Genomic DNA, 288358 nt, shown 5'->3' with positions numbered 1-288358 from the left:
CTGGAAACAGTTGGGAGTGTGCTACTATATTGCCCTCTCTGCTGAGCAGCACCATACTTGCTTGAGCTGCTGGATTCTGTTGATGAAGGAGTCTCTGAGGCTGATGGGGACTTTAACCCGCATCTGATAATATTGTATGAGAGTGGTCAAGAGTTCGTGGCTTCCAAGGCAACATTTGACCTGTCCCATGTTCAGATAATCCTCATCTTACAACATTTAGTGACTGTTCGAAGTTACAACGCTACCGGAAAAAGTGACTGATGACTATTTTTCACCGTTATGACAATTGCAGCAACCCCATGGTCATATGCTTAACATTCAGATGCTCGGCAACTGACTCATATTTGGTTGCAGTATCCTGGGGTCATGTGCAACCTTCTAACAAGTGCAGTCAATGGCGAAGCCAGATTCACTTAACTGTTGTTACTAACATAAAACTGCAGTGATTCACTTAACAACTGTGGCAAGAAATGTTGTAAAATGGGGCAAAACTCACGTAACTGTCTCACTTAGCAACAGAAATTTTGAGATCAGTTATGGTCATAAGTCTGTGTAATAAGATACATACCAGGGGTCCTATTACATTAGATCTGCTTTTTGTCTCAGGAAAGTTGCAGCGTGATCTAGTGTTGGAGAACGGCTGATGGGAGCCACAAAAGAGCATGACTCCTTTGCCATTTGACTTCAGGTACAATTCAAGATGCTGATCATCATGTTTACTGCCTGGTTTTCTGCAGACCCCACCCATCTCCAAACATTTCTCCCAGGACCTTCTGGCAATGTGGGTGCACCTCAGGTCCCTTCAATTAAACATTTCATGGGAACAAGGAAGTATGTTTCCATGAAAGAGAAGGGACAGAGAAGACAGCATTCCCTCAAAGGCAGGTATGCACCCACATTCTTAGAGTTCTAGAACATTTTTAAGTTCTAGACTTATCTTCTGTTCCTCGGCCAGTTCATATGTGTCAGTGGACCCTGTCATTTTTTAATTATTATGGCTATTTTTGTCAATTTATACTTTCATTAAATTATGCTTTGCTGTTTTTTAATTCTCTTAATTTACATATTGGATGTTGTAGACCAGGGCTTTTCAATCAGTGGTACAGGTACCACCTGTGGTACATTGGCACCTGGCAGATGGTACGCGACCATCCTAGAAAAGTGGTAGCAGGGGAGAGGAATGAGCTGAACCAGTGGCAGCACCGCACAAGCCTGAGCGAGAGATGGCTGGAGCTGCAGGAAGTACCAGGATCAGTGCACCAGGAAGCACCAGGATCAGTGCCACTTTCCAGATGATCGGCGCTTCTTCAGGACTGTCAGGACTCAGTGAAAGTGCCAGGATCAGCACCAGGCTCCAGCTGGAGCTCGGCGCTGATCCTGGCGCTTCTGCTGAGCCCTGAAGAAGCACCAATCAGCTGGAAAGCAGCACTGATCCTAGTGCTTTTTCTGAGTCCAGAAGACGTGCCGATCAGCTGGAATGTTGCAGCATCTCCAGGGTCTTGTGATTTAGATTCAGATTCTTGGCAACTGATTCATATTTATGATGGTCACAGTGTCCCAGGGTCATGTGAAGTGACCAAAACCTGCTGCAACCACCCAGCAGGCAAAGGGAATAAAAAACAAACACCCCCCCCCACCCCACCCCCACTGCCAATCCTTAACAGAAATGCTCACAACAATGAAAACCTCAGACAGGAGGAAGAGCACCGCCGGGTGGGCAGGCGTCTTGCTCGGCTGTGGCTTGGGGGGCACTTTTTTCAGTGCCATTGTAACTTCGAACAATCACTAAGCGAACTGTTGTAAGTCGAGGACTACCTGTACTTTATCACTTTTTTCCTTTTTTTTGTCATCAAATTTTTGACACCTTGCTAAGCGACTGGTGGTACTTGGATATTGCCATATCCTAAAAGTGGTACAATAGGTGAAAAGGTTGAAAGCCCTGTTGTAAACCATCCAACTATCTGTCTTTTGGAGCTGATGGCTATGATAAATCTCATTACAATAATATTCTTGTTGGTATCAATGTTTTGGTATTGAAGTAAATAAATATCAATGGCCTTGCTGATGTCTTCCAAAATTATCATTTCTGCTGTATATCAGTATGTGAATATTTTTCTCCTAAAGGCTTCAGAATCAGGGTGTATTTTTAATCTAGGGCCTAAACCATCATTCCACAGTCAATCAGTAAATAAAAATCAGCATCAATTGTGATGTATCCAAGGGACTGTATGATTAAGGCAGATCAGATGCATCAAATAGCCTTGACTGAATGCATGTATAAAAATAAAGTACATGAGAGTTTGAAGGTGGGGTTAGAGGGAGAGAATGGTGCTAGAAAAATTACAGCTGCTAAAGCAAATACAATCCAGAATACCAGGAAATTATGTATTTTGTTTAGCATATCAATGACCAAGCTCACTGTGATTGTTCAAATGAATTTACATAATCAAGGCAGCTGCAATGTTATCTTGAAAATTTGGCAACCCTTCACTGTGTTTTGATCTGACAGCAATCACCTGGAGATCATATGATGTTTATCTGTTAATTATATATTTGTCACATGTCCTCCTTTATATTCTATAATTGTGAGGTTTTTCTCTGTATAACAGATTCCCACAGGGCTAAAAAAATGTACATATATTCTCTCTTTGGTCTCCAGAGGGCACTAAGTAATTCTGAATTGCAGAGCAATAAGGTCTTTGCAGCCTGTGATGGTAACCGTCAGTCAAGGCTGAAGTTGCTTTTTAGTGGTTGCTGTGAGTCACAGATGATTAGGTAGGAGTGTTTTCTCTCCATTGATGAAAGTATAAAATCCAATGCAAGTCTGTGTGTCTATATGTCTGCTGTTCCTGCTCTATCCTTATTGATGAAAGCTACAAGATCTGTCTTGACTGAACTGGGGGTCCCAAGACAAAGTAGCAGAATACAAAGCCAATCACATTAAATCAACTAGGGGATTCTTTTGAAATGGACTATTCATTGCCACCTCTATCTCTTTTTAAAAATATACAGTAGATATCTCAAATTTTGCATTTTCTGTTTTCTCACATTCTACGGGCACGAAGTGAACTAACTTCTTTGGATTGGTGGATTCAGAACTCTGCATCGAATAAGGAATTATTCTATTTTTTTCTTTTTCTTTTTTTTACAACTGATCTCATTCAATAAAGATTACAGAAGGATTTCTGGTGGATTTTATCTTTTAAGGGTTTTTTTTTTCTCCTAATAAATGCATGTAAAATTGAATCTCTGCTCTTCATAATGAACACAACAGTACCCTGGATTCTGAGGTTTCAGCCTGCCTTGCTTAATGACACTGGAGAAGTCAATAGTTCGGGTTTTGGCAGCAAAGGGGATGGCGACTTCTGTGAGCAAGTCTTCATCAAAGCTGAGGTGTTTTTGATGCTGGGAATCATCAGCCTTCTTGAGAACGTCCTCGTCATCCTTGCAGTGATCAAGAATGGCAACCTGCATTCACCCATGTACTTTTTTCTCTGTAGCCTGGCTGTGGCAGACATACTAATGGGTATGTCCAATGCCTTGGAAACCCTCATGATTGCCATCCTGACCAGTGGCTATTTAACCATCGATGATCACTTCGTCCAGAACATGGACAACATTTTTGACTCCATGATCTGTATCTCTTTGATTGCCTCCATCTGCAACCTTTTGATCATAGCAATTGACAGGTACATTACCATTCTCTATGCACTCCGGTACCACAGTATCATGACTGTGAAGAAGGCTCTGACACTCATTGGGGTCATCTGGATCACCTGCATCTTTTGTGGTATCATGTTCATTGCCTATTACGAGAGCAAAACGGTCATTGTTTGCCTCATCACCATGTTCTTTACCATGCTCTTCTTCATGGCCCTGCTTTACATTCATATGTTCCTGTTTGCACGTTTACATGTCAAGCGTATTGCAGCCCTCCCGGTGGATGGGGTCCCTCGCCAACGCACCTGCATCAAAGGGGCTGTCACTATTACTATTCTGTTGGGTGTCTTCATCATCTGCTGGGCACCCTTTTTCCTCCACCTTATCCTCATCATTTCCTGCCCCACCAACCCACACTGCCTTTGCTATACTTCTCACTTCAACACCTACCTGGTTCTTATCATGTGCAACTCTGTCATTGATCCCCTTATATATGCTTTCCGGAGTCTGGAGATGAGAAAGACCTTCAAGGAAATGGCTTGTGGCTGTTGCAGCATAAGCGCAGGGCAGTGCATGCTCTGAACTCAATCCTATGCTCACCTTCATGCCTTCCAGATGACGACTGCTTGGAGTGAACACGGCTGCAGTCTGACCTGTCCAGAAGGTGTAATATTGGGGAAGGTGAAGACATGGTTTATGCCAAAGCAAAAATCCTAAATACCTTTCTCCAATTGCCAGTTGCTAGCAGTGATCCAGGAAAGGATGGAAAACTGGAAGGAAGTGGTTTCTTCTTTCTTCTTTCCTTCTTTTTCAATGTCTCCTACTATTGGTAATGGTAAGAAAAAGAACATCAGACTCAGAAATATTGGGAAGGAACAGAGACATGTTCCCATTGCATTAAAAGGAAGTCCATAATTTTTAGAATATTCAGTAGGACTATTTAGTGTTACACAAGATGTTCAACAGATGCACCACATAGGCTTGGAAAACTGTTCTTAGAGAACTCTGCATAATTATTTAAAAAAAAAAATAGGTGAGTGTGGGCCTGACACAGAAAACCTGCCGTTCTCTATACAAATAGATTAATTTATGATTGATTTTATAAAGCTGCTATTCCGAGTGTTAAGACTGGTTATTACCTATGAATAAGCTCTTCGACAGTTAGAAGGACCGCTGCTATTCATTTGGCTTTGAGCCTCACTGAAATCATTTCTATTTGGGATCGCACTTCAATCATTGTTTTTATTTCACCGGCAAACCGTTGCAGTATTGTTATTATTATTTTAAGTGCCGATCGCCAACAACCTTCTGCCTTACCTAAGCATTTTTTTTTTCGTTAGAAGCAAGAAACAGTTTCGGGACAAAGTTAGATCTCTTACGGAGCATTTCAGATTTTGTTCTGGTGGGGGGAGGGACGAGACGCGCACGTAGCCCCGTCCTTCCTTCTCTCCGGGTTCAGCATTCAACTGGAAGGGTTCGGGTTGTGGATCATGGGGCTGGGTGCTTCATACCTCCTGCCCGAAGCCTGCGGAGGAGAAAGCTCAGAGCTCTGTGTGTGTGTGTGTGTGTGTGTGTGTGTGTGTGTGTGTGTGTGTGTGTGTGTGTGTGTGTTTCGTGCTTCCTCAAGTCCGAGTTTCCCTTACTTTCTGGATTCTCTTCATTTGAAACGTTCTTTCATAACTTCCGGGTTTTTTTTTATTGTGTACATTGTGATTTAACAGCAAACGCATTCTAAAAAAAAAAAAAAAAACTTCGGTGGATGGAACTGGACTATTTGGGACTTTACAGTCCATTCAAGACAAGACATGGGAGTGGATTGCAATCACTTCCTTCTGAGGTGATTTTCTGTTGGGGAAGTCCTGGTGGTCTCTCATCGATTGCAAACCAGGCTGACCCATGGAAAGACAACCTTCTGGGGATCTTGAAATATACCTGCAGAAAAGAGCTTCTAAGAAAGCTTCTAAGAGTCATGGCTGATATCAAGTAGTGTCAACATTTCCTGATTACCCTATGGATTCAGTTTTGGTGACTGAAGAGAAATTGTTCCCATTCTAAAACTGTCTCTCAATATATCTTTAGCAGGACAAAATTATACCTGTCTTCTCTGTAATGTGTAATCAACCTCACCAAATGTATTGTGACTTTATTTCCAGATGTATTGCCTGAGGATGAGAATTGTTGTGCAGTCCATCTGAGATTACCAGGTTGGGAAAAGCTGATCTGTAGTAATAAATGTACCCGAGGTGGGGGGCGGGAGGTTCTGGCTCTGAGATATATAAGTAAAATGAGTTCACAGATCCTGTAAAGTGAGTTTTGTTTTGATATGGCCCACCATGTTATTGTCTTTGGGAACTATGTTTTATGACTTAGCTTGTATAAAGTAAGTTAACAGACTTGTCCAAGAAACCCCTGTTACGAAAACCAGGACCTAAGGATAGCCATCTCCGTACTTGTGGATTTCAACTCCTGTAAGCCCTCACCAGCCAAGCCAATGTGGAGAATTGAATCTAAACTTCTGAAGAGCATCCAGATGAATGGCTTTGTATGATTTGTGCACTTGATTATTATCATCAGTTCTCACCATCTAACAAGAGCATCTCTGGAAAAACTGGAAATAGCTTACATTTGTTTTATAGTTAGCATTAATTTTGAAAACTACTATAATACTTTTCAAACATTTCACCATTTCATTCAACATGCTAAGTCTAAATGTGGTTTTCTTTTTATTGTTACAACTTAGCATATTGAATCAATCCAACTGGTTGATTCAATAAGTGAATTATGGATAATATTGGTAGTCATACAGATCGTAACTTACAAAGGACTCTAAATTTAATCTGAATATACCTTTGAAGAGAATATTTATATTTCAGGTTTGGACTGTGGAGTTCTTAGTACTCTCTGAGCTTACTTGTTTTCTTACAGATGGTGCACTGCTAATGTTATCTAGTTTGGTAATGAAATGTCTGCAAGAAAACAGTCAGGCTCAGAGAGTAGAAGTGAATATGCAGTTTGCAGGGAAGATCACTGATAGTTGTCCAGTGGTCTTTTACAGAAATGTTACTTTAAATGAAATTCTAAAATACAGTCTCCATTCTATTTATGTTTTTGGTTTTCTCTGGAAAAAAAGCCTGTCAGCAATTACTGTGATGACCAGAATAATTATATGTGGTAAAATCTAGGAAAGCATTAGAAAGCATTAGTTCTACAACTAGTATAGCTGTTGTGTCTGCTTACTTTTACTATTCATTTAAGTGAATTTAATTTTCCATCTGTTTTAATTGTTGTTCATCACCCTGAAGGATATGTATGTTCTAGAACAGTGGTTCTCAACCTGTGGGTCGGGACCCCATTTGGGGTCGAACGACCATTTCACGGGGGTCGCCAAACAACGCAGTCTGCCATTTTTTCCCCCTTTTCCTTAGTTGTGCTACTCCCTTTTATTCTATTGGCTTTCAAAAGCCAATAGAAGAGACTCTCTTGAATAGGAATTGTCCAGGCTGTCTCTGCCCTGCTGAGCCCGCCAAAAGTCCCATTCTGCAAACGGTGCTGCACCAGTTGAGTAGTCCTCCACTTACGACCGGTTGAGTAGTCCTCGACTTACAACTGGATGGGGGTCGCGGCATTAAAAAGGTTGAGAACCACTGTTCTAGAAAGACTTATGAATTATTTTAGTTGAGAATAGAAATGTGTGGTGTTCGTGCTAATAAGTGTAGATTTGGTTGTTTCAAAGGTTTATAAGCTACAATGGCTGAGTTCTAGAGCACTTACATTGACACAAGGTATTTCAGGTTTAATCGTTGTATCCTTTCTTTTGGCTGGAAAAAGCACCCAAGAAAATTCCACATAGGAGAAGAGCGAAGTGTACTTGAGCACCATTTGTCACTTAAAAGTTTCTGTTGTTGTAATTTACTGTTGTTCACTTAGTGTGATGTTGTGCTTCAAGTTCTTAACTATTTGCCTTTGTCACAACTTTGAATTAATTGCACCTCATGTTCTCTGAAATAGTTCTGCTTAAAAAATTAGTAATGTCTTAAATAAAATGAGCCTGAAATTACTTGCCAAATGTTCTCTGTTTTATAAGATAGTAATAGCTGGATTATCCACTCAAAAGGCTTTCTTGTGTCCTAGGGAGGAAAATACTATAATCATTTAATCCTTCCAGAGTGAACCCAATTACAGCCACATTAGCCCTTAAAATATCTATTTTTGGTTTTGTAAAACCTGTTTGTAATCTTTCCTTAATTATTATTCCATTTGAAAACGGCATAATGGAAATGTTAGATGCTATGGAGATGAAAGTTTTGTTGCAAAATTCTAAAACATCTTCAAGGCCCAAATGACTTATATACATTAAATATAATCATTAAAAATCACTTTTTAATATCAGCTAATGGGATCAGAGGGGAGGAAAAGGAACATAGAAACATAGAAAACTGACAGCAGAAAAAGAGGACTGTTGGGCAGACTGCAGATAAAACAGGGGCTTAATGGTTTCTTTCTTTGTCACTGATGCAAAAAAACGTACTCATATGCACCCCCCGGAACTATTCTTCAGATTCTAGACAAGCTTCTAGGTCTGAAACCACCATGTCGATAAAATTCTTTCTGTTTTTACTGATACTGACAAAAGCCCAATCAGCACATAAGGCTTGTGGGCTTTAAATATTAGTGTTTCTCCTCAGCAAAATAGTGCCTGGGGAGGAACTGGACACTTGGAAAGAAAGAACTACTAGACATGATACAATATTTATCACTTATTTCTATGCATATAATAGTCCATGATTAACAATGGCAATTGGGACTGGAATTTCCATCACTAAGTGATGCCATCGTAAAGTGTGGGATCATGTGGCCATGCTGCTTAGTGGTGCCAGATCCAGCAGTTTGCTGTTGTTAAGAAGATCCCACAGTGTGTGTTGCGTGGTTGCCATTGCAATTTCTTTCCTGCTTTCTCACTGATTTTGCTCGTCAGAAGCTTGCAGCAGTGGTTGCAAATGGTGATCACATGACATTGCGACATCAAGATTGGAATTGCAAGCTGATTGCCAAGCACCCAAATCAAGATCATGTAACCAGAGGGATGCTGTGATGGCTCCAACTATAGGTAGTCCAAAATTTACAACACTTCACATAGTGACAGTCAAAGTTAAAACATCACTGAAAAAAGTGACTTATGACCATTTTCCCACACTTACGACTGTTGCGGCATCCCCATGGTCACATAAACAAAATTCAGATGCTTAACGACTGACTCATATTTATGACGGTTGCAATGTCCCAGGGTTATGGGATCACCTTTTGCAACCTACTGACAAGCAAAGTCATTGGAGAAGCCAGATATATTTAACAACTGTGCTACTAACATAACAATTGCACTGATTCACTTAACAACCATAACAAGAAAGGTCATAAAATGGGGGAATCAATTAACTGTCTCACTTAACAATAGAAATTTTGAGTTCAGTTGTCGTAAGTCAAGGACTAGGTGTAACAGGACTGGTCATAAGTGGCAACAGTCGCTGAATGAGTGCTCATTCAATAGGGATGCCTGGATTCTATTCAGCTGCTATTCCTAATGTTCCTTAGCAAACAGGCTTTTATAATCCCAGATTGTAGGAAAATGTTGCAGCTAATAGAATCCTATTTTTCCCTGAAAATCCCTCCATCCTTCACTCATCAGTACATTCGGGGGAGGGGGAGAGATAAGCCTTCATTTTATTCTTCTCCACTGAGGGTTATAAAATTCTGCAAAGAGTATAGAAAATTTAGAGAGTGCACATTGTTTTGCTCCATTTCTTATAAGAGTAGAAGTCCCCTAAAACAAAAGTGAGAATTCAAGATAGAAGCATATGCTTCAATAATAAAGATTTTTGGGATTCCATCAACAAGGGATCCATCTTAGACAAAATGTAATTGGCTGTTTATATAAGATAAAACAATGGCTAATGAAAGAGAAAAAAGAAAATGAGGGAGGGAAATCTTAGCCCTTTCCATTGCTAGCAATCCCAAAGAGTGTGCCACACTGTCCTTTGTCTGCAGAACCAGCTCATAGAGAAATTCAAATAAAATTTAATCTTTCTCAGGTCACTGGATATTGTGCTTACCATGTCCCTCTTACATTTGGGGATATTTCACTACCCATTCACATAAGAGAGCTAAAAATGCGCTTATGTCAGGTGCAAGAAGCAGAGTTTACGCTTCAACATTTAATTCTAGCAAAATTTAACTTTCCCAACATTTAAAATACAAATAAGCTGACATTATCATACAACCTCTAAGGGAGATGTATGAAATAAGAAGTATGAAATATAAACAAATAAACCCAGAGAACATCCAATACTACCATTCTTGTATCCTTCCTCAAGGCAATAATCTTCTACCACATTGGAATACTGCATCTATTTTTGGTTGCCACGATATAAAAAAGATGTTAAGACTCTAGAAAGAGTGCTGAGAAGAGCAACAAATTTTATTAGGGAACCAGAGACTAAACTTACAAAGAATGGTTGCAGGAATTGGATCTGTCTAGTTTAATGAAAAGAAAGACTAGAGGTGACATGATAATAGTATTCTAATATCTAAGGGGCTACAATAAAGATGATTAGGGGACTGGAGGCTAAAACATATAAGGAATGGTTGCTGGAATTGGGTATGTCTAGTTTAATGAAGAGAAGGACAAGGGGTGACAGGATAGCAGTGTTCCAATAACTCAGGGGTTGCCACAAAGAAGAGGGAGTCACCCTCTTCTCCAAAGCATTGAAGGCATGACAAGAAGCAATGGATGGAAACTAATGTAGGAGAAACACAACCTAGGACTAAGGAGAAATTTCCTGACAATTAGAACAATTAATCAGTGGAATGACTTGCCTCCAAACACTGGAAGTTTTAAAGAAGACATTGGACAGCCATTTGTCTGAAATGCTATACCGTTTCCTGCCTGAGCAGGGGTTGGACTAGAAGATCTCCAAGATCCCTTCCAACTCAGTTAATCTGTTATTTGACAGTATTCCTATTCTATTACAAGCAACACATAAAAATGTTCCAGATACACACCTAACCTAGTACCTAATGAATTAACCCAATCTTTCCAAAACTTGGCAGCTTTAAGTTGTGTGGACCTCAACTCCCACAATTCCCCATTGTTGACTGAGGACTTGTGGGAGGTGAAATCCACACAGCATAAACATGCCAAGGTTGAGAAACATCGACCTAATCTATTTCCTAGCTTTGCACAACATATTGAAACATTGACAAATCAATAAGGCTGGGTTAGTCCAAGATGCTAAATCCCAAAACACTGCTGTGCAATAAGGTCAACATGACTGGAATTCTCTCTAAGTAGCTGAAAACTGCAGGAGGAATTACCTACCTTCTTCTATAGCAAGTTAATTAAGGCTTTGAAGACTTTGATACATGTCTTCCCAGATGTTTTGTCATCTGAGCTATGTTGCTATTTATGGGATAATCTGCCTATTGATTTGCCCACTAACACATCAATATTTATGTCTACTGTCCCTTCCATTTCTTTCCTAGCTTTTCCCACATCTCTCACATCATGTTATGAGTAAGAAGAAATTGAATAGTCATTTGTCTGAAATGGTATATGTTAAGTCCTTCGTTCGATGGAGAATGAAGATCACACATGTTAGAAGTAATGGTTCTTTATTTCTCCTTCTGCTCACTACAACAACAACAGTGAGACTCACAGGTCTCTGCTTTAGTGTCCGGATCCCCAGGCAAAATGGCTACAGTTAATGGCGCGCTTTCGTGCCTCGCGCATGCGCGCAAGGCTGGTGCCTCTCAGTCTGGTCCCGGGCAGCTTGCAGCAACCCCAGGACCATAGCAATGTCCCGAGCCTGCTTGTGCAGGCTCAAGACACAGTATAGGTCTTTTGCTTGAGCAGGAGGTTGGACTAGAAGATCTCCAAGGTCCCTTCAAACTCTGTTATTCTTTAGGTTGTCAAAAGCAGGAAGAGACATAGAAGTAATTGCTGGTGAACAAAGATCATTCATTTTATGGTTGACAGTTTCCTAGACCCTTAAATGTTCTTGTAATGTCTTGGTATCTGTAGGAAATAGACTAGATAGATAACCCACATCATGTGAATTTAAAGTAGATTCAGAAAGATTGGGATGTTAAAACATTGCTCAACACTGTACCCCGGTTCATGAATTATAAAGGTATAAGAGAAACAGTCAATTAATGTTCACCTCATTCCTGTTGAATTTAAAGTATGGCATGAATATTAATGCTTGTTTAAATGAAACTTATATTTTGAACACTAGGACAGGCACCCCAATCCCAACTCAGAATTAGTTTATTTAATGCATTTTGTGTTTCCTCTTCATTAGCTAGAAGCTGCAAAGAATTCTTCTAACTATTTTATCCATTTTTTCTTTTCTCACCAACAAGCAACTTCTTGCTGTTGATGTGTTGTTTGTAGCATTGTAGAACACTTCAGTATGGGGTCTTGGCACACTTCAAAATCAGCTATGGATCTCTGTTGTCTCATGCTATCACCAGTATTCAGCTGCTGAGTATATGTGTTTCCTATTGTTATCTTTTCTGCAATGCACAAAAGCTGATCTTACAATTTGAAATGCTGAACTTTTCTGTAGAATTCAGGGATGGGCCATTTTCCTGCTGATTGAAATTCTGGCTTTATCTTAACTTTTGATTCTCATACCAACAAATTTGAACAGATCTCCCCAACAGCAAAAGCATAGGTAAAAGACAGGGGTGAGGACAAATGATCAAATCTACAGGAATGGATATAGGTCAGGGTAGAAGCAGTATTTATCAACCTTGGACACTTTCAATTGTGTGAACTTCAATTCCCAGAATACTCTAACCAGCTGTGGTTGGTAGGACAATTATTATTGTTTATTAAATTGGTTTGCCTCATATCTCGCCACAATTATAGTTCCCATACCTCACTTGGCCAGGGTGTAGCAGAGCAAATCAATGCATGCGTATGGATAATCATGGGTCTGATTTGGCATGTGATATTCTAGTTGGAACAATGTCAACATGATCTGGTGGGGAATTTAACATTATCTTCCCTGTCATGGTCAGATCACACCCCAGTGGCACCGAGAGTCTCTTATGCCTCCCCTTCCACAGGGAGGATGGACCCATTCAATCGGTCCACCCCCAAAGACTGATGATCCCGAATGGATTCCAGAAGGAATTGGAGATGTCCCGGAAATCTTGGTAATAGCCTGAAATCACAGGCGGCTGAGGCTCTGGGCAGGATTGCACCCATGCAGTCTCTCTTGACCCATTGCTGGTTCAGGGAAGAGCTGCAGACTCTGAAAAGGATTAAGAGATTCCTAGAGCATCACTGGAGAAAAATGAAGGATGACTCTGAATAGACATGACTTAGAGCCACTATTAAGGCCTACCTTATGGTGATTAGAGCAGCAAAAAAAGGTTATTACTCCACTCTTATTGCAGCTGCAGTGTGTTGCCTGCTGGCCCCACCCTGAATCTCTCAGTCCCTCTTGGACTGCAAGGGGGACTCGGATCATAATCTTCAGAACCATGCAGAGGAATTTGTTGACCACCAGTCGGATAAAGTCACTCAAATTCATTCCCAGTTGGATTCCAGGCATGGTACAGGTCTTTGTGAGATGCCTGGGAAAAGGTCTTACTCAATGATCTAGGAAAGGTTTGTTCCTGTTGGCCCTAAGAAAGTGGACAGGGATAGAGGTAGTAGCCTCATGACAAGATGGGTGGCAAATAAATTTAACAAATAAATAAATAATGCCGACGCCATGATAATTTATGACTTTTGTTGTTTGCTTTCTATTTTTCAAAGATTGTTCCATTTTTCAAAGATTGTCAGAAAGAAATGTCACCATTTCTGTATATTTCCGGGGGGGGGGCTCCTAAAAGGGGTCCTGGGGAATGCTTATTGCAAATGGTTTTTAGATTTACATGGAAACAAAATCTTCTTACAGTATAATGGTTCTATATTCATAATGACTAGTATTATGAAATATGACATGTTGAAAATAAGACTCAAACAAACAATGGAAAATTTATTAAGATAAGCTACCACAAAATCATAACATCACAGAATAATATAGCCTGACATTTCAGTATAAATGGGTTTTGTGAAAATGGGTTCATTGCTATATTATTTTATTAGGATCATAATTATTTGACTAGCAGATAGAACAGGTTTGTTGTATTGGTAGCATTTATCCTGCTAAGAAACAAACATTATTGTTTAGAATTCTTGGTTATCTAAAGAAAAATAGCAAAATTGATACAGAAAGATGTTTCAACATCATGTTTTAAAACTTTGAAATAACCTTTAGGCAATTGTTGTATTGTTTACCACCTAGTATTTGTAACTGATATTCCTTGTATAACCTCAAAAATAATAATCAGTAATCAGCAATGATAATCCTTGTATAACCACAATAACTAACAAGACCACCTCAAAGCAATTTTACTATTATGACTGTTCTTAATATAATGAATTTGTGGCTGTGATGTACCTATTGTCATAAAGCCAAAAAAGTTTTGGGGGAAGGAACATGTTACAGGGATTAAAAAACCGGAAGTAAGAGATGGAACAGAAAGACCAAAAGATGACCCTAAGAAAAGCAAGGTTACTGACATGCAGAAAACATGTTTGACCCAGCAATCTAATGGTCAACAAAAGTACAATTTGAAGGACACATGATGGATAAAAAGGTTAGCAAAAGATAAAAGGAAGGCTAGATAGATATTTGCTTGGAATTCCATAATCCATATTTGCAATTGTCATCAACAGAGCATCCCGAAGATCTACATGCATCAGTTGGCCAGAACAACTGAACATGAATTTATATACATGTATGCAAGTGTGAGAGCATAACACTAAAGCAATAGTAATTAAAACAGTTTATGACTGTAGGTTGAGAGGGACTCTATGGGCTGTGTATTTCCTTGAGCTTTTCATTACTGCAAGATCCCAAAGTTCAAATCTGTAACATCACTTCCATGTATCCTTTTATCTGTTTAGACCAGGGATGTCAAACTCGCAATGTCACGTGATGTGCTATGATGTATCACAACTTTTTCCCCATTGCCAGAGCTGGGGTGGACATAGTTTTGGCATGACGCATCTGGCCCGCAGGCTGGCAGTTTGACACCCCTGGTTTAGACTATAATTGTTATAAATGCTCTCAGTGCATTCAATCACATTCTAATTTGGAATCAGAATTCTAATTTTATAGCCACTTTGGGAGAAAGGTAATAATGCAAGTCAGGTATTATAAAATGTGCTGAATAACATAGGCTACAAGATCTAAATTGCAAACATCCAGATAACCACCAGATGACAGCAAAAACTAGTTTTTCTTTTATCACTTTATGAAATTTACTAATAATCTGGAGATTTGTTTCTTAGATTTTGTAGCTCTAACATAGGAAAATGACAGCTTTATATCCATGAGGTCTCTGTTTTATGTTTAAAAGGCTACAGTCTATTTCTATGGGGAAATCTCCCTTCTAAAATAATCTGTCCAAAATCAATTATTTTGCAAAGTTATTCATATATCACTATAGCCTTTGACCATCTTCTGGTGTGTTATACCACACCTAACCACGTTATCCCTTTTATTAACCAGGCCAAAGCTACCCACCATTGATGGTTACCTGTCAACAGCTTTCAGAGGGAAGAAGCATTGGATAAGAGAAGAATTAAAAGGTATGTATTTCATTCAAACAACAAAGCAGTTAAAAAGATAAGCAGGAAAAGTAACATCTTGTGAAAAATCAGAACAGAGCTGGAACTACTTTAAAATGCTTCCCTTACCCAACCACCCTCCAGTGATCTCTCTCGAGTGCAACCATTAGAACCATTTTGTAAATTTGCCATACAGCAGTTGTAGTAATTCAGTGAAAATGACTCCTTATTTGAACAGGATGGTGGCTTGGAAAATGCTTCTTGTTCCTGGCAGTAGACACTCAGCAATCACTCGTCCTCTCTTTTGATTGGCAGTTCCTCAATTTTAGCACTTTCTATCAAACTGAATGGCATGCCTTTAAATACTGTAAGGTATTCTACAGACAATAGCTGTTGCCTGATGGCAAGATCTCAGTAAAATACCACTTAGTTTAAACTCTATGCATATATTTCACGGGCTCAATATGCTAGAGGTGTTTTTAAGGACTGAGATTAGATAGATAATAGATAGATAGATAGATAGATAGATAGATAGATAGATAGATAGATAGATAGAGGATAGATAGATAGATAGATAGATAGATAGATAGATAGATAGATAGATAGATAGATAGATAGACAGATAGATAGATAAGAGAGAGAAAGAGAGAGAAAGAGATGCAGACAGCTACCTATATATTGAGGCTTTCACTGCTCTCTCTCATTGTTCATATGCTAATTGTGTTTTTAATGAAAGCCAAATAAAAACTTTCTGATGTAAAATGAGAAAACACTTGCCTTCCAGAACAAAGCAAGATTTCAAATACAGTATATTTGATCAACTATACAGTTGATCAGACTGTATAGTTTTGGACTATACAATTGTGACTGGCAGGTGTTTGGTCTACCCAACATGATAGACTAAAAAATATTTCATACTTTTGTTTCATGTATTTGGCCCTAAAATGTACGTTTTAATCATTTGGGGGAAGGCAATTTTATTCCAATATAGTTGTCTTTGTATTTACAGGCTTGCCAGAAATAACCACTAAAGTTTGTTTCCACTTTGGAGTAATTGCACCGAGCCTATATGTATTCTTTTCCCTCCATTCAACAACTACCATAGTTAAGTTGCTAAAACCCAGAAAACCATTAAATAGCAAAGAGATACAGAAAAGGTTTACTTTTCATTGACATCTAGTAGTTAAGGTAGATCTAATCCAGTTTCTAAGTATGGTTATCTGAAAGCAGCATGGTGCTGGCAATCCCCATGCCACCGATAATTTTATGCCTACAAAGCCAGAATTAAAAAAACAGCAATAGATAGCAAATGTGGACTGCTTAGTGAGAAGGGGCCACAAGACTGACTACAAGCAAAGTCATGACAGAGTAGCAACTTTGGGAAATCTGCAAGAAATACCACTTACCTGCAAGCAAGAACTGGCAGGACCACAAAATGGACAAAGTAAATAGAAAATGAAGAACCTAAAACTCTCTGGGACTTTAGAATTCAAACAGACAAGCATTTCAAACTGACATTATACTTCAAACTTAATAATTGTTGATATTAATGTCAAAAAAGTCTGGATACTGGACATGGCAGTATCTGGAGACAACAGAAAAGAAGAAAAAGAACTGGAGAAAATCACAAAATACAAAGACCTGCAAATAAAAGTAGAACAACTGAGGCAAAAGAAAGAAAAGATAGTATGAACAGTAATAGGGGGCTTGGATGCAACCATAAAATATCTGCAGTGCTACATGAATACCACTAGCATTAATAAAACTGCAAAAGGCAGCTTTACTTGGAACAGCTTACATCCTGTGACAGTACCTTGAACAACATCAAACAATAATGCAGATGACACCAAGCTGGCAGGAATATCCAACACTCCAGAAGACAGGCTTAGGATACAGGAGGATCTGGACAGACTTGAATAATAATAATAATAATAATAATAATAATAATAATAATAATAATAACAACAACAACAACAATAATAATAATAATTGTTATTATTGTTATTATTGTTATTACTGGGCGCTATCTAACAAAATGAAATTCAATAGTGAAAAAAGTAAGGTTCTACATTTAGGCAAGAAAAAACAAATGTATAGGTATAGTATAGGGGGTACCTTGCTCAATAGTAGCGACTGTGAGAGGGATCTCGGAGTCCTAGTGGACAATCATTTAAATATGAGCCAGCAGTGTGTTGCAGCTGCCAAAAAAGCCAACACAGTGCTAGGCTGCATTAACAGAGGGATAGAATCAAGATCACGCGAAGTATTAATACCACTCTACAATGCCTTGGTAAGGCCACACTTGGAATACTGCATCCAATTTTGGTCACCACGATGTAAAAAAGATGTTGAGACTCTAGAAAGAGTACAGAGAAGAGCAACAAAGATGATTAGGGGACTGGAGGCTAAAGCATATAAGGAAAGGCTGCTGGAATTGGGTATGTCTAGTTTAATGAAGAGAAGGACGAGGGGGGACATGATAGCAATGTTCCAATATCTCAGGGACTGCCACAGAGAAGAGGGAGTCAAGCTCTTTTCCAAAGCGCCTGAAGCCAGGACAAAAAGCAACGGATGGAAACTAATCAAGGAGAGAAGCAACCTAGAACTAAGGAGAAACTTCCTGACAGTTATAATTAACCAGTGGAACAACCTGCCTCCAGAAGCAGTGAATGCTCCAACACTGGAAGTTTTTAAGAAGAAACTGGACAGCCATTTGTCCGAAATGGTATAGGGTTACCTGCCTGAGCAGGGGGTTGGACTAGATGACCTCTAAGATCCCTCCCAACTTTATTATTATTATTATTATTATTATTATTATTATTATTATTATTATTATTATTATTATTATTATTATTATTATTATGGATCATCGCACAGTCAGCCAGATGTTCAGACTGGATTTGGCATTTTGTCTACCTTACCCAGGACCTGGGATAGGCAGATGTGGATGTTTGATGGTATTACAGATATTGTTGCAGAATGGAAGCAGTTCCTAGTAAGGCCGCCTTTTGCAATTGACTAATAGAGAATTTGTCAATGCCAATGGTGTTCAAGTGGTGCTCCAGTTGTTTTGGGATTGCACCCAAGGCGCCTATGACTATTGGTACTACCCTTGCTTGCTTTTGCCACAGTCTTTCTATTTCTATTTGTAGGTCTTTGTATTTTGTTATCTTCTCCAGCTCTTTCTCTTCTATTCTGCTGTCTCCAGGCACTGCCACATCCACTATCCAGACTTTTTTTTCTTTCTTATCGACAATTGTTAAGTCTGGGGTGTTATGTTGCAGGTGCTTGTTGCGATGGGTAAACACCTTTTCTTCCAGTAGTTCTGCAGCTGCTGGCCCTGGTTGCTCAGCCAACAGTCCTGAGTCCTGTAACCCATTTTTCACCAGATATCCAGGAACTCCAATATCTAGCGCGGACCTTGTTAACCCGGGTGACATCCGAGCCGGTATGGCATTCTGAAATTTACGTCTCAACATATTTTTTATGGGAGAGACACTCTTTGTCTGACTCCTCTAATGAGACCTGTCCAGTATGGTTGAACGTCTGGCATAGCTCTCATCTTCCTCAGAGTACACAAGCCCCACAACCACATCAAGGTAGTATCTCATTGGGGGCATATTATTATTATTATTATTATTATTATTATTACATCTTTCTATCCTGACTCCTCAGGAAGGACTCCATAGGTGGATAAAAATGCCAAATCCAATCTAAACATCTTCCTGACTATGTGACAAACCATAACAATTATTGCACTTGCATTAGTGATATACTGTTTGATTTAACAGACATTTGGAAATAGAGGATACCCTTCCTCCCAAAGTGTCCATTAGATGGAAGTTTCAGTTTCTGATTTAGTAGTGTGGGCAAAAAAAATGTGGAAGATGGTATTCTAGAAGAGGGTAGAATTTCAGCCTGTAGGTTTCATAGATGAATTGACAATTGTGCAACATCTTGCCACATGTATGACAAGAAGTGGAAGAGTAAAAACAAAATCACACTGCCCATAATTAGTTGGCTTTTATATGGTGTTTGTTTTCCAGATGATGACAAATAAGCATTACTGCAATTTCAGAACCAAAGAGAAATCTGTTTTATGCATAACTTATGGTATAATGTTGCTAATGGGTTCTGCAAACGAGGCAAGGCAGCTGCAAATTTACTCACTTCACATGTATTGCAGATCCTTTTTAAATATAATTGCAGTCCTTGTTAGAACTGCTCAATACCAGCTGCCATCTGATGGTTACTTGCCTGTATAAAATTTGTACTGGTTCACATGACAGTTGTCAAACCTTTCAGATGAGAGCCTCCAGCTGTCAACCCAACTTGCTCCTTTATTAAATGGGATTTTATTTTTATAAGAAGAGTTTTAGATAGCACGAGTTAAAGTTGCATGGGACTCAGCTAGATGACTTAACCCCCTACTTTAGGAAATCCAGAGCTAACATTGGATCTATATCCATCTTAAAGGCCTCCAGCAAGCAGAACCTGCCCCAGATGAAAGGACCACTCACATCATTGCTTTGTCATTGATGAATTCTATTCTCATCCAATTGTAGGCATTTTCCTGCAAAATACCGTCTAGTGCAAAATTATCACTTTGCAAAATCAAGATAGGGCAGTATCTGATTTTCCATGTAACCTTCTATCAGATTTGTTTTCATCTATGGAACTGTCTGTATGGCCCCAGTCTGTAAACATTTCAGAAATGTTTACAGAGTTGCTTATCTCAGGTTAAGCCTGCTAGATGATGTGAGGAATTAATGTAGGTGTATGTAGAATTTCTGTAGTAAAAATATACATGAAGATCATTTGAGTGATGCCTATGCTTGCTCTCCCTCTGGGGAACACTCCATGGCATGAAATGTAGAGGGGAAAGTGGATGGACTTTCTTCCCTCACAGCCAATGGACTTCTTTCTTCTTCATGTAGTGCTCTTGGGTTATTCCATGTTTGCTGGAATGTTAAAGTGGCCGTTGTTCTCCTAAAAACAGAATTTTACTTTCTTTTTTTCTACTGCCTTTGAAAAATGGTGTACACTAGATTAGAAATGTGTAGTCTAGACTGGGAATTTCAAAACAAACAACATCTTGGAAGAAAATAATGGAAAACCAAGTCCATGTTGTGGCTAAGAAAACTGCATGGACATTTCCATCTACCGTAAATGCCGGCGTATAAGACGACTTCCATGAGCGCTGAAATCGGCGCCAAAGACGGGGGTCATCTTATACGCCGAGTCGTCTTATACGCCGAAAATACTGGTAGTTTCCGGCGTATAAGACGACGTTCTAGGAATGCGGCCCGGCTATAAAGACGGGGGTCGTCTTATACGCCGGGTCGCCTAATACGCCGGCATATATGGTATTTACCAGGCAATGAGATTGACTCAGCAATCTTTCTCTTAGCTACAGAAAGGGTTTCAGAGGCAGAACAAGATGAAATGACTGAAACTAAAATTGCCCAGCTCTGGGGATCAATGGCTCTACTACAAAAAAGAAGCAGGTTAAAAAACTGTGTTGGCTAAGGCCAAACCAGATTTCACATAGTGAAATGGAAATGTAATTTAAGTTAAGTCAAATTAATACAAAAAGCATGGGAGGTAATCATAGTTCCATCACATTAAAAATTCAGTGGTAATTTTGAGAGAGGCTGGAAAGATTACATCCAATACTTCCGGAGGTACAAATTGTTAAATTGTTCATTTCTGGAACCATTCTTATAAAAGGTATTAGTGGCTCTGGAGAGGAGGGAAACCCAAGGTTTGTAGAAGTCAAAATACATTTAGGAGAATACCACCATCATCACTATCCCTCACATCTAAGACAGATTGTAAGCACTGAATAGTTTAATGCAGGTTGAATATGTTCATTCTGAAGAAATGCTGGAGACCAGTTCACTGTAATGGCTAAGGCAGAGTAGGCAACCTTGGCTCTTTTATGACTCGTAGACTTCAACTCCCAGAATTCCTGAGCCAGCTCAGGAATTCTGGGAGTTGAATTTCCACGAGTCATAAAAGAGCCAAGGTTGCCTACCCCTGGGCTAAGGCATCATGCTAGAAACCAAGAAATTGTGGGTTCTAGTCCCACCTTAGGCACAAAGCCAGCTGGATGATTTTGGACTGGTCACTCTCTCTCAGTCATAGGAAAAAAGCAATGGCAAACCACTTCTAAAAATCTTGTCAAGAAAACTGCAGGGATTTATTCAGGTAGTCTCTGAGATTCAGATACAATTGAATGGAATTTTAAAAAAGGAATGACAGTTGACAGCTGGGATGGGGCGTGGCAAGTTCCCTGAAGTATGTAAGCACTTCTGGATAGGATCCATTGTAATTTTTCTGGAAGATCTGACTTATGGAGAAGAATCTTGGTAAATTGCTGAAAACAAAGGAGACAGAAGAATATGAGGAAAGATATCTCAGCCTATAAAAATACAAACAATTATCTTAAATAAAAGTTTTATTTTGGTTGATCAACTCACTTTTGCTTCCACTTTGCTGTGGAATTAATTCTCATGATCAAAAAGGACGAGGAGGAGGAGGTGGTGGTGGTGGTGCAGCTGGTAGAAAGGAACCAATTGAGAAAGCCATATGGAGGAGAATAAACGAACATAGTAAAGATACTCTACAATGTTTTGCTCCTAGTTTCTTTATTTATCTTTTTTTAATTCTTTATTCTCTATCTTGTTTTTCTGTGTATCTCCTTGAATGCAATAGTAAGAAGCTTCATCCCCCATTTCCCCCCCCCAAACCCCCCCCCCACAAATCTGCCTGCATTCATAAGTGGATAATCAACTGCAATTTAGCACTTTAAAGTCATCTCAAAATGGATTTTGGTCAACAAGACTAATTGGAAATTTACCAGCAGATGTTATGCTGGATAGTCCTGGGTTAAGTGGGAAGAAAGGGGGGTTATTTATATGCCATTTTCTGTTTTTGTGCTTGGTTTCATAAGCAGTTTCATGCATTATCAACATACAGGGAGGAAATTGTTCCAAGCAGAGACCCAAGAAGCATTTTTTCTTTACATACAGCATAGTACCCTTTACCCAAGTAGACAAGGAAAATACCTGCATTATATGTGCTACAGTGCAAAATAATTCTGTTTGGTTGGTGTCAGTTATTCCTGATTCAGCCACCAATAAGATGACATTATTGTATAGGTTTTAAAGGTGGGATCTGCAGCAAACTGACTTGGCCAGACATTTCTGACTGGGCAGAAACAAGAGGAGAAAGATGATTCCATAAGTCTCTAAGTGGAAAACCATGCATCAACCTCTCAGACTGTATTAAGAATATATAAATACATCTGCTGTTGTGTCAAAGGCCACCTTAGCCCAGAATTTTGTTTCTGATAGTGGTGAACCAGATATCTCTGAGAATTTGCAAGCAGGAGATGGAAATTTACTGCTCTGCTGCCATTGTTTCCCAGCAAGAAGGGCTTTTCTGATTTTTCAGAGTGATAATTTCTATAAATCTATTCTAGACTTTTGTTGTTGTTGTTGTTAGTTACAAAGTCATGTCCAACCCATCGCGATCCCATAGACAATGTTCCTCCAGGTCTTCCTGTCTACTACCATCTTCTGGAGTCCATTTAAGTTCACCCCTACTGCTTCAGTGACTCCATCCAGCCACCTCATTCTCTGTCGTCCCCTTCTTCTATTGCCCTCAATCTTTCCCAGCATTAGGCCCTTCTCCAGTGAGTCCTTCCTTCTCACTAACAGAGCACAAAAATGAAACCAACTAGCAGTCAGTAGACATAATGTAAACTCCTTAATCTCATAACACATAGACTCAATCAAAGTTTCAACTGGGAAACTGTGAGCAGCCTAGTCCAAGCTAAGAACAAAAATACTAGGGAGCTTTGCACTTAGACAAATCAGCCATCAATGCAAAGGTAAACAACATTTACATACCATTCAAATGAGACAATCCAAAAGCTGAAAAGGAAGCAAAAAGACCAAACACATCTTCACTAGTAAATAAACAGGAATTAAAACCAGGATTAATACCAGATCAACAATCAAACAGTAAACAATACCCCAATTAAGGAACCATGAATTTAGATAAGCAATCTAAGAATAATAAAAAGCCTAATCCAGGAACTACCAAGGAGAAAACAACACTTCCCCCAATACAGACAGGGCAAATCCCTAGATATAAAATGAGAGCAAACCCCACTCCCTTCTGACACTGAAGATGTTCCATAGTTGGGTAATGAAATGCTGAAGAACCTAACCAAGGTCAGAGACCAACTTTTATTATGATGATAACATTCAGGTCTTGGGAACTCTACCAAATATGGTAAAAGGCAATCATGTTGAATGAGAAAATGCTAACACATGTTGTATTTTAACCTATTTGTACACTCTTTAAAAAAGCCTTAGAGGGACTCAAGAATTTGAATGCAGTCCTTAAGTGAGTTCTAATGTTTACAGTACATCTTGTTTTTGTGCTGAGTTGTGAAGCTGGGGATGAGCAAACCAACTCGGAAGGTTTTGAAATGAAAGGAAATATCAGGAGACCTGAGTCCCTCAATTTCCTCTAGCCTAGATATGTGTCACATTCTAATTCAGTGTCTATCGGGAGGGAGGAAATTGTTCCAAGCAGAGACCCAAGAGGCATTTTTTCTTTCCATTTTTGTAAAACTGACAAATGCTGATCAGTTTAATTGTATACGAGTCTGAGCACAGGCAACAGAGATTTATATTAAAAAAAATAGAGCTTTATTGTAAAGTCTGGTTTCCCTAATGGGCAAGTAAAACAAGAATATATGAATAAATAAATAGATGAGTTTGTTTTAGTAAAGCAGTCATAATCAGTCTGAATAGAAATACAGTTTGGAGTATTTTGGAACAGGCTAGAACAGGGGTCTTCAAACTTGGCCCTTTTATGACTTGTGGACTTCAACTCCCAGAATTCCTCAGTCAGCATGCCTGGCTGAGGAATTCGGGGAGTTGAAGTCCACAATTCATAAAAGGGCCAAGTTTGAAGACCCCTGGTTAGAGCATTGAATGTGGGTAAATAGCACAGAGATATCCACAAAATCCAATATTTTTGTTAAAAAGACAGAAACAACAGTATGCTGTCATGATGGAAGTCACTCCTTTTTTGTAACAGCTGTCAACATCACAACCCAAAGGTGCAAAATTTGCCAATATTGCACATCACTATCCCAGGCTGTGGGGAAGTTGTTGTGGATACACTTTCATAGTGCCTAGAGGTTGTCAGGGTTTGAATGGAAGGAAATAGACTGACACTGAGTCCTGGAAAGTTGGACTTGTTGTTCAAAAGGTCATTGTCTTCTATCAATGTCAGAGTTACTCTTTGATGGGCCTGCCCTGGGCTTCAAGGAGCAATATTGTGACTTGGGGGTCCTTTAGGATTGAAAGCTCCTGTGAGATTAGCAGTTAGAAGATGATGCCAGGAAGCCTGTGTTCAGTTTCAGCTGGTGTGCCAAATGTGGCCTTACCTGGGGCAGGAGAACTTGGCAACTTTAATTCATGTCCTTATCATCACCCAGGTAGATTGTGGCAGAATGAAGTCTTGATTCCCAGGAAGGGAAGGGCTGCTTTCCAGAGTGCAAAGATGTAGCAGAGCTTGGAAAAATTGGTCAGCAGGAAGGAGGTTAAAATGGCTCTGTATCTATAGTTATGCAGACAGTTGCTTTAGTCTGGCAAGATTCTGTCTATAGCAGTGGTTCTCAACCTGTGGGTTGGGACCCCATTTGGGGTCAAACGACCATTTCACGGGAGTCGCCAAACAACGCAGTCTGCCATTTTTTTCCCCTTTTCCTTAGCTGTGCTACTCCCTTTTATTCTATTGGCTTTTGAAAGCCAATAGAATAGACTCTCTTGAATAGAGTCTAATTCTATTAGCTTTCAAAAGCCAATAGGAATTGTCCAGGCTATCTCTGCCCTGCTGAGCCCACCAAAAGTCCCATTCTGCAAACGGTGCTGAAGTTGAGTAGTCCTCGACTTACGACCGGTTGAGTAGTCCTCGACTTATGACCGGTTGGGGGTCGCAGCATTAAAAAGGTTGAGAACCACTGGTCTATAGGTGAAGACCAATAAAGGAAACTACTCAGAAGTAACTCCACATATTTTTAATTCTTGAAACCTGATACAGATTACTATAATGTGCTTTACTTGGAGTTGCCCTTAAGGAACATTCAAAAACTATAGTTCAGTGATGGCGAACCTTTTAGAGACCCAGTGCCCAAAGTGCAACCCAAAACCCACTTATTTATCACCAGGTGCCGGGTGGGCATGGCCGCAGTGGTCATGGCAGACTAGGTGGGTGGGGCCAGGGTGGCAGGGGCCAGTCCCTCGCCATCTCTGGGACATGGCACGTGTGCCCACAGAGAGGGCTCTGAGTGCCGCCTCTGGCACGCGTGCCCTAGGTTCGCTACCACTGCTATAATTGTTCTGAAAAGCAGCAACCTTTGTACTTCCAGGTTCCTGGCATTGGAAGCATATTACTCCAATTTTGTGGACACAACATTGGTTGCTTACTGCTTTCCAACTCTAATTAAGATGTTGTTTTGATGTATAAAGTCTTTTATGGCTCAGCACCCGAATAACTACAGGACTGAGTGCTCAGATCAGTATTGGCCTGATTGATAGTTCAATCAGGGAGAAAGTGTTGCTAATCCTATATTTTTAAGGAGGTTTAGGGGAAGGGGATCAAAACAAGGTGGCCCTGCTTTTCTATTGGTGTTTTATAAACTTTTGATGCTTTTGAAGAGTAAGCTGTTCTGGAATACTTTAAAGTCATCATCTCTACCCTTATTATCTTTATTTCTATTGCATTTTGTACAGTTTTGTTTTTGCTGTATTCTTTTTGTTTTTATCTTTGTACCATGAGTGTTTTGATTTGAAGTTCTCCTACGTAAGCCATCAAGAGTGTAAGCCATCAAGAGCTGTTTTGACGGTGGCACTGTAGAAATGAAAGTCATAAATAAACCTTACAAACAGGAAGAAGTAATATAACAAAGCAAAGAATAATGCAAGAATAGAAGAACATTCAAATTAGCATCTTTCCATTGTGACAATGTTATATTATTTGTGTTATTATGATCATCCTCCATAAGTAACTGATTTAATTGCCAGGACAAAATGTGACAATAGTGAAGATGAATGCACACAACTTGTCAAGAATGTTGTCTTTGCACCCACACAAAAAGTTCTTCCTACAAAAGTTGACGGAACCTTTACAACTTCCTCAAATGAAATTCTGCAATGCAGGTAGTCTTCAACTCACAATGGCAACTGGGATCTGAATTTCCATGCCTAAGTGATGCAGTTATAAAGCAAAGGTGTGCATGAGGCACCAGCTGGGAAGGGACTGGTCATAACCACCATTCAGTGCCATTATAACTTCAAATGATGGCTGAATGAATGGTTCTAAGTTGAAAGTTATCTGTATCTTCCCCTTTGTTCCCTGGTCCCAAAACAGTTCTGCTTTCCTGGGGTGTCATTTTACACTACAGTACAAAGACAAAAAAACATACTATTTGTATAGGAAAGAAGCGAAACTTGCAGAAAACTTTATCCAAACAAGCCTTGTTTTGTTATTTGTTCCGTGAAGCATTCATGTTTACTTGTTGCAAGGCAAGCCTGCACTGCATTCTTTGTCTTCCAAGCTATTCCCATCTGTTTCTTAAGCCAACTTCAGAAATACCTCTCTGGATTGCAAAGAGTTGACAAAGACTTGATGGATTGTTCTTGTTCTTTCCATGCATACAGGGAAAACCAACCTTCCCAGCTAAATAGTGCTTGTCTTTTCATTTAGTATTGTTCCCTCCTCAAAACTGATTATTTATTCATTTGGTAAATTCATGTACTGGCTCAGTATACCAGCTCAGTGAAGATAGAAATTTCTTACAGATAACAGAAAATAGCTGTTCTACTTGTATTTGTGGTCCAACTTTCTTCAACCAAGTCACTTTGAGTTGAGCTGGGCAGCTACAGAAATCAAATAAATAAATAAACAAGAGCACTTCCCTCTTGGTCACTCAAGACAACCCTGCTCTTTCTGCCCATGTCTCCCACAGTCTAAATACACTCAAGACTCCTCTACCTATACCCTGAATGGAACACCTCCAGTCTTTATCTACCAGGACTACTCATCACTCTTCAGCAGGGGTGACTAACCTTGGCAACTTTAAGACTTGTGGACTTCAACTCCCAGAATTCCCCAGCCCCTGATCTAAAGCCTCTTTTACCAGTACTGTCACCAATACTGTGAATGCCCTGGCTTCAGTCACCACCAGAGATCCTGGCTCACCTCAGATGAAAGGCCACTCAGCCCACTTTAGTACATTGCTGGTCCATTTAGTGTTGGGATTTGAAACTTTCTCAGAATTGAAAATAGGACCTTCTAGCCTAAAACTGTAGACCACGTTTGCACAGAATGGTTGGGTGCAGTTATGGGATTCAGCCAGTTTGCACCACTTCGGCAGAACTGGTAACTAATTTTTTGTTGCTCAGGCCCAGAATGGACTTCTGAAAGCAACATCCACACAGAGAACTGGTTGTTCACCTATTTGAATCCCACCACTGATTGAATGGTTGCACAGCTGCTCCCCAAGGTACAAATCTATTTTCCAAATTTATGGCACATGACTGTCAATGTCCTAGACCAGTGGTGGCGAACCTTTTAGAGACAAAGTGCCCAAACAGCAACCCAAAACCCACTTATGTATCATCAGGTGCCAGGTGGGTGTGGCCCATTGGGTGGGCATGGCTGAGGTGGTAACAGCAGACTGGGTGGAACTAAAAAGTTCAATCAATCAATTCCAACTTTCCGAGATCTTTCTTTTCCCCGTAAGAAGTTGAAATTGATTGATTGATTGAACTTTTTTTTTTTGCACACGGCAGTGGAGGCCTAAAGCGAAAGGTTTTATAAAACCCAGCTGAAGGCCTAGGATTGGGATGATGGCACGCGTGCCCACAGAGAAGGCTCTGCGTGCCACCTGTGGCACACATGCCATAGGTTCGTCATCACGGTCCTAGACAAAGGGAAAGCAACAGTTTCTGAAGTCTTCTCACCCAGTACGAAGAAAACTTTGCTTGTAGGTTAAAAAGCATTTCATAGCAGCCTTATCATGGTCGTGACTGTTTGAACAACATATTACTCACACGCAGGTCCAAGTCATTTAAATATGACTTTAAACAGGACCATTAAGGATCTTGCCTTGTATAAAAATCAAAGAAGAGTCATGTCTTTGGAATACAAGGCTTCATTTTAACAAAGTAATAAAATCTACTCATTGCAGTTAAAATAAATGACCTTGATTACAAACAAGTCAAATGTTGCTCACAGATGTCCATGCACACATCTCTGCTTTGAGAATTAGTGAACCAGTGTTCATTGATTGCTCAAATTTACTATTGCCTCTAATCAAGTAATTATTATTCTGGTTTGGTGCAAAAATAAAACTATAAAGAGATGAAAGCTGAACAGAGTAGTGATGATGTAAAATCTATGCGCTATGAATCCATATAAATATGTAAACTTAAGGGATAAATTTAAGAAGCCAGATTCATATCCAAAGGGATTATATGCTATGTTTAGAGAATTGGGAAGCTAAGGGAATGATCAAAATAACAGAGTTGGAAGGGACCTTGGAGGTCTTCTAGTCCAACCCCCTGCTCAAGTAAGAGATCCTAGACCAATGGTTGTCCAAACTCTTCTAAAAACCTCCATTGATGGAGCACCCACAACTTTTGGAGCAAGTTGTTCCACTGATTAATTGTTCTAACTGTCATGAAATTTCCCCTTAGTCCTAGGTTGATTTTTTTCCCTGAGAACAACTCACTGTCACCCATGATCTTATCATGTTCCTCATTATTGTTTCTAATACTCCTCTCTCAGGACCCTTTCAGAATGGTATCTATGACAACAGGAGAATGAATGGTTGTCTTGTTGTCACTGGAAGGGAGGGGGGGAAGTGGTACAACTTTCAGCTTCTATAGACAGTGGATCCCCCTTACCCTAAGTTATCTTAAGCTTCCCTGGGTTGCTGTTTTTAAGCTGTCAACTCATTTATGATTTTTCAGACATTATCTGTAGTGTTGATTTGATTTTTGTATTGATTGATTTGTTATCACATTGTTGTTGACTCATAACATCCACATATATTTTTCTCCATGATGATCTGTCCCTAACATGGTCTTTCAGATCTTCCAATATGTAATGTATCTTTACATGTTATATTATATTTTATAGGAGTTGTCATCCACATTCTGACATGAAGGATCCTTGGTGCTCTATGAGATTGTTTTCTTGCAGACATTTCATTACCCTAACTAGGTAACATCATCACATGCTAGTCTTCAAGAAAACAAGCAAACTCAGAGAGCACCAAGGACCCCTCATTTCAACCCTGAGCTACTAATATTCTCTTTCATTGGTACATTCTGACCCTTTCTAAATTCAAAGCTGAGCTTGGCTGCTCAAAAACCTAGATCACATCATGTTATTGACTTACATTGTGAATAATTCTCCTTCATGCATAGACATCAAGACATTTTCTTGGTACATTAGTCTCTGGTGTATTAGTACAGCACACGAAGATGAGGTTGCTTAATTCAAAATAGACTGGTGCATTCAGAATAGAGCAGTTTTGTTTTTCTTGCTCACTTAACAGCCCATTAAATGGGCAGGAGAATGGATGGATAGTTAAGACTCCATCTAGACCAGCAAATTTTGTAGCATAGGAACAGATAACACGGTGCCTTCCAAACATGTTATACGGGTCATCCTTGATCTAGAATCAGTTGCTTAGTCCTCCCCAGTGCTACTTTGGCCCAGCTTTGAAGTTCCAATAGCTACAGGCATACCCAGCGATCACATGATTTATGGTCATTTGTAGCATCCTGTGATCATGCAATTGTGATTTTCAACTGTGATTTTGATACAATGGGTTTCCTTAACAATTGCTATGTTTATTTAATAACTGTAGTGTTCATTTAATGACTAGGAGGCAGAGGGATTGGTGAACTGGTGTAAAGAAAACAGCCTAGTTTTAAATACTGGAAAAACCAAAGAGATCATTGTCGATTTCAGGCACAGCAACACTTCTCTGTGCATTAATGATTCACCTGTGGAGACGGTTACCAGCATCAAATTCCTGGGTGTGCAGTTAACAAGTAGGTTGGCTTGGTTGCTCAACAGCAAGACACTGGTGAAATAGGCACAGCAATGTCTGTATTTTCTGCATCGCATGAGAAAAGCACATTGTCCTTCCCCTGTCCTTACCACTTTCTATAGAGAGACAATCAAAAACATCCTGTCATATGGCATCACAGTCTGGTTTAGAAGCATCAATGCTTCAGACAGGAAGGTGATGCAGAGAGTGGAGAGGATGGCCGAAAAGATCATTGTTAATTCCCTCCCTTCCATCCAGGACATAGCATATAAGCACTGCTTGAGTAGGGTCTGGGACACTACATACCCTCTTCATTATGTGTTTTCCTTGTTACCTTCTGGGAGGAGGCTCCGTGGTATCTGGAGCAGAACATCCAGATTCAGTCACAGTTTTGTTCCATACAGTTTTGTTCCATACCTTGTGAACTCTAAAGCTTCCTCCTTCCGTTATGTATTCAAGATGGATAGTGATTAATATTTATATGTTACTTATATGTAAGGGTGTAGTCTATAGATATGTTGTATATAATATGTTTAGACATTCGAAAACCAACCCTCAAGCTCAGAGAATGAACCTTCACCCTCATCCTACACCCAAGCTACAGATACTTGCCAATATTAGAACATCTTTTTTAAAAAAACATATTTTATTGGTTTTTTATTTCTTAGAACAAAGTGCTTGAGACACACCGTGGTGCTGGGGTAATCAAACATCCAAAAATAAAACCATATATGAATAACTCAAATCAATACATTAAATATCCCCTCTCTGTTTCCCTCAAATAACATAATATATTTAAAATAATCCATTTCTAGATTAAATTTCTATAAATTCTAAACCCGTTTTTAAGCCTTATAAATTTACAGATACCATAGTCAACTTTAACCTTAAATAAACGCATTATTACATCAGGTGATATATTCTAGTTCTGATCTCTTAAGTCCTTAATTTTATCACAAATCTTGTTTATTTCTTTTTCCACTACACACTATGTATCCTGATTAAAATAAAATATTAGTCTACCCTATACATATATAGTACATCAATCAATCAATCTCTTTAACCTAGCAAAATAATATCAAATCTTAAATCATTTCAGTCTGTTAGGTAAGATTCAAATTTCATCCAAATATTAGAACATCTTTGTTGCTCTGCTCTGCACTCTTTCCAAGGTTCCATTTAGGTGAGATGGGCAACGTAGAAATTTAACAAATAAATAAATTTGATTCAATATGACCACCCATCTAGCCATAGGGACTCTGGATGTTTAACAACATATAAAATTAAGATCAAACTAAATATCAAAGTCAACAATGGCAACTAAAGTAACTCCATCTACAATAAAATAACAACACTTCATAAATGCCATACAACTTCCTGATCCCCTGCCCAAGAACACAGCTGAGTCTTTGAAGGTTTCCCAAAAACCACTAGGGAGAGAGTCAACCTAATATTTTATTTATTTATTTATTTATTTATTTATTTATGAGACTTATATACCGCTTTTAAGTGCAAGCACTCTTTAAGCGGTGTACACCAGTAAGCAATGTATATATATATTTACATTGCCCCCAACAATCTGGGTCCTCATTTTACCTTACCTTTACCTACCCCGGAAGGATGGAAGGCTGAGTCAACCTTGAGCCGGTGAGATTTGAACCGCTGACCTGCTGAACACAGTCAGCTAAAGTGGCCTGCAGTACTGCACTCTAACTGCTGCGCCACCTTGGCTCATATCAAAGAGAGGGATTCCAAAAGGTACATGCAGGGACAGAAAAGGTTCAGCTTCTAAGCTCCCATTAAGTGACACTCTTTAATCCACAAGATACACAGCATGACTCTCCTCTCAGGCCCAATGGTAGAATCAAAACAGTTGGGGAGAGACACTGGGCAAATAATCTGACATTCAGCATGTTGAATTGTATCTGGAAGTCAACTGAGAGCCCTTGTAGTTTACAGAAAAAAGCTACAAAAAGGACACAACGTTGACATTAATTAGTGATTGGGTTAATTTAATAAATGCAGATATACTCCTTTTGGAAGGATGGGATTTATTGTTTGGATGGCATGCCTATTTAATTTATAATAAAAAGGTCGATAGGGTTTTTAAATCTCATATTTTAAGAATTTCTTTACTTCGGGTTTGGAAGAAATATTACAGAAGTGATTCAGGAATTCCATTATGGGCTATTCCATGGCATGCAATAGAAGGAATAAGGAGAGGAGTTAAGATGGATACTATTTCTTATACACAATTACTTAAGTGGGATGGTAAAAATTGGCAATTAAAAGCTATGGATGAATTAGTACAAGAAAATATTATCTATTCTTGGTTTCAGTATAGACAACTATTGGAAAGGTGGAAGATAGATTATAAGGTGGGCTTGTTTAGAGAGGACGAGAATTTGTTAAAACAAATCAGAGATCAAAGTCGAACTCATATTAAAAGAATTTATGGTGTGTTAGTGGAATTGGATTCAGAAGCAGAGTTAGTTAAAGACTGTATGGTTAAGTGGGCACAAAATTTTGATGAACCGATTTTATTAGACACTTGGGAGATTATTTGGGTGAGGAATGTTAAATTTACACAAGCCCAAAATTTACGGGAAAATTTTTATAAAATGTTTTATAGATGGCACCTTGATCCACAAAAAATGTCTCGTATGTATTCAAACCTGCAGCCTAGATGTTGGAGATGCGGTTGTTTGGATGCCACTTATTATCATATTTGGTGGTCATGTAAAAGTATAAAAGCTTTTTGGATTAAGATATGGTGGAATATTCAAAGAATTTTTAAAAGAAGGATAAAATTTACTCCACAATTGTTTTTGTTGGGTATTGTTTTGGATTGTGATGACAAAGAGATCATTTTAATGTTAAATTTAATTACTGCGGCTAGGTTGTTAATAGGGCAATATTGGAAGAAGGAATCTTTGCCTACTCTGCAAGAATGGTTTTTTAAAGTTTCTTATTTAGCGGAAATGGCAAAAATTTCGGCTTTCTTGAAAGATCAATCGCAAGAGAAGTATCTCTTGGTGTGGAAAAGATGGATAAATTTTATACAATATAAATATGATATAAGAAAATACCATCTAGCTTTTGAATAATTTATATTTAAAGTTTAAGATATTTATTTAGAAGTGTAATTATTATTATTCTTTAATTTTTTATTTTTTTTATTTTTTTTATTTTCCTTTCTGTTTTTTATATATAATGGAGTTAAAGTATGTTATAATCTGTTTATTGAGTGTAAGGATATTGGTTTAAGGTTTATTTGGGTTTAAATTTTTTTTTTCTTTTAAGTTCTAGTTAAGCCTGTATTCAGCTCTGGGAAGAATGGGGGAGGGTTTTGGGGAGGGTTGGGAGGGATTGGGGAAGGGGTTTTTATTGTAAAATTTTAAAAAACTTTTAATTAAAAAAAAGGACACAACGTATTTCCTTTCTTTCTTTCTTTCTTTCTTTCTTTCTTTCCTTTCTTCCCTTCCTTCCTTCCTTTCTTTCTTCCTTCCTTTCTTTTCTTCCTTCCTTCCTTCCTTCCTTTCTTTTTCCTTCCTTCTTTCCTTCCTTCCTTCCTTCCTTTTCTTCCTTCCTTCCTTCCTTGCTTCCTTCCTTCCTTCCTTCCTTTCCATTTGATCCCCCTTTTTTCCATTAAAAGTGCTTCTATTTGGATTGTTTATTGATTTATTGTAATTGCTAAGGCCACCCAACTCTGAAAGAGTCTGGATAGATTACAGTACAGTTATGTTTAATACATAAGCACAACTGAACATAAAGCCCTATAACTGCCTAGATTAAAACAAAACTCCTTGGCATGTGAGAAAGACTCAACAGGGCATCTGCCAACAACCTAGTCCCAGGTCTGGAAACAAAACCATATCTTAAGAGACTTCCACAACTTTTGCAGAGCAGGTGTTGTGCGAATCTCCAGGGAACTATGTTCCAGGCAGCAAAGGCTGTGACAGAGAAGGCAGACTTCCTCAGTCCCCCAAGATGACAAGATTTAATTAATGGGACTTGAAATGTAGCCACTCTAAAGTCTCCTCTTGTGATTTTCATCAGGTTTCTCTTCAAAACTGAGACAGCGCATTATTAATTTTTTACAGCATTCTTCCTCAGTTTGTTCCTCTCTGCCATTTCAAAGGAATTGATTATTGTGAATCACCATTTTAGTATCCATTCCAGCTGACTGTTAACTCTAACATTTGGATTGCTAGTGTTATTTCATTTCATTTTATGATTCTTGGGTATGCTTCCATCCTCATTTATTATGTATTTCTACTTCATCTTTCATTTTTTGGATGAGATTTTTGTTTTAAATTTTTAAGCTGCTCATCAAAACTTTTCAAGGACTTTCACTTTAGCAATACAGTATTTTGGGGCAAGGGGGCAGGGATGGCCTGTCCCTAGATGGTATCTATGGAATCCGAACATTTCTTTAAAAATAATATAGGTGTGTTTAGTTTTTTAACAGCCAGTATTCTCTCTGATTGCAAAAACTCACAAGAATTTGAGACTCTTGTTTTAATAGTAATGTAGGAAGTCAGCCCCCTCTCCTCCCGAGAAGAAAATATTAAAAGGACAGAAAAATATATTTAAGGATCTTAAATTCAGGTCAAAATAAATGACACAGGAAATACAAAGCCTCAAAGAGGAACAGGAAACAACATCAAGAGCCCCAGAGGGTATAAAAACCCACTCTCTACATGTGCTCCCTCTTTTCTTCCAGAGCCATCTTTCTGTCTGGCTCTTTTCTTCAATAAACTGCAACCTTTCTAAAGCAGTCGCCGTGTTGTTTATTCCTGGCTTGGACTGAACCAAGAAGAAGACTTTTCCTTCAACAGTAGTTTTATTAAAAATTACAGTTACAAACATGAAAACTAATACAAACTAAAACAGGAACCTAAACAATAAGTGCAGAAAAGGGAAAAAAAGAAAAAGAATAAAGAAAATAAATATATTCAAAATGATTTGCCCATCACAAGTATAAACAGTTTTAGTAACTTAGCACTTTCTCTTATTATACAACAAACAATCTCTTCTTCCAATATTCCATTATATTATATATTAAAGCATGGACCAAATAAAAATTCAGGTGCTATTTTTGTTTTTATTAAAGTGTGGCTTCTTTAAAAGAAAAAGGAAATTCACCCTCACAGGCTCTTCCAGCCATCTTCCCACCTTGGGATAATAATTTGATATATTCTGTTCTTCTAGAGTCCCCAAGGTGAAGGACATATACAGCTGTAAATAAGAAACTGTGTCTCTGAATACTGAAGGCTGCATTTACTCACTATGTGTGTATAGACTCAGCACTGAAATGGAAGGATGAGGAGAATTGAGATTAGGGGTTTTTTTTCTTCCTAGAACTCCTATCCTCAGGTTATTGCAAGTATAAACCATTACTCAGATATGTAAGTTACATAAAGATCCAAAATGCAGGTCTGAAGCTTGAACAAGAACATCAGACTTAAACATTATCATACCAAAATCTTTCTTCCCGATTTCTGAATGTTTTCTTTTTCATGATACTTGAATTTTTTTCAGATTCCCAGTTTTATCGTTTCTTGTTCCCAGTTGACAACAGTATAACAAGACTGAGTAACTTCTGATGAGTTAGGGGCTGCACTTAGCTCCCAAATATTTCCCCAGACTACTGCCTCTAAATGATATTGGAATCTAATCACAATCTCCCCAAAGTCCACATATGGCTTGGTACAATAAAAGCCTTTAGGGGAATCATCCTGAGTGGAATAGGAAGTGTTGATTGCCATTGATTGGTTGATTGATTGATTGATTACTATTAAGATATTTTCAACTGCAAGTGACCACATAGATTTTCTTCATGATGTTCTATCCCTAACCTGTTCTTTCAAGTCTCTGAATGGAGACTTGCAGAATCTATCCACGTTGCTGTTAGACATCCTCCTGTTTTCTTTCCTTTTACATTTCCCAGCATTGGAGTCCTTTCCAGAGAGTTGTATCTTCACACAATGTGTCCAGAATAGGATAATTTGAGCCAGGCCATTTGTGTCTTGAATGAGAACTGTGGGTTGATTTGTTCGACTCAGTTTGTTTTCTTGGTAGTCTATGATATTCTCCGAAGACTTCTTTAACACTCAAGTTCAAATGCATCAATGCTCTTCCCATTTTGCTTCTTCAAAGTCCAACTTCCACTTCCATAGAGCGCCACAGGGAATATCATGGCTTGCACAATTCTTATCTTGTAAGTTAGACACATCGCAGCATTTGAATATCTTTCCCAATGCTAGTCTACGGTATATTTCCTGACTGCTTGTTCCTTTACTACTGATGGTTGACCCTAAAAGGCAGAAGACATCCATCATTCTGATATCTTCTTTGTAAATTTTAAGGCTGATTGTTCTACCTGTTATAATTAGTTTAGTCTACATTTAATTTTAGACCCAATTTTCACTGTGATCTTTGATTTTAGTATTAAAATTGCCTTTCACTGACTGAACAACTTTTGGCATATATTTGTAACACAAATGCAATTTCTTTAAAAAAAAAACAAAAACCCTCTAATGTGTTAGTACAGTTTACAGAACTGAGTAGCAACCAGTACTGTACCGCTAATTTTTCCAGCAGTCAACTATTTGTCTAAATCAGAGGCTGTCCTGCCACCTATTGGCTGTGAGGGGAACCGCACCCTTTCTCTCAACCTCTGCAAGGCACCAAAGCTGTAAAGAGTACCATTTACTTCCTCCTAGGCCAGGGGTCTTCAAACTTGGCCCTTTTATGAGTGATGGACTTCCCAGAATTAGCACACTGGCTGAGGAATTCTGAGAGCTGAAGTCCATGAGTCATAAAAGGGCCGAGTCTGAAGACCCCTGTCCTTGGCCCACAATTCCAGAGATCAGCCAATTATTGTTACTTTATTGTTGTATTTTTTTTTCATATTCTGTGCTCTGAGAAAGAATTGGACAAATATATGTATGTGTGAATTAAGCCTGTCAACCCTCGCATCAATTATACAGAGGCAGCATGATTATTAATTTGCATTTCTGTTAACACAAATATGGAGTCAGGTAATTACTAGCAGGGATGAATACAATGACAACATTTCAATTTTGAAAGAACAATAATGAAAAACGATTAGATAGTCCCATTTTTGCATTTTTAACCCAGGTGCGCATGGTGTGTGTGACTCAGCAGAATTCCTCTAGCCTCATTAGCTTTCTGCCTCAGCTTGTAAAAAAAAAAAAAAAAAGATAATCAAGCAATGAGAACCCAGAGATGTAATATTTCTAAATTTCTGAAAGACAAGAAAGGGTTTAGTTACTTTAATTATCATCATCAATCTTTATTATGGTCATCAACCAGCACAAAGCAAATCAGGAAATGAAGGTAACTGTAGAGTTCTAGCGAGACTAGTAGAATGAAATTTTTTTTAAAAAAAGGGGGGGTATAGATAATTTAAATTAAAAAGAATATTAGGAATAGAAGATGCTAAGACTAATAAATCAGAATGACATAAGTTATTTTGTTAATATCTTGCATCAGTAGATTTCTGAAAACAAGAGGTGGGGACTTGGGGAAGGTAGGTGTTCTTCTCCCCAACTGAGAAAATATATAAAATAAACAGTTCCACCAAAGCGTTGTTGCCTCTTCTTCTGTTTTGTTTTGTTCCTTTGCCCAGTTTTCTCATTTCCAAACTAAAAAAAAATATTCCAACCTATATTTGCCTTGTTGGATGAGTGAGAACCAGAAGGATGTCTGGTCATCAATAACTGCAGTTTTGATAAAGGTAGTCCTTGACTTACAACCATTCATTTAGCCACCATTCAAAGTTACAATGGCACTGAAAAAAAAGTGTGTTAAAAGTAATCCTTGCCCTTACAACTGTCACAGCATTCACACGGCCATGTGATCAAAATTGGGGTGCTTGGTAACTAGAAATTCTGATATCAATTGTGGTTCTAAAGTGAGGACTACCCATTATGGTGTTCCCCATTCTGGATTCGTCTACATATGCTGAAATTGCAACTTCTTGTTTTATCCCACAGAGGGGATCAAAAAGCCCCATTCTTTCTTTTAGGTGTGTCATATCCACCACACACATAAAATGAGGTGAGGCTTCTGTCACACGTTCATATGTTCCCCTCTTGACTCTTTTGACTCCCTTCACATAGCCTTGCTACTGGGAACCCTAGGAATTGTGGTCTCATTTCGAGAGTTCTGGCAACTATTTTTTAATTGCACTGTGTGGTCAGCTCAGATGCACCTTGAAACAAGTTTTTGGTTCATCTTCTGGCAATTTCTTAGTTATTTACATTGCTAGCCTGAAGGCTTTGAAGGTCACCAGAAGCTCCCATCAATTTTTCATCCAGGCTTCTTTGCTGAAATGCTAGTTGAAAATATAATAAGATACACTGTCTGTTGGGTTTTATACTTTTCCTGCAGCCACCTGTCCTCTGCTTTGATTCCTTTAATATATTCATTTCTTCTCAACTGTCCTTCTTCAATCAGTTTCTTACTGATATATACACACACGTTTATAAGATTGCAGTCCTGGATTTGTTCCTTGGAGCAACTGTACTGAATTGACGTGTTTCTGAGAAAACATCAGAAACAAAACTGGTAATTTTTACCAGTGTATGACTAGCAGAATCACCAGAACATTCTTGCTAGAGTGTAGCTTAGGGTATTGGTTGGCACATCAGTGAAAAGGAAAATATGCATCATCTTAAAAAAAAAAAACAAGAATGAAAAATGACATGTTCTAATTTATTCATGGTGCTACAAATGTGAAAATAATTACTATCAACAGCAATGATTGTCCTTATTGTGAAGGAAACTGAGACCAGGTAAAAAAAAATATTTTTAAAAATATAGAAGAGGACTGAGACCTCTTTTCTATCCTGAACTTTTCAAAGCCTGGTGTGCTTCAGGCCATGGAGACCCTCGGCAGTTCCACAGCTGTGGCAGAGAAGAAACAGACATGAAGTAAAATGCCCTTGAAAAGAAACAATGCTTTTACAACTTCCAGGGAAGAAATGACAGCCTGAAGACAGCTTTGTGAAAAGGACCACAGTGGAACGGAAAGCCAGGAAAGTAGACTGGCTCTCCAATAATTCTTCTCCAGACATTTGAGATTACACAAGTGCTCCAGACAGCTGCTCCTCATGAGGAGACTGTAAGAAGAGAAAAGGCTTTTCCCCAAAACAAAATCAAGAAATGCTAAACTTTAGCTCAGCAAGAAACCTGAACTGCAAAGGTACTACTACTGTGGATGTTGTTGTTTTTTTTAGAAAGGCGTGCGTTTATGGAACAAAGGCAAGGAGTTCCTTTTTATGTATAATATAAAATACAAAAGAAAATAGTAAGAAGGGAGGGGAAAGGAAAGGGAAAAGTGCAGGAAAAGTGGAGGAAAGAAAGATCCAACTCCCAACTCCCTTTGGTGCAGTAGAATAAGATAAAGGCAAGGAGTACCTTTAGAAAGAGGACTTGGAAAAGATTTAAGAGCCGCTACCTCCAATCAGCTGTTACCATGCTTGAATCATATTCCCAGAAATAAAGTTCTCCTCTACTTCAAGTGACTGCCTGTGTCTTTCAAACCCAGTTTAGAAGGGCCCCAATTTCCTTTCCAACATATTTTTTAACTCTATGCCCCCACTTTCTAATATTGATTTTATAACACATGAAGCATTTCCAGTTGTCTTCTTTCATCCATTCCATTTTCTCTACTGTTCATTTTCAACATCTAATTTTTCCCCACCAGAGGATACACAATAGTAGAGTCCCTTAATCGCAAGAGAAGTACCTTTTGGTATGGAAAAGATGGATAAATTTTATACAATACAAGTATGATATAAAAAAATATTACTTAGCTTTTGAATAATTTATATTTAAAGTTTAAGATATTTTTTAAATTTTTTTTTCTTTTTCTAATTTCTTTTTTTTCTTTTCTTTTTTCTTCTTCTTCTTGTTTCTTTTCTTTTTCTCTTTCTGTTTTTTAAGTATTGGTGTTAAAGTATTTTATGATTTGTTTAATTATTGTAACCAAATTTGTATATGGTTCATTTGTGTTTAAAATTATTTCTTTTAAATTTTAATTAAGCCTGTATTCAGCTCTGGGAAGGTTGGGGGAGGGTTGGGGTGGGTTGGGAGGGTTGGGGGAAGGGAACTTTTTTTTTTGTAAAATTTTAAAAATTTTCAATAAAAAAAAAAATAGTAGAGTCCCTTCTCATTACACAAAACAGGACTGCATGCTGGGCAAGAGGCAGGGGTCGCAACAACCAAACATTCATAAATCAAAGCCAAGATGTGTTGTCAAAGGGCAAATGATCCTTGATATTATCCCTTGGCAGTGTAGACTTTTATTCTCCAAAGCTGACCTGAGTTAAAATATCTGGAGCATTGATATTGATTATATACGATTATCAATAATGTATCACTTCCCATTTGGATATATGTTGGCAGCTGCTTTGCCTTGGTTCTCACTGGGGAAAGCTCATTTGAATTTGCAGGATTCTGTTTCTGCAATCCTATAATAAAAGATGTTTTAGTATTTAATAATTTGGCATCCAAGACTAGTCTGCCTCGAAGGGTTAATAATAATACGTGACCATACATACAGCTCACATTCCAACAAAAGTTAAGAGAAAGCTCTGTGGAATCATTGTTGCCCATCAATACTAAAGGTGAACCTGGATAATGAAGCCAGCAAAGATGCCATGGCAACTGCTGTAGGAAGCTTTCCCTGCAACTGATTAGGCATGCCCCACAGATTATGGATTTAACTCTCCAATTTCCAAACATATGGGAATAACTGGGTTATTATGATTTCACCTCCGAGAAGCAGAGGAAGTTTGTCTTAATGAATCTTCACCAGTCAGCTACAACATTTAATGCTAAGTCTGAACTTTAAATTTCATGTTTCCTTCTGGGAATGGTTTCATTAAGCCCATTAAATGCTTTACAAGTCTAAGGTAATCTCTGGACACAAGACAGCCACATAAAAAGCTAAACAGAAATTAAATATGAATGGTTTTTTAGCTACCTCATTGAAGAGTAAGATATTGCTCTCTGTAGCTTAATGAGGTGCCGGGTTTCCCTCCCCCCCCTAGTATCTGGTAGAAGTAACCTGAGCATCTTGTTCTGCAAGTATTTCAGCTGTTGAAGAGGTGCAAGATCAAGCTTCTGTGAAGTGCTATTTAAAAAATTGTTATGACAGTGATGGCGAACCTTTTAGAGACCAAATGCCCAAACTGCAACCCAAAACCCACTTATTTATCGCCGGGTGCCAGGTGGGCGTGGCTCATTGGCTGGGCGTGGCTGTGGTGGTCATGGCAGATTGGGTGGGTGTGGACAAGGTGGATGTGATCACCTCGATGTTGCTCGTGGGGAGGGATGCCTGTGGGTGCTGAGCAGGGTTGGGGGAGATCCAGGGGGTCTCTGGCAGTGGGGCAGTGGGCAGGAGGCTCGTCCTGCTGGGTGAGGCAAGGCAAGGTGAGGCAGGGCCGGGTGCCATTGTCACAGGGCAAGATGAGGCTGGGGTGGCTGCTGCCAGACACCATCGGCCCCTGCACACAGAGGCCAGCGAACATATGGGTGTTGGGATGCATCCGGCCATGTGGGACCTCAGCGAGTTAGTGGGCGGCTGGTTGAAGAGGAACAGTTACCATCTTCGGGGCATGGCGCACGTGCCCACAGAGAGGGCTCTGAGTGCCGCCTCTGGCACGCGTGCCATAGGTTCGCCACCACTGCGTTATGACATAAAACTTTGGTTTTGTGGGTTTTTGTCAGAAAGTGAATTCATTAGGAACCTTAATATGCCTGCTCACAGAAAATAATTTGAAAACCAAGGTTTAAGGCACACACACGGAGAACAGCTCAATATTAGCATAAAATATTGGCAACTTTGAGGAGATTCCTAGAATTATTTGAAAGGTGCTCCTTTAAAGCTTTTTACAGATAGTTCTTGACTTACAACCCTAGCTGAGTCCACAATTTCAATCGTTAAGTCGTGATGATCATAAAGCAATCACATAATTGTGCCCAGTTTTTACAACCTTTTTTTTTTTTTGCACTAGTCATTGTGAAGGTAAAAGCAAAAGACCCCCTCTCCTAAAATTTCTGGGACAACAATTAAACAAATGCCTGTGGTCATTAAGCAAACACTGCTGTTGTTAAAACAAACTCATTGTTTCTCCTATGGGCAGGTTTTGCCAGAAAGCAGAAGTAAATGCTGGTTTCCAGCAAAACCATCATAAATTCTGGTCACATGACTGTGGGTTGCTGCAAACAGCAATAAATGCAGGACAGTTGCCAAGCATCCCAAATGCGGTCATGTGAACATAGGGAGTACCAGTTGTTGGGAATTCAAATAGCCTTTTTGGGGTCTATTATGCAACTGGTTGTTAAGTTGAAGACTACCTGTATTTTGTCTATGACAGGCAAGGTATTTATATCATTGGCCACTATTTTTCAAAAATAGTTGCATTAGTCTTAGGACAAATTTCATTGTCAAAAGTTGTATTTTTTCCCATACTGCACTTGACCCTGTTTTTTCTTCATCCTTCTTTGACAAGTTTATATGTCCTAATAACTCATAAATCATTTTAAAGACTACAGTAACTGGTTCCACACCACACATTGTTTTAAAATGAAACATAACCCTCTGGCTTATGTTAGCATAATGTGTGAGTCTACTGTAAATGTGTTATAGTTCTACCCCAATTTTAACATTTTAACCAATGGATTTCAAATGCCATAAGGGGATATTAAAAAACTGACTACCCAGATATATCTCAGCTGTAGATGTAATTTATTAATGTACATAAATAATGCATTTTATAAATGGCTCGGTTTGTCACTGGGATAAACATTTGCTGCATTTATCTGCAATATTAAGCCTCTGCAACGGTATACACAGCAATGAGATGTCTTTGTTTTATACAAGTTTATCAGCAATATTTAAAGTCAGAAGGATCTATGGACTCAGTATGTTTGTTATCACATAACACACTCACTAGTTTCAATGCAGTGAGTTTAGATATCCTACAGCCAGGCAAAACTCCATCAACTAGTAAATGAAAAAACAATGTCGCAACTGTATTTTTTTTCCTCTAGTACATAATGCTCTAAATTTGAAAATTGGGGCATGATTACTGTGAAATCATGTTTACTAATGAGGCACATTCATTTGGGGGATCTGCATTAATGAGAAGTCTTTTAACAAATAAAATGTAGAGGATCCAAACAAGGGAAACCATATTTGGAACTCTTCCACGTTCTTTATAAAGAATCTGGATTTTGAAAGCTAGAATTATACCCAAAGCACAAAGCCTTCATTCAGTGCTCTCAACTTCCCACTTAATGAATATAAAGCTTCCTTAAAGCCCCTCTTCAAGAAATCTCTGTTCTGGGATGCATTTATACCCTTAATGTACTAAATGCACATAGATGTCATATGTTTGTTCATACTGGATGGACAAATGACTGTCCTGATCTCTGTAAATCTGTTATAATCTGAAGCAGTAGGGAAGCCTTGTAGATTAACACAATTTTCTTAGTAAAGACGCCTTAGTAAAGATGTGTCTAAGAAAGAATAAGTAATCAGAGACCAAATGATAGTATGTGTGACTAAATGATCATACACACACACACACACACACACACACACACACACACATAACCTAAACAGAATTATAGGAAGAGGTTCATGATACCACCACATAGATACAGAAAGATTTCCATGGGTTTTAAGAAGCCAATGTTCTTCCGGCATCCTTGAAAAACAAAGACAATGCATAAGCACTGAATAAGCATACAGGTAGTTCTCAACTTACGACCACAATGGGAAATGGAACTGCTGTTGTTAAGCAAGGTAGTGGAGCTCCTTGAAGCTCTAACACTTAGGGTTAGCTTTATGATGAAAAGCAGAAACTTTATTGATGTCATCTCCCTCTCCTTGTTCCAAAACATGATACAGGTAATCAACTTATGAATATTTATTTAGCAACCATTCATAGTAATAATGGTGAAAAAAGTGACTTATGATCCATCCTCACCCTTACTACTGTCCTAATGCCTCTGCAGTCACATAATAAAGTTTCAGGCACTTGGCAACCAACAAGTATTTATGTTGTTTGCAGTGTCCGAGTGACACTTTCTTTCTCTTTATATGCGTACAAACGCATACACAGATGTATACACACAGATATACATTTATCTATGTGTATAATTTTGTGTATGTTTTGGTATTATCTAAATATATAGTAATAAAAAGCCAATATGGTATAGTGGTTAAGGCATCACACTAGAAACTGGAAGACCATGAGTTCTAATCCTGATTTAAGCACAAAGCCAACCAGCTAGCTGCCTTTGAGCCAGTCTCTCTCTCTCTCTCTCTCTCTCAGCCCTAAAAAGGAGACAAGGGCAAACCACTTCCAAAAAATCTTGCCAAGAAAACTAGCAGGCAGTGGCCAGAAGTCAATTACGACTCAAAGGCATAAATATTTATTATTTTACATTTTATATATCATATATATCTTATTGCATTATCTGCCTTTATTGCCTCTGGTAGGAGTGATACAGAAATTATATTATAAATTAAATGCATATGCTGCCTGACTCCCAGCAATTCTGTGATGTATACATGGGATGTTGTATTCGGATATCCTTGGATTGGATCATAATACAGGTAGTCCTCGACTTACGACCACAAAGGAGCCCAAAATTGTCATTCCTAGGTGAAACATTTGTTAAGTGAATTTGGCCCATTTTACAACTTTTCTTGGCACAGTTGTTAAGTGAGTCACTGCAGTTGTTAAGCTCCCCCATTGACTTTGCTTGTCAGAAGGTCGCAAAAAGGGATCTGCAATCATCATAAATATTGGTCAGTTGCCAAGCATTCAAATTTTGATCATGTGACCATGAAGATACTGCAATGGTCCTAAGGTTGAAAAATGATCATTTTTTTCAGTGTCATCGTAACTTTGAATGGTCACTAAATGAACTGTTGTAAGTCGAGGACTTGACCATTTTCAGCCTTTGAGTAGAATGGCAAAATAGAAAAGGCTGAAACTGAAAGAGTCATCTCCCAAACTAAAGTTGATTAGCTAAACAAGTTTATTATTAACGCAATTAATAATCTCTCCTTGTGTCACATTAAAAATCTGAAGGCAGGGAACTTGGAAAGATTAAGGTGTCATATTAGAGTCCAGGAGAGGCCTACACTCCACCACAGATTGCCCTACCCTAGAGCAGTGTTTCTCAACCTTGACAATTTTAAGCCATGTGGACTTCAACTCCCAGAATTCCACAGCCAGCAATGCTGGCTGTGGAATTCTGGGAGTTGAAGTCCACATGCCTTAAAATTGTCAAGGTTGAGAAACACTGCCCTAGAGAGTTAGGACTGCCCATAGGAATACAATTCAATCTACAATTAATTATTTATGTTTTTAATATTTAGGGCTAGGAGGGGGAAAGCTTTGTGATCATATTATCTGCACCTGGCCAGGAAACTTTCTTTGGCTGCTGGCCTTCAAATTTAGTTACCATTTTAATTTCCCGCATTGGCCCCAAACAATCCACGAACAGCCCTTTGGGGGGGTACACGTTTGTTCACTTATTATGGTTAGCCAGGATTTGCTTAATAGCCACCTGCCATTCGAGTTCGTAATAAATAACGAGGCTCGGCTGGGAGAGCAAAACGCAAAAGCCTCAACCATTAGCTGCGTTCACCAAGGCAAAATCGAGCAAAATGTCTATGGAGATTTTCAGTCATCCGAGTCACGGTTGTCCCAAAGGTGCTTTTTCAGGAGGCAACTGGATGTTCTTGTTTTTTTCTTTGAAAAAAAAAAAAAAGAAGAGCGTGAACGAAGCAAGAAAACTCGCCCCGGTCGGCGTCTCCTTGGTGGATTGTTTTGAACGCTTAGTCAGGCCGGGAAGCGCTGTCCCTTTAAGGAGGAGGAGGGCCGTGGGTGGCTCTTTCCCTTCTCTCTCGGGGCCGAGGTGCCGCCTTCCTGGCTTCAGACGCGCCGGGCTGGGGGGGCTGCGCCGGGTCAGCACCTCTGGTTGCCATGAGGTGGCTAGGCCAACCGTGCGCTCTGCCTCCGTTTTTGCCCAGGGGAGCTTTCCAGGCGATCGGCGGGCGCTTTGCTGCTGGCACTGGCGGCAGCTTCCCATCCCGGGCTGCGCCGGGGCTCCTGCCGGGCCAGGTACAACTCAGCTGGGCAATCGAGACTCAGCTACCCGGCCGAGGGCACCAGCGAAGCGGTCTCCGGCTTCTGGGCCGCCTCTTGCGGGAATCGGGGCTGGTGCTGCGCCCCACTCGCTTTGGGCTCCCCGCGGTGGCTGGTGGTGATCCCTTCCGCAACGGAACTGATCCGCGGTGCCGCCGGTGCAATGAGTTGGAAACGCCGGCGACGAAGCCCCGCCAACTGCGCCCTCAGATAGCCTGGCATGCAACGAAGAGCGACTCTCCTGCAGGCGGAGAGGAGAGCCGCGGCGGCGGACCCCGCAGCAACCTCGCACCTCCCAAAGTGGGTGAATGGCGGGCCGTGCGTGTGCGTGGGAATGCGCGCTTGCGGCTTGGATTGGTCTAAAGGGGTCCCAGTAGTGCGTTAGGGCTGGACTTCAGGGTGACCCACAATGCTGCCTTAGCCCGGTACGAGTGAAGCGGCCACTTTTTAGACTAGAGAGTGTTGCCTACGTGGCCTTATGTAGTTCGGGGATCATCCTTGGGGATTTGGGCTGGCTTAACGCGGAAGTGTCAACAATTGGTTGGCGCATTTTGTGACTTAAGATCACGGTAAAAGGAACTACAGATAGCCTTTGACTTACAACAGTTCATTTAGTGACCGTTCAAAGTTACAACCACACTGAAAAAAGTGACTTATGACTGTTTTTTCACACCACTGTTGCAGCATCCTCGTGGTCATGTGATCAAAATTCAGATGTTGACAACTAGTTCATATTTTATGACAGTGTCTTGCGGTCATGTGATCACCATTTGCAACCTGACAAGCAAAGTCAATGGAGGGAAAAGATCTGCTTAACAACCAAATTACTAATTTAACAGCAGCAGTGATTCGCTTAGCAATTATGTCAAGAAAGGTCATAAAATGGGGCAAAATTCATTTAAGAATTGTCTTGCTTAGCAACAGAAGTTTTGGGCTCAATTGTGGTCGTAAGTCAAGGACTATTTGTATTAGCAAAACAAGAGCACACATAACTTATGTACCTTCGATGGAAAATTGCCCAGAAGGTAAAAAAAAGACGATTTTTCTGAGCACATTCAGAAAGCATTGGAGAGCAGGTTTCTAAACAACTTTTTTTATGTTAGTAGATTTTGATACACGTAAAAGGTGCTTTAGCACTTAACTCCCTTCTCTTTAATAATGTTTAGTAGGTTTGAAGTTGATAAGTCTGCTGTATCTCCCTAGTCTGCTCAGCAATCCTTTGGGAGAGGTTTGTCTTGTTGTATGCATGCTAAAGATAAAAGGGTGAGGGGGGGAGCAGTTGGCAGAGGACATGTCACTTATCTGTTTTGAACCCAGTTTACATCAGTTTTCTATTATCTGATTCCTGCCAGAAAGAACTACAATTTCATCATTTTATTTATTTAGGTTTATAGGCCACAATTATCAGTGTTGGGCAAGGTTATCAAAACTGGGCTTCTGCTCTGTTGCACTATAAGACTTTTGTGTTTGTTTGCTTCTTTTTTGCAGTCATTTTACAATATGTTCCAGAAAGAACAACAAATGCCTTCTGTCTTACTTTACATACAACATGTTTAAGCAAGCGGATAAAATCCATAATTTGCACAACATGATAAACTAGCTTGGTGGTAACTTTGATTTGCATTTTTGGAGACATCCTGTACGTACAAATCAATCCACTGAATTTATGATTCATTGGATTGTATAAACACAGATGGTGGAATAATTAAAAATCCAGGTTAAGAAATATTGTGAGATGCAACCTCTGATTTTTTTTAAAGCACCAGCTTTTCTGTTGAAATGATATCCAAGATGGCTTACAATAGATATAATAAAGCAATCTGGCATCACAAAAATAAGAAAGCAACATCAAAACCTGGAGGAGAATGTTTTTATTCAGGGAGGCTTTTGGCTTTTTCAGCTAATGCTGAAATCTAAGTGGATTTGATGGCATAAAAATTCAATAAATCAGTAACAGAAGGCTGGATTAACTATTTTAGTGTATCTGAATGCCAGCCTTTCTGAGCACTATTTGTAATGAAAAAGTCAGATTCAATTTTATTAATTAAAATCCCTTTGTGCACAAGAAGGAGCAATAGGAGGGCTGGTATTTACCTCCTGGAGGGGATCCAGGGATTAGTTTAATAAAGTTGGTGAGAGAGCTATTTTACATGAGGGAGTTTTTCACCTGTTTAACTTCTCTGTTAAGAAACGTTGGCTGTTGTGTGAAGTGATAGAAAGGAACTCGCTTCACTGAGCCATTTCCTTTTTGCAGGATCGTGAGGCCATGATTACCCTCAGCTACATTTTCTTACACTTTCAACTGTAGAAACCACCTCTTGAACCTGAGACCTTGTGTATCCTAACAGAGAAACAGTACAGTACACTTGGTAGCTCAGGCCTAGGATCAAATAGACTCAGTTCAAAGTGACTCTTCCCTCAAGCTCACTGAGTCTAGTCACTGGCTAAGTTGGGGGAGGGATTGCTGTACAAGCTACCTTAAGTTCTGGCTCTGTAACAGTGGTGGCAAACCTTTTGGCTTGACGTATCAAAAATTCAAAAAGTGCCTAACTTGATTCTGCTAGCATGACACACACACAGACAACCTGAACAAAAGAGAAACAATTCTCTACATACACATCTAGGCCACGCTGAACAACAGCACTTGGCAACAGCTCTGAGGCTGGGCCTGAAGTAGAGGCCCAGGACTCAACTTCAGCTCTAGTACCACCGCTGCTCCTCAGAAAGGCTCCTCACATTTTTCCCCAAGATATGTGGGTCTTGGGCAGTGGTGTGTTTGCCCTGCAGTCCAGCACTCCTCCAGGTTCTGCCGCACACTGCTTACCTTCAGTTAATGTCTCTGTTGACAGGACTTGCGGTCTACTTGAGCAATAGCAATAGCACTTAGACTTATATACTGCTTCATACTTGAGCAATAGCAATAGCACTTAGACTTATATACTGCTTCATAGTGCTTTACAGCCCTCTCTAAGTGGTTTGCGGAGTCAGCCTAATTGCCCACAACAATCTGGGTCCTCATTTTACTGGCCTCGGAAGGATGGAAGCCGAGTCAACCTTGAGCTGGTGGGGATTGAATTCCTAGCAGTGAGCTGAATTAGCTGCAATACTGCATTCTAATCACTGAGCCACCATGGCTCCTTGAGGCTGCTCTGGGTTGCGCAAAGTCTTCAGAGAATGCTCTCCTATGGCCTCTGCAGCCTCCAAAAACCAGGTGAAAGCATGCCCCATTCTTGTGCAGTTTCCAAAAGATCCAGAGGCCACAGGAGAGCACATCCATTCTCACACGACCTCCACAGCCTCTGAAAATTGGGCATGAGTGAGACCCACTTTCGAGAATAATTGTTGGGCATTGATAAGCACTGATTTGTCATCCAAAATGTCATATAGGTTTTAGAGCCATCACTGCTCTAGAAAGCCTAGATATTCTCTGCCACTGAATTACAGCTTTTCCCCCAAAGCAGACTTAGCTTTGTGGCTAGCAACATTACAGGCTCTTTGCCTTGCTCTGACCTTTACTCTTCTGGGCTTGTGTTAGGGAAGTGACTGGTTTAGAAACAAGGACCTTCGAATACTTAAAGGGTGGCCTTGTCTGGAGAACCCTCAGAATCTAATCTGGAAGCAAACAGTAAAAAAAAAAAATGCTTCTGCAAAGTTGTTACAATATAGAATATCTACTTTTAAAAAACATTCACCTAGCTAGCAAGCATGTCTCTGGCTGGACAATTGTCTTTCCATTGCCTGATATAATGCAGAAAGTTGGAATCATCTAAGACCTTGAGAAGATTCAAGGAGACTAACTCTACCATTGTTATGTCCCCGTTTTCGCTGCTGTCCCTGTTTTGAGGGGAACTTCTGAAGAAAATGTATATTTGATACTTCAAGTGTTTGCTCATGTGTGTGTGTGTGTGGGTGGGTGTTTTCTGCTCAATTGATATGCCTAATTTCTTATATCAGGGCCTTAACAACTAGACCAAAATGATTTTCTTCTCAGTTTTGCTTTCTGTGATTGTTGTAAATTTTAAACATCTGAAGAAGGGTTTCTTAGGTATTTGGGCAGCAAAATTTCTGGTCTTCTCTCTGAAAAGCACAACATGTACATTATCTGTCAGAAATACATGCTCCTATATATCTCTATAAGGAACCATTAGGTTCCTTGGCCTACCTAATTAATAAAAAGGAAGCTGGCCTGTTGAAAAGCACTAGTCTGAACCCTCATTTATTTGCAGAAATGCCTACAAAGGTTTCAGTGGGCCCCTAGAACAGGGGTGTCAAACTGCCGGCCTGCAGGCCGGTTGCATCATGTGGAGGCCGCACCCACCCCAGCTCCAGCAATGCGAACAAAGTCGCGATACGTCGCATGATGTGCCAAGTTTGACACCTGTGCCTTAGAAGATAGGTTGCTTTTGGGTAAACGATATCCTATGCCTGCCTCTACCAACTATGGTGGTCTCAACTACAAAATTTCACTGGGTGACTTTGGGACAATCTCCTTCTCCATCCAACCTACCTCATAAGGTAGTGGGGGAGAAATGGAGAAAGCAACACTGCATACTGAATACTGCCTTGAGCTGAATGATGACCATTATAAACCTAGTAAATAACAAATAAATTTAGAACAATGCTAGCACCCTCCCTTTCCCCAAAGGCTTTCCACCAAAAGCCTATTAGGAAAGGGTGCCACCAGATAGGCTGAACTTTCTGACACATCTTACTTCAATTTACTTGGCTCAATAATCAATAATAAAACTACAAGTAGGTAACAAATCAAATGGAGGACTTAGGACCTTAAATGTTCAGAGACATCTTTTTGTGTACAAAGTTCTGACTTGTTCAGACCTATTTTTTATAATAGTGAAATGAATAGAAGGAAAGAGAAGATGGTGATGATCAGAAAGCCCTGAAGCTAGGTTTAGGACATGGAGAAAATCTACCTATTTAGCTGCTAAATGTTTATAAGAATTTAATGGAAAATAATCATTCAATGCATGTGAAAGTTTGGCAATAAAGAAATATGACAGGAAGAAAATGGATACTGTTGAATTGCAATTGCAAAGGCTACTGTGGGTACCATATACTGCCTGATGAACAAATCATTATTGGAGGACATCAAACCTAAATTTTCATTAGAAGCTTAAAATCACAACTTTCATATTATAGTTATGTCATGAAAAAAAAATCAGATACATTTGATCAGGCTGAAGAAAGGTTAAAGGAGAAAAAGAGGCAATGTTATGGATTCCTCTTTAGCAACCATTAGCCACCTAACTGAAGATTAAACATAGTTTAGGCCAATTATCTACAGGGTTACTATGAGTCAATATCAAATTGACAGTAATAAATTAAATTAGTTAATAACATCTTGATTTCAGTACAGGATTGAGGTTTATTGTAGGGATAATGATTGGAGAAAAATCATCTGCTGAGACATTGATAGTTAAGCTTTCCTTGCTCCTTCCGTCTCATGCTATTTTCAATTCTACTGAATGTAGAGCAGGCATGTCAAACTGCTGGCCTGCGAGCTGGATGCATCACGCCAAAACCGTGCCCACCCCATTGCTGGCAATGGGGAAAAAGTTCCGATACGTTGCGCAATGTCATGTGATGTCGCGAGTTTGACATGCCTGATGTAGAGCATTATAGGGTAACCTTTTTGAAAAAACTCTTGCTTTGTCAAGATCAAACCCAATGCTCTCCATTGCCTTAAATCTAGACAGCAAATCAGTAAGCCTCTGGAGGCTTAACTTCTTTAGTAGAGTCATAAAAGTGCAGTTTAGTTCTCCTCAGTTGTGCTGTTTTACAAATTAGATTACATAGGAGAGAATTTGGGAGACCAGAAATGCCTCTTAGCATGTAGTCAATTGACAGATGATTTAGATTTAGATAACCTTTATTGTCATTTTTCCTTGTGGGCACAATAGCACACATTAAAAATGAAATTTAGTTGCTTCCTCTCAAAGTGTACACATACATAACACACATTTAAAACATACTATATACAACATATGAATAGAACTACACCCTTACATGTAAGTAACATATAAATATTTAGAGTAACATATTTATAACTAATGTATACATATTTAGAGGACAATATTGTTCCACACCAAAATCTACAGCTTTTTTTTATAAATTTACAAGCCTTCCGTGGCAAGCCATTCTATGGGTATGCAGCCATAACTTCTAAACATTTTAGATATGATCCTGAACCCACAAACTTGGTTCTCTCTACTATGTGTGGATTAATATCTGGTTCTGGATGGCTTCCACCCTAAAGACTTTCAGAAGCTACTAAATACCTATTTTCCCAGGGTGATGTTTGAACCCCTGCTGAATGGGTTTTCCTTGATTATATGTTGTTGGGGGCGGTATTTATTTTTAATTTTAAGGTGCCCAGAGTCATTGGGTGTCTGGCAGCCTATGAACTGAATAAAGGAATAAAAAGTGATGTTCAGAGGCCTATGACACTGTGCCTGAACATGGGATAATAGCAAAATAACAACTATTTTGGTGTCATGGTTAAGGTGCTGGTCTAGAAACCATGAGACTGTGAGTTCTAGTCCTGCCTTAGGCATAAAAGCCAACTGGGTGACTGGGCCAGTCACTGTCTCTCAGTCCAATCCACCTCACAGGGTTGTTGCTGTGGGAAAATAAGAGAAGGAAGAAGTATTAGGCATGTTCACCGCCTTGGGTTACTAATAAAGTAATAATGGTGAGATAAAAATCTAATAAATAAAATAAAATGCACTAAAGTTACACTTACAATCTATTACGAAGTGGCAAATGAATCAGTGATCCTGTGCTGATCTTAATTAGAAACATACTAATGTAATTGTTTATGTTATTATTTCCTGCAGCACAACAGTGGATTTTCTTGTCAGGGAAATCTCAAGGAAAGTCTACACTCAATTACTTTCTGTACACCAAGGCTTTGTGACGGCCTTAGATTATCAGTATTTGCAGCCCCTTACATAGCACAGAAGGAGACCTGTCTTTACGCATCATTAAAAGAGAGTTATGCCTATCACTTCTTCTGCTTAGCAGACTTATTTTATGGTTTGTAAGTTGTGCCAATCAGGCAGGTCTAACAGCCTTTTCCAATTCGCTGCCCTCCATATGTGTGAGATTTTCATTCTCATGTTTCCAGCCAGCATGATGCCTGACTGCTATGGCTGGAAAATTTGTGAAGCTTTAGTTGTGATGAAAGATAAGAAAGGCTGAAGTATATATTACTGTGCAACCATTTTTTAAAAACAAATGATTATTATTTTAAAAGGTCCATGCCTTGAACATCAAATTTTATAGCATATGAATATCAGAGGATTTAAAAAATAATTAAAGATACAGTATTAAAATAAGTAATGCAAAACAATAGTTTTCAAACCTGCTGTGTAACACATTTAAAATATTTCTTAAAAACATCTTTCTTTACAATCCATAGTTAAAGTCTATGGAGGAACTATTGGATGGGGGACAGTAAACACCAGGTTCTGCTAGATTTCCTCTTTGCTCTTAATGCATCTCTGTTTTCTTAAAACACACACACACACATACACACACACACATAATTTTCTATTGAGATAATTTAATTGATTTTGCAATGTAGGCATGGCCTTTGGGAAATTTATTAAAATTTGTAGGCTCCCAGGGTACTTGACTCGTTGTTAATGTAAAAACAGCAGCTTGGGTGATTTGCAAATTTTCATTAAAAAACTAGGATAAATATTATCTTTGCTGTCTCTGACCCCAGTGAGCTGTTGTGAAATCCATGTATTTCTGCAGCCGGCCTAGTAAAAAGTGTTGTCAGCAAGCAATTGCCAATCATTTCCTTTCTGCAATCTGCCATGTTTTGTTGCGAGCATAGATACTGCAGTACACAGCAGGAGCAGGAAAGCCAAAGCTTTGTTCCCTGATAAGTTATTTTACATCACCATCCTCTAAGCGGTGACAAGCAGATAGGTGCATTACTGTGCACATTGCCTGCAGCAGTATAGAAGTTCCTTTCTTCTCCCAGGATTTGTAGAATCTTGGGGGGGGGGAAACATTGTTTTGATCTAGACCTAGACTCAGGTTCATAGCTGTCTACTTGCAATCAGCTTTTGAATAATCAGGAAAGATTGGAACCATGCATTCTAATATTCCACTTTTTTTGTGCATTACATATACAGAGGAAATACATTTAAAAAGGTACATACAGTATACATATGTAGAGGTAGTCCTCAACTTACAATAGTTCATTTATGGACCGTTCAAAGTTACAACAGCACTGAAAAAAGTGACTTATGACTGTTTTTCATACATAAAACCGTTGCAGTATCCCCATGGTCATGCAATCAAAATTCAGATGTTTGGCAACTGACTCACACTTATGAATGTTACAGTGTCCAGGGTCATGTGATCAACTTTCGCAATGTTCTGACAAGCAAAGTCAATGGGGAAACCAGATTCACTTAACTACTGGGTTTCTAATTTAACAACTGTAATTGCCAGTGATTCACTTAACAACTGTGGCAAGAAAAGTCGTTAAATGGGGCAAAACTCACTTAACAAATGTCTCATTTAGCAAAATAAAATTTGGGCTTAATGGTGGTTGTAAGTCAAGGACTACCTGTATAGGCCAACCTTTGTAAGATAAAGTTCTTACAGATGAGTTTCAAAACTATAAAAACGGAATAAAACAAATTAACGTCCAGTCAACACAACGAGTTAAACTGGTGATCAATGAGTTTGAGACATGAGGAACACTAACAACTCTTTAAAGATCTCAGATGGAGTAGGCAAAGGATTGCTTTGTATGATCTTAAATCTCTATTTGTATCTTTTCATAGCAATCTTTCTGAAGGTCATTGCCTGTCCCAATTGGTAGAATTTTCCCATCATTTTGAAGAGTTAGCTGTGAAATAGATTTTACACAAAAATGAAAGAAAAACTCAAAGAGAAAACAGCATCCTTAACAAAGAGAAAACATAATAAAGTATATCCCTACCTTGCAACCATGGCTACTCATGCTTTCAGCCACTAATTCCAAATACATGTAGATCTCATTTAGTGACCATAATGGGGAATGTCAACTTGGTCAATAACCAAAATACTTGCTAAGTGTGCTTATGATCTTATTTCAGTTTTATTTTACTTTATAGACCTGCAAATGTTATAAGACCAAGGACTGGTGGTCAGGTTGCTTTTTATAATCATTGTAGCTGGAAACAGTTGCTAAACAAGACAGTCACTATAAATGAGGACCACTTGTAATGCTGGTTGATATTTGGTGATAGGTGCTGATAAATAATGACCATTTATGTCAGCTCAGTTTTAACAGCTGGTATACGACAAACAGGAATGCTGTAGAGTCTAGACAGAGTGAAGGTGCAACTGTTACCTACCAGGGGTTCGTAATATGTTTGAATAAACTGCTCCATAAATTAAGGACCCAAATGAAGGAATAAGTATGTTCTAAAGTTCTAAACTAAAAGTGTTACTCTAAAACAGAAGTGTTACTCTAGAAATAAAATGACTTATTTGTATAGTAATAACAATCAATCTTCTCTCTCTTACTTACCTCCATTATTCAGACTCCAGGTACATCCTCAGAAAATCTCACAGATCCCAGCCAGGAAAATGGGAAGAAACCAAATAAATCACATCAGTTGAAGAAAATTTTTAAGGAATATGGAGCTGTTGGAGTAACATTTCATATTGGGATTTCTTTGATATCTCTGGGAATGTTTTATCTGGTTGTGTCAAGGTAAGCATTATTATTGTTGCTGTTATTGGTGTACTGGAAATTTGATCGCTATACTGTAAATCAGGTTGGCATGTTCTCCCTTTCTAATCTTCCCGCATTTACAAAAAGAAAATGAGAGGTCTTTTTTTTTTCCATTTAAAAACTGTTAAGCTGAATTTATCTTCAGGATATTAGGGTGCCACACAAACTAATTTTTTTCCATACCATCTCTTAAAGTTAGGCCATGCCAAAACATCTAGTGAACTTCCATGGTTGTGGATGGACTTGAACCTGTGTTTCCCAATTCCCTTAAATATTGAACTTAGGCCTGCTGGAATTTGGGCAGCTGCAAATTACTGCAGGTATTGAGACTCCTCAGTTTTCTCTTCCATCCCTGACTACTACCGGATTGGACAGCCTTTGTATTGCCTATAGCACAAGCCAGAACAACCCAATTTGGAGGACTTTTAACTCAAGCCAGTTTTGTCCACCCAGAATCAATCAATTTCTGCCTTGGGCAAAAACTATTGGGGTTAGGTAGCTAATAAATTCAAATGAGTAATGATAATAAGGACTGCAAACATAATACTTACCTCAGCAGCCCTTGCCTTGTTCTAGTAATTGATTCACAGGAGGCTCTAGAGTAAACATGTCAAACTCACGACGTCACGTGACATCACGCAATGTATCAGGAGAATTTTGCCATTGCCGGCAATGGGGTGGGCGCAGCTTCTGGATGACGCGTCCGGCCCGCAGGCTGGCAATTTGACACCCCTGTTCTAGAGCAGTTTTCAATCTCAGAAATTTTAAGGTGTGAACTACAACTCCCAGAATGCCCCAGTTGCTGAGATTGAGAACACACTTCTAGCTAGATTGAGCTAAGCTCTTTGAAGCTTGGTACAACCCTACTCCACAGCACCAGTTTTCATTCAAGTTATTTAACAAACCAGGGCACCACATTCCACAGTTCAATTAGAGGCAGAACAGGCTTATTTCCCCAAGTTTATAGGTGCATGAAAATAAAGGAGAGGCTCACTGACTCATCTGTAGTCTTCTGAACCATGGAACAGGCTTCTCTAGGCTTGAGGAATACACTGGATACTTGCATAGTGTTTCATCACTGGAGGATTTTGAAACTGGACAATCACTTGTCTGAAATGATATAGGATCTCCTACTTGAGCAGGGGTCTGGACTAAAAGACCTCCAAATCCCTTCCAATTCTCATTCTGAACAGGAACACAGCCAAGATTTTCTTTGCAGGTAGTCCTCAACTTACAACCATAATTGGGACTGAATTTTTTGTTGCTAAACAAAGTAGTTGTACAATGAGTCATGCCTGATTTTATGATCTTTTTTTGCCATGGTTATTAGGCAAATTACTGCAGTTGTTAAGTAAATCAAAGAGTCATTAAGTGAATCTGGCTTCCTCCATTGACTTTGTTCAAAGCCAGCCAGGAAGGTCATAAATGGTGATTACATGATCCTGGAATGCTGCAACCTTTATAAATACATGTCTGGATGCCAAGTACCCAAATTTTGATTACAGGACTGTGGGTTGCAGTCATACGTGCAAGTATCCCTTGTAAGTCCCTTTTTTCAAGTTTCATTGTAAACTTTGAACAATCACTAAACAAATGATTGTAATGAGGAGTACCTGTATAATTATTTTTTTAAAAAAACCAAAATCATTCACTTTCATACTACTAATGTGTCGTCTGTTTCTCCCACCTCTTCTCCCTTTTAGCGGAGTGGACATGACCACTATTCTCTTCAAGCTGGGATTTGATGAAGCCCTTGTGCGATCCAAGCTAGCTGCTGGAACAAGCACTTTTGTATTGGCCTACGCTATTCATAAACTGTTTGCTCCTGTCCGGATCAGCATCACTGTAGTCTCAGTGCCCTTTCTTGTTCGCTATTTTCGGAAGATAGGAATTTTCAAGCCTCCGGCTCCAAACCCCTGAAATTATTCTCTGGAATTAAAAAGGATGCTTTTGCTAGCTAATGCACTCTGGCTTTCCTGTTTGGAAACCCTCCTCCCCCCCCCCCCCAAATCTCTTTCTTCGAAAGGATGGGGATGTGCTTTGTCAGAAAACAGTAACTACTTTAAAACGACTACTGTCTATGTGGCTGATACATTGCTTACTGAAGCCCTGAAGAATTATTGATTGGATACGCTAATAAACATGTCAGATCACACCACTAGATCCTTTAACCCAGCACTGTCTGTATGGAGCAGGAAGGCTTTTTAAACAATGGGCCTTACGATTGTCCTTACGGTAGAGGATGTTGAAGAACAGGCATAAATTACAAGAAGGCAGGTTCAAGTTGAAGACTAGAAACCCTTCCGGAGAGCAATTTGACAATGAAGCCAATTTCAGATTTCTTTTTTCTGGATGCTTTCAGGCAGATTCTGACCTGAACTGAATACAGCTGTAAACTCTATAGACCAGAGGTCCCCAACCTTTCCAGCTTGGCGGCCCGGAAGGAAAGGGAGCAGCAGGGAAATGTGCACACGGGCACATGCACGATTGCAGCACTAGCATGCGCAAACAGGCCGTGCACACATGGCATATGTGCTAACGCCCACATGCATGCGCAAATGGGCCGCTAGCACCCGTGTGATGCTGGCAGCAGTGCTAGCGTCCCCAAATATGCACAAATGGGACTGCTAGTGCCCGCGTGGCTACTGTGAGTAGGGTGGGGCTCGTCAGCTATTCCTGGGGCCTGGTGGCCAATAGCCACAGACCAGTACCTGGCTGTAGACCATAGGTTGGGGACTCCTGCTGTAGACTAAATGGTCTTTTAAGTTCTGATCCTAAGCCTTCCACATTCTCTGCAAATTTATCTTTTAAATAAGCTGATTGAGTTTAGGATGCAAATTATGTGTTATACCACTAAATTTTGTTTCATGTGCAGTGATTTTGTAAATAAAGGTTAAAGGAATTTTAAACAAGTAGAAATGCAAATATGTACATGAATAAGTACAATACTTGGTTCTAAGGAATTATATTTCTTGTATTACAAGCTAACATTGTAACAACTACTTTTTGGTTGACGTGAGCTACTGGTAGTCCTTGACTTACGAACATAATTGAGCCCACGATTTTGGTTGTAAGTCATAGTTCTAAAGCATGTCATCACATGACTGGACCTGATTTTTCAACTTTTTTTACAGTAGTCATTAAGCAAATCTGCAGTTGTTAAATAACCTCATTGTTTGTTTTGGTTTTTTTTCTGGAAACTGGAAATTCTAGTTTAAAAAAAAAAAAACATTGGAAATCAGTTACATAGCTGCAAGATGCTGCAAACAGTAATAAATACAGGCCAGTTTCTCAAATATGAGGTTATGTCGCTGCAAGGGGGGAGCATATCAGAACTTTGAATCTGAGTCTTAAGTCCCTTTTTCATGGTTTGTAGTGACTTCAAACACTCAGTAAGTGGCCAGCCGTAAATCAGAGTACCTGTATCAGACACTTCCTGCCTATAATAGTGTACAGGCATGGGGGGATTTCCAAACACTGAAATGGTTGAGTAATTTAATGACAGTGAGTAATAGTATTAGCATACATAATAGGGCAATTTGAGAATATGGCAGTTAGAAACTAGAATTCACCATTTTTCTTGAGTTTGGTGTGCTTTGATGTGGAATGTTTTTTTGTTTAGTTTTTTTAATGATATTGTGCCTATTTATAGTGTTTATATATTTCCTATTGCAAAATGGCTATTCTTGATTTGTAACTATTATAGTCAGAAGAAGCTTCCAGAGGCTACAAAAACTACACATTCCCACATCTCCCCGCTTAATAACCCACAGTTGTGGGGTTACATCAACAGGCTGCGCTGCGATTGCCATCACAAAACAATGCTGTCACACAAAATTACACTTTCTCACTACATTAGTTAGATTTTCATCATAACCCCAGGATAACTCTGAGAATTGCCTGGAATCACTACATGCCAAAAGAAATGATTGAAAAATACAAGGACTTGTATTTTCAGGATCAAACATTATTCACTTTATCTGAACTTTACAGGCAGCTTGAAGTGAAATGTGTTACATGTTTGGATAAATGTAAATTCTAAAATTTAAGTACCACCAGATGCAAATAAAAGCGCTGCAGAACCATCATGTTTTTGTAATAAAGTTTTACTGGTGCTTAAACAAATACAACATTATTTAAAAATTGGTGATCAAAAATAGTCTATGCAGTTTTTCTTTTAAGAACCTTAAAATGTACAATTGCTCACTATCAAGGTTATCCTAGGAAGCAGAATCTCTCTGACCACTGAATAAGCAGGTATCCAAGAACAAGCTGTCTTAACGCACTGGATTATTGTTTATAAAGTCTTTAGTCTTCAAAGTATTTCCTAACTGAACACAGGACAATAACTGCACAATTAGCTCTTATTTACAGAAACAGACGTCATCCATGTCACATCGCTGCACAGGTTAACCTTAGGGTGTTATTGCACTGTTCCAACAATTTCATGTGGCTATCAAGGAGCAAGGAGGATCAACAATATAGGAACTATTTATCTGAGAAAGTCCTGAACAAGATGTGTCCCAGAAGCTTTGAATCACATGCACAGAGTTCAAGTATGTTCCAGATATTCACAAATTGATTTGAATGGAACTACAAGCATTGCAACATGCCTGTTCAAACTGCAGCTCAGACTTCATAGTGTTCATAGAACAGTTCATTGTGCAGGAAACTGATTTCTTTTTGAGACAAATTCTATGCTTCTTATATCAGATGTATTACAATTGCTGCCATCCCTGTTACTTTGGAAATGCAGTCAGCAATGCTTATTATGCTATGACTAAGTTTTATTAGCAACATTAGTTTCCTCAGTGTTAGGCTTGGGAGACTTAGTTGAGTTTGATGTAACCCATGGATGTTTAAGTACATCTTCCAGTGGTAATCTGTGCTTTGGGTCATGCTTCAAGAGCTTTGAAATCAGATCCCGTGCTCCCTCTGTTACAAAAGGAGGAAATCTGTACTCCACCTTTAAACCAAAGAAAATTAATTACACACAAAGCACTACATTCAATCCTTTCCACTGTAGAGTCCAGGTGGAAAACTAACATTTAGTCTGGCAGTAGCATATCAATGTAAGGCACCATCCAAATAATTGTTACTGAGAACTAGTGCAGGAATTGAACCTGAATTTGCCAGCTGACAAAAAGGTACTAATATGCTTGGTAAGTACAAAATTCTAATCCCTGAATAACATCAGAGAATTGTTCAAGTAGTTTTAGACTTCTCAAAATCTGAAAGGTTACTCATATAGAGTGAGTCATGGATTGCAAGAAAACTAAAATAACATAGGGTACATCAAGCCAGATAAATTCAACTTACCCTTGAAATGGCTCTATATGTTTCCTGATACGTTTCTGCTTCAAAAGGAGGCTTTCCTACTAAAAATTCATAACATAAGACACCAAGACTCCACAGGTCCACCGTTTCATCATGAGTCCTCCCTTCAATCATTTCAGGTGGCAGGTAATCAAGGGTGCCACATATTGTTGACCTCCTAGGATAGAAATTATAGAGCTGTCAGCAAACCATGTTATTTATCTAAAAACACGACAGATGCTACTAATACTCATAGTAAGCTACTCTACTTATTAGTACCATGTTTTAAGACATTTTGTTTATAAATGTTACCTAACCCTAAATCTTTCTGCCATCTCTTATCCCAAAGCACTTGACATTTTTGGATGTCACAAGAAACATTCCTATCTTAAAACTAAAATCCAAAGTTGTTTTGTAGAACAATAAGTCCTCCATTGCTCACACTTCTCTACATATCATTACCCTTAGTTCCTTTTTACTGGCTCTCATTTCCCATCTATCTTCTTGGATTCTAGGATATTATCAGTATTTTTTCATTTATTGCGTTCATAACTAACTTGCTATTGATTTATCATTCATAACTAGCTAGGATAGTTGGTATGATATTTTGGTTTGAATTCTGAGTTAAAGTGGTCCGCTTTCTTATGTATTTAAGTATTAAATAGTTTTCTTTAGATTGTTATATTTTACCTAATATAATTTCAAAAATGTACATTCTAAGATTCTCACACAGTAACAACTCTGAAATTCTAAAGCCACTGAATAGAGTTTCAATTGGGAAAGGAACAGAGTGGCATAGGAATGAAGGTTTTTTTAAAAAAAACTCTTTTATTATTTTTATAAATAACCCAAGGCAGTGAATGTTCATATTTATTCCTCCTATTTTTCCCACAACTACCTTGTGAGTTTGGGCTGAGAGTAAAAGTGACCCAAAGTCACCCTGCTGGATTTTCATGCTTAAGGTGGCACTCAAAGTTAACTTCGTAGTTTCTAGCATGATGCCACTACATCAAATTGACTCTTGCCAATTTACTTTGATATTCACCTGTAAAACATGGCTGCTAGCATTACAGTATGAACCCTACTACTTTAAGCATCTTTTCAAATTAAGAGTTATATCCTCAACTGAAACAATCAGAAATAATTAGTTAGCTATTTTTGCAAACTTTACTATTTCTATAAAAGTACATTGTATATTCAAATAATTCTAAGCCAATTCTACACTCAAACTTGAGTATTAAAGAGTCTCCTACCTAGAAGATGGGGCATGCACAGACCATCCAAAGTCAGCAATCTTGAGCTCTCCATTTGATCCCAGCAATAGATTCTCAGGTTTGATGTCCCTATGAATTACTCTTTTTGAATGACAATATAATAATGCATCTGCGAGTTCAGTCATATACTGTAGAAGAAACCAACATTTGTAAATAAGTCTTAACAATTTCAAATAATGCAATTTAAGCAGATATGGCCAATGAGCATTTATTCATCTTGTATTACTATAGGTACAATGATAAAAAAAATCTGTCAAAAAGAACAGGAAAACTACTACATTATTGGGCTAAATAATGTTTCTACTATGAAATGTAAAGTTTTCCTTATCCATTATGGTTAAATACTGAAGCATCACCATAATTTCATAATTTCAGGAAGACTCAGCCTGTGTTAGTTTAATTAGAAAAGTTTGCCTTAATGCAAAACAAACCTGCTCCAAAAATTACTGTGGTTTCTCATACTTACTAACCATTGGCCTTCATCATGTAAACTGTTTGTAACTTTGTCCCAAAGATTAAAAAGAAATTAATGTACTTATTTTGCACTTTTCTGGCAAGCAGGTGTTAGTACATTAAACAAAATTTGATTAGACCATAGAAGGTACATTGAAGACCTCAATGATAAGATGCATGTACTTCTGGAATGCACTTCTGGTGTCTTCTGAAAGTGTAATATTTGATCTCCCTTAAACTATTGAAAATGGGTCAATGGTCCTCAAGTTGGCATTATTCCATTCCCCCACTCATTGCTACTTTCACATGATGGATGGGAACCACCCATTAACTCAAGTTCTTTTTAGACCGGTTGCCTCATTCTTTTTTCTTTTGCTAATTTTTAAGAGACTTTCAAAAAGCTGCAAGTCTCCAAGCTGTATTTCCATTTTCAATGTTCCAAAGCCTAAAGAACATTTTAAAAACAAAATGTTTAGAAATCCTGTCAAAGGTCTTTTATTAAGAAAAAAATCCCTAACCATGCCATAAAGCAGAGATCCCCAATCATTTGGGCACCAGGGACCGGTTCCATGGAGAGAGGTTTTTCCACAGATCTGAGGATGCCTGGTTCTGTCTGCTGCCTGGGGCTTTGCTTGTTTATGTGGACCAGTTGCTGGCATGCCGTGGCCCGGTACTGGTCCACGGACCGGGGGTTGGGGACCTCTGCCATAAAGGACAAGAAAAACAGTACTCCCTTTGCACATATACAAATCAGATGACCAAAGGAAAAATTTGCAACAAAATCATAGTACTCCCATTGTTACATGAAAATAATGAGGTTTACATTGGAAATGCAGAGAGGGCGAATTAAATCAGCTCAGGAATGAGCCTGTAAAGTTGCCCACATATCATTTTAAATTAGAAAAAAAATACAAAATACAGTATGGCACAAAAATCTTGAATTAACAGCCATTGGCAGTCAATGTCTAAGCTAAAACACTTGGGTTACATGGATTCACCATAATTTAGATACAATGAATAGCCATTATACTTTGACCCTCCATTCTCTTCTATGAAAGCTGAACACCTTTAAATACGTTGTTTTCTCTGTTAATTTCAGAAGTTTTAAACAAAACAGGCACACGTTCCCTGAGGATGGGCTCCAGCACAAGTCTGAAAACTTGGAAGAATAATTCTCTGGTCCCAGTGACCAACTCAGTTTGGATCCTGCAACATTATCCTGAGACATGTATATTTGCCTTCATTTGCAAAATAGCTTCAGTGAAGATCTCCCACTTGGCCTCCTGTTTCAGCGGGAGAAGCTATGAACTTTTCTACCTACATGAAAATTTCAAAATGACTTATTTCTTTTTAACCTATCTCTAAACCAAAGCTATTCAGTATATTTAGATTCAAATCGCTAGAGTAGAGCACCATTTCCAAAGGGAGGAAAAATAGTCTTAGTATTTCATACAAAAAGCATGCATTGCCATTTGCAAAACGTACAGTAGCCGTTCGTTGCTCATCAAACTTTTTAAGCTTCTGAAGTTCTTTGTACACTTCTCCACGAGGTGCATGTTCCAGCATCAAGTATACTCTTGTTGCATCATGGAAGTAACCATAGAGCCTGAGAACATTGGGATGCCTACAAAACAGGCATATGGATTTTTAAAGACAGTTGCTATTAATAAGCTAAACATGTCTATAATTCCCTCATTATATACAAGCAATAAACAACATTGAGAGGCTGAAGCCAAGCAAACTGTTCAATATGTTACCAGTAAAAATTGGATCAAGTTTTTTCAGTTATTTGAAAAGGTTTTGACAAGAACAGAAACATCTGGAAAACTATTCTCATCACTTTCTCATTGGCCAAAAATGGTCACTTTTCAGCGTAATTGAGAGCAGGGGTCCACCACCTGGTACTGGGCCCACAACCCATTCAGAACTGGGCTGTGCAAGTAGCAGGTAAACATGTGCATGCAGCTCCATTTGTGCAAGCAGCAGGCACTTGCATGTGTGCACAAGTGCCCACTTGCATAAATGGAGCTGTGCGCACGCCTGCTACTTACACAGAACCATGTCCCCCCCGCCAGACTGAAAAGCCAGACAGGTTGGGGACCACTGATTTAGAGCCTTGGAGATACTTTAAGAAAGAGAGCAATTGGCCTCCTGAAGGCCTTTACTTTTCATTTCTACCCTCAAAACCTAATAAATGGATCAAAGACCTCTCTCCAAAGCCATCTCTGTGTGGGTAAGAGAAAACGGAGAATTAGAATCCCTTCCCAGAGGTCTCCACCTCTCACTTTTACCTTTAATTCTGAACAATAATTGTACTACTGAATGTTTATCTTTTACTATCCTATTTTGGCAATGTAAGCCTGGTTTACTGTATATGGCCTCCAGGCTACCCATCTATATTTTTATTCAACCTTACCAAAGATGAGATTGTATTTCTACTTCTCGCCGCAGCTGATGTTCTACACCTGCTTTTTCCAGCTGTGATTTAAACAAGACCTTCAGGGCCAAAATGAATTTACTCTGTTTTTCTCGAGCCAGGTACACATTTCCAAATTTTCCTTTTCCCAAAGGACGGCCAATTTCAAAGTCATCAAGGAACCATTGTTTTCTATTTTTAAAAAAAAGCATTAGAATATGAAATAAGAACATTTTGTTCTCTCCTTAAACTTAGCAATTTGTATAGGAAATCCTTATAAATAATAAACTTTTTGTGGGGATAGGTTAGAGGCACAGTGGGATAGGCAAAAGCACTTTGCTTCCTGAGGAATGTAGAAGAGAATGCTTTCCTTGAAGACAATTCTCAGTAAGACTGTATTTACATAAATGTTTATAGGTGTGCAAATGTTCTGACTTGAAAAATAACGAAAAGAAACCTACAACATAAAATCCCAAGGATAATAACCCCACTCACAAGAAAAAAATATACATATGCATTAACAAGAGTAGAGCTCATCTAACCAGCTGACTCAAATGCCTGGGGAAACAGCCAAGTCTTCAATCCTTTCCATAAGGCTAACAGCTTAGATTCATCTGATTCTCCCAATAAGAAGCGTACAAACCTTTGTATATAACCACCCACAGAAACAAAGTAAAAACTTACCTTTTAGTTTCACTTTTTGATTCCTCTTTGTTCTCACTTTTTGAACTTGAAGCTCCTTTGGCCTCAGTTGTTGCAGCTGATACATCTTCAGTTCCAGGCTTTTTTCCTGTGCATAGGGAAGGTAAATTTTCTAAAAGCAAGCTCTGAAGTAAAAAAATTGAGCAGTTTGTTTTAAATTGTTCCTCTTTGTGGCAGGTTTTGAGGAGCGTGTACTTTATAGATGATGCAAAAATTAAAGATGTATGATCTCTATGTTTAGCCACAGTAATCCATTCTAGAAACAACTTGTGATGGAGAAGATACTGAAAATTGCTGGGTGTTGCTATCTCATTCAAGTTCTCTTGTGCACCAACCCAGCACTAGACTCTGGTATGCCTTGTTAGGCATAGAAACTTGGTCATAAGTGTGCATTTTGGACAGAATTTTTTTTACTACCTTTTACTATTGTTTTTTCACCACTATATTTGCAAATGGTAACTGAAGTAGTTGTTAAATGAGGATTGGCTATACATACACAAACACACCTTTATATAAAGATGAATACCTTTAAATTAACACTCTTGCCTGGCAATTTTATCTGTATTCTACTTATCTTTAGAAATTATGTAGTACCATAATCAAAATAACTCAGGATGGACACATCATTACTTAGAATTAAGGATTTCTTGCTAGCCAGCCAGCCATATTTAAGATATTGTATCTGCTCTAGATATATGAAGTACTCTATATTTAGAACATAGCATCCCGTGCATTAAATCAAGTATGGGCAATCTTTGTGTGTGTCCAAGGGCTACCATTGGATGAAGAAGGGCAGGATTGTATTACATACGAATGTACCTGAGCTTTCTTACTTTTTTGGATAAGTTTTTCTCCTTTCAGTATTTATATGTTATGAATGACATTTTATGTAACATTATCTATCTCTAAATGAGAAAATGCCAATTTCAAACATGCTCATTGCCAAAATTTTGTGATACTCTGGAAGAAGTTTTCAGCACCAACTGGAGGAATATTGATTCCCCTAAATAATCCCAAAAATAATCTCTAACATCCCATTCGTCTCACATGCAAAGATCTTACATTGATTCGATTTGCATGATTCATGCAGTTTTAAGAATCTTTTAACTAATGATTTTGCAAATAAATATCCACATTTAGAAATGAATATTGCAATGAGTAGATACATTACTGAGAAAGCACTATTTACTATGTTCATATTTCTTACTCACAAATGTTTAATAAAGAGAAAGCAGCTAAGACTACTTAATCTCATGGTTAAACATTTATTTAAATGTTGTTTGTTAAGTAAATCATGTGGTCATCAAGCAAATTCAGCTTTCCCCATTGACTTTGCTTGTTGGAAGCCAGCTGGGAAGATTGCAAGTATTGATCAAATGACCCTTGGATGCTGCAACCATTGCAAATACATGCTGCTTACAAGTGCCCAAATTTTGATTACATGACTGCAGGGACACTGCAACAGTTTTAAGTATGAGGACCAGGTATTTTTCAGCACTGTTGTAACTTTGAAAGGTCCCTAAACACTTTCTAGTCCTGTACCTTAGACCAATCGTAAGTTGAGAACTACCTGTACCAAGACTTACTAACCAGTTACATTGTTGTGGAAGATTTTAGGTTGAAAGTATATGGCAATTCACTATATTTTCCAATACTATTTTAAAGCTTCTTTTTTTGCTCTTTATTATATATAGATAGTCCTTGATTTAGGACAATTTCTATTACAAAGTGATATAGTCGCAAAGCATAATCTCATTGCTTAGTAAAACAATTACTTGAAGACCCAGTTGCTGTCATTAAATGAATGCCACAGGCTTTAGGTGAGGCAACGTCCTGCTGGCTTCCTTGAAACAGTCACTAGGAAAGCCAGCAGGAAGTTACAAGTCCCAGGATGACTGGCAGGCAAGTGGCTGCTGTCAGGTGGTAAAGAGAATGGGGAAGTGAACAAGGATGCAAGGAGTGCTGGAGGCACCGTGTAGTTCAGGAACGATGTGAATGGACAATATGGCACAAGTGCAGAGTTGCTGAGGAACAGCATGGGTAAAGACTTATTCCGATGAGTTGTGCCTTCCATGCTGGTTTCCCCACTGGCTTTCTAAGGAAGCCAGCAGGAAAGGTTGCAAAAGAGATCCCATGATTGTAGAGTGGTTGGGAACCATTTGCAAGTTGAAATATGTCACCAAATGCATAATGATCACGTGACCATGAGGGCATTACAATGTCAATAATTTCAATGACCAATTGCAAGTCCCTTCATTCAGCTACTAACAGTTACTGAACTAGTGGTCTTAACTCAAGGACTGCCTGTATCATAATCATCAATAGATTTTTCTATGATGATTACAAATAGCTGAAACAGTAGTACTTACTATTATAAAGTTAGAAATAACTGAAACAGCAGTACTTACCAGATGCAGAAGGCTGCTGAGGAATTATACCAGGTTTATTTGAAACTAAATTCCTGGATGTTGGTTGAACTGCAGATGTTGGTCGCTGTTGACTTAGGTGGTTGGAATATTTTGGATGGCTAACAGCAGGTTTCTGTGCCTGGGATTGAATAGGCACTCTCTGGGGCACATTTGAAGCAGTCAAAATATGCTGTGACTGAATTCTAGTCCTTGCTGCCCGATTCTGGGACATAGGAATCCTCTTTGGACCATCTACCTGATTTTTTAAAAAAAATAAAAACACAACTTTGAATACTGTTTCAGGCACCTAAGGAAAAATAGAAGTTGCAAAATTTCTTAAGATTCAGTTTCTTTCAGCATAAGACCACTATAGGGCACCTATAGTATTTGGAAGTTCATGGTTTAAATCAGTGGCCTCCAACCTTTTGGGCACCAGAGACTGGTTCCATGGAGAATTTTTCTGCAGACTGGAGGGGGGCATGATTTTGTGTGCTACCTGTATCCCAGTGCTGGTCCACGCCTAGGGGTTGGAAGACCCCAGGTTTAAATAGCAAAAGTTTATTACAAGTAGTCTTACAGCTACAACTATGACCAGAATTTTGGTCATAAATCATTCGGGTCAGACCATGTGACCTGACCAGATTTTACAACCATTTTTATGAAGATCATAAGTCCAGCTTCTGTGGTAATTAAGCAAATGACATGATCAGTAAGTGAATAATATAGCTGTAAGTGCGAATCCAACTTAACCAATGGCTATCACGCAACCATAGGATACTGCAATGGATTATAAATACAAGCCCACTGACAATCCTCCAAACCTGACTGTGTGGGGCAGTGCAATGGTGAGATCTAAAAAGGCAAGAATTACACCACCCAATACACACAAGGGGTCACTTTACCTTGCTGTTATGTAGATGTCCATTTTGGTTTTCTTTATTCGTTTTGTCCATTACTATATTGAGGAACAAAAAATCCAGACATTCATCATGTATAGCATAAAAACTTTGTCACCCACTTTCCATTATGCTATTTGAGACTTCACTTCAATATCTTCAACCTATTCATATTAGTAATCCTTGGAAAAATTAAGTCCTCATACTGCATGAACTCTGACCTCAAGGAAGTAACATTAATTTATCTATATAATGCACAGTACAATATACATCACACAGGCAAAGAAATGGTGAAAAAAGTAAGGTTCTACATTTAGGCAAGAAAAACCAAATGTATAGGTATAATATAGGGGGTACCTTGCTCAATAGTAGTAACTGTGAGAGGGATCTCAGAGTCCTAGTGGACAATCACTTAAATATGAGCCAGCAGTGTGCTGCAGCTGCCAAAAAAGCCAACACAGTGCTGGGCTGAATTAACAGAGGGATAGAATCAAGCTCACATGAAATATTAATACCACTTTACTATGCCTTGGTACGGCCACACTTGGAATACTGCATCCAGTTTTCGTCACCACAATGTAAAAAAGATGCTGAGACTCTAGAAAGAGTACAGAGAAGAGCAACAAAGATGATTAGGGGACTTGAGACTAAAACATATAAGGAACGGCTGCTGGATTTGGGTATGTCTAGTCTAATGAGGAGAAGGACGAGGGGGGACATTATAGCAGTGTTCCAATATCTCAGGGTTGCCACAAAGAAGAGGGAGTCAAGCTATTCTCCAAAGCGCCTGAAGGCAGGACAAGAAGCAACGGATAGAAACTAATCAAGGAGAGAAGCAACATAGAACTAAGGAGAAAGTTCCTGACAGTTAGAACAATTAACCAACGGAACAACCTGCCTCCAGAAGCAGTGAATGCTCCAACACTGGAAGTTTTTAAGAAGAGACTGGACAGCCATTTGTCTGAAATGGTGTAGGGTTTCCTGCCTGAGCAGGGGGTTGGACTCGATGACCTCCAAGGTCCCATCCAACTTTATTATTATTATTATTATTAAATGCAGTTTTAGTTACGAAAGCATTTCAATAACATAAACTGAATTGCTAAAAAGGCTTTATAACTGTGCTCTCTCTGAAGTTACAAAGGCAGATGTTTATCCATGGTAATGTATATACCAGACTCAAGGTTAATTTTTAGGTTTTCACCTGGAACAAGAATAGATGAAACATAAAATTTCCAAAGATATGAAAAACACAAGCCCAAGCTCATGTTGATTTGTCTGGTTTCTTAATTTTCATTCAATATACTTTTCAGAATCCACGTTTGTTCTCACAGATATTTTAAACCATGGAATCACAATATGGTGCCAATTAACTAATTATCTCTCAGTTGGAACTCAGCATTTTTAAAAGGAATTTTGCTGCAAAATAAAACCCCATTTTGCCCCAAGCATGCCTCTAGACTAAAGTCTACAAAGACTTCAGAGGCATTCTTAGAAAATTAACATGGTGGATAACTGCAGTCCAGGTTCTGGTGGAAGTATGCCCATTTGCTCAGAAACAAAGGTGTCTAGGTAACTATTGTAGTACATAATGCAATAAGGAATATTACTAGTTTTCTTTCTGGTAAATGAGTCTGCCAAGAAAGTTTAAATAATGGTCAGAACCCCGGCCTTTAGGGTTAAAAACAGGCTAGACAGCAGGTAAGACCAAAGGGCAGGCAAAAAAAAAAAAAAGGAAAAAAAGAAAACCAAGTCTTGGGTAGCATTTTAAAGGAATTGAAAAGAGACTTATTCCAACGGAAGCAACTTTTTAACAAAATCACTGGCAAGTCATTTATAGGGCTATTTTAGAACATCATCTAGTCCTCGCCATACCTTTCACCTTTGTTTAATGGTTTAATAATGAAACGGCTACATTCCCACGATGTTCCAAAATACTAATCCCTATACCGGTTAGAATACAACTCCCATCCTCCCCGGCCATCACACCTATTCTATGATAACGCTCATGGAAACCACCAAACGGGTGGGCGCCAGTGCTTAGGAAAAAACTTCTCTCCACTAGCACTTACTCCCGACAGCCCCGCCATCCACCAGCCGTCCTTCTTGAAGGCCACCTCACCTCCAAACTCCGTCTGGCAGGCTCCACCGCCGTTTGAATTCAAACGCCCGCCCGCCTCCTTCAACGCCCTTTAAACTGCCTGCGCATTCTGATTGGCGAGTCTTTCCCCTTCACTCCAACACTCTCGACCGGTCATTGGCTAACTCCATCGACCACACCCGCACTTCCTAACCGTTTCAGCTGAGTGGGGGCTCAGGTTCCTATTCCAAGCAGGCTCGCCACCGCTTTAGCTACTTAGAAAGGCGGGGCGAAGAAGGAACGTAAATGTATCGGACATTTTTACGTTAGAGGCGTACACTGCGCTAATTAATGAAACAGGCGCATGAGTTTTGTCATCCCGCCGCCGGGGGCGTTCGGCCTCGCTTTTCGTCAACGCAAATTGCGCAGTTTCTCAAGCAACGGCAGCCGGCTTCTAACGGCGGCGCGTCTGTCAGGCCAGGACTGAAGGAGACTCTAGGCTGCTTACCTTCCCACTCTCGGACACGCTTTTAGACGAAAGCCTCTGCCGCAAAATCTGAATGAGTCAATTCCTTTACATGAGTGGACCCCCTTGAAAGCTGCTGCAGGTTACATTTCAGCCATTGACACAGGCATGATTATGACAGGTTGGATGTATATGATGGATCCACATCACTAATCTGGTGCAGACCTTTAATTATAGGCAGAAGAACAGTAGCTTCGCCTTATTTCTTACTACTTAATAAAATTGGTCTGCCTTTGAGCATAAGAAGAGCCAAACAAGCCATGGATGAATTAGATCAGTCATGATTGTTGCTGGATGTCTGTTTTGGAATTTGTCACCAGTTTTGCAATTGTCAGGGACCATTGTGCTTTTATGGACAATGTGTGATCTCCACAAAGTGCATCAAGAGCAAAGGCAGAAGAGTTTCAGTGTGGCATTTTATAACACACTGATTTTTTTAAAAGGATGCTTGTGATTTTCCTGCATTTTATAATCCTAATGTGTTTTACAAGTTAAGGAATAAGGGTCTGCATGAAGATTTTTTCCTCTTTATTTGAACAGTAACATACAATGGGATTGTATAATTTCTGAGTCAAGCAAGAGTCATTTTGCGATCGAGGAACTTTCCCTCCAAAAGCAAAAAGAGAGGGGGAGAAATTGAACTACGGTATGTTGAATTTTTCAAAATAAGTACCTCCAGTACAGTGAATACTGGCATTGTTTTGTCATATCAAGTTAGCAGTTCTTCACTGTTTTCTAAAACAAGCAATTTTTAGAAGTACCCATGAACTTAAAAAAAAATTTTTTCCAGTCCTCTAAAAAGGCAACATATTGAAAGTGTAGATTGATGTGCTCTTTATGAAGAATGTAAAGAACAGATTTCAAATGTGTGACTATTATATGATATATTATTCTCTCAGAAAGAATGTCAAGTCGTCGTATCACTCCACCATGTGACAGGCGGCAGCTTCCATGGGGCATGACTGGCATGGACTCACCCACTGGTGAACTGCGGCCAATGAGATTACCATTTCTTGAAGCCGATGTAAGTAGAATTGTTCTTTTGGATTAGTGTAATTTGGCATGCTGATGTGTAAATACCATAAATATTGAAGATACTGAAGATTGAATAAGAAAAAACCTGCTAGATTTATTTATAAAACAAATTTATATAGCCACCTAATTTACACATAGACAGCTCTAGGAAGCCTACACATTTTTTTAAAAAATCCATTATATAATAAATGCCCATTAAAAAAACCCATCCCACCCCCATGGCAGCAACAACACAATCAAATCAGCCACTTGATCCACTCCATCTCCATTTGTATTCCCCAGGTCTGCTGACAAACCATATTTTTTAGGGCTTTTCAGAAAACCAGTAGGGTGAGGGCTAGCTGTACCTCAGGGGGAATGATGCATAAAAAGGGTCACCACTGAGAAGGTCAATGGTCAAACCAAAGACTGACATAGTCCACATTATTGTTATTCTACAGATACTCCTGAAAACCTTTAAGCAACTATTATTTATAATATGATCTTTTTTTCTCAGCAAATTATACTGAAAGGTGTGTTGTTTAACAGAGGCTATGTAATGAAAATTAAGCCTAACCCATTCACATTCCTCAAATTTTCTAAGATTGCAAAACTGGAGTGACCAGCTTGAATTTATCTACATTTAAATAGGTAGAGAACTGGAGATTCACAGCTAGACTTAAGTTTTCGTTTTTCTCTCAAATTCAAATTAAACTGATTGGATTCTACTGCTGAGTAACAATTTCTAGGAATCTGGAACTTTCTTAAATTAGTATCTTATTTAAGAGGAGGGAATCTATTCCTCAGCCTTTAAGTTTCATTCCACATTATAAATATTACACAGAATCATAGCATTTCATAAAGTACAGTAAGCCCAAAGCTGGTGTCTATCAGATGTATTGGACAGACAATTCCCAGCACTTTGGCTGGAAATAAAACCTCCAATGTATACAATACATACCACTGACCTCAGGATCTTTACAATATTTATTTCATTCATATAGCTGCCCAAAACATAATTCTGGTTTTGGGGATACAAAACTCACTTAGCAAAATACAGAACAGTGCATGTCATACTTTATTATTGAACAAGTAGTCCTCAACTTACAACAGTTCATTTAGTGACCCTTTGAAGTTACAAGGGCACTGAAAAAAGTGACTTATGATCGTTTTTCACACAAACATTACAGTACCCCTATGGTCACATGATCAAAATTCAGACACATGGCAACTGACACATATTTGATGGTTGCCATGTCCTGGGGTCATGGGATCCCTTTTGTGACTTTCTGGCAAGCAAAGTCAATGGGGAAACTAGATTCACTTAACCATATTCTTAATTTAGCAACTTCAGTGATTCACATAACAATTGTAGCAAGAAAGATTGTGAAATGCAGCAAAATTCATTCAACAACTATCTCACTTAGCAACATAAATTTTGGACTCAGCTGTGGTCGTAAGTCGAGGGTTACCTGTATTGTGACAGATTTCAAGCTTGTATCCTGAATTAAATATCTTGAATTGAAAAGGAAATAGTTATTTGATATAACCCCTTGGTAGGGATCAGGTTGTCCATGAACAGTACCATGATTTTTTTTACATGAAATCCACCTCAAAACCTGACAATTTGGACTTGTGGTGCCCAGTTTTGAACTTGTGTTTGTAATGGCTGATTGGTTGTGCAGACATGTGCCCTGACTTGAATCCAGGTCAAAATCGTGGATCCAACTGTTCTTCTTCTTTTGGATACTGCTCCTCAACATTTTATTAAGGGGACAGAAATTTAAAGTTTCTCCAGGGGCAAGGGAGCGATGCGGAACGTCAAGTTTCTGCCAGTTCAAACGGTTCTCACGGGCCCAGTTGCCCAGCTTAAACAAAAGCCAGAGCAAAGGGGAGGGTATCGTTTTTGACAGGCTACTAGGAAGCCTCGTCCCTTTGCTCCCTTCTCTTCTTGGATTCCCGGGCTTCGTTTCAGCTACGGTAAGAAAATCAAGTTCAGCCAGGCTTTGATTTCATGAATCAGAACGTGCGTATTTTACGCAGAGCAATCTCTGGCTCTTTGTGAGATTGATTAGCTTTCCCTTCTTCCAGCCGCGGCTTCAATCGATGTGTGGAGGCTCGATGCAGCAGCCTGTTCGACGGAGCGGTCCTCGGGCCAGACTGCTGCTACCGCCGCCGCCGCCACCACCACAACCGCCGCCACCCCTGCCGCCCGCTCCGCTTCATCTGCCCGCCCAGTCGCCCCTTGACGCCGTCGGGCCCCCAGCAGCCCTTTTGAGCGGAGATCGATCGCGGACGAAGGACGGGCTGGTAAGTGTCGGATCTGGTGGTTCCCGCGTCAGCCGTTCGCTTCTCGCACATGGAAGGCGGGAGAAGGCGGTGCTTTTCCTGCGACGGATAAGCCTCTTGACCTATCCCTGTGGAGATAAAGCCGTCGCTCGGGATGGGGGGGGGGAAAGGTTGAGCGCGATGAAAGCGAGAAGGACTTGGGGACATGTAGTTGGTTGCTACAATCATGGGATTGTAGCAACCCCATGATTGGGGTCTTCAAACCTGGCCGTTTTATGACTTGTGGACTTCAACTCCCAGAATTCTTCAGTCCACAAGTCATAAGAGGGCCAGGTTTGAAGACCCCTGCCCTAAAATAACAAACATGAAAAAGATTTTGATTTAAAGATCTCCAATCCTGTGTAAAGGGAACTCCATCCACCCTTGCCATGTATTACTTATCTAGGCCAGGATTTAATTACTGTGCAGTTGTTTGAAGGAGACCTACAGTATACAGGTAGTCTTCAACTTGCAACAATTCGTTTAGTGATCATTCAAAGTTACAACTGAAAAAAAGTGATTGGTGACTGTTTTCCCACACTTACGACCGTTGTAACATCCTCGTGATCATGTGATGAAAATTCAGAGGCTTGGCAACTGACTCAGACCTAGGAGGGTTGCTGCGTGCTAAGGTCATGTGAACATCTTTTGGAATCTTTTAACAAGCAAAATGAATGGGGAAGCCAGGTTCATTTAACAGCCGTGTTACTAACTTATCAACTGTGGTGATTTGCTTAACAACTATGGCAAGAAAGGTCTTAAAATGGGGTAAAACTCACTTAACAAATCCCTCACTTAACAACAGAAATGTTGGGCTCATTTGTGATCATAAGCCAAGGACTACCTGTACAGTTCACGAAAACTCTGCAGCCTTTGTATTCAGGCATTAGCACAGCACACCAAATATCAGTTTATTATTAGACTTGAGTGCAAATAGCTTGCAGGTAAGGTTGTCTAAAGGCCTACTGCATTTCCTACAATAGGTGAGATTCCCTGCTTGAATCATCTGGGGAAATCTGTCTTAAGTACCTGATGTCTGAAAAAGGGGAGGGGGGAAGTTTCTCTGTGGTTGCAGTCTTGACTTTTCTATGGTTAGAAAAATCAGTCTTTCCTACTCCTTCCTAATATTCTGTCACTACGTACTACCCATATATTTTATACCGGTACTTGTTCATATAAAAATATTGTTTTCTGATATTATGGGTTTTTTTGTCACCTAGTTCATTTGTCACCAGTATTTTATCATTCTGTTTGGGGATTTTTTTTTTCTGAAAAACAGAAAATAGATATATATTTTTTAATTTTGTCATACATGTAAACAATATTATTTTTGTTTTAGATACCTGGAAGGCAACCTTTGTTCACAATGTATAGGCCAAAAGTAAGCCTTAAAGACCGGCAACAACTTTACAGGCTTATTATTAGTCAACTGTTATATGATGGATATATCAATATTGCTAATGGTCTGATAAATGAAGTAAAGCCACAATCTGTCTGTGCACCCTCTGAACAACTGTTGCATCTTATTAAACTAGGTAAGTTGAAACATCAGTAAACAAAAATAAGATGTTACAGTAATATCATTTTATGTGATGCTAAATTTGGTTATAGTTCTTTCCACGCTGAAAACCATTATTTTAATATGACCGCTCCCACCTACCATTAATTAAATATCATGGCTGTGCAGAGATTCGGAATCAAGGGCAAAATGTAATTCGGCTGTAGGTGACAACTATAAAAGTCCAGAAAAAGATGCAGCTGCTTAAGATACTTCCCAATGGTCCTACATATACCCTTTGAATTCACATGAATCTAAATCTCTGCACCTCTAGTTTGCTTATTTGATTGATTGATTGATTGATCAATTGAACCAACCATCTCATGTGATTCTGGACAACTTACAATAAAATAGATAAACCAAAGGCAGTGCAAAAAGTGAAAACCCATAGTAGCCAGGAATCATAAAACCCATTATTATTTTAAACAAGAGACTGTCACTCAGGCCACCAGACTCAGGCACTGAAGCAAGTCTTTGGTTCTGTCTTCTAAAACAATGTTGAGCAATATTCCAACCAATTGTCCAGTAATGATGTAATTCTAATTGACTTTTAGAACTTTTTCTGAAGTATTTCTAACCTTCTGACTTTAAATGGTTGCCAGTCTAGCTGTAATGTCAAACTATACATTGCTATAACTATAAAGGTCCCTCCTTTACCTGCCTTTTTCCTACTGTTTTGCAGATTCCCAGACTACCTTTTTTATTGGTTTAAAATTTTGATTTGCATGGAAATGAATGACGTGCTATGATTTGCACAATAAAGAGAAGAAAGTAATTCAATTGTGGGAAGGAAAGAGCACACAAAGCAAGTTGTGCTCATGTATTCTAAAGCAATACTTAGCTTTATGTTTGAATCAAATCAATGCTAGAAGAAATAATCATTTTTATTTGATAAGCATTCTCTATTCAGCTTATCTATAAATATTAAAATTCTATGCATTAACTTTACACTTACTATACCTTTTATAAGTTTCCTGTAATTTGTAATCTACAGTTATTTTGATGCAGTCTAAAATTGCATTTGCTTCTTGTACATTATTGAATCAACCTCGTTTTATATTTAAAAAATAAAGTTTGGTGCATTCTATCTTCCAGGAATGGAAAATGATGATAGTGCAGTTCAGTATGCAATTGGACGCTCTGATACAGTAGCTCCTGGAACTGGAATTGACTTGGAGTTTGATGCAGATGTACAGACTATGTCCCCAGAAGCATCTGAATATGAGACGTGTTATGTCACATCTCACAAAGGACCATGTCGTGTAGCTACATATAGCAGAGATGGACAGTTAATTGCTACAGGATCAGCTGATGCATCAATAAAAATACTTGATACCGAAAGAATGTTAGCAAAAAGTGCTATGCCCATTGAGGTAAATATTGAAGTAGTGTGAATCCATATTGTTGCTTCAGCTCTTTGTTGATCATCTGCTGTTCTCATAAAGAGATGCTGAATGCTGCATGGAGAGACTGTTCGGCAACCTTCAGAATTCAGGCTCTAGTTTAAAAATTTAAAAATACATATTTTCCTTAGATTTCAATGAAGGTCCATAACTTTATAGAAAAACTATAGCAGAAAGTACAAATAATTGCAGATATGGTTGTGGATGGTCTTTGGATATTCACTCTTGCTGGGGATATGGGAAGGATTAAGCTCCCCTCTGTTGTTCACTTTCTGAATTTAAATCCTTTTTATAATATCTAAACAGAGCTTTATTTCTTATTTTCCCCTACCTATTCCCCTGTTCCTTTCACCTTACTGCCATCCAGTTTTGTTCTTCACAGAAAATTCTTTGTACAAATTTTTGGGGAGAATTTTGATCTACAAAACTTGTTTTCAAAATAGTTAAAAATATGCTCTGAACTTATACAAATGGTAGCATCCAATGGTTCTTGGCTGATTTCATAATTGAGGCAGGATTGGCCTTAGTGGTATTTAGATCTGGAAATTCCAGGATTGTTGGCTTGATTGGAGAATTGAAAGATACTCTGGAAGAAGGCAATAGTAAAATGCTTCAATAACACTTTCAAAAAAAATGGATGTGTCAAGATTAATTTGATAAATATTATGGCTTATGCTCTGGGAATAACAGAAAAATTCCCCCAAAATAATTTCTTTAGAAAAGAAGTCCATGTTTATTATTGAAAAACATTCTAGACAAAGTACATTTCTGAATATGCAAAATAATCATATTTTATATTATTTACCATATCAGCCAAGTGGGCTGCCAAGATTTTGAAAAATGCTTACATGGCCACAATCTGCCATGTGGGAGTTTAAATGTATGTTTCAATTTCTTTTTCTCTAATGGGTTTGTATTAGCTTACTTTAAATAATAGGGTCTGTATGAAAGAGAATTAACAGTTGTGAAAAGGTGCTGATCCACTATGTTATTTGTTCTTTAAACTCTCTGCAAAGGAAATTAGTTGTGTATTTCCATGTATTTTATTTTATATATTTAAAAGACTATATTTAAATGCTGTACTTTTAATTTTTACAGGTTATGATGAATGAAACAGCTCAGCAAAACATGGAGAACCATCCAGTTATTAGGACTCTTTACGATCATGTAGATGAGGTCACCTGTTTAGCTTTTCATCCAAATGAACAAATCCTTGCATCTGGATCAAGAGACTACACTCTGAAATTATTTGACTATTCAAAACCATCTGCCAAGAGAGCTTTCAAATATATTCAGGTCAGGTTCTCTAATCACACATTTCTAAGAAATATCATCATAAGATTTGTCTTGCTGGTATTACCAAATATAATTTTTAGATAGAAGGACATAAATCATACTTGATGTAGCTTTTCAGACAGTTTTTTAGTTCTTAAATTATGGGTCAAGCATAAGTTTTTTTTTCTATGTAGTTTATTTTAAATACTTGGAACATTGAAAATGAATGAGTACAAAAGAATGAGATAGTTGGCAAAGACTATAATAATGTTTTTCTGTCAAACTTTTTTTTCTGTTGAAAGCTCATCATTATCATCCCAAGCTGCTTGGTGGCAAAACGTGTGTTTTCTATAATCATACCCTTTTGTTTAAAATCTTAAAAATGTTTTTAAAAAATAATAGTCATGCATTTTTAGGGAGAAAAATAAATTTCTCTCCCCCCTCCTTTTTTTTTTCAAATCTCTATCAAATGTATACTTGTACTTGTTCACACTCTGTCTTATATTCTGTCTGACCTGTTCAGATAGCAGTGTCCTTCTCTGGATATGAATTCATTTTATAATAGTGGTTGATATCTAGATATGTTACATTTATAGGATAGTACACTCTAATGTTCATTGTTTGATTTCCAATTAAACAGGAAGCAGAAATGCTGCGCTCTATATCTTTCCATCCTTCTGGAGATTTCATACTTGTTGGGACACAGCATCCTACCCTGAGGCTCTATGATGTTAATACTTTTCAGTGCTTTGTATCTTGCAATCCTCAAGATCAACATACAGATGCTATATGCTCAGTTAATTACAATGCAAGTGCTAACATGTATGTAACAGGCAGCAAAGATGGATGCATCAAATTGTGGGATGGAGTTTCAAATCGTTGTATCACCACTTTTGAGAAGGCACATGATGGTGCTGAAGTCTGTTCTGCCATTTTCTCTAAGAATTCCAAGTACATACTTTCAAGTGGAAAGGATTCTGTGGCTAAACTGTGGGAGATATCAACAGGGAGGACACTAGTCAAATATACAGGTAGGTGAAAAGTAATCTGAACAATATAATCTGACTTTCTTTGCTTTGGCTTTTGTAGTGAATCCTGTAGGTACTTGCATTAAGCTACGTGTATTCATGGACATACATGGATTATAGAAATGCACAATACAAAACTTGTTAGGTAATCACAATTTTTCACATGCCTGATAAGTATAAGTCACGGGTGTCAAATTTGATCACATCATGTGACATATTGTGACAGTTTTTGCCTTTGCGGAGCCGGGGTGGGTGTTGCCTGTGCGTGACGCATCTTATACTCCTGGTGTAAATTACTTTGTGAATCTGGATCACTTTGTTTTACCTCAGAAGAAAGTATGTACTTTCTTTGTTTATCCTAAGTAACTGAATGGTTTATAGTCTAAAAAGTATTTTATAACTTACTTCAACCTACTTTGTACTTCTGAATTGCTATTTCTGTAGATAGCAGATGTTTTTAAGAGAAATTCCTGGGCAAGTTCCTGCATTAACACATGTATTTCAAGTAATAGTTGGTATTAAAATGAAGTTGCTTCTTCATAGAGTCTGTCATCAAATGCAGCACAAAATGTAAACTTGGAATTTCTCTCAATGTTTTTTTCCTCCCTTCACCTTCAGTGTGAAATATTTTTAAGCAGTGTAAAACTCCTAAAAGAATAACTAAAAAACATTTAAACAGATCCATCTTCTGAAATTATCCTGTTTCGTGCTTAAGTTTATAATATATCAAGCCAGCAGGGTGCAGCCAACACTTAACATGCTGAATTGTTGTGTGTACTATACTTTAACAAATAAAACTGGAGAACTTTCATTTCTACATGTGCTGTAATTACAACTGATGTACAAAAACCAGCTTCCTAACACAAGATGCATAACAAAAACTACACTACCTCATTCTAAACCCACTCTCACTAGGGCTAAACTGGGTCTAAGGCCACCCCAGTACACATTGGTATGAATTGAGTGGAAACCACTGTCCCCCCAATCCAGAAAAAAATATTTGTAGGCATTAGTATTGTAAGTTTGGGAAATATATACTGCTCTCTCTCTCTCTTTCCCATCTCATATTGTATACATGGATTTCACAGGGTTTTTTTGTACAGATAACCATAGCAATCTATTTTTTCTTTTAAAAAAACAGATATAGATGAAAGATAGCATATAGTCTTTCCTTAACAATACCAATTTCCTTAATCAGTAAAAACAAAATCCAGATTCTGGCTATTTTTAAAAAACTAAGTCAATATGTTATCCTTCTTACACCCTTGTATTATCTTCTTTTGGGAGTTAAGCTATACCTTGAATGGCCGAGTTTCATTCTACTCTTGAAATAACAGCTGGCTTGAAATTATAGCAGTTCTTCATTGTTTGTGATAAATGATTATAATAGAGGAAATTCACATCCTTTTACACTCAGGAGAAAGTTTGAAAGATAAGTTGAGCTTGAATGCTGATAACTTCATTTGATATGTCAAGGTAGTTTTCATGGCAGCAATAGATAAGTTGCTTCTTGATTATTATGTCAGTCTCCCAGCCCAGGCCTATAACTTTAGTCAGTGGTGGGATTCAAATATGTGAACAACCGGTTCTCTGTATGGATGCCACTTCTGGAAGTCTGTTCTGGGCCTGGGCAACAAAAATTAGCTACCTGTTCTGCCGAAGTGGTGCAAACTGGCTGAATCCCACCACTGACTTTAGTATTTAGTAAAGTCTTCCAATCAGATACCATCCAGGCCTGATTCTGTTAAGCTTCTGGATTCAGAAAAGGTCATGTGAGAAATAAAGTCCTATTAAGTCCTGTGAATTTGGAGGAGCAAATACTCTACACTAAAGAATATGAACTAGTCTGGACTTCGGGAAACACTGAGGATTTTCTTTGCTATGAATATTCTTGCTGACCTTACTAATGAATATGTTGCCCATGATAGGAGATTTGACATTTTTATTGTTGGGCTTTAATACTTAAAAATATTGAATCCACCCAGCAAAGGATGGAATATGTGAATGAATACTATATAATTAATTGCATACAATATGCTGTTAAACCTACAGGAGCTGGCCTGAGTGGACGCCAGGTTCATAGGACACAGGCTGTTTTTAATCACACCGAAGACTATGTGCTCCTTCCAGATGAAAGGACCATTAGCCTTTGCTGCTGGGATTCACGAACAGCGGAACGAAGAAATCTTCTTTCCTTGGGGCATAACAGCATAGTTCGCTGCATTGTCCATTCGCCTACAAATCCTGGGTTTATGACTTGCAGTGATGACTATAGAGCTCGATTTTGGTACCGAAGATCGACCACAGATTAAAACAGCAGTTCTGAAACATTTGCTCAAATTTTATTCCATTTTCTTTTACAAATAATTCTGTTTTTATTATGATTTATTTAAGAAGTTTGAAAATGGATCACCTGTAAGAAAGAAACAAGCCCAATACCTTAAGGGTATTTTTAAAGTTATGGTCTTATATTTTATTTTATTTTTTTTAAAAAAAGAACCCGTAAACTTAATTTTTTTCTTAAGTGTACAAGTCCGCCCATTTTTACCACTTGAAAATCTTTTGGTTTTGTGTTTTTAACAAAACATTTAATATTCTTGATTTCCTTGGATATACAAGTAATTGCCTAGTTCTGACTTGTAATTTTGTACTGTACTTTAATGTTTTATTATTCTTTAGATGATTTACCTCTGCTAGCCTATAGTTCTCTTATTAAAACTGATTCTTACAGCAGTGTGTCTTTGTTTTCTTAGAATTAACTATTTGTTGTTTCTGCATCATAATCCCAAATAAGGAACACATGTTATGACTGCAAAATACATCTAAGAAGTTTTGGTTAATCACGTGCCTTCTCTGAGCTAAGAATGGTTTGAAGATGACATTTCATCACTAAGCTATACATAACAAACAAACTGCAAATTGGAATTTAATCTGTTCTAAGACTTGGAATGGATAATATGCTAGGAAAAACAGTACAGCTAATAAAAAATGTATTAAAACAAGTTCATCTTCATCCCCCTTCATTTACAGATAAGCTATTCAGACATACTCTTAAATATTCAGCCAATATAGTTTATTTTCCAGACTGAATTTTCACATAAGAACATTTAGAGTCAAGGCATATTCCTTGTGTCAACTGAGAAACAATGTTTGTATGGGATGATATTTTGCTCAAAGAGTACCCTAGGACATAGTTTAGTAAGCTGCAAATAGTTAAGATTTGAACAATAAACATTTTATAAACCACAATGGCTAAGTTCACACAAGGTGCTAAATTATGTAGTTGGCTTAGTGCAAAATAGCAAATTTGAAAATGAGCAGTGATATTGCACCAATACTCCTCTCAGCTTCCCAAAGCCTTGCTTTTAAGACAGTCTTGACAAAAGTAATTTTATTCCAGAGAAGCATTAAAACAGACTTATTTCTAACAGGAAGTAAGCCTGTTGAATGTTGTGTAAACAATTCAAAAAGAGGAAGGGACTGTCAGATCTACTGATTTTGGGGTTACATTTCTCACACTTGGGATTAGAACTGTCACACATTAACAATTGCTGTCTAGTTCTAATGGGAGTTGGAGATTGTCTATCTTCAGATGGTTGTGTTTGCATGAATTTGAACCACAAGCCAGCCATATTTTAGCTTAGTGGGCTGTCCTCGACTTAACAGTTCATTTAGTGACCACTCAAAGTTATAACAGCATTGAAAAACATGACTTATGACCATTTTTCATGGTTACCACCTTTGGAGCATCCCCATGATCATGTGATCAGATGCTTGGCAACTGGTTTGTGGTTATGACCGTTGCTGTGTCCCAAGGTCATGTGAAACCCAGATTCACTTAGCAAGCATGCTACTAACTTAACTGCAGTGATTGACTTAACAGCTGTGGCAAGAAAGGTCATAAAATGGAGCAAAACTCACTTAACAAATGTCTCAATTAACAACAGAAATGTTGGACTCAATTGTGGTTGAAAGTCAAGGACTACCTGTATTTCATCATTTCATGAAAACCAGGAAAAGTGTTGAGTAAACCAGGATTAGGCTAATGTACGAACACTGCAACAAGAAGAAGCAATACCCTCTAGATGCTTTTTCCCCCCATTGGAGAGAATTTTAAATTGGACATAGTTGAAGCAAGGGATTGAGCAATAGCAATAGTGTCCACCATTTAGGGGCATCTTATTCAAGGGCCACCGGGCCTGGAACGTTTGTCCCCAAAAATCCGACTAGGCCAGACATGTCAAACTCGTGACGTCACATGACATTGTGCAACGTATCGGGATGGTTTTGCCACTGTCAGCAATGAGGTGGGCACGGCTTCCAGATGACGCATCCGGCCCATGGGCCAGCAGTTTGACACCTCTGGACTAGGCACCTAAGAGTGAATAACGATCAGGAAATAATATTTAATAATTTAATACCAAAAAAGTGAGTGAAGCAGAAGAGACAAATGCATGGCTCAGCAGCCATTTCTAAACCCCCTTTGTTCCAGAAACAGTTCTAGATGACAGCTCTAAATGCCCCCGTCGTAAGGTGACCAACCGTCCTCCTTTAGGGAGGACAGTCCTCCTTTTGTGAGTTCTGTCCTCCCTCGAAAAGTGTCCTACATGTCCTCCTTTTCGATATTTGAAGACTAATCTGCAGGGCTTTTTTTTCTCATAGAATGCTCAGAACGGCGTTCCGGCACCTTTTTTTTTTGATGTTTTTTTTTTCAACTTTTGCATGAGCTGTGCTATTCCCCCTATTGGCTTTCCAAAGCCAATAGGAATTGCTGCTGAGCGTGCCAAAACACCTGGCCGACAAACTTTGCACATGTAAGTTGTCTGCAGCGAAGGCAAATTGGCAGGAATTTTGCATCCCTCCCTGCTACCCAACTACACCATCTCCTAGTTAGTCCCGAAGATACCTGGAGGAGACTGGAGCGGCAACGCCACAGTAACTTTCTCTTGATCCTCGGCCTTGCTAGGGCAATAATGGCTGTGGGCACCAGAGGCAGGGGTGGCGGGGCTGCTGTGGGCGGGGGTGTGAGGGGCAGCAGTGGCCAGCTGCCCCCTGTGCTGTGGGAGCCGCGGGGCCTGCTCTACACGGGGCTGTGCAGGGTGGGTAGTAGTGCTGGCGGGGCGGCTGCAGGCGGGGTGTGTCGATGGGCTGCCGCCCCCGGGGCCGGAGCTGGCGCAGCTGGTGCTTTGGGAGCCACGGGGGCCGCTCTACATGGGGAAGCAATGCTGGCAGGGCAGCTCCGGGCGGGGTTGCGGCATGTAAGCATAATTGCAATATAAAATGTTATTGTTACAAATGTTTTTTATTATGCATTTATTATATTATAGTGTATTCTGTATTGTTGCAATGAATAAAATGTTTCTTTTATTTACGATATTTTTTCTTCAATTTATTTGTGTCCTCCTTTTCATTGTAAAAAAGTTGGTCACCTTACCTGTCGGGTATAAATTAAAGATGAGGAGGGGACCATCTGCAGCTGATTTACTTTCATTTTACCTGCTTACTCTTATTTTCAGCATGTACCCAGCAGATGTGGAGACAGAGAAAAAAAAAAAGCCTAAGGAAAAATAAACCATAGTTTGAGATAAAGGGATGGGGAAAGTTAACAATGCGATTAATAATTAAACAAATGTGATACACAATCATACCCTCCATTTCCACGGTTCAAGCCCAAGTGTATGAGAGAGAGGGATCAGCTGCCCTGGGAGAACTATGAGCTTTTTAGAATATTTGGAGGGGAACTGGCCAGAAGGGGAAAGATTTGATGGAGCCTGTGGGAATTGGCTTGAAGCTCTTCTTGATTGATCACCCACTCTTGGCCTTGTCTCAGTAAGACTGGCTTGGTGGTATGACTTTGTAGTCTGGGGGTGGGTAATGCAAAAACAGTTGCTACATGCTGCACTCCTTCGCAGATTCGGATGAGATTAGTGAATTTACTACAATGTTTATTGAGAAAACTGCAGACAAGTGGACTGTTATAATATGGCTGAGTTCCTATGTCATAGAATTGAAACACAGTTCAGAAAAAAAAAACCCAAAGGAGATATTAGTAGATGGTTTCACAAACGAGATAAGTTATCATTCTGTTCTTGGAAAAGATTGCACTCATTCTAAAGGGTCAAATTAATACTCTAAGAATTTTATAGTACTGCTTTATACTACACTAGTAAGACCACACTTAGAATACTGTGTGCACTTCCAATCATCACAATGCAAAAAAGATGATGAGACTTTAGAGAACAGCAACAAAGATGATTAGGAGACTGGAGATTAAACCATATGAAGAACATTTGCAGGAACTAGGTAAGTCTAGTCCAGAGGTTCTCAACCTTGGCAACTTTAAGACTTGTGGACTTCAACTCCCAGAATTCCTCAGCCAGCAAAGCTGGCTGAGGGATTCTGGGAGTTGAAGTCCACAAGTCTTAAAGTTGCCAAGGTTGAGAACCCCTGGTCTAGTCTAACAAAGAGAAGGACTGGAGCGGGGGTGGGGGGGATAGGAATCTTCCAATGCTTGCCTCTGCAAATGGAACAGCTTGTCTCTGCAAGCTGTGGGTACTCTATTACTGGAGGTTTTCAAAAATAGATTGGACAAGCATTTATCTGGAATGGTATAGGACAGTGGTGGCGAACTTATGGCACGCGTGCCAGAGGCAGTGCTCGCAGCCCTCTCTGTGGGCATGCGCCCCGTCGCCATAGCCCCACTTCCCCCCATGGCCCCCTCCTCACCAGCAACACCTCTGGAGGAGAGTCGCCCCCAGGTGTGGCCCACGCGGAGCAGCGCAGCCAAGGACATGGCAGCCGGGCAGCAGGGATAAGACTTCACCCTCGCGCCCCGTCGTGTACAGATGATGCTGCAGGGCACAGGCAGAGGGCATGGCTACCATAGTGCTGCTAGGCCGCCTGGGCAATCTGCGGCGGGCCGTGGAGGCGGTTGGTGGCCCTGCGGGTGGGCGGGTGGGGTGGGGGGCAGGGCAGGGCAGGGCAGGGGGGGCAGGAGTGGGGGGGGCAGAGCAGGGGCAGAGGTGGGGGCAGGAAGGAGTGGTGAGGTTTTCGGTCACTTGGTCTCTAAAAGGTTCACCATCATTGGTATAGGGTCTCAAGCAGTGAGTTAGACTAGAAGACTTTCAAGTTCCCTTCCATCTCTGTTATTCTATGGTTTTATCTGTCATTAAAAGCACATGTGCCTTTTCTGATACAAAAAGCTTTTTACAAGCAGTCCTACTTAAAAATACCTTCAGCAGGGCCTGATAACTTACCATTTAGATTACTACAATGCATTCTGCATGGGGTTGCCCTTAATGACAATTCAACAGCTCCAGTTAGTATAAAATACAGAAGGAAAAGTACATTTTTATTTGCTAGATTTATACCTGTATTTCTGTCTAGGTAGAGTAGAGCAAGAAATCAACTCCACAGGAAGACTAAAACTACTTTTATTGTGATGGGCTATAATAACAGAATCTTTTAAGTCTGTGTCCTATTTATAGTTTCATAAATTAGCTTATTATAGTATTATACTTCTGGTTCAGTAAATTAGTGAGGTATCTATCTTTGTGGACTTAAAGTTAGCTTTACCGCCTTTTGCTTCATCTTATATATCTCCATTAAGGTCATTTTCCTTATGTTCTACATTTTCTCTAGAACAGTATTTAAGATGTGTCAGCTTCAGCTTCCAGAATTCCTCAGACAGCTCCCCATTCAATTTTTGGAAGCTGAGGTCCTCACATCTTAAAGAGGTTGAGAAACTCTGTTTGAGAAGCTTATTACATGGGACCTTCACTTTATCTCTATAACAAACCAGTTTGGACTGACTCAAATGAATTACCATGACTGAGTAGGGACTTAAATCTGCGCCTCCCTCATCCTTGCCCAACTCCTTAAACATTACACCACTCACAAGCTCTTTAACTGGAACTAGGTCTTTGATGAACTTTTTGTCTTTACAGTTTTACACCTTCGATCTTAATATCTAAAGCTGAGTTTTTTCAAACTTGGAAACTTTTAAAACCTGTGGACTTAATAGAATAACAGAATAACAGAGTTGGAAGGGACCTTGGAGATCTTCTAGTCCAACCCCCTGCTCAGGCAGGAAACCCTATACCATTTCAGACAAATGGCTGTCCAGTCTCTTCTTAAAAACTTCCAGTGTTGGAGCATTCACAACTTCTGGAGGCACTGACTAATTCTTCTAACAGTCAGGACATTTCTCCTTAGTTCTAGGTTGCTTCTCTCCTTGATTAGTTTCCATCCATTGCTCTTTGTCCTGCCTTCAAGTGCTTTGGAGAATAGCTTGACTCTCTCTTCTTTGTGGCAACCCCGAAGATATTGGAACACTGCTATCATGTCACCTTTCATCCTTATTTTCATTAAACTAAACATGCCCAATTCCAGCAACCGTTCTTTATGTGTTTTAGCCTCCAGTCCCCTGATCATCTTTGTTGCTCTTCTCTGCACTCTTTCTAGAGTCTCAACATCTTTTTTACATCATAGCGACCAAAACTAGATGTAGTATTCCAAGTGTGACCTTACCAAGGCATTATAAAGTGATATTAATACTTCACCTGATCTTGATTCTATCCCTCTGTTAATGCAGCATAGAACTATGTTGGCTTTTTTGGCAGTTGTAGCACACTGCTGGCTCATATTTAAGTGATTGTCCACTAGGACTCCAAAATCCCTCTATTTACTACTATTTTTCTAGTTACTACTATTGAGCCAGGTACCACCTATACTATACCTATGCATTTGGTTTTTCTTGCCTAAATGTAGAACCTTACTTTTTTCACCATCGAGTTTCATTTTGTTAGATAGCGCCCAGTGTTCAAGTCTGTCAAGTCTTACTTCATCTCTGAATTCCCCACCCGGCATGGAGAAGTTGAAGTCCACACATCTTCATGTTGACAAGTGTGAAAAAGTTGGTCTAAAGCAGTGGTTCTCAACCTGTGGGTCGGGACCCCATTTGGGGTCGAACAACCATTTCACGGGGATCACCAAACAAGGCTGTCCACCATTTTTGTCCCCTTTTCTTTGGCCACGCCCCTGGCACCCGATGATGTATAAGTGGTTGGGGGTCACCACAACATGGGGAACTGTATTATGGGGTCGTGGCATTAGAAAGGTTGAGAACCACTGGTCTAAAGAATGTGAAGGAATGTCTCTTTCAATACAGTACATTTTTACTTATTTCCTAAAGATTTGGGAGACAAATAGCTTCCACTACTGAGGTTTCCTGAATGGTTATCCCCACATCTGAAGCAAGGTATATCTGGCACTGACTTTATTGTCTTTCCAGAACAAAAGTTCTTTTCACCATTCTGGGTCTTTACATATGTTAATATTTTACATGCAAGTTTTTTGGGGGAAAGCTTTCTTTTATTTGTTATTGTTTATATGTTATGTTTTTAATTTTTTACTTTGTTTTAGGCACTCGGTGAAAGTTTTGTTCTGAAGTGTGCCATAGGCATTTTTGAAATAAAAACAAGTTTGGTAAGACAGATGCCTTTTTTCCTAGAAAATCAATTCTACTGAATTGCCCTAGGATTTACCTGTGCATAGACATTAACCATGATGAAGGTGTTACATTGTACACACATCCTAATCCCCTGCTTCCAACAGCCCTCTTTAAATCCAAAGCATGAAATCTTAAAGTCAATCTTTCAAGTCTTAATCCAGCTTTGGATAGTTTCAGAGCTAGATCCGAAACATCAAAGACATTTCATCCAGGTGGTTCTTAAAAGCATTATTCCCACTAGGAAAGCAAACATGCCGCCTCTTGCAATATGTTTACAGCTAGCAAGCCTTAGAGTTCTTCCTACTTGTTGTCTAAAATAGGAACTACAGGAAGATGAAGCAAAGCAAAAAGTTTTTTTTTTCCTGTGTGTGGTTACTTGAAATAAAGCTGCAATCAGTCATGAGAGTTCAACTCATTTTAAAACTGGACTCCCGCCTGTGTTCTGATCATTTTGCACTGATGGTTTTCAGCTTAGCTGAAAGAGATAGAAATTCCTTTGACTGGGACGCCTTTAGAGGGATATGATTTCAGATCCTTTTTCTCAAAACACTTCTGACCTCAGCCTTCTTGCGAAACTCAACTGTCCTGCTTTGATGATTGATGATGATTCAGGAAGTGGTGTCTCTTACAACTATGGATAGAAGTATTGGATTCGGCACACTTGCAAAGGTAAATTCAGGGGGATTTTCATAGCAGAAATCTTTGAAACGTGAGTCAAGAGATGTGTGTTCCAGTCTTGTACAGATATTCAAAAGATCATGGAAATCAGTGGGACTTAATTGCAGAGAAGTGTGTCTCTGTGACAGCAGCTTAAGGGAGCTTAAACATCCAGTAAGTTTTGTTGGACATAATTAGAGTGGTTTGTGAATAAACCCGCAGAGACTAAAATTCTTATATAGCATTCCTATGCTTATTTATAGGCTTGCACTGTTAACATTATAAGGCTGTTTTGGAGAAATCTAAAATATTATTGAAGAACCAATGGAGAAATAAGAATATAATAATGATAAAATTCGTACCTGAATGGTTAGGAAAAGGCTGATAAGAGAGTTTTGTTTTGTTTTGCTTGGTATGGATGTTTCTCAATGGCTGACATAAATGCTTCTAAGCTGATGATAAATTTTTATTGTGGAGGTTGTCTTACTGTACGTTGACTTAGATGTTTTAGGAGAACAGTTGGCTTCATCAAGTCTTAAACTGGAGATAAAGGTTTCCCTGTCCAGTCATGTCTGACTCTAGGGCACTCATCTCTGTTTCTTAGCTGAGAGAGCTGGCATTGTCCAAAGACATTATCCATGGTCATGTGGCCAGCATGGCTATATGCCAAAGGCACATAGAACGCTGTTATCTTCCCACCAAGCTGGGACCTATTAATCTATCACATTTGCATGCTTTCAAACTGCTAGGTGGGCAGGAGTTGGGACAAAGAAAGGGAACTTACTCCATTGTGTGGCACCCGAATCTCAAACTCTGGGCTGTTAATTTACCAGCTGATAAGCTCATCTTTTTTAACCCCTGAGTCATTGCTAGAGATAGCACTCTCAAAAATCACATTTTATGATTCCAGGGTCCACTTGAGCAAAGGATGCATGCATGATGATACAAAAATGCAAATAGGTAAAGCAAAACTTCATAACAGATTGTCATCCCGATGGTTAACTCCAATCTGATCAAGGTATTCTGTCCTCTTTGAGATGGCCTTTAAAATGCAAAAAAATTTTGAAAAGCAAAAACACTTTGAAATGAAGAGTGCAGTCTTATTGATGATTGGCAGGTTTGTTCCCTGCAATAAGCAGGACAATTTCTCCCAGTTACCTCCCAATATTTTTTAGTTTTTAAATTAAGGGTCTAAATAAGGGACCTTTCTGCAGAGTACCATTTGCAGTCAATAAGAATGTGTCCAGTATCTTCAGTGGCTGGTGCTCCACAGATGGACAATCTTTCTTCAACTGGGACCCCATGAAACCTCCCTTGTCTTACGATGGAGTCTAGTTGTTTGAATCAAGTTCTAGAAAAAGGCTCTTCTGAGATGTTGAGGCATGTAAGTTGTTAAAATATTTGTCAAACTGGAAGGCTGATTTGTGATAAGTAAACCTTATTAGATAAGATAACTTTATTGTCATTTTTTACCATGGGCACATTGGCACTCATTAAAAATGAAATTCTGTTGCTTGCTCTCAAAAGTGTAAACATACATAGCACACATATAAACATGCTATATACAGCATATGTATATACCTCATCATCACACTAGTCCTCTAGAGTAGATTTGTAAGACACAAAATCCAGAATCACATTTCTTGACCTTCTTGAAAGGATAGGAATTAAACATTGTGAACACTTCATTCTCAGCTCAGATCTTGTTCTTTCTTGGAAAAAGTGTGTGTGGGGGGGGGTTCTTTTGTAGTGAGAATCAGGTTCTTTGAAAATGTGAATGGGGGGAGGGAATGGTTCTACACAAGTGGCGGGTAAGCACATGCATGCGCGCAGTTCCATTTGTGCGAGCAGCGGGTATGCTCCTAGCCAATGCTCACACAAGTGTGGATGCAGGTGTGCACACGCATGCCCACCACTTCCATGGCCTGGTTCTGAATGGCTCATGGGCCACAGCCTGAGGGTTGGAGACTCCTGTTCTAAAGCACTACTCTAGAAGACACAAGTGTGACCTGTAACTATTCTGTAGTCAGCCATTCCCTGTTCTGGGAACATTTTGTTCCTGGAATTGGAAACTTTCACCTATAAACCAAATCCACTCCAAAGGGTCAAGGGATCCAGCATGAAAGGCTTCAACAACATTTTTTTTTTTTTACTATTCCTAAAGCCTTCTCTTTTCCATGTGCAAGAGACAAAACATTTCCACTTTGTCCACACTCTGCCTTTCTTTCAAAGAAAAGAGGACCAGTCCCACTGAAAATAGATCCTGCTAATTTGGTCCTCATGCATGTTTCTCACTGGAAAGGTACACAACAAGCAAAATACCAGAAACCATAAGAAGGGATGATTCTTCATTGTTTTGTACTAGAGGAGACAAATTCAAGATGGGGTAGTGCATCCATTGTGGATCTTCTTAACTTCTTGGTGGCCTTCCATTCCATCAACCATGGTATCTTTGTGGACTGAGTGAGTCCAGAAAGTGAACTGAAGAGTTTGGGAGAGGGTGACATAGTGTGGTGGTTTTCTTCCTTCCTCTGACCAGTTCCAGTCAGTTTTGGTGGGGGGAAGCTGTCCAACCATAGACCCCTTCTTTACCTTCTCCCAGCTTTTTTTTTTAACCATCTACATGAAGCTGCTGAGGTAAGGCATGCTGATGACACTCAATTATATCTCTCTAGTTCTTGTGATCAAGTGAGGCTGTTATAGTTCTGTCCAATGTCTGGAAGCTGTGGAGAAAGATGGGGAAGAATAGGCCATGGCTCAATTCTACCAAGACCAAATGGTTGTAGGTTTTGGGTCCCTTAAGTCAAGAAATCAAAGAGGTTATATGCCAACCAGAGTCACACTATTCTAATTAGGGAACCATACAAATGGTTTAAAATGTAAGATCAGTATCAAGAAAATATTAAATCAATTAATAAAAGAAAGTGGTGTGGTTTTGGAATTTCCCTGGAAACCAGGAGAAGGGAGCCCCAAATGCACAGCTTTGAAGGTTCATCCCATAGCTTCAAAGAAGTAGTGCAGGATTGGAAATTGTGGAGAGACCTGGCCATAAAACTACCAAGAGTCAAATATGATTGAATGGATGATATCATCATCATCATCCATAGTTTGGAACCTACATAGGAGAAAGTTTTCTCCCTTAGTCTCGCTTTTGAAACTGGTGATATCTTGAAAGAGTTTCTCCAGCTCTTTTAAAGATCTATGCAAGTCCTTCCAACCCACACTATGGGGCTGAGGGTTTTTTCTTTTTCTTTTTGAAGTGATTTACATTGCAGATGCCAGCCTAGGACAGATGGCCCATTTGAATAGGCAGGCCTCAGTGAAAGTATTTTTTTTTTTAAATGGCTCTGGCATGGCTTTGTTCCTTCTAATATATATTCTCTCTCCCCGCCCTCCCTCCCTGCCCTGTTTAAAGATGTTATTATTCAGCCTCTACTTGGAATTTAAAAGGGAAACTCCTGAGGTAGCGGTGCTGAAAAAATGAGAAGTAAAAACCCCCATCAGAAAACCAGAAAACCCGGCAACTTTGGCTGCAGTGTTAGAAGGCTGCTGTGAAGTACAGCTCAAAGACCATATCTCTTAGCCATATGCAGTCTTTCTGCTGAATATGGATTCTTAGAGTGGGAGCTGATGTCCTTTGCCTCCTGGGGAGACCTTCATCTGCATGAAAGAAAACTGCAAGCCAGTTGCAATCCAGGGGGAGAATTTCAGTGGGTGATGTGATTTGGACACGCCACACACATCCAGCAATCCTTCCTCCCTCCGCCCACCCCAAGGAAGGCTGTTCATTTCACTCCAAAAAGATGACTTCTCGGTACTGCAAAAGGAGGGCAGGATTAGACAGCTGAGGCTCACCAGCAGACTTTTAAATGGTGTGCCTGGCTCCATTGCCTTGCAGCAGAAATGAAAAGCCAGTTTTAGTATGGACTTTGAAATGATGGGAGATAGTGGTGCAAAGTGATACAAACAAGATGAGGGTCAGCGTGAGTATTGGGCATTCCTTGCAGCTCTAGCTGTGTTTTATTAAAATAAATTTATTTTATTTATTTATTAGAGACGATCAGTAGTGTGCATTTGTGTGTGCATGCATTTATTTTTATATAAAGAGCATTGGTTAAAAGAAAATTCTTTTAGGTTGCATTTTCTATTCTTTAGCGTTTTTGTTATGGCATTTTATACTTTTCACCTTTTGCTTTGCTTGACTGAATCTATAAGCCTTCTCGAAAATATTCATTGATAGTCATAGAAGTGTAATCAACTGCCTCAAAATGTATACCACTAGGACAATTCTTCCACGTGTAACATACCTGGGGGTCTGATCTGTTGGATGGGTTTACTTTTGAGTAAGTAGTATAAGAGAAAGGGGGCTCCCATTTGTAGGAAAGGCAGTTGTCTTAAATGCACGCTCTTATTAGTGGATGTGAATATTGTTGAAGTATAAATGTTTTCCATTGTTCTCTACCTTTCCTCTGGAGGTCAGTGTAAAGGCAATAAGCTTATATATCATGATGTGAGACAGGAGAAAGTTGCTATCTCATTTTGTTTGCCCTCTTGTAAAAATAAAATAGAATCTATGCAGCATGCACAAGTCCCAGCTGGCATTTTTAGTTGATGAAATATAACAATTACATAATGGGGATAAATAATACACACCGTGATTATGCCATCAATAAAGAAATACCTAATAGCGGTTGAAGTGAACTGAAAGTGAAGGGGGGAAAAAGGTTCTGTATAACATTACTGTAAAACTAGTTTGTTTCTTTATACCATATTATTAGATGAGATGATAGAGAAGCATTGCTTCATTATCTCATTTTCGCAATATAAAAGCATTTCCAAAATTGATAGGAACACCTCTCTTCAATCTACTCGCTAATCTCAGGAGTAATATTTTTTTTCCAATTACTCCATAGAGTAATTCTTACTGAATCCCATGCTTGGGAGAGACAAGAGTTCTTCATAAAGTCTTGCATCCCATAATTAAGGAGGACAATTGTCATGTTCACATTTCTCATTACTATTGTATCTTTTTTTTTCTTTTTAAGTTAAATTCACATGTAACCATTGGAAACCAAAAAAGAACCATTGGAGGGTATGACTAAATGCATACTCGGAGATCCCTCAAAGTTGTTGCAATTCCAATACAAGAAATCTGATTTCCAACCTTTTAAAAGCAATCTTTGATGAATCCAATAAATACAGAAAAAGATTTTTTGTTGAATTAACTTTATTCCTAAATCATAAGTTGTATATCTTACATTCCTCAAAATTTAGACCAATAGCTTTTTCAAAATTGGATATTCCAGTACCTCACTTCACATTTTGTATTACCAATATTAGCCTTCATCCTGTTTTGTTTTGCTTTAAAAAAAATTGGTGTAAAGTTGTATTGTTGGTTTTACTTCAAACATAACCTCTCTTAAATGTGGGTGTCTTTGAACGTGCCAAAGGATCCAAGACATATTGCTTGATCAGTACATACTTTCATTGTATATACTGTTCAGCAGATGATTCTTAATCAGAGCATATCCTCTCAAAAGCCTTAAACTGAACATTATAAATCAGTTAATTCAAGGTATGACTGGTTTTGCTGACCCAGAACTTCCAATAAACATTTTCCCCATCATCTCCAAATTGGGGTTAATTTACAACTACAATTTCTCATTTTAGCTTAGTTCAGAATTTATCTATAGGCCTATCAATGTCCAAATATATCTAGCAGCTTTCAAGACTGAAAAGGAAACCCCTATAAGTTGACCCAGGAGTTGTCAAGGCTTTAAAAGAGATCAGACACTGGTTCTGTAAATAAGTTCAAAAACAATGATACTCACAAAGATTCTCATTCCACAAAAATACGGATGCTAAAATTCCAGTCATAAACTTGAAAATCTGATAGACTAAAGCCATCACAAGCACAGCATGGAAAAAAATGACAAGGGATTTTGACTTGCCATAAACATTTTTCTCAACAATTTGCCTGCCTAAAATACCTAATAAGATTGGAATTCATCTTAAAATACACATCAGTTCTAGAGACTGTTACTCATTTTATTTACATTAATCTTGCCTCCACAGCACTCAAAGGTAATTTTAACCAGTGGTGGGATTCAAATATGTGAACAACCAGTTCTCTGTGTGGTTGCCGCTTCCAGAAGTCAATTCTGGGCCTGAGCAACAAAAAATTAGCTACTGGTTCTGCCGAACTGGTACGAACTGGCTGAATCCCACCACTGGTTTTAACCACAGATATATAATCTCTGTGGTGTGATTTATGCATGCAGACATATTTAATTCAGCAAACAGTGATTTATTCCTAGGCAAATATAGTCTCATGTGTTTTATATAATTCAAACAAATCAGCAGCCTTTCCCATAAGGAACAAAGAGTCTCTGGTCAGATATGGCCACTAATTGATTCTATGGCATGAATCTGAATTTCAGTATTGAAAGAAAGATTTCTTTTGTTTCAAAGCTTTACATTCAATTAACAGTAATACTTTTCTTTTCCATGACATTAGAGATTAGATTCCTCACTAAATCTAAAATAAATGGGCACAGAGTATTCTTTAGTCAATATTTTTTTTTTGTAGAAAGCCCAACCTGTCTTTCAAAGTAAGAGCTTGATGGCAAGATAAAGTTGAATTTCAGCAAAATATCTAATTGGCATTGCTCTTCTAATACTAACCCACATAGTTTCCTCAAGTTAGCCCATTTTAGTCCAATTCTTTTGGCAAAAGATGCATTCAGCCACTTTAACAGTAATCCAGTAAACATTGTACTAATTACAATAGCATGGAGACCTACCTCTAATCTCTTTTTTGCTGAATGAAGACTTATACTTTTAACAATAATTCAAATATTATTTGAATTTAAGAAAGTTAAATTCTGATTCTGAATTGGTCAACTAGGAAAAATCTTAGCTCTATTGGAAGATGCCTAATCTTATACCTTTAAGGCTTCAGGGCAACATTATTTACAGTCTTTTAACTTTAGTTATTTGAAAAAACAGTTTTATTGTTTTAATGGAGACATGTCAAACACAAGGCCCGGGGGCCAGATGCGGCCCGCGAAGTGGTTTCATGTGGCCTGCGAAGCCATCCTGGAAACAGTAAGGAATGGCCCCCATTGCCTTGGCCCTGGCCCAGGCCAGCTGGGAGCCAATGTACAATTTTGTGGTGGCCATCTATGCTGAAACGCATTCAGTCTTAGCTCCACAAGGCCATCTGGAAACAGCGAGGAACCAGCCCCTGCTGCATCGGCCCCGCCCCCTGGGTGCATGCTGGGGAGGTGTCACCCTTTGTGAGGAATGAAGAAATGGACCATGCCTTGGCGCTTGCCCCGGTCCCACCCGCTTCTGCCAGAGACCCTCAAATCTGTCCCATTCCTGCCCAGGCCCCCACAGGCACAATTGACACGAACGATGTAGAGCTGGCCATGCCCACCCAGTAGGCCACACCCACTTCATCACGCCCACCCAGTAGGCGGCACCTACTCGCCCTCCCCTGAGGGCAACTGCAATGCTGATGTGGCCCTCAATGAAATTGAGTTTGACACCCCTGTTTTAATGCTTGTAAAAGAGTATATGAGAAGTTATGCAGCTGAACATGTAAGAAACGCAGGTACAAAGTACTGCAGGCATCTTTAAGCATTAATCAGAATAACAGAATAACAAAGGTGGAAGGGACCTTGAAGGTCTTCTAGTCCAACCTCATGCTCAAGCAAAAGACCCTACTCCACCATTTCAGACAAGTAGTTGTTCAATCTCATCTTTAAAATCTCCAGTGCTAGAGCACCCACAATTTTCAGAGGCAAGTCGTTTCACTGATTAAGTGTTCTAATTGTTAGCAGATTTCTCCTTAGTTCTAGGTTGCTTCTCTCCTTGACTAGATTCCATCTCTTGCTTCTTATCCTGCCTTCAGGTACTTTAGGGAATAAGCTGACCCCCTTTTCTTTGGGGAAGCCCCTTAGATACTGGAACACTGCTATCATGTCACCCCTGCTCCTTCCAGGAAACTCAGGCCATCATAAGCATTTAAGACATTGTTTTTATTTGGTGCAATTAGATTTAGGGCCTTTCCTTGAGAATTCATCCATTCTTAATTAGCAGAAATTATTTTGTTATGAAATTTGCTGTCCCTACTGCCAATCTCCCTCCTAACTCTGTTTCTCTTGTTTCAAGTCAACACAGTCATTGGAGTAGGTAGTAATGGAGGATATAGCTTAACAAATTCTACCAGGGTTTGTCAAACTTTCTGCAATCATAAACATTAAAGAAACATTTGGAATATTAGACATTCAGATTAAACAAAAACCCCTCTCTACATTCTTAACATCATGCCAGTTCACACTTATGGTTGAATTTCTATATGCTTTCCCGTCCTCTCCTTTTTAGAAAGGTCCTTTTAAATTAAAAGAACACCTGTTTAAACTAACACCTTGTGTTGTGGGTTTGTTTACCACTTGAATTATTTCATATGCCATGTGCTGCAATAAGAACGCCTTCTGATTAAGAATGTTCTTTTGAAAAAACCTCTGAGCACCCAAAAGCTCAGGGAGGCAGATCTCTAGCCCAAAGAAATCTCTTTTTTCAAACATTCATCAATGCTTTGCTTCTTGGGTTATTTGTGCAGGATCCCCATTTCATCTAGCACAGCCCCTGAGACCTAGTCATCATTAATGGCTTTCTGAACTGTAGCCTTCCTGAATCCCTTCTATATTTCAGTGAAGAATTTTCTGCTTCTGATCCATTCTCCTGAAGAAGCTGGCAGCTAGGGCAAGCAAGCACACACACCCATGCACACACCCACATACACAGAGGCTGAAGTAGGAATCACCAGCTCTCACCAGCTGGTGGTTGGCACACATGGAGACTGAGGCAGTATGCAGAATCCAACCAGCTGATTGATGGTGAGGACAGGCATTGCAGCTGTCAAGCAGACTTTGTGTCCGATTATGAATGTGGGGAAAGTGCAGTGACCAGTACATCGAAAGAAGTTTGTTTTTCTTATGGACTGGATATGAGAAGAAGGAAAAATCACGTGGATGCTACAGATAAAAGTTATTGCTAATAAAGGATTTCTATGGAAAAGCATTTCAGTAATCACCTGCCTTTTCCATTCATCTCTCCTGGTGTTCTTTGCCTTTTCTTTGACTCATAAAACTGGAGTGACGCTGCTAGTCTGACTTTGAGAATATTTCAATCAAATTGCTACAATTCAGGATGTTATTTCTAGCTGATTTATCCGGAGAACATAGTTTGGCCCCAATGAGTACTCGAGATGTGTTTATATGCTCACAGGTGATAAGCTATAATAGTATGATTTCTACCAGTTTTAGAAGGATAGCAGCATGGTTAACAGAGCCTAAATCCTATGTCTAACACCCACACACCCACGACCTATCAGATGTCTGAAATATGTCTTGAAGTATGTAATATTTCCCACTAGAAACCTAGTCATATTTTTTTTGATGACTATTTATTAAATAAACAGAAACATAGTTTTCCCAAAGGTGCTTTTCAAAAGGCAACTGGACTTTCTCATTTTTTTTCCTTGAACATGTTACACTTCTCATCCAAGAAGCTTATTCAGTTCTGAACTGAAGAAGCATTTTGGATGAGAAGCAAAACATTTTCAAGGGGGAAAAAAAGCAAGAAAGTTCATGTTAATATCCAGCTTGAGGATCCAAATAAATAACCAGGTTCATTACATTTCCGAAAATCTTACTGTTTATTGAATACACAGCATGGTACTGGTGAAGCAAAATTCACTCTAAGGTTCCAGGACATCATATAATAGAATGAAACAACAGTCTCTTTGCCCAATCCCCCACCTTCTCACCTAGTCCCTGTAAGAAATTTCACTTTGTTAGGAACTGTCTGCTTCTTTTCCACACCTGCTGCAGTGTCCTTGGAAATGGTTCAGGCTCTCATGGTCTTCAGCAGAATCAAAAAGGTTTCATTTCTCTATCTAAACACTTCTAAATCTAACTCTAACAAGTCGAAATGAAGAGGCACATAGCTGCCAAAGTGTCATTCTTGACAGTCCATCATGACCTGGATGATTGAGAATATCCATAGATAGAAACATGGTTTGTAAACTGCAGGAATTGTCATAAACTACATGCTAAGAAGTCAAACCCAAAGAGACTCCATTTTAATATTAGCAAGTTATATGAAACTCAACACAGATACAATAAACGCATCTTGATCCAAATGACTGAAACAAGTGGGAGATGCTAGAAATCAGAGCATACTGAAAAATCTTGTAAAATCATGTAAGTGTATGATTGCTCTGAATTCAGAAACTGCCTCTGTAATGATCTGAAGTACTGAAGGACATTCCATATTCATTGGCCAGAAATATTATGGAATCATCAGGAATAGTTTTCTTTACACTTTGAGCTCCATTTTTGTTAGTTATGTTCCAAAATCTATTCTTCATGTTTCCTAATCCTATTTTCTCTTTACCAAAGACAGTATTTTAAATAGATATAAAATATCTATGATCTAAATTAATTTCTCATTGATGGCCATTTCTCTCCAATAACTAGCAGCTTCATCCACTAATTCCTGAAGTGATAGAAAATCAATTCTCATAACTGTTATTTTGGCTCAGCAATGGCTCAATGACCCCAAAGCACGCTATATGATACATTATTAGTAGGAATCTTGCTTTTATGTTCTTGTTGCATTAACTTTATTACTAGAATTACTAGAAGATGCCACCATGACTGATTTTTGTGACATGCTTTTGGTTGATTCTGAAGCTTCTCAGTCTGAAAAGGCATGTTCATTCATAGTGGCTTTCCTTGAGCACTGAACCTAGACTACTCAGAATGCTTTGGAAAACACAAATTTCAAACATTTGGCATTAGGTGTAACAATTCTAGTCAAAGGATTTATATGCATGAAATTTTGTCCCAATTCTGCCCTTTTTTCTGATTTTATATTACTTATAGTAGGTAAAATGAATGATAACAGGCAAAATAAGTTCATAATTTCCTGCTTGATTTTGGAATTTATTGTACTTATTAATAGACTATATTAATAAATAAATATTTTATAAGAACTCTGTTCATTATATTAAATATACTTGTAAGGTTAGGGTACTTTATCTGGGTTCAGTTATATTTTATATACTTTGAAATATTTAAAAAGCCATTTGATTGAACCTTTAAATAATTAAAAGTTGATGAAGTTAAAGTTCCAACATATAATTTTACAAAATCAATTTCCATTTTGGGGGGGGGGAAGGAAGGAAGGAAGGAAGGAAGGAAGGAAGGAAGGAAGGAAGGAAGGAAGGAAGGAAGGAAGGAAGGAAGGAAGATATAAACAGATACTGTATATAGCATGTGAATAAAGAAAGTCAAAAGTTTGGCTTAACTCTCAGTAAGTAGTAAACACGTCCATACAAATTTTTTTGACAGCAGTAGGGAGTGATCTTCCTCTGGAATTTTTCTTTGTCTTTCCGGTCTATTGTACAGCCCAGAAATTAGTCCCCATCCATGCATTAACAGACCTAACCCTGCTTAGCTGCTGAGACCGGAAAAGAAAAATGGGTTTTAAATAACTTTCGCCTAACAGACAACATTGCTGAAGCTGCATCTAATTGTTTCACAGCTGAGTCAGACTGTTGCAGAAGATCTGTACTCCATAGGATGAACTTATTTCTTATTCTTGCCTTCCTTCTTTCTGGTCACCCTGTTATGAGTCATTTTACCAAGCAAAATAGGAAATGGGGTTGGGGAGAGGAAGGAAGAGAAAGATCCTAACTTGCCACTCTTATTAATAGAACGACAGTGCGGAAGGTGCTTGTGCTGAAGGTAGGTTGTGAAACCAAGTCTTCCTTTCCAGGATGCAACAACATTGCCATTTCCTTTACAGGTGTGATTGCTGTACACCTCAAAACACTTCTCTGATAATGTGGAAAAAACACCTCTGTGCTCCTGTTAACGTTCTTCTAACCACAGCACAAAAGCATGGCCCAGTGTACATTTTTTCAAAGATGCTTTTTCACAAGGCAACTGGACTTTCTTGGTTTTTTTTTGAAGACGTTTCGCTTCTCATCCAAGAAGCTTCTTCAGCTTTGACTAGATAGTGGGGAATGGAAGGATTTATGCTCCTGCAGACAGCTCTTTCATTTGCATTCTACCTGGAGGCTTATCTGTATCTTCACGGTCACCTGAGTAGTGCAAATGAATGTGGAGCCTTCTTGGAACTGCTGAAAGGACTGTGTTGTAGACTGGAGATAGATGATGTCGGATTTCTCCCCCTCTGTTGAGAGATGGCTGTTCAATTTTGACATATCCATGACCTGGATGACTGAGAATCTCCATAGGCATTTATACATTTTCTATATATCATGACCTCTGGACATCAGTTTTGGACTTTTTCTCCTAGCCGTGTTGGTGGGCATTTCTGCTTGCCTTCATTCAAAAGGGGAAAAAAGAACCTGTGTGATTTGTAGCTCTCCAACCACCAAGTTCTAATCTATCCCAGAATGAGCAGGGATGTCCTCAGGTGGCCGCAACAGTGCAATCAATACATTAAAAATGGGCGGGGTTCCAGTTGCACTCTCACAACCACAAGCTTGACTTTGTAGTCTGTAGACACCTCTGGTAATAAGGCTTGTGAGTGGCTCTATCCTTACAGCTTTGTTGCAGGGTAATTTAAGGACAGCCATTCGTAGTTCCTTCTGGTTTTGCTTCTCTTTCCAACTAGCATTATCAGCCAGTGAGAAAAACCGTGGTCACCATCAGTCATCCCCAGTGTGATAAAGTAGGCTTGGATGGGTGTGAGTGGATGCTCAGGATGAATGTGTCAGTCACCTTTCAAACTTTTCAAGCAGTCAGTTGCACCTGTACCTTCTTGCCCTGGCTATTTCTGAACATGACTCTATCAATCCACCCCTTAGTTTAACTGATACTTCAGGGAAGGGAAGGGGAAGGGAAAAAATGCCTTGTATCACTTTATGAGGATTTTAGAAAAAGAACATTAATGCTTAATTATTTCTGATGAAAGAATCCAATAGACATCTGCCTTAATGCTCCAGTAGGTTATTACAACCTGCTACTTTTATCCTGGTGGAATATTTTATTAAAATATTTTCTTTTAGAGTCAGCTTGGCTCCTTTCCCAGGGTGATTAGAGGAGGAATCTTAATAATGATTTGTCAAGGGGACTACAAGAGCTGTAGTTAATATTTTTCAGCATAGACTATGGAGTTTCCTTCATTTGAGTCTTCACTTCATACAATTTAATTTCATTTAAAGTGATATTAGTTGGTGGGTCTCCCAATCACTTTCGCGGCAGCAAATTCTGCAGGCTAGCCTTGATTTTGTGAAGACTCTTGAGTGCTCATTGAATGAACATGATTTCTACGGGTTTGAAAGAACGGTGAAAAAGCCAACCAATAGTAAAATGCCAGAAAAAGTCATCCAAGCAATAACTTTCTAACTAAATCCTCAGGCAAGAAAACTCTCATGCTGGATTACACAGGAACAACAAATAAAATATTTAGTGACATATTCTGAGTTGTATGCATGCATGTTGGGTCATTTACCAAAAAGAAAATAAGCTGCAAAGACACTATATTTCTGTTGAATCTAAATGCTTCAGGTACCATTTAAATAGCTATAAGCACAAATGCAATTGGCTCGAGAGAGAATTGGGGAAGATAATATTATGCCAATGTCTGCAAGCAGTGTTACTCGACCTTGGCAACTTGAAGCTATGTGGACTTCAACTCCCAGAATTCTCCAGCCAGTCAATGGGAAGACAGCTCAGAATGCAACTCTTCTGCTTTCCACGCTTACAGTTGTTGAATTCCTGTAGGTAGTAAAAGCATCAACCATTCAGGATTCATCACAGGTAGAATGGAATTCAGCCACATTAAGCTAGTGGTTTTACAGCTTTGTAAGTCTAGTTTTTTACTCTGTTGGACTCAGCGATGGGTCTGTTTTTTGTAGATTTTAAAAACTGAACCCTCTGGCAACGGGGAGGAAGTTATGTTTTCATAAGATAATATGCTGGGGTTGGATAGGAAGTCTGAGGCATGGGGAAAAATTGATTGTGCCATGGCAGAAATAGATGGCTCATCCCAGACCTGTCAGGTAAAATGAACTGGTTGTCACAAGAGATGGAGGCAAGCAATTTCTGGCAAAATGAGAAGGTAGTAAAGATGGAAGCATTCAGTGTGTCCTATCTCCGGGCTGCAGTTGCCTTTGGCGTGGTTGAGGGGTCTGTATAATTGTCATAGTGTTTTCTTTTGTTTTGTTTTATGGGAAGGTAAAGGGGGGGAGCCAACTTGAATATCTTTTCAGGCAGCATAATGATTTGGCCTTATGGAGATCACTGATGCTATTAACTTCTATTTGAGAGCATATCCAGGGCAAGATCTTAAGCCTGTCCTAGGTAAAACCTTTCATAAAATGCCCATTGTTTTTTGCTGTCTGTTTCTCCAAATTGTTTTTATATACTCCAGTGAGTGTAACTGAATACGTTTTTTTCAAAACTCTACCAGAAATGCTGGAACACTGCTCTCTGTTAATTTTTTTTATTTTTCTTTTAGTTAATTTTTATTAAAGTTTTTTTTTACAGAATAAAAACATTTAGATGAAAAAAGAAAATACAGGAAAGTAAATGAAAAAATGGTGAGAAAAGAATGAGAAATGAAAAAGAAAAGAGAGATATAGAATGTCTACATGGAGATTTTCAGTCATCTAGGTCACGGTTGTCCTAAAGGTGCTTTTTTAAAAGACAACTGAATTTTCTTTGTTTTTTGCTTGAAGATGTTACACTTTCCTTCCAAGAAGTTTCTTCAGAAAAACAGATTCGTGGGGGAAAAAATAAAGAAAAGTCAAGTTGCCTTTTGGAAAAGCACTTTTGGGAGAGATATAGGAAAAAGAGAAAAAGAAATGAAAGACAAAATGTCAAGAAATGACTTCCAATCTTCTTTACAGCAGTTTTAAGTGCATTCAAACAATTCTTATCCTCTCTAAGGTATAACTTCCTTCTTTCTATAATCTATTTAATAATTGAACATATAAATCACAAGTACATTATTTTTCCATATTTTCAGCAAAATAGTCCCACTGCAACTTTTCCATGTAATGAGACTAAGGTTTCCATTTGTTCCTTTTCAAATTGGATTTTTAGAAGCAGGCTTCCATTACTGGTGTCAGTGAGATTAGGATGCTAAATTTGGAATCCAGAATTAAACAGCCACTGTTGATACACAGTTGCTTTATTCCTGACAGTGGTTCAGTGTAGACTTTACATTAGAACAGTACATGGTTAAAGAATGATTTGGAAGAATGGCTTTGGAGATGAGCAAACACGCAATATTTCTTTACTGCTGCTCAAAGAAAAAGAACCGCTCTTCTTTCACATTTCTACACCAACTAGAAAAAAAAAAAGATATGGCTGCTTTTAAGAGTTGCATCATTGACTTTTTAAAGCAGCTTGCTGCAGAAATTTGAGAAAAACAAAACAGCTTTTTGACAGAGAGACCCTAGGTTCATACAAAAAGCATTTTTTCCAAATTGTTTTTGAAGCATACATGGCCTTACTTTAGCTATTATGTCAGATATAAGATTAAAAAGAGGAATGGAATGGGGACAAGGCACCATTAATAAAAAATATTTTAAACTTCTGATACGGCAGTAGTAAAAATGGCAGCAATTTAAAGGAAGAGTTAAAAGCAATGGTGAAAAAGCAATAATGAGAAGTAAAGGCATAGCCAACTTGCCAAGTCTTTGGTAAAGCAGGATTGTTCACACGGGTATTGCATGTACATATACACAGAAAAAAACAGAGAAAGCTTTGATTGCATACTTGTGACCACCATCTTGACTTTATTCCAATCACACTCTTCAGGTACACCTAGGGTCAAAAAAGGTTTCAGTATTTATCTCATCTTGTAGGGTCCTTCAAATATAATTAAGTTTGTGTAAACAACTTATTATTTTTTTCCCATTACTTCTGGAGTGATTAGATAATGGAGTTTGTGGTGATGATTTCCTCAATTGCCATTACACCTAAGGAGGGAAGGAAGTCAAGAAGAATGGCTGATTCTGCTTAGTGGATCCTCCACCAGGCAAGGTAGCTTTGGAAGGCCTTCCTATTGATCCCACTGGAGATTAGATTCAGACAGTTAATCTTTATGTTCGGTGTAAGAATATGCATAGGACTGGGAGGAAATAAAATAATAGAGAAAGATTGCAAAATTAGGATTAAAAAGAAGTGTGTGAAACTGCTCTCAGTAGGAGGGAAATGAAAAATCTTGGAAAGTGAGTTGGGCTATCAGAACTAGATTTGAACAAAACACAGGTAGTTCTTGTCTATGGAGATTCTCCGTCATCCAGGTCATGGATGTCCCAAAAGTGCCTTTTCACGAGGCAACTGGACTTTCTGACTGGATGGTGGGGATTAAATCTTTCCATTCTCCACCATCCAATCAGAGCTGAAGAAGCTACTTGGATCAGAAGTGAAACCCCCTTCAAAGAAAAACAAGAAAATCCAGTTGCCTCTTTAAAAAAAGCACCTTTGGGATGGGTAGCTCATATTGTCACCTCACTCCATCTATACTTGACTCATAAAAGAAATCAACCTACGGTATTGACTAGGAATTTCTCTACTCTTTGTGTGTTTTGAATTGGGAAGTGACAATAGTAGAACATATACAGGTGGTCCTCGACTAATCAAGTTTGAGACTAGAATTTCCTTTGCTAGGCAAGGTAGTTAAGTGAGTCATGCCCAATTTTACGACCTTTTTTGCTACGGTTGTTAAAATGAATGACTACAGTTGTTAAATGAACTGTGGTCATTAAGCAAATCCACCTTCCCCCACTGACTTGTCAGCAGTGAGTTGGGAAGGTTGCAAATACTGATCACATGACCCTAGGACTCGGCAACCTTTGTAAAAAAAAAAAATATGCCAGTTTACACGTGTCCAAATTTTGATTATGGGACTGCTCATAAATATGCTGCAATGCTCATAAATATGAAGACCTGTTGTAAGTGACTTTTTTCAGTGTTGTTGTAACTTTGAACAGTCACTAAATGAATTATTGTAAGTCGAGGACTATCTGTAGGTAGCTCGGGGCTGGCATGCATAGTTGTAGAAGGTTCTCTAAGCTTGGTTTTCACTGGCAGACATTCCATTACCCATCCAAATAACCAGATAATGCCATATTATCCTACAACAGCTGACCCTTGTAAAAAATTAATTCTTGCATTAAAATGTTAACTTTTCATTTCCCCGGTGCAATATGCATGGACGGTTAGTTGGAAAGCAATTGCAATATTTGGTTAGATCAAGGCATTTTTGTGTGTGTGTGTGTGTGGGGGGGAATTGGAAAAAATAGAACGGTAGGCTGACATATCTGTTAGAACACCTCAGTTTGTTTAAAATAATTATTCCATGAGGCAAACAGGCCTGTTGTCCATTTCTAGCAGCTGTTAAGACAGGCAAAGGGAGAGGATGATCAAGCAGGGAGAAGAAGGAGCTCATTGTTTCTAAGCCATCTCAGCAGGCGAAATGGATGTTATCAACAACAGGACACTGATACAATCTGCATGTCTTCCCTTAATTCTCTAGAGCAGCTGTTCCTGTTCAGCAAATGTGATGGTAAAAATATAAGCCACATGCTTTTGATGCAAACTACAACTCAGCAGAACTTGCACAATGCTGTACTCTTATTTAAATATTGGTTTAGTAGAAAGCTCTCCTACATTTTTCTTAGAAAGTCCTGGAATTCAGCCCTAATATACCCACACTGTCCTATTTTGGATGGCAATACTGGCATAAATACGATGCCATAAGCAGCAGCTCCTATATCTATAGCAAGCTTTCACCCACCTCACTGCCCCAGGAAGCAGTAAAGGAAGCAGTTAAGAATGGTTGCAAACCACCAAGAATCTTAACCAGGCCTTCTTATTCTGCTGTGTTGGAAGAGCAAATGGGAGTAATTCCCAGTTTAGTTTATAAACAGCACACAGATCAGAGCAAGCAGACATGCCATCGGCAGAGCTAGCAAAAATATAATTTTATGTTTATACAGTATATTAAATACCAACAAAGATAAAAAAATGTTAACTGACAAAAAGGAGGTCAAAGGGCAGCAAAGGGGAGGGGGAACAGAGAAGAGATGAACTCTAGGTCCTTGATGCTCTCTGAGGTTGGTGATTTTCTTGCAGACGTTTCATTACCAAACTAGATAACACCATAAGTGCACAGTGCACAGTTCAACCCTGAGCTACAAATATTATCTTCTAAGACAAAGAATCTGCATTATTTACATTCTCTCAATTTCAAAAAACACAGAGCTTTCCACAGCCATGGAAACCATATTGTGGATTCTTAGCATGGACTGTCCCAGATGGAATGGCCTTTGGTTACTACAGCTTGAACTCTTTTATGCATACTGTATAACAGTAAGGTAGTCCTTGATTTGTTGTTATTTGTTGTTTTTAACCATTTAGTCGTGTCTGACTCTTGGTGACTTTATAGGCAGGTGCTCTCCATGCTAGTCTGTCAAACACACAGCTCCTTTCAATCGTTTTATGTTCAATTTTGCATCAGACTTGACGTTATCAAGCCAGTGTGTTCTTTTGTTTGCATCTTCTTCTTTGTCCATTCCTAGCATCATGGCCTTCTCCAATTAATTGCATGCATAACATGGCCAAAGGAAATCAGACGTATTTGGTCAAAGTAAATTGGATCTTAGCTTCCAGTGATATGTCTAGTTTTATACAACCACTCATTTAGTTAATGTTCGAAGTTATAACCAGTCCTCACCCAAAATGAAATTCAATGGTGAAAAAAGCAAGGTTCTACATTTAGGCAAGAAAAACCAAATGCACAAGTATAGCATAGGTGGCACCATGCTCAATAATAGTAACTGTGAGAGGGATCTTGGAGTCCCCAGTGGACAATCACTTAAATATGAGCCAGCAGTGTGCTGCAGCTGCCAAAAAAGCCAACACAGTGCTAGGCTGCATTAACAGAGGGATAGAATCAAGATCACGTGAAGTATTAATACCACTTTATAATGCCTTAGTAAGGCCACACTTGGGATACTGCATCCAATTTTGGTCACCATGATGTAAAAAAGATGTTGAGACTCTAGAAAGACTACAGAGAAGAGCAACAAAGATGATTAGAGGACTGGAAGCTAAAACTTATAAAGAACGGTTTCTGGAATTGGGTATGTCTAGTTTAATGAAGAGAAGGACATGATAGCAGTGTTCCAATATCTCAGGGGCTGCCACAAAGAAGAGAGAGTCAAGCTATACTCCAAAGAACCTGAAGGCATGAAAAGAAGCAATGGATAGAAACTAATCAAAGAGAGAAGCAACCTAGAATTAAAGAGAAATTTCCTGACAGTTAGAACAATTAATCAGTGGAACAACTTGTCTCCAGAAGTTGTGAATGCTCCAATACTGGAAGTTTTTAAGAAGAGATTGGACAACCATTTGTTTGAAATGGTATAGGAAGGGGAATAATAATAAGAGGAAGTTTTCAGGGCTTAAGGCATGTTTCTGCGATTCTTGTGAACATTCTCTTCAAATCTAACAGCATGTCTTGGAAAAAGTTACCACAATGACAAGGCACAGCAGCCTCAGGTCAGGATTAGTTGGATGAATTTACATCTGGCCTTGATAATCTACTTAAAAAGAAAAAAAAATAACTTCATCCTTTTCTTCAAATACTGAAAACCCAAAAAATCTTGAGCTGATTTAATGGATTCTGTTAACAATAATAGCACATTAGATGCAGATATTTTAATATATAATGCCCTTACTCTCCTATTGTTTCTGTTCTTTTTATTAAACTGTATTTTTCAGTTACAATATCCATCAAGTCTTTCTTATATCTATAAAGGCATATTTGCATTCTTTGTTGAAAATTAAAGTGCATCTTTTTTTATTTCCTTAGGCTGTACATTAGTGTATGGACAGCAAGGCCATGAATTTTATGAGTCAATTAGCTCCCTGATTTTTTATTAAGCAACTTATTAGGCCCCCATTTAGGAACACTCTCTTCCTCCTACAAGAAAGGTGTCAAACTGCCAGCCCGCGGGCCACATGGATCATGCGGAAGCCATGCCCGCACCAGCTCCGGAAAGGGGAAAAATGTCGTGATACATTGCGACACGTCACGTGACACAGTGAGTTTGATACCCCTGTCCTACAACAATCAAATTTTGATTCAAAGTTGTCATTTTAGGATCTTCATCTCCAACCCCCATGACATTCAATTTGAAGCCCTACTACTCAAAATCAAGATGCTTGTGCTGGACATTTTCTTTCCAGTCCTTCTACTACCAAGCTTTATAAAAAGTTGATAGTGGTGCAAGAATCTTTTCATAAATTCTGCTTTCCACCCACTCTTTTTTTCCATAAACTAGAAGGATGGGTGAATGATTGAGTTCCCCAATCTTGAATTTCCTTCCTCAATCTTCAAAGTTCATGATGATATGGATGTAATGGCTCCTGACAATATTGTGAATAGGAAGGAATAATACTTAGTAAAGTTGATGAGGAAATGAAATAAACTAGAACAGTCCTAGAAGTTTCTTTCACATTTTTAATCAGTACTTGTGGCAAAGAGCACATTTTATTAGCCAGTGATTCTGGTTAGTAGATGTTCAAATCTTACTTAAGAGCAGGCACTCATATTGTTAAGTAAAGACATCTGAAGCCTAAAGTAGGAAATGAAGTAAGGTAATCTTCATGGCAACTCAATAAGATAAGTAGTTCAGGTTGAGAAGTCAGTCCTAGGTTTAAAGTTATGCAGAGCTGATCAGATTGGTTCAAGGTATCATTGAGTAGTTATTGAGTAGAACTGCAGAATGCACTCTTTCCATTCCAAATGTGGCTCCCAGAGAGGTCAACAGTAATTCCTTCAGCCGTGATCTGCCACAGTAAAACCCAAATTAAAAAGCCTTGACTTTATTGCTTGTATCAATATCTTCCACTATGTTTTTGTAGATTTCATTGCCAGTTGAAAATAAAAATAGCTCATAAATTAAGCTGGCCCAAATTATTTTGCAGCTTGAAGCCAAGAGCAAGATGGCCATCTTCCTCTCTTTATTGTTGTTGGAAGCCAGTCGGTCTGATAATTAAATCTTATTTAATCCTAGCAAAACCTGAGAGCAGCTGGCTGGCTTAAGGGACCCATTCATCAGCACCTGCTGTCTCTGGCAGCCTCGTCATTTGGACAGCATGGAGTAAAGAGAATTTGTAGGTAGCAGAGCTGAAATTCTCCCCCAAATTTGTGGGGAGAAAAAGTTGGTTGGAAGTTTTTTTTGAATTTCTCCAGGGGAAGAACATTTCTTCAACTGTTTCTTAAGGGTAAAATTCTAGCTCTATAATAGCTTGTCAAGATTGCAAGATATCTCCAGTAGAAAACGAATTTGGATGGTTGGTCCTCTGTAATCCTTCCATTGCTGAAGTTCTCAGTCACCCAGTTAGGAAGCCTGGAGCTATCCTCCCTATCTGAAAAGCAAAGAAGGGATATGCATATGCATTCCTTCAAAAACCAGACATGAAATTGACTAAGTGCCATCAAGTCACTGTTGACTCCTAATGACCACACAGATTTTCTCCATGACAACCAGATACGAGATATAAGAATAAAGTCTCTTCCATGAAGAACCCAAGGAAATATTACATCTAACTCAATTGTTACACACCAAACTTCAGAAGTGGGGTGCTTTGCACCTGCTATGCATATCATTTTTTTCTGTTCCATATTTTCTGTTGTTCTAAAGCCTTTGTAGATGTCCACACTTTTCTTTTGAAAAAAAAAAATCCCATATGGCATAGGAGGAACAATCTCCTGATCTCTTCTGTTAGAATTTAATGAAAGTGGAAAAAGCCGGTGAAAACCAAGAGAGAACTTTTCAGTGAAAACGAGGGCTCTTTGATAACTGGGGTAACTAAGAGTAACTGGGATAACTAAGTAAGTACCACCAACACTGTACCAATCCCAAGAATTTTTTCAACATTCTCTTCTCCTTTAGCAGAATTTCAGAAGCAAAATTTCTTTCATTACACTGAAAACTAGTGACAAATACAGGTTCTTCTCTAAATCAAGGAATAAATACATTTCTAGTAAAAACGGGCAATGTGTAACTTGTTGAAGCAGCTGTGACCTTCCATACCTGATTAATTTCTTAGAATAAGTCTTCACACATACACATGAAAAATTCCTACATAATGATAAGACTTGATAGCCTTGTGGAAAAGATATGAAGGCTGACTTGTTCACACATTGGTATATTTTAATACTAAATTTAGTACTTAATAAAGGTTATGTGTTGAAGTTCACATTCCATGATAATAATTTCCCATTACTCATTTCTCACATTCTGTATATAGTTGATGAATTTTATCTCTAACAGAATTCTATTTCTAAAAACGTAAGATTTTTTTTTCTTTATGGAAGTCTGATCTATATCAATTTTGGGGGTTCTCACATTGGTTTCAGATATGTTAGATAGTAACATCTCAATTTCCTGTGGTTCTTCTATTGTCATGGTAACTTTTATTTTGAATTGGTGTGGTCTTCTCAAAAGGTCCCGGATAAAAGAAAGACAAGACATTTACAGGCAATGTAGAAACCAACCAAGAAATACTTCCTCATTTATGCAGGCAACTAGAGAATGCTGAGGCAAAGGAACTGCTTCTACAAACTAGTATTGTAGATGCAACAAAATCTGGGAAATCCCAAAGGCTTTGAAAACATGTGGTTTTAGAGCATCTCTTACGAAGTTAGATTTAAACATTTATCTATGGGATAATGTAAAACTAAGGATTTCTGCAGATATTGCCTATTCATTTTTATGTGTGATTGTATTCTCATCTTCATATACTTTGAACTTACTTCTTAAAAATAGGAGTAGAAAACACAATTGATGATAAGAAAAACCTTTGTGGATCAGGCCAAATCTAATAGATCACACACAACACATATGTTGTGCAGGCCCAGTGTGTGCTATAGATTTATTTAAACACTTTACAATATTGACATTACTGTACATGTGAAACAGAAAGCCCCAGGTGTTTTTTGTAACAGAAGATCATTTACTTGTGAGAGCATCTCCATCAGTCTTATATCTGCAATTGAGTGAGAATGATAATTAGCAGCTTTGAATTTATGTAACTTATGTAAGCTAGTTGATTAAATAAATGGGACACAGAGGACTCCCAGAACAATATAGAACTGAACTCTCTCTCATTTAAACCTTTATGGCAACTTAAATATAAATTCAGTAATTATGAGAAGCAACAGCTTCCCTTACTTTTAATTTGTTTGTCTTCAGAGTACCTTGGCCAAGGCTTTATATGACAACAAAGCTGAGTGTCCAGAAGAGCTGGCCTTTCGCAGAGGAGACATCCTTACTGTTCTTGAACAGAATATAGTTGGGAGTGAAGGTTGGTGGAAATGTTCACTTCATGGGAAGCAGGGCTTGGCACCAGCCAATCGCCTCCAGCTTCTTACTTTGTCAGAGGTTCCTTCCATTGAGCAAGATTTTCAAGGACTGCCAACCAACCATTGGACTACCTACCAGGTTCCTTCAGTACATGGAACTTCTGCACCATTATCTGTCTATGAAAAAATGGATGGTTGGATTACTCCACCTTCATCTTCATCTTCTACTTCCTTGTTGCCAACACAAGAAGGGTACCAAGGACCAGCTTTGGCTGCCAAGCTGCTCAGTGAAAAGACTGAGACTTCATCAAATCAGGTAAAGGTGCATGCTGCTTGTCAAATGGAAAATGGATAATGTAATAAAGATAGGAAGAAATGGATTAAATCTTCCTTTTCCATCATATCCCCAGCTGTTTCTTTTTTGTTTGTAGGCATGTACAAAGATACAGAGATTTATTTCTCTCTGCTTGAATTAAAAAATATTGAATTTTAACTCCCATTGCCCATGTAGTTACGATCCCACATATTCAGAGGACACCAATTTGAAGAAGGCTGTGTTAGATATATAAACAATCTACTTATACACAGAAATTGTATATCCACTGAAATTCACTGATAGATCCAGTGGTGGGATTCAACCAGTTCGCACCACTTCGGCAGAACCGGCAGAACTGTTCCCAAAGCCCAGAATGGAATTCCAGAAGCGGCATCCACTCAGAGAACCAGTTGTTCACATATTTGAATCCCACCACTGGATAGATCACTTCATAATTTCCAATGGATCATTGATTTTTAGTTTTGAGCAACTTTACACAGAAATGGTGTTTGTTTTTTTGTTTTTTTACAAAAGTTAGTGATAATTGAATCAATTGTAGAAGTTAATAAAATGTTGAGTGAATAAAATTAGATAGAATGGATAATAATACACATAATTATTAATATAAATTTAATATACATTGAAATATAAAAAATTAATTAGTTAAATAGAATACAATCTGTTTCTGTGTTACATCAGTGACATTTGGTGTGCCATTCAGTAAAAATTATAGTCAACAAGTTTGGGACACCCTTGAAGACACGGAATTCTTCAAATTTTATTTGGATGCTTGGATTACATCTTCCCAAATTCCTAGTCAGTAAGGGTGACACACTATCATATAGGAATCTTCCCAGACTGCAGCTTTCACCCGGGAAAGACTAGATAAATCTCAAATACAGGGGGGGAGGGGAATGGGGGGGGGTTGACTTGTTGTGTTTACGTAATGAGTCCTGATTAATTCTCTGCTTGAGCCCTCCTCCCAACTGGGGCAGGCTCAGACTAGAGGGAGAAGGTTTACAATAATAATTCTTGCAATAATTTACAATAACAAAGGAAGTACTTCACATATCAGATAGTAACTTTATGAAATTCAAATCAATTTAAGGGGGCCTAATATTTAATATCTACACTTAGAAATTGGAGTACCCTCTGCTCTGAATACTTGGGGAGAAAAAAAAAGCACAGGAATTATGTAGCCTAATTTCTTCCAGATGTTTTGGAATATAATTTCCATAAACTCCATATACCAGTGATGGCGAACCTTTTAGACACCCAGTGTCCAAACTGCAACCCAAAACCCATTTATTTATCATCAAGTGCCGGGTGGGCATAGCTGCAGTGGTCATGGCAGAATGGGTGGGCGGGGCCAGGGCAGCAGGGGCCAGTCCCTCGCCATCTCCGGGGCACAGCACGCATGCCCACAGAGAGGGCTCTGAGTGCCACCTCTGGCATGTATGCCATAGGTTTGCCACCACTGCCATATACTTTTTGCTGGTTTGGGGCAATATAATGATATGAGAATTGCAATGAAAGATTACTTAAAAACACCAGGAAAGCCACAATTAAGAGCAAAAGAATTTGCCCTAACAATTTTTATTTTTATTATTTTATTTTATTTTAATCTCGCCATCTCACCATCAGGCACCCTTGAGTGTCATCATCTTGGCTTTTAATAATTCTTTACTTGAATCATTATTGGAAGTAGAACAGCAGGCCAGGTGGCATTTTTGCTGTTGATCTGATAAGTCCATGTTCTTAAGCACTTGATAAGATTGATAAAGTATGGTAATTATAACTAGCTTTACCAGTTCTTTAAAAGAAGTTATAAAGAAAAACACCAAGCTTTCAAATGTTAACAATGTGAACGTAAAGTTTTCTCCGGCTACATCTGACTTATGACTGCAGCTGTTTCCACAGAGAACAAATGTCCTGAAGCAATTCTTCACCACAACACTTAGGCTTAAAGAACACATATGGTGAAATGCCCAGCTAGTGCAGGAATAGAAATAGAGCAATAGACTGGAATCACACAGAGTTAGCTGTAGTAGAATCAGCTGCTGCTGACAACCAGTCAGACTGCTAGCCATCTCTTTTAGAGTCTAATATGACATTTGGCATATCCCTCAATCCTTAGTGTTTCTTCTCTGAAATTTCCTAAGCAGCAAATAATTCACAACACAGTGCTTCCCCCCAAAAAAAACCCCCAAACCATTCACTTCTTTATAATTGAACTACTAAATACCTGTAAAATTGACTTATGTACATCTAATCTATTCTTTAGTCCCTTGTTTGATGTTTGATATCTTCTTCATATCTGAAGTACAAGTGCTGGTGTGTATTGTAATCTTTGCATGTATTTAAATCAGATTTCTTAGCCCAATCAAAATTTTAAGAGGCTGGAGTATCTGAGAATTATTCAAAATCTAGCTTTAAAGAGTCCCTAATATTTAATACCAAAATGGTATAATAGTTAGAATACTAGAATAAGTTCAAGGAGATCTTGGGTTGAGTCTCTGTTTGTTCATGAAAATAAATTATAGGCTAGTCTAGACAAAGGTTCTTTCCTTGATGTTGCAACTTTTATATCATTGATACACACTCCAACTTTTACTTTCTTGATATTTTTCTCTTATCACTATCCCTCCCATCTTCATTGTGATAGGTTTTTTAGCTGATTATTATGGTTTTCCTACATTACTGAATTATATAGACATTAATAAAAGATGTTATCCTCAAGCTTATCTTATCCACGATACATTTCAGATCTGCAATATTTCCCCACTTCTTCTTCTTCTTGTGCCATTGGCGATCATGTTGGCGATCCTGTTTTTATCAGCAGCTGCACGAAAAAGTGCTGCTGAGTTTTGTTCAAACCAGTCCCTTAGATTTTGAAGCCACAATGTTCTTCTTCTGCCTGGACCTCGTTTGCCTTCAATCTTTCCCTGGAGGATTAAATGGAGGATGCCGTATTTTTCTGGGTGTTGCATCACATGTCCGAAATATTCTAATTTTTGTTTTTTAATTGTTTTGATGATTTCCCTTGGCTTTCCCAGGCGGCTTATCATCTCATTTCTGATCTTATCAACCCAGCTTATACATAACAGCTGCCTGTAAATCCACATTTCAAATGCTTCTAGTCTCTTCAGGTGGCCTTCTGTCAGAGACCAACTCTCTACTCCATAGAGCAGGATAGAAAAATTATAGCATCTAACAAGCCTGATTTTCAGTCTTAGGCTTATGTCGTGACTGCAGAACACATTTTTCATTTTGAAGAATGCTGTTTGAGCTTTCTCTATCCTTGCCTTTACTTCAGTAGTCATGTCCCAGCTTTCATGTAAATTAGAACCGAAGTGCGTGATCCTTTCAACTTTTTCTAGTGGTACTCCTTCTGAATTTATTGGTGGTAAATTAACATGTTGTTTACTGACAACCATGATCTTGGTTTTTGAGGTGTTAAGCTTCAAGCTGTATTTTTCAGATATTTCTGTGACTCTGTTGATGAGCTGAAGGTCTTCATGCTTACTGGCAAACAGAACTGTATCTTCAGCATATCTTAAGTTGTTGATCCAAAACCATTTACTCTGATGCCAGCATCGATGTTCTCCAGTGCCTCATTGAAGATTGACTCAGAGTAGATATTGAACAACAGTGGAGACAGAATACATCCCTGTCTGACCCCTCTTCTTATTTCTGCATCAGCTGAGTATTTTTTGGCCTAGTCTCACATTTGCTATATGATGCCAATACAGATTCTTTATGATTTGGATGTCTTTGTCATCTAGCCCCCTTGTTTCAGGATTTCTAATAGTTTGCTGTGTCTTATTTTATCAAAAGCTTTTTCAAATCAATGAAACACATGTAAACACTGTGACTGACATTTCTGCAAGGCTGTACAAGAACTTGAATGCTGAATAGTGCATCTTGTATACCAAGATTGTTTCTGAAACCAAATTGTGTTACCTAGACGCTCTTCAGTTTTGTGTATATTCTTGTGTGAATTATTCTCAAGAATATTTTCAGGGCATGACTCATTAAGCTTATTGTTCTGTATTCAGTACACTTCTTTGCATTTATTTTTTGGGGGATTGTCACAAAGGTTGATTTTAGCCAATCATTTGGTATCTTTCCTGTTTTATATATCTGATTGAAGAGCTGCAGTAAAAAATTCTTCCCACTGTCTTCCAGCAATTTTAAAATTTCTACTGGGATATCATCAGGTCCTGTGGCTTTTCTTATTTTTGCTTTAATATTTCCCCACGTTCAATTTTAGTTTGGAATGGGGGAAAAGGAAGAGGATACTTAAAAACAAGAAATTTGTATTTGTCCTTCCTTTCCTCTTCTTTGTAATTAAAAAAAAGGTTGGTAGAGTGGCTAAAGATTCATTTTTAACGGGTACCTCTGATACTTGCCCCAGCTTCTGCCCATCTAGCAGTTTGAAAGCTTGCAAACGAAAATAGATAAATAGGTACCACTTCGGTGGGAAGGTAACAGTGTTCTATGTGCCTCGGCATATAATCCCACTGGCCATATGACCACGGAAATGTCTTTGGACAATGCTGGCTCCCTCGGAGAAGAAATAGAGATGAGCAGCACACCTTAGAGTTGGAAACCTTTACTTTTACTCAATTGCTAATTGTGTCTTTTTCATGACTCGTGTTTATGATGGTTGCAGCGCCCTGGGTTCATGTGATCCCGTTTTGTGACCTTCTGATAAACAAAGTCAATAAGGAAGCCACATTCACTTAACATCCATGTTACTAACTTAACAACTGCAGTGATTCGCTTAATGGCAAGAACCGTTGTAAAATGGGGCAAAAGTCACTTAATAACTGTCCCACTTAGGATCAGAAATTCTGGGCTCAATTTGTGGTTAAAAGTAGATAAAATTTATCAAGCAGTCATCCTTTTAAAATACTCTTAACACATCTTTTTATAGAGACTTTAATTGTTGATCATTTGAACTTTAACATTTAAAGTTTAAATTGATTTTATGTTTTTATTCTAAACAGCTAGCAAACTTTAGCAATCAATAACAAACCTAATTGTAAAAAAAAAAAAAAATCTCAGGTTTATCCAGTTTTCCTGACTGATCAGCAAAGTACTTAGACAAAATGAAGCAGCATAAATTCTTGGTACTTTTTCAACAGATTGAATTCTCTAATTTACACACTATTCAATAATCACAAAGGATGTTTCGCTTCTTTTGTGTGTCCTTAGTTTCATCCACCAGCTATTAATAGGTTAGTTGGGGGGGGGAGAAACAGCAGTTTCATGAGCAAACAACACATACTTTTCAAGGTTAATAACTATCTGTAGGAGAAGCACCTTTTCATTAAATGGTTAACAAATACTGATGAAGCATCACTTGAAAGAACAGCAGCTCATAAAATGTTCACAGGTAATATCAGTGTCATTTTGATCTCATCATTTCCCCCTTCTTCTCCCAAGCACCTCTTCACTCTTCCGAGAGCTACTTGGGCATCAGCCCCGGAAAAAAGAAATGATGTCTATGACATTCCAACATCCCAGCATTCTGGATCCCTGCTGATTCAGGTGAGCATGGTGGACATAGCAAGCTGATGGTTGAAAATAGTTGCCATCATTGCTTGATTGGCAAGGTTGTATTAAAGTCACATCAGAAAAGAAAATGGAGGAAATCTGAAAAATTGGGTAGATTTCAATTTATATTTATTCTATATCTGGATGGCCATCTTTTTTGGACTCAGCATATGAAAAATTCAGAAAATTCCTTACTTGATTCTGCTGCTCCCCCCCCCCCTCTCATACACACAATGGCAGCATTGCTAAGGCTGGGCCTGAAGGCCCCAGGCTTTCACTTCGGCCCTAGCACCACCTCTGCCACTCAAAAAGGCTGCCTTACACCATTCCCCAAGGTGTGTGAGCCTGTTCCTTGCTTACCTCTTTAGTCTGAACTATTTTTGCTCAATATTGCTGGAACTCTTAGATTAGAATCATGAAATCAAACCTTACTGGGCAATTGTTTGCTGGATTGTCTCTAGGTGGTTACTTCAACATTATTTCTACTGATATATGTCCTTTCTAAATTGTGTAAGCATATGTAGCACTGTTCCATAGCAAGTACAAGGAAATGACACTACAGGATTTAACAAACTGCTGCCTTTATGCAATTTACAAAATGAAGAATCCTGCCTCTCCGCCAATAGCTGTTACATATTTTGGAGAAGTAGCCTGATCAATCAATCAATCAGAATAGCTCAAGCAGGAAATCCTATATCGTTTCAGATAGGTGGCTGTCCAGTCTTTTCTTAAAAACCTCCAGTGATGAAGCACTTACAACTTCTGAAGGCAAAGCTGTTCTCCTGGTTCACTGTTAGGAAGTTTCTCCTTAATTCCAGCTTGCTTCTCTCCTTGATTAGTTTCCATCCAGTTTCTTGTCTTACCTTCTGATGCATTAGAAAATAAGTTGACCCCCTCTTCTTTGTGGCAGCCTCTTAAATACTGGAATACTGCTATCATCTCCCCCCTAGGCTTCTTTTCTCTAGACTGGCCATACTCAATTCCTGCAAACATTCTTCATCTTTTGATCATGGATTCATACCTGTGACATCTGTGGTGTTGTAACATATTCATGTCACATTTGCCCTAATTTTGGACAAGCTTCTTAAAGCTGTGCTTTGCTTGCAAAATCTGTTTGGGTCTAAATCTTCAAAGTTCATATTTTGTTTTGTTTTTAAGATACTCTGCCATCTGGTGCCCATATCCTTTCAGTGCATTGTGACAGAGCCTCTTTTATTTTATGTAGCCTTCTCCAGCCTGTATTCTGGAGATGGAGCTCATATATCTAGAAGGGACAAAATTAGAGAAGATGGTCATATACTAAGGAGCCATGCAAGCCTCAGGGCTCTTTCCTTAAGATGTGCTTAGACCTCTATTTAGCTTTTATCAGAATATTTATTTATCAGAAAATATTTATCAGAATATTTTTCTATGTTAGTACATTTATGTTTAGTTCCATAAGGGTGAACATTGAAGAACTTGAAATGTGCCAGTTCACAGCTGGACATACATATCTGAATTCAGAGTCTTTAGTGCACATTCTTTAAGTCAGGAATGGGCAAACGTTTAATCTCCTAAAAATTAAACATGTTATTTTGCTGAAATATACTGTCCTACGAGTTGAATTTTGCTTGATATTAGAACAAAGATGGTCTCCAAAGATGCTTTTTACACAACTCCAGAGTTGTTCACTAAACAACAAAACCCACCATCTACCTACTATGGAATGTGAAGTACAGTATAAAGAGAGTATTGAGTCTATTCACCTCCTGCCAATCTTGCAGGCTAATATTTCACAGTGTTGTTTATTTCTGATTCCAAATTTTAAGCAAACACTAGATTAAATCTTCCTTTAACCTTCTAAGCCTCAACTTAGCAGTCCCTAATAAGCCAGCTCCAGGCTTAAGTGGTACCTAGGGTAGTAGCCTCTGGTTAGACCCTCTATTGCAGCCTTTCCACTCTGAGTGTATTCAGTGACATTTCCATAGTGACCCAAAGCAATATAGTTATGTGAAATGGAAATAAAATAATGCCACAATTGTTGGCCCCTGCTTCAGTTCTCACCTCCCCAATTATCCTACCGTATGTTACTGCCTGGTGAACTTCACCTTCATACTTTGATTGCTAAATCCTTTTCCAACTTAAGTTGCTTGGAAAAGTCCCACATACTGATGAAAAGATTATCTTTCCTCAGTTAACACTTTAAACTCTGGTTGGATCTGACAGATGTGCAAACTCACCCATCAAGAAGAGGTCAGGCTGGAGGAAACTGTTGTAGGTGTTGTAGATATCCATTCTCTCATTCCTTTGGCCCAGCGTTCATCTAAGAATGCAAATGAGAGCCAAATCAACAAAACTCTGTATAATTGTTTATCAGCTGAAGGAAAAGTATAAATGAATGGCTAGTGGTAACCGGGTTTTTTTATGTTGAACTCTTTCATTAGGGCCTTGCTACTCCACCATTTTCTAGAAAGGACTCCAGAACAGTTCCTTTCATGGAATGGTGCCCAGAAAAGGTGCAGCAACTTTATGATATCCCATCAAATCCTGAAAAGCCAAGATTTTGCTCATGGCAAGACTCTGCAGTGGAAGATGTAAGTTTGAGCATACTTAAATAAATATGTTGTTCTGAATCATAGAGTTATGTGAAACTCTGTTAATTGTTCAAGAGGCAGATTGTGGCATCTATGGGGAACTCAGATCTATATACAAAGTGTAGCTCTTGAAATTCAGAGTGAGCAGGATTTGTAGTAGGAGCAAGCAATTAAAATATGAACTGCAAAAGGCTGGGGTGTAAGCTTGGATTTATATCAGGCCTCTGAAATCCAAATGCTTCCTAGTGCCCATTAATCAATGACTATTTCAGAGAAGAAATGAAGTGTAACACCAATAACATACAGGACAAAAAAAACCTGTTTTTCTCAAAATAAAACTTGAAGTCTCCTCTCATCTTAAAGACAAGCAAACACATTATAGCATATGGACTTTCTCTGGACCTCGGGCTTCTTTTTTCCAGGAAGTGATGCAAATCTGATTAACTAAAGTCCGCACTGATCGTATACAAATTCTACAATTTTCCTCCCTACCAAATCTTCAGCAAGGAACGTTTGTTTCCTGCAAGAGTGAAGAACTTAAATTCCATTGAGGTTTGTGATCTTGTCTAAGGGGATACTTGAACAAGCAATCTGATCCTGTAATGCTGGAGTAACAAAAAGCCATCATGCCAGAATAGGGCAATCCGAATGCAATGGAGTAATGGTGTCATACTATGTAGAAACAATCCACCATGACTACTTTTTAAGATGGATATGTTTAGGTGCAAAACTGAGAGATCAAGAGGAGGAATCATTTACTTGCCAATAGCTTAGCAATATTGGTTGACACTTCTTTATCCTTAGCTGTTGACTAGGAATGGCAAGAAATGCCTATTAGTTCTCAATAAACAGGATGGATATCGAAGGGATTAAAATCCTGACCATACTTCAAGTGGAATCACAGGGGGTAGGTTACAGAAATTTTGATGGTCAAGAGGTTCCCTCTGAGTTCACATCATCAAGCCCATAAAGTGTTGCTCTCAGTTGTTGAGTGGAGGTTGATATAGGCAGATCCTTTACACAAGGAGCAAAGAGGGAGAATACTACTAATTGCTCCAGTGTAGATTACTTGTGGTATTTTTACACTTCTTATGTGTTGGTTTATTATTTGTGTGAACTTTTTTTGTTCTATATATATATGAATATAAATATTAGAGAAGAGAACACAAATGAAGGAGTAGTAGTAATCTATCATTCTTTGTTCTCCTCTCCAGGTGTACGTCATCCCAACATCCTCAACTAAACCCATTGCTAATTCTACAGAAAAGCATTACAAAACTTTACCAAATCTTTGGAAATCAGAATGGATCTATGATGTACCTGTGGCACCAGACAAAGCAAAATTAATACAAACTTCTCAGAATCATTCCTCACAGAAACATGCACTTTATGATATACCACCAAGCAGGTTTGATTCTGATGCACAAAAATTATCTCCAATAAATAATAAAGGGAAATCAGTAAATCTAAAATCATATAATATTCCACCTATACATAGGAAATTAACTTGCCCAGAGCTTCCTCTTTATGACATACCATCCATCTGTGATACGTTTGTGCAGCGTCCAGCTAGCAACTATGATGTTCCTTCCAATGTTTTGTCTACCAGGACTGAAAAGGAGAGCCAGAAATCGACTCATTATGATATTCCAAAAGGAACGCCTATTGCTTTGGCACAACAGAAGGAAAATAATTACAATTCAGGAGATAACCCATACATTATTCCTTTGCCATCATCCACAGAATGCAATGTGAACCAAGATAGATTGTCTGTTTCCAGTGAAAATAGTAGGGCCAGCACCCTATCCACATTGTCAAGTTCTTCTACTGAGTCCTTTTCATCAACGTTTTCGGAAGAAATTGTCAAAGACACAACTATGGAGCTTGAGTTGGCTATAGACACCCTGACTAAACTGCAGCATAGCGTATCCAGTTCAGTTGCAAGTCTAATGATCTTTGTGAGCAGTAAGTGGCGATACCAAGAATATTTAGAAGGAAACATTGAGGAAATCCACCGAGCAATTGATCACATAAAAGTCTCTTTGGGAGAGTTTTTGAAATTTGCTCAAACTATTGAAAGAATTGCAGCTTTGGGATCAGATACTAAGCTTCAAGCAAGAATTAAAAAACAGCTGAATATTCTCTCAGATTCCTTTCAGATTCTGGTACAAACCAGAGATGCTTTAAACAAAAGCAAGTGGTCACTTGAGATTCTAGCTATTAAGAAACCTCAGAGTAACCCAGATAATCTGGATCAGTTTGTTATGGTGGCTCGTACCCTTCCTGAAGACATTAAGAGATTCTCATCTATTATTATAGCTAATGGGAAGCTACTTTTCAAAAAGAGCTGCAAAGATAAAAACAGCAAAGATTATAAAGCTGGTGTAGAGCTTAAAATGAAGAACTTCAGTCATGAAAAACAAGGAGAAAATAATTCTGTTCTAATAAGTAGTTTGGACAAAGCAAAAGAAAATAATCTGTCTTCAACAGAGACAAGTCTTTCTGTCCCTGAAGACTGCTCTACTCATCCACAGGTTGGTGTGGTTGGAATTACTGTACAAATGGCAATATTTTAAAGTTATTAATATGTGGTTGAGAGCCAATCTGGTGTAGTGGTTAAGGTACTAGGTTAGAAACTGGGAGACCATGAGTTCTAGTTTGTGCCTTGGGCACAAAGCTAAGTGGGTGACCTTGGGCCAGTCACTTTCTCTGAGCCCCAGGAAGGAGGTAATAGTAGGCCACCTCTGAAAAACCTTGCCAAGAAAACTGCAAGGACTTGTCCAAGCATTTGACAAGAGTCAGCATTAACTTGAAGGCACAAAAAATATGTGGTTAAATCCACACACCCGCAATGGCTAGGGATGGAATAACGCAATGGGTAGTAATGGAAACTGGTTGAGTGCCTAGGCCAGGGGTCTTCAAACTTAGCCCTTTTATGACTTGAAGTCCACAAGTCATAAAAGGACAAGTTTGAAGACCCCTGGCCTAGGACAATTACAGATGGCTTATCTCTCTGCAGCCCTTCTGAGACTGTGGAAGTACTCCGCTAAAACACGGCCACACCAATAGCCTGGAAGACCAATAAATTTTTCAGGAAAATTTACTGTATAGCTGATCTTTACAGTTGAATTTTACCCAGTGCTTCCTCAGCTGCAATAGTATGTGAAATGTTTATGGATTCAATTCAGTATGATGATTTTGACCCTTCTGAAGCATTTCTTGACTTAAGACCACGCAAGTCCACCAATAGCAGCACAAATACCCCACTGGGAACATAATCTCAGAGAATCAATAGCATCAGTGGCTGAAATGAATGTTACCTATGTTATTTCAGGCTTCCTGAAAAGAAATTGCAGAGGGCCCCAGAGTAGCATGGATAGTTTCTTTTCTTTTCCATCCCACCATTTTCCAGAGTTCCAAGGCCCATTGGAAATCGAAAAGGCAATCTGGAGCGGGTGGTGGAGATGATGAAGCTGGGTAGTTGGGAAACCCAACCAAAGAAATAACATAAATTTTCCTAGGGTAATTTCTTCATTTACAGAGAATTTTGTCACTCTTAAATGCTCAGAAAATTTTAGGGTTTTTTTCCTAAAAACTATTGAGATTCTTGAGAACAAACCATAGTAATTAAGAATTTATCTGACAAATCTTAGGAATGGAAGTAGGCAACATTTCCAATGTTTGGAAGGAAAATGTTGGATCATATAACCCATAATCTTTATCTGTTTATGGATGACCGCTTTTTTTTTTTTTGAGAATTATAACTGTCTTCCCTTTTGCAGAAACCATTAGAAACGGAACACACACAGCCAACTTGCAAGACAAAGAAAAATGAAGAATTTAAATTAAAGGTAAAATATATTGTAACACTGAAATTATTAGTATTTAATCATTACCTAAAACCTTGAAATTAGATTGTTTCAAAAAAACCAAAACATATTAGCTGCCTGCCAGTGGACAAGTTTATTTGTATTCATAATTTTTCATTGAACTCACTGGTACAGAACTTACATCTGAATAGGAACTGTACAGGATTATGGTTTTTTATTTGGCCCTCATTGATTTGGGAAAAGAAAGATAAAAACATTGAAAACCTTTTAAATCCACCACAGCCATCTGGGACAATGACTGATTGATTTATACATTCAATTTATAATGTGGTTACTATCTGAATTCAACCCCATAGAGGCTGCTTCATGTAGCAAACATTTGTCATGTTGTTGTTTCTGTTTTTTGAATAGTAGAGAATATTGTACATTCATGTGTTCTGGTAATATATTCTATATCATGCATGCTCAAGCCAGCATTCTCACTGGTTAACGGCCAGTAACAGCCGAGTTAAAAGGGCAACAGAATTTTAGCTACCTATACTGGAGTGTCATATTTAGGAGAGTAGTATCACTCCCAAAGCAACACTGGATCTCTGATTCTATAATGCCAGTTGAATTTAGCAACTGAACCTGTTTATTTTCACTCAGCTGTGGTGTAACCCAAATTGCAAAATACTGCTGGCCTGTAGGTGAGGCTCTACAAACCTTGTAGTACGTGATCCATAGTGAGGACATTTTTACCTCTATCCCTCCTTGGAATTCCTGAGTTTCAGTAGATTTTGCATCTTTTTAATGGAAAAACTTTGGCATAACAGAGCAAAATTTATCAGAGTTTTGTCTGTTTCCCCTTTTCTGTTTGTAAGATCAATCAGACTTTCTAGTTCTTATTTATTTATTTATTTATTTATGAGACTTATATACTGTTTTAAGTGCAAGCACTCTCTAAGCGGTGTACACCAGTAAGCAATGTATATATATATATTTACATTGCCCCCAACAATCTGGATCCTCATTTTACCTACCCCGGAAGGATGGAAGGCTGAGTCAACCTTGAGCCGGTGAGATTTGAACCGCTGACCTGCTGAACACAGTCAGCTAAAGTGGCCTGCAGTATTGCACTCTAACTGCTGCGCCACCTCGGCTCTTCCCTTTTCTTTTTGTGTGGCATGGGAGACTGCTTTAGCAGAGCTGAATTGGAGCCAGTGAAGAAATACCTTTATAATAAATCAATAAATTCCAATTCAAAAGTCCATGTTATATACAATGTTATCTCTCTCTCTCTCTCTCTCTCTCTCTCTCACAGACACACACACACACACACACACACACACACACACACACACTTTCATCCGGGGCTTCTGGTAGCTAAAAATAAGATTTCCACCAAGTTTTTTACTGACATTTATTGAAAAAGGGGTACCATTACAGAAATTCCAACAATTAGATTATTTTAATATTAGAACTTAAATTTCTCTTTTACCTTGCTAGTGCAGAGTCTTCTTCAGTTTCTTTCATTCACACCCTCCCTATATCAGTGGGCTGTTGGCCCATTTCCCAGACAACTGAAGAACACACAAGTGTCTTTCCCAGCCATCTCTTGAATCCTTATCAGGCTGGGAACAGATCACTACAAATGTAGCCGAATTATATTTAAAAATGGTGGGAAAACTGCCTGGCTGCTATTAAGCTCACCATGGGATTTTGCAATTACAGGAAGCACAGCAGGGGAGCTAGTGAGCCTCCTTCCATTACAGATAGAGCTTTATTTTTACTTTTGCAAACATTAGCTCAGCATGCATTACAAGTGATAGAAATATATCTTTGAAGGGTTTTTATCAGGTTGTGTCATTTGGGGGGGGGGGGTTGGCAAGGAGATGAGGGAAATTTGTGTTCCTGTGAGATCTGCAGTGCTTTGTGTTCTTATCTCATCTAATCTCAGCATTCTGAGGTCTGCAGAAAATCAAAGGTCTGCTTTAAATGGTTTAGGAAAGACTGTAGAAATGATCTTAATGTTAATCCATACATTATGCACACAGAAGCTTCCATGTGCTATCAACAGAGATTTAATAAAAGCTTATCAAGCAAGGGACAGTTCTTTGACATTTTGGAGAGCTGCTGCCAATACACTGAGCTAGTTGGACAAATAGCTTGATTGCTAAGGCAACTTTCTATCTTATTATTTGCAGTATTTCCTCATACTTTATAATTCTGATGAGAATAAGCATTTTAAACAGCCTTTCCCATCTTGAAGCACTTATACTGGAGTAAAGCATCTTCCTGAAGCCAGCACAACTATTGAAAGGATTTCCAGGACAAGCTACACAACATTTATAGTAGGAATTCTCAATGTTTTTCTTCTTTTCATTCTCTCCCTAGAGTTCTCCACCTACAACGAAAGAAAGGACTCTGAGTAAACAAGATCCAGATAACAGAATGATACTCTCCAACCTCTCCAGACTGTATTTTGGAGCTGTTCAGAAAGCCATTGGTGTTTTCCACAAAACTCTTAGTGATAATCAGACTCCAGAAATCTTCATAGCCAAGAGCAAGCTGATCATTATGGTAGGCCAAAAGTTGGTGGATACTTTGTGTCAGGAAGCCCTTGAAAAGTCCAACCGAAATGATGTCTTGCGTCGTAGCAGCACATTTTGTGGCTTATTGAAAAGCCTGGCAATTGCAACCAAAAATGCTGCAATGAAATATCCAAGTCCTGAGGCAGTTAAAGAACTTCAGGATCAAGCTGATGAATTATCTCAATTCACACAGCAATTTCGAGATACGATGGAATGAAGGACTACTGGAACAGTTCAAAAGACAAATGTAGATGTAATGCTTGAACAGGATAAAGTACATCCATGTGGAGGTGGAGATGTATGCCAACTTCGCTCTCTGTGTCTCTTAATACAATTCCAGCCAATGTTGGGTGAGAGGCCTGCAAGAGTGTCTCCGCTCAATGGTTAAACATGATTAAATTCTTCCTCATTGTCAAGAATCCTGATATAGAGATATTTTGAGCAGAAGCCTTTATTTGTATCAGCTTGACATTCATCCTCAACATCCATACAGACATCACTTGAACATAGGTAGCTTGAGTTTATGCAACTCTATTCCTCTTTAAACTGTACATTCTGTTGAGGCTAAATGTTTCATTAAGACTCTAAGCGTGTTCACAAAAACTGTGTCAAATTTTTAGATATGATAGGCCTTTTATTACAAAGCATGTGTGTTTGTCTGCTTGAAGATAACAGTACTGTAGCATTCTACCCCATAGAGATGTGGTGTGAATATATACATTTAATAAAAACCTGACAGTCAATTGCTATGACAAGATTAGGGCTGTTCAGAGGACTTGTTATGAATTGTTGCAATGGTGGTCAAGCTATTAGCCATTCTTGAAACCATCCACTTGGTGGGACAAACTCCTTAAGATGGTGCAAATGCTACTGTTATTAACCATGGTTTCAGGTGTAACAGTATAGTATGAATTATTTATGCAGCAAAAAACATGGTAAAGAATAGAAAGTATTCAACAGTCTTGTGATTACTAATTAGTCTCAGCTCTGTTATTTATCTTAATTTCTCTTCTTTCTCATTTCCTTGAACCAATTGCCCCTTTTAAAGAATTACATCATCTTCATATCAACAAACATGTATTTGTTTGTGAGCAGTGTTCACAAATAGGAGAAAAGACATTATTCTGTGTGGTCATACAATGAGAGATCAAAGGAAAACAAAGACAACAAACAAAAGGGAATCTTCCAGAACCTTACAATCTGCCTAATTATATATTAAAAAGGTACTAGGTACAATTAATCCTTCCTTGTGCCTGTAGGATTGCTTAGCCAAGAAACAGAATCATGTATTTATGCTCTTTCTCATTATATACTGTATGTAAATGGCATCCTGCATTTCAGTAATGAGATAGTATATTCTCAGATTTGTGGGTGGTCAAATATACCTTTTAAAAAAAACAGTGGAAATTTACAGGTGAAGTAGACAGAGGACAAATATACATTCTATTACCCAATCTCAGTCCTAAAAACAGGGAAAAAAAATGCTTGGAAATGTTAAGTAACCACAGAATTGTGCAAAATGTTTCATCACAAAATATTCTGAGTATAAAATGTCTGTTCCAGCTGTTATTTATGTAGTTTTCAAAGCATTCCACTTTCCATTCATGCCAGATCTCTTCAGGGGCAACTAGAAAGGTGCATTTCAAGATCAGAATGATTTACTTGTTATTTAATAGGTAAAAATCACTAAATGTGTGCAAAATTTTCTATCTATTTTATTTGGGCAAGGGTATGTCTTGGGGTACATTGCAATCTGTGAGCTAGACAAAATCAACCCCACATAACAGGGTCCATAGTATATCTTTCAGATGCTAACTATTTCAATTCTTGTAACTTCTACAAAAATGATAATGTTGTTAATTGCGAAGTCGTGTCCGACTCATCGTGACCCCATGGACAACGTTCCTCCAGGTCTTCCTGTCCTCTACCATCTTGTGGAGTCCATTTAAGCTCACGCCTACTGCTTCAGTGACTCCATCCAGCCACCTCATTCTCTGTCATCCCCTTCTTCTATTGCCCTCAATCTTTCCCAGCATTAGGCTCTTCTCCAATGAGTCCTTCCTTCTCATTAGGTGGCCAAAGAATTTGAGTTTCAACTTCAGGATCTGGCCTTCTAAAGAGCAGTTTGGGTTGATCTCTTCTAGGACTGACCAGTTTGAACACTTTGCAGTCCAAGGGACTCACAGGAGTCTTCTCCAGCACCATAGTTCAAAGGTCTCAATTCTTTGTTGCTCAGCCTTTCTTATGGTCCAACTTTCACATCCACACATTGCAACTGGAAAAACCATGGCCATGGTTTTTCCAAAATGATAATACCTTGCCAATAAATCAGGTCTTGTTGTGCACGGTACTGTGAATACATTGAGCACTGAAGTGTCAGCAACCACTTCTGTTTATTTATTTATCAAATTTATATACTGCCTATCTCACAATTTAAGTGACTCTGGGAGATTGACAAATAACCATTAGTCTCTTGCTTTTAAGACAGCAGGAGAAGGTAGATATCTTTGAATTATGGATTTGAAGACCATTATTCAAGTTCAGGTCCCATGAACAGCGAGAATGAACAATAAATTAGTCCTTGAGAAAAGCTGAATGTGCTCTTATGGTGATGAGGAGTAAGCAGAAGTTCATAAAATGATGTTCAGTCCTCCCCCAGCATGTTCATACACCAACAATATTGTTCTTTTTAGTGCCAAAGACAAAATTTTACCAAATGTTCAGGAAGAGCAGAACTGTTTTATCAGCTTACTGAATTAACTCATTTTTTTGGCTTTACATAATACTCAGAACCACACACAAAATGGCCTATGATGAATACACTAACACACAAGAAATGTTACCAAGGTTAACACTAACTGAATTTACTATGTTATATGACTGCGTCCATTAAGTCATTACCTGCCCTGATTAAACACATTGTGTAAATATAGACACAGAGTATTGGAGACACTGATCCTTCCACCTTCAATAGAAAACTTATTAAAGATTTTCAGTTCTCTCTGCTATTAATTAAAACAGCCCAACCTTTTTTAAAGTTTTGTCAAAAAATATCACATGCTGGTGTTAAAGGAATCTATTCATTACAGTGAATGCAAATCTTTTCAAGCTCATTAGACTGAGTGATATTTAACACTGGAAATCAAATATTGAGTTCCAATAAAAAAATACGTATCTGATAGTTGAACTGTGAAGTTTTGGGGGCTCTCTGAGCTTGGTTGTTTCTTTTCATGGTGAAAACGCTTTCATCTCACAATAAATGGACAGAACAAGCCAGAGTTTCAATCAAACTATTATTAATCTTAGATCAAACCCAATCTAAATGCTAGGAAATTTGGGGAAGCTTGGCATGCAGACAAATTAATCTCAATAGACATATAGAGATAAGCCACATTTACAAACCATTCAAAAGAGTAAATAAATAAAAAAAACTAGGAAGGAATCAGAAAGAATAGAACACATCCCTATATTCAAATAAGCAGGGATCAACGCCACACGAACAACCAAAGAAACACCTAATATCCTAATCAAGGAACTACCAAGAAGAAAACTACACTCTCACCAATATTGGCAGGGCAAAGTATGTATATAAACAGGGACAAACCCCACATTCATTGGCACTGATGATGTAACTTAGTTGGGGAATAAAACATCTTCAAGGAAACAATCAGCACCAAGAACTCCAAATGCTGAGCTCCAGAAATCAAATATTTTGTTATTTGTGAAGTTCAACTTTACATATCATAGAAATGTACACAAAGTTTAAATTCACCACCAATCAAAAGTATGTACAATCACATCTTACCACCAGATCCTTCCTATTATTCCTCCACTCCAAGTCCCACGGTGCTCACCTGAAGACAGAACTAGAAGCAATGGATGGAAGTTAATCAAGAGAAAACTAACCTAGAAATAAGGAGAAATTTCATGACAGTTAGAACAATTAATCAGTGGGACAGCTTCTGGTTATGGGTGCTTCAACACTAGAGATTTTTAATAAGAAATTGGACATTCATTAGTCCAGAATAGTATAGGGTCTCCTGCTTGAGCAAGTTGGACTAGAAGACCTTCAAGGTCCCTTCCAGCTCTGTTATTCTGTTAAATCTGCCCAGTTAACTGTGGCTGGGATCAGAATCTTAGTTTTACATCATCATCCCCATACTGACTCAACCACAAAACCCAGCTTAGTGAATTCGCACGAAATTCTGATTCCTGAACTCAACCTACCGGCTTGAACGAGCACAGGGCAATAGGGCAGCGTTTCTCAATCTTCGCAACTGGAAGATGTTTGGATTTCGACTCCCAGAATTCCTCAGCCAGGCTTGAAGCTGAAGTCCACACAACTTCCTGTTGACAAGATTGAGAAACACTGCCCTAGAGTAACATGTGGTTGTCTAATTTGTGTCTCAGTGTATAATGCGAATACAGGCCTAAGGAGAAACTTCCGCCTTGGGAAGCCGCTTCGTTATTAGGTTACCCGAGTAACATAACTGCAAACGTCATCACGCCTTGCCCGCTATGTCGCCGTTCTGCGCCGGAAAGCTCAGGTCATCTGACCGGAAGTTTCTTTCTGCTTGGCAACCCGGAACTTACAGAAAGCAAGTTGAAGGCGAAATGGGTTGCGATGGAGGAACCATCCCGAAGCGGCACGAGCTGGTGAAGGGCCCTCGTAAGGTGGAGAAGGTGAGGCCGGGGTGAGAAAGGAGAGCTCCGGCTGGTGGTGTGTTTCATCCTGGAATAGAGAAATGGTGGCCTAGATAGCAGACAGGAGTTTCGTCGAGTTTCATAACGTTAACTTGCTTATGGGAAAAGTAATTCCAGAAATAAAGAGGGAGCTAGGAGTCGGTTTGATTAAAACGGCAAGCTTTTCTTTTTAATGAGGACGTGTGGGTGGGATTTGCTATACCCAGGCTGTCAGGGGAGCATATTCCATTATGATCAGATCATTATACTATGTTTGTTTTTACGTGATTAATATGTATGTATGTATGTATCCACATAATTTCAAATATTCGAGGAGGTTGGCCACAAGATAGAAAAAGGCCATGTCAGAGTAAGCACCAACTCAAAATGTGAGATTATAACTTGTTCTTCAATATTACAAATATCCAGATGAGCATATACTTGTTGCTGTGTCGGCAGCCAGACTCAGTTTTGACTCGAATAAGCATGATGAAATAAGCACAGAAATACATTATGTTGTGGGCTTTTATTTTTTTCTGTGGTTATTTCATTTTTGTGAGGGTGATTGAAGCCCCTTTCTGGGTATAATGGGTTTGCTGCTTGTTGCTTGGTTTGTGCCACTTTTTTTGTTTTGTTTCTTACTACAGTATTAATACTCTCTATGTTTTTATCTGGGTGCTGTCAGGGTCACGAAGAGTAGGGAGATATAAATATTTCATAATAAAATAAAAAATCATTTTATGCTTATAAAGTAGAAATGTAGCATTCTGAAAGTAACTGCTATGATGTGAAGCAGCAACTAAAAAAGCCAGTATAGTCTTGGAGAAAGAAAATCTACATAGATCATAGCACCCAGTAATATCTATTCTGTGTTACTTAGACTTCCAATAAAGGAGTATATATGTAGTTTAGTTGACCAAACTCTAATTTTTCCGTGTATAGAACACCTTTGCAAATCCAAATGGGGCAAAAAAATTACATGTAAGTAGAAAGATTTTGAATTTAACAATACTTCTTTGTCTAAAACTGTATATAATTTGTTATATTCCTCAGGTTGACAAAAATGCAGAATTAGTAGCCCAGTGGTATTATTGCACTCTAAGTCAAGAAAAATTAAACCGACCTATAGTAGCTTGTGAACTTGGCAGGTAAGATTACACTTTAAATTCTTTTTCAGACAAAGTCACATGTTTTGAATAAGTTTGAATTAGAAAGTTAACCTATTTTTCATAATATATTTTTTGCTATAGACTTTACAACAAAGATGGAGTCATTGAATTTTTGCTGGATAAATCTTCCGATAAAGTCCTTGTGGAAGCTGCATCCCATATCAAGAGTATTAAGGTATGTTAACATGTTTAAAATACATGTTAATGATTATAATATACAAGTTAAGCAGACAGCCACAAAATTTCTCTTTATTTTTTTGACATAAACTTCCTTGATATTAATGAAACTCTGAAGCATCTTATTTATGCAGTATGTTTTTTATTAAAAAAACGGGGATATGTGAGATGCATTTTCTTCCAAAAACAAACACCAACATGTTTCTTTTTTGCTTCTGTGACATAAATATATACTGTCAGGCTGCTGCTTTTTACCTATACTGCCTTCTTTTTGCTTCTTATGCCTAAACACAATCATAATTCTTCCTGTAAAGACTGCTTTTTCTCCTTCCCCTCATACTTTTTTCCAGAATCAGACCATTTTAAACTTATAAAGGTCCATTGATGTTGTTTAACCTAATTCAAGAAAAATGCTTTTATCACCAGAAACTGCCTGTTTCCCACAGACATTGTCTTATGCTTCAGACTTGGCCTGAAGTTAGAAACAGTTCTATTACCCCTTTCTTAACTTGCTGAAAGAAAAGGGAGGTGATCCTAAAACTGTACTATATATTAGAATCACTCCTAGCAATGCTGAAGCCATAGCACATCATCAGGAACACAGAATGCTTTCTATTAAGTGTGATGTCACTCACTTTCCAGAAACTGCCTGCTTGCATATATATCCTATATATTTTGTTCTAGAATATTTGTATTTTTCATACTCTACTGTTGTCTTCCAATTTAGATGATACTTCCTTTATCATAGTGTCAAATCAAGTTATATAAAGTATTGTTCATTTCTTGCAGAATGTCATAGAATTGAATCTCTCAGACAATCCAGCTTGGACTGGTGATAAGGGTAATACAAAAGGGGATAAATATGCTGACATCCAAAGTGCACGTTTTATTTGCCCTGTAGTTGGATTGGAAATGAATGGAAGGCATCGGTAAGTATGTCCATTTTAATTAGATTATAAATCATATACTTAGTTGCCCTTTTTTAAGTGTAGCCTTTTTCATAAAAAGATTGCTTGTTCTGTTCCATGATCTTTCCAAACTATGAAAATAGAAGATATAATTAGAAGATGTAATTGAATGCCAATGTTATAAAAACTGTTTAATAGAAGTAATACATACAAATGCAAAAAATATGATTATGTATGACTCCAAGTGTTTGATGAGGTACCGTATATGCCAGTGTATAAGGCGACTTCCGGAAGCACTAAAATCGGCGCCAAAGACGGGGGTCGTCTTATACGCCGAGTCTTATACGCCGGAAATACTGGTAGTTTCCGGCGTATAAGACGACATTCTAGGAATGCGGCTCGGCGACAAAGATGGGGGTCGTCTTATACGCCGGGTCGCCTTGTACGCCGGCATATACGGTAGTAATAAATAGCTCAGTGAAAATAATATCCCTGTGAAAAACAATATTCCATGTCAGATATCATTGGAAAAAAATTAAGTATAAAACTGTTAATATGACATTGCTTATGTACAAATCTGTGGTAAGATTTGTTTGAATGATGCATGGATCCTGATTAAAAGGTAGAGACAACGAACAACCAAACTCAGAGAGCACTAAGGACTCTACCCAGTGGGGTGAATTGAAACACAATTGCCTCTCTCCATCTCTGTTCCAATTCAGAAAACATCTATCATGATATTTTTAAACAATGATTGAAAGTTCTAATTCTGTCTGGTAGAAATTCCTCTAATGTACACAACAAAAGCCACAATGATTGCACTAAATAGCCAATTGTTCGCTTGACGGGTTTGATTGGATTATTTTTTTTAATTAAAAAATTATATTAAAGGAATTCTGGAACTGCTAGAGAAGGAGCAAAATTAATAAACTGGGAAATTGGTTGTACTTGAGTGAACTCTCTTCTTCTATTTATCTTTTGTCTTTAGTCTCTTATGAACTCCATGGAGCATAGTTTAAAAAACCCTGTAATATAACACCAAACGGCTTCAAGGCAAATGCAGATCATTTATTATCAGTAGTATAAATTATGAAATTGATTATCTAATTATACAATTGTGTGTTAAAATGAAGAGTAATGTAGATATAAATTAGAAACTCCAAATAAGTCAGAAAATACACACTGAAGGTGATCTTACATTTCCCCCCCCCTTCCTGCGTCTTTCTGTTCTCACAAACATAAGAAACTGCCAGATTCCCAATTACTTTTGAATACACTTTTTCAGAAATAAACATATGCTATCATGCTTGGCTCTCCCTTATTCATATCCTTGTTAACCCCCCTCCCTTTCCCTTCACTGTAAGCCAAACATAACATATGATTGTGCAGTCTTTAGTATTTACAGTAGGTTGTTTACGGCAGCCTTAGAACTTGTTGCTGTACAGTTATCTCTCAGTGTATTCAATAGAGCTTTTTTGCAAATACAAACCATTAATTATCAAAATCTTTACCTTTACGTTATTGGAGAAATCAAATTTATTGATGAATGTTTGTGAATCTCATCCAAGAATGACTTACAGGATTAGGTCTGAAATGTCTAGATCAGTGGTTCTCAACCTTTCTAATGCCGCGACCCCATAATACAGTTCCCCATGTTGTGGTGACCCCCAACCACTTATACATCACCAGGTGCCAGGGGCGTGGCCAAAGAAAAGGGGGAAAAAATGGTGGACAGCCTTGTTTGGCGACCCCCGTGAAATGGTCGTTCGACCCCAAATGGGGTCCCGACCTACAGGTTGAGAACCACTGGTATAGATCTATCTGTTACCTAATATTTTAACAATTGGCAAAGCAAATGTTAAATCTAAAAAACATCCATGTTGATGGAAGTAAAGAGGCACTGGTGTTTATTAGTGTACTGAAATGCAACAACAAATATTGTAGTCTTGCAATGTTTTTTTTTCTTAAAAGATTCATATTACCACATATTAACCTATGTTAACTACACAAGTATTCTGGGAAGTACAAAAAGATCAACTGGTGGTTTTGCCAAAAACAAAATATTTTTTCTGAATGCAAACAGAAAAGTTTCTGAGTTGATCATGCACCAAAAGCCATACTTTTCAAAAGCAAGTAGTTGATTAAGCTTGTTGAAAATATTTTAAAAATAGTGTTCATATTTGATTTCCCAGAAACTTCATCTGGTAAGAATATGAGCATTATTTATATTATGCCTGCACCATATTAAAATGGAGTGTGGGAGTACTAGTCCCTTGTTTTGTCTGTTCAGTAAGCTCTGGGGAAAATTTTGCTGCAATAGGTTACGACTTCCGTACTTCATCTGTCGATTGTTGCTAGTCAGAGATTTGCTTAGAAAATTCGGCCTTGCAACAAGATTTAATTCCTAACAAGGAATATACAACATTGCAACTAGGATATCTTTGAAACAAATAGTGTATTGATTAAAAATTAGCCTGTGTCACATTATCTGCAGTGTGAATCCCATACATGTTTTCATAGAAATAAGTATGCATGAATTCTGTAGGTCTTGTTACTAGCTTAAAATATACAGGTAGTCGTCGACTTACAACAATTCATTTAATGACCATTCAAAGTTACAATGGAATGAAAGAAGTGACTTCTTTCTGAATTCAGATGCTTTGGCAACTGACTCATACTTAGGACGGTTGCAGTGTCATGGGGTCATGGTATCACCTTTTCTGACCTGACAAAGTTAATTGGGAAGCCAGATTCACTTAACAACCCTGTTACTAACTTAACAGCTGTAGTGATTCACTTAACAACTGTGGCAGGCAAGGTCGTAAAATGGGGCCAAACTCACTTAACAAATGTCTCATTTAGCAACAGAAATGTTGGGCTCAATTGTGGTCATAAGTTGATGACTACCTGTATAGGATTGCTCTTCTAGTCAGAGTTGCTTTGGCTCAGGGGTTCCCAACCGGGGGTGCGAGACGATATTCCAGGGAGGGCGAAAACTTGAGTTTTCAAAATTATAGTGTATATGCATAATTCATTGCCTTTATTACGAACATTTGTAAAGGGTGCAAGAATATATCAGAAGCGTTCTAGGGGTGCGGGGTATAGAAAAGATTGGGAGCCGCTGCTTTAGCCAGACTAAGACCTATGTGTTCAATCTACTTAATATTTTCCTTTGGTTTTCTCAGCTTTTGCTTCCTACGTAACTGTGGATGTGTGTTTTCCGAACGCGCTCTTAAAGAAATTAAAACTGAAACTTGTCACAAGGTATGTTACCTCCTCGTCCTGACCCCAGGACCCCTCTTTCTTTCTGTCTCTCTGTTTCTCTGTCTCTCTTCTCTCTCTGTCTCTCTGTCTCTCTCTCTCCCTCCTTCCCTCTCTCTCATAGCTTTAATATTGGCTAAGTAGATTGTAGTTGTGAATTAAGGAAATACTTATCCTCACTGCCTTGTTTGGTTGCTACAGATCTATTGTCACTTTGATTCCGCAAGGCTTTGAATCATTCTAGTACCTTCATATCTGGGGAAATGCCCAGCTAGGCAGGCAGATGGACTCAAGGCAGGTTGCTAACACAGCCTTGAATCATTGTGCAACCACAAGAGGTCCAGGACTGACCACCCACACCCTATCCCCAGCTCCATAGAGTCTTATCTTTCTATTCCCAAGAGAAAGCAAGCAGTCTGGGGAGATTTCTGTGTAATAAGCAGAATATGATGAAATATTAGCTTGAACTCTGCATGTATGGATCTGTTTGCTTGCACCTGACAGTAAAGTCAATGCTGTAAGCCCCTCTTGTATTCCATAACCTCCATTTCCCAAGCACACTTCTTAGAAATGTTTTCAGCAGCTTAAGTACCTGTATCAAACAGTGACATTTGTGACTTAATTTGTCTCAGGAAATCCACTCAATAACCTTGCAACATGGACAGCCTTGACTTTTCATAGTTCATAGTTATTCAGGGTAACATAAATTCTGTGATTATCCACATTCAAAATGAACAGAGTATTGAACAGATGTGGTTTTTAAATTTGTTTTGTTTTTACTGCTGCAGTAAATGCAAAGCTTTAACATGGTGATGCTTCTTGAGTTTGAAACACAAAGGTCAACAGAAGATGATTTATTGATACAGTATTTTAGGTTTCGTTTATTGTACTGATTTTATTTAGAGATGATTGCTTTAGCCATAGTGGTTCTCATCTTTATTTCTGGTGATTCACAAAACAAATTTAAACATCCTTGCAGCTGAACTCTTCATTGAGGTTACTTGATTGTTAGGTGATTGAGAGAAATAAATCAGAGTTACAGACATTGTTGAATTAATTACTGTATTATCTTAAAAAAAACTATTGGAAGTAGAGATTATGAGTGTTCTTTGTATCATTAAATTGTAATGATTATTTTGCATGTTGGAAGAAGTCTGACTTTCTTTTCAAATTCTGATCAATGCCTATATTTTAAATGAAAATTAGAACTGAAAGAGACTGGCTTAACAGACATCAGTATCCAGACTCAAAGTTTGTGAAAGAATTGCTAAAATTAAATATGTGGACAGTATACTTGTATAAAATTACAATACAAAATAAAATCTGCAATTCCTGAGATTTGTTCTAATACAGTGTTTCCCAAACTTGACAATTTTAAGGCATGTGGACTTCAACTCCCAGAATTCCACAGCCAGCATTGCTGGCTGTGGAATTCTGGGAGTTGAAGTCCTCATGCTTTAAAATTGTCAAGTTTGGGAAACACTGTTCTAATACATGAGTGGGCAGCTTCTTCATAGCAAGGAAGTGCTTTGGTGGGCATGCTAATGAACATGTCTTCAAGAGCCTTTGGACAATTATTTTTTCTGGGAAAAATGGGAAGGGAAACAGTGACGGATGGATGGCTAGATGCAATACTTAATAGGAACAACTGAGCCCTGCGACAAAGGAGTATAGAACTCCTGTAACTGTGACACTTTATGTGACATACCATTGTACCAAATTGGTATTTCAGAAGTGAGCAGGGGCAGATTTTGTTTTGTTTTGTTGGGAGATTTTAGGGATCAAATGCTCATGTTAAGTATTTCCATAGCATTTGGCACTCATTTTCCACCCTAACTGAAAAAGAGAAGAAGATTAAAAATGTCGGTCTCACACATTCTGGGGAAGGAACTCTTGAGGCCATCAAAGGGATGCTGTCAAGCTATGCAAGATTATATGTTTGCACCCTCACTGTAGCATTTGGATGCAAATCATTCTTGTACTGTACATTGATTATTCCAAATGCAGAGTAAATATATCGTGCATATGGAGTAAAGGCAATTATTTTCTCTCTCTCTTCTTTCCCCATTCCCCCCAAATTATCTTGTTGCCCTAATAATAAACTCCCTTGAACCATTGAAAGAACCTTCTCTTTAATCACTTGCCTTGATGTATGCTAGTGTGTGTGCAAAAGGGATGGTTTGCACACAAGCTTGTTGCTTTCCCATTTGGAAGAGAAAAGGCTTAACAAATTGCTTTGATTGCATCTCCTGTGGGGTAGGGAAAAAATGATTAAATATAGTGTGTGTAGTTGCTGCTTTAGATTATGGTTGCTGGCAGGGACCAGATTTGAAACATCTGGATATTGGTACAACTCTTTGTTTTTAATACGTAGCATTTCTGAATTTTTACAGCTTGTATAACTTTGATTGCTTAATTAGCTGATTGCGGACTCCAGTCAAAACTTCATTTCAGCGAAGAACATTGTGATAGATAAACCTTATTGGGATAGTAGATTTTTAAAATGAAAAAAATTGATATCTATTTTATAGCCCTAGTGGCTTTGAAAGCAGCTTACGAAAGCATCTTGCATAAGAATTCATGAAATCTAATATAGAAACAACCATCAAGGGCCCTGGAGGCACAGTGGTTAGAAAGCAGTATTGCAGCCTAACTTGGAGTTTGATCCTGATGGGGCTCGAGGGTAACTCAACCTTCCATCCTTCCGAGGTCAGTAAAATGAGGACCCAGATTGTTGGGGGCAATACGCTGACATTGCAAACTGCCCAGAGAGTGCTGTAAAGCGATATGGGGCGGTATATCAGTCTAAGTGCTTATTGCTATTGCTATCAACCATCCCTTCATTGTCATATCATTCAGGCATAAGATCCTGCCCTCCCCCTGAGGCAGTGTTTCCCAAACTTGACAATTTTAAGGCATGAGGACTTCAACTCCCAGAATTCCACAGCCAGCAACGCTGGCTGTGGAATTCTTGGAGTTGAAGTCCACATGCCTTAAAATTGTCAAGTTTGGGAAACACTGCCCTGAGGAGTCCTGAGGATTTTACTCAGCTAGTCATTGCTGACTGTAGGGGGCGGTCCTCACCTCCATTTCAAGACCATTGAGCCAGCAATGCTGTCCGAAGACATTTCCACAGTCATGTGGCCAGCATGACCTCATAGAGCATTGTTCCCTTCCCCCCGAAGTGGTACCTGTTTATCTATTTGCACTTACATGCTTTCAAACTGCTAGGTTGGCAGGAGCTGTGGTGAGGATGGGAGCCCATACTGTTCTGTGGGTGCTCAGGTCTCAAATCTGGGCTGCCGGCTTTTTAGCTGACGAGCTCAGCATCTTAGCCGCTGAACTACCGTGCCGCCCAACCCCCAGAGAAGTTCATCATAATTTTATACTGTTGTTAAATGATGGGGTTGTAGGTCAAGGACCATGTGTAAAAGGCTACCACATGACTTCCGAGCATCCCTGATAGTATTGATGAATTAATTAGCAGCCCTTATCAATATTAATAAATTGCCTCCATCACCACCAGTGCTCTGTCAGGTGTCCATTCACTGTGGATTTCATTTTTTTCTCATATCCTATCCTTGATCTTTCCTAGGCATCTCCCTTCAGCTTCTTCCTACTTGGCAACAGAGTCTGTTGAGAATTAAGGACATTTCCAGAAAATCTTGACAGCTTGGCAGCTTCTCTTCTTAAAAAAACCCCAAAACCTGTATCTATAGGAACCCTCTTTTTCTTCTTGTACCAGTTCATCCAGGATTTAGCTGTCCCTGTGAAAATTAGGTATGTCCTTAATAGGCAGAAGAACGATTAGCTAATTCATCTTTCTGGATTCCTTTAAACAGAATACAGTCTAAATTATTTTTGGAGTCTTGTCTTGTCTTCTTTTTGATATATGTGTTTTCAGTAACCGTGGGAAAAATGTCCAAACATTTCTGAATTCCAAGATATATATACAAGATGTGCTGTCTTCTGCTGTAAACTTCCTAGTGTTTGTTTATATTTTCATGTATGCTCTCATATTATAAAATCTTGCAGTAATGTTTGGTACCTGAAAGCCAGCATGATCATTTTTTCCAAAACATCCTCACAGAGTGGGAGTTCAGTTTATTCATTTCAAATGATACTTTCCACATAAAAACCTATTTTAGAACAAACTGAAGGAATAGATAGTAAAAGCAGCCTAAAAGGCAGAATTGATATTCTCATTTTAGTGTTTAAGGTTAAAATGAGAATTATGTGCACCAGCTTGACCTTATTCAGAAAAAAACCCCTAGATATTAATTCTTTTATGTAGCCTTATGGTCAGAAAAATATATATAAAATCTCTTAAAGCAGATCTTAAGTTGTTTAGCAGTTAAGTCATTAGGAGATAGCAATAGCACTTAGACTTATATACCACTTCATAGTGCTTTACAGCCCTCTCTAAGCAGTTTACAGAGTCAGCATATTTCCCCCAACAATCTGGGTCCTCATTTTACCCACCTTGGAAGGATGGATGCCGACAAGCCAGTTGTGTTATTGTGAACAAATATGAGTTGATTCATTCCTAACTCTCTAAAGTAAAGGTTTTCCCTTGATTGAGATCCTGCCTGACTAACACAGCAGCAGTGTGTAAATAAATATTGGTTCATTTGAAGGCACTGTGGCTATCATTTTTCCCACAGCCCTGTAATGTAGGCTTGCATATTGGATGAGAGTGAGGAAGGACGAGATAAGGTAAAGCAAATAAAAGTTTTCTTATCTCCCTGTTTCTTTGAATCTAGCATCTCAAAGCTAAAAGTTGATAAGCAAGAGCAAAGAAGCCAAAGAAAAAGTGTCACAGAGATAACAGTGATAAAGATTTATACATTCTGCAGTGTACTGGGATGTGATCAACTGAGCCTGGGGAAATATACATTTCTGAAGCCATACAGTATAGGACCTTCACTGTGTGCTTTAATATATACAGTGCATTCAGAAAATATTCAGACTCCCCCCCCCCTTCACTTTTGCCAATTTTGTTATGCTGCAGCCTGCTGAAATTCACTTTTTTTCTCATTAACCTACACTCAGTAGCCCATAATGACAAAATGAAAACAGAATTTTAGAAATGTCTGTAAATTTATTACAAAGAAAAAACTAAAATATCACATTAGCAGAAGTATTCAGACCAGTCAGTCGGTACTTTGTTGAAGCACTTTGGCATCAGTTACAGCCTTGAGTCTTTTGGGGTATGCTTTGCACACCTGGATTGGGGGATTTTCCTCCAGTCTTCCTTGCAAATCCTCTCAAGCTCACTCAAGTTGGATAGTGACCATCAGCAGGCAGCCAAGTTTCAGATCCCTCCAGAGATGTACAATAGGCTTCAAGTCCGAGTGCTGGCTGGGCCACTCTAGGACATTCACAGAGTTGTCCCTAAACCACTCCTGTGTTGTCTTGGCTGTGTGCTTGGGATCATTGTCATGTTGGAAAATGAACCTTTGGCCCAGTCTGAGGTCCTGAGTGCTGTGGAAGAGGTTTTCATTGTGGATATCCCTGTACTTTGCTCCATTCAGCTTTCCCTCAACCCTGACCAAACTCCCAGTTCCTGCTGCTGAGAAACACCCTCATAGCATGATGCTGCCACCAAGGTCCCTTCTAGGCCTATGATTCTATGATTCAGTGTGGGGGGAGTATTTCCTGATTGGCCTTGCAAAAAACAGGATTTCTTTGGTTCAGAAGAATGTTGACAAAAGGTGTCAAATGAACCCATTAATATATTAAATACCTGTAATGTCTTGAGGGTTTTTTTGCTCTGTTGAGTAAGACTTCTGACATATTTATAAAATCAATGTGTCCTACAGGAGTTGGTTGCTATGTTTCTGGCAGTTAATGTTTATTTTTTAATAGCAATTAGCAGTGTTCCCCAAGTGTGCTCTCTCTTTGAAAGCATTATGGACATTTACTCAGCCCAATCTGAACTAGTTAAGGGGAAAAAAAACCACTGAAATGAAGTACACACACTTTAGATATACTTCATCTCTTGGGTCTGATAGATCAGGGGTCCCCAACCCCCCGGTCCGTGGACCAGTACCGGGCCACGGCATGCCAGCAACCAGGCCACACAAACAAGCAAAGCCCCATCCGCAAGATGCAGGCAACACGCAAAACCACGCCCCCTCCGGTCCATGGAAAAACCTCTGTCCACGGAACTGGTCCCTGGTGCCCAAAAGGTTAGAGACCTCTGTGATAGATAATGCAAGTAGTCCTCGACTTACCACAGTTCGTTTAGTGACCGTTCATAGTTACAATGGCAGTGAAAAATGTAACGTACGTACGGCTGTTTTTCATATTTCAGACTGTTGTGGCATCCCTATAGTCACGTGATCAAAATGCAGATGCTTGGCATCTGACTCATATTTATGACCATTGCAGTGTCCCGGGGTCATGTGATCACCTTTTGCAACCTTCTAACAAGCAAAGTCAATGGGGAAGCCTGATTCACTTAATCATGTTACTAATGTAACAACCGCAGCGATTCACTTAATAAGTGTGACAAGACAGGTTGTAAAGTAGGGCAGAATTCACTTAATAAATGTCTCACTTAACCACAGAAATTTTGGGTCCAATGGTGATTGTAAGTTGAGGACTACCAGTATTTATAGGCTGTATCTCCAATCTCTTTAGTCTCAGGGTTAAATTTAATTTTATTTAACTTTAGAATGTAGTCAGACATTAACTTTACTTACTAACCCTAGTTGAAGGCTGCATTTAAAAACTCCGGTGCTTGGGATATTAGAAGATCATTAAGTGCTCTTGCTTTATTTATCACCTCTATCTACACAGATGAGGAGATGGAGAAAAGTCATTGTGTTCACTCAGTTTAGCACTGTTCTGATACATTCATATTAAGTTGTTCCACTCAGCTTGTGTTGTTTGCTTTGGCTCTCCATTGTATTTTTTTTAATCATCATATCTTTGAATCTGAATCATATCTTTGTTCCATGTGCCCCCCCTTCCCAGCCTAACCTTACAAATGTTGCTTAATTGATACCAACCGAGGCTTCAATCAGGAGTTTTGATTTTTCCAGCCTGATGATTTGGGGAAATAAATCAGTCTTGATTGCTTCATGGCTGTTATCCCCCCCCCCACACACACACACACACAAACAAATTGCAATTTTGTTGACCCTGCGAGATATTTTAGGACCTTTGGTACCATCAACTGGGCAATCCCTCTGAGTTGTCTCCATAAGGTGGAGATTGGAGGTGCTTCCCTACTTTGATTTGAATCTTAATCGGAAAGACAATTTCAGGCTATTGTGTCTCTTTATCCTGCCACAGTGTGCTATTTAATGCTCTTTAATGTCTGTGTGAAGCAGCTGGGGTTGGTCTTCATTATGCTGATGGTATCCAACTCTAATTTGCCCTAAAATCTGGATCATTCAAAGCTATCCATGCAGTGCTCATGCACTGAACTATTAACTGGTGCAGTGATTAGTTAGATGAAGGCTAATAAGTTATGATTAAATTCTGCTACAGCACAGCCTGTGTGTTTACTGGCTTCTGCTGCAGGGAGCATACAACACTGATTCTTCAGGCCCTGCACTGGCTACCTATTGGCTTCTCTATACAAGAAACAGTCTTTACAAGATTTCCTGCAATTCTGTGTTGTCAGGAAGGGCATCTGGCTAGTAAACATTCAGCTCCATCCAGTCATCCCTCCTCTTTTTCAAACTAAGGCATTACACGGTCAAAAGGGAAGGGTTTTTTTGTGCTGTTGTAACAGAATCTTGAAAACTTGATAGATCTTCCCTTTTCCCTGTTACACCGAATTGAGTTAAGGCAGAGACAGTTCCTAAAATGTTCTTTCTGTTCCAGGCTTAAATCATATTTCTGCTAACTTCCTCTGCTTATCTTCTCTACAGTTCTTTTACTGATTGTTGATGATTTCTCAGCTTCAGTTAGTTCAGAATGCAGCAGCCAGAATAGTTTTGTGCAAGCTTAGACTTGTGCGTGTGTCACCTCTTCTATGGGAGCCGCACTGGCTGCCAATCTGCTTCTGGGTATAAGTCAGGTTATTTAAAGGACTGCCTCTCCCCTATTTCACCTATTCGGCCCACCAGGTTGGGAAGGCAGGATATGTTATGGGTACCATCAGTGAGGGATAGCCATCTAGTGGGATCACAAAAAAAGGGGCTTCTTGGTGGTGGCCCCTTTTTTATAGAACATCATTCCCTCTGAATTATGGTTGGCTCTGAGGCTGTTCCTTTTCCAAAAGGCCCTAAAAATGTGGTTTTGTCAGCAGGCCGGGGACCACGAATGGAGATGGAACTGATCAAGTGGTTGATTTGATTGTGTTGTTGCTGCCATGGGTGTGTGCTTTTTTTTTAATGGATTTTGTGACATGGTGGGTTTTTAAAAAAATTGTAAGCCACACGGAATCACCTATGTATGAGTTGGGCAGCTATATAAATCTGTTTAATAAATAAGTAGATAATTAATTCTCTACAAATGTAAGATGCTTGTTTTGACTTATAAATTCCTTTATGGTGGGGTGCCTGGATATCTTCAGAACCACCTGCCTCAGTCAGCATCAGCCTGACCTATTACAGAGGTTCTCAACCGTGGCAACTTTAAGACTTGTGGACTTCAACTCCCAGAATTCCCAGCTGGCTGAGGAATTCTGGGAGTTGAAGTCCACAAGTCTTAAAGTTGCCACGGTTGAGAACCGCTGATCTATTAGAACAGCCGAGGAGGAGAAAACTAATTGTCCCACATTGCAAGAAGTTTGGGGGCCCTGAAGTGAGAAGGTGCAGCTTTTATGTGAGAGTGCCAATGTTTTGGACCAGACTCCTGGCAGAGATCACACTCCCCCCCACTTTTTGCTGGCTTTCCAGAAAATGTTAAACACTGTATTATTTCAGAGGCCTTTAAGTTTATATTTCATGCTATCTTGTTTTGTGTTTTCGTTTGTATTTCTATTTCACTTTTTTGTTTAAATTTTATACTTTATATTTTATGATATTTATGTTGAGTGTTTCGTGTGGTATTTGGGGCAATCTTTCTGTTCACGCTTTGGATGCCAAATGCAACAAACCAGGTTTCTGAGCAGCATCCATGACTGCATTTTTTAATATATCTTCTGAAGCAACTGTGCCAGCTTCCAGTTTTATTATTAACCTTTAGAAAGATCTAGTAAACTTATTTTTCTCATTGTAAAACTGCATGATTCAGAGAGGTTCTGATGAATTGTGGAGTATTAATCTTATAGTTTGCATTGAATTTTCTTAATAGTATATCAGAAGGGACTTTGGAGGTTTTCTAATTCAACCCCTTTCTCAAACAGGGGAGCCTATACCATTTTCAGGCAAATGGTCTCATCTTATATCTTAGGGCAGACATGTCAAACACAAGGCCCGGGGGCCGGATGCGGCCCACGAAGTGGTTTCATGTAGCCCGCGAAGCCATTCTGGAAACAGTGAGGGAATGGCCCCTCTGCCTCAGCCCTGGCCCAGGCCGGCCGGGAGCCAATGTACAATTTTGTGGTGGCCATCTATGCTGAAACACATTCAGTCTTAGCTCCATAAGCCCCCCCCCCCCCCGCATGGCCTGAGAGGAACAATGAGGCTCTTGCAGTGGACCATGCCTTGGCACTTGCCCTGGTCCCACTGCCTTCTGCCAGAGACCCTCAGATCTGTCCCATTCCTGCCCAGGCCCCCACAGGCGCCCTTGACGCAAACAATGTAGAGCTAGCCACACCCAGCCAGTAGGCCACACCCAGCCAGTAGGCCACACCCACCCTGGCCACACCCACCCAACCCCCTGAGGGCAACTGCAATGCTGATGCGGCCCTCAATGAAATTGAGTTTGACACCCCTGTCTTAGGGAAAGGAATATAGAAATGCCTTTAGTAAATAAATACAAATAACCAAGCTGTCCGCTCATAAACATTTACAAATAATATCTCTTCATAATTAGAGTCGGTTCCTTACTTCCCCATCATATGTATTGCCTCTGTTCATTCTATGTTATATATAAAACATTTTATCAAAAAGTATTTGAGATGCTATCTACAACCCTCCCAATAGAACAAACAAGAATCTTTGTCACATTGTAAATGAGGAGTGTTGACATGTGAAAAATTTCAGGCACGGTGAAAAATTTCAGGCATGCCACTTTTAATGGTAGAATGACAGATTAATAATTGCGTATTATAAGCAGCAAATATTTTCACCTCTCGATTCATGTGCAGAATAGTGTGCACTTTTCAAATATTGCACAATCTTTGTTCTGAATTTTCCTTCTTTGTATGAACGGGGGTGCTTGTTTAGCAAAGGCAAAATTGTAGTCGGTCCAGCTGGGTTTACTGAGGGCAAGGAGACCTAAATCAACTCAGCTTTGCTTTGCAAGTAGAAGTTCTATGTCATCTTCCTTGTGCCTTTAATTAGTAATGTTCTAAATATTCTATTTATGTCAGCGATATGTTCTATAAACACGACTGGTCTCTATTTAATCAGAAACAAATGCCTGCTAGGCAACACAATGCTCTTTGTATATGTTGGAGGTAAATTGCCATTGAACATCAGTCCATTGTGGGCGATGTGCCCATTGTAAATCCAAACTATTAGTAGATAATAGTAATGTTGACATACCACATATGAATAATTAATTGCTGCAAATTCATTTCTGTCAAAGGAACAATATAAATTTGATAAGTAAATTAAATAAAAGCAAGCTAAGAGTTGTTCTTTTGAGGAAGCCCTCAAATTTTTTTAACCCAAATCAACTTACTTTGATTTGAGAAAATCGTAGAAAACTGTGTTATTGTATGCAACATATCCTGAGGGTTAATTGTGTCATCAGCCCATTCTTCTCCCTTAGTTTATTAAGGATAAATATAGTGATTGAACTCTAATTTATGCGATCAACCTAACTTTGATTTGGGAAAATAGTAGTAAACTGTGTTATTATATGTGAAATATCCTGAGGGTTAATTTTATCATCTACCATTCCTCTCCCCTAGTACATTAAGGATAAATAGGGCTGCTGAACTCCAATTTAGGCAATTTGGGAGGAGAATTGGTAATCAGGGTTTATCCTGGAAATGCATTGTTAGCTTGAAAGTAACTAAACAACATGTCTAATTTAATTGTTGAACTATACCCAGAGAAGTTGGCAGGCATAATGAAAAGTACTAATGATTTTTAAAATACACTTTACCATTACAAATTGCTAATTTAAAAGCATGACCATTTGCTTCAAAGGAAGAAAATAAACAGTGCCCCTCGTCCTGATCAATATTTCCCTATTCCTGTAATGTTTCTGTTTCTTTTATTTCCTTTATTCTAAATTCTTAGTCTTGAAAACTAAACATCATCTATTCTTTTTCATGATCTCGCTCAAGAAAACCTGCACTATGTGGTATTTTCTTGAAAACCACGGTGATGACAAAAGCATTGCTGACATTTTATGGTATATTACTATGAAAATTACTTCAAAAGTCCTGTTACACTTCAGAAGAGTTCTCCACTGCAATATCAGTTTTCATCCAGTTTGTTTAACACAAACCCAGTGGATAAATCATTGCCATCCATTGCTTTTCATGAAGAAAATTCTTCTAAATTATGTCTACAGTTCCAGGATGCGTGGAAGTAGACGATTTATGCTTAAAAAACAATAACTATTTTCCTTTTGAAACATCTGACTGTGGTTTATTTGGGCTTAGTTTCTCACATAAATAATGGAACAAATGACCAATAATAAGGTTAGAGATTATTTAAAATAAGCACAACTGCTAAAGAAAATACTCATAGCTGTGGGAAAATGTTTAATAATTAATGGTCTTTTGACTAAGCCAGAGATCACTGCAATGGAAGATTGCATCAACTTTTCATTGCTGATGAACTCTTTTACTTTACTCTAAGCAAGGCACTTCCACATCTCTCTTGTAATGAGATATTTTCAAGCTGTGAATGAACCCTATTGAAAAGATATAATGCTCTGCCCAGCTATAAAAGTAGGATAAGCTTCATTACCGGTACACAGTGTGGAAAGTACGAAGCATGAAGAACAATTCTTCTATACTTGGCAAGAAGGGACTTCTATTGAATTGCAAAATGATATCCTTCCTTCAACATAAATAAAAGAAGGAAAGAATAATATTATTCAGTTGAATGCCTTACTATCCATTTCATCCTGGATGTAAAAACAGGCCACATTTTTCCTTCTTCATCTGGTTGATACTGCTTTAATATCTGTATTGCTTTGATTAAGCGTTGGTCTACATCTGGGATGGGCAACGTGAAGAGGCACAGTGGCTCAGTGGCTTAATGACGAGGGAGATGGTCTCAGCTCTGGCAATTTGAGCCGTAACTCTGTGTAGTGGAGTGAGTTCCCATCACTCGCCTCAGCTTCATCCCACCTTACAGTTCGAAAGCATACTTTGTGCGAGACGATACAATAGGTACCACTTCAATGGAGAGATGAGCTGGTGCTCTGTGCAGGCAGTTGGATTCCTGATGGCCCTGAACTTCCCCAGTTCAGGGAAGGGGGCGTTGAGTGACGCTGCAGGAAGGACCCCACCAGTCTTTTAGTCGGGTACAAAGCCAGCTTGGCCTTCTGTGGCACATCTTGGGAAGCGTTAAAGAGTTTCCTATAACAGAGCTGGTACCCTGGCAAGTCAAACTACTACTCTGCAAATGCATTGTGGTCTCCTGGATCCTGTAACAACGCCCTACACCCGTGGTGGCGAACCTATGGCACGGGTGCCAGAGGCGGCACTCAGAGCCCTCTCTGTGGGCACGCGTGCCGTTGCCCCAGTCCTAGGCCTTCAGCTGGGTTTTATAAAACCTTTTTGCTTTAGGCCTCCGCCGTGTGCAAAAAAAAAAAAGTTAAATCAATCAATCAATTTCAACTTCTCAGGGGAAAAAAAAATCTCACAAAGTTGGAATTGATTGATTGAACTTTTTAGTCTCACCCAGTCTGCCGTTACCACTGCAGCCACGCTCACCCAATGGGCCATGCCATCGAATGGGCCACACCCACCCCATTGGCCACACCCACCCAATGAGCCACGCCCATCCAGCATCCGACAATACATAAGTGGGTTTTCGGTTGCAGTTTGGGCACTCGGTCTCTAAAAGGTTTGCCATCACTGCCTTACGCTAATCATCGTCATTATCATCAATGGCTTATTTTCTATTACTTCAAGACTTGATTCATCCACACAGGCAGTCCTTGACTTATGATCACAATTGGGGCCATAATTTTCATTCCTGAGTAAAGTGGTTAAGTTAGCTGGGCCTGATTTTATGACCTTTTTGCCATGGTTGTTAGGCAAATCACTGCCGTCGTTTTGGCTTCCCCCATGGACTTTGCTTGTTAGACTAAGCCTCCTGGGAAGGTAGCAAATGACAGCCATGCGACCCCCGGGACACTGTAGCCATGATAAATACATGCCAGTTGCCAAATGTCTGACCATGGGGATGCTGCGATGGTCGTAATTGTGAGGACTGATTGAAATCACCTTTTTCAGTGCCGTTGTAACTTTGGTCGCTAAATGAGTGGTTGCAGGTTGAGGACTAGTGTAAAATGAAATCACCATCCTCAACAGTAGAGCTCATCATAGTTTAGTCTACATAACTAGTTTGAAATTTGCAAAGAAAGACTATAGAAAGAAAAGAATTGAAAATGACTGATTTACAAGAGCATGACTGTCCCAAAAGTGCTTTCCCTCCCCCCCCCCAAAAGGCAACTGGACTTCCTGTTGTTTTTCTTTGAAAACATTTTGCTGCTTCAGTTCTAAGTCAGTTCAAAGCCCAATTGCCTTTTTTTGGTGTGTGTGGGGGGAAGCACCTTTGGGATAACAGTGACCTGGATGATTGTGACTCACCATAGCCATGCCTCTCTGCCTGTGTAACTTGAGATTTGGGTATGGCAAGAAAACAATTAAGTTGAGTTAAGTAGGGATGGGTTGCATGGCAAAGCAAGAAATAGGATCAGGAATGAATCAGTGCTGAATAAATATGGAGTGACTAGTAAAATCAATGGCCAATATAAAATAAATGTACTGATGTGTTTACTTATGCAGAGAGAATGAATGAGGGTTGATTGATTAATGTTTTATTATTTATTTAGTTATTTATTTGATTTTTATCCCACCTGTATTACTTTATAAGCAGCCCAAGGCGACACACATATCTAATACTCCTTCCTACTTGTATTTACTCTCATTTTCTTCAGAAGTACAAGGAAGCTCCACAGTGCTCTTTTTGTTTTTGCTACAATACACCTTTTGAGGTAGTTTGGAGTAAGAAAGTAATTGTCCAGTGAGCATCTGTAGCAGAAGAAGACCAGAACCTGGTTCCCCCCCTCCCCAGTCATAGTCCTTAGACCATTTCATCATGCTGACTCATTCTGTTCTTTCCCTTGGGAAAAACAGAAAAAACAGAAAACTGAGAAAGGCATGACTATAAGGAACTAATGAGATCTTCAGAGAGAGGGAAGTTCAAAGTTCAAAGGCAATGTATGAAATAGTGTGTGGATGGAATAGAACAGGGGTGTCAAACTCAATTTCATTGAGGGCCGCATCAGCATTGCGGTTGCCCTCGGGTGGAGAGCCAGGTGAGTTGGGCCAGGGTGGGTGCGGCCTACTGGGTGGGCCTGGATGGAGTGGGTGTGGCCTACTGGGTGGGTGTGGCCAGCTTTACATCGTTCGCGTCAAGTTTGCCTGTGGGGGCCTGGGCAGGAGTGGGACAGATCTGAGGATCTCTGGCAGAAGGGGGTGGGACCAGGGCAGAGCCCATAAAGCCAGATATGTGAAATAGGCGAAGGCCATTTGCTGGCCACTTCCAGGCGATGGTGCATTTCTTCATTCCTCACAAAGGGTGACACCTCCCCAGCATGCACCTAGGGGGCAGGGCCGACGCGGCAGGGGCTGGTTCCTCGCTGTTTCTAGACGGCCTTGTGGAGCTAAGACTGAATGTGTTTCAGCATAGATGGCTATCACAAAATTGTATATTGGCTCCCGGCTGGCCTGGGCCAGGGCCAAGGCAGCGGGGGCCATTCCCTCACTGTTTCCAGTATGGCTTCACGGGCCACATGAAACCACTTTGCGGGCCGCATCCGGCCCCTGGGCCTTGTGTTTGACATGTCTGGAATAGAAGATGGAATGGTTTGCAAATGTAAAAGGTTATGGAGCTGTGTTGGTGGTTAGAATGCAGTATTGCAGGTTAATTCTGCCCACTGCCAGGAGTTTGATCCTGATCTGCCAAAGGTTGACTCAGCTTTCCATCCTTCTGAGGTTGGTAAAATGAGGATCCAGATTGTTGGGGGCAATATGCTGACTCTGTAAATTGCTTAGAGAAAGCTGTAAAACATTGTGAAGTGGTATATATGTCATTGCTATTGCTATGGAGGATAGTCTTGGTGTATACTATTAGTTAGATTTTTTTTTCTTTCTCCAGTCAGTGCCTTTAATTTCCATTGCAAAACATTTCTTAATCCTTTTTTCTGTCCTTTCCATTACATATTTTGAAAATGAATAATGGATCAAATCCATCTGAAACCATTACAATCTTTTTGAAACTATTGATTTTTCCCTTCCCTTTAAGAACTCAGTGGAGATGAACCCAACCTAACTTTCTAGAATTAAAATAAAGTGTCATTTCAGAAATTGTAATAGATATATATAGGAGGAGGTAGACTTTCAGGTATCCTATCTGCACACTTTTTTGATTAATTAGAGCTTTATGTGTTTCATTGTGCTTGGAAATTAATGAAAGTCCAGCTGGCTAAAGTACAGAGTTTTTAAAGTGCAAATCAAATTGTTATCTGACTATCCCATTTATTGCTTTTTTAGTCTTTTTAGGTACAAGAGCCCATTTTACTGGTATAACATTAGAGCAGCTACACCCACCTTCTGTGTTCCTGAGAAAAGAGAAATACTTTGCCCTTCATTGTTAAGATACACACCAGTCCAGTGATGCCTTACTTAACTAAGCCTGTGTATATCTAAATGGCTGGGTCTTTGTTAAACAAATCAGAGACAGATAACGTTAAAGATTGAGTTCACCTGCTTAAGAAATCTGCAAAGAATTTACAAGTGTAATTTGCAGGGGAGATGCCACACCTTCATTAAATTATTTTTTTGCGAGTTTTATTTGGCTATGGGCATTCAATAGGGCCTCTTCTAAAAATTCAAGTTAAATTTGTAAAAAGTACTGACATAGAAGCAAATATAAACCATGATATGGAGTGTTTTTTTCAGACCGTAGCTCCCCACCACCATCACCACTTGGATCAAAATAGTTACATAGCAATAGCATTTACCTTTATATACCGGCCCATGGCACTTTACAGCACTCCTGTGACTAGTTTGCAATGCAGTGCATTATTTGCATATTGCCGCAAACAATCAGGGTCCTCAGTTTACCAACCTCGGAAAATTGGAAGGCTGAGTCAACCTTGAGCTGGTGGTACATTGTTTTTTGTTGGTTAAGCTAGCAGCTATCATACTTCTGGATACAGCTGAGCCTGGAATTTTGGTCATTGTGGTCATTAAACAGATCACCAGGTGACCTGGCTCAACTTTATGAGTGCAGGGCAGTGAAAGTGGCTGGATTGGAGCTTCCCAGAAGTTTGGGGCTTTGTGGGTGTGAGTGACTGTTTTGCACCCTTGAAGTCTCCTGGGCATTTGGAGCTTCACATGGGGCAGCTGCTTTATGCCCCATGGTGTATGCCAGGGGTAGTCAACCTTGGCTCTTTTATGACTCGTGGACTTCAACTCCCAGAATTCCTGAGCCAGCACAGCTGGGAGTTGAAGTCCACGAGTCATAAAAGAGCCAAGGTTGACTACCCCTGGTGTATGCAGTCCTGGGCAACCTGGCTTCTTTGTGCTGCACTGTGGAAACTTCCCTGACATTTAGGGCCATTGGGGTGGGTGGGAGGAATGGCAGATGGGAGGAGTTGTAGCATCTCTGCGGCCAATCATAAGTTCTGGCAGGCTGCCAAGCAGCCAAACTTTGGTCATGTGTCCAGTAAATTAATAATATACAGTATATTTTCATTAATACTTTTCTGCGTATAAACTTTCAGTTCAAGAAATATAGATTCAAATGAAATCTGAATTGTTGATGTATAAAGACTTAGTTGGCTGCCATATATTTTATTTTTGTCTTCCTAATTTATCTTACTTAATATATGTATGTATGTATGTATGTATGTATGTATGTATGTGTTATGTCTGTCTGTGTGTGTGTGTGTGTGTGTGTGTGTGTGTGTGCTAGGTTTTTACTTGGTTTTACATATAGCTTTATTAGGTTGGACTGAATGGAAGGAACAGTATTATCAAATGACAGAAAATTTTGATTAATTTTATGACTTTTTATTCAGTAATTTATTAGTTAAATTTTACATAAAGTTGCACGTGGAAAATGATGTTAAAAAAGATAAATAATGTATGAATTATATTTAGATACGGATTTAGATACGCTTAAAACTGACTTATTAGACTAAATGGGACAAGTTAATCGTGATTCATTTAGCCCAGTGGTTCTCAACCTTTTTAATGCCACGACCCCCAACCGGTCGTAAGTCGAGGACTACTCAACCAGTCGTAAGTCGAGGACTACTCAACTGGTGCAGCACTGTTTGCAGAATGGGACTTTTGGCGGGCTCAGCAGGGCAGAGACAGCCTGGACAATTCCTATTGGCTTTTGAAAGCCAATAGAATTAGACTCTATTCAAGAGAGTCTATTCTATTGGCTTTCAAAAGCCAATAGAATAAAAGGGAGTAGCACAGCTAAGGAAAAGGGGGAAAAAATGGCGGATTGCGTTGTTTGGCGACCCCCGTGAAATGGTCGTTCGACCCCAAATGGGGTCCCGACCCACAGGTTGAGAACCACTGATTTAGCCGCATTTAACTTCAGAGACTTAAGTCAGGACGCTATTTTTAAATAGTTCATTTAAAAGAGCAAACATTCTATTAGAAAGAGATTTATGTGAAAGAGAGCACAGGTATTCTCTCGTCCTTGCTTATTGACCACAACTCGGTTGTTAAGCAAAACAGTCGTGAAGTAAATTTCTATTGTGCTTATGATCTTCTTTGCTTTACAAACTTGCAATCTGCGGCCAATCATAAGTGCTGGCAGGCTGCCAACCAGTTGTAAATGCAAGGATTGGTCATAGAGTTACTTTTACATCATCTTCATAACTGCCAGCAGTTGCTAAACAACGACTAGAAACTATTGTCTAAGTATCTAAGACAATAAACACCAATTATGTGTTTCAGAGCAATTGTGTAAAACAAAAGGAAAAAAAGAGAAAAAAAAGCAGGCCCAGAGAAATTAATGTTTGTAAAGACACTAGAACTGTGCATATTGAATCTTCATGTTCAGAAAGTTCCTTTCTGTTCTCAGGTTCAAGATGCTAAATACTTATGATGCAGTATCCCTCTTTGGAACATACATTTTGAAATGTATCATGTTTTTGGTTCTGCTTTGCCCTTCATAGAGATTATGGTTAGTTGAGATGTGCAGAGCAGTCTATTCTTCCAAATGCCAGTGTGTTTCCAAAGGAACTTCAGCTTGCTGGAGCAACTTTGTTCTGTAATACCTTTCTAGACACTCCATGACAAGTGGGTATGTTGCTGGCTCAAATTTGTTGGCAAATAAATGAGGAGAATTAATAAGCCACTCTAAGTCTCCAAGTCCATAGATGCAAATTTCTCTGACATAATGTCCTACAAGAGAGAAAATTTTACTGTAAATTGACAATCCCAGGCTGGATACCATTCAGCAAGTGAAATATGCTGTAGATCAGAATTAGGGAAAGGAAAAGGAAAAGAAACGGCCCTTTAACATAATAATCTAAAAAGATTAGTTACTTCTTACCCTAATTTGGTTTTGATCACAGATATGTCTATGTATGACATGGATACACATGAAATGGGGGAATAAGAAGGAAATCTATGTCTTAGTTTTCTTTGAAAGAAATTAGGAAGAATAAAGCTGCTTTTAAAAAAAGAAAGGAGCCACCAAATTTTACTAGTTGGATAAAGCTCAGCCAATTATATGTATTGGGTATGTCTGTAGGTGCAAATTCTTTGTGCTTCACTTTGTAATTAAATTCACATTTAGGATTATTCTGTACTGCAGCTTATTGAGTTATCTACAGTAGTTTTCTTAGCATTGCTTCAGTGGGATTTTGTGGGCTTTATCCCTCCATTCCCATCAGAATGACCAGAACGTCACTGAATATTTGAGCATCTGGCAGATAACTTTTCAGTGGTTCATGAACTAGGATTGTGTCATGTTCAATAATTACCTTTGCAGCCATTGTGGACTTCTCCTTCTTGATTTTTCCACTTGATTGCTCGTATATTTCCTTGCCAAGTTGTGTTTAGAGTAGCACCAGGAGCATCTATACAATCAATTGGAAAGCTTTGTTATAGATGTTTTACATTTTGAAAAACAGATTTATGTTTTGGATGTATGAATCACTCTTCTAGTATTGCTGTTCCCAAGGTGAATAGTAGTGAGTTCCCCTATAACGTGTTATATCTGCCTTTACTTGTTTTTAAATATACAACTATACTGCATCTTAAGGCAATATCTATTAATTATTTTATTCTTTTGTGAATCTTGTAAGTGGGCGGCTTAAAACCATTAATAAATACAATTAATTCTAATTCATTTCAATGAAACAAATAAGACCACTTATGATAATGCTATTTTTAAGCAGACTACGGGCTATGAAAGTTTTGGCAGTAATAAATGTGTTAGTCTTTAAGGTGCCATAAAGTTTTTGTTGTGGTTACCAAAGGATACAGTTGCAACATAAAAAGAAAGCTTTTTATGAAATATGCAAATATGAGTGTGCTATTTTTTTTTAAGTGCAGAGTTTGAAGCCTTTAGAAAATTTTGGGTGAAGTTCCCAGAACCCCATCAAAAGTTACTACAAAATTGCATTTTTCTTAGCAATATCAGTGAAATTTAAATTGCTCTGGTCTCCTCTACATTTTGGAGTACAATCCTTAGCACATTAATCAAAACTAGTACAGCCTTTGGTTTGGAATAAAAGTTCATTTCCATTTTAAAATAAGAACAAGAATGCAAATTCTCATTATAAATACATCAAATACAAGGATTTAATGATACCTGCCCTTGGGGAAACTGCTTCAGGGCAGAGCTAATGCCTTATATTGTAAGAATTAATTACTTTCTAGGGGCTGTTCTTTTGGAAGAAAAAAGAAGTTCTAGATCACAGGTCTCAAACTCGATTACATCACGTGCTTTTTCCTTTGCAGAGCTGGGGTGGGCGTGGCCTGTGAGTGACGCATCTGGCCCGCAGGTTGCCAGTTTGATACCCCTGCTCTAGATGTAATACAGATGAGTATACTGCTACCTCTGTGGTTTCTTTAGTCAGGGTAGTAAGCAAATCATTGAGAATTTTGAGAGGCTGCAGATATGGGAGGATCTCAAACCCACTTTCCCCAAACTCAGGCTACAGAACCACACCTGGAACAGGTTCTCCCATTCTAAAAGAAATTGTACTGCTTACTGTATGCTTCTGAGTCGCAACTGGTCAGAACCTGTCCAGTCCCAGTCTTCAACTTTTAGATATGTCAACATGATACTTGAGTGACAGATTGCACGTTTCTCAAACCCCCAAATGTGGGCGAAACTCATTGTTGGTGGGCATGTAATATTTGTCAAGAAAAGTCTGGAACATATAACAGCATAGTTGATAGCTAGTATATCAATAACAAAATGGGTTGTATTTCACCTTCAAAGACTGAAAAACTTTCCTAGGTCTAGCAGTAAGGTGGAGCCCATGTGATTATAAACTTTATTGGCTTTTTATCTCTGCTGTTCTTACAGGATTTCTTCTGGTGCTTTAATGTCATGTTAGTTATGTTTTTGTTTATTGTGAGTCATCTACATTCACAATAGCCACAGTAAGATGGGTAGCTATACAAATTGAATTAAATAGATACCTAAATAAATAAAGCAAGTTTGTTGGTCCCTTCTGATTTTTTAAAATTATATAATTTAAAGTATTGGAATTGAAACAATGTGAAATATCACTTTTTTATTTTGCTTTGTTTTAGTGTTCCAAGTTAAAGGAAAGCCCTCCAATTCATGGTGTATTATGAATTTGTTATTTTCTAAATCTGGAAGGCAGACTGAAAAGAGATTTTAGAATTTGGTTAATGGTTTCCAGTAGAGTCTCCTTAGTTTATATCTATCAATATATTATTAAAACCTCTCATTACTGTAATCTTTAACTGGGCAAAACAATGCATCATAGGGCAACATTTTTGAATTAAAGTACCTCAAATGGGCTAACTTACAGAATGTTTCCAAAATCTGGGATTCATAACTCCTGTGGAGTTGAAATTTGGCAAATTTTATAAAACATTTTATGCCATAAAAAGTATTAAAATGTATATGACAAAATAAATACGAAAATGGCATAAGACATTTTCTCTGCTGATGTTAATTGTGCTATATAGTTCAATATGGTGTATTTTCATAGCAGATGCATGTCTGAATGTATCCAGTTTTGCAGTGAAGGCAAAGTACCTTAGAAGTTGAAGGCATTGAGAATCTGGTAAAGAAATATTTCTGAAAGGAGGACCCAAGGGTTGTCTAGTATGCAATATTTGTGAACAATGTACAGTAGACAAGATAAATTCTATAATTCTGCTTACCTGGTATGTGGTTCAGGGTGACCCAGTAATGCTCATCTGGACTGTAGGTGTCTCTTGACCATTCAAGCAAATCTTTTGCACGTTCATCAGTCAGGGTAAACTCTACAAATTTTCTTGTGAGTACATAGTATGCAGTCCCAAAATATATGGTCAAATTGTGGGGTGGTTCACTTTTCACCTTATTAGTTGGATAGACATACGATTTTCCTGAACGTACAATTTCTTGGTAACCGAAATAAGTTCTGTGTTTCATATGAGGTGGCTGAACAATTCCCGGAGTTATATTTTTACTGTTCCATTTACTTTTAATATAGTGTATAAGTTCCTTGTTAGTTTTGATGGGATAATCCTGACCACATAGATTAATAACGTAATTCCATTGAGGATATGAATGAATCAGGTCCTTCATGCAGTTGATATCTGCTTGCAATCTGGAAAATCCTGCATAGACAACTTTTTCTGTCCTTGAAGCAATAAAAATGTTTTCAAAGCAGTTGACCAAGCTTTGGACAGCTTGCTTAAAACCCTCTGATGATTTCTCATCAATATGTATACAGTAAACGTTCTGAGGCATGTAAATGGCTCTGAGTAGTTTTATAAACATATCCAGCTCCTTGTGAATGGTGATGATGTATGCCAAGGAAAAGTTCCTTTCTTCTTCTGACAATGGCCTGGTAATGAAGTGGAGCTTCTTCTGCAGTGTAGAGCAGTTGCACGGTGTTTGTATGCAAACAGAGATTTCTTTTCCCCCTAAAGCCTCTTGGCACCGCTGGCCAATTTGAAAAGCAACTCCTTTCCCATCAAAAAGAGCTGAGCAAAGTTCATCTGGATAAAAACCACACTCTTTCGAGATGAGTTTTTCCTTGTCTTCCTTGAAGATTTTATTCCGTAGATAGAAAACACCGAAGACGAAAATGCAAACCACAATGCAGACTAGAAACCCTGATTTTGCTGTCTCAAGTAGGTTCATCTTTGGCTTTCCAGATGTTTTCTGGAACTCCAAATGTTCTCCGGATTTTTTTTTTCTGGCCACAGTTCTCTGAAACAGTTCTACCTAGGAAAGGTTAGGGGGGGAAAAAGAGCATTTTTAATTATTTAATTTAAATGAAGTTTAGTCGATGCGTCATTCAATTTGAAAGAAAAAAAATACTTCATTGCTATTAAGGCTTCATATTACAAATGCAGGTGTTCTTGAAGACTGGCTTAACTCTGCTTTAATAATTAATCTGCTTTTACTTCTTGTGGTTTTGATTATGGAATCTTTCTCTCACTGACATGAATAGAGATAAACTGTTCTTTCATACAATTTACTAGCTGATAATCTTTTGGATTAGATAGAAACTTTGTTATGGATTTCAAAAATATATTTGAAGCATAACCAGAATTGGATCTAGTCTGTTTTTTACTGTTGATTTTATGAGGGAACATCAGAAAAGACCGAAGTTTTACCATCATCGTTATAATGAAATCTAAGCAGTGAGCTGTTTATTTTTCCTTGAATTGCCTGAATTAGTATTGTTTTCAAATGCATCGTATAAAATAGAAAGGAAGCTGTCTTGAATGCGGTTCATATTTATTCTGCTTGGAAGAAATTATGACCTTAGCAATACTGTATTGCCTTGCACTGCTGTTTAAAGAGGCTTTCAGAGCACTTTTAGAAGAAAAAAAATACTGTTGCATATTTTTACCTTTCTGAGTATGTTTTTCCACAAGTGTGGCTTTGTTGAAATATTAGAAGTGCCTCAGTATAGTAGTATGTTTCTTTAGAGATCAGGAATAAGGTCTTCATCCTTGAATACTTAGATGCTAAGTATAGGCAACCCTAGGGGGGGGGGAAGATGCAGGGAAAGGGACAGCTTGTTGAAATACTGAGATTCAAACCAACAATTATCTTGTATTGATTTTTTCAGCCACAACAAACACTCAACCAACCCTGTTCGGCAGAGATTATGCTTGCATATGATGTCTATATCTTTATATGCATGCGTATTTTCTTAACTCAAATGATTTTTTTAATCTTACGATATGACAGATAGTAGCAAAAATCTCTAATAATCTACCTCTCTAATGATTTTTGGTCTTGCATTGAAGTGCCTGTGTGCTCACCCCACGCACCCATAAATCTCAAAGCTTCATTTGAGTTGAAATCACATGTTAACCGGCATATTAAGAACAACATGCTCCCATTTAAAACGTACAGTTATAAAAAAAAAAACACAATAATATACAGAATGTGGTTCATTGTCCTTACCGCTAAGACCTGGGCTTTCAAGTCAGAAAAATCTTCTGTTCCCAAGTTTGCTGTGCTGATGCTGTGTGTGGAGGGCTAGATGAAGGATGCATTCATTTTGCTGTTTAGCCTGATCTTTTTTTTTTTTTTTGCCCAGCCACAGTGTTCTTTGGCATTGCTGCTTCTGCAGGTCGAAGAAAAACATCAGGAAAATCAGTTCCCCATAGAATAGTGCTTGCCTGGAGGCTCATAGGAGTTAGGCTTAGTATGTAAACATCTACATAGCATCTTCTTAATAAGACGAGCTGTAAAGTATCCACTGAATCAGCAAACGTTCTGCTCTCATACCAACCTTTCCGTAATGTGAAAAAAAGGGGGGGGGAAGGAAGCAGCGTTTGGAAGGTGAATGTAAACATTTCTGAGGAACACAGAATCACGCTCTTGAAATGCTGCCTGCTGCAAAATGACTAACACAGCCAAGAATAGATTAATATAATGGACATTGCTTACACTGTAATGAATGTTAGGAGCTGGGAAGTGTGTGTGTGTGTGTGTGTGTGTGGGGCGGTGGTGGCTCTAGTCTGAAATGGCTGTGTGACAGTGAATAACTTTAAAAAAAAGGAGATCTGCAATCGATGTTGTTTCCTGTCATTGGGGAGATAAGAGCATGAAAGGGCAGCAAATGCTATGCTTCAAACCAATTTAAAATCTTTACTTTTAAAAAGTAAAAGGGTACAGTTTGAATTGTTAAGATCTGCTGCATCTCCTGAGCGAATATCCTGCAAGCTACCTGGAATCTCTTGAGTTTGTGCTCAGCACTTTCACCTTTAAGGAATCTGTGGAACTCAGCAGTGTGAATTCATGTCTTATCTTTTTTTTTCCTCCCCTCATGCCTTTGTAAATTCTCTGTATGACTAGCAACCTTTCATCAGTTTGGTATCGTAAAGAGAACAGATTTTTTTTTTTCTGCATAGCATAAGCTAAAAATGGAAAATAAAGCAGGAACTTTAGAGAGAGAGAACGATGAATGCATTTAAATACACACTTTGGTGGGGCAAGATTACATCCTGGAGTTTTGCCAGTCAATAATATTGGACATTCTTCACCATTTCAGAAGTGGAAATGAGAACACCTTTATAAGTAGTCCACTAGTAATAGCCCCAAAAGTAAATTACAGAAGGTTTTCTTAGTTCTTAAGACAATGTTATGTTAAAGCAGAATCCACCTCTTGGTCACATGGGTGGCAAACAAATGTAATAAATAAAATAAATGAATATTATTGTATTGTTGAAGTTTTATGTGTTGGCCATAAAACCAGTATAAGTAAAAGGATCCATCATGAGGGCCCCCAAATAACACGCAGGGCAAGAGAAATCCAACCCAATTTGTTTGTTATTGCAGCAATAAAAAAGTACGCTCACTGCCTGTCACCTTTGCCTTTTATACAATATTCAAACAAGGAGGAAAATGATTGGAAAACTTGATGCCTGCGTAGGACATCTTGTGTATCCCATAATGTAAGAGTGGGGGTTCAATTATAATAAACTGCAATAGCACTGGAGCTGTGTTTTTAGGTATCTTTTATCATAACAGTAGTTCAGCAGTCTTAACAACCCAATCAATGTTGGTGGAGATTCTCAGTCATCCAGGTCATAGTTATCTCAAAGGTGCTTTTTCCCCCCGAAAGGCAATTGGATTGTTTTTTCCTTGAGGAAGAAGAATAAAACACTTTGCTTTTCATCCAAGACGCTTCATGAATTCTGGTGGTGGGGGAATGGAAGGATAAGTATTGACAGTTGATCCTGGATGGTGGGGGAATGGAAGGATAGGTTGTGATAGGATGGTGGGGTGGATGGAAGAATTGCATTTCTTTGCAGTCATCTGGTTGTTAGCACTCTCTTTGAGAGCTATTGAGGCCACTTGGGGATTTATCTATGCCCTCAGGGTCACCTGAATCAGGTTGCAATTGGTTGTGGAATCTTCTTGAACTGCTACAAGAGCCATCTTGTAGACTGGAGATAGGTGGTGTCTTATTTCTCTCCTTTTGGTGAGAGAGGAGTGTTCAATTCTAACATAGATGGATTCTCTTATCCCTCTTTCAAATCAATGGTCCTCTCTGTCCAAAATGAGGACTTTGCGGTCTTCAAAAAAGTGACCTTTGTCTTTCAAAGCAGTTGGACCACTGAATCTTGTCCTGATGGGTTAGATCTCCTATGTTGTGCCATGCTCTTGTGAAGTGGTTGTTTTGTTTCACCAATGTATAGATCTGCACGTGTCTCACTGCATTGTATTGCATATATCACATTGCTAAGTTTGGGTGTTTTATCCTTGGGGTAGACAAGCTTCTGCCTTAATGTATTCTTGGATTTAAAGTATACATGTATGTTGTTTTGGTTGAAAATCCTTCTGAGCTTTTCAGGTATTCCTGCAATATATGGAATGACAACATTGCTACACTTGTTGTTTTCTTCTTTGTCTGTAATGGAAGAGCTCTTGCTGGGTCTTTTTTCGGATTTGATGAAGGCTCAACCAGCTTTGTCTGGTAGTAGTTGTCAATCCTGGAATTTCCCTACTTGCTATTAGTTTCATAACCTCTTTACTATCCAGCAGAATATAGGCCACCATATACATATGTTTTAAAAACAAAAAGGCCTAATTTTTGCTGAAAGATGTGCTAGAACATATAAATATGTATGAGTAGCTAGGGTCTTCCAGCTGCATTGGGCCTAAATATTCATCATTCACAGCCAATGTGGCCTTGACTGCAATGATGGATCTAAGCCTAGGAGGGCACCATGTTTAGGAAGGATGTCAACTAAGGCATGTTCAAAATATGCCAAAATGAGATACGTTTCCTGCATCAATTCATATGGATAAATTGATATATCGGTAATGGATGAAGAACTGAGCATTTTTAAAAGCTTCATTTGCACAAGTTGCCTGGCATAGTGCTTTGCACTAAAGAGGCACAGCCCAAAAACTGACAGTATTGAAAGGAATGGGATTTTTCAGAGAAGCAAACTTTTATTTATGCTATTAACTATCAGAATTTTCAGTGATTGCATTCATGGTTACAAAGGAGAAAAAGTCCCACCTTAGCCAGGAAAGCCAGCTGGGTGACTTTGGGCCAGTGTCACTGTCTCTCAGCCCAACCCACCTTACAGGGTTGATGTTGTGGGAAAAATATGAGATGGAAGGTATGTTAGATACGTTCACTGCCTTGAGTGATTTGTAATAATAATAAAGGTGGGATAGAAATAAATAAATTTTTAAAAAACTTAAAAGCTTAGTGATGAAGCATGGATTTATGCCAAAAATCACAGACTACATTCACAGCTTTTTAGGGTTTCATATAAGCAGTACTGTTACATAATTTTTCAGGAGGACTTTGGAAAGCTTTTGCTAATCAGGACAAACAGTACTGGATTAAATTAAAAAAAAAATCTAATAGTACAGTACAGACAAAGTCCATGTAGTGATAATAACTTAATGGGGAAAAATCATCATAACCATATATTTATAGCTTCTTTGTAAGGCACATAATCAGTTTTGGATTATTACCATTATACATGTATAATACTTTGTATAAAATGTGTAGATTGAGATTTAATCTTGATTACACATATTTTAGAATATACAAACAGATGGCCCAGTTCAGAATCAATGAGCTTTTTTGTGTATTCTCTAAATAATATGGGACAATTATCATTCAGCCTAAAGTCCAAATTGGGATTAATAGTGAACAATTTTTCAAACAGAATTTGGTTGTGGGATTATAAGCAACAATACTTTCACTCTTCTAAAATTAATGATCTGAATTAATGAATTCTAGAGCAAATGAAAGTATTTTCATTTTTTAAAAGAAATAATTGGCATAAAAAATTATTTGATATAAAACTTATATAAGAATTGCCAAGTTCTTCAACAGAAGTGATGACCACTAATATAGTATACTTTTGCTTATTATTTAAAATATCCCTCTCTCATTAAAATTAAAAGTGAAATAGGCACCAAGACCTTTAGGAAGGTTAACCATTTAGTTGTTGGGAAGGATCCACACACTTTTAATCACTCTCAATATAAATTATCGTAAATGTTTATTTAAAGCATTTGATCTATCAACTTAGAGGTGTTCCTCATTTAACAGCTTAAAAGGAGAGGAATTTACAAACCAGCAGTTCTTCTCAAGGATGTAGATGATAGAGAGTAAAAATCCTTAAAATTTCATTAAACATACCATATTTCTTCTATTTAATTTAAAATGTATTTGTTTTCTAACTGGGAACACTTTTAAAACACTTATACTCGGCAAAATGTTTTGGATTACAATTAAATGGGGAATGATTGAATCTGAATATATACCAGTTTTGAATGCAATCGTCAGCCGTAAGTTCCTTTGAGTTCAGTGGGGCTTATTGCCAAAGTAAATGATTGCACCAAATAATTTCTAGTAATGTTACAGCTGGTTCAAATTTTAAAACAATTCATTCTTAAAGATTCAGAAATTGTACACTCACCCAGTATTGGAAAGACAGATGGTTTAAAGCCAAAGTTAAGAAATGAGGGGAAATGTTCTTAGGATCCATTGCCCTTCAAGGCAGGTTCAGTCATTAAGTTTGTCCATTTTTATGTGGTTTCAGTCACATGAAACGAGTTAATTGTTAACATGAAATGTGAGCATTTTGTGATGGATTTCCTTAACCACTTATGTCCCTTGTTTTGGCATTCAACAAAAATGACAATTCAAATAATAATGTTAAAACCTGAGGTTTTTTTTCCTGGATTTTTTTTCATTGTCATTCTGATGACCTTTTAAGGAAGCGAACCAGCTTTGGTAAACAAGATGTGTAGATATTACTGTGCTGTTGATTATAAATAGGCTTATTTCAGCCTTTAGGCTTTTAGCAGCAAATAGAAGACATTGTCGGAAAAATAATCTTGCATTCTTCTTTTCTCTTCTAACTTTTTAGCTGCTAAAAGATTCATATAAGAGAATAATTACGAACGTTTCCTGATTTGCCCATGCTATACCTTTATACCTTTATTTTGCAAGCTGCCTTGGCTCCTAGCTGATTTCCAAGTGCAATTTAGGGTGTTAGTTGTCATCTATAAAGCCCCTCATGGCTGGGGCCGGATACTTGAAGAACTGCCTCTCTCCAGTGGTCTCTACTCATCCTATTAGATCCAGCAAAATGAGCCTGCTTTAGGTCAGTGATGGCGAACCTTTTAGAGATCAAGTGCCCCCAAACCCCCGCTCTGCCCCCCCGCTCCGCCACTCACCACAGATCACGCAGGCGGCCTTGCAATGCCATGGCGGCCACGCCCTCCACCTGCACCCCGCAGCATCATCTGCACATGATGGGGCACGAGGGCGAAATCTTGCCCCTGCTGCCCGGCTGCCATGTGCTTGGTTGCGCTGCACCACGTGGGCCGTGCCTGGGGACAACTCTTTCCCAGGGGGGCCTACTGGTGAGAAGGGGGTTGCGGGGGAAGGCAGGGCTGGGGCAATGGCGCGCATGCCCACAGAGAGGGCTCCGAGTGCCACCTCTGGCACAAGTGCCATAAGATCGCCACCACTGCTTTAGGTCTTGTCAATTAAAGAATGTCATCTTGCAAGAACCAGAAATTTATTTATTTTTATTACAGTGGCTGCTCTCTGCATCATTTAATTTTTCATTTCAGATGGTCCTCAATCACTTGTTCAGCAACCATTCAAACTTACAATGGCACTGAATGAGTTCTAACCAGCCCTCAGAATTCTGGCCGTTGCAGCATCCCAACAGTCATACGATGGCAATCCAGGCTCTTAGCACCTGGCTTACAGCGAGCCATAGATAACTTGATCATGATTCCCTGCCTGGCTTCCCACAAGCAAAGTCAGTGGGGAAGCTGGCAGGAAGATAGATGTTGCAGTCACATGAGGTCCTTGTTTATCAATGGCAGCCTGGAGTGCCAGAATTGCCATCTCTAAGTGGCAGTGGCACAGTTATGTAATATACTTTACACCTGTGTCACTTAGCGATGGCAATTCTGGTCCCAATTTTCGTTGTAACCAAGGACTCCCTGTAATTATAGTTCAAGATAGAAAACTTGTGTGGGTAACTTTTATCAAACTACAGGTAAGTCCTTGACTTACAACAGTAATGGAGCTTGCCATTCATGTCAGACATCAAGGACAATGTTAAATGAAGCACCTAACTAACAACATTCCTGTCCCTGCTTTCCCCAGTGCATTTATTAGGTAGGTAGAGGGTTGTTAGGTAGAGCCTGGAGTGACTCAGAGATGGGAGAACCCCAAGGAGGCCTAATGCAGGCACAGGGATTCCCAGGAGGCCTCCCTCACCTCTAGGATTTCCCATGCTCTACCCCCTGCCCCTTGGTTTCCCCAAAGCTATATGGGCCTCCTCCCCACCCCAACCTCCCTGTCACCATTAGCTTGGTTACCTTTTGATGAGCTCAGGAAGTCAGGTTAGAGAAGGCCTACTTCCTCCTTGGTCCACAGGGAATAAACAAGAAAAAGAAATCCTGTCACGGTTGCTTTTGTTGCAATCCTTTCCTCTCTAGCTGGCATAAACGACTACAATTTCTTTTTAGCTCTGCCAGCGCTAGCTTTACGCTAGTCTTACGCTGGCAGTGCTAAGAAGAAATTGTGCCTATTTTGGTTCCTTGCAAGCCTTGTTGGGGGCAACCTCTGGGTTTCAATGCCTAAAAAGGTGGTGGTGTTTTTTAGAAAAATCAATGAATGATGTTCTTAGATTGCTACTGCATCTTGCTGTCACATTAGGTAACATTTGAGTTCCAAAATCGCTTTTCTTGGACTTTCTTTGATGGCAAAGATAAGATCCATTTTGAAACCTGGACAACCAGGTTCCCAATCCTGCCTCTGCCCACGGATTTACCCTGGAACGTGTTCTGGTGATTCCTAAATGGAAGTCCAGGACACAGCAAATCACTTCTTTCTTGCCTGATTCTGCTTCTTATAGGTAGTTCTCGACTTATCACCACAATTGGTGATAAGTCTTACTCATTGAGCGAAGAATCTTACTCATTGAGCAAAGTGGTTAGTAAGCGAGATGCCCACATGATTGCTTTGCTCAACAACTGCAATCCTGGCCGTCCCAATTGCCATCGGTAAACAGTCTCCCAGGTTGTTAAAGAGCTGCCTGCCGAGCATAATTCCAGTATAATGCTGGAAGGGAACTGCTTTGTTGGGCTGCAGGATCGGAGCTTGTATCTTTGGGATCGGAGCTCTGTTTCTGCACTCCACCGGAAGAGTTTGGCTCCCCTCTGTGTGTGGAAGGAAACTGCTCCGTTTCTACACGTCACCGAAGCGCTTCAGTTTCCTTTTTCTCTTTCAGCCAGGTGCCAGAGATGAGAGATGAGAGAGAGCTTCCCCATTAACTTTCTGCAGGGCACTTGGCAACCTGTGAAGCCAAGCTCCTAGATTGTGATCATGTCACCACAGGGCAGGGGGCAGTATGGCATTTTAAGGCAGCCGGAAATGCTTTTCCAAAGCTGTTGTACCTTTCAATAGATAAACACTTAGACTTCTGTACCCCTTCAATCAGCCTTCTCTAAGCAGTTTATAGAGTCAGCATATTGCCCCCAACAATCTGGGTACTCATTTTACCATCCTCGGAAGGATGGAAGGCTGAGTCAACCTTGAGCCAATCAGGATCGAACTGCTGGCAGTCGGGAGAATTAGCCTGCAATGCTGCATTCTAGCCACTGCACCACCATGGCTCTTAGTTGTTAAAAAACCAGTTATAAGTCAAGAACTACTTGCATTGCAGAAAACTACAGATAAGGTTCCATTTAAGGACACTCTGGCAGCATTTTCTATGGAATTATTTGCAGCTTGCAAACACGATGAACCTTTGTTGTATATTTCACCACAGATGGATCCATAGCTGGCTGATTGGCCGTACTCAGTGTGTGGTCCTCAATGGAACCGCATCTACATGGAGGGAAGTGTGTAGTGGGGTGCCCCAGGGCTTTGTTCTGGGCCCAGTGCTCTTCAACATCTTCATCAATGACTTGGACGAGGGGATAGATGGGGAACTCATCAAATTTGCAGACGACACCAAGCTGGCAGGAATAGCCAACACTCCAGAAGAGAGGCTTAAGATACAGGAGGATCTGGACAGACTTGAACACTGGGCGCTATCTAACAAAATTCAACGGTGAAAAAAGCAAGGTTCTACATTTAGGCAAGAAAAACCAAATGCACAGGTATAGTATAGGGAGTACCTTGCTCAATAGTAGTAACTGTGAGAGGGACCTTGGAGTTCTAGTGGACAATCACTTAAATATGAGCCAGCAGTGTGCTGCAGCTGCCAAAAAGGCCAACACAGTGCTAGGCTGCATTAACAGAGGGATAGATTCAAGATCACGTGAAGTATTAATACCACTCTTCAATGCCTTGGTAAGGCCACACTTGGAATACTGCATCCAGTTTTGGTCACCACGATGTAAAAAAGATGTGAGACTCTAGAAAGAGTACAGAGAAGAGCAACAAAGATGATTAGGGGACTGGAGGCTAAAACATATAAGGAACGGTTGCTGGAATTGGGTATGTCTAGTTTAATGAAGAGAAGGACAAGGGGGGACATGATAGCAGTGTTCCAATATCTCAGGGTCTGCCACAAAGAAGAGGGAGTCAAGCTATTCTCCAAAGCGCCTGAAGGCAGGACAAGAAGCAACGGATGGAAACTAATCAAGGAGAGAAGCAACCTAGAACTAAGGAGAAACTTCCTGACAGTTAGAACAATTAACCAGTGGAACAACCTGCCTCCAGAAGCTATGAATGCTCCAACACTGGAAGTTTTTAAGAAGAGACTGGACAGCCATTTGTCTGAAATGGTATGAGGTTTCCTGCCTGAGCAGGGGGTTGGACTAGATGACCTCCAAGGTCCCTTCCAACTTTTTTATTATTATTATAAAATTGTACAAGATGTAAATGAATGAGAAAAACGGAACACTTCCTGTCTCATTTTGACATACCACATCTTTACAGCTCAGTCCTGAACATGACATTTTTGAATTCTACCTATTCAGGCTGGTTGGTCATCTAACCCTGGATCTTCAAAATGACCAGCTGGATATATTTGGCAAAGCTTTCAAGCACATTCTGAAGGGGTGTCACTTCTATTGTTCTCCCTGCTTTTTAAGATATACTGCCTAGGAGACTGAAAGTAGTAAACAAAAGGATATACGAAGGATACATAACTATTGGCAGCCTCTACCAAAAACCATGCAACCTAGTTCCCATTATTTTTGCTCTGCAGCTCTGTATAAATCACTCAGTCTCGGTATCCTTCTCTGTTCTCAATACCTCGTAATGTCACCAAAATCCTCAAGTGGAACAAATTGTATAACTGAAATTATATACAAGTGCACTGAATCTGAATACATTCTCATGGGAGAAAATATTTCTTAAGAGCCATCTACATCCACGTTTCCCCCACGTTTTTGTCTATCCTATGAAAATGATCTGGGGTATATCTACTTCCTGTTCTATGACTCTGCTGTGGGTACTACAGTATATCCTACATCCAGGGCCAGAAAAATACATTTTACAGAGCTCAAATAAATAAAAGGTCTTCTAATGGATTCCGCATGAGCTCTGTCCTCCCTCCCAACTCTATTACTCTGTGATAAAAAAACAAAGCAGCATGCTTACTCCAAAATAAATTATAAATAATTAGAGATAATTTCATTAGGAAATCTCAGAGAGAAACACTTACCTTAAGACGGTTCCACTTCTCCCTCATTAACAGTAAAAGGAAATAAGCTTACCGCACTTCAAAGTTCTGTTACACTGGCTTCCTGTTACATCAGACCACGTTACACTGGAACAATACTCGCTGCTCAGTAAACCAGAAATGGGGATATTGCAAAAGTAAACTCGGAAAGATGAGCTCAAACCCCATAATGGGTTATTTGATCTCCCCCCATCCTTGCCTTTTTCTTCCACAGAAGTACACTAGTTGCCAGTCTTTCAGCTACAGCAAGCATTCAAATATTTCCAAAATGTTGACCATGAATGAAATAGAAACCAGATCCTAGCAAAAATAAAACAGGTGAAAATAGCAAATAATCTAGGAGCAATTGGTTTTTATTTTCTCTTTTGTTAAAGCCTTTTGGTTCTTACAGTATTTTTTTTTTTTTTACATTCCAAATATAATTTAGATATTGAACCTAATGTCAGCTTCCGCCTCAGGCTTGGGCTTTGCAACCATTCAGTATCAGCTGCCATGAACTCAAGGGGGACTAGATGGGAGGGAGGAGGCTTCAAAGGAAATGAAAGTTAACTGTCTCTTTCCAAGAAAAGTTTCAAGGTCAAATGGCTAGGAACGGCACACGGCTGTATATCAAATCTAGTAACCCTTCCAAAAACAGCTTTGAATTTGATTGGACAATGGGGGCAAGCGATGGGAAGCACCTAGGAGGGGATGAATGTTACACTTGGGGATTTTGGGACACGGATTTCAGTTTTGGCTTTGCATTACTGTATTTCATTTGATTTCTAGTAAACTATAAATGGAGTTAAGGATCACTCTTTCTTAGGAGCTCCAGCTGAGGCAAGTCTGACACTAAGTGAGTTCTGTTTTCTTGTTGACAGAAGCCATAGCTGCTCTTTGCATGAACCTCATTTCATTATCTCTTTTGTATTCTTACTACTGTATATTCATCAAAACAAAGACCAGGTTTTTTCCCCCAAGACTTGACTTTTAAAATGGGACAATTCTATTAGAGCTGATGAAGTTATGGTAATGGAAGCAGTTTGTTTGTTTGTTTCTTCCCAGATCTCTTTTTGTGGGTTGGTGGGTGGAGGGATTGTTTTATATTTGGTGTCTCTTCTTTTCAAATGATTATACCAGATACTCATCACTACTTTTGTCCTTCAAAGTATCTCCAGCATTCTGCTTACAATATTCTGATATAAAAACTTTAAATCCACTGTAAAAGTTTACTGCGTGTAGACCACAACCACAATTGTATAGCAAAGTGGACATACTATAACAAGAAAAAAAAAACCTTGAGGCTACAATAAATCAAGTAACGGAAGGCCACAAGCAACAGCTCTGAATGTGCTATTTAATTAATGCTAACACACATTCTGGTAGACGTTCCCTGAGGATGGACTCCAGCACAAGTCTGAAGGCTCAGAAGACTAAACCTCTGGTCCTGGTGACCATCCCAGATTGGATTCTGCAACATTATCCTGGGACACGTATATTTGCCTTCATTCATTCCTCATATGGTTTAGCCTCCAGACCCGTTATCAGTTGTTCTTTTCTGCATTCTTTCTAGGGTCATCACATCTTTTTTTGTATCATGGTGAACAGAATTTGATGTTATATTCCAAGTGTGGTCTCACCTGTGTAGTATACTAATGCTTCATGTGATCATGAAACTATCCCTCAAGTCTTCTGAGCCTTCAGACTTGTGCTGGAGTCCATCCTCAGGGAACTTCTACCAGTATTAGCTGTTTTGGCAGCTGTGGCACACTGCTTTCTTATACTTAAATGGTAGTCTACTTGGACACCTAGATCTTTCTCCCTGTTGCTACTATTGAGCCATTCCATATCTGTGCATTTGGTTTTTCTTGCCTATGTGTAGGACCTTACTTTTTTCACCACTGAATTAAATTTTGTGGGATAGGGTCCAACATTCAGGTCCTCCTAAATGTTGAGTCTATCATCTAAAGCAGGGGTGTCAAACTGCCGCCCGTGGGCCGGACACATCATCCAGAAGCCGCGCCCACCCCATTGCCAGCAATGGCAAAACTGTCCCGATATGTTGCGCGACGTCACATGAGCTTACTTTTGCACAGCTTTGGTAAGGAGGCAAAGAATTTATTAGAGGAGATCCTGTACACAACAAACAAAGGGATTCTCTCAGCAATTAGAGAAATTGAAGGACGTTCCTGAGTTTTAGCAAAAAGAAAACTTGTAATAAGATAGATGCCCAACAATTTGAAGCACTCCTATTCTTATCTCTCCCCGCCTTTATTATTTCTCAATTTCCCAGCAACATGATAGTTTGAGAGAATGGAGAGAAACTCTTTCCAGAACAGGAATTATAGATTGCAACTTGCCAATCAAGAATTAGCTGTACATAATGTTGACGAAGTTGGTAATGCCGATTCCTTAGCCAATTTCCTCACTGTTCAGATATCTGCCTTTTCTCCTCATTTCTCCTTGGAATGCAATTCACTCACCTCCAAATAATGTTGTTAATGCTTTAATCTTTTTTTTTCTGTAGGAGCTGGCTTTAGCTTTTTGAGAGAGATTTTTTAAAACTTTGTCACATATATAACAAATACTTTCCCCTGGAGATTCCAATATCTGGGAAATTTATAATAATTGTTGGAGAGATAAACATATCGATCTGCTATAAGGTAGTTTCATGTTCTTTTTTAGGAGGGATATCGAGTCCCAGAAAATGTAAAACTGCAGACTGTTTTTAAGTCTTGTATGATCTACAAAATATGTTGGCTGTGATTGACACATCTCATTAGGTTCCACTTACATGCTATAGGTACATGCTTCAACTTATGATCACAACTGGGACCAGAAGTTCTGTCATTAAGTGAAGCAGTCATTAAATGAGTTGTGCCAAATTTTACTACCTTTTTGCTATGGTCATTAAGCAAATCACCATGATTATGAAATGAATCACATGGTTGTTAAGCGGATCCAGCTTTCCCCAGTGACTTTTTTTGGTGAATTATGTTTGCTATATTTATTTTATGTGTAGAATTTTAATAAAGATGGGGGTGGGGGCGAATATCGGTCCAACCCTATAGATATTTATAGAATATAAAATATAGAGAACAGAACAGAATAGAATAGAATTCTTTATTGGTCAAGTGTGATTGGACACACAAGGAATTTGTCTCCAGTGCATAAGCTCTCAGTGTACATACAAGCAATAAGTGATAAATCATGATCATGATCATAAAAATACATTCATCATAAATCATAAGATACAACACTTAGTGATAGTCATAGGATACTAAATAAGCAATCGACATAAATCATACTAGATACTAAGTAAAACAATACAAATCATAAGATACAAGCAACAAAATTATAGTCATAAGAATATAAGGAAATAGGTAATAGGAAAGATGAAAAGAATAATAGTAATACAGGCTTATTAGATAATTTGACAGTGTTGTGGGAATTAGTTGTTTAGCAGAGTGATGGCGTGGGGGGAAAACTGTTCTTATATCTAGTTCTGGCATGCAATGCTCTATAGCGTCATTTTGAGGGTAGAAGTAGTAACAGTTATGCCCAGATGTGAGGGGTCTGTAGATATTTTCACAGCGCTCTTTCTGGCTCTTGCAGTATACAGGTCCTCAGTGGAAGGCAGGTTGCTAGCAATTGTTTTTTCTGCAGTTCTATTATCCATTGAAGTCTGTCTGTCTCGTTTGGTTGCTATGCCAAACCAGACAGTTATAGAGGTGCAGATGACAAGACTCAATAATTCCTCTGTAGAACTGTATTAGCAGCTCCTTGGGCAGTCTGAACTCTCTTGAGTTGGCGCAGAAGGAACATTCTTTGTTGTGCTTTTTTGATGATGTTTTTGATCTTAGGTGTCCATTTTAAGTCTTGAGATATTATAGAACCTAGAAACTCAAAGGTCTCTAAGGTTGATATGTCCTTATTTAATGAATGAAAATGAATAAAAAGTTATGTGGCAGAGAAAGCAAATACCTAATTACAAATCTGTGGTACAAGCTACACATTTAAATCTAGTTTAGCTTAAGGTTTCTTTTTATTAATAAAATATTTGCAATATGAATAATATATCTTTTACTTTCTAGTGCTGCTGTTTGGAATTGTACCATATCATAAACAGTGTATTTAAACAAACATTTTTTCCCTTATTAAAGTGTGGGATCCCTTTTCAAGATGACGATGTCATTGTTCTTAATGGCAGTAAAGAGGATGTAGAGGTGCTAAAGAAAAGAATGGAGGAGCGAAGACTGAAAAGTAAATTAGTGAAGGTAAGGTCTAAATACATTTTCTGAGGTTATGCGTAGATACAGGGATAAAATAACAACAGAGCTGGCATGAAAGTTCTGGGATCTCAAGCAATAGAGGTAAGCAGGAACAATTCAGCTTTTACAATAATAAATGGCATTCCAATAATTTCTGCTCCCCAATAACATCTCTGTGTCCAGTGGAATTCATAATAGAACAATAGATCATAATATAAATATGTTTTCAGTAGCTGTTGAATAAGCAATGTTGAAAACATTGAGTTGTGTTCAAGACACTCAATATGGTTCATTGGCTTTCAGCCAATACAGGTTCACAGTCTGTTAGACCCTTGACTACTTTTTCTCAAAGTTTGGTCCGTAAAGAATGTAGCAGCTGTTGATTATCGTAAAAAGTCTGACCTCTATTTAGAGACAGAACTTTCAGTAAGCTTCCGGATTTCTCAAAAAATGAGCAATAAGACCAAATGGTATATGAAAAGTGGGGAGAAAAAGAAAAAATATATAAGAGTGGAGTTAAAGCCATGTCTGTAGTCAGCTCCATTATTTTCAGAAGGTCCCCTAACCCCACTTTGATTAGGCCAACTTTACCCTATGAGGCCATTTTGTTGTTTTCAGTCCATTCTAAAGAAGGGCAGGTTTTACTGTGATTTACAGTAGTAAATGTGGAAGAATATTGAATTAATCTCTTGTTTTGTAATAATTTATAAAGTCTTGAATTATACAGCCAAACACAACATCCTAGCCATATATGGATTATGTATATCTGTATGTAATATCCTGGTTTTGAAACCTTAAAGTGTTGATGGAGGTATTGTTTATTCAATATAATAATGATTCACTTTCTTTTACTGGTCTTTTCACTCTTGCATCTTTTTAAAAAAAAATACTTCAGCACAATACTTATCTAACGACTTCTTGTAGGTCGTTAGATAGGTATTATGTTTCATTTTCCTATTCATTTTTGAAGACTGTTTCAAAGAGAGGAAACCAGAAAAATATGAATGTCTGAACTTAAAGAAAAATACATCTTGAATTTCAGAAGAGACTGGTGAGGCTGGTCTTAGATTTTACAGTGGACCCACCCCACCAAATAATTGTTTCGTGTTATTTCAAAATACAAAATTGTTTAAAATTTTGTTAAGGTTTCAGTGTGCTGTAAGGTGCTTAGCGATCACACTGACCTCAACCAATAATACCTTTTAAGGTCAATTATTGACCTACTAAGGAGTGAGAAAAGGGTTTTAATCAAAAGCCATCTGCTATTAATTTTTTTCTCTAGAATGAAAAGGTGGCATGCCACCCAGTGGAGGACAGATGATACAAGTATATGGGGTTATTCATCTCTCAAAACCAAATTTGCTTGACATATTTATGTGTATACTGTTGATACATTACTATAGTGCATTTGGTTTTGTTGAGTAGTTTTCTTCTTTTTTGAAAACTCCCAACAACTTATAAGAGATAATTCTCTTTATTTTCAAACTGCCCTTCTTTGGCCCAGAAAGTAAAATAGACTGCATATCTTTCATGCTGTTTTTGCTCATTAGACCTATAAAAGCCTTACTGGAATACCTCCAGAGCCAGAATGCATATTGGCAAAACAACTGGATACAAATTTTCTCTTAGGTCAAGCATGTTTCTCTCATAATTTTTTTCCAGTACCTGCTTATATATTTGCCTTTCAACATTATAAAGTAAAAAATGGACTTAGAAATATGTAGACTAGCCTTTAGCTGAGTAGATTGTGTAATTTAGTAAGTCAAAAGCAAGCATCTCTAGGTCAAGTGTATTCCTAGTTATCATATGAATCTTTAGATTTTGCCAGTCTTTGAGCTTCTTAAATCGCTTCTGGTTTGTTTCTTTTGTTTCAGAAATCCAAGAAACCTAAGGCAGCAGAGACCATTGTGAAATCAGAAGCCGCTGAAGGTGAATTGTTTATATTGGGTTCAGTTATTAATGTGGAAAAGAGATTGAAGATGTTATAAATCAAAATAAATAAAACATATATTTTTTCTGTTATTATCTGGAATGATTGTGAGCTCTTTTGTTGTATGGAAACTAGAGCATATATTGAGGGAGTTTGCAGAATCTTATTAAATTAACTGATTTTTTTTTTTTACTTTTCAGAGTACATTGAATCATAAATTAACCAAAAGGTTGTTTATACATAGCTATGCCGAAGAAGTTTAACCAAGGTTACCACAAAGATTATCAAGTTGCACAAATATTTATGTCTTTAGCTTTCCCATCTGTTCCGATTTATTAGTGCTGCAGGAAGCATACTTGTTAAAACATGATAGTTGAATCTCTAGTGATGAGATTGGAAAAAAGTAGCTACAAAGTTTGTGCCATTGGAACTTAACACAAATGTCCTCATTCTGCAAAAACAAGTAGGCAAACATTGACGGTCCTCCTCCTTTTCCCCTTCCTTTTTCTTTTAAGATTCAGCCAGTTATTCCTTCTCAAGATTAGCATGATGAAGACTTGTCTTCCCGTGTCAGTCACAAAGTAACCTAATTGAAATTAAAAGTTTCAATAATAAAACTGACCCATTTTGCACCATTTTACCTTTTTTTTTTTTAACTATTATACAGATTCACTGAGTCCATCTCAAGTAAATGCTTCAAAGGATGCTACACAAACAGGAGAAAAGAGAAGCATTGCCTTCTGCAAGAGTTCAGGTTGGTGTAACATTTCCAAACCTAATTTATAAATACAGGTAGTCCTCGACTTACAAACAGTTCATTTAGTGACCTTTCGAAGTTACAATGGAGCTGAAAACAGTAACTTATGACTGTTTTTCACACTTAACGACCATTGCAGCCGGCCCATGGCACGTGATCAAAATTCAGATGCTTGTCAACTGGTTCATGTTTATGACAGTTGCAGTGTCCCGGGGTCATGTGAGTCAGCTTTTGCGACTTTCTGACAAGCAAAGTCAATGGGCAAGTCAGATTCATTTAACAACCGTGTTACTAACTTAATAACTGCAGTGATTCACTTAACAACTGTGGCAAGCAAGGTTGTAAAATAGGACAAAACTCACTTAACAAATGTTTCACTTAGCGACCTAAATTTTGGGTTCAGTTGTAGTTGTAACTCGAGGATTGCCGGTACTCCATTCAATGGTATTACAGGTGAAGCTCTTGCAACCAAGCGTCTTCCTTTACTTCCGTAAATTGAAAGATCAGAGTTTATAGAATTAAGTTCCTTTCTTACTAAGAGTACTTTCCCTAATGCTCTTAATCATGGTTAGGTATTATGGGTTGAGTTTTAAGCATACGACAAACTAACCAGGCTTCCACCTTAAGTAAAAATTGGAAGTGGAGTATGTAACTCCACTTTCTGGGCAGCTTGCTTGAATTTGGTTCTTGGCAGATTAATTGAGCTGCTGTGTTATCTTTAAGTTAGCAATACCTAAAGGATTCCCTGTCATACCTCAGGGGACCAAACATTTGGGTTGTAAGTATTTCTGTGAAAAGTATATGGCAGGGGTAGGCAACCTTTGCTCTTTTATGACTCGTGGACTTCAACTCCCAGAATTCCTGAGCCAGCATGGCTGGCTCAGGAATTCTGGGAGTTGAAGTCCACGAGTCATAAAAGAGCCAAGGTTGCCTACCCCTGTATGGTAGCCACATTTAGATAATTATAAAGATGATGGTTATTATGTATCTTTACATGATTATCAAATTTTTTGGATAAAAAAGTTATTCTGTCCTTAAAATAATATTGAAATACAAACGTTTTTTTTTAAAAAATTGGAAAACTATTACTTTCAACTAACCTAAAATTTAGGGTATGACTATTTAGTAGGATATATGTTGTTTATTTGTATATACATACTACTTTATCAATGGAGAATTCACGTTCCCTATTTTCTTTGTCCTCTGTTCTGTGGCAGTCAATGAAAAAACGCCATCTTTCTCTGGAAAAAGCATCCAAGGTGCATCAGAACCTGTGAAGAGGTCCTCAGCAGCCAGTGAGAAATCAGAAGCGTACAAGTCTATTTTTACTTCTCACAGCTCGGCCAAACGCTCTAAGGAAGAGTCTTCCAATTGGATTACACACACCGCATACTATTTCTGAAACAGAAAATTGTATGATTTTGAACATGCCCTGCTTTTTGCCACCTGTTCCTTTCTGCTTTATAGGAGAAGCTTTTGTTATTGGAAATAGTGCTTTTTAATAAGAAAACAGCTTCAAAAACAAGCCAACATAGTTTTGAACAGGACATAATGAAAAAGATAGCTGAACGTGGCTCTTAAGTTTTAAAGGGTAGCTACTTGGAGTAAATGCTCACCATAAGAATGACTGCTTGATGTCCTTTTCAAAGAGGGCAACTGTGTTTATTTCAACTAGGTTCTGTTTAATCTGAATAATTAGGCTACACATGAGTGCACAGGCACACTTGGTATCTTGTAAATATTTTCTATCAATTTACCTTAGTGGGAGCTTCAAAATTGTTGAATAGAAAGATAGAAGCCAGCATTACATCATCCTAATTCTTCTCTAGATTTCTTACAGATGTCACTTGAGACATTTCCCCATCCTAGGGTCCAGATGTGAGATTAATTTAATAGGTCCTAATCCTGAAGCAGATGCAAGAACGACATGTCCAAGAATTTTTGTGGGGTGATAAGCCACAATCACACTTTTGCCTTCTTTATTCTAACTTGTTCATCTTTCATGATAGTAGCTCTTTTTGATCTAAGAGTTCTCATATTGCTAATTATTAAATTGTAACCGTAATTCTGCAGTTTCTAAAAAGAGCAAACAGTGTTTGTAACATTCTGACACCTTGTATATTCAAATAAAACACAGTAATTGAGTAATTTGTCTTGCAATCTACTATGTGATTCAGATTTATGAAGCTCAGCATAACTTTTTTTTTTTAGATTTTGGATCAAAAGAATGGCAAGCGGGGAGAATACATAAATTGTGACCTCTGAACTCTTCTGCAAGCAAGAATCTGCAAAGTGTAGGATCATAGTTTATTAGACGTTAGATGAAAAATATGAGCCACAATATTCCCTCATTGAACGCAAAATTCTTGTTAAGAATTGAAGCAATCTTGAATAGAGATGAGACATTCTGATGAAGATATTTTAATGTAACATTCCTCTAAATAATTTTTTTTCCCAGAATCTTCAAGCTCTTAATGAAAAAGCCCTGCTTTCACGACCTCTTGTCCCATTTGTTTTGACAAGTGAACGCATAAAGAAACCTCCCGTGTAGATCTTCAAAATGCTGCTAGAAAAGACAGTCCTTTAGGTAGAACTGGAGTTCAAATCCAAGACAATGTAGAGTGGATACAATATTTCGTCAATGCTGCAATAGGGAGTATTCTCCAGAAGTTAGGGTCTCTGGAGCAGGGGTGGGGAATGATGACCCTTTTATGACTTGTGGACTTCAACTCCCAGAATTCTTGAGCCAGCTGTGCTGCTCAGGAATTCTGGGAGTTGAAGTCCATAAGTTATAAAGGGGCCATCGTTCCCCGCCTCTCCTTTAGAGGACTGTCCCATCCTCTTCCCCTCCATTTTAAAAATTGGAACACCCAATGTAATTCTGTGAGAACTAAACACACACCATTGATCTTTAAGGCCTTTATTAGAACAACCAAGAATGTACAAGTGAGTGTATAAACTTTCAAGATTTCTTCTAGACAGCTTGAGAACTTCTGCTTCGCTATGTGCCATGATAACATGAGGAGATCCTCTAATTATGAAGTGATCTCCAGATGAAAAGATAGCAGTTCTCCGCTGCCTATTTGCCAGCTCCTGGAAAAGAGTCACATACAAATCTAGATTTCTGCTTAATCAGCATCTCCTTTTTAGAACAAACTACTAAGGACAGAGCTGTTCAGCAATGAAGGAGGAGATGTTGATTGGTTGTTAGACATTGCTAGAGTTGCATTTGCATTATTGGGGGGAGGGCTGTCTTTGTCAATCCAGGTATAGTTGGAGGAGGTATCCGCAGCTGAGGACTCAGTGGTCAAGCAGGATCAGAGAGAGACATCTATAGAACAGATTGACCGATGGCAAAGAATATTTGTTTTGGAAAGGATAGGCCAGGGATCAGTTTGACAAAGCAGTTGAAATTCCTAAACATCACAAGAGTGTTATTTTCCTCTTTTCCACTATAAGTAGCTGACTGAACATTCATGTGAGACAGAAAGAAAAAGTCAAAATGCAGAACAACAGCAACAACAAAACTTGTAAAGAAATATATGAATATATATATATGAGTAACACAATCCATTTGAAAAGTATTGTTAATGATAAAACTTATTGTCATACAGAGGAAGAGTGAGAGAGTGTGCATAAAATTCTGGTCCTTTTTTATCCACCTCCTGACAACCTTTTAATATTTTAATATTAATATTATAGTAGTGATAGATATCCAGCTATGGATTTCTAGCATAATCAGGTCATCTTGATCTTGGATTAGCACTGCTCAGTTTTTTTGTCAGGACGAAAGGGCAGTTGAAATTGAGTTTTTCTAAAACTGATCCTATTTAATTTGGCAGTACTTCTTCAGTTACTCCTCAACAGTGTGTTTCCAGAAGAATTAACTCATCACCTCTTCTTGCCAAAAAGACAAAGCAGACCATTGTGTGCTGTTTCCATAATGCCTTCCAACGCAACATGACTATGCTAGCTGGGGATGATACTCCTATACATTTGAAGAAGGGCAACACAAATATAAACAAAAACAGTACTGCCACCTTGTGTTGGTTTCCAGAAGGACCTTTTGAAAATTCTTGCAGGACTAACATAAGTGGGAATTTTGGACTGCCTAGCAATGATTCCTTGTATAGTTAAAAATTCGGGGGAAATGTCACAAGTTCTGGGATTCTTCAAAGCATGCACAAGCTATATGACATTTGAGATGTTATCTCAAAGGTGTTTTTCAAAAGGCAACTGGACTTTCTTGGTTTTTTTTCCTTGAAAATGTTTCACTTTCCATCCAAGGAAGTCCAGTTGCCTTTTGAAAAGCACCTTTGGGACAGCCATTACCTGGATGACTGAGAAATTCTATAGACATTTGAGATGTTACTAATAATGACATTACCTTAAGGTGCTTTTTTTGTTTCTTCGCCTGGGAAAGCCAAGGGAAATCATCAAAACAATTAAAAAATGAAAATTAAAATATTTCGGACATGTGATGCGACACCCAGAAAAATACGGCATACTCCATTTAATCCTCCAGGGAAAGATTGAAGGCAAACGAGGTCCTGGCAGAAGAAGAACATCATGGCTTCAAAATCTAAGGGATTGGTTTGGATAAAACTCAGTAGCAATTTTTTGTGCGGCTGCTGATAAAAATAGGACTGCCAACATGATTGCCAACGTCCAATAACGAAAATGGCACAAGAATAAGAAGAAGAGTACAAAATCAGACAATTGTATTTACTATTTGGGCAACATTCCTACTATATAAGTACCAGCTTCAGTAGCTGCAATAATTTTTGCCATTTTATACACTTAATTAGTCATATTTGTTACACTTGTTTGTCATCATTTGCATAATATTTTTCTTTTTCTAAATTATTAACCCATAAAAAACAATTTTACATCCTTGAGAATTTTCTCCCAGATCAAAACATTGTGAGGCTTTCTCATCCTGCTCTATTCTATTTATAAATGAGCGTTTGACCTTTTCCTCTTCTCTTCCTTTTTTCTTTTTGATTGTGAAGCACAGTAGCTAATTTCTCATTACAGAAAGCAAAAGTGTGACAGTCCAATTCGCAGTATAGATATGTTTTGACAATATCTCCCTAGCTTTTCTCCAAAGAGGAGGTTAATCTTTGAGAAATAATGTAAATGTCTGTTTATAGCTGACTTATCTATCTTTTGGCTCCTAGAAATATTCAGCTATTGTTGGATCATAGTTTTCAACACCCCATCTCAATAGTGAGTGCTGATAGAAATTGCAGCTTAGCCAGAAATATTCTGTCTCCTAACAACAAAACTTCATCACCTGTAAACTTTGTTACAAAGTCATGCTATGCATTGCTAAGCAGTGTTAATTTCAAAATTAGGTTAATCCATAATAAATACATTTTAAGACAACTCAGTGGAATGAAGGATGAATTTTGCTTATAATCTCTTGCCCAACCATGGAGGTAGATGTCCAGAAAAGCTAAAAAGTCTAAATTACGAGCTATTTAAAAAGTGTTCCATCATGTTTCCAAGACTGGACAATAAAAATGCTCAGTTATCACCTGGAAAATGCTGCATACTCGGTCAGAAATATTAGGCTGCTTACAAAAATGCAGCATACTTATGTTACAATGCAAAACCTCAGTAGTTGTTTCTGCCTCCTTTTGTGTGTGCGTGTGTGTGTATGTGTGTGCACCTTTCAGTCAACATTGATTCCTGGTGGACTGCCTGGATTAACCCCTGCAGTTTTTTGCCAAGATTTTCCAAAGCGTCTGGAAGTTGAATCATGGCAACTGGACTTTTTCTCTTTTTTGGTTTGAAATGTTTCACTGCTTATCCAAGTAGTTTGTTCAGGCTTCCTTGTTTTCTGAAGTGGTTTGCCTGCTTCCTAGCAGTCAGAGAGAGTGACTGGCCCAAGGTCACCCAGCTGGCTTTGTGTCTAAGGCAAGACTAGAATTCACAGTCTTCTGGTTGAGGGGAATATGAGAAAAAAAGTTTAACATAGATGGCCACACAAGCCAATCTCACTAAATTGATCTGTTTGGTATCATGTGAGTTGGTAGCTTTTGAAGCATGCTTCTCAAGAAAAGTGTTGGATAAACTTTTTGTGGGACATCTTTTCCTAAATTTAGTCCAGATATTATTTAAAAAATTAACAGTTGAGACTCTAGAAAGAGTACAGAGAAGAGCAACAAAGATGATTAGGGGACTGGAGGCTAAAGCATATAAGGAATGGCTGCTGGAATTGGGTATGTCTAGTTTAATGAAGAGAAGGACGAGGGGGGACATGGTAGCAGTGTTCCAATATCTCAGGGGCTGCCACAAAGAAGAGGGAGTCAAGCTATTTTCCAAGACGCCTGAAGGCAGGACAAGAAGCAACAGGTGGAAACTAATCAAGGAGAGACACAACCTAGAACTAAGGAGAAACTTCCTGACAGAACAATTAACCAGTGGAACAACCTGCCTCCAGAAGTGGTGAATACTCCAACACTGGAAGTTTTTAAGAAGAGACTCGACAGCCATTTGTCCGAAATGGTATAGGGTTTCCTGCCTGAGCAGGGGGTTAGACTAGATGACCTCCAAGGTCCTGTCCAACTTTTATTATTATTATTATTATTATTATTATTATTATTATTATTATTATTATGCATTTTTAAAACTCTTTCAACCTTGATGGGTATATTAGTTTATCAGATTTTATACTAGGTTTTTTTTCTCCTTTGCTTAATGTGATGTACAACAAAATTGTAAAAACTTGTGAAAGTCCAATTTTAGAACAACAAATCTGCAACCAACTAAAAGTAATCAAGCTTATAGCATGAATCATAAGAAGTCTAAAAATATAACAGAAGTAGAAGTGTTTATACATATGTTCTCTTCTGCTTTGGTCTCAGACTAAAAGCTCGAGAATATAAAAATAACTTACCTAGATCTAAAAATAAAATAGGCTCTAAGAAGACTTTACTGCCAAGAATATTCCATAAGGGAGCAGAAAGCAAGACTTGTGTGCCTCTGAGTGAAAGTTTCCAGAATAGATTCTCTCTTTTAAGATCTTGATTCTTACATCCTGACAAACAGCGAGACCCCCATCTATATAAATAAGAAAGAGGTGTGTTCACTGAATCATAGAACTGAAAAGAACCATTTAAAGAACCAGACCCAATCACCTACTCAGTTCAGAAATCTAAATTAAGCTACCCCTAACCATGGCAACTAAGACTGCTAAGAAAATTATACCTGTCTAAACAACCTGCCTCTCAATCTCATGGGCAAGTCATCTTAAAGTTGTCCCCATCTACTACTTTTTTTTTTTAGTGACATTGGTGGTCCTGCTGTTCCTTCTGTCAGTCTGGAAGAACAAAATAGTCATGAAAGGAGGTTAGCAGCTACTGGAAAGGAGAAGCAGCCAATAGAAGCTGGATAGATTCCAGTTAGTTCGTCACACTTCTATCACCATCAGTGCAACACAAATCATGCAATGATGGTGTCAGGAGAGTATTCCTTCCATAGCAGTTCAGGAATGCCCTGTCCTCAGCTCTGTCTGGGGATAAAAACAAGGGTCATACAGATGTGCCCCTGAAGAACTGTTATTGAGTCACATTCAAGTGAATGTTAGAGGATGTGTGGATGGGGCCTAAGACAATTTTATGGGTGTACAACTCACTGATTTCTATGAGTGGTGGAGATTCCCACAAGGTCAAATGCATCTCCAATGTAGCAAGATGAATGTTTTTCTCCTTTCATTGTCACGTTCTTAGCTGGATTATAGGATCAACATTACTTCTTTCATAAGTGGTGAGGCTTAATTTTTCAATGTTGAGGCGCCAGTTGCTGTCAGCATAATTTGAGATGGAAGAACTGTAACATACTCATCCACACAGTCAGCTCAATGACAGGTACCAATTTAAAAGGGGGCTGCTTGTATTCTATAAATCCAAGTTAGTCAGAAAACAAAACAGGAGCCAAAAGCTAATTAATAGCGTGGGCAGAATTCACAAACAGAACAAAGCAACAATGATGTACAATAGAGAAATCCTACCTGGAGTCCAAGAGCTGCATGTAGACCCTAAAATCTTTGGGTTCAATATATCCCAAAATTAAGTTTAAATTAATAAATGTATTACCCAAAACTGAATTTTAATATAAAGGAGAAAGTCCTAAATACATTATAGCAAAGCAGCTACATTCAGTTTTAGTAAGCTTATAAATGCAAATATGAATGAAATGATAAAGATAAAAATTGAGATTTTTTTTTTCTTGATCCAACCCCAACAGTGCTTTTTTCAAAAGGCAACTGGAGTTGTTTTACATTGAAGACATTTTGCTGCTCATTCAAGAAACGTCTTCAGTTCTGACTCAGTTTTCAGTCAGAACTGAAGGAGCCACTTGGATGAGAAGCGAAACATCTTCAATGAAAAAGCACCTTTGAGACAACCATGACCCAGATGACCGAGAATCTTCATAGACATTTGAGTCTACTCATTTCTTTTCCAAAATTGTAAGCTCCAATCATTTAGAAAGCCAAGGAAGGTTAATGCATTGCCAAATGATACTGGGAAAAGAGAGAGCCCAAAGAAAATCAAAGACTAAATCAGGGGTCTTCAAACTTGGCTCTTTTATGACTTGTGGACTTCAACTCCCAGAATTCCTCAGCCAGGCACACTGGCTGAGGAATTCTGGGAGTTGAAGTCCACAAGTCATAAAAGGGTCAAGTTTGAAGACCCCTGGACTAAACACACTGAATTGGTTGGAGTATACACATAGATTTCTCACATTTTTCCAGAATTCTAGCCAATGATTCATCAGAGCAGGATTTAGGGGCATCAGTCCAAAACCTCATTTAGCGAAATGAACAAGAGGGCCAATGGAGTGGGTGGTTAAACTACTGAACCTGGCCAAGGGAGAACCAAGTTGAATCCCATGTTTCAGCCATGGAACCTCATTGTGTGAGTGTGGATCATTTTCTTTCCATCCAACCTATCTCACGGAGAATTATCACACAGCAATTATTATTAATATGGGGAAAAATTGGAGAAGGAAATTCTCTTTGTCCCGGTTTGAGCTCCTGAGTCCCTCTGTGAGGCAGATCAGCGGTTTCTACATTTGATACATAAGTAAACAAATTAAAAAAAAGAAAGAAAGAATAAGAGGAAACCCATTAGAAAGACAGAAAGGCTATTTCAAGTCACTTGTACATCTACAAAAAAGGAGACATCTCTTAACATAATAACATCCAGACTAAAATCATTCAGCTGTATTATGTTTGCTTGGCTATGGAGTTTCTCAGTCATCCAATCCTGGTTGTCCCAAAGGTGCTTTTCCAAAAGGCAACTGGACTTTTTTGGTTTTATCTTTGCAAACATTTTGCTTCTCATCCAAGAAGTTTAGAACTGAAGAAGTTTCTTGGATGAGAAGCAAAAATTTTTCAAGGATAAAATCAAGAAAGTCCAGTTGCCTTTTGGAAAAAAACACCTTTGGGACATTACATTTGGTTGTTGGCAACTGCTGTTTCAGCTTTTAAAAAAAACAAGAATTCCCAGATGGTTTGTACTGCAGACATAACACCTTCTTTAAAACTAAGAATTAAACACACACACACACACACACACACACATGCTGGGAATGGAAAGCCTGGGTTCCGCTGGAAATCAAATTTGATAGCTGTGTGATGTAGAATAGTTGTGCTCTGACTGCAGATTTTGCTTGTTAGCAATTATTTTGTATGGAAAGTTGGAGTGAGAAATATGATTTTTGCCTTAAGCAAAAGCTGTGCGCCTGGACTGTCTCAGAAGCAAATGTTCTTGTGCTTTTAAAAAACGCTTGAAACAGAGCAGACACCTGCTGGAGCTTAACTTCCATTCCCAGTGTCACATTTTCATCCTAGGAGGCTCAGCTCAGCTCAGTTTAATTGGGAGAAAAGGGATAATTATCTTTTAATATTCTTTCGCAGGTTTAAACCTTATAAGCACTTTTCTGTTATGAGCTCTTGGACAGAATGATGTGGGTGTAAGCAAACTTCAAGCTCATTCATAGATTTGGATGGGGGAGGACAGGCAAGCCAACCCGAGAATTTTTTTTTTGCTGACTTGCAAGTTTCACTAATACTGACAGCTTTTTCTCACTTGTATATAATTACTTACTTGCATGACAAACTGAGCCACAACAATGAGCCACAACAATTAGCGTGGCTCCTTTTGCAAATTTAGCTCACGTAGTTAGGGGTCAGTGTATTGTACAAGTTGCCCCAAATTGGGATAATTCTATAAACTATAGTTTATCTTATGAATTTATTGAATTTGTTGCATAACTGCTTACTGGTCACTCCATTTTGCAAGAAATGTGTGAAATTGGAGTTAAAATTAAACGCCATTGAGCCAGTCCTGTCTGAAGACATTTCCATGATCATATGGCCAACATGACATCACAGAGCACTGTTCCCTTCTCACTGAAGTGGTACCTATTTATCTACTCAAGTCTCGAACCTGGGCTGTTGGCTTTCCAGCCAACAAGCCCAGCGTCTCAACTACTGACCACTCCACCACCCTATTTAGAGTAAAAAAAAAAGTATTCTATTTAGGGAAATCATGAATAAAAGGGTCACGTGACTGTCACTCAAACAATGTGACTCTAGCGGGCATACAACAACAAATAGCAAATAATAAAGACAATAGTGACACAGAAGAAAAAAAAAACACAAAGGCCTGAAATCCCTACCCAACTTGTGATCCAGTTTTCCTCATTAATATCTGTGTTTATGAACTTCACAATATTTGTTTGGATGCATACATCATACTAAAGCTGGCTTATTTTAACCGTATTTTGTTTAAAGAAACAGAATGGATGCTATTCGGATGTAGTGCTACGTATAGATTGCAGACCACAATGGCCGCACTTCACAATGCAATAAATCAAAACAAACCAATTCACACCGGTTAACCCAGTGCATTAATGAAATCGTTGTTGCTGTGGAAATCATTGTAGGATTACATGCAGTGTTCCTCTTATTTGCAATTTTGTCGAACCATACGTGCAAAAGATATTTTAATTCATTTAACATCTGTATGACTTGTAGAACTGTTCATATTATTCAGTAATGCCATTCTTTTAACAGTTGACTTCAAAGTCGTCTTTTTTCGAAAAAATGGATTAGGACATTATTCGTTTTAAGAGAAGTGCCATTGTAATCATTGAGGCAGATTGCTATGGTCAGCTGAAATCTCATCAGTTTCCATGAGACACTGTTGTGACAAATTTCATCTGAAATGAATTCCAGAGACAATTTTCTTTCATTGGCAATAGAAAAAATACATTGAACAAATGACAGAATATTCTAATAAGCCCCTGTTCACTTCTGATAATGTTCTTCTTTTTTTTTTTTACTTCTCAAACTGACAAGTTTGCTATGGCTATCTCCAAACTAACTTTCAATGCTCTTTCTAGTAATACCTCTGGCTTGGCTCAGGGGGTCTCAAACTATGGATTGCAGCCCCTTGTCAGGGCAGAAACAAATTTGAGGGGGGGGTTTCAGTTTGCAATACCGCCGTTTCTGGAAGCACATTCTAGCAGGCTCCAGCTATATCTGCTAAGTCCACCCTCCTTCCAAGATCTGGTATGAACTCACACTTCCAGCATCTTCTTCATAACTCTTCTCTCCGATAAAGCTTGAAGGTAACTGGACTGGTTATTCCTGCCAGATGACAGCTGGGAAAGTATAAATGTTTTTTCCATGAAAACAGAAAATGAGCCAACCAGGACCCCCTCAGCATTGATCTCTTTCTATCATTTAAATGTTAAAATGTAGTTATTGAAAATAAGTGATGCATCTATTTCTTGCCCCCTCCCTAATGAATTCAACCATTTTCCAGTTTAATTGTAGGGACATCATTTTCATTCTTGTTACATTCATCAAAACTGAATTCTTTCATGGGTTTCAGTAGCTCCCGCAATCCTACTGTTGTTCATGTGATTGCATTTTGTAATAAATGCTAGCATTAGTGATGTTTTTCATCCAAAATTAGTGCTTGAAAGCGAGAATGTACAAAGTTTCTTGGGAAGTGGGAGGGGCTGTCTCCAAATGTTGATTTATGGCTTGGAATAGCGAGTGCACACATTTCAAACTCTGCTAACACCTTTTCCCCAAATTCAGCTAGACAGCAGTCAAGGAAATCAAACAGGAATTCCTTATTTCAAAGCAGGCATCTCTTTAGCACAGCTAAGTTGCAGTTATTCGTTTTGTCCATAGGATGGCAACATCAGCACAGCCTTTTTTTGAAAGTGGGTTTTGTGAGGAGAGATCAGTCAAAATAAAAGTCTCAGAAGTGACATGAGTGGACTGAAAATCAAAATTAATAAAATAACTCAGTGGAGACATTAGAGAACTTTAGATTCTGGATTCCAGACTGGAGTTGGAGTAAAGTGACAGCAGAAAGCAGGAAATAAGGATTTAATGGTCTTCGAAGGGAAAGGCCTGCTCTGGATTTAATTTTGTTATTTAATTCCCATTCTGTGATTTTTGGTATTCCTAAACTCAGTGCTGCTGTACTAGATAGCCCACCTCTTATACTTACTGTGACCCTAAGCTTTTGCCCAAAGTACTACCCTAATGTGAGAATTAATATCACACAGTCTGACATCTTTCAGATAGTTTTGGGTCTACAGTATCCAGAATTTGCAGTTGGCCTGGTGCAGATTTCTGGCAAATGTGATCCCAGTACCTCAGCAGGGTAGATGATGTAGTCCATCCAGTTGGACTATCTACACATTAATAATAAGCAAGTGAACTCCTTTCCCTGTGACTTCTACATAGACAGTGATATATTTATAGGTCAATTGTGTTTTTTTTTTATAAGTAGATGTATACTCATTTTAGATGGAAAGAAAGAAGTTATGGTGTGAGCTTTCTTTATCTCTTCCTTTCTCTCCCTTGCCCTCACAGCAAATGCATGAGTAGACTTGATTGAAAGAGGAAGTTGGACTCAACCCTTCCCAGTTTTGCAGATTGGCAGAAACTGAAGCCCTCCCTCATCACAGAATCATAGGGCTGCAAAGGACCCTGAGATCTTCTTGTTCATTCCTCTGCCAGGGGCAAAAACACTTATTCCATCTCAGATAAATGATTGTCCAATCTTTTCTTGAAAACCTTCACCAATTGAACACCCAGAACTTCAGGAGGCAAGCTGTTCCATTGACTAAGTTTCCTTTCCTTATTTTATAATCATTGACTTCAAATTCAAAGAAGTACTCAGGCTTTAAAACACGACATATTGTGACTTTTTTTGCATTGTCGGAGCTGGGATGGGTATGGCCTCTGTATGATGCAACCGGCCCGTGGGCCAGCAGTTTGACACCGCTGCTTTAAAACAAGTTTATTTAATTTGAAAAAGATGGAGATTTTAGACATTGTACCTTCAGATACTGTATTTTGGAACAGATTAGATATGGCCCTGGTTCAGATGATTTAAAAAGAAGTTTAGGTATAACCATTGAGAAGCATCTTCCAATGACCAAAAACAAAAATTAAAAATCATCCCAACCCCACAATAAAATTCATACATTGCAGATTCATTCCCTATGTTTGATACCCAAGTGTGAACGCCGATTCTTCTCCTGCAAGAGGACAAGGCCACCTAACAAGCTGCACAGAGCTAGATAAAGAAAACTGTTGTGATGGGCTAAACTAGACCCCAGACGCAACACAGTTAGAGTTAAAGATGTTCAGTTGGTTACAGAGGAAAGGCTGACTGATTCTTATGAGATGAGGAATAGCAAATTATAAACATGAGAACAGAGTGGAGAGAACAAGGATGGTTGACTAGAATTTTGCAGGCCACATTTTTATGAATCTCAGTTGTCTCTTTAAATATCAAAGGCAAGAGGAATGGAATAGCAAAAGAGAGTTGTCTCCATGCTCTGTTTTTCAACTTTTCTGCAACAGCTAGCTGATCCCTGTTTGTTGAAAGCAGGATGCTGAATCCAGTTATGCTCTTAGCCTGATTTTCTAGGAATCATGCTGTCCTACAGAGTGAATAGTTGCAAGGGATTAAGTATTTCATGTCCTGCAGGGGAGGTGGGACAAATTTTCCCACAATATTATAGTTCTGAATGCTTTCATATGCCACTGTTTCCAAAATTAGTAGTTTTAGTAATTGTAATTTGAGAAACATCAGACAGTTCAAAAATAAAGTTCACCACAGCTGCCTATTGTCTTAAAAGGCTGGATGGTTTCTGGGTTTAAAAACTCTTTCTTTTTTCCAAATTGCTTCTTTTATAACTAGAGAGGCCAACTTTGATCCAAATCCTTTGAAACAGCTCTTGAACATGCAGACATTAGCAAGTGATAATGATGATCACCATGTTGTGAAATCCTTCCCCGGCTGATTTCTTCCATTAAAAAGCTGTTAAAGAAACAGTGATAAAATAGAACAACCTTGCTTTATAAAGACTTAGAGCCTTTTTCCCCAATCCAACTGCAGGATAATTCTTTTTTTTTTTTTTATTGAAAATTTTTAACATTTTACAAAATAAATCCCCTCCCCAAGCCCGCCCACCCACCCATACCCTCCCCCAGCCCCAAACCTCCCTAACCCTCCCCTGAACCTCCCAGAGTTGATTACAGGCTTATCCAAAATATTTCAAAAGAAAAAAAAGAAAAAAAACTTAAAACACATATAAAACTTAAAACACCTATAAATCCTAAACAATCGTAAATACCTTAAATTAAATGAATTATTTCTAGAAAATAATAATAGACACATTATAATATACTCTAAAAATCTTCTAATCTTACTTATAATATTATCCATCCTTCTACATAAATTTCTTCCAAGACCAATTTTAAACACTACTTTCTTTAAACATCTATAACTACAATATAAAGTCTAGCATAAATCATAAACAAATCTAAATACATTTAGTTAAACAAGTTATAGTCCCTCCAAAACACAAATTTAAACAATCAGAACTTGAAACATTAGAACAAACAAATTATAATCAATCAAAAACACAAATCTGAACATTACTTAAAACTTTAAACATTAAAAACCCCACCCAAACACTAAACACATTGTAATATACTCCAATCCTTCTAATATCATAAATATTATTATCATTTTCATAAACTCCCCCAAAACACAAATTTATACATTACTTAAAACTTAAAGAAGGAAAAAAGGAAACAAGACACCTTTATACTCATTTAAATCTTATCAGATTCCATCCAAAGTAGACAGTTTATAACAAATTCCACCCACAAAAAACACTATAACAAATTCCATCCACCATAAACACAATAGATATTCAAATCTTCATCAATAACAAGTTGCAACCACAAAAAACCCAGTCCTTATCAATCTCAATTGTCCATTTTCATTCTCCATTCATTATCATACTGATATTATTATCGTCAGCCTCGATTGTCCATTTTCGTTATAAAGCTTAAAACAAATGCTTTAGGATCTGTCCTCAAAAGCTGCTCCAAATTTTCTGAGTCTCCCAATGACTCAGAAGCCAGTACATGTGGGGATTCCTTAAGCTCCTTATTCTGTTGGTCTTTTTCTTTACAATTATATGTTGCACAGATTTTCCTCTGCCCCTTCTTCTCAACTTGTTGACGCCCCTCAGGCTGAAATTTCCCCTTTTTCATCTCAAGTGACCCTTCCATCCTTGAAGATTGCTCCAAAGGATTTATGGGTCTTGCTTCTCCCACAGAATCAGCAATCACTAGGTGTGAAATTTCATTACTCTTCTTCAGTTGCTGCTTTTCTTTACAGTTTTGTGCTACACAGGTTGTCTCCTGCTCCTCAATCTGAACATGTTGAGATCTCTTAAACAGGGGTTGCCCAATTTTAGAGTCTTCAAACTGTAATTCTACATCCATTTCTTCCAAAGTCTTGAACTTAATAGATGGAGATGAACATACCCCCAATACTGAAGTATAAAAATCTTTTGCTTGAGAAACAGTATTAAGTCTATAACATATTCCCAGGTAATTCACCACCATTCCAATCGGAACATCCCATCTAAACGAAATTCGTCTCATTTTAAGTTCATTTGCTAAAAAGGCAAACTCCTTTCTTCTTCTTAAAATTTTAGATGGGATCTCCTTTAAAATTATAACATCTTGTGAAGCAATTTGAAATCTCTTCTTATAAAAAGCTTGTATAATTTCATTGCGTAAAGATTTCTTCCCAAAGTAAATTACCACATCTCTTGGCAAATTCTTTTGTACTGCCACCGCAGAATTAACTCTAAATAGTTTTTCAATTTCACTAAGTATTCCTTCTTTTTCTTTATTCAAAATTACGGCAAAGTCCTTTGCAACCATCTCTTTCAGATCTTCTTGCAAGGACTCTTCCAAGCCCCTAATTCTTAAGGCGTATTCCATTTGACCATATTGAAGCATAAGAATCTCATTTTCCATTTCTTTTTCCATACTTTCAATTTTCCCCTCCATTAATTCCACTTTTTCAGCTACTTCTTCCACATGGGAATTCAACTTTTCAAGAACAGAAGCAACTCCTTTTAGAGCCAAAACTATGTCTTGCCTCAAAATCTTATTATTTTCTTCCAAAATCTTTTTCATTTCTGCCCTAATTTGAATTGTAAAATTTTCCATCATTTGTTGCATATCCTTCACAGTTGTTGGCTGAGCCACAGAAGATTTAGGAACTGTGAAATTCACTGGACGCTTTGGAGCCATCTTAAAAAAAAACTTTACTCCTTCTTAAAAATTACAAAAATTCCTTCAAAAGAAAATCATAACTCCCTCAAAGAAAAATCTTTAAAATAATAAGAAAAATAAAAGAATAAAAAAAAAGGGAGTTAGAAAAGAAGAAGAAAAAATAAAAAAAATTAAGATATACAAAATGAAAAAAAAAAAAAAAGAAAAAGGGGAAGGAAAAAACCAGAATGCCTGCCCTTTAAAAATACAAGAGACAAAACCACAAATCAAACCAAAACAAAAAGTTAAAGTATACACTCCAATCATTAAAGTAGGAAAAAAAAGGGGGGGGGGGAAACCAAAATGCCTGCCTTTTAAAAATAATGCCTGCCCTTTACAAAAAGCAAAACAAAAAATACAAAAGACAAAGCAACAAATCAAACCAAAACAATAATAATACTTCTAAAATCCATCATTAAAAAGAAAAAAAAAGGAGAAAGTAAAAAAAAAAGCCGATCGTCACTCTAGCTTCCCAAAAAAACGCTAGAAGATCTCCCGATCGCCATTTGCTTTCTCTTTCAACAGAAAAGCAAATAGTAGAAAAAAAGGACTATAAACAAAACAATAAACCTTTGGATTTAAAATAAAATCAAAAAAAGCGAAAAATAAATCAATAAAAGAAATTAGAATATACACTCCAATCATTAAAGTGAAAAAAAGAAGGGGGGGGGGGAAAACCAAAATGCCTGCCTTTTAAAAATACAAAAAGCAAAAACAAAAAATCAGACCAGAACAATAATGTTTAGAAAATTAAACAACAAAAATTCCTTAAAAAGAAGAAAGAAAAAAGAGAGAAGGTAAAAAAGCCGATCGCCATTCTAACTTTCCGAAAAAAAACCGCTAGAAAGTCTGCCGATCGCCATTTTACTTTCCCTTTCAGCAAAAAGCAAAAAATAAAAAGAAAGACTATAACAAAAGAATAAACCTTTAAATTTAAAATACCTATAAAGTCAAGGAAAGCAAAAAAATAAATCCTCTAAACAACTCTGTCCGCTTCTTAAAAAAAACTCACTAGATCATTTTAAACGCGGAGGTGGCTGCGAGGGCTTGTTTTGTCCCAAGGACAAAAGCAGCTGGGAAGCGGAGACAGTCTGAACTCCGTGGGAGCACTCTATCACCCCCAAAAAAGGAAAATTGGGGGTACATAAGAGGCTCTACCACTATTCAGACTACCCTCTGCCCCCCCCTTTGCCCGGGAGGGGGATTTTGAACCGCTGAACAGCTGATGTCTGCTGTTCATAGCGGTTCATTACACTTACCCAGGAGGACGGCTAGAAAGTAGCCGCCATCGCCCAACGCAGATCCACCGGAAGTCGATAATTCTTAAATTGGTTCTCAAGTCACCGGAACCAACCTTCCACAGGTGTTGCTCCCAGATACTGCAAGAAGCAAGAGGGTGCAAATAAGGAGTTGCAGTTTGGATTGTGAACCCTGAACCTCCATCAGAATTGAGTGTAAAGAGTAGAGGCATCCCAGAGTGGGGATGAGGCAAAAATCTACAAGATGGTAGACATTTGATCTTGGGGTCAAAGTTAGAATAGAATACAGCTGTGAGGGACCTTGGAGGTCTTCTGGTCCAGCCCCCTGCTCAAGCAAGAGAGCCTATACCAGTGGTGGCGAACCTATGGCATAGGTGCCAGAGGCAGCACTCAGAGCCCTTTCTGTGGGCACACATGCCACTGCCCCAGCCTTGGCTCCCCCTGCAAACTCCTCCTCTCCCACAGACCCACAGACCCCCTGAAGGAGAGTTGCTCCCGAGCGTGGCCCACATGGAGCAGCACAGCCAAGGACATGGCAGCCAGGCAACATAGACAAGACTCTGCCCTCACACCCCATCATGCAGTTGATGCTGCAGGGCGCGGGCAGAGGGTGTGGCTGCCATAGCACTGCTAGGCTGCCTGGGCGATTTGCGGCAGGCCCTGGAGGCAGTCAATGGTCCTGTGGGCAGGTGGGACAGGGGATGGGGGGGCAGAGTGGGAACGGGGTACGGGGGTGGAGTGGGGGTGGGGCGGGGCCAGTTTTTGGGCACTCGGTCTCTAAAAGGTTCACCATCACTGGCCTATACCATCTCAGACAGGTGATTGTTAGTCTCTTCTTAAAAATCTCCAGTGATGAAGTGTCCACAATTTCTGGGGGGTAAGCTGTTCCACTGGTTGATTGTCCTCACTGTCAGGAAATTTCTCCTTAATTCCAGGTTGCTTCTCTCCTTGATCAGTTTCCAACCATTGTGTCACTTGAAAACCATCTCTGCCATCTTGCAAATTTTGTATGTTCCCTGCCCCCATAGGTGCCCCCGAGATAAAGACATCTTTCCCAACCTAGCAACCTTCAGATTTCCTTGCTCACAGTGCCCATGTTCCTAGCTAGAGTGGCCTTAGGTTAGAAAAGACTTCTTAAGTTGCAGGAAAAGTATCTACTACAGTTTGGCTTTGGGGTTGCAGGAATTACTCAAGGCTCTATTTTATTCCTTGATGTAAACTCCAAGTGTAATATTTTGAGAATACTAGCCTAATATTCAGTGCACAGTATACTGTAGGCATCCAATGAGTCATGGAACTGATTCAAAAGGAGGAGGCTACTGAGAACCAAGGCCAATGGACGATGAGGAATACATCAGCATGAAGAAGGTAGAATAGGGCTACCTTAATGCACTGGGTTCTGCCTCATCTCAAAATCCAACATTGCAAAGAGGAGAAATTCTTTGCTTTATCATCACCACATATTCACTTCGTTTGCTTCATGGCAAGGAGCTCTGATGATAGCCAGGTGCATGCACTAAGTCAGTGTTTCTCAACTTTAGCCATTTTAAGAGGTCTGGACTTGAACTCCCAGAATTCCCCAGCCAGCCATGGTGGCTGCAGAATTCTGAGAGTTGAAATCCAGACCTCTTAAACTAGCTAAGGTTGAGAATCACTGCACTAAGTCATAAAGTGGTTTGGTTTAGTTTGGATTAGCATGGCACATTCTGATGTCTTAATTTTAATGCTTAATGTCTTTTGATTCTTTTAATATTCTGTTTCATATTGTTTTGCTATGACATTGTAAACCAGCCAGAGTCATTTGACAATGAGATGGGTGGCATATAAAATCAATAAATAAAATATATGTAGTCAACTACTGTTGATTGCAAACCAAGATTAGGTGTTGGCCCAAGGTAAGAATTCTGCCCATTGTGGCTCATTCAACAAACCATAATTAAGCAAACCATGGATTAGATTTAGGAGAAAACCACATCCCAGCAATTATCTGAAATGTTTAGGTAGCTTCTTGCCCTGAGACAACCAGGAGCCAAAGTTTCTGAGAAGTCTTCTGCTGGGTGTGCCAGGCTTTGAGTCTTTTTCCTTTCCATTATTACATGTGGCATTTAACCATCTTCCCAACCTTGCATGGAGGTCACTCTTCTGAACCTCCCAAACTCATGCCACAAGTTGGTGCCCTTGATGGACATCATGCCTGAATCAACCCTTGGTTTCCCCCATCCTTATCTGCATCTCATGTAAGGAAAGGGGTTATATCCTTCTCTCAACCTTCTTCTTTTTCTGTCTTTAAAACATGGATGCCAGACTTATAATCTGAGGCTTTACAGAAGGCAGATCACTCTGGGTGGTGTCATCCCAGCTCTGGAAATCTGTTCTTAGCAACTCTTCTGACCTGAATTCCTCAACCCTTCCCTTGCCCTATTTGAACCTGGTCTTCTGGTGCCTTGCAAAATTGTGCCTTGACTCTTGTCTAATGAAGTCAAGTGTTCACTGGGTTTTGCCTAAGTCTTCAAATTAAAAAAAAAAAGTGTGATCCTTTTCAACTGTTGCCAAGAACTTATTTAAACAGAGAGTACAAATTAAATGAATTAAAAACACACACACACACCAGCTCTAATTAAAGACCACAGAGAATCATCCCAGAGTTGGCTCTGCCCCTGTTATCTTGCTCATCCTGGGATGCTTCAGACAATTTCAAATGTCACAGTTTCATTAAATGTTCATTAAGGGCGCCACCAAATTGAGGAAAAATGGGATAATCATACTTCACACTCATGTTGGCTTTTCCAGTCAGAGATCAGCAGAAAGTAATTACCTATCTTCTTTTCAAGAAACATAAGCAGAAGTAAGGTGGGGGGGGCAGTGAAACTAATTTGTCCTCAGGATAAAATACTGGGAAGATACCCAACGAAGCATTCCAATCTCTTCTATGCCTATGTTTGTGTCTAAAGCTACCCGGAACTTTCTTACGTGCAAATCTTAATTATTAATACATGTTATTGTTAAACACAAATGATCTTCAAATTCTTCTCTGAATTTGCGGATGGTGACGTCGGGGGAAGGACTGTTCTCAATTTCTCCAAGGAAAAGAGAACTTCTCCAGATATTTCTCAAGGGGTGAACAGGGACACCACTAGTGGAAATGCTTCACGAGAGAAATTCCCTCCATGTTGTTTTCCCATGTGATTTAAGAGAAGTATGGAAACTCAAGAATGTTGCTGAATCTTGGAGAGATTATACAATAAAGGCAGCACATGTGCACACATGCACAACACATACATACACAACCTGGCCATTTCCAAACTCAGGACAAACTTACCACACTGCATTTGTGAGCATTTTATTGATTTTTGCTTTTTAAAAGACCATCAAAGTAGATTATATAGCATGCCTCTTTTCTCTGTCAACTTCTTCAAATGACATTGAGATCTGTTGTATTAAAATGTCCATCATAGCCAACCACCATGACTCAAATATATTCTTCTGTAACTACCAAAGAAACAGGGACCTAATTCACACATCATATTAACCCATTTTATGGTTTGCTTCCTTTTTACTTAACATCTTGTGTGATCCTAGCCAGTTGTGGTTCATTCAACAAATTATGATTAAGCTAACTATGACTTGACCTATATGAATGCTTGTTACTATATTTCTATGTTAGTTATAGAAAAAGAAACTTTCCTCCAACACAGTAAAAAATTAAAGTTGATAAAATAGTGATAGAAAACTCACTCTCCAGCCTCATCTATTCACTTGCCTTTCTAGAATATTTTGAAGGAGTCCCAAAGGTGCTTTTTCAAAAGGCAATTGGACTTTCTTTGTTTTTCCTTGAAGACCTTTTGCTTCTCATCCAAGAAGCTTCCTCCAGAACTGAAGACACTTCTTGAATGAGAAGCAAAATGCCTTTAAGGAAAAATAAAGAAAATCCAGTTGCCTTTTGAAAAAGCACCTTTGGGACAACTCTGACCTGAATGACTGAGAATTTCCGTAGACATTTTGAAAGAATAATAAATACTGTACTTTCTAAGTCTTTTTAACAGCAAATATCTCTTGTTGCTTTTTCAAAAGCAACATTTCCAAAGGTCATTTTGAGGTTAGGACACAATTTAGGGCAGGGTTGTCAAACTGCTGGCCCGCGGGCCAGATGCATCATGCAGAAGCCATGCCCACCCCATTGCTGGCAATGGCAAAACTGTCCCGATACGTTGCACGACGTCACATGACCGTCGCAAGTTTGATATGTCTGATTTAGGGTCTGGCCAATGTCTGCATAACACCATGTTTTCTTCTTGAACATCAAATAATAGATGCCATTAGACAGGAGGTCAAACCTTTGGTTGTTCAGACATTGTGGACTCCATTACCACCTTGGTCAAGGACAATAAGCATCATGGTCCAATGAAATATGGGCAGTCATTACCTTCCCCTCTGTCCAAGGGCTCTTTTGCTTATCTTTTGGGTCTAAATTTCAGAGTTAAATTGTAATTCTCCAGACCTGTGGGTTTCATAAATCCCAGATAAGTGACCATGCTAACTAGGAGTGATGATTTTTTTTTTCCCTTTTCCTTCCTTCCTTGGTTATATTTATACCCACTTTCCTTCCAGGAGTTCAAGGCAAGTTCAGGAACATATAGTAATTCCAACTGGTTTATTTCCCAAGAAACAATTCTCTAATTCAGTTCATATATTATGTTAAACCATAATATGCTTTATATGCTTTTAGACCACGTATTGTATGAATCCAGTTGATTGTTCCTTGCATGGACTTAACCTAATGCATTCCATGATGGAATGTAAGCTTGTCCCTTTGTCTCCTTGTAATGTTTAAATCCTCTGCCCAGATGTAACTACCAATAGTCCTTGACTTACAACAGTTCATTTAGTGATCGTTTAAAACTACAATGGCACTAAAAAAGTGACTTATGTCCCATTCTTACACTTATGACTGTTCCAACATCCCCATGACTGAGTGATCAAAATTCAGATGCTTGGCAACTGACTGACATTTATGACAGCTGCAGTGTCCTGGAGTCACATGATCACTTTTTGTGACCTTCTGACAAGAAAGGCAATGAGGAAGCCAGATTCACTTAACAATCAGGTTACTAACTTAACAAATTCAGTGATTCACTTTACACGGTAGTAAGAAAAGTCATAAAATGGGGCAAAACTAACCTAACAACTGCTTAGCAACAGAAATGTTGAGCTTAGTTGTGGTAATAAGTTGAGGACTACCTGTAATATGTGAGGAGGGAGCTGCTATGTTTCATTAAGTAGCTAAACTAGCTAAGAGACATCTAATCACAAAATAAGATCCTCCTTCAACAGAAGGGATTGGATAGGATTAGATGATTTATACTTTTTTCATCATCATCAGTTTTGTGCAGACATTACAGAACATCAAGTATTCATTTAGACAACTTTTTAAGAGCTTGAATTTATATACAAATTATGCTGAATGTTCCCTGATGACAGTGATTGGCTCCACACTCACTCTGATATATAATACCTTTAAATTCTTCCCCCCGGGGACATTTCCAGCACATCACAACAGTGTTTAATGACAATTTATGATAAGAATACAAAGTCTTATGGGATGAGTAGTGCATCAATGGCAAGTCTGATCGAGAATGGCAACATTTGTTGCCAGCAGCCAAGATCAAAGTTGACGTGACAGCAGGTGATGTGAGTCAACTGTACAAGTGATAAAGATGGGGCTGGAAATACAGAGATTTAATCTATGCCCGGTTTCAGACAATATGCTAGTCCATGATTTGTGTGGACTACAATTACATGTTTTATCCTATGGTAGAATGGAGTGGGTAGAACAAGCAGGATTCTGAGTTCAATGATCCTCTCACTTCCAGAGTTCATTGACTTGGTTGGACCTAGCTGTGTCCTACTTCAGTGTGTTGTTATATTTATCTATTGCTCACAGAGAAGAAGACATGTACATTGATACAGTTTTTTCTCTAAACTGAACATCCCAAGTTTTCAGAGTGTCCTCACAGAACATAGGATGAGTCTGTCAATAATCGAAATTTTGGCAAAATAAATAAAATAAATAAATAATAAATAATAATAAATAATAAACTTTATTGTCATTGTATGTGTACCAGCCCTGGACAACATCTTCGAATCTCATTGTTTGAGGAAGTTGTATAACATTCTCAGGGACTCTTCCCATCCTGCTTACAATCTTTTTGGACTGTTGCCTTCTGGCAGAAGATACAGAATAATTAAAACTCGGACCACATGTTTTCTGAATAGTTTTTATCCCAGAGCTATAATTGCACTCAACAATGAACTAAAGGGCCACCATCAGTGAACTGTTGAACAGTATTACTTGGTCTGTTGTGTGGATGTTTGGGTGGTCTTAGGGGTGGGGAATTGTGGTGGGTGGGAGTGTGTCTGGGATTATGTGTGTGGGACCTGGTCTTTGGGTGTCAAGTAAATTTCGTTGTATGTGTACACTGTGTATACACATACAATGACAATAAAGTTTATTATTTAAAATCACTTCATGCTTCCAGAACTGTCATCTGGTAGACCAGACCAAGTAACCAATGCCATATACAAAGGTCAGGACTGCTTTTATTGTAACATCTACAGGAGTAGAATCTTACAAATTGGAATATGCTTCTTCTCTCCTTTATTTTAGTTCAAGCTAGGGAGAGATTTTTCCTTTTTCTAAAAATAATTTTATTAAAGATTTTAATAATAGTAAAAAGGTAAGATAAAATAAGATTAAGATAAAAAAGAAAAAGAGAAGAAAAATAGAAAAAAGTAAGATGCAGAAAATAGGGAAAAAAAATAAAATATGGTAAAAAAAGAAAAAAAATATATTGACTTCCAATCTTTTTTATAGCAATTGCAGATTTAGTATTCTCCCCCTTTGAAATTGCATTATATAGATCACTTCTTCCCATGTCCAAACATTTTCATGTAATAAATTCAAAAATCATTAACCCATTTCTATACATTTTCAACAAAAAGTCCAAAAAAGATTTACATTTATTGTCTTATCGCATAACTGCTTACATGAATGCATCATTTAAAAGAGACCTGAAAGAAGAAATAAAAATGGATGAAAAATAACTTTGAAGAATCTACAGGACAACTAAAACAACAATTTTGTGTTTATTTCTGTTATGTAGTATTATGGCATTGTTAATCCTTATCTTGATATTAATATGCTGTCATAGAGCTTGATCTCCATCCATATTGTTTTCCTTCCATCCCATTTTTTTCAAAGTTTAAACAGCTTTCAACTTACTATTTTCACCAAGTTGTAGTCTTAGTCTCAAATAGAATTCTTTCTTTTGCAAACCCAATAGTAATCCATTATATTGTTTGTATTTCCTCTGTTTATTATTTTCTATTTCATTTTTCAAGATTTCCACTTTGATTTTCTTTCGCCTCCCCTCTTAGTTGTCCTGCAGATTCTTCAAAGTTATTTATCATCCATTTTTAAATTTCTTCTTTCAGATCTCTTTTAAATTATGCATTCACATAAGCAGTTATCGATGCTGTCATTGTAGCTGTAACTTTCTTTCCCACTTCTTCAAAGATCCTTTGGAATGCCTCAAGTGTAATACTTTCGGTAAGTACTATTACTTTTCTAATGAACAACTGTTTCAATCCAGAAAGTGGGGAAAAAAGTAAAAGAAAGACTGTCTCCCTTTTTCTAAATCATTAAGGGTTCAATCCCATTTGGCATACTATAGATAAATCTTCCTCTGTAGCTGAACATTTATATCTTCTAGAAAGAATAAATATTCATCTTTAAAAAAAAACAGCAAGCAAATTACTCCTGGTTTGGATATTTACTCTATACAAAGGTGAATGACATATTCAAGCTATCATTCAATTTCTTTGCTAAATGTTGATTTAAAAATATTGACAGTGATACTGGCATGTAGATTAAATATGATTTTATCTTCAGTTATTAATCTGCCTAATCTTGTTGTATAAAAGGATTAGAGCATCTCATAATATTAACTGTCACATTCAGAAAAAACATAGTCAGTAGCATTTGTTTGTTAAATATGGAAAAGACTTTTGATGTGAGGATAATATTACAGGATCTGAATTACTATTATTTTTCAACCCAATTTACCTTTCAGTACATTAGGATGGAGATTTTTTTTTTCAGTCTTTTCCTAATGATATTTCTGTGCACCAGCATAGTGGCTGCTCTCTTTCCAGATAAATCAAGAATTAGCAGAATTCCCAATCATCAGTTACATTTAGAGCAGATTTTGAATAATTGTTACAGTTGACCTGTTTTATTTTTAAAAAAGTGGCCAGGAATGATCAGAAATTATCATTATATACTAATGACATTTCACATATAATTACTATTTTTTTCTATATATCAAAATTATTGATTTTCTGCAAGAGGTTGGTATTTTATCATGTTATTTGATTAAGAGGAGTTCCATATACTTCCTGTAGTAATAGGAATAGCAGTTAGACTTATATACAGCTTCATAGTGCTTTACAGCCCTCTCTAAGTGGTTTACAGAGTCAGCATATTGCCCCCAACAATCTGGATCCTCATTTTACCATCAGAAGGATGGAAGGCTAAATCAACCTTGAGCTGCTCAGGATCGAACTCCTGGTTGTGGGCAGAGGGCAAAGTTAGCCTGCAATACTGTATTCTAACCACTGTACCACCAATATTTCTATGGAGATTTCTAATATTTTAAACTTTGATTATTATTTAAATAATTTTAAATATTTGAAATAATAGTTATCCCAAAGAAACATTCCTTTTACAGCTCTTAAAATTTTAAAATTCTCAGATGAAAATCAACACAGAGAAATATTAAAAATTGTATTACACTTATGGAGAAAGATATATGTAGGAAAAATTCATATTACTTCAAGACTTATTTCATGAGTTATATTCACACATTAATAACTTTAGTTCAAGAAGTTGGATAAGATATTACAAAACGTTTTATGGGGAAAACTTACAGATTAACTATTTTATGGTTATCATATGACTTCATCATATGGCTTTAATTGTCCTGATTAAAGGTTTATTACATAGCAGTACTATTACTATTGCTTTAACTATTATGATTTTTACCATTTTTTTCATATAGAATTCAGATTTATCATGTCCAAAAGCTATTTGGGCAGAGTTGGAAGATTATTTTGAAACTTTGAAATCAAAGCAAGCACTTGTCTTTAGCTATAGGTATTTCTTTCCATGAAAGCTGCAGGGCACATTGGAAATTGTCGGGGGAAAATATAATTTTGACCTTTATTTGTGGTATTAGGTTATATGTTGGACTAATCATCATTTGAAAATAGCTGGTAAGCATTTGGGTGTGGAAAAGAAGTCATGAACTACAAGGAATACAGGTAGTCCTCTATTTACAACAGTCCGTTTAGTGACCAAAGTTACAACAGCACTGAAAAAATGACTTATGATCATTTTTCACACTTATGACCATTGCAGAATCTCCATGGTTATGTGATTTATATTCAGATGCTTGGCAACTGGTTCCTATTTATGATGGTCACAGCGTCCGAAAGAGCTAGAAAAATAATGAAGTATAATTTGCATATTGAAGTTGAGAGATTGTGGAGGAAGAAATCAATGATTGTACCAATAATAATAGGGAGCCCTTGGAATAATACCCAAAGGGCTACCTAGATACATGGAAATTTTGAACTTATGAGACCTGAATATCCTAAACTTTGCAAAATAACCATCTTACTCAGAACTGCCTATGCTCTCAGACATTACCTGAACAGTTCTTAGGTCCTAGTTAGGATTTGAACTGTTCAGCTTTTACCAGTCCCAGACTGTGAATCAAATGGAAGATTATATCTTAAATAATAATAGTATATATATATATATCTAGTCCAACTGTCTGGATATAAAATATTCCTACAGGCATCAACTAGCCAAAGTTAAAAATGATGCTGGCCCAACAGGGACTTGATCCTTATGCTGCAGACTGAAGCTTGGTTTGTCCAGCAGCCCTGCATTTTACTCACCATAATATCACTACACTAATCAGGTCCCTCAACCTGCAAGAAAGGAAAGAGAAAAGAGGTCAGAGGTGCAACCTATCGACTTGTTTGTTCAGAAAAGAATTTTTTGTTCCTCCCCCACAAATTCTTTCCACATATCTTCCCATTTTTTACTGTCACTCTAGAAAGTAGCTGTCCAGCTGCAAGTTTTATGATGTGGCTATTTAGAAAGAAATATTACAGGAATGTGATCATTGCTAGATCTGGAGTTGCCGTAAACATTGCTTAGAAGCTGTGGGTGTTGTTTTCTTCTCTGGAGAAGGTAACACTGTGCAAAGGTAAGAGATGGGTAGGTAAATTGATACCTTGGGCAACTGCACCATTTTTGGTGTGATAAGCCTGAAGGATGCAGGCTTTGGAGTCACCTTAATCTCTGTTTCAAAACTAATGAAAAATGAGCCATGCCCTCTTTAGAGCATGCTCCATCAATTTTGCTATGGGAACTCTAGTGTGCAAATCTGAACGGTCCTTATATGAGGTCAATTTGGAAATAAATCTCTGTTTGGTTATCAATGACAGACCCTCGCAGATACAGAACTTTTATTATACACATTAGAAAACTACAACATTACATTACTTTTCAACATAATCACCATTCAAATTGAGACACCTGTCATAATGTCTTACAAGGTTTGAAATTCCTTAGTAGTCGTTGTCACTCGGCACCAAATCTAGGCTATTGGGGGGGGTGATCAAAAACATCCCAACAGAACAGCTTGAAAAGTTCTTGGGTGTGTCTAGCGGTGTGCAGGCAAGCATTATCGTGAACCAACACCATACTGGAAGTCAGCAGGCCCCAACATTTGTTATGGATGGCTCATTGGAATTTTCATAATGTTTCACAGTAGACTTCTGAATTGATGGTCAGACCATGCTCCATAAACTTCACTAGCAGTATTCCTTTGGCATCTTAACATTTGGCGGGATTTTCTATGCTACCACTTGCAGAAGCAGTTGCCTTTTTAATAGAGCTATATTCTCCAGGTCAATTCATAGCCTTGTTTACACAGGAGCATCCTTTTAGCATGCTACTTGGACTTTTTATAGAAAACAGAACTTGCCCTAGTCCAAGGGTAGGCAACCTTGGCTCTTTTATGACTCGTGGGTGGCTCAGGAATTCTGGGAGTTGAAGTCCACGAGTCATAAAAGAGCCAAGGTTGCCTAGCCCTGCCCTAGTCAACGGCTTTCCTAGCATCCTTTATAAAAATGCTTCTTTAAATTGTGAAGATAAAAAAAAGTATGAACTCCAGAGCTCTTTCAAGAAACTTTAAATATGATTATTAATATAACCGAAAATAATAAGGAAGATAATAGTAATAATAAAGATGATAAAGTAATATATATTTCTTTATTGCGTTTTTTTACAGGTCCAAATTCACCATGGACTCATGGTTTACCACTGATAATTAAAACCTTCACTATATAATTACAATTAACACATCCACAGTAAATAAATCAACTTAAAATAATGAAATGTAAACATATGGCAGTTACAACAATTGGCCAGACATCAGCCACCAATCCAGCAACAGCCAAAGGAGTAAAAATAACACTGATGGCAAAAAATTAATTAGCAAATATAGTCTAGGAGAGTTCCATCTTTGTCTTCTTCTGGAAAGACTTTAGAGAAACAGAAAGAAATACATCAGACAATGGTTGTCATCATCAGCAGCAGCAAACATATATTTCTTTTTAAGGTACCCCATGTACAAACAGGAAAGAAGTTTGCCTTAAAGATGTTGGCTTCAAATAATTTACAAAATAAATTCTAGATCAGGGGTATCTAACCTTCAAACTTTAAGACCTGTGGACTTCAACTCCCAGAATTCCCCAGATAGTGTGAACTCACAGATGAATGAAGTTTGAGGAAGGATTTAAGAGAAAAGAGGTGGGGGTTTAATTGCAATACCACATCTGCCATCTTGCAAATTTTGACACGTCACCCTGATTTATTTATTTATTTATTTATGAGACTTATATACCGCTTTAAGTGCAAGCACTCTCTAAGCGGTGTACACCAGTAAGCAATGTATATATATATATCTCTCCTGATAGCTAACAGAGTGGGAGAGAACCCGTGGCTTAGAGGTTATAACATCTGCCTAACATGCAGATAGCCCAGGTTCGAATCTCAGAAGAGTAAGTTTGGCTGATGAGAGTTAAAGGAACTCGAAATAGCTATACCATTCTCTCTTTATTCTTTGTTAGCAAAACCTATATAAATATATATATATATATATATATATATATATATATATATATATATATATATATATATATAATATATATATATTTACATTGCCCCCAACAATCTGGGTCCTCATTTTACCTACCCCGGAAGGATGGAAGGCTGAGTCAACCTTGAGCCGGTGAGATTTGAACTGCTGACCTGCTGAACACAGTCAGCTAAAGTGGCCTGCAGTACTGCACTCTAACTGCTGCGCCACCTGATGCTGTGAGGGAAGGTTCAAAATAGCAAATAATATTACAATCAAAGCCCTATCCCCTTTGTATGTGGAATTTGCCATCTTGCAAATTTAGCTCTCCTCTGTCAATCTCTCTGGTTTCATGGTGTGCAGTTATTCTGGAAAACAGAGAAGGAAATGAAAGAGATATCTTGTAAAGGTGTGAGGTAATTTCTCGTGAGCTAAAATTAGATATCAAAATAATATATATAATGGAGCTGAATGTTTAGTGGCCGGATGTCCTTCCTGATGTCTATGCAGAGTTTGCAGCAGATATTTTCTCTTTGTGCTCTGATAGAGAAACATCTGTCTTTGCCTAGGATTGAAGTCTCAACTTTCAGAGGGGGAAGAGAGTGTTTTCACCTCTAGGCCACCATGATGCTCAACAAAATTGGATAAATAAAGATAGATAATTTGTTGTTATATTGTTCTCCATTGAGGTGGGCTGCTTGAAAATGATTGCATCACACACTGAAAGTTGTTTGCCATAGGAAGTGTCATAACAAAAGTATTTGTTTTCTGCCTTTTTCTTCTATCCTGTATGCCTATGTTAGTCTCAGATGTACTTGTGTTTATCTGAGTATCAACATGGACCTTCCCTCAACTCACAAACAGGACAGTTTTATGCCTTCACAACCTGCTTCATGAAGTTTCCATGAGTTTCTGCTGAACATTGTGGGTGTAAAATAGGAGTGGAAAGGTCTCGCTTTGGTTTTCATTCTCCCTACGGTGTTACAACCTCAGATCATTGGCATTTATAGCATACATTTCATCACACAAGATTCCTTGCAGATACAATCTCAATAATCCTAATAATAAATGCTGTAAATTTGACCACTATAACATGGCTACTGGATATCAGATGAAAACCTCAAGAGATAAAGGAAGCAGTGTCTGCTTCCCAGAGTTATTGTCCATCCACTCTCCTTCACCATAAAATACAAAGAGAAGAAAAGCACATACAAGGTAGGAAGTAGTTCCCTTTGGTTCATCTTCCATTAAAAGAAAGATAATATTTTCTTGGAATTGAATTCAACTCCAAGTCATTTTGTAGATATAACCATGAATTTTCTTTAGCACAATACAGAAGTGGCTTGTAGCAAAGAAATATTAAAGTAAGATTCACCTCTTAATACAGAAGATTGTCAAAGGGAATATAAAGATAAAACCAGATTTTTTTTTCCTTTGGGGTTTAATGGATAAACATGGGGGGGGGGAGAGAAATTGCAACTTTGATTTTATATATGTTGATGACAGCAAGATAATGCACAAAAATGGAAGGACACTTTGATTCCCACAATGGATGAATGGTTGCAAATGCTGACAGAGTTAGCAGAGAGGGCTCAATTGACTGCTTTGATTAAAGAAAAAAATACAGTTACTTTTGTTTCTGCTCTGGACTTTGTGCTTGATGTGGAAAAAAATGAAACTTCGATTTTGGGTTTACTGATTAGATAAGTTTATTGTTATAGCAAGGGCCAGTTTATATTACTATGTAAAAGTAAGGTTTGATGCTATTATCTTATTCTACTGCACCAAAGGGTGTTGGAAATCAATGTCTTCTCTTTCTTTTTTTCCTTTGCCCTACACTTTTCCTTTCTCCTTCTCTGACTTTCTCATTATTTCTTTTGTAATTTTGGGGTATTTTTGTATTTTATATTATAAATACAGAAGTGGCTTGCCAAAGTTTTCTTCTAGTATTTTTTACATCCTACAGTACTTTAGCCTACAGCCTTGGAATTCCCTTCCAGTCTCTCATCCAAGAACAGACCAGGTCCAAATCTATTCTCAAGCCCAGATAAGATGCACTCCAAGCATTAATAGGTTTAAAGATGTGAGAGGTGTTGACCCCAATTATTACGCCCATGTTTCAAGTGAAGCCAGCAGAAACTGAAGTGAGGAACAAATGTTTGCCAAAGGTCATTATACCAACTTAAGCCTGAGGGCCAAGGAAACTGAGGAGAAAGGAACAGCAACATGACTAAGGACTGACACATAGCTTAATGAGAAATTGAATCAGGAGATACTATATATTGATGGTAGTCAACCAACATGATTAATTTAGCAGAACACCTGCCTCAAGTGCAGAAGATTTCAAGTTTGGTTGATGGCAGGTCTATGTGGGATAAGGCAATAATTCTGTTCCAAGTCTGGGGTGTGTGTGCATTTGGGTGTGTCACTTCTTGACAATTTAATCCAGAGGTAGGCATTTTGTGAGTTTCCTCAAGAGGCTAAATATTAAGTTACCAGTCAGCATGGCCAGTGGTGAAGGATGCTGGAAGTTGTTGTTGAATATTTAGTGGGCTGCAGGTTATCCCTGAATTAAATAGACTAATAATGTCATAATGCAAAGCAACGTGATCTATTTTTGCGCCCTTCCCCAGATATAAAAAAATAAAACATGTGGTTCCCTCGAGCATCTGTTTTCATTGTTTTCTAAAATGTTTAAAACAACCTTTAAAACTCTTCAGAGTCAGCAAGATTGTTTTTCTGACATGCCACTGAAGGACATTCCAGGTATACTTTTTCTTCTTACATCTTACCTACAACCTATGCAGAAAATTTCTTGGAAAATAGCCAAAGACTTGTCTGGTGACGTGCAGTTTTCTGTGATTCCTATGCAAACTTTTATTAAAAATGACTGGCAATCTGACTTTGAGATTCAACAGAAAATTATGCATTTTATTTTTAATTTGAAGATCTTTAGAAATGTTAAACTTCAGCTTCCTTACTTCTCCAGGCAGCATGGTCAGAGAGATGAGAGGAATTTGGTGTAGGAAAGGGATGGGCTTCCTGCAGCTTCCTAGCTTAATTTCATGGAAGAGGCCTGTTCTGAAAATGCAGGTGCTAGTCATATTCCACATAGCAATAGCACTGGTACTTAGACTTATGTACAGCTCCATAGTGCTTTACAGCCCTCTTTAAGTGTTCTACAGAGTCAGCATATTGCCTCCAATCAGGGCTTTTTTTGTCATAGAATGCCCAGAATGGAGGTCCGGCACCTTTTTTGGATGGAACCTTGTAGGGTAGGCAAGGTGGGTTGTATGACATGTGTGAGTTCCGGCACCTTTTTTTTTTTTAGAAAAAAAAACACTGCCCCCAACAATCTGGCTCCTCATTTTACCAACCTCAGAAGGATGGAAAGCCTGAGTCAACCTTGAGCCCCATCAAGATTGAACTCCTGGCAGTGGGCAGAGTTAGCCTGCAATACTGCATTCTAACCACTGCACCACCATGGCTCCTATTAATGCATAACAGGAGAATGTTTTCATTGTCTAAGACCCTATCAAGAACAAGTCAGAGTTCTAGATGTAACCTGAAACTTCCCTTCCATATTATATCATAATTCCCATTGTTACAACACAACAATTGAGTTAAAATGCAAAACATCTGGAAACATCAGTTTCATCTAGACCATAATTGTAACACAAGCTTCATGAAGGCCAGTCCTTAAAATGGAGGGTGGCCAGAAGAAAAAGAAAGTAAAGAGCCTAGAAATAAAGACTTCATGCTTCCACATTCTGGCATTTCATTTCAAATAAAGTGTAGCAGAAAGCCACGGGAACAGCATCCCAACATGGAATTGTAATATAGTCTAATTCCAGTAAACAAAAGTGGGATAGGTAGATAAACATTTTGATTGGAGCAAGAATCTCTTTTGAGTGTCAGGCACTATATTAGAGTGGCTATTTACCCCAAACACAGTGAGCTGCAATCATGTTTAAGATATTAGACTATGAGGAAGGAGACCCATGTTGCTGACTGCCTCAGCCACAAAAAGTCATGGATTGTTCATCAGCCAGTCTGTCTCTATTTCAGCCCAACCTCACCACACAAAGTTGTGGAGAAAAATCAAGAAAAGAAAGTTCTACATATGCTTCTTTCAGCTCCTGAATAAAAGCTGGGATATACTTGTTCATTCATTCATTCACCCAAAATTATTTGGTTTCAAAGTACCAATCTAACTTCCCATGACTACCTCTGATTATTCACTTCCTGCTCCAAAGGCAGTTGTGACTTCCCAGACAGACAACAGGGAAGGAATCATCTTAATATGGTGGGAAAATCTATTCCAAGCAAGGGGAAAACAACAGAGAGGGTTTCTTTCTTCAACATCTTAGGGCAAGATCATCCTTAGTATACCCATATGGCTTGCACATAATAAGCAAACATGTTCTACTTGGGTATGAATGATTCCATAAACATCTGAGAAGAAAAGATATTATTGGTTCATTGCACAGTCAGCCAGATGTTTAGACTTGGAATTTTTATCAACCTATTTAATCCTTCCTAAGGACATGGGATAGGCAGATGTTGTTTGATGTATTAAAGATATCCTTCTAAGATGTAAGCTGTTCCAAGTAAAGCTGCCTCTTGCACTTGACTGATGGGGATTTTCTCAATGCACATGGTATTCAAGTACTGCTCCAATTATTTTGGAACTGCATCCAAGATATTTATTACTACTGGTACTATCCTTGCTTTCTTTTGCCCCAGTCTATTTCAATTTGCAGAGCAACAAAGATGTTTGGAGGACTGGAGGCTAAAACATAAGAAAAAAATGTTGTAGGAGTTTGATATGTCTAGTTTAATGAAAAGAAGGACTGTGGAGAGGGGTGACATGATAACAGTGTTCCAATATCTAAAGGGCTGCCACAAAGAAGAGGGGGGTCAACTTATTCTCCAAGCACCAGGAAGCAAGATAAGAAGCAGTGGATGGAAACTAATGGAGGAGAGAAGCAACCTAGAACTAAGGAGAAATTTCTTAATAGTGAGAGCAGTTAACCAGTGGAACAGCTTGCCTTCAGAAGTTGTGGGTGCTCCAGCACTGGAGGGTTTTAAGAAGACATTGGACAACCATTTGTCTGAAATGGCTTAGGGTTTCCTGCCTGAGAAGGGGGTTAGACTAGAAGACCTCAAAGTTCCCTTCCACCTGTTATTCTGTTTTTTCTGTATTTTGTCATTTTCTCCAGTTCTTCCTCTGCTATTCTGTTGTCTCAAATGTTGTAATGTTCACTCTCCAGACATTTTTTGTCTTTCTTATCAATTATTTTTAGGTCTGAGGAGTTACATGGCAGGTGCCTGTTTGAATTCTAAAGTCTCAGAGCAATTTTGCTTCTTGCGTTTTCTATTATTTTGTCTATTTTGTGGTCCTGCCACTTCTTACTTGCAGGCAAATGGTATCTTTGCAGATATTCCAATGTGCCATTGTTGCTATTTTCTCATGCCATTGTTTGTAGTCAGTTTGTGTGATCTTCTTGCAGCAAATAACTAGGTGTTCCACTTTCTTTAGTTTTTTTCAGAGACAGCATTTGCTGCCTGTTGCTGTCTTCTCCTTTCTGGCTTTATACTGTATGCATTTGTTCTTAAGGCTTGGTCTTGTGCAGCCAGAATAAGTCCCCCTGTCTCTTTCTTCATCTTTCTTGCTCATAGCCATTGTCAGGTATTCCTGTTATTTACTTTGCCTGCTATGTCTCCTTCCTTGCCATGTCTTTAATTTTTTTATTTGGTCTTTCCTGTAGGTCAGTTTATCCAAGACTCCACCAGCCTTCATGGTGTACTTCCTTCAGTGTATCTTCTGCACCTTCCTTCAAATATTTTTCCAATGCCCATTATCATTAATAATAATAATAATGATGATGATGATGATGATGTTGGAAGGGACCTCCAGTCCCCTAATCATCTTTGTTGCTCCTCTGTGTACTCTTTCTAGAGTCTCAACGTCTTTTTTACATCATGGTGACCAAAATTGGATGCAGTATTCCAAGTGTGGCCTTACCAAGGCATTGTAAAGTGGTATTAATACTTCACGTGATCTTGACTCTATCCCTCTACCTGTACATTTGGTTTTTCTTGCCTAAATGTAGAACCTTACTTTTTTCGCCATTGAATTTCATTTTGTTAGATAGCGCCCAGTGTTCAAGTCTGTCCAGATCTTCCTGTAGTCTAAGCCTGTCTTCTGGAGTGTTGGCTATTCCTGCCAGCTTGGTGTCGTCTGCAAATTTGATGAGTTCCCCATCTATCCCCTCGTCCAAATCGTTGATGAAGAATATTAGTATTATTATTCAATGTAGTTTGCTTTTCCAAACAGCACCAATCTATTACAAACCTACAAGCCAATAATTGGTATCTTGCAAAATAACATCTTTTGCAATTTAGCATGGTCAAGGTTCAAAAACCTTAAAAGGTAATGTCATTTTGTTTTGGTTTTTTTTTTTTAAAAAAAAATTCCACCACTTTTTAAAAGCAGTAATTTCTTCCTAACCAATACTGACCTCAAAGGTCATAAGGTGTGACTTAATAGTCAGGAAATGTTCCCTCCATCCATCATTATTACCTAATTAGCAACATAAAATATTTCACAATAAATTTCAATGACACTGGTTGGGTATTTTGTGTTGTTTTTACAAAGAAACAGCTGCATTTACATTTAAAAGGCTCAGCAGGAGCTCTGGAGGAGTCCACCTGACTGCTACTGGTGGTGTAATTATCTCTCCTGTCTGGCTCTTTCCAAAATTGGTGACCAGGTCACTTCTATCTTCAGAAGGAAATTTCCAGGGCTCTTAGGAATAGTGACAGAGTCCAATATACTGGAATGCTGTATGTATTTGACATAGGAGGTGAAGGTAGCATTTTTGAAAAAATGAAGTGGTAGAGGGTAATATTAATTCTAACGAGGGACTTTTTTATGTTTCCTTTTTTATGTTCCCTGAGCAAGGAATTTATAATACACAAGTTACTAACTCTATGAGCAAGACAGAAGTACATGACCTCTTGGCATTCTCATATTTATTTAAATTAAATTCCTTGTTTAAATAATTTTGATGGGTCAGTGAGAAGGTCTTGAATGGGTTCACAGTCTAAGGTAAAACTGAACTATTAATGTCAGCTTAGTGGAAATGTCAGCTTCTTCACTAACTTCACCTGTGAAAAAACCTCACCTATATTCCCTTAGAATAGAAACTTCTCCCAGAACAAGCTAAAGAAGCTTTGAGCAATCTTAACAAGCAACATAAAATTTGACACCATGCATTGTCTTAACTCTTGGGAAATTTTAGCTGTGGTTTGCTGAAGAAACTGAATTAGTTCCTACAGGAAGCCATAACTCATAAGCCTATAAATTCAGAAACAGCTATAATTAAAATACATACTAAACAAAACTCAAATCATTTGATGTAGTGAATTATATTAACTATTATATTAAGACATAAGCTTTCCTAAATAATTTTAAGAAACTATTTTTATCATATTGATCTTTATATTTGAGTGATTCTCAGTACATTAAAATCAGGTGGTAATATTAATATTATATTAATAATAATAAAGTTGGAAGGGACCTTGCTCAGGCAGGTAACCTTGTACCATTTCGGACAAATGGCTGTCCGGTTTCTTCTTAAAAACTTTCAGTGTTGGAGCATTCACCACTTCTGGAGGCAGGTTGTTCCACTGGTTAATTGTTCTAACTATCAGGAAGTTTCTCCTTAGTTCTAGGCTGCTTCTCTCCTTGATTAGTTTCCATCCATTGCTTCTTGTCCTGCCTTCAGGTGCTTTGGAGAATAGCTTGACTCCCTCTTTTTTGTGGCAGACTCTGAGATATTGGAACACTGCTATCTTGTCCCCCCTTGTCCTTCTCTTCATTAAACTAGACATACCCAATTCCAGCAACCAGTCCTTATATGTTTTAGCCTCCAGTCCCCTAATCATCTTTGTTGCCCTTCTCTGTAGTCTTTCTAGAGTCTCAACATCTTTTTTACATTGTGGTGACCAGTACTGGATGCAGTATTCCAAGGGTGGCCTTACCAAGGCATTGTAGAGGGGTATTAATACTTCGCGTGATCTTGACTCTATCCCTCTGTTAATGCAGCCCAGCACTGTGTTGGCTTTTTTGGCAGCTGCAGCACACTGCTGGCTCATATTTAAATGATTGTCCACTAGGACTCCGAGATCCCTCTCACAGTTACTACTATTGAGCAAGGTACTCCCTATACTATATCTGTGCATTTGGTTTTTCTTGCCTAAGTACATTTGGTTTTTCTTGCCTAATCTTGCAGCAGATTAAATGGCTTTTTAAATAAAATATATGCAGCACATCCTTTAGAGACATTTTTAATAACGCATGTTGGAGAAAGCCAAAGAATACCAAAAAAAATATGCCAACATGAGTTCCATTTATCGTAGAAAGGCTTTGTTTGTGTCAGCTATGCCAAGCTGAGTAGCGTCATTAGGAAAATGGGAATCCCAAAACCTCTTGTACACAAGACTGGAAATCACAATGTAGATGGAATGTTGTGAAACAGATCGGTTCCAGATCAGCAAAGGAGTGAGACAAAGCTGTCCCTTATTGACATTTTCATTCTTTTCTTTCAACACAGGAAATACAAACTGCATTTGGCTGATGTGAAAGTGACTATCCTTGCCTTATCCATTCTTGAACTTGCAAGGTGTTGTTTTAAGCTGTGACTCACTGTCAGAAGGGAAGTAGATACATAAATTAGTAAAATTAAATCCTCTTGTTTGGGCGTTTCAAAACTACACCAGTTTAATTTTGTCTGTGCTTGTTGGGCTTTATTAGATTTTTTAAAAAAATAATAAGAACCTCCCACAATAATAAACCCTTCAACTGTAGCATATTTACCTAACTGAAAATTTAATAGATTTATATATTTAAAACCAAAAGATAAGATTAAAGTCACATTTCTTTTTGGGCATTGGCACTGAAGCTAATTCATGTAATCAATCTGACAGATTATCTCTGTTGGTGTTTACTCCTGTTGGCTTAATTAAATTCCACTTTTAAGGACTGGGAGAAATATAGATTTTTGATCCTCATGATAAAAAATATAGCTGTTCATGGGGAATGGGGTTTGTGTGAATGAACACATAGTGTTTGGCTTTACCTTTTGTGCTGTCATTTGATTTGCATTAAATCAAAATCAATTTGATTTGCACTATTGGTGATGGGTTGGACATGACTTTGCAATTAACAACATTGGTTTAATTTATATATCACTTTAAATCATGATTTATTTAACAATGGTTTATTGAATAATAGCAATTCAATTAACCAGTGGTTTTTTAAAAAAAAAACTTGACAATTTGCCAAGTTCTATGGTTTTGACAATTTGGGGAATTCTGAGAGTTGAAGTCCACACAATTTAAAGTTGTCTAAAATTTATTTATCAAATTTACAGGCTATCCCTCTTATTCTCAGATGTACTCAGAGTGGTATACAATTAAAAATATAAAAACCATATACAGTAGTGTATGCCAATAAAAGGCAAGTAAAAGATGGATTGAAAAAGTAAAAGGGCAAGTAGCATTTTAGATATAATGGCCACTAATTTGGAAGCATTTGATAATATATATAACAATAAGAGAGTTGGCCAGTTTCTAAATGTGACAAAATAAATGAAAACAGAGTAACTAAAATATTGCTTATATACACTTCTTTGAGACATTATATATTGCACGTCAGACAAATATAAAATTACTGAAACCATTCTTTCATGTTAATAGATGTACATTCACCTGTGCTTGATAAACAGCCACAAACATTTATACCACTTTCATTCAACTGATTTCAGTTTTAATATGTACATAGCAAAGTATCATAACTAGAAATGCCCCCTTCTCTAATTCCTTTGTTCATTCTTTTGCCCCTGATGAATTTCAGTTTGTGGAATCAATAGATTCCCCTTTAAATGATTATAGTTAAAATTTTGGCTGGATGGACTTGGGGGAAAAAAGTCAAAGTGACTATTATAGTAGATTTTGATGCTAAGGAAATTAATTTGATGTTGAATTTAATAACAGCAGCAAGGCTGCTGGTAGGGCAATATTGGAAGAAGGATTGTTTGCCTACTATAGAAGAATGGACGCTTAAAGTGTCAAATTTAGCAGAAATGGCTAAGATTTCTGCTTATTTGAAGGATTATTCACAAGAAAGATACATTTCGGTTTGGAGAAAATGGATAGATTATATTCAGAATAAATATGGGACTAAAAAGTTCCATTTATTTTATGAATAAATTTTAGAATATTATTGTTATTATTATTATTATTATTATTATTATTATTATTATTATTATTAATAGTTTAGTATAGTGGAAATTTTATGATATTGTGTTGTTTAGAAATTAGGATTTTAATTTGTTTATATGATTAAGTTTATTCTTAAATTGTTTACTTTGTGTTAAAAGAGAGTTAAAGTGCATTGTATTTTTTTATCTATATAGTTGGTTAATGTTAGTTAGATTATGATTATTATATTTATTACCCTGTATTTAGCTCTGGGAAGTGGGGTAGGGGGTAGGGGGGTTAGGGGGGTGGGTTTGGGGTATATTTTGTAATTTTTTGTAAAACTTTTCAATAAAAAAAAGTCAAAGTGACTAAGCACCAAATACTTTCAATTGCATGTAGCTTTCATTTAACAACTCAAGATTCTTCTATGAGTTGAGGAGTCAGTGTGGGAGCTATGCAAATTTATTGTCCAGCAACAAATAAATAAAAGTTATTGTTCATGGCTCCATTTGAAAATTTTTGGTGATACAGGTACAGTGTTGCAAATGAAAATTTAAATAAATAAAAGCAAAATCTTTCTACCTAGAAATAAGTCCTATTCATTATCTATAGAATTGCTACTCAGTAATACAGGCAGCTGCTTAATCTGATCTGATAATTGTTGCATCCCTCACAATTTCACACCTCTGTGGACTGCACACAGGATCATTTGTTTGGATTTTGTTTATTACATTGGAACCTCATTCAGCTTTTAAATAGCTGCTGGCTGTAGGCAGTCAGGTAGATTCCAGCTGTTCTTCTTTGTGAACCACAATCAGTTGTGTGGTACCTGAGGAAGATGGGCATAGACCAGGGGTTCTCAACCTTGGCAACTTTAAGACTTGTGGACTTCAAAGCTGGCTGAGGAATTCTGGAGTTGAAGTCCACAAGTCTTAAAGTTGCCAAGGTTGAGAACCCCTGGCATAGACTGATGTTTTGGGAAGAGGCTGAGCATTTAGAACAGCCTTTTCTCCCCTTGGTATCCTTCAATTATTTGGCCTTTAGTCCCCATAATCCCCAGCCAAGCACAACTGTAAGCTCTTAGGTTAGGTTGGCCTGATTGTATGTACAAATAGGGTTATTATCTAGTAACCACCCACACTTTGGCAACTTGGATCAGTCCTCATTTAATTTTCAAGTGCAGAATTAAAGGCAAGGTGGAAAGAAAGCAGAAATGTCTTTCAAAATGCTGGAGTTGTCATGAACAAAACAATTGATTGGCATTTTTTTTGAATTATCAATTTGGTGTAGTGGTTATGGCACCAGGCTAGAAATTAGGAGTCCATGTCTCCTAGTCCCACTTTAGGCATGAAGACAGCTGGATGACTTTGGGCCAGTCACTGTCAGTCCTAGGAAGAAGAAGACAATGGCAAACTACTTCCAAAAATGCTGCCAATAAAACTGCAGGGATTAGTCCAGGCAACGCTCACTGAAAGGCACCAAACAAATAAAAGATACTATCTTTGGCTACAAAAATCCAGGAGTCCATTATATTGGAACAAAATTAGTTCTCTTTATCTCTTTTCCACCTTCTTTTGGTTGTCCAGATTATTATAATCCAGTTATAACTATTGTTGTTCAATATCTTCCAAATCATTGTGACTTGATGGACATTATTTTGCCAGGACTTTCCTTAACTCCTTCCTTGAGTTCTCATAAGCTTACACTTTTGTCTTTTAGAGTCACTTGATGGTAAGATGGATGGCCTACAAATTTAATAAATAAATAAATGTCTTCTGTCAAACGTTTTTTGCTTGCTTTCCATTTTTCCAGTGTGGCTCTTCTCTTTGCATTGTGTGTCCAAAATAGTTAAACTTTTGTTTAATTATTAGTGCTTCCAGCAAACATTAGAGCAGGGGTCTTCAAATTTGGCCCTTTTGTGACTTGTAGCTTTGCTGGCTGAGGATTTCTGGGAATTGAAGTCCACAAGTCATAAAAGGGCCATGTTTGAAGACCCCTGCATTAGAGTATCACTCTCATTTCTATCTTCTACACAAATAATAAATGTATTCAGGGCTTTTTTTTTCTCATAGAATGCCCAGAACGGAGTTCCAGCACCTTTTTTGGATGGAACCTTGTAGGGCAGGCAAGGCAGGTTGTATGACGTGTGTGAGTTCCGGCACCTTTTTTTAAAAGAAAAAAATCACTGAATGTATTATACTTTGAATAGATGCACAATCACTTGCTATATCCTGAAGACAACCCACTCAATGAATACAATTTTTGCTTGTAGTTAAGGTCTGTGTTAGAAGCAATCAAAGTTTGAATTCTTAAAATCCAACTGAGTTTGCATTTGCATAGTTACTTATCAGTGAATGACTGAAAAATAATGACTTCTGCTTTTTCCAAACCAATTAAAATCAGATATCATTAGCTCTCCAACAATGCTATTGAAAAGACCCAAGGGATAAGTTCTTTCTTGAAGTCTTCCCTTGGAATTTAGTGGAAAATGGAAAATTGAGGAAGATGAGGAGACATACACAGTCACACACATATTTTGTCTATCCCATAACTTCACTGAAGCACCTTATGCTTTTTTTCCTCTCTTCCATTTAATCAAAACAGAGGAACAAAGTTGGAAGGGACTTTGGAGATCTTCTAGTCCAACCCCCTGCTCAGGCAGGAAATCCTATATCATTTCAGACAAAGAGTTGTCCAATCTTTTCTTAAAAACCTCCAATGTTGGAGCACCCACAACTTCTGGAGGCAAGTTGTTCCCCTGAGTAATTGTTCTCACTGTCAGGAAATTGTTCCTTAGTCCTAGGTTGGTTCTCTCCTTGATTAGTTTCCATCCATTGCTTCTTGTCCTCCCCTCAGGTACTTTGGAGAATAGTTTAATTCTTGCATACTGTGTGGAGTAGTCCCTGCAATTTTCTTGGTAAAGGTTTTTTTTTTTTTCAGAAGTGATTTGCCACTGCTTCTTTCTAGGGCTGAGAAAAAATGCCCAATCCAAGCTCACACAGTTGGCTTTGTGCCTAAGGCAAGACCAGAACTCGCAATCTCCCAGTTTCTGGCCTGATGTCTTCACCACAACTCTCATCCTATGCTTGACCTGTGATAATTTCTGCACAATTCCCTTCCTCCAGGGTAGTGTTTCAAAAGCAAATTGTATTTCATACAATTGAATAAGAACTTGTACGGGAAACAAATCCAAGAAAATTTAGTTGGCATTGTATCCCTAATGAGTCTTTAAAATATTTTGGGTTGGCAATGATGGCATAACATTGATGTAATGGTTAATATGTTGAACCTAAGATCAGATTTATTCAATTCCCAGCCACAAAAGTCTGACTGTTTCTGGGCCAGTCTAGTGTATTCATGGGGGGGGGGGGACACACAGAGGTTCTTGTATGGTTGGAACTTAATAGTTCTAGGAAGATTCTGCATACTTTATAAGTTTATTTATCCTTCAACTGTTTGATGTGCAGTATTAGGTTAGGATGGCAAAGGAATGTTGAAAAAAGACAGAGATACCAGTTTTGGGAAAGATGACCATTTCTGATTAGATCTAATGTAATATCAGAGTAACTCCCCAAAAATATACTTAGAGAATTCCCAGGGAAAGCAAAACTAAGGTGGAAAAAATTCTGAATTGTTTCCCTTTACTGCACTTTCAAATTCTATGAGAGTGAGTTTCAGTCTTCATCCATCTCAATAGACTAGAATGTTATCTCAGGTTACCACACCCAGGAGCATTGGTGAGGAATTTAATCTGCTGTGATATTCAGATGGCTATCCTGAATATATTTGAGTTATCTTGAGGATATAATCGATTAACAGGCTTAGCCTTTTAAAATGTTAAGAAAATTTTCCCAGTGTGCAGATAGGTGTTTAGTAAAGGTATCAGAAGCTTAAGAGAAAGGTTCAAAGATAAGAATTGCCCTTTTTTTTACAAAGAAAGAACAATGTCATTGATGTTTTTTAAGTGTTCCAGACTTTGTTCTCATTTTTATTTATTTATTAGATTTATATTCCACCCTTTCTGCAGGAATGGAAATGGCAAACTTTTATCTATTCATTTTATTTACATCCATTTTTTCATTTTTCCAAATAACAGCAAAATACATTATAATAATACTCTGAGGAAATTTGTACTTTATATTGTTGTATTTTAAAATATTTTAACTCCACTTTCTGCTTTAGGGAAGAAGGCTTAAAAATTATATATAGAATACCAAATAGCAAAATCCAAATAAAACTTATATATTTGAAAATCCTAAGAACTTTATCAGATAGGTTTATCAGTTCTACAGCCAACTGATTTTTTTCTTGTGGTGGTTTATGTTAAAAAAATACAAATTGCTTGGGATTTTTAAAAATATTGATTCTTTTTTGAATGGCTGAGAACACTTAAAATGGACAGTTGCCCAAAAGTTTTTTCAAAATGTGGGCACTAAAAGTTGACTGAATGTTCTTATACAGTATTCTTTAAGACATCTTTTAAAAAGTTCTACCTATGCAGGAAGTAATTTTTTTAAAAAAAAAATTGCATTCTTTAAATAGGATGTGGAGAGGTGGTAGAAAGTTGGATTCTCATAATTCCTTTAATGATTTTAAATGTGGTTTGACACATGATACACCTAGGAGAAGATAAATCACCAGGGTTAAGGGAAATTACATGTACTGCACAGATGATCCACCATAACAAATATTATTTCTCTCGGGCCTGGAAACCAAGAAACTGCTGTATGGATGACTAGACTCCCATCCTTGGGATCTGCTGGTTTTAATTATGGACCTGAAAATTATTTTCCTTTCAAGATCTGAAAGACAGATAAAGATTGTTCAAAAGCACACCTTACTGCTTAATGGAATCGGGTTTGGCATCTTTTCCTTAATGACCTCTTCACCCATGGATATTTAGCAGTTGAAGACCTTCCTAAAAGTTTTTCCTAATTAATTTTCAGTCTCACACTGCTATTAAAGGCAGAAAAGTCTGGCCAGCTGGGAAGAAAAAGTGAGCAGATGTTGTCTAATGCAGGGGTCTCCAACTTGGCAACTTTAAGACTTGTGGACTTCAACTCCCAGAATTCCTCAGCCAGCTTGGCTGGCTGAGGAATTCTGGGAATTGAAGTCCACAAGTCTTAAAGTTGCAAAGGTTGGGGACCTCTGACCTAATGTATGGTGTTCAAAAGGAAGAGCAATTTTGTGAAGACATAGGCTAGGGCTGTACATCACAACTAAGTCACAATATTGTTTGATTTGGTTTTAGAGTGATTGTGATCCCAGCCACTATGGCCCTTAACCTATAAACTGTGGTCTATTTAATAAACTATGGTTAAACACACCATGGTTTTTCATGCATGAATCCAATAAACTAAGCCTGCAAGTCTATGGAAATTAATTACATAACAGAAATTATTTAGCCTACTAAGAATAATTTTGAAGAAGTCAGGGATTATGCGCTTCAACAGGGGTCTTCAAACTTGGCAACTTTAAGACTTGTGGACTTCAACTCCCAGAATTATTCAGCCAGCCAGTTGAAGTCCACAAGTCTTAAAGTTGCCAAGTTTGAAGACCCCTGCTCTTCAATAAACATTACTTTCCAGCCTCCTGTTTTTGTTTTTGTTTTGGAAGCTTGCTGCGATGTCTAGAAATCATAGAAACACAACTACAATGGATAATCATTCTTGCTTAATTTTCCAGTCTAACCTACACAGTTCTGAAATGTCCTACTAGTGAAATGTCCTACTAGTCTTTAACACAGTGGTTCTCAACCTTTTTAATGCTGCGACCCCCAACCAGTTGTAAGTCGAGGACTAAACCGGTCGTAAGTCAAGGACTAAACCAGTCATAAGTCGAGGACTACCCAACTGGTCATAAGTTGAGGACTTTCCCTGCCCGGGAGCACTGCGCATGTGTGGTGCTGCCCCCTGCACCGGCCGAGGCGTAGCTGGCAAGCGGCAGAGATGGAGCAGGCCGACCACTGGCTGGGCCACCAGCTGGCCCAGCCCAAGGAAGGTAAGGCATCCGCCGGAAAAGGGGAAAAAATGGTGGATAGCCTTGCTTGGCGACCCCCGTGAAATGGTCGATCGACCCCAAATGGGGTCGTGACCCATAAGTTGAGAACCGCTGCTTTAACATGTTTGACCACAGCAGAAGGCAAAACTGCCTAAGCCAGTCGCTATATAGCCATGTTTTCTAGCTCAACTTCCTTGTGGCACCCTGCCTTTTAAAGCCTTGTTTTTTCCCCCCAGAAATCAAGGCATTTCCCCATTGCACTTCAGCCTTTTAGAAAAACCCCACAAAATCAAAGAGGGAAGGAAAAGGTAGGCGACTTATTTACTTACTGTTATGTCCCGAGCCTTGCAAACGGGCTCGGGGCGTTTGCAGGCAGTCCCGGGCGGGTGCAGGCTGCCCGGGACCAGACAGACTGTGCACATGCGCGGGTGCTGGCGCGGGAAAAGTAACATATTGACCCAGGAATTGCCTATATAAGAGGCTGGGAGCTTTTGGGCGTTGCTGAAGCCTTCACCTGTAAGCTGAACACAGAATAAAAGAAAACCTGAGAACTACAACTGCTTCTCGTGTCTGCTTTTCGCCAAGGACTCAACACTGGCGACGAGGATGGGATGCCTTACATCGCCTGGAAAGGAAGAGGTGTAAGCTTACCCAAGTGAGTCCTGAGCGGCGGAACGGCGTTGACTCGGCAGCTACCCGCCAATCCAGTGCGCATTCGGGGGTAGGCTGGCTGATAGACCCGTCTCCTGAAAATGGCAAAAGTTGGAAGGCTTTCGGAATTCGACGTCTCACATCCAGAGCGGTGGGAGTCCTACGTAGCCAGGGTGGAAAATTACCTCAAGGTGAACCAAGTGAGGGAAGATAGCTTGAAGGCTGCCACCCAGCTTTGTGTCTGTGGTCAAGACGCCTTCGAAATCGCAGAGAACCTTGCAGCACCTGTCCCATTAGAGTCTGTCAGTTACGCAGATCTAAAGAAGCTATTGAAGGAGCACTTCCAGCCCAAGATGTCCGTCATCGCATGGTGCCACACCTTCGAGCAGAGGGATCAATGATCCGGAGAGTCGGCCAAAGAATACATCACCGCATTGAGGAAGGCCGCCAAGCACTGCGAGTTCAAGGACCTCGAAGAACGACTGAGGGACCGATTCGTGTGCGGCTTAAGGCATCGAGATCTACAACAGAGGCTTTTTGCCAAAGAAGACTTGTCCTTCCAAGATGCCTTAAGAGAGGTCACCGCAGAAGAAGCAGCAGGCGGCGCCGTCAAGAACATGCGGCCGATCAGGAACAGTCCAGATGTTGCATCCGTGCACCAAGAGGACGTCCAAGGGAACTCCGAGGAGGATCCGGACGAGGAAGTCGACCGTCTCCACCCCACGAAGGAAGGGAATCAGAAAGGAAGCTCTGCAGCTCCCCTCAAGTGCATCGGCTGTGGAGGTCGCCACAGGAGAACCGACTGCAAGTTCCGCTCCGCTATCTGCCGGGCGTGCGGGAAACAAGGACATATTGCAGCTGTGTGTCTGGGCCGACGAAAGGTACAACCTCAGGAAGAACTGCGCCTGAAAGGTACCAGGGTCCCCAGCCAGAATAGGGTAGGTTTTTGCACTTCGCGAAGAAGCATCTTCAGGACAGGCACACACAAGCCCATCAAGAAAAAGCTGTCACTCAAGGTGAAGCTACAAGGGGTTCCATTAACTATGGAACTAGACACGGGGTCTGCCCTTTCAATCATATCCTTACATACATTTAGGAAGATTTGTTCTGGCAGTGGAACTCAGGCTAAATTAAGGCCTTCTGACATTGTGTTAACAGACTTTCAAAATTCGAGAGTGTGTGTTAAGGGGGAGGCCACCCTTAACGTACAGTATAAGAATTTTGAAGGTCCACTAGACCTATTAGTAGTAGGGGGTGAACGAACGAGTCTCATAGGACTCGATTGGTTTGAAGCCTTGGGGATACACGTCACGGGGCTCAACAGCTTACAAACACTCGACCTACAGGAAGTCTGCAAAGAATTTGCAGATGTCTTCAGCCCCCAGCTGGGCACATTCAAGGGACCCCCTGTGTCCTTAAAACTAGACCCCACTGTCACTCCCATTAGAATTAAAGCAAGAAGGGTCCCTTTTGCTTTAAAGAGTAAAATTGACACTGAGTTAGACAAACTGATCCAGCAGGGAATCCTAGAACCTGTTGATTCCAGCCCTTGGGAGACCCCCATTGTCACGCCTCTAAAGGCAAATGGGGACATTCGCATTTGTGCTGACTACAAATGCACTCTTAATAAGGCATTGCAGCACCATCCCTATCCTGTTCCTGTGGTCAGTCATATTCTGGCCTCCCTCAAGGGGGGGCGCGTTTTTGCAAAGCTTGACCTAGCTCAAGCGTATCAACAGCTGCTTGTTGATGATGATGCTGCTATAGCTCAGACTATTGTGACCCACAGGGGAGCCTTTAAGGTAAAAAGGCTACAGTTTGGAGTGAATGTCGCTCCTGGGATTTTCCAAAGCGTAATGGAAAACACACTACGGGGCATACCGGGGGTTTGCCCCTACTTTGATGATGTCTTAATTGCAGGAGACTCCACACACATTCTAGCTGAAAGGCTAAGGGCTGTTCTGTTAAGGTTCAGGAAAACAGGCCTCAAGCTCAAAAAAGACAAATGCAAAATTGGGGTGCCTTCTACTGAATTTCTGGGTTCAAAATTGATGCTGCTGGGATTCACCCTGCTGAATCCAAACTAACTGCCATTTTAGAAGCACCTAGGCCAAAGTCTAAGGCCGAACTTCAGGCCTTTCTGGGCCTCCTGAATTTCTACAATTCCTTTCTTCCACATAAAGCTAGTGTAGCTGAGCCTCTTCGCAGGCTATTAGACAAACAAGCAGTGTGGCAGTGGTCACAAACACATGAGGCTAGTTTCAATGAGGTGAAGGCCTTACTCACTTCTAACAGTGTACTTGCACACTTCAACGAGTCCCTTCCTGTGTGCATCGCTTGTGATGCTTCCCCTTACGGGGTAGGAGCCGTCCTGAGCCACCTCAGGTCTGATGGAACTCAGGTTCCTGTTGCATATTACTCCAGAACACTGTCTTCTGCTGAGCGCAACTACGCTCAGATAGACAGGGAGGCTCTGGCTGTTGTTGCTGGAATTAAAAAATTCCATGATTTCTTGTATGGCAGGCATTTCACGGTCTTCACTGACCATAAGCCTCTGCTGGGACTGTTTACCACACGTAAACAAACTCCCCAAATCATTTCCCCTAGAATGCTTAGGTGGTCTATTTTTCTGTCTGCATATGATTTTTCCTTACTCCACAAGCCTGGGAAAGAAATGGGCCATGCTGATGGCCTCAGTAGATTGCCCCTGCCAGTAGTAGAAGCTGACCCTGCGCCAGCTGTCAACATTCTATCCATCCAAGCCTTGCCCGAGTCCCCTCTGAATGCCAGGGATGTCGCTGCTGAAACAGGCACAGATCACACACTTTCACGTGTCCTTTCTTGGGTTTTGTCTGGATGGCCTGAGCACTGCCCTAGTCCTGAGTTTCAGAGTTTCTGGTCCAAAAGGAACGAGTTGTCCACTTCTCAGGGTTGTCTGCTTTGGGGAAACAGAGTTGTCATTCCCACCTCAATGAGGACTAGGATCTTAGAGTCCCTCCACGAGGGTCATCCTGGCATTGTTCGCATGAAGGCCCTTGCGCGCAGCCACTTGTGGTGGCCTGGTTTAGATAAGGATATTGAGGCTAAGGTGCATGCATGCCACCTGTGCCAGCGCTCTCACCCAGAGATGCCCCAAGCTCCTGTGCATAGATGGGAGGATACACAGTCCCCATGGTCTAGGGTGCACATTGACTACGCTGGGCCCTTTCAGGGCCAGTTCTTCTTGGTCCTCGTTGACAGTCATTCAAAATGGCTTGAGGTTGTACCTGTCTCATCCACCACCACTGCAAAGACTATTCAGGTACTGAGGGGGATTTTTGCTGCACACGGGCTCCCAGATGTCATCGTGTCTGACAACGGCCCTCAATTTACTTCCTCCGAATTCCAAGCTTTCTTACAGGCTAACATGATTCGTCATGCCACGTCTGCACCCTTCCACCCATCCACCAACGGTATGGCTGAACGCATGGTCCGCATCACAAAGGACGCCTTGAAAAGACTCACCTATGGGGACTGGCATCACAGGTTGGCTGACTTTCTCCTTTCTTACCGCACCACACCGTCCACTTCTACAGGGAGAAACCCAGCTGAACTTCGCTGGGGGCGCAAACTTACTACGAATCTTGACCGGTTGCATCTGGACAGACTGCCTTCATCTACCTCACATCCTAGGGCACCTAGACAACTACTTGTGGGTGCCCCGGTTTGGACTCGCAATTACGGGCCTGGTCATAACATGGGTCCCCGCTTCTATTTCCAGGGTCACAGGTCCTCTATCCTACGAGGTAGCCCTGGACAACGGTCGTGTCCTGCGTCGGCACATCGACCAACTCCGCCCTAGGCGGGATCTTTCAGATGAGACTCCTGGGTCTTTTCCAGGGGGGGAGGGGGACCCTTTAGAGCAAAGGGAGGGGCACGAGCTGCTGCCCACCTCCAATGATGGAGCCACAAACGGCCCATTCCAAGATTCCGCGAGTGCCCCAAACAGGAATTCTAAGAGCCTATCCAACTACCAGGCATTCACGCCTACTCCAGCCAGGGAGTCACCCCGGGGGTACAATCACTATTCACCTGCACAGCACAGTACTCCAGTCAGGGAGGATACCCGGGAGCATCCCAATAAATCATACCCCGCAAGAGAGCTGGCACATAATCCCCAGAGTTGGCCTGACCTTACCCCAAGTCCTACAGGGGGTCAAACATACAGGGAGGTGGTCGAGGAACCAAGTCCCGACCGCAACACCTCTAGCCCAAATCAGGGAGTAACTGAGTTTTGGGAAGGTACAGAAACCCACACGAGCCCGGACACAGAACGGGGTTTAGGGAATGGACAGCCTCCTGACAGGTCTTGGACGGACCTAGGAGGTTCTACAGAGACGCCCAGCAGTGGCTATCACTTCAAGGGGCCCGAGGGCCTACAGCTAGGCAGGTCAACCAGGTCACAAAGTGACAGAAGCCCTGGCCTGACGAGCCCGGTGGGCGAGCAAGCAGGCCAGGCATTGGGGCACAGTCCTTGGAAGGCACCAAGGCATGATAAGGAGAACAGGCTCACGTCTCCCCTCAGTCAGGGAACACCTGTCAGAAACCCAGAGCTGAGAAGGTCACAGAGAGCAAGGAAATCTCCTAAATACTTAGAGGATTACATAACATTGCTGGCCAAACAAAAGCCAGTAAACAGTAGGAGCACTGGGGAGTAGAACATTGTATCAAGAAATAATTGTATGTTGGTAGTAGTCTTAGCCCGGGGGAAAGGGGTGTTATGTCCCGAGCCTGGCAAACGGGCTCGGGGCGTTTGCAGGCAGTCCCGGGCGGGTGCAGGCTGCCCGGGACCAGACAGGCTGTCGCCAGCGCCTGTGCGCATGCACAGGTGCTGGCGCTGGAAAAGTAACACATTGACCAGGGAATTGCCTATATAAGAGGCTGTGAGCTTTTGGGCGTTGCTGAAGCCTTCACCTGTAAGCTGAACACAGAATAAAAGAAAACCTGAGAACTACAACTGCTTCTCGTGTCTGCTTTTCGCCAAGGACTCAACACTTACTACTAATTTATCGAACAACCTCAATCTCCATGGACATCAGAAGGTTTTTTAGGACTGAGCACTACACTTCCTCCTTTTTAAAAATAAAGATTTATACTAATAGAAAAGAATATTTCTAGCTCAGGGTTGCATTATGGGATCATTGGTGCTCTCTGAGCTTAGTTGCTTTCTTGCAGTCATTTCATTATCCCAGCTAGGTAACGTTACCAAGGCTAGAATAGAGCACTAATGATGTTACCTAGTTGGGTATTGAAATGTCTTCAGGAAAACAACCAAGCTTAGAAAGCACCAAGAACCCCAAAGATTTATATTCTAAAGTCTAAAGGTCCATTGTTGGTGATACAACCACCTCACCAAGATGGTAAGGTCTCAGGCCTTGAGGGGTTTCAAGGACAAGATGTACAACCATAATCTTGCTGAAATTTAATGCCCACATTTGTCCCCTGTCCCCTGTTATTATTGTTTTGAAAAAATAGAATAACTCCATATTATCCGCATTGTTTTGGTGACTGAGATGGCTAAAGAAGAGATTAAGTAAATAAGCAATGGTCCTTTTTTAAGAGTGCAGGGGTTCGGGGTGGGATGGGAAGAGACTGTTTCCCACTCTTGATTTAAAGTGATGCCAGAGCCAGACAGGAGATTCAAACCATTTACATTGTTAAATCACAATTTATTGATTTGCCTTATGATGAAGTTCTTTGATGATTTTAAAAGAAAAGCATTCCGCAGGTCTTTGTAAAACTGACCATTTTTTTTCTTCCTCAATTTGTTTTTATGTATTTATTTTGCATTTATATGCCACTTGATCTCTCAGAATTCAACATGCATATACAAGAAGAATTCAGGAATATAACTGACTCAGGACTGATTGCTGAAATCCAAGAGAATTTGAATCTGTTCAAGCTGAGTCCAGTTTAACTACAAACAGCTCTGCTGGTCTAGAGGAATTTCCATCCCACTTGACTACCAGCATAGCAAAAAGTTGGACTTAGTTCATCAGGCTGTTTTACAGATACTGGAACAAGTCCCAGCCCTAAGGAAATGTACAATCTTATTTTACTTGCATTATCTTAAATTAATCCCTGATAATTCATAATGGAACCACAATGAAACATTTGAGCCCTATTCATCTCTGCTCCAAAACAGAAAACACCCTCATCAGCATTTAATATTCTAGCACACATGTGTCAAACTCTATGTATCACATGACGTGTCGTGACATATCGGGACTTTTTTTGTATTGCCAGAGCTGGAGTGGGTGCGGCCTTCGTATGATGCAACCAGTCCGCAGGCCGGCAGTTTGACACACCTGTTCTAGCACATCATACAAAGATTTCAGCCAAGATTAATTTTATTTTTAAGATGTTTTATTTTTATCCCTCTTTTCTATGGACAAGAAAATCTTTTCACCCAAATAATTCAATTACATTTTTATACCTTCGTTTTATACACACACTTGCGCTACTGGTGTTTTTCAACACAAGTGAGAAGGAACTGGGGAAATTGCAACATAATGAACTGAACTGTAAACAGAGAAGAAATCTCCCAAGTTCCAAAGTGCTCAGATCATAGGATTTATGCAAAATGCAAATAAAAGCATTGAAATGGGGAAGATTTGGAAAACAAACTTCAGCAAAGGAGCCACAACACTATCGGATCCGTATCCTTCTGCTCTTTGCCAATCAGCTTTTGCAAATTATACAAATAAACTTGTCTAAAAAGTTGGGATTAACCCAAATGGAATAGAGTCTCCCAGTTTCTCATCTAATCTACCGAATATTATTAAAATAAACCCTTAATAATGACTTCAAAAGATTGTTCATGGTTTGGCTTGGCCAGGTGAAAGACTGCTTTGTAATTCAGAGACATTTTGTTAGAAATAAATGCTGTAAAATTCTTTGCTGGTGTTGCAAATCATGTAATGGAGCTTTTTTGAAGTACTTTTCCTTGCATTTATCATGAATGCAGATTTTGGTCTAGAAGTGCATAGGCAAGACAGAAGGATTTGAGATGGGAGTGTGTGTGGATTTTTGACTCCTTTGTTCAGCGGCTGGCATCTTTGGGAGCCAATGGACTGTTACCTTGTTAAACCAGTCCAGCAGAAAACTGTCTCCAGTCAAACAAAAGTGATTTCAGCAAAAGTGTCAGCTCATCCCCTCCCCTTCACTCACTTCAAAGCCTCAATGGGGCTTATGTAAATGCAACCATTATTAAACAAGAGCAATCTACATTATTAAGCCAAGCAATTGAAGCACTACTTGTCCTCATGTTTTTCTTTGTATTTGGGGATTATTTTTTTTAAAATGTTACCTGTGTTCATTATCTCCCACCAGGGAATGCAAAAGCCTTAACCCATAGATTCTGGAGGAACACAAGGTTATGTCTCAACAGCTGTAATTTTTGAGAATATAAACCATCCAAACACCTTGCAATTTTGGGGGTGACCGCTCTGCACTTCTGTCACTGTAGGTGTCACCTAACCTGATCAGTATTTCTTCCTAAAAGTTGGCAAGCATGATTTATCCCCATCTTGCTTGCAACTGGAAGAATAGGGGTGAAGTTTATTTTCTGAACTATTTATTGTGTTTTATCCCATTTATGAGAGAGAGAACTGCCCCCAGGCTAATTTAGTCACTTTATCAAATTTATTTTACTTAGCTACTCAGTATTAAAGATACCAAGGCAAGATATATCTCAAGATTATTTCAGCCTTCTCACCCATTATTATTTTTGTAACAACCTTGTGATTGTATTAGGTTAATGCATCCAGACTAATTTCAGATACATTCAAAAAGTATTATATGAATTATGAGAACTTGATCACATGTCTTTTAAGGTCCACCAGAGCCACCACAAATACAAAATATAATACTGATAGAAATCAGCTTCATTTTCTTCAACAGTAAACTCAAGTCAGCATGTTTACCACTTCTTGAAAAAAATTCAGTATGGTTCCCAGCATTTGCTATGTAGCTTTGATCTGGATAGCACAACTTTACAGGACCATCTCTTATGTCATACTGTAAGGTTCAAGATTTCTCTATGAAAATTACAAGAAATGCCAGGAATGGGATTTGGGATAGAAAATTCATGACTGTGCCAACTCTACAACTATGTTTTTTAGTCATATCCCTTAATTGTCAGTGGTAGAACAACACTAATTAACTTCAGCTTTCTAATTTATACTAGAGGAAAATTAAACTCATGGCATATGTTTACCTAACCTGCTAGAAAATAAATCCTTTAGTGTTGTTTTTCTCTTGAATCTAAAATATATGCCAGAGCTCCCTTCTAGATGGAAGTTTTGTTGAACTTTACCTTGCCATGGGGTGGGTTATAGTTAAACTGTGGTGACAAAAGTTAACCACTTCACACTTGAAAATCAGGCTGTTATTATTTTAATATGCCCCCTGGTTAACCGGAAGTACTTAAAACAAGACATTAGATACTAGTGGGTTTTCCCTATGTCCCATTTCTGAATTCTTATTATTCTCTTTCTTCCCAGACAGAGCAAAGCCTGACTTCATATTATTTGAATTTACCCATTCAGGCTCAAGTATTTAAATGTTATATTTCAAAACTGAAATTGTTCTACAATTACTTAGGGTTAGAAATTGAATGTAGGCAGAAAGGGAAGATATTAATTGAAACAGTAATATATGTAAAATCATTCTGGTTTTATTTTATGTTCCAAACATTCTTTTTAAAAAATAAACTTAAAGTTCTCATGTATGATATCCTGAGTCAGCTTTTCTGATCAGGCAGGAATAGAAATATTTACATGCAGTTCTAGTAATCCGGAGCTACAATAAATTAGGAATGTTTTAAATGTATAGGTATGCATTTATACATAAAGCCGTGAATGAAAATATTTCATTCGTTTTCCATCATTCTGTCCAATGTCATACTAGGGTATATCACCTATGCACAATGGACAGTCATTGATTACTTCACTCATCTACTTTGCAACATAAGGATCCATCACCAAATACTCAGTGTTCATACCATTTTTCTTCCACTTCTAATGAGAATGAAGGGGTCCCTACTTTTATATTTTTAAAAATGTGGAACAGTGTGTGATATGAATCTGGGTACAAGGCAAGAAAGACAAGGGGAGACACAGAGATCTAGGCTTAAGCTTTTCAGAAATGTGTTGATCATTGGCAGTTCCCTCCCTCCCATCCAGGATATAGCACAGAAGCGTTGCTTGAGCAGGGTCCATAAGATTATCTGGGACACTACACATCCTCTTCACAACCTGTTTTCCTTGTTACCTTCTGGGAGGAGGCTTCATAGTATCCGTAGCAGAACATCCAATTCAGCCATAGTTTCATTCCATACAGCATTAACCTTGTGAACTCTCAAGCTTCCTCCTTCCATTATATATTCAAGATGGACAGTATTTAATATTTATTTGCTATGTATATGTAGGGATGTGGGTCTATGCATATGTTGTTCACAGTATGTTTAGGTGTGCATCATGTATGTGTTTCACCTTGAGAGCGGGCAACTAAATTTCATTTTTGATGTGTGCCGTTGTGCCCATAGTAAAAAAATGACAATAAAGGTTATTTTATCTTATCTTATTACATGATGGAAAGGGCACCTAAGATTCCTACAGGAAGACAATGTAAGTCTAAATAGTTATACCAGGCATATCTGGTGAGGACCTTGAGATCTGGTGATTGGGAAGGAGGAAATCTCTCTCATGTGGGATGTCAATTTCAGGATGGTCATTAGATGGGAGCACAGAAGACTTTTTTTTTGTACCTCTCTGCTGTTGTTTAGTAGTTTCTGTTTTTTTGTACCTTAAAACTGGTAGCCCTTCAAATATGCCAACAGCTGATCTTAATAGTATTGGTTCGTTTGTATGTGGCAAGCTTGTCTCTCCCTGGCTAGCAAGATTATATTATGCATTAATAACCTCTGAAAATTCATGGTGGAACTGACTCAGCCTTGGGAAAAAGATGATTGTGCTAACTGAAACCTTACCGATTGCATCAGTTTGCAGCAGAGATATCTACTTATCTGTAACTTGATAAGACATCTCATTTGGAAGAATGCAGTGTTTTACATGAGTAATTTGCTCTGACCTCAAAAAGCAGACTCTGCATGTGCCCTTCAATGGTTACATGTATACGTACTTCTATATTTCCATTAGATAAAGTGCTTCTGATCAACTGATGATCTGGATAATTTGTCTATATCTCCCTCTCACCTAATAATTACATAATCACATGAATATACTACTCTGTCAGGCCAACATTTTTGTCCATTGAGTGAAGTGAACGGTAGTTCAAGAAAAAATTGTATTATAGCAGCTGTCAGTTTTTAAAGGTGTTGTAATTGTTTCTGCCATAATAAGAACATCTGTCTTTAAACCATTTTTATAAGATTATAATTTTAAAAGAAAAAAAACACATAGTTTTAAAAATAGTTTACTTTTCTGCAACAAATTAGCAAGGATACTGCTCATGACTACATCTCATTTGGCAGTGTCAACTGCAATTTGTTTTCAAACAATTGTGAAATATTCTGCTTTGAGGGTGAAGGTTCGTTCTCCAAGCTTATGGGTTGGTTTTCCAATATTTCGTTACCAGGCTAGGTAACATCTTCTTCAGGGTTTAGGGGATATGAGTGTTCTTCTTGAAAAAGCAGAGAGGACAGGTGACCTCTTTTACCTGTTTCAGTTACCTTGGAATAACTGCCTCGTTCTACCTGTCAAAGCCAGTGACAGTGTCTTCTGTCCCTTGCAATTTACATAGACTCTGTTTCAGTTACCTGAAATAGAGTCTAGGTAGATTGCAAGGGACAGAAGACACTGCCACTGGCTTTGACAAGTAGAACAAGGCACTTATTCCAAGGTACTTTAACACTATTTAAACCCGAGGTCATCTAGAAGTTCTCTGTTTCCTGTGTTATTTTAATTGGAGAAGGACACTAATAGGCAGTCTGATCTAAGACTGTGTTGCCTAATTTGTACCTTTCTGATGTATTGGAACTAACAACCTCAGAATTTCCCCTGCAGACTAGGCATTTGAGACTCTGCTTGGATAGATGCAATAGAAGGAAACCAAGTTGAACAAGGCTGTCCTAGAATAGCATTAAAACTGCTCTTTTAGATAACTATAACACCTGCCTTCATTATGGAATATCCAATTCTGTCTAAATACATGCATACATAAGCCTGGTTCATTCAACATTTTGGCCATAATCTGATTTGTTTGATTTTGGCTGAGTGTATTATGTAAATTCAGCAACTTTGGTTGGTGAACCCCAGTTTATAGCTTAGTGTGTTGTACAGTATTAGTCAGTCATTTATGATTTATTTAATAAATTGTGGTTCAGATGGCTTCTGGGAACTCATTAACAAACTAAACAATGTAATTATTCAGGGAGGTTACTAGACTACTTTCTGCTTCCAGATGTCCCTCTTCTTGAAGTTTCTCTGAAGCTGAAGGAAGTAGGAGACTGTCAACGCTTGGATTTAGCAATATAGATGATATATGCTCCTTAGAGGTCATTTGCATGAACTCAATGGCAGATATACCAAGCCACTTCTGGAGGATATATTTCATTGACTGCAGTTGTCAGCCAAACTCTTAATGCCAGAGTGCTCCTAAAGGCCTTCTTAGGGATATTGCCATGTCTGGCCTTTCCAATTACTTTCCATAATTTAGAAAGAGATTGTATCAGTTGATTCCTGTTCTCCTGAAAGGATACCAGATTCTACCTGGTTTTTAGAGAGGATCAATTTGATATTCCTCCTTAGCAGTGAAAAAAATGCTATCTGCAGATTTTTTTTTTGTTATTTCAATGTTTCAGCCTTTGGCAATCTGCAAAGAGGCTCTTTGAAATTACTTTTCATAGCCAAAATAAAATTCCTAAAAACAGTAGAGGAATGAATTGGAAAGTGCCTAAACATTTAGAAGACAGGAATCTGGAAAGGACTTAACCGAAAGACAGACCCCTGATAGTGGTTATTTTTTATTGTGATTCCCATATTACAAAAAGGTTCCATTTATATGGCAAAGGGATATGGGAGATCTTTTGGACAACATAAGAGATCCTGAATGGATTTCAAGTTGGAAGGTCCCTGTTCACCTCAGTGACTGCCTTCTCTGGCTATTGTGGCTGTGCAGGATGAGGTGGCAATGAGGAACTAACAATTCCTTAAATTTCCCATAAAGTCCCAGAACAGCACTTAGAGGGATTATGGAAAATTAAATGGATAACTAGAGTCAGCCACCTGCCATTGTTTCAAGTATACTGATATATAGCAGTATGATAGCACTAGTAATAAAATTACTACTTTAATAGTAATAATAGTAATATTAACAATAATAGTAGTAATGCATACAAAGCCAGAATTGAGAAGAGAACAAAGGATAGCAAAGAAGTTGAAGAAACAGTGGATCACCTGGTTAGCCGCTGATAACTACAAACAATGGGATGAGAAAGTAACAACAATGGTACATTGGAAGATCTGAAAAAAATATCATTTGCCTGGAAGCAAAAACTGGTGGAAATGTAAAATAGAGAAAATAATAGAAAATGAAGAAGCTACAGGGCTCTGGGACTTTAGAATTCAAACAGACAGGCACCTGCTACATAACATGCCAGACTTAACAATTGTGAATAAGAAAGCTAAAAAAGACTGAATAGTGGATTTGGCAGGACCTGGAAATAGCAGAATAGAAGAGAAGAAACCAGAGAAGATAAAATATATATAAAGACCTGCAAATGGAAATAGAATGACTGTGGCAAAAGCAATCAAAGGTAGTACCACCTTGGGTGCAATCCCAAGACAAGAGTTGGAACACCAGAATAACAGAGTTGGAAGGGACCTTGGAGGTCTTCTAGTCCAACCCCCTGCTCAGGCAGGAAACCCTATACCATTTCAGACAAATGGTTGTCCAATCTCTTCTTAAAAACTTCCAGTGTTGGAGCATTCACAAGTTCTGGAGGCAAGTTATTCCACCAATTAATTGTTCTGTCAGGAAATTTCTCCTTAGTTTTAGATTGCTTCTCTCCTTGATTAGTTTCCATCCATTGTTTCTTGTCCTGCCTTCAGATGCTTTGAAGAATAGCTTGACTCTCTCTTCTTTATAGCAACCCCTGAGACATTGAAACACTGCTATCATGCCACCCCTCATCCATCTTTTCATTAAACTAGGCATTCCCAATTCCAGCAATTGTTCTTTATATATTTTAGCCTCCAATCCCCTAATCATCTTTGTTTCTCTTCTCTGCACTCTTTCGAGAGTGTCAACACATTTTTTACATTATGGCAACCAAAGATGGATGCAATATTCCAAGTGTGGCCTTACCAAGCCATTATAAAGTGAAATTAATACTTTGTGTGATCTTGATTCTATCCCTCTGTTAATGCAGCCTAGAACTGTGTTGGCTTTTTTGGCAGCTGCAGCTGAGCTGCTGGCTCATATTTAACTGATTGTCCACTAAGACTTCAAGATGCCTCTCACAGTTACTACTATTGAGCCAGGTGCCACCTATACCATGGGTGTCAAACTCATGACGTCATATGATGTGTCGCGACGTATTGCAGCTTTTTTCCCATTGCTGGCAATGGGGTGGGTGTGGTTTTGGTGTGACACATCCGGCCCACGGGCTGGCAGTTTGATACCCCTGACCTATACAATACCTACGCATTTCGTTTTTCTTGCCTAAATACAGAACTTTACTTTTTTCACCATTGAACACCAGTGGAACTGACAAATTCATTGTCAATTGCAAAAGGCAGTTTTACTTGGAATAGTTTGCATCCTGTGACAATACCTGTAACACCACCAAACATCCACATCTGCCTATCCCAGAACTTTGGGAAGGACATGGTAGATGAATAAAAATGCCAAATCCAGTCTGAACATCTGGCTGACTGTGTGGCAAGCCATAATAGCAATGCCTTGTAGCTAAAGGCCAGAGCCAGCTTAAGAGTTGGTGGTACACAAAATAAATGCAATTATTCCTCAATCCATTCTGAAATAAGTCAAAAAATTGTAAACCTTCCACAGCACTTAGGTGAGGAAGGTGATGTGGAAAGACGTGCAGTAAGAAATGTAATAAATAAACAAAACCACTCAACCAAAAAAAAAGGACTATGTATAGGAATATAAAAAGTCAGCATTACATAGAATGAAAACATTTTAGTTACCATAAAACGAAGATGAGAACTCTTTTATGAAGAACTGTTATGAGAGTCTCACCCGTACAGGTGATTAAAACTATTATGTCTGGGTTTGGCTGAAGGAAAAGAATACACTGAGCTGTAATTCCCTGCAGGCTTTCAAAGCAGCCGAAACTTTATTTAAAATATACAGGGACCACACTGAAGTATCATGACAGGGAGAGGGAAAACCAGGCCTCTCAACTAACCAACCTCCTGTAATCATGAAATATGACTCCAAAATGATTTGAAAGAATTGATAGAGTCATGGATTTGTTTGCAAACACAATTATGTTACCACCTGTCAGGAAAACGTAGGGAGAAGCATGTTCAGAGGGATTTTTTTTTTCCTTTTAAAATAGCTGGTACTTGATATTTTGTGATGATGCTGTGAGCCCATTGCTGGTCACCTCGTTAGTATGATTAGGAATGTCAGTTAAATTAGTTCTACTCTTTTGATTGAGGTAAGCTTTGTCAGCCCTGCAAAATATTATTTCTGCCCCAATCTTGCCTTTGCCTTGCTATCTACCATCCAGAGGGATTAAAATAAAAACTTGATTCCTCTGCCATCTTCCATAGCTGGGTGAGGAGAAAAAAGACACAAAATTTTCAGTATGAATGTCTTCTAAGAAGAGTTAGTTTTCATTTGTCTTTCTACCACGTAAGAAGATAAAAAATAATTTCATCAAGGTGGTTCAAACTAACAATGTAGCTGAGAGGCCTTTGGAACTAAATATTCATTTAGATTTTCTCCCTTCTTCCTATTTATTCTTACTACAGCCTACATTAAAGTATTTTTGGTCTCCTCCATTTATTTTTTCCATTGAAGTCAATGGTCCAAAAGCAGAAGCAGGCAAAGTCAGAAACATTCACAGATTTTTGGGGCTTATATTTTAAGGAATTAGTTTTATTGCCTGGAATTAAAAGGACTGATGCTTCTGAATTGTTCTCATACCAAACCATGTTTAACTAAACCTACCCCATCCTTCATGTGTGGGATATAGGATAATTGTACCACTCTTAAGATAGACACTTTATGTGGTAAAACCAAGCTGGGATTTAAAATGGTGGACTCCATTTAATATTGTCCTACTGAGTAACTGTTTTCAAGTTTGAGGTTTAGATCTGGGGCCTGATTATGTCTATTAAAGCCAATAGGACTAAGGCAGTTGAAATCCACATAAATTTAAGGATGGGCTATCACTTAGCCTGTCATCCTTACAGGGTCCTTTCTGACTGTCAGGCAGTGAAGTCCAACTGCCCCCTTCTATAGTGGATTCCTTCTTTCTTTTAAACCAATGAATGGGTAATGGAGCCATAGAGTTGAGACATTTACTTAAGATTCATAGGTCTGAAGGAAACTTCAAGGGTCTTTCCATTCTCTCCTTCCCATACCCTAGGGCAGAAGCTACCTCATCTATCTCACTACTGAATTATTTGCCAGGTCATTCTTAATCCAATCAGAAAAAGGAATGCTCACAAGTCCTTTCATAGTCTGATTCATCTTAACTCAAATTAGGATGGGGATAGAGATCCCTTCCCATCATTTGGAACTTGGATGAAAGTGGTTGGATAAATATGAATGTGAAGAGCAATCTGGGTGAAATGGTTCTAATGATTCAGTCCTTATATAAACATTCCAACTTGGATCGCTGTGGGGGGTCATGAGGGGTGGGTGAACGGATTGATTTGCAGGTGTGAATGGCTTGGCATAGACTAAACATCACTGAACTTTCACATGGGTTCAGATAGAATGGAATTCACATATTTGATGGGCTGTATGGTAGCATTCTGTCTGAGGGATGATAGCTGGGCCAGGGCTTCTAAAGCTAAACTCTGTCTTTCTTTTCTTTTCTTTTCTTTTACATCTGCATAGAATTTTAGCAGGTGATGTTTTCCCTATCAACATGCCAGAAGGAAAGTAGGATTCTTGTGTGTTCTGTGGCTGTTAAAGACTCTGAAATCCAGCTAAGAAATACTCTAACATTACTCTTTCCTCTGAATAAATCCTGAAAGATATTTAAAGCTAGTGGCATCAAAGAAGCACCTTCTTGGATGGATTAGGAATCTATAAACTGATACAAAACTGGAGCTACATTTCTCCATAGGCCTGCAGTTTACTAGCCTTTACGCAAACTGCTAGTTGGATTCACACATTGCATTAAACCAGAATGAAGTTTATTTGGTTTTGCTTTAGCATGATGAGCAAGTGTAGCCATTACATAATATGTTATTGAAGTGTAATATTTCATGGATCTAGATACTGTGGTTTGGAATAAAGGACAGTGATTTATCTTGTGACTTATTCAACAATAGTTTGCAAATTTATGGCTTTGCATGGTATAGACCCAAATGGACTTAACTATTGTGTAGTAAACTCCCACATTGTTACTAGTTAGTAGAAATGTCCAGTTAATGGGGTAAGAACATGACTGAAATTAATATCCTCACCTTCAAATAAATATTTTGTCCTGCAGGATTCCTCAAACTGGCCCTTTCCAGATAAACTATGCTACATCTTCCATCATCCTCAGCTGTCTCAACTTGACTATGCTGAGTGGATTGTGGTTTACCATTCATGAAATTTAGGCAATCCAAACTAAGAAAGTTTGGAGGGAAAAAGAATAACAAGGAATTGCTTGGTCATATCTGAAAGCAGAATGCATTTGTGTTGAATGAATGTCATTAAACTTATCACTGTTTCAATATAAAAAAATGGTTTATTTGGATACATTATTTATTTATTTAATCAATTTATATGGCTGCCCATCTCACTTTTATGTTGACTGCAAGCAGTTTACATTTCCATTATGTTTTATTATTTATTTATTTACATTTATATGCCACCCATGTCACTCTCAAGCAATTCTGGGTGACTTATTTATTTACTGAATCTGGAGGGGGGAATATCCAGCCTATATAATTGAAATATAATTAAAACATATCCTAAAAATGAAAGGTATTTAAAGAAGGGAATCTCAGGGTTGCAGCCTAAGCTATGAAGTTGATAAATATTCTGGAGGAAGGCAGTGACAAGGTACTTCTCTCTTCTGTTACATCCATGGACTCCCTTGGAGTCACACACACCTGACTTGAGTGACTCTTCATGCTACAAATAATAAAGTCAAAGCTGTAGCCCACTTCTGGTCTTTCAGCTGAAGAGTGGAGAGGGAGAGAAAACTCAGAAAGGGTGAGCATATCCCCACTGGAATCTAGAAATAGCCAGTTTGTGGTCTTTCCAGCTACTGTCCCTTGCAGCACTAATTGCAAAGGTCTACTCCAAAAGATTTAAAAATAGCCACAACAGAAACATAACAGCTAAGTGAGATTTCTATGTCACTCCATTCTGGACTGGCTCCTGCCTCTATGAAGTCAAATAGGAATAATAATACAATAAAACAAAACAGTATTTTAGGCTAGTACCCCTATGAACGGGAAGTTAAGCCCAACTGTGAGTTATGATGAAATCTCTATTCCAATTCAGTATAAACAGTACAAACATCGGGCATAGCCAATGTTTAATCCTACATGAATGCTGCCCTTAAAGCCTAATAAACAGCCAGCAAATTTTTGAAGAGTTTACAGGTGCCATTATTTTTCACTTGTCTGTTTCTCTTTGTGGTGCAATTTTATACATGGTTACTCTGCAAATCAAGGGCTTAGTTCCAGATCAATGGGTATGAGGTTTCAAGTGGCTTTGTAAAAATTAAATAGAACAACTCTGCTCCACCATTCTTCAAATAAATTTCAAGGTACTTAACAATAATGGTAAATCCTCACACATAGAAATACCTCCCAAAACTCAAATGATCTCCCACTTGGAGCTTCGTGGAAGAAAAACAGAAGAACTGAGAGAGAGAATCTGGTTTGAATTCCTCCCCCCCCCCCTTTTTTTTTGTTCTTTTTTTCTTTTTCCGTTTTGGGCCCTAGACGACTATGAAGAACTGTATTCCATACTGCAGTGTTTCCCAAACTTGACAATTTTAAGGCATGAGGACTTCAACTCCCAGAATTCCACAGCCAGCATTGCTGGCTGTGGAATTCTGGGAGTTGAAGTCCACATGCCTTAAAATTGTCAAGTTTGGGAAACACTGCCATACTGTAAACAGAATGGAATATTTATGTTGTCGTCGAAGAGAAACTCTCTTCCACCTTTCCCCGTTTTTCTTTTTTTAAATTCTCATGTAAATAACATACAGTTCTGTCTCTTGAGAGTACAGAATTTAGAAACACTATCTGGCAAATTAAAACCTTCCGGTTAGAGAGCGGGGAGGGCAAAATGTGTATGAATTTGATTTTTAATAAGGCAGACACCTAGCTTTTGATTGATCTCACAGAACCGACAGTAAACCGTTTTATTCCCGTCGAAATTCTCTTTAAAGCGCTGCCTTTAATCCCGATCGAGCCTTACCATTTGTACAATAAAATTGGAGCGGCAATTCATTCAAGTCTCCCAACAGTGAGGTAGGAAAGAAAACCTGCACCACGCTCTCGAGACCTGGCTGAGAATGATCGGGCTAGGAAAAAAAAAAAAACACTAGCCATGTTCCTTTGTTCCGGCGGAACGCACGGAGACTGCATCTCGGATTGAATAAGCATCTTCTGGCACAACTGCACAGGACTGAACCGAGATCTTGGGGAGCTGGGGTGTGTGTTAAAAACGGGAGAGTATCTCACCTTAAAAAAAAAAAACAAATAAAAAAAAGGTAGGGGGAGGTATGTCGACCTGTCGGATTCCCCAAAGCTTAAGATGTGTCAGCAGAAACGGAGAGGCCTCGCTTGCTTTGAAGGTGGATTACACGCTGTAGGGCAGAGTGGCAGTAAGGATGCATTCCCCTCCCCCGGGGCAGGAGAGATAAATCGCGAAATCTGATTAAATGCGAACCCGTCTCCCTTCCCGATCCACGTTTCCACGCCTCTTTCGCCCGTCCCAAATTCTTCCCCAGCGTTTGCTCCGTCGACCCTCGGAGCCGTGGCTAGCCGGCTATTCCGGCTAAGGGTAGGGTAGACGTTGGTTTTCAACAGGTTTCATTCGTCCACTCCCCTTTGTATTTTATTTTATTTTGTTTGGTTTTTCAAATCGGGAATGTGACGTTTGGCGAGAGTCGCTGCACCTGTTGAATTCCTGCAAAAGCCTTTTTCCACGCAGTTAAATTTCTTTCTTTCTTTCTTTCTTTCTTTCTTTCTTTCTTTCTTTCTTTCTTTCTTTCTTTCTTTCTTTCTTTCTTTCTTTCTTTCTTTCTTTCTTTCTTTCTTTCTTTCTCCCCCTCCTCTCTCTTTCTTTCTTCCCTTCCCTCCCTCCCTCCCTTTGGGCCTCGTCCAGTTCGCCCCTTCCATTTGTCTCCATTGCACAGGGAAGTGGGGCTACTAAATAGGCTACTTCCTGCCTGAGCAGGAGGGGTTGGACTAGAAGACCTCCAAGGTCCCTTCCAACTCTGTTATACTATTCTAAACGCCCCGAAGCGAGCGTTTAATGAGGTAGCCTCCGCAAAAAAAGAGAGGATCTCCTTTCTCTCGAACGCCCCGGAATGAATAGAAGGGGGGGGGGGTTTCGAAGGCCCTGGTGGCCGTCTTCCACCCCACAAAAAAGTCCCAAATTTTTCCACGCAGCGCGACTGCCGCACTCGGATTCCAGTCGCGCGCGCTGGACTTAGGTACTTGCCTCCAGATCAGGGCGCGTAGATTAATCCTTTCCTTCAGAACTCCAAGCAACTTACCTAAATTCTCTAGTTCCCCCCATTTACGACAGCCCGGGAAGGTAGGTGGGCTGAGAAATTTAGCTTTCTTTCAGAAATGGGAGACGAAATACATGAAACAGACGCCTGGCTTGAAAGGGGCCAACTGTGTTCTTATGACCTACTAAGCCAGGTTTTGTTTAACTGGGTTTGTTTTAAGCAACAAGGATTCAATTCCCACTATGCATTTCGTCACAAATTGGTCTGCTAAGCAGGGTGGCAACCGAGGAAAGCACAAAGGGGTTTAGATTAAGACACATGAACAGAGTTGGTTTTGCCTGACCAACTAACTACTACACCTACAGAACTTCTGAACCCCTGAATGACATTCATTAATCCAGTAGAGAGCTATTACTACCGAAAAGTATACTATAGACCGAAAGGGGTCACCTTCCAATTCAAATATGATCAAACAAGTATTCCCATCCCCAAGTAACAGATTAAATTAACCTGAGTAAATCTAAGTGATAGATTAAATTAAACTGAGATCCAAATCACTTTTTGTTTGCTAAAACATGGTTATTCTGGAAGTCCTTTAATGAACTGTTGTCTGGGGGGGGGGGATACAATGCATTAATACTACTGTGAGTTGGAAATTATTGTATGTGATTGTTACTGCATTATCTATTATTGAGTGAATACTGTCAGAAGTGAAGTAATATAAAAGTCTCATAAACAAACACAAATAAGTAATTCGCCCTCTTAAAACATCAAGAAGCTTTTGATATAAGCCTTACATTATTATCTTCATTAGCCATGCAATTAATGTGATTTGTTTGCAAATGAAAAAGCCAATCTACCTTTGTATGGAAAGATTCCTATTAAGCAACTGGTTAGTTTTAATCTCAGGATATATTGATCTTGATCAAAGAAGACTCCTTTACTTAGCCACTGGTCTTATTTGGAAATAAATAACAAAAATTATATCATAGCAAAAATGGCATAAAATAGGAATGCCATAAAATAGAGTAAGATAACAATAAAACAATGAAATAATAAACTAGAGTAAGAGAAATATTAGAGGTCAAAGTTACAACACAATAAAGCCCAAAATTTAAGAATTTCTTTCTGAGATTAAATGACAGCAGAGCAAAAATAGCAACTTGGTTGCCGACAGTTGGAAACACATCTGCAAGAAGATAATTCAGTTTTTCAAGATAGGAGCTCTTGACTTCATCTGCCATTCATAATTTCACCTGATCTCATCTTAAATGGGGCTGTAGAGGTCACAAGGAATAATGTCCTCCACTTAAGAGTAGGCTAATATTGGGGACTTCAGGGTTCAGAAGGGGGTGAGATGGGGTAAGAGAAAGCCAGTTTGGTGTAGTAGTTAAGGCACCAAGCTAGAAACCATGAGTTTGAGTGCTGCCTTAGACATGAAAGCTGATTGGGTGACTTTGGGCCAGTCACTGTCTCTCAGCCTAGAAAGAAAAGCAATGGCAAATCACTTCTGAAATTTTGTCAAGAAAACTGTAGGGACTTATCCACAGTTGTCTGGAGTCAAGATTGACTCAAAAACACAATAAATAAGTGGGGGAGACAGCATGTGTAGTGATAGGACATTGGGTTGAATCCAAGTAGATCTTTCAACCTGAAATTTCCCCTCTAGCTATGTGCAGAATATGTTCATCTAGGAATGGATAGTTCAGTTGAAGGTTTGGGTTTTCTCCCAGGCCATGCCACTGGAAGTGAGGGAGACCTGGTAGTTTCCAGAATCAAATCTTCCATATTAGAGGTGTTTCAATGGAGTTTGAACATAATTGTTTTCTGGGAAGATTGCCTGCTTGGGGGCTGGATCATCCCAGAATATGTTTCTCTTTCAGAGATTTCCAGGAAGTGCTGGACTGCCCATCCACCCCCAGAATGGCATGGTCTGGAGGGAAGGAAAAAGTTCCAGAGTTCTCTAGTTCATTCTTGATTGACAGCTTCTGCGCATCACTAATTTGTGAAGAAAAAGTGAAGAGAAAGTTATGTATGCTGACCTCCTGCAAAGATGCATACATAAATTGAAAGTAGGAATATACAGCAAATCATATTGAGCTTTGGTTCAATTTACTTGCATGGACAAATCATGTTAGGTTCACCCAATTTTAGGATTTAGCATAATGTCTAAACTCAGCCATGGAATAGATCCCCTTATCAGCATAGACCTGAACATTTGCTCAGAGACCTTAAACCTCTATGAGCATTATGAGCATGAGACATACCTATATCAAAATATTTAATTGGATTAATGAGGGCATTTGTGTCTCGCTACAGTCCTCTTTGTTAAATATGTAGGAGGAACTTAAGAGTTTCAAAACAATATGTTGCATATTTTCTTAAGAACAGGTACCTCCAAAGTCCTGTTGCATCTGGACAACATGAGTCAGATGGAATTCTAACCTCTTTTGAACTTTGAAATAGGCTTAGGCTTTTTCAGAAAAAGTTACAAAGCTGTTCTCTTCCAGTGAAATTGGAGCATTCAGATTCAATTGTGTGCCATTTGAAGTAAGCCTTCTTGTGCCCAGTTATACAGTATTTACTCGGAATAAGCATACAGAAGAGTGATTCTCAACCTTTTTCAACTCAACACAATGCCAAACATAGCAGTTCTGTGGCAAAGCAGAAAAATATTCTTTATATACACATATAATATGGTAAAATATGGTTCAAAGTGAATTTATACAATGTTTTAAAAATTGAATGTATATATAGAATACAAAAAAAATGAAAAAAAAAATAGACAGAAATCTCATGGCACATGAAAAACAAGGCCACGGAACACTTGGCACCATAACATCCTGGTTGAGAACTACTGACATTAAGATTGCCAAAAGTTGCAATTAATCTCTGGATAATTAACTTAGAGCAAACTCTATTAACTAAGCTGCTTTGGATCTGGCCCTTTCCTCAGCCTCTAAAATCAAGGAACATAAAGGGGCATCTTAGGTTTAAGGTGACTTGCACCCTCACAAACACTCATGTCAAACATTAATGGGATATTTGACAAATATTCTTGCAAAAATCAATCAGCCTCTGGTGACTTGATGTAGGTGCTCCATGTAATTTCCCTCTAATTTTTATTTTAAAAATGGTAAACTACGTACTAGGCAGGGTCTCTGCTGGTCCAAGCCAAACAATTTTATAAGATTTTGTTCTGCACCTCCTTCAGAAAGGAATTAGTTTCAACTTATTATACTCGATTTGTTTTTAATTTGATTGGTTCCCAGGGCTACCTGCTTGAATAGAAAGACAGGATAGAAATCGAATGAGGAATAATAAAACAATACCTATGTTTAACGACGGGGAGATATCTTTTATTGCCCCCTTTCTCTGTGTAATTTTATGGCATGGTTTATTTAACCACCTCCAGAGCTAAAAGCAGGCCTGTCAAGCAACAGGCAGCAATCCAACAGGTGAAGCAAGAAGACTTCCAAATTTTGGCAACGCGAAATTCGCGCAGGCGCTCCGCGGAAAAGAGAAAAGTTGGTATCTCATTCACGGGGTGGGTGGGGGGGAAAGGGGAGAAATACCCAGCACATTGCGAGTGGAGCTTTCGTGCAGCGGAGCCTGCAAAACGATCTCCCCTCTCTGAAGCTTTTCAAGTCTCCGGAAGCAGAAAAAAAATGAAACCCACAAGCCATTGGGCTTTCCCACTCTTTTGGGCTTAAAAAAAAGAGAGAGAAGAAAAAGAGGGAGGGGGGGGGAGAGAATAACCTGCTCCGCGCCAGGTTGCCGCTCGCGCCGGGCGGGCAGAAAAAGCCGGCGCGCGCAAAGAGCTCGGCGCTCAGCGGGAGGGGAGGAGGCAGCGTTAGACGCCGAGCAGCTCTTTTCTGCGCAGGCGCGGGGCTCTCGCTCTCCCTGAGCCCCAGGTGGAGCGCTTCGCCCGGGACTCCAGTTAAAGTAGTAGTAGCTGCTGCTACCGCCGCCGCCGCCGCTTGGCCTTTCGGTCCCCTCCCCCGCCCCGTCGGCTGCGTTCCCTTCGTCAAGCCCCCCCCACCTCGGCGGCTCATGGCTCTCCTGGGGAGAATCGACTGGCAGGTATGGGGGGCTTGCGAAGTGGGGGGGGAGGAGGAGGAGGAGGAAGAGAGCGCGTTGCCGGGGCCGGAGAGAGAGACGGGGGCGGGCGGTTGAGCTCTCGATCGAGGGGAGCCCCGCTTGTGCCGGCTCTCCTCTGTCCAGGCCGGGGGAAAGGCGAAGCGGTGGGCGAGCTTCTGCTTCCAGGAGGCGAGTCTTTTCCGCAACTTCTCCGGAGCCTCGCCAGCACGTGGCGGAACGTCGAGCCTGATGTGCGGGGCTGGAGGGTGGGATTCCCCGTCTGGTGTGCTCGGAAGGGAGTCCCGCACCGTCTTAGCGGGGGGGGGGAGGACGGGGCTCTGCCGGTGCCCCGGTGTGGCTCCTCGCATAGCGACGGGAGTCTTTTTTGGTCGGCCCCCGGTGGCTACAGCCCTCCCTGCCGCACACTTGAGTCCCCAGAGTAACTTACTCCTGTGCCCTAAACCGAGCCTAAGTGCGAGAGCTCCGGACTTGGTTCCAGCAAAGCAGCTGATTGAATGATATTAGAAGGCAGGGACCCCCGTCAGTCCCTCGAGACAGACCAAGTCAAAACACAAATCCCAGCAGAAATATTGGAAGTCTACTTTATTTCATGTAGGCTGTACTAACGGGAGCCAGGAGGGATCCAAGCCACCTGCGAGCTTCGGCGGCTGGGGAAGGGGTGATGGTGGTTTGCCATCCCCAGCCGTGTCCAGCCAGAGCTGCTGAAATCTGGCGAAGGGAGGCTAAGAGCTTTGGCTTTGCGCCGCTCAATTTTCCGGAGCTCCTCGATTCCGCTGAGCTGAGCTGACAGCTCCGATCGGCCTAAAGCCGGGGGATTCCCAGGTTGCAATCAAGGGCGATCGAAGCTGGACGGTCTTCTCACATTCTGAGCCGGGGCAAGATCTCCAGGCTCCCTTCCTCCCTCTCTCTGTCTTAGCACTTATGACCAACCTGTGCCATAGTTTTTCAAACAAAAAAGACAGAGCATAAGTGGCTGCGTTCGTACAACAGGTAATGTTGGGAGAGCTTTTAACTCGTTTCCCTTTTGGGAGGACGGGGAGTAGCTTAGCCTGTTGGGTGAACGGCTCTTGTTTGGTATGGAAACTTATTGTGCAAACTCAACAAGCTGTATTATAAAACATGTATCAACTTAGCCAGGATTTTATTGGTTATTTTTTTTTATCAGCTTTCCAACGCTTTTGCTGTTCTCCAACAAGTACCCCAGTTCGCAAATTCGAGGTTCTAGCTAAAGGGCAAGTTTTATTCCCAGGATACATTTATCCATGGTTGGTTGCACCAGAACTCAAGTTTCTGGATTTGCAGGAAACCCTAACCCTAAAGTAAGCCAGAGGTCGAATAACATGGTAGACTAAAATGCAGTTGGCTTGTTTGTGGTTGAGCTCGAGCTCTTCTGAAGTCGGTGGGGCCCCTGAGGTCAAAATGGGCTGGGGAATTTGCCATCTCTTCTATCTTGCACTGTGATTTTTGAAGAACAGCTCAACTCAACATTCACCTGCTGACAGGAGTGGCTGGAACTTCCTGGCCAGAGATAAAGGAAGCATTTTTTTCTTATGCCATTCTGTTCAGTTTGGTTTTTGGTGAGGAATCCAATTGAAAACAATATTTCTCCCTTTAAAACTCAAATGGATGAAAGTATAGCTTTGGGTTGTTTCTGAACCACAAGGATCGATTTCTAGCAGTTGTTGAGGGCTAGAGAAATTTGCATGAGGAAGGGGCCAAAGTAAGTAGCGATCTCTTGGTTCATGCTTTCTTTGAGACTCCAGGATGGCTAGGAATGATGAAAATTGTAATTCCAGACATCTGCAGAGCCAGGGATAGGCAGAAAAGATTGCTCCTACCCCATGAAAAACTGGAGGTTTAATGTGCCCCTTTCCCAACTTCTGCCTGTTTGCAAATGAAGTACAGTTCACTTCTGGCTTAAGTTAGCAACCTCTCAGTATAGTTTCTGTACTGTTTCTCTTAACCACTCTCCAATTTTCGCTTTTCTCCCACAGAGCAAAAATAAGAACAAAAACAATACTTTAAAAATCTTCTGTCCCACTTCTGTGGCATATTGTCAAGAATTCACTCATTTCTCAATATTTTCAGGATTTTGGAATTGTGCAATGTTTTTATTGGGACCTGCAAACTCATTACTGACCTGCTTAACGCCAATATACTTCATTGATTTTAGTTTATCACATAGTTAATCCAGCCAGGATTATGGTTTGTAAAGTAGAATTAATGGTCCAGCTCAATGTAATTTTTTTTGTAATTCCATTATCATGTCTCCCAGAAACAAATGTGTTGGCTAGAGTACAAATCTCTGCTTAAAACAAAGTTATATGCTGTGTTGATACCTCATCCTAACTTTGACAAGTTAATCGAAGATTAAAGTTTTAAAACTGGTCAAACTTTTGGCAGTGGAAGGCCTTTGACTTTTACATAAGTGTCTGAATTCCACAAGACCTCTATGGGAAAGGCTGCAATCCAATGAAAAGATTGTTCTGGAGGGTTTCTGGTAACTGCAGTTTTCCAAGAATTTTTTCCCCACCCCTTTGCCTGCAGTGTTCTGTATTGCTGGTGCTATCTCAAATGCTTAAGCAGATACTTAAGAGTAAATATGTTAAGCCTGAGAATGACACCATTGTACAGAATATAGGAGATCATCTCTGGAAGCAGACAAATCCTTTACCCAATTCTTTTTATCTCAAATGCTCATGCTTAACTACCATAGTTCCTAAACATGAATAGAAGGTGGACAGCTTGGGCTAATTCCATCAATCAATTGACTGGTACTTTTAGAATAAGTCAAAGGAGCAAAGGAAGATATAAGCAAAGAGTTAAAGGGAAGTGGTTGCTTGAAGTGGGGTCAAGATTTGAACATCCATTGGCCCAAAGTTAATACCGCTGGAGGTTGTATAAGCTTGCAGAATATGCTCAGATATTAATATTCAGACACACTCTGTAAAACTATGAAAATGTTCTCTCCCCAGATTTTCATTAGTTGCATTTCCTCTCCATGTATCCACACAACCTGTGTAACTGGCACCCAAATTGTTTGCATAATACACCATACATTGCACAATAAACCATGTTTTTTGGTGTTCATAAAAGCCTAAGTCTTGTACACCACTTCTTCTTTGAGATGGGTAAACATGGTGTGTGAATGTCAAGACAAATGTACAAACTCAAGCCTGTGGTTAGTTTGTACCTCAGTAAATTCTACAAATCCAGAAAATTTATAAATCGTGGTTCCTGTAATAATGGATACATTTGTCCTACAACAAACTGGCTGATTCCTGAAAAATTTAAATTTGATTCTCAGTGGAATGCATGATACCACAGGGCTTTGAATGTTCATGTCAAATATCTTTCCTCAGGCTTATGGCCAAAGTGATTTTATTTATTACATGTATATGCTGCCCATCTCACTGTTGAAGCAATTCTGAATCTGAAGTGAGGTTGTGCAACTACAGCGCTTACTTAGGAGTAAGCCCCATTGTGCTTGGAGTCCATTGTTTTTTAAATCAACATGGTTTGTAGTCTTCCAAACTGCTGGGATAAGGGAAGACTAGGCAGGTAGGATTTCCTTCATAGTAACATGTGTGGCATAGGCACTCAAATTCTGATCATTGTTTCCAATTTTGAAAATTTGCTTGGTAGCCTTGATTTTTAACGAATTTCATCTTGGTAAACCAAAGAGCACCAGGGTCTTAAATTCTGATCTTAACGCCATTTATGTGGACACATTCCCTGCTGGCCCCAAAGCACTGAGTACTGTGTTATTTATTTTCTGCACATAAATCCCTCTTTTAAATCCTTTTTCAAAACCAAACAATATTGATGGTTTCTTCAAGGCAGTTTGTAAGAGAAGGGATAGACCCACAAAAGTTTTTATGGCACAATATATTTTGACTATTCATGGGGGAGAGGTTTGCTTCTCAGTAAGTATATTTGTCACCTCAAATTTCTTATGAAATAAATGGGATTTATTTTAAAGACCAGAAAAAGCTGGAGTTAATCTTATTTCACCAGTTTCAGAAAAGTCATGCTAATGACTTTTATTTTTAATTTAATAGGGCTCACAAGAAATTTTCAGGAAAGCCTAAGCGCTGGCTAGGTCTGTTTCATATTTTAGTAAGACACGGGGTCTTTCTGACCCTGGGGAAAATCTTTTAAAAATGGCAGTTCAGAGTTTTCTCAGAGGTCAGCCATTCTGCCAGAATAATTAAATCCGATCTACAGCAAGTGGCCCTTTTTTTTTCTTCTTCTTCAAACAGCACTTGGGAAAATAATGTTTTTTCTCCTATAGAGGAATGTTAAGGTGAGCTGTGTCTTTTTCTTATTGAAATGCCTCGTCTTAATGACGCCAAGTGCTTAGAGGGGGAGGCTGAATCTCCCCCTTTTTTGTGGTAAATGCAGATTCTTTTGCCCCACCTGGGCCTCAGCCAGTGCTATGAATCAGCACCTGCATGCCAGATTGGGAGATAACAGAGCTGGGTTTAATTGCTGGCTGATTAGTCTCTCCCCCCCCTCCTTTTTTAACCTGGTCAATTGCATCTTCTCTGTGCTTTTCACCTGGGTCATTTTGAAAGTGGGATGGGGTGGGTACTTTCAACTTTCTGGCTCCCTCTATATTCCACTGCTTCTGGAAGAAGCAGTATTTTGACTGGTGACATGTTTAATAAACATAGGGGAAGCGGAGTGACACATCAATGTTAATGAAACCAGCTTGGAGTTTCCTGCGAAGAGATTCCCCAGAGACTCCTCAGAAAGAAAAAAATATGATTGAAGCCACTAAGCAACCATGTATGATTGTGATGGGATTTACTAGCGTGGTACACAGTGGGCAGTTTCATACATCATGCTCAACCCCTAATCCTGGTTTAAGCAAAAGGCCGTTCTCAGCATTTTCATAAGATGCTATGCCTGAAGGAATAAACCGTGTGATAGCTTAAAGTGATGGCTTGTGTGTTATATGGTTGCTTGCAGCATGCTAAACCATCAACTAACCCTGATTTTAGCTTAGAATCTTTGAAGAGCCCTACCAATGTATTGGTTATCTTGGGTGGTTAATTTAATAAACTATGGCTAAGTTAACTATGGATCCATAGATCATAAATCATAATTCAAGAATAGCTCTTAATACTATATTTCCCTCCTTCTCTTGAAGCTTAAAAAATGAAGATAAATGTAAAATGCTTAATGCCCTAATCCTGTGCAGTTCCAAGCTAAGTTGCATGGAATTTACTCAGAGAAAAAAAGCTATAGAATGGACATCCCAAAATGATTCTGGCATGAATAATTTCCAACCAATTTTATTAAAATGCATAAGCTTTCACAAATAAAATTTGTTAGAGGCTACTAGATTCTCCCTGATTTTAACATCAAATCTGTAAACCAGCAGGGGATTTGTGTAGAATTGCTTTAAAAATGCAAGGAAATCCTTCCACATGTTGCCTAGAATTTTTTTTTAAGCCACAATTTGACTCAGGCAAAATTTAACACTTTTTGTATGTAATTTCAGTGGAAGCAATCGTGATCCTTCATATCCCCCTAAAGTCAGGTCAATAAAACACGTCCTCAACTCACAGTATGCCTTCCAAGCTGAGATGTTAGTAATTCTATCTGGATCTCAGCCCGCAAAGCTTGCAACATTTAGGCCGGTAAATCTAATCCAAAGTGCACTCCTTTTTCTCTCTACCAAAAGGAAATTGCAGTGTCTGTGTATATGTGTGTGCCTATAAACCTTTCAAAGGAAAGTGGTTCTGTTTTAAATTTTTTTCCCCAGGACAGAAACTATTTTCTTAATCTATTTCCACTAATTTCTTCCTTTCAAGTAAGTCTACTTTGCACTGCACACAGGGATGTGTGCTTGTGTGTTGCTATTTTTTTTTTTTAAAAAAGACAAATACAGACAGAACTTGAGCAACCAACCTGCCTGCAACTTATCAGAAGGAATTCCACCCAGAGTTTTCCAGAGTATTTTGTGGAAAGCTTCTAGAAGTCAAAAGGATGGGCTCTCCTATTTTACAGATGACAGAACCGGGACAGTGCCTTGCATAGATAGGTGATAGATTGATAGATAGACAGACAGACAGATAGATGATATAGTCAACCGTAGATTGGGAAGAGCAGCTACATCTGGGTTTTGATTGCCTCTGCACCAAGCTGAGTGGAGCAGATTTGGTTTTTAAATTGCCAGCACCCTCTTCCCTATGATTGGGAATATTCCCGGCTGTGGACCTGGAATGAGGATCGAGTGGGGGACAGTTTCTTCCTTTTGGGGACTAAGGAAGGATCTCAGCTCGGCAACGAAGATCCCAAAAATAGAGCAACTTAGCCGGGCTCTCTCTACGGCGTATTATAGCAACGGGGCGCGAAAACTCTGCCCTTCCAATCAATGGTAGGGGGTTTTAGCTAGAAAAAATGGCGAGGGAGACGAGACAAATGTAGAGATAAGGGCATTTTCAGTTACGTATTTATTCCCAATGCGTGATGCTTATTCTGAGACGATAACATCAAATAATAATGCAATATTGTAATATGGCAGGCTTTCCAGACCAGTAGCGTTTTCCTTTGCCGCACGCCGTCCTTTTCCTCGGGCGTAAAGGAAGCGTTAAGGTCGCTTAGCGAGCCAACTCGAAGGCTTTATTATTATTATGCTAAATCCATTTCGCCAGGCGACGAGCGTCCCACGCCCGGGAATCGCCCAACGGTTCCCGAAAAAGTTCTGCTTTCTTTAGGCAGAGCTCCGGCTGGAGGAGTTAAATTCTCCTCTGGGGAGAAGGATTAAAATAAAAGGCCAACGGCGTCGGACACAATAGGGAGAGAGGGGGAGGTCCGGACCATTGGCAGTGTCCCCTCCCCTCCCACGTCCAAGATTCTTCCCGGCGTCAATGTAGAAATAGGTCTTCTGGAATTTCACCAGGGATCGGCGCCGTTTCCCCCTCTTCTCTCCCTCCTCTCCCCCCGGCTGGGAATCGGGCGTCCCCGACCCTTGCACCCGCAGAGCGGGATTGTTGCCTATCCAGGCAAGCGGGTAAATAGGAGCGAACCCAGTTCTTTCCATTAGAAACCAGTAAACTGAGCAGCGGCTCGCTGACCCGGGTCCAGAGCAAAAGAGATCCCGAAGGTGGATCGAGCTCTCCTGCCGAACGGATCCCTTGGGTCTCCAAGGCCCCGTTTGATGCGCCGTTTGATGCGCTGTGTCTCTGTCTCTCTGTCTGTCTCTCTGTCTCTCTATCTACCTACCTACCTACCTACTTGTCTGTCTGTCTGTCTGTCTGTCTGTCTGTCTGTCTGTCTGTCTGTCTGTCTATCTATCTATCTATCTATCTATCTATCTATCTATCTATCTATCTATCTATCTATCTATCTATCTATCTATCTATCTATCTATCTATCTATCTATCTATCTATCTATCTATCTATCTATCTATCTATCTATCTATCGCCTTAACGTAGAAGGAAGCGCTACTCTTTGCAAGGGGGCGGCGGGGAGCCCTTGAGCGGTTTCCCAGGGGCTGCACACGACAGGTTGCTTTAAAAGCACCAGATGACGATCGGGTCTCGGGAGAGGTTTTCAAGCTAGTTCTGTGGGAGACGCGCCAGTATTATTTAAGGAGTAGCTGAATTCGGGGGGGGGGGGAAACAAGGGAAATACTCGGCTTTAGGTTCAATCCCCTTTGCGCTTCCTCTTCTCATTTATAGACGTTTAGATGCACGATTAGTTCTACCCCGATTTTTATTTAGGAGTTAGGCAGTGCGCCAGGGTCTCTTCTCTTCGTTTCTCCCCTATTTTTATTTTTTAATCTCAATTATACGGCTAGGGGTGGCATTTATACAACTCTCTTAAGCTGGCAGCCGGTTCATCCGTTTGGCGAGTTCGCCCTCCAGATTTGCCTCTGAGAAACCCTACGGACAGGGCTCACCCTACGGCTTTAAGCCATCCAAAGCCTAGGCGAGAACCCGTAGGGACCGCTGACCCGATTCAATGGGTCGTGTGAACGACATCGGAAGAATTCTCTCCCCCGTCTCCCAAGACATTAGCTAATCTCACTAGCCCGGCACTCTTATTTGGTAGGTTCAGCTTTGGGGGGGAAATTTTTTTCCCAGGCGGCGCGAGTTGTTTTCCTTCGTTCTTCCTGGCTTTCGCGTCTCCCCAACTTCGGTAGGGGAAATCCAGCGAAGGGAGCCGCGTCAAAGGGGTTAATTTTTCTCGCCGTGCGGGGTCCAGCTGGAAGCGTGCGCCGCAGCGTGAAGCTCTCCCAGCCGGGTTGCGTGCGCGCATTGAGCGCTTGCCCCGCCCCGCTGCTAGCCATGCGTGTGAGTAGCCTTCGGGCAGGCTGGCGCTTTCCCAGGCGCGCGCGCGCGTGCGCGCTTTGGAAAGGCTCCAAAGGCCAAGAGCGCGAGCGGGGCGGGGTTTCTCGTGCTCACGCTAACTTCCCCATTGGCTAGCTTTGCGCCGCCTGTCAGGGGAAAGCCGCCTTGTCCTGGGCCCTCCCTCGGGAGGGGTTATTCTAATAAGGTGGCCATTAAGGGTGGCGGGATGGGAAAAGAACTTCAGTGATTAAATTCTCGGGCGGACTCTCTCTCCCCCAGCTATTTTGTTTATATGCCTGTCCTTAAAGCAGCTCCTTGAAGGTTGGGGAGAGAGTTCTACTTTCTCCAGCTCCCTCCTTGGATTTACCATACTTTAAGGCTGGGGTGCTTTACCTCCCCGCCCTTCGGGTTCATATCCTTATAGAATTGATTTTACTTATTTTTTTAAAAAAATAATTTTGGGGAATACTGGACGCCATGTTGTGGAAACTAGCAGACAATGTCAAGTACGAAGAAGATTGCGAGGTGAGAAGTTAAGACTATGAATGTGGCTAGTCCTCATTGATCAGACGGGGGGGGGTGTCTCGTTGCTGCTTTGGTTATTGGCTTTAAGTTCACGTCTACGCAGAAGTTGGGGGGGAGGGACAGATCAAAGCGAGCTTAGTGGACGGTTCCCCCGAGTTAAACCGAGCTATTGGAAGGTAAAACTTTGCTCCAGATTGTATTTGGGAGTATAGTAATCGGCTTCTAGGAGCGCTGCGTTCCGGGCATGTGTATCTGATACGATATGGGGTTTTCTTGGCATTCGTAGGGCTTGACTTAGTAAATAATTTAAGGTGCAAATCCTAAGCACGCTGAATTCAAGGTATAGTTTAAGGAATACCTTTACGGTCCAATCGGGTACTCGTAAATAAGTCCCGGGGAAATCGAATGAGCCTTACTCCCGGGCACGTACTTTTTAAGTGCGCTAGATCTCAGCATCGGATCGCTGAAATGTGAGTTTTCTGCTTTTAATTAGGTTGATCTATTAAAGCGCTGCCCGCGCTGCCGTTTTGACCCTGGTAAAAATGGTGATGGGGCGTCCAAACTTAAATCGGATGCGCTCTTTCCCATGTGTTGAAAAAAAGGGGTTCGGTTATTCCTTTTTTCTCTTTTTCAAAGCTGGCGGTGGGGGTGCTCTCGACGTCCTCGGCCTTGAATGTTGGGCTTCTGCCTCTTTCTTGCAGGGCCCCTGATGTCAGAATAAGGCTTTTTTTAAAAAAAGTTTCAGCCGGACTTCACTTTAGAGGGGAGGTACAGGATTTCCCTCGCATCCCCGCCGTCATCCGCTCAAAGGCGGCTTCGGAGTCGCCCTTGAATTGAAAGCAGCTTGGTCCACATTTAAATAGCTGTTTCACTTCCTCCAAAAAATAAAGGGTCTCCCTTTGGCTTTTGCGTTGTATCCCTAGAGGTGGATAACGAGTCCCCCCCCCCCAGGAGCATCCTTCGGATCCACCTCGCATCCAAAGGCCTCCCCCCCCCCCGTGCAACTTTTGTGCAACGCCTGAGACACCGCGAGCGCCAAAAGGGCCGGGCGCTTATTTCGCACTGCTCGCGTGGGACCGACTGGCCGGCCTGTTACTATCGTCTTTCCCGGAGGAAGATCGTGAAAATGCGGCAAAGAATATGCAGAATTCCTAAACTAATTATTCCTTCTCCCTAGTGCCAGCGTGACACCAGGCTTAGGTGGCGATCCCTTTAAAGCCGTGCAAACCTGGTGGGCTGTGTTCCTATAAAAACCTTAATCGGGTTCTTAAAAAGATCCCGTGGATGCGCGCGTCCAGGCTTAATTAAGCGTTCACTCTCATTCGCGCGGAGTCCCGCCTGAATTAGCTTGTTGCTCGAAAAACGAGGGTTATTTCAACAACCGCGTCAAAAGTCTTGTGCGAACACAGCCGTCCTAGCGCGCTCGGAAAGAACCGCCCTTGAACTCGACTGGGTTTACCCGTAAAGGATTATAACAACCTCCCCACCCCAACCTACCCCCGGTCCCTTAAAAAGAAAAGGAAATCTTGTTTCCTTCTTTGAAAACTTTTCGCTCCCGCTCTGCCCCAACGCTTTCCCCTCGCGAGGCAGGGAAAAAGGAAGAAAAATAATAAAAGCCTGGCTTTGCCGAGGAGCGGAAATGATTAATCCCTGCCGGCTCTTTCCACACCACCACCCCCAACCTCCCAATCCCGCCCCGCGGGAAATCCAGGCAAACTTTTTTTGCACGCTTCCAGGCCGAGGTGTGCGCAGGGCTCCAGTCCTCCCACGCGGCGGGGCGGGGTGTGGCGTGGAAGCGAGGGCCCGGGCGAGCGGAGCCTCCGAAGCCAACGCTCCAGCCTGTTGGACTGGTTCCGGCAGCGGGGAAGGGCAGGAGGAGAAAAAGAGGCCTCGGGAAGGGCAGGAAGACGTGGACGATCTTGGCACGTCCGAAGGGCACCGGAGCCCTCCCCCCTCGGCGCCTTTAACTGGAGCACCAAGCACACCTCGGGAAAAGGGGTGCCGGAGGGTTTGGAAATCCTAGCCAGGCTTGGTTTTCCCTTCAAGGCTCAGCGAAAAATTTGCCCTGGACTAGTTTACCTCTTGTGCTCAGGTGGCTGGCTGGCTTGCTTGACAAGCCCTGACCCGAGTCCTATTGGGGAAGGGGCGTGCCTAGGATGGACAGGACTTTCCGAAATTCCGCTTTTGCGAACAAAAGCATCGATCTTCCTCTTTTTCGATGAATGGGCATTTAAGCCTTGCGGAAAAAAAAAAAAAGAATTCGGGCGTTAATCGGTATCGATTGCTCTGCAATAGAAAAGCTTTCTGGTTGCAGCTTAAGCCTGGCCTTGCCCTCCCACCCTTTTGTTTAGACTGTTTCTCCCCACCCAAGTTATTTATTTAAATTACCTCCATTTGATTGCATATTTTTATAATGTCTTCCACGACACCCCCCCCCCCACCCAGGTGGGTCTTGCAGGCCGATTTCCTGCAACTTGTTTTTAAGGATCAGATAACAGCCCTACGGGGAGATTTTTGGCTTAAGCAGAAATAGTTACTGGGATGCCCCCCCCCCTTTCCTAAATGTCCCTACCCTCCCTTTTTGAAGAACCCAAACCAGATTGCAGTCCTCTTCCTGGCAATGGGAAAATGAAGAGTCCTGGTGACTCTAAAGTGCTGAGATTACACAATAGCCGTAGTTGAAATGTGACCAACTGGGTAGTGGGTGAATGCATTGTGTGAATGTAGACAAGTGCGTAGCCATAGCAAACTATGGTTTGAGTAAGCAAGATTAGCCATTGCGTTCTGGCAACCACTATGTCTTGAGTAATTCTCCTCCAAGGTATATTTTCCAACAAAATGATGAGCCTTTTGCTTGATTAGGAATACATATTTTAAGATGACAATGATTGTATTGGCACAACACGGTTACCCAAGAAGATAAAGACATGCCAGATGTATTTGTAGAACATTTAGTTGATTTGTTTAACATGTGTGAGTGTGAATCTAATACATGTTTGATCAGTTTGTGGTTCAGTTTGTGCTGCTTTTTGCATTTAGACACTTGAGGATTTCACAGGCTGAGCAGGGACAGGGACGTTTCTGATTTCTACAGTGTTTAGGAGTAAGCCAATAGGTTTGGTAGAGCTCCTTGCTAAGTAAATTGGGCACAAGGTTGCAACCTCAAGTAAATTGGGGGATCCCTTTTTGATCCTAAATTCACTTTTCTTTAGGGATTACAGGAAAAAAAATGCCCTGGCAAGGGAGGATGAATGATGCAAAAAAATAAAAATTAAAGATCTGGAATCAGATTTAATACAGTTGGAAACAAGGCTGAGAATCAGCATAGAGACAAATCTTTACTATTTAATAATTAAAGGTGCAAGGAGATTGAGAAGTCACCCCTCCAGGATAGAGGCTGTCTGGTAACAGGGCAAGCAAAGAAGCATCCCTGGTTTTTTTTTTTTAAAAAAAAAAGCAAAGAAGCATCCCTGTTTTGTTTTTTTAAAAAAGCGGATTAGCTCATCTTTGTTAGGCTGTGAATTACTTTTTTCTTTGTTTTAACATCTTTAGTGAAATTAAATTAACAAGTCAGAGAACCTTAATTGCAGCATAAGTCTAAATATGGCTGGGACTGGTTGCCTGAGTTTTACCCCTAGGAATCTTGGCCTCTTAACAAGACTTCTGGGCCTCTAGAGCTGGTTGCCGAGTGCCAGGATAGGAAGAATAAGACTACTCTGAGGGGTAAAATAAACCAAATTTATTTGGGGGGGAGGAGAGGAAAGAGACCTTTCCTATCCAAAGAAAATAGAAAATAATGTAAAGTTCTTTCAGACTTTCTCTAGGTTGACATGCAATTGGGGACAATCTGGGGCTTCTCGGCAACGATGACTTCCAACATCACTCATTCATAGCAACCTTAAACCTGCCTCCTCCCACCGCCCTATAGTTAATCTGTTAGAAGCACTTTTCCCTCTTGCCTCTCATTTCCAGTTTTGCTTTGATTGATTTTCCCCCCGTTTTTTTTTTTAAAGGAAAGAAGCTGTATAATTCCCAGTGGCCCAGCATTGAGATGTTATGCTAGTTGCGGTTTTAACACTTAGTTTCAACTAATTCAGTAATCAGTGATTGGTAACCTGCAGTAGCCTTGAAGATATGTACAATCCAACAGGTTGGGTTTCATAGTGCATGCCTTATTTTTTAAAAGAAATCCTCTGAATGCCGGTAAACTATCACTACAGTATTAATATTAGTAATCACACACACACACACACAAACAGAGGAATCCTTATATAGCTCCATGTCAGATATCCTGGCTAATGAGTTAATTAACTTTTTGATTGCTAAAAGGATGTTTGGTGTTTCATGCAGCAATAAGTGGGCAAAAGGGATGGTTGTTAATTTAGATGCATAATTTTGTAAATTCGTGGTACATTAAGAACTGATAGCATTTCTTTTAAAAACAAAACAACTTGGAAGTTGTGATTATATTTTTGGAGGGAGACCAAGTATCTGTAGAATCAATGGCAAAGTTATTGAACTTCTTGAACGCAATGGTACTTAAATTCTGATTAATCAATATATGGTTAGATTGCAAGCCAAATATTTCAGGATAATATACGTACGTTTCTGAATAGCTGCCAGAGATTGAGGGTCACATATTGGGATCCCAGGATCCTGCATTCTCTAGCGGTATCTGCTCTCTGGAATGAAATGCTCGGGATCTCATTGTCTGGAATAAATTTAAAGGACTTCCATTCTGCTAGGATTTTAAAGGACCTTAAAGATCTGGCTGTTTGCCTAGATGTTTAGAAAGGACAATTGATGCCTCCTTTTTGCTTTCAGTTCTAATGAGTTTTATTTTCTTTGCTATCTTTGTGTTTCACATATTTTTTTATATGCTGTGTTTTTTAAATGTTTTAACAATTGTAAACCACTTGGAGTCAGGTAGCATCTACATTTAATAAATTAGTGAACTGCCTAGAGATAGGTGATCAGTATGACTTGTAAATCAATAAATCAAACAAACAATGCTGCAAATTGTTTCCCCCCATTTATTACAGAGTATGGTTTGTTATATGTTTGTGTATGAGGTATGAGAATTTTTTTTCACTTGACTGGCCCCAAAATATATTAGGTGAAAATAAAACTTGATGTTAATTGGTTTGCAATTTGTGGCATTTAAGCTTAAAACAGCAGGTTCATGAGTCTAATTAACTGATCTCTGCCACATTTGATTACAAATCCCCATCCCAAGCAGTATGAGGGAGCTGTCTTTATTTAAACTGTTTAATCCAAAGCAAATGCACTTATTTTAAGAAGAAAATACAGGAATTAGTTGAAAGTGTGAGGTCATATAGTTCTGCAGTCCAATCTCATGAACTGCAGAGGGCTTGTTTTGGAGGCTACTTCCAGTTGGAGTCCTTGGAGGTTGCAGCTAAATAAATGCTTGGGTAGTAATTTTCCTGAGAAAGAGAAAGAAAAGAAAAGAAGAGAAGAGAAAGAAAGAAAAAGAAAGACCAATGGGGCTTAATTTCCCAATGTCACCCATCAAACAGTGCATGGCAGCAGTTTGCAGGTCTTCCTCCAGTTTGAGAATTTCACTAATTGGGTTGCATGTGGTTTCTTCTCAGGACCGGCACGATGGAAGCAGCAACGGGAATCCCAGGTTGCCTCACCTCTCCGCTGTCAGCCAGCACCTCTACAGCCCAGCTCCCCCTCTTTCCCACTCAGGGACCTCCGATTTCCAGCCACCTTACTTCCCTCCCCCCTACCAGCCTTTGCCTTACTCCCAGTCCAGTGATCCTTACTCACACCTCGGGGATCCTTTTTCTATCAATCCACTTCATCAGCCGCCACCACCTCCCCCCAGCCAGCAGCAAACCAGCTGGCCCAGCCGTCAGAGCAACCAAGACCATTCCGGTTTATCCCACCATGCCCGATCAGGCTTGATGCCTCATCTCCCAGCTCTGGAAAGCGGCTCCCTGGGGACAAGAAGGGACACCTACAGGCGATCTGAGCTGCTCCTGCCCCACGGCCATGGGCTCGATGCTTCCAGCCTGGCAGAGAACTTAGGACTGCATGACATGGCCCACCAGATGGAAGAGGTTCAGGTAACAATTCTGGGGTCAAAATAAAATTGCCATGAATGGGAAGGATGGTACAGCAGCATTTGTTAATCTGTGGTCTTTGGTGCTCCCTTAGCTTGGTTGTTTACTTGCAGACATTTCATTGCCCAAATTAGGTAACATCATCAGTGCTGCCAATGTTACTTATTCTGGGTCACAGGTCAGCAACCTGCGGCTCCGGAGCCGCATGAAGCTCTTTGAGCCTTCTGCTGCGGCTCCCAGCCTCCTCTGCCATTTGCAGAGAGAGAGAGAGGCACTTGCGCTCCCCCCCCCTCTCTCTCTGTGTGTGTGTGTGTGTAAAAAAGAGAGTGGACTCACGCTGTTCTCCGATCAGCTGAAAAGCTTATTGGGCAGGCTCCTTCCTTTGCAGGAGAGAGCTAGCTAGCCCAGCTATGCTGACTCAGGAATTCTGGGAGTTGAAGTCCATGAGTCATAAAAGAGCTGAGGTTGCCTTACCCCTGAGCTAGCCCAATAAGAATGTGTGTCAGCTTGTTGGAGAACAGCTTGAAGTCAGCTTGCCAGGTGAGCAGAAGATTGGAGAGAGGGAGGGGGGGAGAGAAAAAGAGAGAGAAAGAGAGAGGGGGGAGGAAAGATAGAGAGGAGAGAGAGAGAGAAAGTGAGAGAGAGAGGAGGGAGAGGAAAGAGAAAGAGAGAGGGAGAGGAAAGAAAGAAAGAGGGAGTAGAAAGAGAGAGAAAGAGAGAGAGGGAGGGAGGGAGAGAGAGACAGACCCTTTTGACATCTAAAATAAAAATAACACTGTATATATCCTTTTTTACCTTTATGATATATTCAGTGTTATCTTCATTTTAGATGTCAAAAGGGTTTTGCGCTCTCAGTGTTTTGTTTTCAGTGGGAAACAGGTCCAAGTGGCTCTTTGAGTGTTTTGGGTTGCCTATCCCTGGTCTGGGTAATGAAACATCTGCAAGAAAAATGACCAAACTCAGAGAGCACCAAGGACCTCTTATTTCAACCCTGAGCTACAAATATTCTTTATTAACTTTTGCTAATAGCTTGGTCAAACTTGAGCTATCTTACTAAAGAAACCTTTACAGGTAGTCCTCGAATTACAATTATTTGTTTAGTGACTATTTGAAGTTAACAATTGCACGGAAAAAAATGTCCATTTTCCCCACTTACGACATTTGCCGCATCCCCGTGGTCACGTGATCAAAGATGCTTTGATGCTTTCAGATGCTTGGCTACTGGTTCATGTTTATGACGGTCGCAGTGTCCCCGGGTCATGTGATTGCCTTTTGCGACCTTCTGACAAGCAAAGTCAATGGGGAAGCCCGATTCGCTTAACAACCATGTTAACTAATTTAACAACTGCAGCGATTCACTTAACAACTGTGGCAAGAAAGTTTGTAAAAGTGGATCAAAACTCACTTAGCAACAGAAATTTTTAGGCCAATTGTATAGTTGTAAGTCGAGGACTAGTTGTATTGGGAGAGGTTGAAATTCCCAGTTCTGGATAAACTTGCATTCAACAAGAGATCCCTTGAGTCCCTCTGAATCCTGCCCAGAATTGAGCATTATACCCTTAATTTTGAGAAAATAGGTATTGGTGTTTTTTACTTAATTGTTTAGCACTTGATTATATCATTTGTGTTCACGTTCATCCACTAATTTTGCCTTCATGGTGATGGATCTAGATCAGGAGTAGGCAACCTGGGCTCTTTTATGACTCTTGGACTTCAACTCCCAGAATTCCTGAGCCAGCTGGCTCAGGAATTCTGGGAGTTGAAGTCCACAAGTCATAAAAGAGCCCAGGTTGCCTACCCCTGATCTAGAGTGAACAGATTAAAACATGAAGATGTATACAGTCACTGCAGTAACATTAAATCTAAAATAAAGGGTGGGGGTTGGGAAGCACAAAGGATCCACTCTGAGAATTTTATGCTCATAAAATTGCAAGGAAGTGGAAAGGGTTGCAAGCATTTTCTGTTCACTGAGAAAATGCTGGTAGAATGGATGGTTTTGTTCAGCCACGTATGCTTATTTTCTTTATATATGAAAATCTGTATGAGAAGCCAGGTATGGGTGAATCAAGTTTTAAACTGATCATTACTTCACCCTGAAGTGTGTATTACTCGGGCATGAAAGAGGCATTTCACAAACACAGAGGTGTGAGAATCTGTCTTTCCTCCATTGCTTCATAACCTGTGCAATCCTATTATTGAACACTCCTACAGCAATGACATGGCTACCTTGCTGCCTGTGCTTCGTCATTCCAAGGAACAGAGCTTGATGTGCTAACATTGCTTTCTCCAACTTGATGTTCTCCAGCTGTTCTTAATCAGTTCCCGGCCAACAATGGCCAATAGCATTCCATATTTGCAAGCCATCAGGTTGGGGAAGGCAATAGCAAAGAGCATTTTATTTTTATTTTTTTCCCATTTGCATCCTGCCTTCTTGGTCAACCAAACAGCTAAAGTGGTTCATTTCATTTGTACAGAAATCCTCCATGCCGGAAGGGAAGTTAGCTAAGTGAGTCCATTTATTCAGATTTGGCTCCAAAATAAAACTGCCTCACTGATTTGCAGATTTTAACCAGAGGGATAGAAGACCTGCATTGTTAACAAGGTGTTGTTTTGCTCAGTCTCAAAGAGTGACATTCCAATAGTCTTGTAGTAGTTTTGTAGCTTGCTCCCAAAATTGTTGGTCTTTCATTTCATGGTTAGGTCACATTTTTTTATGTCCCTGTGAGTCAGATTTTGACTCCTGATGACTGCATTGAGAGGTCTCTTGCAGTTTTCATGACAAGGATTTTCACCAGTGGTTTGCCACTGTCTTTTCCCCAAGACTTGAGAGGGAATGAGTGGCTCAAGGTCACCCAGCTGGTTTTGTGCCTAAGGCAGGGGTTCTCAGGCTGGCTGAGGAATTCTGGGAGTTGAAGTCCACAAGTCTTAAAGTTGCCAAGGTTGAGAACCCCTGGCCTAAGGCAACATTGGAACTCCTGTTCTCCCAATTTTTAATTGGATGTCTTAACCTCTACATCAAGCTAGCTCAGGTCATCTAGGATAATTCTCTGAAAATAATTACAGGTAGTCCTCAATTTACAACAGTTCATTTAGTGAACGTTTGAAGTTACAATGACACTGAAAAAAGTGACTTCTGACTGTTTTTCACAGGACCGTTGTGGCATCCCAGTGGTCATGTGATCAAAATTCAGAGGCTTGTCAACTGACTCATACTTATGATGGTTGCAGTGTCCTGGGGACACGTGATCACTCTTTGTGACCTTTTGACAAGCAAAGTCAATGGGGAAAGCCAGATTCACTTAACAACCATGTCACTAACTTAACAACTGCAGTGATTCACTTAACAAATGTGGCAAGAAAGGTCATGAAGTGGGGCAAAGTTCACTCAACAAATGTCTCGCTTAGCAACAGAAATTTTGGGGTTCAGTTGTGGCTGTAAAACGAGAACTACCTGTAGACCAGAGATAAAAAAGCTCAACTGTTCAGATGTTGGTGTAATTCACCCACAGTGCTCATCCTCCTGATTAATTTTGCCATTAGGTATGTGATCCCTTCCCTTGTCATTTGTAAATCAGTTTGTGTTGGGGATATATTCACACATCACACCTGGTTTCAAGCAGGCCAGCCATATGCTAGCTTAACACGATGATACGAACCACTTTTTCCTGAACTATTTTGAGGTCAGCTTAAATGTTCTGAGTTATGATCATTGCCCTTTGGAAATGGAGAACTACAGATTCTGTGTTTGTGCACACCAGCACCCTAAATGCCTCAGTCATGAATGAACTTCCTCACTTGTTTACCTGGGGATTTAAGTAGATCCATGAATGCAGTCACAACTTTTGAAATCAGTAGATCATAATTCTAAATATGCACAAGAATGTACATAGCATGTTTACTGAAAAGGAAAGCCGCTGGCTTGCTTCCTTGAATAATAAGCTGACAGGCACTGGAACTTTGTATGATTGTACATCCCATTGATCTCAGTACGATTTCAAGCAGGTTAATTTTTGTTGGTTGGGTTGGCCTGTTTTAGATGTCCATTAAAATTTTTTGCTGTAAAGTTTTGTGTCTTTTACTAAAAACAATTAGGGGAATATGTTAATGAAATATGTTTGTATATTGGGTGGGGAAGCGGGCACAAATTGTATTCCACAACTGTATTCTTAAAAAAAAAATTCACATTCTCTCTCCAGAATGTGGAAGATCAGCACTTATTAATGCATGACCAGACAGTCATTAGAAAAGGTCAGTAAGTTTACATTCTGCTGGTTTGTTTTCTTTTGTCTTTTATAGGATGGTATTTTCACTCATAAACTTTTTAGGAGTTTCAGATTTGCCTTTATGTTCCTTTTTGAAAAGAGACTTTGTTTAAAACAACAACAAACAACTAAAGTATAAAAAAGTAAGATTCTCTCCCCCCTTCCCCCAGCCACCAAGTTTTTTATATGAGCTGTCATATATACCCACAGATATATATACATATATTTCTGAAAAGATGAACATGAATATTTATTTATAAACAAATATTTTACAAATCTACATTTTAAAAAAGTATCTACACCCTAGATCTTGGCTTAATACAATGGATTTAAAATGGGTTAAGTTTCCTTCTGAAGACCTTGTAGTAATTCCTTGGATGTTATGTTCTCGGTTACAATATATAATGTATAATTTTGGAGAATGAGTTCTGTTTGTTAAAATTTGCTGTTTTGTTATTATCCATTCATTGGTAGTTATAGATGTCTTAGAAGGAAAAAAAATCCTTCATCTAAGAGGTTGGAGGAAAAATGAAAACTCTCAAGAATAATAGAAATATTTTTTTGAGGATAGTGAACTCTCTCTTTTGCATTGTTATTACCGTAAATGCCGGCGTATAAGGTGACATCCGCGAGTGCTGAAATCGGCGCCAAAGACGGGGGTCGTCTTATATGCTGGAAATACTGGTAGTTTCCGGCGTATAAGACGACGTTCTAGGAATGCGGCCCGGCGATAAAGATGGGGGTCGTCTTATACGCCGGGTTGCCTTGTACGCCGGCATATATGGTACTTGTGTTTAACGTGGGCAAATCAATGAAGAAATGTTCCTGCTGCAACTAAACACTTTGGCCTTAGCTTCAACATTTATTTTTAGTGGGTTTCTGTTCGATATATATATGTATATAAAATAGAGCATACCCTTTTCTTTTAAAAAGAGAGGTCTCTGTTTGGTTAGATACGTGGTAGCCTTCCCTAAAGGGGCCCTCTGTGCCACAGCAGCCATTATACGTGAACAGCTCTAATTTAATATGAATTTATGGGGCTGTTGTGTATCCACATCACAAGCTTCTACTGGTGATATTTATAAGGTTGAGGTGCAGATCCATGGTGGAGAAACTGCACAGACCTTTCCCCCTTTTTTTGTTGCATAATTCACAAACCCCTAAAGTTTTTAGAATAAATATATAAATCAAAGGATGATTTTGTCTGTAACTTAAAACTGACAGGAGGGAAAATGTATCTGAGAAGAACCAGAAATGTTTTGTTGTCAACTCATAGCTGATTTGAGAATTAGCTCATAGTATAACAATTTTTCTGCTGTCTGTTTCACCTGCTTTTCAGAAATCTTCCTCCTTTGATAAATAAAGTGCCTGGCTTAGCGCTTTAACCCTTTCTTCTCCTGCCCACTCCAACTCAAAATATTTCTGGAGAAGAGCTCAGGTTTCAGTTTTTGTCAGAATGTAACTGCCAGTTGAGCATACTTTTAACACAATCTGCTGATGTGTGTTTTCTGTGTTTTAATTTTCATAAAGTCAAGATGTCACTCCAGGAATTAAAGTCAGGGGGAAAAAGCATTCATTTCTTAAATGGAATGAACTCAAGAACATTTTATTATTATTACCAAATTTATTTGCTGCCCATATTGCAGTTCTGCAGTATGCAGTAATATGACAGCAATTTTGTCATAGAATTGTTAGCTTAGAAAAAGTTACAATCTTGTCTACATTTTATCCATGGCCTATGGATTTCAGGGCAAAAAGAGGACCTTATTTAAAATTCTTCTTGGCTGGATTGTAGACTATTGTTCTTAATTGCTAGAACGATAGATTATATCAGCATAATTGGGAAGGCACTTAAGCAATGGACTCCTAACAGTTTGTTAAATAATAAAAGAACAATCTTTTTATATAACTGCCTCAGGTGTCTTCAAGTAATAAGTGGATCCTTGTCTGCCCTTTTCACGTAAGGCCAGGAATGCTCTTGAATTGTTTAGAAAAAAAAATTGGATTCATTATGGAAGGCCACCTTCAATCTGGTGTCTGTAAGTCTTCAGATACCATAATCCCTAGCTATCAGACATAGAATGACTGGGGATTATGGTAAATAAAGTCCAGCACACCAGGACATTGGGTTGTGGGAGAGGTATTACCTCAGGTATCTGTATGTTAAACGTTTAGACTTTCCAGAAAACAAAAAAGACAGGAGAAACACTCCATGGTAGTTTGTTTGTTTTTGTGTATTTTGGCTCTCCAGGTCCCATTTCACTAACGAAAAACAATGCATTAGGTCTCCCTTGCCAGAAAGATGGACTTCTGGGTGTAGTGATCAATCCCAACGAAGTGTTCTGCTCCGTTCCCGGACGGCTTTCTCTCCTCAGTTCAACATCGAAATACAAAGTGACGGTGGCTGAGGTTCAGCGAAGATTATCTCCTCCTGAATGTCTGAATGCATCTCTGCTGGGAGGAGTCCTCCGAAGGTAAGCACATCATTCCTTGGCCATCTCTCCCCTCCCACCCCTCCTGGGTCAAATCATGTCCTGTCAAGGGGGCTTCCTTGTGTCCTGCGGAACTGAATGGCCTGTGGAACAGAATAGCTTCTTGTCTCTTCTGGTTGTGAATCTTGCAAACAGGAGATAAAACACTGCATCCTAATAGAGTTTATTTTGAAGCCTCTTGCCTTCACACTCTTCCCCCCCCCTCCTTGGCACCCTTTTGCCTTTCCAGAATTGAAAAGTGCCATAACAGGATTTTATTGTGCATTCTCTATTCCTGTTAACAGACTCTCTCTATCCCACCCCAACATTGCAAAAAAGAAATAATTGAACAGGAAGTCAGGTCTTGTACTAGTTTACCCACTGCAGTCTAATGTTAAAAAGGTATGAAGAGAAATACATGGATTATTTTAGAACACCATTTCCAAATTGTATTAAGACGTTGATTGAGAAAAACATAGCCAAGTCTGATTTATTCCAGGGTGTTTTGAGGTTCATAAATGGACAGGTGAAGCTCATTGTCATCATCCCAGAGGATGTTTATTGTCTGTTCGAACCTTGATGGGACTGCCAAAAGTAGAATTGCTGAGGCTCACATTCAGAAGCTACCACCTGTAATTTTGAAGGACAAAGAAAAGTTGTTCTTCACTTAAGTTTAAATCGTGGGGATTCCTTGGCTGTGCCCATGTTATTTTTTTCTGCAACAGTGTGGAAGCAATTGGCCACCACTTGTAGGAGAAGAACAGGCAGAGCTGGGGGGTGGAATTAAACACATCATCAGTTTAGAGTCATTGTGTTGCCACAAGAGATCCAAGTACAGCCCCACTTGAATTCCATTGACCCTTATATAGTGTCAATTGAATGTTGAGCTCTAGTTGATTGGATTCTTGTGTATAGGCTTGAATAAATATTGTATGCTGCAATCTTGCAAATAGTTCCAATTTTATAATTCTATCTAGTTTACAGCACTGAGATAATGCTAGTGGTATTCCATCCAAACACTGAGCATAACTAATACTTTTTAGCTTTAGAGGGATCAATAGAAATTGAGTATGTAATCAGCTACTTATTCCCCACCCAAGTAATCACAGGGATATGCTGCCAACATATCTGGGGGAAGTGATCCCAAGAAGAGGTGAGATTCCAAGCACACCTACTTTAAAGTGGGGGTGCCCAGGGCTTCAAGGCAATGCCCCAAATTTTTGACATAGGAAGATAGGGAAAGTCTACAGTACCTCCTTTAATGGTATTTAATGCAGATTAATAGAATGTACTTTTTTTGTCTTGAGTGCAATGTCACTCAGAACCCAGTGTTTAGTCTTGAGTTGAAAGCCATGTGCTTTATATTAATTTAGGGTTGCTTTTTAATAGGCCTTATCCAAATGAAGAAACACATCACCACAAGAGAAGAATACAAATTGACCTAGTAGTTGTATCTCCTAACTAATAACTGTATAGGGAAACAAATGTGGGAATTACCATAACATGAATACAATCCATCTCACCATAATGAGGAAGAATGTCCGAGATTTCTTTTTTTTTTAATTTTTTTTTATTTTCCATTTATCCAACATAATTATACAACAAAATTCACTTTATAAAATAAAATAAATTCATAATCATAACCATAACCACAACCATAGATGCCGCTTGCTCATTCCCCCCAAGCTGCATCCACCCTCTCTAATACCTTCCCTACTTCCCTCCTCTTTCTCTCCTCCCCTCACTACTCTCCCCTCCCCTTCTCCTCTTACTATCCTACTTCCTCCCTTCACCTTCCTCCCCTCTCATCCCTCTCAGATACAGGAATGCAGTGTAGAGGAAATGCCCAAATGTCTGAGATTTCAATCTGTTACCTGAGTCTTCAGCTTTTGATAGGCAATTTCGTCTTTCTTTCTTTCTTTCTTTCTTTCTTTCTTTCTTTCTTTCTTTCTTTCTTTCTTTCTGGTTGAAACTGAATTCAGATTGTGTGATGCTTCATCAAGATTATGAACTATGAACTACCAGTTCTTGAACTCAAAGCTTGTTCTGCGTGTAGAAGGATTCATATCCACCTACCTTTTTAAATAACGTTCACATTAAACAGTTCTGTTCAACAATTCGCCAGAATCGTTTACTGTGCTTTAAAACACAACCTCGCAACTTTAAGGTGGGTGGACTTCCAACTCCCAGAATTCTAGCCAGCATGCTTAAGTTACTGAGATTGAGAAACACCGCTTTAAAGAATTGCTAATATACAGTCTAATTTTCAGGAATTGGGGAATGTGCCCAATTCTCCCCATCCTTCTCAAATGCCATTTATAGTAGTGGAAGTACAGTGGACTTTACATCCTAGATTAAAAAAAAAAAATCAAGGCTGCATTTAATATCCATGTACGGATACTGCCACAACAAAGTTTGTTTGATGCTCTTTGTGTTTGTAAAAGGTTTTAATTTTCGTTATGTCGGTCATCATGATTGTAATGATGCTTGATAGTGTAAACGCAGAGGCAAAGCGTATCCTTCTCTTCCTCCCCCTTCCCTTTTCATCTTGCTTTCTGATGTTCATGTGATGGAACATTCAAAAGTAGGTCAGCTCTTGTCACAGTCCTCTCTTTCCTCCCCCCATCGGCAGAAGTGTATTGAATGTCAGCAACTTGCATTTCCCAATTGCTTCAAAATGTGACCTCTTCAACATGCATCTAAACATCGCCCATCCCTCTCTCTCATCCGCAGAGCCAAATCCAAAAATGGGGGCCGCTCACTAAGGGAGAAGCTGGACAAAATTGGCTTGAACCTTCCTGCAGGCAGAAGGAAAGCTGCAAATGTGACATTACTTACATCATTGGTGGAAGGTCAGTTGGTCTTCTCTCCTAAAGCTTTTTCTGGGTTAAAGGGCAAAGCGAGCAATTTGTGTTTGCCAATCAAGTTGTCTTCTGAAAGGATAAGTCTTCAGAAATACGGGCAGGACTCAGAATAATGGTGTTGGAGGAGACAAAAATGTCCTTGTGGTAAGAGCTGTTCAGCTTTGGATCCATGAGAGGCAATGGGCTTCTTATTAAAATAGAGTTTGGACAGATTGGAGATGTTTCAGTTTAAAGTTCTGCCTGAATACAAGTAGCCTTGACTTATGATCACAACTGAGCTCACTTAGAGTTGTTAAGTGAGTTTTGCCCTATTTTATGACCTTTCTTACCACAGTTGTTAAGTGGATCACTGCAGTTAAGTTTGTAACATGGTGTTATGTCTATCTGGCTTCTCTATGGACTTTGTTTGTCAGAACATCACAAAAGGTGATCAAGTGACCCCTGTGATGCTGCAGACATCATAAATATGATGCCAAGTATCTGGATTTTGATCATGTGACCATGGGGGAATGCTGTGAGAAATGGCCAATGCTATTGTAACTTCGAACACTAAACAAACAGTTGTAAGTCGAGGACTACCTGTAAGAGGTTGGACTTGAATGTCTAAATGGCACTTTCCAATTCTGCACTCTGGTGGCCTCTTTTTTATTATTCCCAAATGCTTTTTGTAGCTAGATCATGTTTTCACTGCAGAGCTGTAGGTAAAGATATTAATGCTCAAAACTAGAAGTGGGGAGTGAGGAATGAAGGATATGTTGGGGCATAACCTTGGAGGATAAACATCCTTGTTATGGATGGTATGTTTGTGTAAAAAAGTTTTGGATTAGAAGTTTTCATAGACACTGTAAAATTGGCATTTAATTTACTGCCAAGGCAGTAAAAATTGACAATTTTTTAAAGTGCATAATGTAGATTGTGGTGAAATTTGTTCATTGAAGTCTCAGAGATGTCCCACTTTAGATGTGATCAGAAGCTTTGAATATCTCTCTTCTCCTTCCCATTAACATTGCCAGTTTTTTTTTTTTATCTTTCCCATGTTTGTCAGTCTGACTCCAGTTAAACAACTATTGTTTGTTTCATTATGGGTAGATGAGGATAGATATTTTCTGCAGAAATGGCTGATTCAGAGAATCAGCTTGTCTTTCTCATCCATTGCATGAATCTAAGAACATTTCCATTCTTTGATTACTGTTTCTTGGGATACTTTCATGTGTGCTAACAAGCAGCTAAGAATTCATTGTCTGATTTCTTAAAGAATTCCTTATAAAGCTGCACTGAGTAAAACAGCTAAAAACAACCTATAAAAAGCTGAGAAGAAAGATTGGCAAGGTCTGATAAGGGTTCAAAGCAACAGTAAATAGAGAAGAACTTAAACCAGAGATTTTGGGATTGCTAAATCAGAAAGATAAATTGCAACAATGCAAGTTTGTCAGTGGAATTCTAAAACCACCTTTTAAAACAAAAACTAACATTTTATGTATTCTAAACAAACTATAAACATATGAGCTAGAGATATATGAATATTGTAAGCCGCCCAGAACCTTTTTGGAATCGGGCAACCTTAAAATCCATTAAATTAGGTTAAATTAAATTAGAAATATTTATTGTGCAGTGAGCTCATTGTACAAAGGATTAGGACTGATAATGTCTCCCTTCATATACCAAATCTGCAGCATGGCATGTTTGCTATGTTTAATATGAACTGGACTGTCTGGTGTTTTTCTGCTTTTTGTTTTTTTAAACTCTGCAGTACTCAGAACTCCCATACAATGCCCTAAAACAGGGGTCTTCAAACTTGGCAACTTTAAGACTTGTGGACTTCAACTTCCAGAATTCCTCAGCCAGCCCTAGCTAAATATTAAATTTGCCAAGTTTGACGACCCCTGCCCTAAAACAGTGAACTATAAATGGTCATATGAATACAAGTAATAGAGCCAGTGTTCACTTAACAAATTAACATTAATATATTAATAAGAACAGTTTCAATCGAGGAGGACATACTTCTACCACCAGTAACTTTCAGAGTGAAATCAAATCTCTGAATCAAGCTTCACTCCTCACGACGTCATGCATACAACCACACAGTTTTCTTGTCAATAGCAGATAAGTGGTTTGCTATTGCTTTCTGGGAATCTAGGATCTAGCCTAGAACTTAGGTCTTCCCAGAAGTGTCCCCTCCAAATATTAACCAACCGGAATCTTGCTTAGCTTGACCACAGAATACAGTCATTCCAGAAATCACTGTTTTCAGAACTCCACTGATGAAGAAGGTTTGTTCTCTGCTCTGGCAGAAGGTAGAGGAAAAACCAGAAGGAGAGGGAGCAGATTTCGGCTAAAACTCTTAGGAGAAACCCTCAAACTGTAGGATCAATTGGCAGCAAAAAAGAGCAGTGTCTTCCTTGGCTTAAGGTACTTCTGGCTGGTTGGTTGTTAGGGATATTTGTGCAGCAAGTGAGTTGAATGACGTCTAAGATCCCTTCTAATGTTGTTTTATTTTGATGGGTGATGGAAGATAAGAGAGATGCTGTAACCAAAAACAAAAGTAGAGGATCTTTAAATACAAAGAATATTTAATGATAGTTATGTCTGTTTAAAAACAGAATGTATTTTCTAAGCTTGTTAAGCTGAGTAGCAAAATATAATGAGTTTCGTGTTTCAAACCTTTTGGCTCTCAACCTTTCCTGTAATTCCTGTATGATAGTTGGGAGACTTGGAATGAAAGGTTAAATTAGCACAAGGCCCACTTCTGTTGAAAATAAGCATATAATTGGATGTGAAATTTGTCATACATATGTCAATAGGCAACCTTTGCTACTGCAGTCAAAATGACAAATTCACATGGGTAAATCAGTTATTATTTCCAAGGAAGAACATGCATGTTTACAGGCAGAGTAGTTGCATCCCACAAGTTTTTGCTGAACTGCTTTATCAAATGGGCTGTCGGGATGAAATATAGATCATATATTTCCTGAGTATATTGATGGGAATGTCCTCAAATTTTGGATGAGTGTGTTTTGACTTAATACTGCCGACATTGTAAGAGGTGACAGGCAGGAGCAGTCACTGGAAATTCATTTGCTGCTTTGCTTATAAATATCCTAGCTGCTTGGAACTTGTGCTAATTCATGCTAATTATTGCCAGGAAAATATTTTTGCAGTTGTTTCACATTTTGCAAAAACAGACTGGAGCAGATGACATTATAGGATGAGAAATATTTGTATGGTGGGACTCAAATGTGACCTACTTTAAGTTAGACTATTATCTTGTAAAGGTCCTGACCCTTACTTATAATGAAAATATAATATTGCCTATTGTTTTAAATCCTCCTTCTCCTATCTGGTCTCTTCCAGATGTGTGGGGTTTTAATTTTCCTAATGCCCAAATAACAAAGTCATCAGTTACTGACTGGCTGTCCTATGTGCAACAATGTCAGAAAAGTATTATTCTGGGGAAGGTAGTTTCTTTGCAACTATTGCATATTCAGAGAAAAGCTTAAAATCATAATGTTACTCATCAAATAGAGGAGCTTTCTTAGGTAGCCCCCGCCTTTTAAAAAACTTAACTCAATGGTGCTTTTATAAATTATAAGGTGGGAAGAAAAATAATCTTGTTAAACATATGGGCTGGTTCTGACAGTGGCAAATTTTGTTCATCTGTTTGTCTGCAAACAGTTATTTAAGTGGGTATGATCTAATAAGCAAATTCTTGCTTTTTTCCTTCTTTTTCCTCTTCTATGGTCCACTTGCAGGGGAAGCAGTCCATCTTGCCCGGGATTTTGGCTATGTGTGTGAAACTGAATTCCCCTCAAAAGCTGTGGCTGAATATTTAACTCGGCCCCATCTGGGCCGGAATGAGATGGCCAGCAGGAAAAATATGCTCCTTGCCGCAAAGTAAGTATCTTTATTTGAGTGGAAAGCAATATGTAAGATGTATAGAATATATTAAAGTGCTTAGAAGGCTCAAGCAGGACAGGGAGTCCTCAACCTACCACCACAACTGAGTTGTAAAATTTTCCATTGCTAAAAAGTCAGTTGTTAAGTAAGTCATGCCCAATTTTACCATTTTTTTCGCCACGGTCTTTAAGTGAATCATTGCAGTTGTTAAGTGAATCGTGCAGTTGCACTTTGACTTTGCTTGTCAGAAGCCAGCTGGGAAGGTCACAAATGGTGATTACGTGACTCCAGAATACTGCCACCAGCATAAATACATGCTGCTTGTAAGCTCTCAAATTTTGATCACATGACTGTGGGGATGCTGCAATGGTCCTAGGTGCTGGTTATAAGTTACTTTGTTCACTGTAGTTGTAACTTCAAATGGTCACTAAAGGAATGGTTGCCTCCACCAACAGGAGCAGGCAAAAGATGAGCCTTAATTAGTTCCTGTGGAAATGGTGTCAAGAGTGAGGAACGATAGAGGCTGGATTGGAGCTTATTGTGAATGTGGGCAAAGACTGGATTTTTAATTACAAGAAGGTTGCATTCTCCTTTTTAAAGCCACATTAAGTTGTTTTTTAAGCTTACAATACAGTTTATATGGGTTTCTAACCTTCAATGGTAGGAAACCAAAATTGGTTGGAGTGAGGTTGAAGAGTCTGTTCCACAAAACTTCATGAAAGCAGGTTAAAAAGATAAATAATAATAATTTTGTTGTTAGTTGCAAAGTCGTGTTCGACTCATTGCGACCCTATGGACAACGTTCCTCCAGGCCTTCCTGCATTTTACCATCTTCTGGAGTCCATTTAAGCTCACACCTACTGCTTCAGTGACTCCATCCAGCCATCTCATTCTCTGTCGTTCCATTCTTCTATTGCCCTCAATCTTTCCCAGCGTTAGGCTCTTCTCTAGTGAGTCCTTCCTTCTCATTAGGTGGCCAAAGTACTTGAGTTTCACCTTCAGGATCTGGCCTTCTAAAGAGCAGTCAGGGTTGATCTCTTCTAGGACTGACCAGTTTGATCGCCTTGCAGTCCAGGAGACTTGCTGGAGTCTTCTCCAGCACCATAGTTCAAAGGCCTCAATTCTTTGGCGCTCAGCCTTTCTTATGGTCCAACTTTCACAGCCATATATTGCAACTGGGAAAACTATGGCCTTGACTTTTGTTGTAAGGATGTCTCTGCTTTTTAGTATTTGCTGTCTAGATTTGCCATAGCTTTCCTCCCCAGGAGCAAGAGTCTTTTAATTTCTTGGCTACAGTCCCCATCTATGGTGATCTTGGAGCCCAGGAAGATAAAATCTGTCACTACCTCCATTTCTTGTAATAATAATAATATAGAGTTGGAAGGGACCTTGGAGGTCTTCTAGTCTAGATGCAGATTCTTTTCTTGCCTTACAAAGATGCATCTTGTAGAGTTTAGTGAAGAGAATCAGGATTTAAATCAGATACTAGCATTATAAATTAGGATCTTAAGAGCCATGGTGATGCACTAGGTAGAATACAGTATTGCAATTTTGCAGTCTTAACTCTGCCCATGCCAGGAGTTCGATGCTGACCAACTCAAGGTTGACTCAGCCTTACATCCTTCTGAGGTTGATAAAAAGAGGATCCAGATTGTTGGGGGTAATATCCCGACTCTGTAAACCACTTGGAGAGTCCTATAAAGCACCTTAAAGCAGTATATAATTCTTAAGTGCTATTGTTATCTTATACAAGAACATTCTTATTTGTTTGTATTTAATGACTTCCTGTTTATCGCCTGGACTAAAAATCAAGGACTACCTCTGTATGGCATAGGGATCTTATTTTCAATGGGTTTGTGTGGCTATAGAAAAGTTGCCCTTTTAAAATAGTGCTTAAGGGCAGGAACACCTTTAATTTTAATAATGCTTGCAGGCCTCTTCAAAAATGAATATTTGCAGGTTCAAAATGCATTTGCATTATAACGGAGATGAAACCTGTGGGGTATTCAAACTTAAACAGAAACAGTCAAAGCATTTTAAGAATGTCTAACAAGTTATCTTCTATTTTTGCAAGTTTGCAAGCTAGTTTGAGCTCTAGGTCAAAGAGTAGTTTGATATCTGTAGATGCCTCCACCTCAGCCATTAGCCTCCACCTGTTGCTTCTTCCATAATTTTTTTGCAAACCACAGATGGGGAAATTCTGCTGCAGCTCACTTTATATTGCTTAATACAGCAAATCTAGACAGAAGATCAAACCGAAAGCAACTGCAAAAGCTTAAAACTGTTTTGAGTTCTGAAATCGCACTGGAACAGGAGCCGTGATTCTAAAGCAAAGAGGGTCTTTCTGTCTGTGTTTGAGACAGGAACTCAGGAAGTGTTGATGAGAGAATTAATTCAAGATGCCTGTTCTCTCCCCCTCCCTCCCACCCCCTCCCCCCTCTGGTTGCCATCTTGAGGTTCTACCAAGCACCAATGAGCATCCCATATTACAAACGTCTTCTTTTTAAGAATTGCTGCTGTGGCCTTGCTTTGTATTCTGCAGCTTCTAATCATTACACTTTCCAAGTGTCCATAATAGTTTTCTCTCTGGCTCTCTTTGATCATAGGTATCTCCACAGAAATACAGAATACAATACAAAATAGCAGAATTGGAAGGGAACTTGGAGGTCTTCTAATGACTGAATAAAAAGCATTTCTGCCATCTGGATGACCTCTAGAATCGGGTTCCTGGGCCCGTACAGTTAAAGCCCAAAAAACATTTGAGGAGGGAGGTTCCTCTATCTCCACCAGGAAGAGTGTTCCACTTCCAAGGACTCTCCTCCCCTTAACCAGTTTGGTTTTGGAGTTTTCCCGTGGTCAGAGATTTTTTTAAATACTGGGAGTAGATTCCCAGCATCTTTTCTGCAATATGTTGCATGCTGAAAAGCCTGCTATCTTCAGATATTTTTACAGGAATGATTCCTAAAGAAAAGTTTGGAGCAGTTTTTCTCATCTCCTGCAACTCCAGGATGTGTGAACCTCAACCCCCAGAATTCCCCAGCATTCTGGGAGTGGAAGTTCACACATCTTAAGAATTGCTAAGATTGAGAAACATTACTCTGAGAAATATTAGACATGGGTGAGGAATCTTTTTTCCTCCTCCTGTCATGGGCCTTATTCATTCAAGTAATCTTTGTGTGGCCTGTAATTGATGAAGCTAAAGCAAATAGTGAGTGGGAATATCCACTGTCTTTATTATTCTTTATCTCTTGTTTCTAACACTCCCAGTCTCTCTCTTGGAATAGAAGGCTGGAAGGAAGGAACTAATATGTTTTACCAAGGCCTGAACTAATTTAATGCAGAGGAGTTTTGAAATTAGGTACAAAAGTCATAAATGTTGGTTACAGGCTGCCCATATTAATTATTGTTGAGTAGAGTCAAGCCTTGCTAAAAATAATTATCTTCTGTCAGAATCATTGTTGAGCTAGTTAGTCTAATCTGTAAAAAATGAGACATAAAAGCCATGTAAGTTTCTAGGGGGGAAAAGAGGATTTAAAATATGGCAATAATTCACATGATATTGTTTTTAAATTACTTTTTTCTTAAACATATTTAAGGAAAACATCTCTTAAACACGTCTGAGGATCTCAGTGGGAGGAAATTGATAAACCGTCCTTCTGACTCAGTTTCATTGTCTTTGTCCAGTAGAAATGCAGCATTAAAAGTTAATTTGCTTTCCTGTTGCCTCTTCCAGACAGATCTGTAAAGAATTCACAGAGCTCCTCACTCAGGATCGAACCCCTCTTGGTAATGCGAGACCAAGCCCTATCTTAGATCCTGGCATCCAGGGATGTTTGACTCACTTCAGCCTGATCACACATGGATTTGGGAGTGCTGCCATCTGCGCTGCCATGACCTCTATGCAGAACTACCTGAATGAAGCGCTCAAACTAGCAGACAAATCATACATGAATGCAGGAGATCAAAGCCCCCCAGATGCCAATAAGAACCTTGAGAAGATGGACAAGCATCGGAAGTGAGCATGGAAAAGATGACAAAGAAATGAAAAGTTACAGAGACACACACACACAGAAGACAGATTTAAAAACTGTTACTGCACACAGACTTAAGATCTTCTTGCCTAGAAGGCATGTAGATATCTCTTAGAACTTGCTTTGGGGCATCTTTTTTCTTTTTTTTTAAATTTTCAACCACATCCTTTTCTGGAGACGTGTGTTGTCTCTCTTCTCCTCTTTAAAGCTGCTGTTATCCATTCATTTGGGACCATGTACCTGAAGGTAAACATGGATTTATCTTTTTATTTTTATTTTTTATTTTTTTTAAAAAAATTAAATTGTAAAAGGTGGTGCTATCTCCTTTTTTCTCCCTCATATGGAAATTTGTTACATGCTGTACCTAGACCCTTTTGCAGGCAATGCTTTTCCTCCAATATACGTTGTATGGTGGAATCTCAATGAAATTCAGCAATAAACCAGTTTCAGCAGGTTGCGAACAAATGTACTTAAGTCACATGCTCACGTTCTCTCCCTCCATGGGAAAAAGAAGCGATTGCATCATCTTTCTGTTCAAACAAAATCCAAGGTTTATTGTTACATCTGAAAATGGCAAGCTGTGGTTTACTGAAATACAATAAGCTGCAATTTGATGCTCCTTGTTTCTAATTAGCCAAGGTTTTGTAACCTCCTCAGATGCATCAATAAGCTATAATTAAATAGGAAGCAGATGTTTCTGTATTCATTGCCACTGCCAAAGGACCAGATTTCTATATGTGTTAAAGAGACAGAGATGGAGAAGGGAAAAGAAAGTACATTGGCTGGACCAAGTTCATTTTAAAATTATGGTTAAACCTCGTCAGTTAGGCTGTGTAAGTGAGTTCATGCCCATATCTTGTAGAACAGGACCAGCATGATTATGTAGTAGTTGGTAAGTAAAGTTTTGGCAAACTAATTAAGAGATATAATTAAAAAGTTTTGAACGTGCTGTGAGATTCAGGCAAAGACTTGATCATATTCTAAGATAATTGCCTCAGTTGATGCTCAGACATTCACAGCTATCTAGATTATGCATGAGGAACCCTCCACCACACCCCAAAAAGCAGAAAAACCATATCTGGTCACTAAATTGGGTGGATTTCAAGTGTTCTCAACTGCTGAAATCTTATGACATTAATCTTGTGGCAGCATAACCTTATATTGTGTTGTTTGGCGTCTGCAGCATTACATGGTATCTTCTGAAAAAGTCACTCAAGAAATTCCAATTTTAAATGTGCATCCATGCTGTGATATGGAGGTTTTACTGGGTTCCTATTACTTCATTGGAAACCAGCAAGTAGAACACAGTGCAGTATTAGTCCCCGTTTTTTCTTGAGTTTTTGACAAAATACTGAGATTTCTGATTTAATTTTAGAGAAAATCAGGATAGGAATAAAGTGAAATAATGTGATAGTTTTGAATATGTTTGCCTTTCTTTTTTTTAAAAAAGTTTTGGTTTCTAGACATAATTTAAGAAATGTTGCTAAAGCATATTTTAATATAATGAGGTTACAGGTTTTACAAAATAGAGTTGCAAGACTGAAATGTTCTGTAGCAGATCTTTTTTATTCAAGGAAGAGTTACTTGGAGCTAATATTAAAACCTTTAATTTTTCATCCACTTTAAAAATATGAAAAAGAGATACTGCAGCTTTATGTGTATCATCAGGTCATTTTTTTAATTAAAAAAGGAAAAAAACTTGAAAATAGGCACGTAACTTTTAATTTTTTTTTTGTTTGCCTACATAGGCCAAAAACATAAATATAAATATATATATGTATGTCTCCAGGGAAGTTTTATGTGTATAAGGGAAAAGAGTGTCTTGAATGTATATATTTATTTATGTGTAATTTAAAGGGATTTGTAAATAATGGTGAACATTTTAATACTTTTTTTTATAAATGGGATTCAGATTTTAAAAGTTTTTCCCATCCCACAAAAAAAATTATAAAAAAATGAAATAAATAAATAAAATATTGGCTAAACTGCATACACTGCTAGATGATGTACAGTCTTGTTTTATGCTAAATATTTAAAAACTTTTTACAAATAAAATAAAATTCTTCCCCTTTTTTGATCACTGGAGAGTTATATCTGTTTGGAAATGTCTGTTGAACAAGCAGTCAGTGCATATTTGATAGTATTTGGAATGAGTGCAGATGCATTGTTTATCTGGGGAAGGTGTGTGTGTGTGTGTGTGTGTGTGTGTGTGTGTGTGAGTGTGAGTGAGTGTGAGCAAATAAATAGAAATGATAAAACTGCAACCACTCTTCTGTGAAGATTTTCTATTCAGTGTACCATTGTGTGCCACAATCCAAGCAATTAATAGAAATATTCTGAGCAGAAATATTGAATATTGTTTACTGGGGAAAACAGATTATTTTTTTTTCTAATGGCGATGGAACAACAAACCCTATAAAAGTAAAGTTCAACAAATCCCTACAACAGCAAACCCTACAAACATATCTATATCTTCCTGACACTGCATGGCTGCTCTAGTACAGGCTAGTAATGATAGTTACTGTAATGCCTGAACCCCATTTGGATGGACTACTGTAATGCACTATATGTGGGGCTGTCTTTGGACACATTTGAAGCTATAACTGGGACACAATGGGGCAGACAGGTTGCTAATGGACCAAACCTGCTATTTCACAATAACACCAATTTTAAGATGGCTGCACTGATTGCTAATAAGGTTTCTGGGCCCTATTAAAGGTTCTGCTTATACATTTATGGCTATGTGAATAGATCACAAACTACTACCATTGAAGAAAGACCTGCTGAAGATCCTACTCCCTCAAGAGGTACATGGAATTTGGCTAATATGGCAAACATTTGGCTAATAGCTTTTTATCTTTTAGAATAAACCTCCACCAGAGATGTGCTTGGCACAGTCCTTTATTGCATTTCAGAAATCTCGGAAGATTTCCAAGATGGTTTTGGCCCTGAATGGGGTCACTGTTGCTATTGTTATTGATACTTGATTTTACTTGTACTGCTTGCTTGGTTGTTGCATATCATCAGGGCAATTGATTTGGGAAGTTTAGAAATATTGTAAAATACCTGCGTATATAAGTTCAGTTAATAAGAACTGGTATCATAAACTACAGTAGTAGAGTTGGCATAATGCTCAAGACTAAAAAAGTGCTATACAATCTAGTGCAGGATGCAATTCCAGTCTGCAGAAGTTCATTACTTGAATGCATCGATCAATAATAATAACCATAATTATAATAAAAGGACTAGATAATCAAGTAACTAGAAATAACAGGAGTCAGTAGAAACATCAGAAGTGTTGTGCAAAGATCAATGACACAATGGAAGACAGTTGCTAATCAATGGTGATAGACTTGGGAGACTCTATTGTTTGTCGTTGCATTGATTCCTCTGTCAGCAATACTGAACAAGCCAGGCCAAGGCTACCAAGTCTGGATAATGCACTTGTGATACCCGGAGAGAGCAGAAGAGAAGAGAAAGAACTGGAGAAAATAAAAAAATACAAAGACCTGCAGATAAAAGTAGAACTAGGGTGGCCAAAGAAAGCAAATATAGTAGCAACAGTAATAAGCGCAATTCCAAAACATTTGAGGCATCACATAAACACCATCGGCTTTGACAAAACAACACAAGTCAATTGCAGAAGGCAGCTTTACATGGAACAGCTTACCTCCTGTGATACCTTTAATATTAAACAACACTTGTCTACAGGTGAAACTCAAAAAATTAGAATATCGTGGAAAAGTTCATTTATTTCAGTAATGCAACTTAAAAGGTGAAACTAATATATGAGATAGACTCATTACATGCAAAGCAAGATAGTTCAAGCCGTGATGTGTCATAATTGAGATGATTATGGCTTACAGCTCATGAAAACCCAAATCCACAATCTCAGAAAATTAGAATATTGTGAAAAGGTTCAATATTCTAGGCTCAAAGCATCCCACTCTAATCAGCTAACCCTGCAAAGAGTTCCTGAACCTTTAAATGGTCTCTCAGTCAGGTTCAGTAGGGATCACAATCTTGGGAAAGACTGCTGACCTGACAGTTGTGCAGAAAACCATCATTGATACCCTCCATAAGGAGGCAAAGCCTCAAAAGGTAATTGCAAACGAAGTTGGATGTTCCCAAAGTGCTGTATCAAAGCACATTAATAGAAAGTTATGTGGAAGAGAAAAGTGTGGAAGAAAAAGGTGCGCAAGCAGCAGGGATGACCGCAGCCTGGAGAGGATTGTCAGGGAAAGGCCATTCAAAAGTGTTGGGGACTTTCACAAGGAGTGGACTGAGGCTGGAGTCAGTGCATCAAGAGCCACCACACACAGACGGATCCTGGACATGGGCTTCAAATGTCATATTCCT

At 39.1% G+C, this 288358-nt stretch overlaps 8 protein-coding genes and 1 long non-coding RNA gene across 20 annotated transcripts; 6 read left to right on the top strand and 3 right to left on the bottom strand.

Annotated features, from left to right (window-relative positions):
- The first annotated feature begins 2689 nt into the window (after positions 1–2689).
- On the top strand, positions 2690–4242 carry MC3R (melanocortin 3 receptor). Its single transcript, XM_039343161.1, has one exon. It carries the CDS (start codon positions 3262–3264, stop codon positions 4240–4242), a length of 981 nt encoding a protein of 326 aa, XP_039199095.1. The 5' UTR covers positions 2690–3261.
- A 42208-nt stretch (positions 4243–46450) lies between these two features.
- On the top strand, positions 46451–60557 carry FAM210B (family with sequence similarity 210 member B). The gene is made up of 3 exons (XM_039343276.1): positions 46451–47008; positions 56278–56450; positions 58175–60557. Exons 1-3 carry the CDS (start codon positions 46547–46549, stop codon positions 58389–58391), a joined length of 852 nt encoding a protein of 283 aa, XP_039199210.1. The 5' UTR covers positions 46451–46546; the 3' UTR covers positions 58392–60557.
- Positions 60094–72209, bottom strand: AURKA (aurora kinase A). Of its 4 annotated transcripts, none has more exons than XM_039343272.1 (9): positions 72056–72209; positions 69943–69995; positions 69041–69296; positions 66615–66720; positions 65931–66122; positions 65000–65138; positions 63041–63189; positions 61791–61965; positions 60094–61437 (listed from the first exon to the last, which is right to left on the bottom strand). In XM_039343272.1, the coding sequence occupies exons 2-9, from the start codon at positions 69991–69993 to the stop codon at positions 61252–61254; spliced, it is 1254 nt and encodes a 417-aa protein (XP_039199206.1). In that variant the 5' UTR covers positions 69994–69995; positions 72056–72209; the 3' UTR covers positions 60094–61251. The 4 variants fall into 4 exon arrangements, with proteins under 4 accessions (XP_039199206.1, XP_039199205.1, XP_039199207.1 ...); XM_039343271.1 differs by having other exon boundaries at positions 72006–72164; XM_039343273.1 differs by lacking the exon at positions 72056–72209 and adding an exon at positions 70437–70460.
- A 279-nt stretch (positions 72210–72488) lies between these two features.
- Positions 72489–83875, top strand: CSTF1 (cleavage stimulation factor subunit 1). 2 transcript variants are annotated; one of them, XM_039343265.1, is made up of 8 exons: positions 72489–72660; positions 73439–73563; positions 75645–75863; positions 77221–77416; positions 78535–78812; positions 79941–80138; positions 80758–81148; positions 83198–83875. In XM_039343265.1, exons 1-8 carry the CDS (start codon positions 72648–72650, stop codon positions 83455–83457), a joined length of 1680 nt encoding a protein of 559 aa, XP_039199199.1. In that variant the 5' UTR covers positions 72489–72647; the 3' UTR covers positions 83458–83875. The 2 variants fall into 2 exon arrangements, with proteins under 2 accessions (XP_039199199.1, XP_039199200.1); XM_039343266.1 differs by lacking the exon at positions 72489–72660 and adding an exon at positions 73048–73185.
- On the bottom strand, positions 78823–134070 carry LOC120307949. Of its 3 annotated transcripts, XR_005556706.1 has the most exons (5): positions 133834–134070; positions 133412–133472; positions 122850–122932; positions 86580–86702; positions 78823–79428 (listed from the first exon to the last, which is right to left on the bottom strand). It is a non-coding gene; the product is annotated as an uncharacterized LOC120307949 (long non-coding RNA). The 3 variants fall into 3 exon arrangements; XR_005556705.1 differs by lacking the exon at positions 78823–79428 and having other exon boundaries at positions 86253–86702; XR_005556704.1 differs by lacking the exons at positions 78823–79428; positions 86580–86702 and adding an exon at positions 121516–121894.
- On the top strand, positions 90875–130581 carry CASS4 (Cas scaffold protein family member 4). 2 transcript variants are annotated; one of them, XM_039343263.1, is made up of 7 exons: positions 90875–91325; positions 114643–115068; positions 120520–120624; positions 123054–123203; positions 124418–125737; positions 126986–127054; positions 129410–130581. In XM_039343263.1, the coding sequence occupies exons 1-7, from the start codon at positions 91257–91259 to the stop codon at positions 129821–129823; spliced, it is 2553 nt and encodes an 850-aa protein (XP_039199197.1). In that variant the 5' UTR covers positions 90875–91256; the 3' UTR covers positions 129824–130581. The 2 variants fall into 2 exon arrangements, with proteins under 2 accessions (XP_039199197.1, XP_039199198.1); XM_039343264.1 differs by lacking the exon at positions 90875–91325 and adding an exon at positions 94888–95296.
- A 64-nt stretch (positions 134071–134134) lies between the features above and the next one.
- On the top strand, positions 134135–182556 carry RTF2 (replication termination factor 2). Its single transcript, XM_039343275.1, has 9 exons — positions 134135–134289; positions 135343–135437; positions 135540–135633; positions 136425–136564; positions 139729–139807; positions 177614–177727; positions 179596–179650; positions 180319–180405; positions 181626–182556. The coding sequence occupies exons 1-9, from the start codon at positions 134221–134223 to the stop codon at positions 181808–181810; spliced, it is 918 nt and encodes a 305-aa protein (XP_039199209.1). The 5' UTR covers positions 134135–134220; the 3' UTR covers positions 181811–182556.
- On the bottom strand, positions 157555–169145 carry LOC120307945 (beta-1,3-galactosyl-O-glycosyl-glycoprotein beta-1,6-N-acetylglucosaminyltransferase 7-like). 3 transcript variants are annotated; one of them, XM_039343268.1, is made up of 6 exons: positions 168225–169144; positions 163729–163891; positions 163166–163299; positions 161478–162531; positions 159089–159184; positions 157555–158504 (listed from the first exon to the last, which is right to left on the bottom strand). In XM_039343268.1, exons 4-6 carry the CDS (start codon positions 162445–162447, stop codon positions 158308–158310), a joined length of 1263 nt encoding a protein of 420 aa, XP_039199202.1. In that variant the 5' UTR covers positions 162448–162531; positions 163166–163299; positions 163729–163891; positions 168225–169144; the 3' UTR covers positions 157555–158307. The 3 variants fall into 3 exon arrangements, with proteins under 3 accessions (XP_039199202.1, XP_039199201.1, XP_039199203.1); XM_039343267.1 differs by having other exon boundaries at positions 163729–169144; XM_039343269.1 differs by lacking the exon at positions 163166–163299 and having other exon boundaries at positions 163729–169145.
- Positions 182557–251249: 68693 nt separating the features above from the next.
- On the top strand, positions 251250–286084 carry TFAP2C (transcription factor AP-2 gamma). 3 transcript variants are annotated; one of them, XM_039343260.1, is made up of 7 exons: positions 251250–251538; positions 266001–266480; positions 270674–270725; positions 272991–273213; positions 275944–276062; positions 279824–279965; positions 283702–286084. In XM_039343260.1, exons 1-7 carry the CDS (start codon positions 251509–251511, stop codon positions 283985–283987), a joined length of 1332 nt encoding a protein of 443 aa, XP_039199194.1. In that variant the 5' UTR covers positions 251250–251508; the 3' UTR covers positions 283988–286084. The 3 variants fall into 3 exon arrangements, with proteins under 3 accessions (XP_039199194.1, XP_039199196.1, XP_039199193.1); XM_039343262.1 differs by lacking the exon at positions 251250–251538 and adding an exon at positions 259979–260388 and having other exon boundaries at positions 273024–273213; XM_039343259.1 differs by lacking the exon at positions 251250–251538 and adding an exon at positions 259981–260388.
- The last annotated feature ends 2274 nt before the right edge of the window (positions 286085–288358 follow it).

Source organism: Crotalus tigris, unplaced genomic scaffold (genome assembly GCF_016545835.1).
Source record: "Crotalus tigris isolate CLP2741 ecotype Arizona unplaced genomic scaffold, ASM1654583v1 scf7180000017834.3080900, whole genome shotgun sequence".
Taxonomy (NCBI): domain Eukaryota; kingdom Metazoa; phylum Chordata; class Lepidosauria; order Squamata; family Viperidae; genus Crotalus; species Crotalus tigris.
Note: the sequence above shows the minus strand (reverse complement) of the source record. Positions and strands in the feature narration are given on the sequence as shown.

What these genes read in the sequence shown, in the direction of transcription:
- CASS4 (XM_039343263.1), top strand. Translation starts at nt 91,257, where the DNA reads ATGATGATTCAGGAAGTGGTGTCTCTTACAACTATGGATAGAAGTATT. An exon ending in CTGAGACTTCATCAAATCAG is followed by an intron (nt 115,069 to 120,519) that starts GTAAAGGTGCAT and finishes TCTTCTCCCAAG; the next exon opens with CACCTCTTCACTCTTCCGAG. An exon ending in AAGACTCTGCAGTGGAAGAT is followed by an intron (nt 123,204 to 124,417) that starts GTAAGTTTGAGC and finishes TCTCCTCTCCAG; the next exon opens with GTGTACGTCATCCCAACATC.
- RTF2 (XM_039343275.1), top strand. Translation starts at nt 134,221, where the DNA reads ATGGGTTGCGATGGAGGAACCATCCCGAAGCGGCACGAGCTGGTGAAG. An exon ending in GTAGCTTGTGAACTTGGCAG is followed by an intron (nt 135,438 to 135,539) that starts GTAAGATTACAC and finishes TTTTTGCTATAG; the next exon opens with ACTTTACAACAAAGATGGAG. An exon ending in GAAATGAATGGAAGGCATCG is followed by an intron (nt 136,565 to 139,728) that starts GTAAGTATGTCC and finishes TGGTTTTCTCAG; the next exon opens with CTTTTGCTTCCTACGTAACT.
- MC3R (XM_039343161.1), top strand. Translation starts at nt 3,262, where the DNA reads ATGAACACAACAGTACCCTGGATTCTGAGGTTTCAGCCTGCCTTGCTT.
- TFAP2C (XM_039343259.1), top strand. Translation starts at nt 260,341, where the DNA reads ATGTTGTGGAAACTAGCAGACAATGTCAAGTACGAAGAAGATTGCGAG. An exon ending in AGTACGAAGAAGATTGCGAG is followed by an intron (nt 260,389 to 266,000) that starts GTGAGAAGTTAA and finishes GTTTCTTCTCAG; the next exon opens with GACCGGCACGATGGAAGCAG. An exon ending in AATATGCTCCTTGCCGCAAA is followed by an intron (nt 279,966 to 283,701) that starts GTAAGTATCTTT and finishes TGCCTCTTCCAG; the next exon opens with ACAGATCTGTAAAGAATTCA.
- LOC120307945 (XM_039343269.1), bottom strand. Translation starts at nt 162,447, where the DNA reads ATGAACCTACTTGAGACAGCAAAATCAGGGTTTCTAGTCTGCATTGTG. An exon ending in CACCCTGAACCACATACCAG is followed by an intron (nt 159,185 to 161,477) that starts GTAAGCAGAATT and finishes TTGATTGTATAG; the next exon opens with ATGCTCCTGGTGCTACTCTA. An exon ending in AGTCCACAATGGCTGCAAAG is followed by an intron (nt 158,505 to 159,088) that starts GTAATTATTGAA and finishes TCTCTCTTGTAG; the next exon opens with GACATTATGTCAGAGAAATT.
- FAM210B (XM_039343276.1), top strand. Translation starts at nt 46,547, where the DNA reads ATGAGGTGGCTAGGCCAACCGTGCGCTCTGCCTCCGTTTTTGCCCAGG. An exon ending in GCAACCTCGCACCTCCCAAA is followed by an intron (nt 47,009 to 56,277) that starts GTGGGTGAATGG and finishes TCCATTATTCAG; the next exon opens with ACTCCAGGTACATCCTCAGA. An exon ending in TTTTATCTGGTTGTGTCAAG is followed by an intron (nt 56,451 to 58,174) that starts GTAAGCATTATT and finishes TCTCCCTTTTAG; the next exon opens with CGGAGTGGACATGACCACTA.
- AURKA (XM_039343272.1), bottom strand. Translation starts at nt 69,993, where the DNA reads ATGGACAAAACGAATAAAGAAAACCAAAATGGACATCTACATAACAGC. An exon ending in GACATCTACATAACAGCAAG is followed by an intron (nt 69,297 to 69,942) that starts GTAAAGTGACCC and finishes TTAAAAAATCAG; the next exon opens with GTAGATGGTCCAAAGAGGAT. An exon ending in GAAATACAATCTCATCTTTG is followed by an intron (nt 65,139 to 65,930) that starts GTAAGGTTGAAT and finishes CCTGTTTTGTAG; the next exon opens with GCATCCCAATGTTCTCAGGC.
- CSTF1 (XM_039343265.1), top strand. An exon ending in GTTGCATCTTATTAAACTAG is followed by an intron (nt 77,417 to 78,534) that starts GTAAGTTGAAAC and finishes TCTATCTTCCAG; the next exon opens with GAATGGAAAATGATGATAGT. An exon ending in GAGCTTTCAAATATATTCAG is followed by an intron (nt 80,139 to 80,757) that starts GTCAGGTTCTCT and finishes CCAATTAAACAG; the next exon opens with GAAGCAGAAATGCTGCGCTC.